The 288,358-nt window shown below is 43.1% G+C and overlaps 5 protein-coding genes and 1 long non-coding RNA gene across 17 annotated transcripts in view; 3 read left to right on the top strand and 3 right to left on the bottom strand.

Moving 5' to 3' along the window:
- Cimip1 (ciliary microtubule inner protein 1) overlaps positions 1-3,813 on the top strand; it is a 7,182-nt gene extending 3,369 nt beyond the window's left edge. Inside the window, exons 3-4 of the mRNA XM_004840932.3 lie at positions 58-156; positions 3,458-3,813. Coding sequence (XP_004840989.1) covers positions 58-156; positions 3,458-3,619 — 261 coding nt within the window. The 3' untranslated portion in view covers positions 3,620-3,813. The remainder of the gene's footprint in view (positions 1-57; positions 157-3,457) is intronic.
- A 40,252-nt stretch (positions 3,814-44,065) lies between these two features.
- Positions 44,066-53,386, bottom strand: Ankrd60 (ankyrin repeat domain 60; the record flags this gene model as incomplete). Its single annotated transcript, XM_021255159.2, has 4 exons — positions 44,066-45,215; positions 47,306-47,471; positions 48,937-49,067; positions 53,065-53,386. Coding segments are annotated over 4 exons (975 nt in total), but the record flags the coding sequence as incomplete, so codon positions are not given.
- A 1,036-nt stretch (positions 53,387-54,422) lies between these two features.
- LOC101710030 (serine/threonine-protein phosphatase 4 regulatory subunit 1-like) lies at positions 54,423-151,382 on the bottom strand. 10 transcript variants are annotated; one of them, XM_087197504.1, is made up of 22 exons: positions 151,257-151,335; positions 151,086-151,130; positions 145,818-146,017; positions 142,086-142,259; positions 115,074-115,206; positions 102,936-103,042; positions 101,417-101,559; positions 91,659-91,805; positions 77,842-77,949; positions 77,002-77,067; positions 74,895-75,053; positions 74,161-74,345; positions 72,084-72,520; positions 69,852-70,045; positions 66,764-66,859; positions 65,325-65,510; positions 64,901-65,062; positions 63,945-64,042; positions 61,898-62,018; positions 61,033-61,167; positions 58,700-58,841; positions 54,423-56,092 (listed from the first exon to the last, which is right to left on the bottom strand). In XM_087197504.1, the coding sequence occupies exons 6-22, from the start codon at positions 102,967-102,969 to the stop codon at positions 55,935-55,937; spliced, it is 2,571 nt and encodes an 856-aa protein (XP_087053630.1). In that variant the 5' UTR covers positions 102,970-103,042; positions 115,074-115,206; positions 142,086-142,259; positions 145,818-146,017; positions 151,086-151,130; positions 151,257-151,335; the 3' UTR covers positions 54,423-55,934. The 10 variants fall into 10 exon arrangements, with proteins under 10 accessions (XP_087053630.1, XP_087053631.1, XP_004840992.3 ...); XM_087197505.1 differs by lacking the exon at positions 142,086-142,259; XM_004840935.4 differs by lacking the exons at positions 142,086-142,259; positions 145,818-146,017 and having other exon boundaries at positions 69,852-69,940; positions 151,257-151,382.
- A 21-nt stretch (positions 151,383-151,403) lies between these two features.
- Rab22a (RAB22A, member RAS oncogene family) lies at positions 151,404-210,818 on the top strand. 2 transcript variants are annotated; one of them, XM_004840938.4, is made up of 7 exons: positions 151,404-151,714; positions 152,687-152,766; positions 186,960-187,041; positions 197,936-198,007; positions 198,092-198,198; positions 198,817-198,926; positions 203,811-210,818. In XM_004840938.4, the coding sequence occupies exons 1-7, from the start codon at positions 151,679-151,681 to the stop codon at positions 203,906-203,908; spliced, it is 585 nt and encodes a 194-aa protein (XP_004840995.1). In that variant the 5' UTR covers positions 151,404-151,678; the 3' UTR covers positions 203,909-210,818. The 2 variants fall into 2 exon arrangements, with proteins under 2 accessions (XP_004840995.1, XP_087053635.1); XM_087197509.1 differs by lacking the exons at positions 197,936-198,007; positions 198,092-198,198; positions 198,817-198,926 and having other exon boundaries at positions 151,422-151,714.
- Positions 209,726-231,098, bottom strand: LOC101711739 (uncharacterized). Of its 2 annotated transcripts, XR_015445940.1 has the most exons (5): positions 230,395-231,098; positions 229,178-229,301; positions 227,551-227,650; positions 214,265-219,385; positions 209,726-211,105 (listed from the first exon to the last, which is right to left on the bottom strand). It is a non-coding gene; the product is annotated as an uncharacterized LOC101711739 (long non-coding RNA). The 2 variants fall into 2 exon arrangements; XR_205071.3 differs by lacking the exon at positions 227,551-227,650.
- A 21-nt stretch (positions 231,099-231,119) lies between these two features.
- Vapb (VAMP associated protein B and C) lies at positions 231,120-281,828 on the top strand. Its single transcript, XM_004840939.4, has 6 exons — positions 231,120-231,385; positions 258,082-258,234; positions 272,135-272,238; positions 275,764-275,844; positions 277,617-277,793; positions 280,457-281,828. The coding sequence occupies exons 1-6, from the start codon at positions 231,328-231,330 to the stop codon at positions 280,613-280,615; spliced, it is 732 nt and encodes a 243-aa protein (XP_004840996.1). The 5' UTR covers positions 231,120-231,327; the 3' UTR covers positions 280,616-281,828.
- The last annotated feature ends 6,530 nt before the right edge of the window (positions 281,829-288,358 follow it).

The raw sequence follows: 288,358 nt of genomic DNA, 5'->3' as shown, positions 1-288,358 counted from the left end.
GGAGTCTATGTCCCCAAGCCTCAGCCTAGGGTTTCCCATCTCTGCACTCTGTTTCAGTTGATCCAGGGTGAAGAACCCCATACCCCAAAGCCAAAAGTTGAGCTTCCCGAACACTTCCGCATCCGGCCAGTGACCCCCATAGAGAAATACATCAAGGTTAGAAAAGTCATTTTTAAATTCTCATTTTCCCGAGAAACAAGCCCCATCAACAATTGGGATCCCTCCAAACTCCAAAGAGAAGGACACTGTGGTGAGCAGCATGCAGAGTCCTGAACCCGGGCCCTTTCTAAGCCCAGATGCTGGAATCACATCAGGGGAAAAATCACATCAGGACCAGCAGGGCCCACGGCCACCCGCCCTGCAGATAAAGGGAAACTGGGGACCTGGGGCTCCACCTGTTCTCAGAGCAAATATTTACAGGAGCTGAGTAGGAAAATAGGGCAGGAGAGGCTCAAGCTCTGGAATGAGACCTGAGCCCAAGTCCTGGTCTGCTGCTCGCCTCCTTCATGGTGGTGGCCAAGGGGCTTGGACTTTCTGTCTCCGTGTCCTCAGTACCACTGTTACAGAGAAGGCTGCTGTTTCAGCAGAGCTGCGGCATGGAGCGAGCGCCTATTGAAGGGTCATTCCGGGGCCGAGCAGAGAATGAAGGTCAGGTGAAGGGTCAGAGTGGCCAGGCACCTCCACTGAAGGCGAGTATGCTCCAGAGACACGCTCAGCTGTGGACACGGGCCAGGCGCCTCCGGACACCGCTAAGCTTTGTATGTCCCAGGGCTTCTCTTCATGCCACTGTCACAGGGTCTCAGGTTCTCCTCTGCTGACTGCAGAGAAGAAGGTCTGTGTGCTGACGGAGAGAGGGGAGGAAACCTCAGAACCAAGCAGCAAGGCCAAGGGCTTTCAGATCTGTGGATTTCCTTTTCCCGATGCATCCTGGGTCTGAGGTGGAGGAGGGTGGCGAGCACATGAGAGCATTGGGTCACTATGTGTCTGAGTGAGAGAAAGGGAGGAGGGAGGGGGAGCAAGGGAGGGGAGCAGGCCCAAGGGGGGCTTCGCTGAGCTATGCTGGGGGTTTCCCTCCCCTGAGTATGAGACAATATAGCATCACAGTTTTATGAAGTGTTTAATACTGGGCATGGTGGTACTTGCCTACTATCCCAGCACTCTGGGAGGCTGAGTCAGGAGGATCATTGTTCCAAGTCTGGGTGACTTAGCAAATTAGAGAGACCCTGTTTCTAAGCAAAAATTTTAAAAGGTGCTGGGGATGTAGCTCAGCGTGAAGGCCCTGTGTTTGAACCTGAGTACCACCAAGAAATGTGTGTGTGCGTGTGTGTATGTGTGTGTGTGTGTGCACGCAGAACTGTAAAGGTAACTAAAACACCCATGTGCACTCTTATCCATGGTGAACATTTTGGGGTGCTCCTTCCGGAGGTTTTCCCATGCACCCACAAGAGTGGGCACCTAGTAACACGAGCTCAGAACTGGCAGCTCCTAGCTTCTCACTGTGCTGAGTGTCTTACGTGGGTCCCCCCATCTCATTCCTCCTCCAGCCTTAGCAGGTGGACACTGTCACCATGAAGCCCATTGTGCAGATGCAAAAGCTAAAGCTGCTGAAGGCTGAACAACCTCCCCCAGGTCACAGACCAGGGGTGCCTGAGTCCGGAGCTCTGCTCTGAAATGCTATGCTTGACCACTCATACGTGTGAGGGCAACACTTACTTATATGTACAAATACATGTTTGAAAATCAAACTATACAGGCTACTGTGCTGCCTCCTCTTGTCACTTATCAATACATCCTGAGTGTCTTTCCTAGTAGTTGGAAATAGCACTCCTACTCATTATTATATTAATGGCTGCATTTGTCTCCAAAAGAGAGACCTAGTATTATCTGTTATCTCAGGGTTCTTTGGCTCAATTTGGTTCGAACTGCTAACAGGCAAAGTGCAGCTCTGGTAGAAGCTAGTGCTAACAGCTCTGATATTCAAGTTCTGTGCTCCGCTCCTAGGGTTATAGCTTTAAGCCTTGAGTGCCAGCAGCTCTGCTCTTAGTGTTGCAACTGTGAGCATGCTGCATCTGCTCCAGGGTGTGGAAGTTGATCCGTGGGTTGTAGTTTATGACCAATCATTTACTACAGCACACAGGACTTCAATGCGCCATTGCACATGCTGTTGCAGATTCGGGCAGACATTAGGGTATCTTAGGACCCAGACCTGAGCCAGGTGCGCTCTCTGCAGGTAATTGCAGTATTGCTCGTACTCCCCCCAGGCCCTGGTAAGCGGTGGTATTTTCATCTTGCTGCCACTCCGGAGAGTGAGTGTGGCACCTCAGGTGCTCTGCAGGTTGGATGGAGACTTGAAAGCCAACTTGTGCTTCCGGGGGCCCCACTGGACAGGCCACCATGGGGACGGTTTCCCTTCTGCATGGCTCTGTCCATAGCAGGCACAAGGAGACTTTGTTCCCTCTGCTACCTATGCAAGATGCTCCCACCTGTGGTCTCTGAGACTGATTTTCAGTCCACAAGAGCACATTAGGAAGCTTTGTCCTCAAGTCACACCCAGTGCCCCCGGGCCCTTCCCCTCTGCCTCCGCCTGCAGAGGATTCTTCCCACAGGAATGAACTCGGTGACCTCAGCACATGAAAGCTCTGTCTCAGTTCTTCTGTGAGAACAAATATTCCTCACTGCTGCCTTTGTTCAAATACTTCCCCAAACAGATTATTTTAAAAGGAGAGCGAAAGTGCCTAAACACTTACCCTCCTTTTCCAAGACTTTCAAATCCACCAAGGAACTGACAAATGAAGCTGTGCTTTTTCCTTTCAGACAGAAGCCTGTTTTCATTTTGGTTTTTTAATTCAATTCAGTTGCTTTGTGTTCCTGTGGTCTCTACAGTTTAAAGGGTGTGTGTGTGTGTGTGTGTGTGTGTGTGTGTGTGTGTGTCATACAGTCTTTTAATTAAAACCTGATTTATAACTGGCAGAAAACCATCTGACACTATGGTCATATATATATATATATATAAAAATGCAGACCCATGTTTATTTATTTATTTATTTATTTTATGGTATGGGGGATTGAACTCGAGACCTTGTGCCTGCAAGGCAGGTGGTGACACCACTGAGCTAAATCCCAGAACCATATGGTCATATAGTTTATAAAAGACAGTGAGGACTATTGTATTTAATATTTCTCTTTTTTAACTCTTTTTTACAAAATAAAAATTAACTTATCTGGAGCTCAGGAATTAAATATGCTATGCACTACAAAATAAAGAAATATGTTCCACATTCCTGACTTTGAGGAAAGATACGACCCTCAGGTGCCTGCCACTGAACATGTTTAATCTCAGCACACATTCATGATAACCAGCTTTTCTGTCTTTTGTGCCAATCCTGGGAGCCTTCAGTCAGGACACCCCTCGTGTCACTGTGGCCCAAGGTGACTAACCCCTGCATTTCTACTCCAGGTCCTCCCATCCCCCCCAGTCCCACAGACGACCCAGGGCCTCATCGGCTGGCGGTCCTCAGTGCCAGGGCTCAGCAAATGCCTGGAACACGACAACATGATCCGCAGCTGCAAAGGGGCCTACGCCCGGGGGCTGGGCTGGCCAGAGCAGGGCATCCATTGAGCTCCGCCCTGGCAGGGAGCAGGACACCAGGTGCTCTGCTCTCCAGGGTGAGGCTTCTCACCCCACACATCTGAAGTCACAGTCCCCGCACCTTCGCCCACAGGATGCAGCAGAGAACACAGCCTGGCTCCATCCTTCCGGATGTTCATGTAAAACTGGTTCTTGACTGATGTAATGAACAAGGCAAAATAGATACCCTGATGTGTTTTGCTTGTTTGTTTTTTGATACCTTGGGAATTTCTAAGTACTCTATGGTTTGGGATTTTTTAACAGTTGTGATTTAATTTTAGAAATATTTGTCTAGGTCTTCTTTTTTTTTTCAATGCTGTAGACTGAACCCTGGTCTTGGCTCATGCTACGCATCCCCAGTGTCCCCTCTTTGCTGAGACATTTGCAATTACTCAACAGTTTCAAGGGCAGAAATGAGCCCAAGATTTGCTGTCCAGTGGAGATTTCTAGCAGGGCTTCCCAAGGGAACTAAGACCACCACCCTCCTGGCCTGCCCAGGGCTCCTGTCCTGGCCTAGGCAGTGCCAGGCTGGCCAACACGTGATTTCCTACCCCCACACATCAACTCCTTGGCTAATATTCTGTATCTATCCCTACCTAGCTCTGTAGGTTTCCTCAAATCAGGGGTGGGGAAGGGGGGCATCCATAGAGACAAAGAGGAAAAGCCAGCATGTCCTTGGGGCTCTTGGAATGGACCCCAAAATGTAGGAGAGGGGAGAGTGTTTGGCAGCCTGGGGAAGCTGGTGCTGGTCCACTTCTGAGAGCACAGGGTTGATTCCCTTTCAGACCTGGCACAGGCAGGGCAGAGGGCCCACGTGCAGTCATCTGCCCTCCACAGAGACACCTGCTATGTTTGCCACCTTTCTGTTGCTGGGACAAAATACTTGACATACAATTTAAAGGAGAAGTTTATTTTGGCTCATCGTTTTGGGGGTTTCAGTCCATGGTCAGGTGGCTCCAAGGCCAGAACATCGTGGAGGAAGGGTGTGGCAGAGCAAAGCTGCTCAACTCATGGCAACCAGGAACCAGAAAGAAGGGAAGAGCCTATGAAAAGGCCAACCCTTTAAAGGTGCTCCCCCAGTGACCTACTTCTTCCAACTAGGCCCCACCTCCTAATATCCCATTCATCAATGAACTCATTAATGGGGCTGTGCATTGATGAGGTTAATCTCCTCACAATGGATCACTCTTAAGGCATCTCTTAATCCAATCAAGCTAATGACGAAGATTAACTGTCACCTTCCTCCTGTGGTAATTCAGGCCTCCTTGTTGGCAGGAAAGACTCCTCCCTCTGACCACAGTGATACCAAAAAAGATCTATTAAAGTCCTAGGCTCCAGCTCTTGTGAATGTGACTGTGATGGATAATTGTGACATCAACTGGAATGGATTAAGGAATGCCAGGCGGGTTGGTGGAGTGCAGTTCTGGGTGTTCTGGATGATTGACACATAGGTCACAAATTGAAGAGGAAGACCCACCCCCATGTGGGTAGCACCAACCAATAGGCTTATGGCTTAGATGGAAAAAAAAGGGAAAGCAAGAGGAAGTCTGCCCTTTTTGCTTATTTAGAGGAGCTCCAGTCTTCACCATCACCTTTGGACATTTGTTCAGTTCCTTAGGCTTCCACTGCAGACTCTTCAGCCTTCCAGTGCAGACCTTATGCCTTTGCAACACAGACTCACACTAGACTGCAGTGAGCTCCAGGCCACAGACTTTCAACTGGACCCTCCAGCCCTCCAGCACACAGATGGCCATTTTTCCTTTACATATCATATATTTTTTATGTATTAAATCTGTTCTTTTAGGGGACCCTAACTGATACAATGACCTTATTTCTAGATATATTACCTAGAAATTTCTAGATATTATCTAGAAATAAGTCATTGCAGGTGTGACTAGTTAAATTGAGATGAGGTCACCCTGGACTTTTGACCCAGTATGCCTGGTATCCTTAGAAGATGAGGAGAAAGACACGCACAGGGAGGAGACAGTCAAGTGATGACAGAGGCAGAAATCAGAGTGACACATCTATCAGCCAAGGAATGCTAAAAATGCCAGCAGCCTATCAGAAGCCAGGAAGAGGCAAGAGAGGATCCCACCTGCCTATTTCAGGGGGAACATGGTCCTGCCAACCTTGACTTCAGACTTTGGGACTCCTCCTAAGAGGCGAAAGAATAAATTTAAGCCACACAGTTTGTGTTACTTTGGTGCAGCAGCCCTAGGGACAAACACAGCAGGAACACACTTTGTCTCCTCCCTCCTCGACCCCTACACACCTAGAAAACTCTTCTCCAACCATGTGTCTTTCATTTTTCCTGACCCAGGCTGCCTCTGTGTGAGATCACGTGGCTCTTTCAACTCCAGGGATGTTTCCAATCACCCAGATGTTCAGACTGATGTAGACTAAACAGTCCGATGCCAGGCCAGGCCTATCCCTATTTGATCCTAATGTTTTGGCGTCTGGGCCACCACTGTAGGCGAGGCATTTGCCCTTGAAGAAATGTAGTCTCTTCTTGTGATCAGATGTCCCCACTGGAGTAGAGCAAAGTGCCCAGAAAAAGCAATGGCTTGGCTGATCTCCATCTCAGCATCACAAGGCCACAGGTCCCCATGCCGGAGGCAGCTCACGTCTTGGCTGGGGATGCCTGTCCAAGGCCAGGCGCTGTTTGCTCTCATTCTTGTTTTCAACTTGGTGTGGAACCCAGGGAGTGGTGCATGCTGGGCACTGGGCTACCTCTCCAGCCCCCATTGTTCTGATTCTTGATCCCAAAATGTATGGAGGGGTCCTCTTCTGTGTTGTCTGTGTGATCACAACAGCCAGGCAGGAAAAATACCTGACAAAAAAAGTGATAGGCTCTGGGTCTGTCTGGGTCCCGAGTGTAGACAGGAAGTGAACAAGTCCGTTTGGAATCTCCTGAAACGTGCTGGCTTTGACTCTGATCTAACTGCCTGGTCTGCGTTGACTGGGAGCTCTGACTTTTAAGGAGAGTTGTCAGCAGACATTGGGCGGGGGGGATGACCAGGCCACACCAATGTGTGGATGGCTGAAATTTCACCAAGTCCAGACATCCTGATGGCAGGCAGAAGTCTCTGGGCTAACTGGTCCCTCCTATACACGTCCAGCAGCAGAGGAAGTGGGCACGGTGAACCCACGTTAGACCCACCCAACTCTGTTCTCGTGAGAACAAAAAACCAAGACTCCAATTGTGGTTTATCTGAAGACGAACCTGCCCTTTGGACAGTCAGCACACAGATACGTTTAAATATCTAGGAAACTACTGGACATGGTGGCACACACCGACAATCCTAGCACTCTGGGAAGCTGGGGCAGGAGGATCATGAGTTGGAGCCTAGCCCAGGCAATAGGGTGACTTTCTGAGACCCTGTAGCTAAATTTAAAATTTTTTAAAGAGCTTGAGATGTGGCTTAGTGTGAAGACTCTGGGTTCCATGCTCAATACAAAAAAAAAACCTAGGAAATGGAAATGATATGATCCTTTTAATGCTGCCTTTTAATTTAAATGAAGCTCACTCCAGATTTATGCCCCTTAAAACCACTTCTACTTAGACATTGAAGTAGGGATTCATATTCCTCATCTGCTCCTGTCATACACAGATGGTTAGATTTTAAACTCACCAACATCTAAGTAACCTCCATTGATGAATTTTGTTTTGTTTTCCATGATTTATTCACCAACTAACTGCATGTATCTTTTATTTAAAGAGATAAAAATAAGGCAGCTTTTTTGTAGGTATCAGATTTCACCACCGTGGTCCCCCACCCTCCCCCTTCCCTGGCTCCCGTCTGACCTTTCTACATTAAGCAGTTTGGCCTGCGCTCATGGGCTCATAATGGGACCAAACACCCAGTCAATGGCCCAATTGAGAATGGAAGTGGACAACGCTCAAGGATTCAATTACCCTGGACGATTTCAAACTTGACATTGAATCTATGGAAATCAACCTCTTTGTGGGTGTCCAAATGGGCCCATAAATGTCACCACACACTGTAAAATACCACAGCCTTTCTAAGGTCGAGGCATAGCCAGTGAACCTGTGTACACAGTACCAAAATACATCACGGCAATGAACACCAGACCGGCCTCGGTCAAAGAGAGCAGTCTCTGAAGTGAGGCAAAACGTAATTGGGTTGGGGACCCAGAATGGATTCTGTCACAAGCACATTTCAGACCAAGACAAACTAGAAGCTCTTGCAGTTGAGTTAGAAGACAATGACAGCTCAAATAAAAAATCAAAGTATTGGAAACGTGACTCTGGGTCTTACACATTGAAACAACTGTCTCTGTGGAGTTGCAGCTTGTAGTGTCCCAAGCCTGGCACCAGATTGTCTGGGATTTAGAGCCTTGTTCATTTTAGGGACAGCATCTACTGTGTATTGTGTAACTCCACGGGCAAGTTCTGGGCAGCCCCACAAAATCAAATGCATTAGTATTTTTGTAGTGAAATTTAGGAATATCCACACTAACTAGAATAAAGATTCCAAGGGGCTGCGTAACAGTATGGTTCGGGTTTTGTCACCAAATGAGCACTGGTGTCAAACTGGAGTAATATTTTGGGATTTTGGTGCATTTTGGAGTTTAGAACTGATAAGAGATGGTGGAAATAAAATGTTGCCATGATTTGGATTAAAAATGTTCCCTCCCATTTAAACACAAGGACCAGAGTTCGATTCCCGGTTGCCAAAAAAAAAAAAAAAAAGCTCCCTCCCAAAATAAATGGCTCGTGTTCAGAGGTGAAACTTTTGCAAAGTGATTAGATCACAGATCCACTAGCCCATCAGTGGGTTCTTCCATTGATGGGTTCATAGCTGATTGTGCTGCTGGCAGTAGGGTCCAGCTGGAGGAAGGTCACTGAGGGCATGGGTGGAAGGGTGTGTTCTTGTCTCTGGACTCGTCTTTCTGAATCTCTACCTGATTGCCAGTGAGTTGAGCAACTTTTCTCCCCCACATCCTTCTGCCATGATGTTTCTGTCTTGTAGCCCATGGATTGAAACCATGAGCCAAAATAACCCTTTTCTCCTTTAAATTGTGTATGTCAGGTATGTTGTCCCAGTAATGGAAAGGTGACTAATGCCTCCACCAGAGAAAATATTGTAGTGATGATTCTTCTGTATTTTCCTGTAGTTATGAACATGTACCAGGATTCTCTGGGTTGCAAGAGAAAGTAACCCAGGGCCGGGGATTTGGCTCAGTGGTTTTGCCGCCTGCTGCGCAAGCAGGAGGATCTGAATTGGATCCCCAGCATCAAAAAAAAAAAAAGAAAGAAAGTAAGCCAACCCGAGCTCAAAAGTAACCTGCTTCAGGCACAGTTTGATATATAGGACTTAAACAGTATCATCAGGACCCAAGATTGTTATGTTCCGATTTCCTTCAGGTTGGTCTGTCTGACTTTTTTCAACTATAAGTGATATGGCTCACCGTGGTCAAAACAATAAAGACATTCCCTAGATCACAAAGAGGAGGCCAGAGAAGCTGAGTGTCTGGTCTAGTCTTCTAACTTAACAATATTGTCAAAGGTCTAGGTGCTTTGTCTTTCCTTTCTTAGCTTTCCCCGCCTCAGCATCTTCTAAGGCTGATTTCCCTCATGGTTGTAGGATGGGCCATCAGCAGCAAGGGCCACATGCTTTCTTGATCACCTCTGGCAGGTAGCTTCCCACTTCTACCTGGTAAATCTCTCTGAGCATCTCACTGGCCAGAAATAATCAAGTTCCTATTTCCCAATCAATCACTGTATTATCTCCTTTAGTCAAGCAGGCTGACCTCTTTCTGTACTGCATTGTGACTACCGGTAGGAGAGCAGTAAAAAGGGAGTAGGGGGTCAGCATACCGGCCACTATGACTTTATTCTCACATAAGCTCATGCATGGTCACAGGAGGCTGCAGCAGCTCCTGACTCTCCTTGCTCTCAGAATCAAGCAGGGTAGGAAGAAGACCCAAAGACCATTTCCCAGGATTCTCCAAAAAAGCCTCATTGTGTCTCAGTGACTTTTTTGGGGTTAATGTGTCCATTCCTGAGCCATCAGTGCAGTGGAAGAAATGAAGTTTATTGAGTAGCTCAGGCCTAGGACAGAGGGGACCATAACATGCAGCGCAGATAGTCAAATGAGAGGAAGGTGTTTACCCAGAAAGAAATCTGGAGATGGCTTCCAAAAGGAATGAATGCTGCATGATGAAGGAAGTATCCACTGTCAAAACTGACTTGAAATGAACTCCAGTGCTCCAAGTCACAAAAATGAGGTCAGAGGTGGAACAAGGACAAGTAATTAAGAGAAAGCCGTAGAACAAGAATCAAGAAACTAGACAGATGGTGACTATGACTATGTCAAAATGTAAGAAATCTAATAGATAAAGGTCACCCTGCTCCCCCTCAAGACCCCCAGGCATAGGCATACTCCAAGGTTCATGACCCTAGCCTGCACCCAGTCTCATTCACATTGTGGTTTTGACTCACGAGCCCTGGTTAAAAAACAAAAAACAAAAAACATGGTACTGGCACAAAAAATAAGACTTGATGATCAGTGGAACCAAACAGAATCCATGCACAACCCCAGTCATATTCAACTATTTGATCTTTGACAAAGAGTCAAAAACATACAACAGAGGAAAGATCCCCTCTAATAAATAGTGCCCGGGAAACTGGCTCTCCACATGCAGAAGATTGAATCTAGACCCATATCTCTCACCGTGTACTAAACTAAAATCAAAATGAGTCAAAGAACTAAATATTAAAACAGAAACACTTAGGGCCGGGGATTTAGCTCAGTGGTTCTGCCGCCTGCCTCAAAAGCGCAAGGTCCCAAGTTCAATCCCTGGTACCTGCCCCCCCCCCCAAAAAAAACAGAAATACTTAACCTGCTGGAAGATAAACTAGGTAAAACTCTTGAAGTCATAGGTGTAGGCAAGGGCTTTCTGAACAGAGCCCCAGTTGTACAGGAAATAGTACCAAGATCAACAAATGGGGTCATAGCAAATTAAAATCATCTTCACAGCAAAAGAAGCAACTAACAGTGTAAAGAGAAAGCCTACAGAATGGGAAAATTTTTTGCTAGTCATTCCTCAGACAGAGACTTATATCTCGAAAATATATATCTATATATATCTATATTGGTACCAGGACTTACCCTGGCCCTCAATTATATTTTTAAAACTCAAAAAACTTAGACTTCCCAAAATAAAAGACTCAGTCAAAAAAATGGGCAACTGAAATGGACAGACACTTCACGCGGAGGAGGGAGAAGGAGAAGGAGGAGGGGGAAGAAGAGGAGCAGCAACCAGCCAATAAACACAGGAAGAAATGCTCAACATCACTGGCCATTAGAGAAATGCAGATGAAAAGAACTCTAGGATTCCAGCTCACCCCAGAAAGAACAGACATCATCAAGAAATCAAATAATAACAAACGCAGGCGAGGCTTCAGAGAGAAAAGAAGCCTTCCACATTGTTGGTGGGGTTGTAAATTAGTACAATCACTGTGGAAATCAGTATGGAGAATCCTCAAAAACTTTTTTCTACTTTTTAGAAATTTCATTTGACCCAGCTGTTCCCCTTCTAAGTATCTTCCTGAAAGAGTTAAAAGACATCATATCACAGTGACACACGCATACCCATGTTTATAGCACAATTCATAACATGTAAATCTTTGAAGCAGCCTATATGTCCACCAGCAGATGAATGGATAAACAAGATGTGGTATTTACACACATTAGAGTACTGCTCTGTCATAAAGAAAGGTAAACTTGAGTCATCTGTAGAACACACCTTGAGACAAAACTTAAGTGAAATAAAGCAGACACACAGGCTTAAATAGTGCATGTGTTTCTCTTATATGGGAAACCCAAATTTTAAATAAAGAGCAAAGTAAAAGATAGATCTTTTTCATGCGGGATGAGAGGTGGAGGTGGGGGGAGGGAATGAAAAAGAAATTAAGATGTGTTATGCATGTACATGTACCAACTCCACATAAGGAACACATGTACTGCAAACATGTATTGAAGAAGAAGGAGGAGGAAGAGGTAGTGGGGGAGGGGAAGAGGAGAAGAGAAAGAGGAGGCAGGGGAGGAGAAAGAAAAAGGAAAGGAAGGGAAGGAAGAAATGAAGAAGACAAGAGAGAGACATTAGAAAGATTGAAAACCAAGGATCTAGAGGGTGGAAGATGCTCTGAAAACAGAAGCAGCCACACAAGAACAGAGGCAGCTTGAAAGGATACAATGCTCCCAGCCAGCGACCAGCCAGGGGATGGGGACCTTGGTCCTGAAGCCCCATTGAGTTTCGGTCTGAAGCCTGAAGGAGCCCAAAGTGGAATCTCCCCAGGACTCCAGACAGGAGCTCTGGCTGCTGACACCTTGCCTGGAGCTTGCCTAGCAGACACCAGAACCCACTCAGGCCCCTGACCCACAGAACTGTGAGATGATCGTGCGTGCATGCTGTTTTAAACCCCTAGGCTTGTGGCAATTTACTCCAGCAGCAATGCCCTGGAAGCTAAGGCTCCGGATGTGCCAAGAGTGAAGGCTCTGCCCCTGCCGGGCCCTCAGAACTGTGTCTGCAGCCTGCAGCCCTGGGGGATGAGGCAGGGTCTCCCTCCGAGGCAGGCGCAGGGCTTACTGCCCATAGGGAGTGACTGCTCCCCAAGCTCTGGGCCCCTCAACGGTGACACAAGCCACCCCTGGGACCTGAGAGCGGGGGTCCAACACAGGCTGGTGCTCGTGCTACTTCCGGTACCAAGAGTCACAAAGTCTTTTGTCTCTGCCCCTGGCATCTCTGTCTTTTGGCAGCACCCAAGATGCCTTAACAGGTTAATTTATGAATTTATGAGTAAAGTAAAATCAAATCCCCAGACCAGACAACACTTCCTTCCCCTTCCACCAGTGAACTGCAAGGCACCTCCGACTCCCAGCTGGAGAGCCTTCAGGAGCAGCCTCTCTGTCCTGCTTGCCCTGTGCTCCCGAGCAACCAATCTATCTTCACTTATGAGAAATCAGTGCCACTGTCTTAAGCCCCTAACAGGCCAGCCTTCCCTGTAGCCCAGTGTCACACAGGCTTTCCTCACCTGCAGACACCCCTAAGGTGATGCCCAGCCCCCCGGTGCTCCGCATTGTTGAGAGAAGGAAGATATGGCTGGTGGGGTCGGGGCAGTCAGCGGGGTGCTCCCCGCTGTGTAGCACCCTAAGAAAATGGCAGGCTTCTCCAACACTCAAACATGATACTGCCCTGAAAACATGTGTAAAGGTTAAGAGTTTAAAATCCTAGCCATCTCCTTACATGCTATTAGGGAGCTTTTCTTCTTAGAAAGTGAAAACATTTTTACAAAGTCTCTAATTACCCTTTGCCCTCTGATGTAATCTGCTATATTTCAAACTTGATGTGTATTCTTTAGCGGGTTTTTTTTTAAAGACTTAACTAAAAATCATCAGATTTACTACTCCCCTTGAGCACCCCCTTGCCATGTTGTCTGATGACACCAATTCTGGCTGAACAGCATTGGTGACAGAGACCTTTACTTCTTGTCCTTGTTATCAGCAATTTCCTATCTCTCCTACTCATTTCTACGAAGCAATTATACCAAACATGAGAGCTTAGTCAGACCCCTGAACCAATGAAATCCAAGGAAGCCACCAAGATGGTGCCAGAGCCCTTGCGGGTCTCTGATACAGCAAGGGTTACCCAGAGCTGTGCTGCGAATGTGGTTTGCGCCCTCCGAAACTCACCCTGGGGTTTAGTCCCCGTGGTGAGGTATGAAGAGAGGGGAAATTTGAGTGTTTGGAGCTCAGGACTGTGAGGGGTGGCTGCAATCACAAGGTCAAGGGGGTTAGAAGAGGGAAGGAGACTGGAGGACAGACAGGCACACATGTGGTGACATCCGCTCCTCCTCAGGACCGTGCCGGTGAGATGACTGTCACCAGATGCAGCTCCAGAACTGTGAGCAAAAAAACCCTCTTTTCTTTACAATTTACCCAGTCTGTGTTATTAGCAGCAGGAAATGGACTAAGTTACCCTCACGCACGCAACAAAACTATCCAAGTATAGGAAAAAGGCTAACTCACATTTCCAACTGTTTCTCTGATATCTCCACGTGGATGTCTAAAGATGTGTTAGTCACTTTCCTCGTTGCTGGGACAAAATACCTGACAACCACAGTTTAAAGGAGGAGAGGTTTATTTTGGCTCATGTTTCAGTCATCTCCAAAGCTGAAAGGGCATGGCAAAGGCGCGTGCTGGAGAACAGCTCATGGCACTGCAGACAGGAAGTAGAGAGCAGAGGAGGAGCCAGGAGGGAGATGACCCTTCCGGCCACGCCCTACGACTGCCTCTTGCAATCAGACCACACTCCTCCCAGCAAGTCTGCTATGAGCCCTATCATCCAGTCACCTTCAGGAAGCCCACTTAGAAGCACATCACACTTTCCTGGTCACTGTTGAACTGCACCCTGGCCTGGAAATGCTCAGCCTGGAGGTGACATCACCTGCTCCCATCCCCTTCCCCAAATCAAGTCACCTGACTCTACCTAGCATTCGAGGGACAAGAAGTCTCCACTGGCAATAGCAATGTCTACCACAGGGACTGTACATTGGCCATTGCTACATTTTAATTTTTTCAAGTTAAAGAATCTTTGAAAAATAGAGCCACCACCGCACCTATCTACTAAATCAGAGGGGGGCAAATTATGCCCCACTGGGCAAAGCTGGCCCCAAACATCTTTTTGTAAATAAGTTTTCTTGGCACACAGCTATTTGTTGGCTCCCATCTCAGAGCAGAGTACAGCAGCTCCACCTCAGTGGAATCAACTAATTTCAGATCCAAAATCTTTGAGGAAAAAAAAAGTATCTGTACTAAACATATACAGTAGAACTAAACAATGCAGTAGAACAACTATTTACATAGCATTTACATTGTAGTCAGTATTATAAGTCATGAAGGAATGTTTTACAGTAAACAGGAGGGTGTTGGCTACGTGCAAATGCCACACCTTTTATAGAAGGCACTCGAGGTCCTCAGATTTTGGCATCGATGGGGATCCAGGAACAAACCCAGGTCACCAAGAGGCAACTGTAATTGCAACAAGGACGACCTGCCCTGCCTAGTGGAAAGTATCTACCACGGGCCCTCTACAGGAAGGCTTTGCACAACCCCAAATCATTACCATCACATTATCCATCCCCCTAGAAGGAGAAAAGCAGACAGTCAATCCTGATTTCGATGGAAGATTTGTATTTATGTGCTTCGACATCAGAGATGTGCACTGGAGCCCAGGCAGGTGTTTGGGGGCCCTGGAGTTGGGAGCCCTTTGGGGGCTACAAATTCAGAGACTGAGCAGGGAGGCACTCACAAGAAATGCCATCCAGCAGGAGCTTTGGGGGGGTCTCCCTCACCCGGGGGGCACACAGAGGTGACCAGTGGGTGCTGGGGCCTGGGGCTTCCTGGTAGCCCGGCACTCAGAGTCACCAAAAGAAGCTGGGTCTTCAGATTCTCCTGTGGTCCAGTATCCATTTAAAAATGAAACCAAAGCACTGTGATGGACTCTGTCATGATAGTGGTTCCCCTAGGGAGGGGAACAGTGTTCAGAACAGGCAGCAGAGTGCTGCTAAGGCAAAGAGGACTCTTCAACTGCATCAGTATTGTTCACTTAAAATGATTAGCTTTGTGTAGCACGAATTTCACCCAAAAAATGATTAGAAGATGTTTAATTTTTGGTGCTGGGTGATATGTTTGCAATTATAGGTTTTTCCCTATTGCTGAGATATATACAGGAATATATGTCACCGCTGCCCAGATCAGACTAAACAGTGAGGGCCCACAGCAGGTCACATGGTCTCTTGGTCACACCTCATGGCCATCTGGTCCCTGAGCCATTTTTTCTGTCGATCCCCAGCATCCGGGGACCTGCATATGGGGATCTTTCCCAGCCTCAGGAAACCTGCTCAGTGGGATCTGAGACAAAAACAAATCTGCCGAGCACTGGCCCAAAGACACCAGACACAGAACACGCTGTGTGATTCCATTTATATAAAGTGCAAGACAGAAGAAACTGATCGGTGCTGACTGAAGTAGGGGTGGAGTAGGAGGGCCATGGGGGTCACCTTCTGTCCTTACCTGGACCCTGGGGACACAGAAGTGCTCAGACAGAGAGGACACAAGCTGTGAGTGTATGACTGCACACTGTCCCTCATTACTCCAGCTTAAGAAGTTTTCAAATAAATAATAAATGCATAAATCCATCAGATACGTTAATCTCCTGCCAGACCTCTGCTGGGGGCTCAGGGTTTGTCTCTAGGTGATACAGACAGGAAGTGTGTGGGTCCAAATCTCCGTCCTCAGGGTGCTGTGCATGGGGATCCCAAATGCTTCTTCCCACAGCTGCTTTTCTGTCCTGGAGAAGGGCATGAGGACAGCTGTCCCTGTTCCTCGTGGCACAGGGGGCAGAGGTCCACAGCCTTCCTGTGGAGAGGGAGCCAATGAGGACAGAAAAGCTGCCTGTGCCCCTGACCAAAGCTGTTCTCTGACTTAGAATCAGGAACACAAAACTGTAACTCCCAACAGAAAGCATTTGTGCGGTGTTCTAGAACCCGAGTCGCTGACGTGTTACCCAGTCCGTGGGAGGCTCCTGCCCCCGCCCTCTGCAGGACAGCAGGACAGCAGAGGAGGGAGCCCGGCCAGGCCAGCAGGCGCCCCGCCCCGCGCCCTGTGTCCTGCAGCCTCGGCTTGGGCCTCCATCCGACTTGCAGGGGTTTGTTGATGTCTGCAGCAAGGCAGGCAGGCCAGGGATTATACACACGAATTACCCCGCTCCTTCCCTGGAAGAGAAAAGGTCAGGTCCCGATAGCAGGCACAAACACAAATACAGCCTAGCTCCACCACCGCCGCAGGGAGAGGGCGGGGGAGGGAGGGAAGGAAGGAAAAGGAAGCTAGAGGGAGGGAAAGAGGAGAAAGGCAGGAGGAATAGAAGGGAAAAGGAGGGAGGGGCTCAGGAGAAGAGAGAGAGAGACAGAGGCAGAGGCGAAGAGGGAGAAGGGCGCAGGCAGAGGAGAGGGAGGGCTGAGGAGCTCTCTGGGCCCCCGCTGGCGCTCCCAGGGCAGAGAGGCCGCTGCAGAGCGGAAGGGACAGCTTCACAGAGCGGCCAGGTGCACCAGGCCGAGGGCCAGAGCCGGGCTGGCCGCCGTGTGTCCCGTGGGTGACAGTGCAAGTCTACAGCCACAGCGGGCGGCGGGCTGCTCAGATCCCTGCTCCCCCCAGCACTGCTCCCAGCAGCTCCCCAGGATCTCGCCACCCCAGAAGGCCCGGCCCCTCCCACTGGGCGGATGGAGTATTCCTTCCCAGCCCGCCCTCCCTGGGGACCCTGTCACAGGCTCCGCCTCAAAGCCTCAGGGGCCCAGCAAGCGCCCAATTTCCAGGAGGCCCAGACCCGAAGTCTACACTTGCAGCCACTGTGTGCAGAATAGCGAAGTGAGAACGTGCTAGGCTGGGGACTGCTCCAGGTGGGTTTGGCTTTGAGCCTCACTGCAGGCTGCGGGTGGGTGCTTTTCATCTCCCAGATCCGCAGATGAGGGCACTGAGGCACAGACAGGCTCAGGCTTGCCTAAGGCCCCGGTCAGGTGGCCAAGCCTGCTTCAAACCCTGGCGCTTTGGATCTGACCCCTGGGCCTTGAGATGCACGACCCCAGAGGGCAGCAGCCAGGAGAAGGGCAGAGGGATGTTTGGAGTAGTGGGCCTCAGCACCCGGAGCCCAGCCCGGCAGGAGCTCCTGGCGTCTGTGCCGTGGACATTCCACTGCAAGGACCGAGCCCCTCGGCTGTGGCTCGTTCTCTCTTGCTTCAGCCACACCCCTTCCAAGCCCCCCACCCTTGAAAATAAGGACCATGAGCTCCCTTGTCTTTCAGCAAACTAATTTTCTGCTCCACACCACAAAACTCTGATGGGGGCCTACTACCTTTTGGGAAGGGAATAGGGAAGCACACACACACAATAAGTGACAGATTACTGTCCCCAGACCCCAGGTGGCTACCAGGCCGTGTTCTGAGGACGAGCTTGGCTCAGGAGCCTCAGCCAGCCGCACCCTGCTGGGATGTTCCTCTCTCTCCCAGTGACGGTGTGGGCCTGACATTTAATGCAGAGGCGGCGGCCCCCTCCGATGTCTCTGAACTGGGCCTCGATAAATAGCAGTCACTTCTGAATCCATCCCTCTGAAAGGTCACCAGCCAGACACCCGCAGGAAACCCAGCCATCACTGTCGCCGCTGGCAGCCCCTGCCAGCCACCTCTCCTGCTCGCATCTTTCCTGTCTCTCTGCCCGGCACAGTGCCACTCAGGGAAGAGGGTGCTGGCCAGCAATGCCACCCACAGGGCCAACTCCCAGCCCCTTTGCCCTCACCAAGGGGGCAGCCTCCTGCTTTGTGCTCAGCTGGGGGAGGACACGGGGTCCCCAGCCCCTGCTGCCTGGGCTCACACATCCAGGCTCACCTCCAAGTAGCACCTGCAGCAAACCCTGAGGCCACGCGGTGGCCTCGCCCTGAGGAAGGGGACCCTTTAAGAAGCAGAGCTGACCCACCCCAGATCACCCTGAGCCTGCCTCGGTTCCCACAGAAATTGCAGGGTGGTTGTCACAGCCCCGCCCTCTTGGCCAAGGCAGCTGCTAAGGGAGGATTGAGGGGGTCAGGACCCCCAGGGCAGACCCCTCACCCGCCAGACATGCGGTGGGACAGCAGACCCGGATGAGCCTCACACTTCCTTCCACAGAAAGAACTGCGCTCCCGGAACCAGGAGGACCATGACAGGCCTGGGTCTGGCCGTCTCTCCACACTATTCCCTCACTCAGCAAGTGCCCACCGAGCAGGGTGATGGTCTCATTTTGACAGCTGGCCAAGGGCCACACAGACCAGAAGGAGGTCAAAAGCTGCCCCTGTGCCCCAAGTTAAAGTCACTGGGAGAGATTCAGAGGGTCCCGCTCGGGGAAGGACCCTTGAGAAGGTCACAGTTGCTGAGCTGAGAATTTGGCCAGGAGACAGGGACTGGCAGAGGGAGGGGCGGGCAGTGGGGTCAGAGCGGAGAAGCAGGAAGTGGGGCATCAGGGCACATCAGGAAGGGGCAGAGCAAGGCAGGAGCTTGAGCCTGGGTCCCAAGGGGCTCTCCAGCCCTGCCCCACTGGCTCCCATGTGTGCCCCTAGCCCTGTGGACCAAGGCAGGCACAAAGCCTGTGCCAATAACGGAGAAGGAACCACTGGCTTTGGGCAGGTGGCTGAACACCTCTGAGCCTCAGTTTCCCGATCAGAGACCTCAGGTGAAGGAGTGGAGCAGCAAATCTACACCTGGAACTCACTTTCTCAAGGACACTATGCTCTTCATGGGCCTCACAGGTTCCGATTCATCCCAAGTGAACCTTCACAGGGTAGAAACGTCTGCTTTCCACTCAGAGCACACTGCAGCCCAGGGTGGGGTGCCGGGGACCCCAGAGTTGCAGCTTCTGAGGGGTCAAGACCCGGCACTGGCCCAGCTCTGATGCTTGAGCCTTTTCCACCCTGTGACTCTGGGACATTTATTTTATCTCTCTGGGTCTCAGCTTTCTTGAGAAACAGGAATAAGAATTTTAAAGATAGTAAAACCTGCCTCACAGGGAGGGTCACTGTGGAGATTAAAAGGGTTAAGCAGGCAGGGTTTCTGGGATCAGGAACTACTGCGTCCCTGAGGGTGAGACTAGGGACTTGGGCCACACACTGATCACCACGGTCAATACCTCTGTTCCCTGCTCTTTGTCATTCCAGAAACTAACTTTGACCAGCCTCCTGCTAGGAGCTCACTGAAGCTACATTTTCCCAGTTAATTTTTGTCTAAATGTGCTTTTAAGTCTTACATTTTATGGTTTTCTCTGCAAATTATGAAACGTAATGCACTCTTGCCTGCAGTAGAAAATGAGTACAAGATAAAATGCACAGAGAGAATGAGCCCCCTCACCCTAGTGGCCCACTCGGGTGGGAACTTCTGCCCCAGGCACTTTTGGGGCGTGGGGGCTTCGCCCTCCCCTCCCGGGCTCCTCCGGGACTCGAATTTCTGGCGCGTGGGCCTGGAGTGCCGCGGGCAGTTCGGACAGCTGGGCAGGGCCAGGGCAAGGGCTGAGGGCCGGAGGCAGACGCTGGTTCTGCCCTGCCCCTGGCTGCAGTCTTTGGGGCGCCAGCAGGGCAGGTCGGGGCTGTCTCGGGACGCGCGTCTGGATCCAGAGCAGGAGACGGGCCAGAATCGCTGTCCCTGGACCCAGGCCAGAGACCCCACCCCTCAGCCTCAGCATCCACCTCATCTTCAGGACAGCTGCGCGGGGTCGCGGGAAAAGGCGTCTGAGGCTCGCGCGAGGAGTTAACGTTCAGTGCATTTTTTTCCCAGGTCAAATCCATGAAATACACGCTGCTCACCTAGACCAGAACTCACAGCCCGTGCCTCCCTCCCAGGAGCCCGGCCTCAGCAGCAGGGGCTCAGCGCATCCTTGTGTTCTCCCTCCCTCGGCCACTTGTTTCCAGGGAGAAGCAGCAGATAAGGAGAAGCAAGGGGCCAGGGATTTAGGTCGGTGGAGCCGCGCCTGCCTTGCAAGCAAGGTCCTGAGTTCGATCCCCAGCACAAAAAAAAAGGAGGAGGAGAAGCAGAAGGTGGGAAGGAAGTGCCCCAGGCTGGGCCCTGGCACGGTCCCACAGCGCCCCCTCCCGGGAACTGGCGGCCCTGCAGGAGCGGAGCGGCCGCGGGCGCCCGGACGTTGCGGGGGGGGGGGGGGGGGGACTGAAGGGCTGTCGAGGGCTGGGTGGGTCAGCACCGGGTCAGCACCGGGCCAGGGCCGACAGGATGCACCCAGCAGGGGGTGCAGTGAGCTGGGGCACTGAAGGGGGCGCTCAAGAGAGTATCTTGATGAATAATACTTTACAAATCCAAAACGAAGGCAAACACAACCATGATGGACTCAATACCGAAATGGTGAAAGAGGCAGGATCGGGAAATGACTGCTTTGTCCTTTTGCCTCGGGCACCAGTAGGGCTCCAACCACACAAATTTACCCGTCTTTATTTAAAGCTTTAATATTTTGTTATTATTGGATTTTTTTGGCATTACTCTTGATTTCTTAAATTGCATCAGAATATCATTTATCTTGATTACGGGTGTAGTTTGGGTTTGGGGTGGAATTTTTGTTTTGGTTTTTATTTTGCTGTTTGGATTGTGCGTTTTTGTTTTTGTTTTTTTGCCTGGGACTCTCTGGCCTCACACGACTTCTTCCTAGCCATGGGCCTCCCCCTTCTCTTCTGCCTGGGACCCCCTACCCCAGGGCTCTGGACCTCTTAACCTCACTAGATCTCACCTCCTCTCTTCTGATTGTCCTAGGACAGGGAGAATGGACCAGGTGAGGAAAGAGACTCCCGGGAGCCTCCAGAAAGGCACGGCCCTGCCGAGACCTTGACTGACACGCTCAGCCCAGCCTCTGCTATCACTCAGACCGGACAGGGAGAGGACCCGGGGTCTGTGACTATTTACAGCACCAACGCACTGCTGCCACTGTAAGGAGTCCTGAGACCCTGAGGTGACACTGAGATGGACACGGCAGGGAAAGGGCCCTCCACATTCTTGAGGGCCCCGTGGGAGTCCCCTGTAGCTGCTGTGACCGATGACTGCAGATGGGGTGGCCTGAAGCAGCGGTGCCTGATTTTCTCACTGTTGGAGATGGGATCTGAAATCAGATTCCTTCTCAAGGCCCAGGCCAAGCTCCTTCCGGCCTCTTCCAGCTTCTGGGGCATCCAAAGTCTGCCATGGGTCACCGCACCCCTCCTCCTCTGTGTCTCAAATCCCTCTGCTGCCCTCTTTTAAGGACAATGCGAGGGCACTGGGCTCCCCACATAGACGCACACCACACTCGAGGTCCTTGGCCTAATGGCGCCTGGTCCTTTCCCAAGTAAGGAGAGTGCGACCTGAGATCTGCAGGCCATGGCTCGGCCTGCCACCTGCCCTATGACACACCAGTGGCTCTCTGGGACAGGTACAAGACAGCCACAGACCTGAGGGCCAGCCAGCTTCACCCTCACTCACCGGACCCTGGGAGTCTGCTTCCTCACTGCCTGACAGGAATGCAGCTCATGTTGCACAGGGTCCTGTGAGCACGTGTCCACACCAGCAGGCCACTTGTGGGTGCTCCTGCTGACAGTGTCATTTTCCCCTAGCGGCATCACGGTTGAGGGCATGGGTCAGGTCTTAGTGCCAAGTCTTCACACTCCTGGTGCCAGCTCTTTGGCCCTGACCTAGGATGTCTCTGAGTCTCAAGTGCCCACCTGTGAGGTGGGACAATGCCTGTGCGCCTGACACATGACACATGACCTATGACCTGTGACCTATGACCTAGGACATCCCTGAGTCTCAGGTGCCCACCTGTGAGGTGGGACAATGCCTGTGCTCCTGACACGTGACCTCCTGTGACCTATGACCTATGACATCTGAGTCTCAGCTGCCGAGCTATGAGGTAGAGCGGACTGTGCTCCTGACACATGACCTGTGACCTATGAAGGCTCAGTTGCCAGGCTGTGACATGAGGCGAAGCCCATACTCCTGCCACATTGGTTGTAAGGATTAAATGAGACAGTGCAGGTGAAAGGGCTGGCTCCTTTCTAAGTGCATGTATCCCCAGTGCAGAGCAGGAGGGGACCCCCAGAATAACAAGACCCCAGTGATCCAGGCCTTCTCCCCTCCCTGGGCCTCAGCTACCCCAGCTCCAACAGCCTCCTCAGGCCCCACCACATCTTCCAGATAGGAGCTGTGTGGCATTGCCACAGGGTCAGCTGTCACCGCGTGACTTCTGGTGACAGGTGCTTACCCTCAGGGGGCCCACACTCGCCTGGTGGCTCAGGGTCCCTACAGATGGAGTCACAGCTTTCGTGTCCATAACTGGCTTTTTATATTCCCACTTTTTATTTGTATTTATCATTAACTGCTAATGACATGGGCCAGCTCTTGTCACTTAGGAAAGCACATAAATTGTCTCTGAATCATTAGTGCAGAGCTCATTGCCAAAGGAAAGAGTCAACAGGCCCATCTGGCTGGGGAGAATTTATGCACATATGTATTACATGTGGAAATAGGCTTGTGTGTTTATCAGGCCCAAACGCATCTGCATACATCTATATTTATATTTTTTCTCACTACCTGCGCTCTCCCAGGATCCTGGAATGGAGGACTGAGAAGGACAGGCTGAATATCAGCTTGTGGAGGCATTGGCCCCAGTCAGCCAATCAAACAGACTTTTCAGTGTTGTGGGATGCTGTTCTCCGCTGTGATTCAGCCCACAATCAGCTGACTTTAAGGAGGAGAGATTCTCCCAATGACCTGGCCCAATCAGGTGAAGGCTTTCAAAGCAGGGCTGAGGCTCCCCGAGAAGGAGGAATTCTGCCTGTGGGCACAGCCTCAGAGGAGCCGAGAGCCCGCCTGTGCTCGGAGCCTCCTGTGGCCCGGGCCTGCCCTGCCCAACCCCACAGTCGCCTAAGCCAACTCCTCTCCAAAAACCCTGCATGTGACCTCCTCCCGCCACCTCTCTGGCTGGCCCTGACCTGGACAGGGACCCTGGAACATGGCCCCTCACAAACCAGCCCGGGTGCTGTCGAGCCAAAGCTGGGACAGAACGCCTGGGACAGAATGATTGCGTCGTTGGGCTGTGACACCCCTCGGCATCCACTGAGAGACCCAGCAGGGCAGCAGCCGCTGACCCATCTGCAAGATCCTTTGGTCACCATCTCCTGTCAGCGAGGAAACTGAGGCTCAGAGGGTCCCATGTGGAGACCACCAGGACCACCCACATGGCCCATGGTAGCTGGAAGCAGGTGCGGTTCCTACTCCCTGAGCACCTGCCTGGCACTGGGCTTCACATCACCTCGGGGTCCCTCGAGCACCCCTCCCCCAGTCCGCTCCCTTGTGAGGCCGACAGGAAGTCTGGAAGAAGCGATGGCAGGTGACAGCATCACACCCTGAAAGCCAGCGTGGAGAAGGAAGGGCCCCAGCCCAGGCAGTGGGACACAGGATCTGCTAAAGCTCCCTGGGGGCGGGGGGCTCTGAGAAACGCTCCGTAGGGCTGAGAAGGAGTGAGCCAGGGAGGTGGGTGCTGCTGAGGGCCCAGTGCTGGCTGTGCTTGCAGGCTGGCACCACAGTAGCCATTGCCACCACAGGGCCGAGCGAAAGGCCCAGAATCCCAGAGGCAAGTGGCAGCACTGAGCACCAAAGGCCGGGTGGGGCAGATCAGCAGGTGGCAGCTGAGGCAGGGGCCGAAGAGATCAGTAAGGCACAGGTTGCTGCAGGGGCAGGACAGCAGCTGGGCACCACAAGGGCCATGCATGACATCTGTGACCAAAAGGGAGCAAGCAGAGCCGAGCCTGGTGGTGCTCAACTGGGGTTCCAGCTACTCAGGAGGCTGAGGCAGGAGGATCCCTTGAGCTCAGGAGTTCCAGATCAGCCTGGGCAGCGTAGTGAGAACCATCTCTAGGGGAAAAAAGTAGACTCCCCTCAACAGTGAGCCTTTAAACTGGCTGTGGCACATGTGTGACTCGCTCCCAGCCAGGTGTGGCACGGTGAGTTTAACTGTGTCCTGAGTGGACATACCAGGAGGAGTCACTCGCCAGAACCCCTGCCAGGGCTCCTTGGCCTGTGGAGAAAGAACAGCTGCAGTGGGACAGGACAGGCAGAAGCCCCTAGACCTGCCACCCTTCCTGCTGAGACAGCAGAGGACAGAGTGGCGCTGTGTGGCCCCCGTGAACTCAGTAATAAATGTAGAGAAGGTGCAGGGTCACAGCAGTGACCATGCTGATCTTCAGCCCACAGGTGCCACTTGAGGGGACGGGACAGGAAGATGTGACACAGAAGCGGGCCACAGCAGGAGAACCACAGGGACAGAGAGGAGCCAATGGGCGGCTGCACAGGGGGCAGAGAAGCCCCTGGCCCGGGCCAGGCCACACCACTCACTGTAAAGTGGGGGCAGGATGCTGTAAAGGGCAGCAGCCTCCAGGAGGGAAGCTCAGCCTGGAGGCCCCTTCGGGCCCAGAGCAGCACATTCGGAACCTCAGATACTGTTCATCCCCTGGACAGGAGGCCCAGGAGGCCCAGGGCCAGGAAGGCTCTGAGGTAGGCAACTTCTCCCAGCTTGAGCCAGGGTCCCAGAAGCAGAGGAAGATGCCATGCAGAGACCAATACCTCATGGTCTCACTCCTGTCCAGAGCAGGAGTGGGAGGCACGGGAGGAGGAGGGTCCAGGTACAGTGTCACATTGGGTGGGAACCGTGCATCCTGATGTCCTTAGCCCAGGAGCGTGACTGGTGCTGTTCCAAAAGAGCGGGAGAAGATTCCAAAGTTCTCAACACAAGGAGAGGGTAAGTGCTGGGGGAAAGACGCAACAGGGACCCTCATCTGACCACTTGTACACAGTGCACGTTTATCCACACATCTCAAGGCACCCCGTAAATACGCGCACAGTCATCCTGTGCAAATTAGAAATAAAACTTTTTAAATGTTTCAAAAAGAAAGAGGGTGAGTGGGACATCTGTGGCTTGCAGCAGGCTGGTGATATGGCTCCAGGCAACAGAGCCAGGCTGTGCCAGGCAGCAAAGGCAGCCATGGAGCTGCCACTGCGACACTCAGATGCCTGGGGCTGAGCCAAGCATCTGGCCATGGGACACCAGGGACTAGTGGCCAGAAATACCTGCTACAGCTGGCACCAGACTCCCCAAACAGTAAAGGCAGAGCCCCACCGCGGGATACAAGAGATCTCCATGGAATCGGGCACAGGGGACCTGCACGTGTGGGTGTCTAACTCTCGTCACCCAGCACTGTTGCACCAGCGTAGGGTTAACTGGCCACCTTCCTACAGCAGGTAGGGTGCCCCCACCAGGAGGAATGAGTGGTACCCGAGGACCCACCAGAGCACTTTGCAAAGCACCTCATGGGCTCAGACACACCCCAGATACTTTCCTGTTCACCACAGGCTGCGTTGGGGAAACCCAAGGTATTCCCTGGGTATGTCTCAGAAGGGGACGGGCATTCCAGGGAGTGCCACCTTGGGAGGCTGAATCTGATGCCGTCAGCAGCCTGTAAAGAAGAAACCTGCTGCTTTGTCATCTGGGAAGTGTGTGTCTGGCAGAATTATAAGACATCTTGTGGCTCCCCCACTGGCATCCAGGCTTCTGTGCGGCCCTCCCCTCGTGTGTGGGTGGGCCTTGGGACTTGCTTCCGACTGGCAGGAGTGGGCAGAGTTGAGCGACACCATTCTGTGACCATGTTACGTTACATGGCCAAGAGAAGGAACTTTTCGGATGTAATTAAGGTCCCTAATCAGTTGACTGTGCGTTAACTCAAAGGGGAGATTATTCACCCCAGAACTGATTGGAAAGGAGGTTTAGAAATGAAGCTGCTTCCCCTGTGCCCTGAAGGCCACAGAGAAGTAAGCTGTCGGAACTCTACGCCACAAGGTGAATTTTGTCATTGACCTCAGGCAGCTTGGAAGCAAACCATCCCCTAGGGGGCCTGTGGAGGAGGCCACCACCCTGCTGATGCTGCACTTCTTCTCAGAGACCCTAGAAGAAAGGGCAGACAAGCCGTGCCTAGACTGCTGACCTCAGAACTGTGAACTGATAAATGGGTGTTGTTTTAAGCCACTAATTCTGTGCTCATTTGTTCCACAGCAATAGAGCTAATATAATGAGCCTATTAAAATCTCTTTAAAATGCAATAAAGTAAGTGATTGCACTGTGAAGATCACTGACTTATACCTATAGGACAAATGGGGAAAACTGTCCTGATATTAGGCAAATGTGCCTTACCATAAAACATTCAATGACAGCCTCATGGGGGGATTTGAAAAGTGCTGCATCTCCCACAACCCTGGTGGGGGTGAAGGTGCCCCTAACCTTGGTGTGGAAAACATTGCTCAGACCCTCGATAGGCTAGGCTAGGGGTGACCAGAATGCTAGACACAGCCCGGTGAAGAGATGACAGGAAGCTGACGGATGAAATGTACAAGAGGGAACTAGTCGTGTTTCCAGCGTCATCCCCCAGGTCAGGTGGTGTACGATTTTAACTAGTTCAATAAACATTGTGAGTAGACACTTGATCCTATTTACAGGGCTCTTTATTTTTACACTGATCTTTTTTTTTTTTTTTTGGTACCTGGAATCAAACTCAGGTCCTTGTGCTTGGGCAGCAGGTGGCGAAACCACTGAGCTAAATCCCCAGCAAAGTAGTGTGTGAAAGTTTTGTTTCTGTGTCAATTCAGTTGGATTGCTAATAGTATCATCTTCCATTGATATTTTCCCATAGTTTGTTCTTTGGAAAGGTTTGGATTTGAGATTTTCTTTTTTTGTGGGACTGGGGATCGAACTCGGGACCTTGTGCTTGCAAGGCAGGTGACGGAACCACTGAGCTAAATCCCTGGCCCTCATTTTTAGCTCTTATTAGGAAAGTGGAGAGAATCTCTTCCTGTTTCCAGTCCTCGCATAAATGCTGTTTGTTGTCCATGAATTCCTGTATGTTGGTTTCTGGGACTGAAGGCAGAGTCGCCTCAAAAACAGGAGACCCAGGACACAAAGGAATCCTGTTCGATCCTAAGACCCAACTTTTAAGATTTCGCTAGGCAGACATGGAGATAAGGAACCAACAGATGTCAGGGTCATCAAGGTGACCGGCACTGTGGAGGTTGAAGGGTCTGCCCAGTCTCCACCACTGAAACCACAGATGGCCACCAGCAGTGGGACCCCTCAGACTCCCCCAAACTTACCACTCCAAGTGTGCAAATTCACACCTTTCCCCTATGCCGACCTGAAACTCCTCACTTCCCAGAAATAATAACTTGGCTTTCAGTACAGTTTCAATTGTGTTAATGGAAAAAAAAATCCTTGCGCTTTTAATGACCATCCATACAGATCTCATTCTCCGGGCTATGGAGAAATGGAGAAATGGATCTTGTCCATTTACTGTTCCCAGAGATATTTGGGGTAATGTGTCCCAAAAACCTAATGTCCAAACTCTAATGGCAGAGCAAAGCCATTTGGAGGCCACATTTTGAGTTAATGCTATAAACTCATTTGGTGCATAGATCACTAAAAGCAAAAATATAGTAGCTAGGAGGCTGCTGTCAAAGTCTACCTTTTTTGTTTTATTTTGTTTTGCTGCAAGTTCTTTATATCACAAGAACTGTGAAAGTTCTCAAAGTTAGGTAAAAGTTACAGGTCAAGCTTGGTTTCTAAACTAGGTCAATCTAGAAAAAGAGAGAGATTTAGATTTTTAATTACAGAAGGATATAATGAACAGAAACATATATTCTTTCTGCTCAAAACTCTTTCTTCAGGAAACTGACCCCCTCCCCTGACCCAGTGGTCCTCAAATCTGCAGTCACATGTCGGTCATGGCACTCCTAACACATGGGAGGAGCCAAACCATGAGGCAGCCTAGCCAACCAGAATATTCCATCCTACTTCAGCATAGGGATTGGGTCTAAAATTGACATGTGACCCAAACAGGCCAATCAGGGACTTCCATGAGATTTGATGGGAGGAGACACAACTTCTCCCTGGCTGCAAAAACTGGAGCTTCGTGCTGTCATTTCTCCCTGATCCATGGATGGATACATCTGCTGGCAACGAGTATAATACAAACATATAAGAAAATGCAAAGGTCAGTGGGGATGTGAGGGAAAAAGAAGTGCTTGACATTATCATTTGACTCCCTGGACCCCCAAAACATAGCGACACCACTGAACTTTTTAGTTTCAGGAACCAGCAATGTCCTGTTTGTACTTAAGCCAGTTTACATTGATTTTCTGCCAGTTACATCCAAAAATGTCCTGAGTGAAACAGAACATTTCTGTCATTCATTGTTCACTCTGACAGGAAAGACACAGGCCCGAGTCCACTGGGAGTGAGCGGAGCAGAGGTCACAGCCATTAGGTAAGTGGTTGCGTAGACAGCATTCAGGGCACCGGGCCTCTGCCCCAGACAGTGCCTGGGAGATGCAGCAGCAGCTCCTGAGCTGCCTGGTTTTGTTTCCAGGGATCTATTTTTGTTTGTTTGTTTGTTTGTTCAGTAGCCACCACTGAACATATTCCCAGCACATGGGAGGTTGAGGCAGCCTGGGCTACAAGGCAAGACCCTGTCTCCAACAAATAAACAACAAACAATGACAAAGCCATGATTGCTGCTGCTTGGAATAAGAGTATTTGTCACTCTTCACTCTTGAGAGAAACCTTTGATCCCTCCAGTCCAAAGACGGACATGTTCCTTGATAGCTATTAGCACAGCCTGGGGGACAACAGCTGCCTAAAACCAGTCCAGAGAGGTCCCTTCAGCCCTCCAGGGCTCACCTCACCCGCCCCTGCCCCAGCACCTCATGAGGCCCCGTAAGACCAAGAGGCTCACCGGCCATGGGCAGTGGGGAGTGAGAACAAGCTCGACAGACAGCCAGCTCCCAGAGCAGCCAGGGCCCGAGAAGCACCCCAAGAGCGCAGGGCTTCCTGTTCCCCAGAGCAGGTACCCTGAGCCCCAGCAGGAGGATGGAAACAGACAGCCCACCCTCATGTCCAAAGCCTCTCCTCATCATCTGTGTCTTGTGCCAGGGCCAGAACATTCCCCACCAGGTGGACCCTGAGCATCCAAGTACCCAAGCCTGCTGTCCAAACTGCCACTCCTGACTCCTCCCGGTGGCGCTTCCTGACTGAACGAGACAGACACAGACAGTCCAGCTCCAGAGCATGTGTGTGACAGCTGGGGCACCTGGCAAGGTGTGGGCTTTTCTAGAAGCCCAGGAGAGCAAGTGACAAGGAGGCTCAGGGACCTCCGGACGGGGTGTGGCCCTGTCAGTTGGTGAGAACAGGAACCGCAGTCCAAGTTCTTCTCTGCAGAAGGTGACACTGGACCCACAGGAGCATCCTCGGGGACTGAACCTGCCGGGACAGGAGGTCTCACAGCCAGCAAGGTGCAGCTACAGTGGCTCTGTGAGGAGCTGCAGCTGGTCCTGCTGGCCCTGCCCAGGCCCAGCCCCAAAGTCTGGGCGTGAAGTGGGGACTGTGGCAGAGCCAGAACAGGGGAAGGGCAGGCTGGGTCCCAAATGCTGCGCCCGGCGTCTCCTGGAAGCTCCCTCTGCTCACCAGCAGGACAGAGACCCAGAGTCTGCCCTGTGCCCTCTGCACTGCAGCTTTGCCCGGCCTCCCCTTCTCCTCAGTCCGATGGGAACCCGGGAGTGGGCTCCTTTCCCAGACTCAGCCCAAGCCTCCTGCTCCAGAGCTGGGAGCTCTGGGCCCTCTGGCTGGAGCAGAAGCCGGACTGAGAGCCCCAGCTGGAGACGGGTCTGGGAAGAGAGGGAGCTCTGTCCTGGCTGCAGTGTGGTCCCAGCCACTGCCTCCCTCTCTCTGCTCCAAGCCTGCCTGCACCTTCCCAGTCCTGGGCTTCTCCTTCCCCTGCTGCTGAACTGCTTCACAGGGAGGGCTTGGAAATACCCAGCTCTGGATTGCTTTTGCTGTTTTCTGCACCTGTGAGAATCCCTGAAATGTGAGGCTCCTCAGGACTCCATCCCAGACCCTGTCCATGCTGGGCTCCTCCCTTGGTCACTGTAGCAGTCAGCTAGTGCTGCCTCGTGCTGTGTAACAAACAGCAGGGTCTCTGTGGTGCATCTGCAGGCACAGGTGCAGCTTATGCATTCACAGGTCACAGCCAGGTCTGGCCAGAGCAGTCTGCATGCGTCTCACAGCCTCTCCTTGGACCCACAGAGGGGCTGGGGCATGTTCTTCTCATAGCACCGACGAAAGCACAGGAAGAGGAGCGGAAGCCCCAGCCTGGAACAGGCACACCGCCGTCTCTGCATTGTTCTAGGGGCCAAAGCGGATTACAGGGCCAAAGCCAAAGTAGAGAGGCTGGAAAATACAGGAAGTTGGGAAGGAGCCTGCGAGGCCAGGCAGCAAAGGCTCAGGTTGGGGAGCAGACACCTCCTCAGCCTCTGAGGGAGGGATGATTCCCAACTCTGTCCCTGCCCAGACTGCTCCCCAGAGCTTCACAAGAGGGACTGATGCAGAAAGATTTCTGTATCAAACTCCCAGCATAGAATGCACAGTAGATACAAGGAAATTCATATGGGGGAAAGGCCCAGAAAGACAGAAACTGTATCAGTCGGAATGCTCTTGGCTGAAAATGGCAGAAGAATCCACAAAGGTGGCTTTAAAAAAAACAAAACAATTTGCTTTCTCACATTAGAAATAGGTGGGTGGCAGCTGACACCCTGGTTGGACAGCTCTGTGGAAGAAGAGCTGGAATCTTGGCAAGTTTCTTGGTCTTAATGCTTAGAAAATGGCTGCCTTGTCTCTGGATATCACGTCTGAGTTCATTTCAGGATAGGGAACCAGCTGGGAAGGCAACAAAGAGGACACAGAATGGACGAGTGTGTCTGGACCACATTTGGGGAAGGACAGTCATGAGGCTGAGCGGGGAGTGGAGGGAGAGGCAGGCAACACGGTGGTGGGTGGGGCCCCAGAGTGAGAGGGACTGGGGTGTGCAGGGCTGGGCACCCCCTGCCTGGCTTTGGGCCCCACCCCAGTGGGCCCTGCACACGCTGGAGACCACCCCCACCGCAATGCATTAAAGTTAGAAGTTCCATAACCACTTGCCCTAATTCCCCCCTGATCCGTCCACCCCATTCCTCACCAGGGTTTGAGCACCAGATGTTCCCGGGACCATCAGAGGGGCCACGCCTGGCCTGCGGAGCCCCCTGCAACCCCGCATGAAGGGGTCCCCTTGCTCAGAGTGAACCTGCACCCGTACCCGCGGAACCAGCACCTGTACCCCGCAGCCTCTCCGACTCCTGCAGCACCTCCCTCACCCTCGCCCGAGGGATTGCGGCCCTCACTCCTGTCTGCCCGACCTTGGCCCTGACCTCGGGCTCCTTGAGAAAGAAAAATCTCAGCAGCTGTGTTCACTGGGCAGCAGGTTCTGGAAGAGAAGACGCCGCTGGGCTGAAGCGAGTTTTATGGCCCTGGGCTCAAAGTCGAAATTGGATCCTTATCTTTCATTCCAGACCCAGGAAAACAGGATGCTGCGGTTTCTTGTTCCTGAGGATTGATAAGAAATAGAGAGAGAGACAGTCCAGCGAAAATGTATACATCGGAAGAAGAAAAACTTGTATAAATATGTTAACACTAAATTGATTGAGACATCACGATATTAATACAAGAGGTGCTCAAAGTGCTGGCCATTGGCTTCCAGACATTTATTAGCACGGCAAACTGCTGAAGTGTGTATACATTTTTTGGAGAATATATATATGTGTTTTTCCAAAAGCTATCAGACAAGAATTGTTTTTTCCTTCTTCTCAAAAGGAGATCACGGGTCTGAAACAACCTAAGAGGCCAAGGTCTTCTCTCTGGAATTTGCTCTGGCAAAAGTTCAAGAGTCACATCCTCTGGCTCTAAATTCTAAATTTCCTGGGAAGGGAGAGCAGGGACCTGCTTAATCTGCAGCCTTTCTCAAAACAAATCATCAGCCCTTCGTGGCAGCAGGACCCATGAAAACAGTCAATCGTTTAATGTCTGTGTTTTTCACTTCCCTTCCCTCTCTCCTCCGGCAGACTGGGAAGTGCCTTCAGGTGGGAAGAAAGGCCCACACTAGAGGGGCCTAAACTAGACCCGGCACTCAATGCCTTTAGGACCCCCACTGGGCTGGAGGAGAAAGCAGGAGGCAGGGGGAGCCGCTGTGGCTCCCCCAGCCAATCCCTGCCCGGAAAGGGAGCTGCTGGCACGGGGGTCCTTGATCTCTCCGAAGGCCCTGGGGACCCAGCACAACACATTCGTCCTGAGGCCGCCAGGCTACCTGGGACTGGGTGCTGGAGCCAAGGGCACCTGACAGTGACACTCGTTCACTGCAGCCCAGACACGCTGGCATCAGAGCATGCAATTCCCTCTTCTTCCTCCCTCCAGCCCCTCCACCTCGGCTGGGAGCCAGCACTGGTACCACTGCTCTGAAGGGGAAGCAGAGGGGAAGCATGCGGCTCACAGTGGGCTGCACACAGGGCATGAGCGCCCAACAGATGACTGTGCCACTCCCTGAGGCTTCCAGAGCCTTCTCCACCTTGGGAGCAGCATCCACGAAAAAGCACAGTGTGAACATTTAAAATGTGAGAACGGCACTCTTGACCTGGATTGTTGTGATGATTGCACAAGTCTATAAATTCACTAAAAATCTTCGAATTGCACCTTAAAACGTGTCCCGCTCTACTGGCCAAATTTGTGACCAAGAAACAGTAATAACAACAACAAGGTAACTTGTTGAAACATTTCAAATATATAAATATCCCAACACCCAAAATGACCAAGAACTAAGCATTTTCCTGTTCGACCGAAGGGAAGAGCCTTCCAGGAAAGCCAACCAGCTCTAGAGGGTGAAGCCGAGCTCCTCCTTACTGAAGAATGCGGGCTGCCCAGGGGCAGGAGGGTGGCAGGGCTAGCAAGTTGCCCATTTCCACTTCTGGAAGTGGGTGGTGGTCAGGTGAGGGGTACCGGTCTGATCGCAGGTAGACAGAGGCAAACCCCACTGAGGTGCAGTTCACACCCGAGAGGAGAGCTCAGAGCAAACAACGGAGTGGGACAAGGGTCGGGGAAGATCGGGAGAGGTCAGAGCCCCAAGTATGGTGCTGGTGCGGGGGGGGGGGGGGTTGTCACCTGACCCAGCAATTCCACTCCTAGGCACAAAGCCAGAAGAATTTACACTCCGCATAAAGAATTGGCCCACATTTGTTTGTAACAGTGTTCACACTGCCCAAAAGCAGGGTGGGGAGGGGTGGCACCCACAGGCCAGTAGAGAAACAGAAGTTGAGAGTTGCTGGCACATAAAGCCAGGAGGAATTGATCCATGCTCAGCTCAGATAACCTTGGAACACCCTGCTGAGGGAAAGAAGCCAAATACACCCTATACTGTGTATTTCCGTTTATATAAAATATCCATAATAGGTGAGTCCATAGCAACAGAAACCTAATCAGTGGTTGTCAGGTGGGAGTGGTTGCCAGGGCACAAGTTGTGGGAAGCCGCTGATTAATGAGTGCGGCACCCCTCTGAGAGCGAGGTGAGTGTTTGGAATTAGACGGAGGTGATGGTTGTACAACATACTGGGAGTTTCTGAATTGCACACCTTAAATGAGTGAATTGCATGGCAAGTGAATTCCATCTCTACCAAGCTAGGGTTTTAGGGAGACAGATGGGAGGACAAACATGGATGAATCCACCCCTATGAGGTCCCCAGAATAATCAAATGCACAGAGACCAGAGTGGAATGGGGTTCCAGGAGCTGGAGAAAAGGCAACATGGGAAGTTCATGTTCAACTCTTTTTGTTATTTTGTTTATTTGGTTGTTTGTCTGTTTTTGTTACTGAATTAGGTCTGTGATCCCCATGGCCGAAATAAGGAACTTAACCCACCCCTTTTAAAATAAGTTTGTGGGTTCACTGATTCCCAACCCAGAAAAAAATCTTCAGGGTGCACCTGTAAGAAAGACAGGAGGAGGCACCCAGGAGAAGGGTGCGGGTGCTCGTGGAAATGAGGCACCACACAGCTGGGAACTGGGGGGCTTTTGTGTGTTGGGGTGATGGAAACCTGCAGAATTTGATAATCCCTGATCTCAGTCTTGTCCAGTGGGCGGGACAGGACGGCCCACCCACTATGAGGCCCTGGCCACTCATATGGAAGACCCTGAAAGGACGGTGTCTTCATAGTGTCAGAGAACTCTGTACAAGTAACCAGGGAAGGGGCAGACCCGTTTGCGGGTGAAAGCGAGTTGCCCAGGTTTGCTATGTTTTGAGAGAAGAGAAAGAAAAGAAATAAACTGAACTGTGTCCTGAAGCTACAGTTTTTCTTAAAAGTACAATTTTTAAAATCTTGATTTCCTTGTCTCCTTTCTACCTAGTTTTCCCTTCTTCTATCCTACCTCAGTTCTGGGGATTGAACTCAGGGTCTTTGCACTGAGCTATATCCCAATTCGTTTTTTGTTTTTTGTTTTTTTGTTTTTGGTGTTTTTTGTATTTTAAATCTTGGCCCAGGGATTCGGCTCAGTGGTTCCGCTGCTCGCCTCAAAAGCGCAAGATCCAGAGTTCGATCCCTGGTACCAAAAAAAACAGGATTTAAATCTTAGACAGGGTTTTGCTTGCTGAGTTACCGCTAAGTTGCCCAGGCTAGGCTTGAACTTGCTATGCTCCTGCCTCAGCCTCCTGAGTGCTGGGATTACAGGCATGTACCACCACATCCAGCTCATGTTTACTTCATACAGATGGAACAGTTCTGTGGATGGAAGTCGGTTATGGTTGGAGGACAACATGAATGTACATAATGCCAGTGAGCTGTACACTTAAATGTAGCTGACAGCCAGGCACAGTGGTGCGCACCTGTAATCCTAGCACTCAGGACGCTGAGGCAGGAGGATCGCCATGAATTTGAGGCCAGCCTGGGCTACATAGTGAGTTCAAGGCCAGCCTGTATTATATAGCAAGACACTGTCTCAAAAAAAAAAAAGGGGGGGGGGGTAAAATAGTAAATTTCATTTTATATGCCTTCCAAAAAGGTAAATGGGAAAGAGGATATTCACAGGTGAGAAAGGATCGTCCCAAATCACATGTTAGCCCTGCAGAACACAAATTCCCAGCGTGGGTGGGCAGCAGCCAGGCCTCAAACCTCCCCGGGCAACAATGGGGCTGCAGCATTCAGTGCACAAGGGACCCCACAAAGCGGACTGGAGAACGATTGGTGATCCACCTGAGCCAGATGCTGCCTGGGCCCCACGTCCTTCGCAGGAAGTAGGGACAGAAAGACAAGCTGAAGGACCCCATGGGAATCGCAGGCCCGGGATCGGGGTCGCCCACAGGAGCTCACGGCTGGCCTCACAGCCAGTGTCATGGCCACAAGGGTTGAGGTGAATGTTTTCATGTTAGAGGGACCCTGAGACGTCACAGCCAACAGAGGAGCTCAGGAGGGGAAAACACAACAGACGAGTGAGGAGCCGGGACTTCAGTGGGCTGGGAGGTTCATGGAGGCGGGGAGCGGTCCCACGGGGCCTGTCCGAAGCCCCCGAATCTCTGCAAGCTGCCTGGCTGGTACCGGGGCTTCGCAGGCGTGACGAAGGTGCTGCCCTGGGGAGATGATCCCTGGCCAGTCATCAGCCACGGCAGCGGGATCAAGGGACTCCATGCTGCTGCCTTCGGGGATGGCCGGAGCTGAGGGCGGGGCCTGGGAGACGGGAGCGGCCAGGAAGCAGGCTCTGCTCTCGAGCTCCGGGAGGAACCGGCCCTGCTGGGGTGAGCCTGTGAGCCCCATTTCACTTTCCAACCTCTAGAACCGTAAGACAATGAGTTTGTGTTGTTCCAGCTCCTGTGTTTATCACCAAGGGAAACTGACGCAGATGCTGTATGAAAACCACCGCTAACTGACCGGGTGGGTTTAGGACGAACAGGTCCTCATTCTGAGACAATATGATTAGAAAGTTTAGGGGTAAAGTGTAAATTATTTTAGCAAAACAGCCTGATGGGGAAAACAAACACGACAGGCATCAGCAACTATGGGGTTGGCTTGTGCTATCCCATTTTTCTATGCGCCTAAAATTTTTAATAGCAAGAAACTGATAAATTCTCAGTGTACGAAACTATTAATCAACGTTCCTGTTGCTGAGACACGTTACCTGACGCGACTTAAAGGGGAAGAAGTTTGATTTAGTTCATGGTTTCAGACAATTCAGTCCCTGGTCAGCTGGCTCCAAAGCAGAAACAACATGGCGGACGGGCATGGTAGCGCCAAGCTGCTTAGCTCATGGGAGCCAGGAAGCAATGCTAGAGAAAGCGTGAGGGACCAGACATAGAACCTAAGTGCACGACTCCATGGCCCACCAGACGCACCTGTAAGAGTGCTCCACCAATCCTCCGGGGGCAGATCCCAAAGATAATCAAGCATGTACTCAACAGAAGTCTTTCACCAAATTTGGACAAGAGGAATCCAGTAGGACCAGTGGAGGGCCCTTGGACAACCCACCCTCCCAGACAGCCTGCATGCATAGCCTCTCAGAGGGACTCCCAGCTGTACACACCAGAATCCCACCCAACCACTCTGAGGAATGGTCGCCCCCAAAGACCTGTCCCCTCAGAGCCTGTAAATGTGATCTTATTTGGAAAAGAGATCTTTGCACATGGGATTTAGTTAAAGGTCCTTCGAGAGATCATCCTGGATTAGGGCGGGCCCTGAGTCCCTAGAAGAGATGAGATGGAGAAGCAGACAGGTGGGGAGGACCTGACAACAGAGGCGGAGACTAGAGACACAGTCAAGGGCCAGGGGGCACCGGGAGCCACCGGAACTGGAAGAGGCAGGAAGGTTTCCACCATGGTGCTGCCCACACCTTGAATTCAGCCTCTGGCCTCCAGACGGTGAGAGAATCCAGTTCTGCTGTCCTAAGTCCCTGAGTTCACAGTGGTTTGTGACAGCAGCCCCAGAACAGGAGGGGCACCTGCCATTCGCTTCCCATCTTCGCCTCCCCTGCCAGCACCTCAGAGAGGCAGGCGTCTTACCTTGAATCCACACCGAGAGAAATAAATCAGACACAGGAGCTTAAACATCTCATGATTTCTCTTATGTGAGAAACCCAATGTGTAAATAAAGAGCAAAACAAATAAACAGATGACAAGCGACAGAGAGACAGACTTTGCGGAGATGGAAGGGGGCTTCGGATGGGGGATTGGAGGGAGAGGGAGAGAGAGGAAGTGGAAAGGCTCAAGATGTGATGTGTTGGGGCCAGGGATTTAGCTCAGTGGTTCTGCTGCCTGCCTCGAAAGTGCAAGGTCCCAAGTTCAATCCCTGGTACCAAAAAAATAAAAAATAAAGATGTGATATGTTTATGTACAGTGCCTCCCAACAATTGTATGTACAGCAGACTCTTGACTTAGGAACTTCATTCATTCTCAAGGGCTGGTTGTAACTCAAGTTGGTATTAAGTCAAGACTATTTTTCCCATAAGAAACAATGGAAATACCTATAATGCTTTCTGAACCTCCCAAAGTGCCCCTTAGCCAACCTCTTCATAATAAAAAAGGCTTGTATCGGGTGTGTAATTTACCAGAAACACCAATAATTTTCCTAGTGTACTCACCAAAAAATTATGCCTCATTTACCAGAAACAACAATTTCATGCGTGCTCACCATTCAAGTTGGCATCTTTGGCTTGCAGGAAGGGAGGACGAAAAGGAAGGTAACTATTGTTTGGAAGGAGAAGCCCTTCCATAAGCACATGAGGAATCTGGCTGTCTGGTGTCCTTTCTCTACTTGGGAGAGTCTGTAGCCCACTAGGACCTGCTTCTGGCTCACTAGGTCTCAACCCTCTCAGAACTAAAAACTGGTCTAAGGCTGTCTGTTGCTATCTTTAACACTGTTCTGTAGTATGATGTGACACTGTCATTAAGCAAGTGAATGCAACAATGGGCTTTTTCTCTGTCTGGGTGGATCTTTTCTACAAATGTTTATAGCTCTGTCCATTTTTGCAGTATTTCCTGTATTTCAGAAGAACTTTGCTGCACGGACTGTTGATGCTCCCCCTCCTCTTCAGAGAGCTCCTCAGCTGCCATACTCTGTTGCTCAGCTGGAAGTTCCTGAAGTTCCTCTGTAGACAGTTCCTCTGAGAGTTCCTCCACCACTTCCTCAGCATCACCACTGTCTACCTGCGAGCCTGTGGACTCTGCTATAATAATAGAGTCATCAACCACAGGGTCGACTGAAGGCTCGGGCTCCTCTACACAGCCTTCAACATCTCTCTCCTGTGTGATTTTAGGCCACATTTTCTTCCGGGCAGACCTCAGTGTCCTTAGAGAGACCCTGGCCCAGGATTTCTCAGGTAACCCCACACAGGAAAGGATGTTGTCACGTTCCTTCCAGAACTCTTTAAGGGTTAAATCTGTATCTGAGACCATCTGGAAGCACAAGCAGCTAACATTCAGGTCATAACTCAAGACTTTGATTGTAAGTTAAAACTAAAATTCCAGTTATAACCTAAGTTGTTCGTATATGAGGCCAGTCGGAACTCAAGGGTCCAGTGGATTATGCGCTGCAAATACATGCTAATAAAAACACATATTTTAAAAAAGAGTCAGGCATCCTTTTGGATTCTACTTCGCCCACCCACCCACAGCCCGGGGCCTCACTGCTGCCCCTCCCCACATGTCACACCCTGGTCTGGCCGCTGTCCCCTCTCCCGGGACATAGCAAGCTCTTCTCCCCAGCCATTCCTGGTCAACTCCTTTCTCTTCAAGGCCAGAAGCTTCGTTTGGGTCTGTAGCTTCTGTCTCTGTCTGGGGTGGGAATAAAAATTACCTTACAGCATCGTTTCAAGAATCACATGAGGTATTTCATAGCATAGACAAAACCAGACCTATACATTTTTTAAATTATTTAAATATAATTCTGAAATCATATGTGAGATGGGCCAGGTGCAGCCTATAGAAAGCTGGGGAAGCTGGGAAATTGTAATTTGAAAAATACTGTAATTCCGAGATGTGCTCTTTTTTTATCTCAGCCCTTCTCTGCATGTGTGGCTTATATTTTCCTAGGAAAAATAATGGTGAGGACCTCGGGCTTCAAAATACCTAAAATAGCCAGTTCTGTCTTTCTCGCTGCAGCTGCTACCCAGGCCCCAAGCTGAGGGATAAGGTCACTAATTAAAATGTTCATTAGAGTTGGGGGGAAATCCTAGGGTTTTTTCCAAGTGCAGTTTACCTCTAAAGCTGGCTACCTTGAGACCATAACATGTGCGCCCCAGAGGAAGACTTTGAAGACAAAGTTTTTAAGTCTTTATACTACGAATTTTATGTGAAAATGTTATCCACATAGTTACATGTTTTTAAGCATATTTTAAGTTGTGCAAAGATCGAGACAGCACAAAATAAACAAGAGTGGGAAATCCCCTGGATGTAAAGAAGAAGAGAGAATTAAGGAACGCCGCACGATCCACAATTTGGGCCAGGGTTGGTGGAGGTCTGAAGTTGACACCAGAGCAACTTTCTGCCTCTGTGAGTTGATCTGCGATCTCACAGCGCCACCTGGTGGCCACCGTGCCGCCCGGCTGCGACAGCTGTGCTCAACAGCTCCACCTGGCGGGAGCTGACCCCGGGCCGACCCCGGGAGCGTTTGCTTCCTGAATCTGGAACTGAGAGCGCGAGAAAGCGCTCGGGGCCCCGGGGGCGTCCTGGCGGCGCTGGGGCTCTTTTCGGGGTCCAGGAGGAGGTGCCCCGGGGTCCGAGCCCTCCCGTCCACCCTGCATTCTGTACTGCCTGTGCCGCCCAGCCAGCCACGCCTTCTCCAGGTGGGCTCGGGGCCGGGTGCTTTGAGAACAGGTGAGGCCGTTTTCCGCTTTGCGAGTGGGGAAGAAGAGGGAGCCGCCGACCGCACAGCCCCAGCGCTGCGGCCTGCCCACAAAGAGGCGTGGAGAAGGAGCTTGCAGGCTCTCAGCCCCGCAGAAGGAGCTGGACCCGGCAGGGACCTGGCCGCACCACGACCTGGGGCCATCATCCCCACTCTGCCACCTCGGTGTTTTGTGTCCTGGGCGAGCTGCTGGCCTTCTCTGAGCCTGTTTCCTCAATGACAAACGGGTGTGGAACAGAACTCGGCTCAGTGCCGCTGAGGACCCGTGTTCCTGGGGCCTTGTTAGGAAAGCAGAATCTCAGGCTCTGCCCCAGACCCCCTGAACTGAGACTCTAAGGGTGGCAGGGCCAGCAATCCACATAACAAGCCCTCTCCCTTCCCATACTGCTTGAGCCTGTCCACCTTCCAGGGTCACTGGAAAGGACCGGAAGATGCTCCGTGGGTGTCTGCTCTGACTGCAACTCGGGAACTCCTGGAGGGGTCTTTTTCCTTCCTTTCCTTTTTTACACTGTTTTTCCAAAAGGAAGAGATGCTGTTAAACATCAAGTAAATTGTGGAGTATTACTCAGCCATGAAAAAGGAATGAAGTTCTGAGATGCTGTATTGTGGGTAACCCTCAAGACATTATGCTAAGAGTCAGATACAAGAGGCCACAGAGTACATAGTTCAACTTCTGTGAAATGTCCAGAAAGTGCAAGTCCATATTGACAGAGGTGGACTAACAATCATTTAGGGGTGGAGGAAAACTGCGAGGGATGACTGTGGATGGAACAGAGGTTTTATTGGGGACCAGGATTTAGCTCAGTTGCACTGCACCCGCAAGCACGAGGTCCTGAGTTAGATCCCCAGTACCAAAACAAAAAAGAAAGAAAGAAAAGAGGTTTTATTGGGGGGAGGTAATAAAAACATTCAGGAAGTAGGCAGGGTGCTGGGTGCATGAGATTGTGAATATACTAAATGTCAGGAATGGTAAAGTTTATGTGCATTTCCCCACTGTGCAAAAGGCCACCTGGCACCTTGCACAGCTCACGGGTGTATAAACCCCACCTGGCCCTGCAACAAGCAATGCTAGGAGTTTGGGGATTCCTTTGACATCGGTCTTCACGCTCTAATATGTACATGTAGGCATTTACTGGGTTCACCTCCTTTGAAAAGCATAGCTCGATGAGCACACACATCTCCTATGAAACTTGGAGTGATTCCTCACATGCACCCCTCGCGTTGGCCCCTGGCCTCAGTCATTTCTTTTTCTTTTTCTTTCTTTTTTTTGGTACTGGGGATCAAACTCAAGACCTTGCGCTTTTGAGTTGGGCACTGGAAACACTGAGCTAAATGCCCGGCCTCAGTCATTTCTTAATAGCTGCCCAGCATGCCCCCCGCATCCCCCTGCTGGGGTCTTGTCACCTTGAGCGGCTGTCCGGAACATGAGTTGACATGTCCTGTTACAGGCAGGGCTCCGTCTCTATCTCTATTGGGTGATTTACAAAAGTGAGGTGGCAGGCTCTCTGACCCGGAGTCGTCCCTCAGGGACCCCTGGGCTCCCTTTGCAGGGTTGGGACCCTGCCCCAACCCACATGCGCACCCTACCCGGCCTGGCTGTCACCGGGATCCATCATTTTTCCACTTGTGAATTGAAAATCTCATTGCAGAGGGGATGCTTTGTGATTCTCTGACAGGCCAGGTGGTGGAGCGCTTTGCCAACGCTTGGGCCAGTGACGGGAACGCAGGTCCCCTGGAGGTGTCCTAAGACCCTCACTGCTCCCCGGAGAGCGCGTGTGAGCCCACGTGCCCACCCTGCAACCATTTCTGGGGTCCAGGCAGACATGCTCACTTGTGAGGCCCGCCGCCGAGCCCGCTCTTGAGTTTTCCGAGTGGAGCAGTCTGCAGCCCCGCTGACATTTGGGATGAACACAAACATCAGTGTTTTTCTAAATGTTAATGGGTTTCTGTGCCCTCTGCTGGATGCTTCTGCAGTCAGTGCACAGTGTGGAGGCAGAGCCCGGTGACGAATTTTCCTCTTCCCGGGAGCTTGTTTTCCTCTGCTGCGGGACTGGCCCTGGAGTTTCAAGATCAGAACGTACTTTTGAGCACGCTGCTGAGAGAGCCCTCTACTTACTATTGAAATCAGCAAGTTTAAGGGAAATTGCTTACCCCTCACTTCGGGAATTACTGGTTCTAGACGGAGACTCATGTAGAAGAGTTTACGGGGCTCTCTGGAAGCAGGGGGTGCATTGATTCCCAGAGAGTAAACACTTCAAGCGGATTAAGTGGTGGTGGTTAGAACAATGACAGCGGCTACCATTTTTCAAGTCTGTCCAGTACCAGGCACTCCTTCCCTCCAGTGACAACAGGGGGCAGATTTATTATCCGAATATGACACAGGAGGAAACTGGGACCTGAGAGGTGCCAGTGCTTGGCCAATGGCAGAGGAGAACTGGAGGGCTGGGGATTTAGCTCAGTGGTTCTGGCGCCTGCCTTGCAAGCGCGAGGTCCCAAGTTCGATCCCCAGTACCAAAAAAAAAAAACTACATACAGAGGAGAACTCGGAGCCGGAGCTGCTGGACTGCAATGCCAGGCCTTTCCCACGGCATGGCGGGCTCGGGCCATGGGTGTGCTGGTCCGTGGGAGATGGCTGGCAGCCCTAGGGACACACAACTGTCCCACCACGGACTAAGAAGGAGCCTATTTAGTGCTCAAGAAGCACTGTTGCTCACAGAAGTCTGCCCTCACTGTGCATCTGAAGGTGCTGGACACGAACTTGCTCTATGTTGATAATAAAGGCATTGAGAGCAATTTGAAAGGGGTTCCAGGATAACTTAATGCAGGGTAAGCAGTACCACAGTCCTGAGGGGCCACCCAAAGGATGCCCTCTCTGTGCTGAAAGGACCCCCGGGGGGCGAAGCTGCACCGGCCGGGGTGCATCCAGGCCTGTGCAGAGGGAGGAACAGTGGCAGCAGCCCTGCCCTGCACTATACCCCGCTAAGGAGAGAAGGCAAAGTGCTGACGGCCCCGGGGGAGCCCAGGACCCCGGTGTTCAGAGGTCCAGAGAGGCCGCATGTGGGGCAGCCAGTGCAGCACACAGCACCTTCCATACCAACATCTCTCTCAGAAAATAGCTCCAAAAGAGCGTAACACATCAGCTGCTTACAACCCCAGGCTTCTGTGTTTCTGAGCAGAGTGTGTAACGGTGACAGTGATCCTTTAAGAGTTTGCGATGACATGATCAGCCTGCTGGCGCGGTCGTGGTAAGTCTGCCACTGTGGCTGTGTGAGACACAGGCTGAGTTCCACAGATACAGTGCTGAGGGAGGAGGGTTGGATTGTTGATTGTTGCTTTTGCTTTTACCGTGCTGAGGCTGCAATGCAGGACCCAGCATGTGCTAGGCAAGTGTTCTCCCACTGAGCTACACCCCAGACCCCAGGTGCTAGGAGTGTGTTCCAATGCCCTGCGCACGCTTAACTCACCAGTGTCTACCTGAATCAGGGGCGTGTGCACATGCAGTGCTCGCCCCGAGTTGTGTGTCCAAGTGCCAGGCTCTTGGCTCTCCCAACAAAGAGCAGAGCTGTGCTCATGGCAGACACACGACCAGGACTGATGCCCCCGGTTAAGTTAAAGGGTGCCCACATCACCCGGCACCTGCTCATTAGCTGCATGAACCAGCCTGCCGGCTTGGACTGTTTAATATCTGCCTACTGACATTGGATCACATCCACCTGCCAAAGGCAGGATCTCAGTTTTGACATCATTGATGCCGAACTATTTTTTTTCCTACTATTTGTCAAACAGGTTGCTGAGCTGGGCATAGCCACGTAGACCGTGAGAGACATCGTCCACACAGATCTCACTTGCTATGACAGCAGGAAATACGGCCCAGGAATTTAAAAGCTGAATCTGGTTACGAGGACGTAAGTCAGAATGAAGGGCAGCAGGGTTCATGTCACTCCCACCACGTGATGGGCGGAGTGCCCCCCTGAAGGCACCTTTGCCTCAAATCCGGACCCCGGAAGATGTCAGGACACGGCGTCAGGGGCCATACGGGTCACCCCACAGGGCCAGGCTGTGAGCCACCCCTGGGGAACTGGGGTTGTGCCTGGCACTTCTCCAAGGAAGCACATCAAGTGTGACTGCACAGCAGTCCCACGGGAGAGCTCCTCGCCATCTGTGGCTCAGCTTTCAGCTGCAGCTGGGCCCAGCCCTCTCCCTCCCGGCAAGTGGCCCTGGCCCAAGGTTTTGTGTGACCGCCTAAGTTCGGTATAGAGGCTGGCGCTGGTCTGCCCGAGGGAAAGCCGGGCAGGAAAAAGAGCCCATGGGCGCACTGCTTGGGGACAACAGGAAGAGGGGCCACCTGACACCAGCAAGTCGCCCGGCAGCCAGGGTGACAAGGGCCCTTCAGAAGAACCTCAGCCCCCACGTCATTATGTAAGTCCATCTCTCCAAGGTGGCCCAGCCAAACTTCTGGAACATTACCAGCCACGGGAGCCTTTCATTCTCCGTTTCACCACTGGAGCTCCCAGCCCACTCTGCAGGACCTGCCAACATCTGCAGCACTTGTTTTGTGCAGTAACAATAGTGCTATTATCATTATTGTTATTACTCGTGTTATGCTGCTGCATTAGACAGGCTCCAGAAGGGAGAGAAGGTAACTGGTTTCCCATCACCCCTAACAGTGTGATTGGACACAATGTACAAATAGCTTAGAATTAACGCCAGGCATCAGCGGTGAGGTCTGTAACAAATGACTGAATGAACACAAACACCTCTTTCATCAACACCTCCTGAAGAATGGCAAACAGGAGAGCACACGTGTGTCTCAGAGGAGCTGTTTTCCTACTCTGATGAGCAGCGGGGGCCGGGCTCTGGAAAGGCAGACTTTTGGGGGGAGCTGTTTTGGGGTCCCCGCGCAGCCCGACCCAGAGCTGCCTGTCTGAAGAACCTCCTCACGGTCAGTTCGCTGGGGCCCTTTACCCCCGACCTGGCCATCCAGTGCAGGAGGAACATGTGTCGCTCCCTCTGCTGGTGTTGCAGGCGGCGGGCCAGGGCGATGGGTGTCTCCCCGTGGGCGTCCCTGTCGAGGATGGAGGCCCCGTGCTCCAGCAGGAGTGTGATGCAGTCCAGGCGGCCCATGGCTGAGGCCACGTGCAGGGCCGTCCTGCCCACTGGGGACCTGCGGCGGCAGCTGGCTCCTGGGAGACAAGAGAATGGCTTGGGCCGTGCTGGCCGGGAGCCTTCAGAGACACTCAGGGAGCCGGGCGTGGGGGCGCACACCTGGAACCCCAGCACTCTGGGAGGCTGAGACAGGAGCATACCGAGTCTGAGCCCAGCCTGGGCAATTTAGCGACTTAGTGCAACCTTTGCCAAAATTCTAAAAAGGGCTGAGGATGTAGCTCAGTGGGAAGGTCCTGGGTCCGATATTAATCTTCCCCTTTCTCACTCCAGCACTGCCACTTCCATGCTTTTCCTCCTCCACCCCAGCTCCAATTACACCTGCCTCTATCCACCCTTCAATGTACCCTGCTCAGCATCCTCCCCAGGCCCTTTCCACCTGCTGTTCTCATTGCAAACAACAATCTCACCTCCCCCCATAATGCTTACCCTCCTTTCAGTTTCATTCACTTTCTCTTCCTTAGCTCCCCCTCCCCGTGACACAGGCTGTGTGAACTCAAAGACTCCCTGCGTCTTCCCACACACCCCCCCATGTGATGGGCCGTGGAGTTATTTGGAATAAATTGCTGGCTTCCCCTCATCAGCTCCACCAGGACAGAAACACGGTTGTTTTGATCACTGAGGTTCTCATCCAGGGCATGCAGCCCGGGGCTGGAGAGGACAGGCTCTGGACAAGGAGAAGGCAGAGAGCCAGCCACCTGCTCCTGCACGGGTCTCACTCCGACCGAATCCCTCACTGCCTCCAAAGACAGACGTGCCTGTGACAGGTGGCCAGTGTGGACTTGTTGCGCTGAATCGCATCCTGGGTAACAAATATCACAACACGGAAAACAAAGCAATTCAATTACATTCAACTGACATTTCAGGAGCCAGGCTTTATAAGCTATGGCTGGTTGGTGAGGTAAAGTTTTAAATAGGCTCTCAGAATCCACCACCGGCCACAGATCTCCTCCCAAGCGGCGCCTGCGGAGGACGGTAAACTTCGCAAAGCCACCTGTCATTTTAAACCAGTGCCTTCAAATACATCACAGTTCCATCAGAGTGGAAATGACTTTTCATGAGCTTAGAGGACTGCTGGCCTGTGGAAAGCCCATATTTCATCTTCCAATGGGAGAGGAGCGGAAATGCAGTGGAGGAAGCGGAGAACAGCGGTGTCACCCTTACCCACTCAGAGGTTGCTGGGCCTGCAGGTGGCACCTGAGCTGCCCCCGTGCTGTGGGTGGGAAGCAGCAAGATGGCAGAGAGGGGCAGGGCAGGAAAACAGGCGGGAGAGGGGTGTCAGACCAAACTCCGAGGCGGCCTGGGCTGTCTGCAACTACTGTCTGCTTGGTTTAATGCCTTTGTTGTTCATACTGTGGATTGAACCCAGGGCCTTTGCACTGAACTACATCCCTAGCACTTTTTTTTCTTAAGACAGTTTGCTAAGTCGCTAAGTTGCCCAGGCTTGGCTCAAACATTCAGTCCCCCTGCCTCAGCCCCTCAGAGTGCTGGGACTACAGTGTGCGCCACCGTGCCCAGCTATTCTCTATTGTTTTTGAATGGTCTGCATTCTTAGTGGGTACCATTCCCCCAACGTATCCCACATGCAGAGAGAATAAAGGCTGCTCCCCACTCCGGAAGCTCACACAAAGTACTTTAGTTCAGAGACGGTGCTGGCTAAGGCTTCTGTTTCTACCGCCAGAGACAGAGTTGCCCTGTAGCGGAGATGGGGTGAGAAGGGCTTGGGACATCTGTTTGCTTAGGAAGTGATCAGAAGAGGAGGAGAAAAGGAGACCTGACAGCTTACCCACCACCTTCAGAGCCGTGCTGGCCTGGAGCTGGGCCTGTTTGGACCAGGGCAGAATTCCAACAGCATGAGATGCTCCTGGCAGCCAAGCCAGGAGACCCTGTGGCTGCTCTGTGTGGCTTGGTGTCCTGCCTCTTCTAGAGGCGTGGTACACAGCAGGCCATGGCCGCTGACTGGTGCACGCTAAAGACACATTCCCGGACAGTGCCCAGATGGGGCAGGGGCTCAGCAGGGACCCTGCCTAGGGGGCGACAAGATTCAGGTCAGGAAACCACTGCAGAAGAGACCGGGAAGAGACAGCATTCCCCCAGCTTTGACAGTTACCATGTTCTAGAAGGTACCACACAGCATCTAAATGACCTCTGTGGGAGGTGATGTACAGCACCACAAAGGCCCTCTGAGATGTCCACTGCCTCCACTTGTTGCCCTCAAGATGGCTGGAATTCGCAGTTCGGTAGAAAGAATCTTCAGTGATCCCGAGACAGGACAGCTGGGCAAAAGAATCACAGTGCATTTATTCCCGGGAGTGCAGGTTATTCTAGAAAGCAAGGTGGAAGAGGCTAGAGGCTGAGGGGGCTTGCTGGGGAGGGGGCCTGCGTGAGCTCACACCAAGTCTCAGTCTGTGGTGGGGGGGGGAGAGGCATAAACCCTAATGCTCAATGGAGAGATCGGTGAAGGACATGCCGGTTCCATCAGTCAGGCTGGGGAGGCAGAAGGGTGTTCCTGTCAATGTTTGGAAGAGAGAAAATGGCTCTGGTGGTGCCCAGGGGCAGGTCATGGCCCTTCATGGGGACATCAGCAGCCCCGGGGAGGAGGTCAGGAGGAAGGGGCGTCTTCCTGAGACAGTGGGGTCCAGCCTGATCTGTTTTTGTGGCCACTGTCCCTGTTGCCTTTTGGAATACTGCACTCACTCACAGATGAACTAAGCAAGGGAGGAAGGCTGTGGGATCCCACGAGGAGGAACTGTGCCCCGGATGTTGGGGTCCGGTGTGGGGCAGCGGGAAGAACTGAAGGGGTGCGGAGGCAGGAAAAAGGGGATGCAGTTCTGACTCGGGACACCGGACAGGAGGGAACACCCCCCCCCCCCCCGCATGCAGAGCCAGAGCCAGAGCCAGAAAGCCAGAGGCCCAGGCTGAGCCACGGGTGGGAGAGGCGAGGAGGCCAGGGCACTGAGAGCGGGGCGAAACGGAGAAAAAGCAGGGAAGGAACCGGAGAGTAGAACGCGGGGCCAGGACACCAGCCGCTCCTGCCAAGGCCTGCTGCTTGGGATCCCAGAGGAGCTGTGGAGACCTGGCCCCGCCTCCCCAGCCACCCACCCCCTTTTCCCAGGCCGAACCCCAGGAGCCTCTGGCACCTGGCTTCCCTGACATCCTCCCTGCATGCATACTCCTCTTCCCTACAGCACCGCTTCTCTAGAAAGCATGCTGGCCAGGGCCTGGTCAGTGACTCATCTTTCCTGATGGGTAAACATCCTGGTTTTTATCCCCCTCCGTGTCCCACCCCAGAGCCCACAGAGAGCCCAGCAGGAGACCTGCAAACAGCAGATGCCTGCTGCTGTCCCAGGCCCTCCACTCCCTGGGATGGGGCAGACTCCTGTGTCTGTCACACCCAAAGCCAAGCTCGAGCTGCACTTCTCCAAATTATCTGGGGTTCTGAGCATTAAATTAGATTTTCAACTTTTTAGACTAACCACAGGAATCGAAAATGGGCTCCCTTCACTCTTGGCGGGGGGGGCGGGGGGTGAGGCGGTTTATAAACCATAAAGACACCCGGTAAACTCAGAAACCCGGAGGGAAAGGAGACACTTGGGGTGGGGCTTGACAATCCTAACAGGAACCCTTATCTTTTTTTTCCTGCTCTGAAGCCTTTACTCAAACATTCATAGCAGAGACTGATTTTCCCTCACAATTTATGGTTGCTTCATATAAAGTGCATTCAAAGAAGCATGAAAACACCTTACTGGGGTCTCCTTCCACTGCAGCCACAACCAGATCCATCCAACCATCATAGTGCCAGACACACAGAGAAAGAATACCCCCAGGCAGGATGTCCTGGGACTTTAGGGTGCTGTCGTCCAGTAAATCTCCTAAGGGGAACAAGTTTTCCTTTAACACAATTTGTGTATTACAGAAAAACTATTACATTGGTTATGAGATTATCTGACCTTTAATATCACAAAGGTAATTTTAGAATCTGGAACAAAAAAATCTTATTGTATGAGTCTGTTTGCCATCGTTAATGCTTTTTTAGAAAATTAATTTGGCTCAGCTCAAAGCTGGACCAAAAACAAAACAAAACAAAAAAACCAATGGCAACAATTTATAAAATTCTGTAATTATTAGCTTGTCCTGTTGTGAAAAAATACATGAGTCAGTAAAGTAATTTTCTGAGGTAAATTCTACAAATAGAACTACTTAAACTTGAAGTAACTATATAGTATGGACAAAGCACAATGTACTTACACAAGTTATATTGGTTCAACTAAAATCCCAACTCTGCTAAATGCTGCCATTAGCTGACCAAAGAGGTGACAGTGACCCCCCCAAAAATGGCCGGATAATTCAAATGATAGCCTATGGCAGTGTTTGTCAAGCGTGGCACTAGTGACATTTTGGACTAAATAATTCTGTGTCACCCCGCAAGACATTCCCCAGCTTCTCTGGCCTCTACACAGGGGAAGCCAACAGCACCTACTTGCAATTCTTACAGTCAAAATGGCTCCAGACATTGCCAATGGCCCCTGGAGGACAAGATGGTCGCAAAGCAGACCTACGGGGATGCAAGAAGTCACGGTTGACATTCTCCACCCCTGGATGTGGAGGGCCAGAGCTCCCGCGCCCGCCAGCGCCCAGCACGGTACAGCATTCTTGTGCGGGAGCAGGCTGAGTTTCCTCATACGTCCAGCACCCAGATTCTGGGGAAGACTGTCAAAAGCAGTGGAAGAGAATTATACAAGGAACATTTTAAGAAAGGGCACTTGTACCTAGCTTACCTTTGCTGGCACATACTCATTTTGGGGCACGGCCACCTGCAATCTTAAAGAGAACAATAGAATGTGCGTTTCTCGTAAGCAGTGGCAAACAAGAAACCTCAGATCTGCCCCGGCCGAATCACCATACGTTCTGCGGGGCGGAAGTCGTGAGTGTTCTCCTGACGATGGAAAGATTGCACTAGGCCTATGCACAAAGTACTCTAGTAATGACTGTGCTTGCGCTGAGCGAGGCATCCCTTCATCCCCAAGACAACCTCCCAAGGCCCGCGCACAGGGCCCGCCCAGCCGCTCCGGCTGACACGCCCCCTTCGGCACCACACGCTGTGCCCGGCTGTCCTGGCAGCATCTGGGTAGCTGAACCTCAGGAGGGTGGATGTAAACAGGATGCGGAATAGCAAATCTGTTCACAGGGTCCTATCTGTGGTTTGAAAGCAGGAGATAATCAGTAATTGGTCTAAAACAACTTGACTTCCTAACAACTGAAAATGCTGAGGGAAAGCTGGGTTTTCCTGAGGAACACAGCCAGGAAAGGCGGGTGAGCCCCTGGGAAGTTAGCGCACATCCGAGTTACAGATATGCAGCCTCTGCCTTGGGCCCAAGGACTCCTTATTGGCAGCTACATAAATGGTGGGAGTGGAGGGCGACCCTCACCCCCCTTAGATTTGTGCCTGGAAGGCTCACACACATCTCATTCGATCTTCCCTCTGCAACCTCTGAGGTGGCCAAAAGAGGTGTCAGCCGAATATTTACACAGTCCCGCCCAAATTTCTCCTCAGGACAAAATAGTACCTTTTCTCTCACCTGCCCGACACACACAGGAAAGGCTGCATAGCAGAGGTCGAGCTTCTAGCAGTTGCTAAGTGACTGCTAAGTGATAGCCTTGTGACATCAGTGCTCCATCACCCCATCTTTCTCTCCCTCTTAGCTTCCTTGAATTTATTGCTCAGCATAGGTCATCAGTGAAAATAAATGAACAGAAGGGGTCCAGACATTTATAGTTGGGGATACATAATTTTCAAATGGCTTGTTCAGGAATTCTTAGTCCTTAATGACTCACCTCATCCCTAACATGTTAAATACAAACTAGACTCAAGACACACTTCTTAATAAAGAAAGCCTCCAAAATGCCCAAGAGCCTCTTTTGAATACTCCTGTAGGAAAAGAAATGTCAGGAAAAATATTCGGCCTACTTGAAAGAGTGCAAAGAAAGGAGTTTTAGCATCCCCTGCCCATGTGGAGTTTCCTGAGTCAGGAATGACTCAGGAGGGAATGACCAGGAGGCTTCTAGTGGTGATGGGGCTCTGCTTCATGGACAGAAAACGGAGCCCAGGCAGGGCAGCGCCCCGGAGCTGGTGAGACAGGCTGCTTCCCGAGCTCTGTCTCTATCACTGCCTGGTCCCTGCACTACGTGCGCAGTCTCTCTGCAAGGCTGGGTGTTCGCATTCCGTGGAGCAGCCCAGAGATTTTTTTAAAATCTCTTTATTGTCTTTTGCATTGATTTCAACCAAGTGGGGAGATGATGGAGCCCAGGGGCTTTGATCCTCTTCTCATATCCTAAATGTCACAGCAAATTGGGGCAGGGAAAGCCACAGCCTCAGGGTGAGGGAAGGACACTGAGGGAGGGAGAAGAGGGAAGTTAGGGCCCTGGCCTCCCCTGGGCATCTCCCACATGAGATTTGCCTGGATAGGGGCCTTGGGGTCCCGATTTAGTGATGGCGAGCCACGGGTACTGGGCTCCAACTCAGTTAGGATAGCTCTGAGCTCCTGAGCAAGGACACATCTTAGAATTCTGGGTTCTGATATAAACTGGGCTCCTGCCAACATTGGGGATTCAGGGCTCTTCTTAAGGACAGAACTCACTCTGGACTTGGGGTTCTGATGGGAGCAAGGTTTGCTGCCTGTTTGGGGGTCCTGGTTTGGGAAGGGTCTGTTCTGGGATTTGGAGTTCTCGTATGGCCAGAACGTTTTTGGACTCAGGGTTCTCAGAGGCCTGGGTAGCACAGCCACTGAAGGCAGGGATCTGGCAAATCTGCCTTGAGATTTGGAGTCCTCACAGTGATAGAATCTGCTCCAAGATTTGGGAGTCCTGATATAGGCGGGGTTTGGTCTAGAATTTCAGATTCTGGTGTGGGTATGTTCTGGCTAAAAGATTTGAGTTCCAAATACAAAGTTTGCTTTGAGTTCTGGGGTCCTGGCATGGGCCAAATCCTCGTTTTGAACCTTGACTTTCTTAATGGACATGATTGACTCAGTCATGGAATGTTAATGTAGACTGGTTTCCGTGGAGATTAGGGGTTCAGATATGGACAGGTTTGACTGAGTTTTGGGGTCCAGAGGGAGGGTTTGTTGTAAGATTTGATATCCTTACGTGGATTTGGTTCCTGGAGGATTCAGGGTTGTCAGGTAGAAGTGGGTTAGCCTGGAAATTTGGGGTTTGGTCTTGGGCGGGCTTGTTCCAGGTTTGGGGGTCCAGGTTTTGGGGAGTTGTGGCACCCTTGCATGGGCACAGATGGTTAGAGAAACCGGGTTTCTGTTGTCCACAAGCCCAGCACGGCCAGTTGGAGTCTGACAGGCTGGAGGAATTATGCACAGAAACTGGCACAGAGGGCTGTGAAGTCCGGCTTCAGGGTTCTGACTGGGCCAGGTCAGCCCTGGGTGTTAGGGTCCCACTGAGGACAGAGTTTGGTTCCAGTTTACAGTCTTACGTAAGCCTAGCTGGTTTGGGGATTTGGGTCCTTCAGGAAGGGATGGGGAACTTGAAGGCCGGTGGGGTGTCCTACTGTGGCTTTGAGATCTGGTGTTCTAGTATGAACAAGATTTGTGCCAAGCTGGTAGATGTCACCTAGTACAGAAAGGGTCTGCCTGCGGACCCAGGTCCTGCCCTGGACAAGGCTTGCTCTGAGATTCGGGGTCTAACGCAAACCCAGGGAGTCTGGGCTCTGGAAGTCCCTGTGTGGCCACAACCCTGATAGCTCTTCCACCTGGGCTTTCAAGGTGGCTGGAGTTTGCTTTGCCATCTGGGGTCCTCCCACAGAGGCAGGTCTAAGTGGTTTGCGGGAGCGCTCGCGAGGCGGGAACGGGTCGGGCACACCTTGGTCCAGGTATTGGAGGCGCTGGAGGTTGAAGGGGATGCCGGCCGCCAGGTCCAGGTCCTCTTTGAGTTCCCGCACGGTGATGTCGCTGAGGCAGTTCGCCAGTCGGAACATATCCCCGGTCTCCTCCAGCCTCATCCGCACGGAGAGGACGACGGGGACCAGGTCAGGCACGGCCTCCGGGGCGATGGCCAGCGGCTGGGTCCGCCCGCGTGCCCGGAGGCCTTCAAGGAGGGCGGCTGCACGGCCCGGGACACCCGTCCGCCCGCAGCCAGCTCGAGGGCACCGCCCACCCCTGCCACCCGCTGCATGGTCCGGGCATCATCCGCAGCTCAAGTGCGGTGGCCGCGCCTCATCGCCGCCCGCGCCCGGCCCGACTGTGACGCTCGGACCCGCGGGCCACCTCCGCACGCTCCAAGAGGTCCCCGCGCCTCCCCCACCATAGGTCCACCCCCGCGAGCGGCTGAACCCCAGCGAGGACAGGACGAGGACGAGTGTAGCCCGGGCGCACTGACGGTTTCCTGCCCGTGCCTGGGCCGCGCTGCGGAGGACAAAGGCCCGGCTGAGCGCGGGGCGGTTGAGCGAGGCAGACGCCTGGCGCTTGTTTCGGACCGAGCAGAGGACAGGGACAGCAGAGCCCGCGGCCGCTCCAACCCACGCCCGGCCCGGCCCAGCCCCTCTGCCCCCGCAGCTTGCAGCTTGCAGCGAGTTTGCTGCTGTGGGAAACCTGTTACCTCTTTTCCCCGTCTGTTTAAAATATAACCTTTGCACAGTTTAGGGCAAACCAGCTGGAGGAATTCTGCTCAAGATACTAAGTCGTGCGTAGTACAGAGGGCTGTTCTTATGAATGGTTCCAGCCCGAAGGGAAAAACCAACAGCGCAGAAACGAGATTCCTTCGCAGATCCGCTGGCACCAGGCGGCGATGAGCCTCCGTTCACATCTGCAAGCAGTATCAAACCCATCAGCTTAGAGAGGCGGGAGCGACCCTGGGGCGCCCTCGAGGCGTGAGCCCCTCCAGAAGGGAAGCTCACTTGCCAGGCTCCAGTTAGGGCAATTCCTGCAGGGGACCTGCACACCATGGGACTACACAGAGGGAGAGGCGAAGGGCGCAGGGAAGGGGGTGGGGAGCCGATCTTCAAATAATTTCCCGTTGTTACAGAACAAGAATAAAATGTAAGCCTTAAAAATACCTTTTTTGCAAAGAAGTAACAGCTCTTAAAAACAAAAGTGCATTGGAAAGGCATTCGTATTAAATGATAGGCAATCTTAACAGATAAACTGAAATCCAAAGGACTATTTACCAGAGTGTCAGGCACTGCGATTCGGCGTGCAAATGCTACATCGCACAACACAAGCTGAAGCTCGTTTTTTTTCTTTATTGGAACATTAAGCTCTGAATAAAACAAGATTCCAGTTGAATAATTCTACCTGCTGCTAAATCAAAACATGACAATCTCACTTTCTCGACCAAAACAAAACAAAAAAACCCCTAAAAATAGCTTGTTACCAAGACAAAGCTACCCAGCTATTTACATAGGCAAGTTATTAAACACAAGATGGATTGTCTTTTCTTTTTAGTATGTCAACTCTAATTTTAATGAACTTTTGCCAGAGGTGCTGATGCTACCCTGGCTTACAGTCTGAAATTCTCACACACACACCTTATTTTCTTTGGCAGTTTAGATCCCTTCCTTTCTTTTTTAAAGAATCAGTTCAGTGAAATTCAGGGGTTGGAGAAGGAATGGTCTTGTGTACCAGGAAATTCAATACAGAGTTTCAGAAATTTTATTTTAAAAAAGAAAAGACATACAAGAAAATGATCAAAGAGAACCCAGAAATGGCTCACATGTCGCCTGCTGCCAGTTCTTGATCTCCAACCAGCTGCTCCTCCTTTGTTCCCTGTGCTACCTTTCAGAAGATAAAAGTAGAAACAAGAAAAATAACAGCAGCATATGTGATACAGAATTGAATCAAATGTTATGGAACCTTGAATTATTAGTTAATGAATAACCAGTGTAAATTCCAGAGCATCTTTCTCTAAGTGTAAATTTTTAAAACACAAAACCTCAGTCTGTATCTAAAGTCAACTTGAGGAGCATGTAATTTACCCCTCTCCCCTGCACCACTGGGATTTGTTGAGCAAGTTCTGATCAGAACTATGGTTTATTTTTTTGTTAAAAAAGATTTAAAGTCAATATCCATGCATCCCAGTTACCAGTTTCCCTCCTGAGTTCTTAAACATATGACAATATATCCACATAAAAAATGAACAATCTTTCAGCTCTCTGCCTCTTTCTAAGGCCAATCTACTTCTTTATGGAGATGGGAGGGGTGAGTATATGAGTAACCAGTCCAAGTACAGTTGATAACAAAAGTACAATATTAGAAAGATAGCCGTAAATCACTCTTTAGATTTATCACATTGTTTAAAAGTAAACAAACTGGGTTATATTTGCAGCAACTCAAAGTGGAGCATACATTTACATGATGTATTTGTTCAGCTCACTGGTAGGAGGCTAATATTACATTAATATATTTTCTTCCTGTCAAGTTATTTACATATATACAGTATTTCAGTTAAAAATAAAATATAATATCATAAACTATATTTTATAAGAAAGCCTAAGGGAAGTAAATATGCAAGTCTATTAAAGACTCAAGTGCTCCTAATAAACTACTTGATTGGGCAAAGGGACATCAATAACGTGGTCTGCGGCCTGATGGCACGGAGGCCTGAGGGGTGGGCAGCACAGAACAGCACCAGCCTAGCCTCCGAGGTCAGTCCCGCTGGGGCTCTGGTCAGTTCCCCTGCAAGTCCCGAGCCACATGTGCCGGGCATGAAACCACCATGCTGCAATCACTGAGGAGCTAACTCTGCTTTCCCAGAACAGTAGTGTCCATAACACTCTGCCGCTTTGGTTCTAAAGTGGCAAAAAAGGAAACATCTTGGTCCCGGTCAGACTGCAAAGCCAAGACAGTCTCTTCAACAACTTCAAGATGAGGGTTACCAGCATTTCTAAAATATGCTAAGGAAAGAAAACAGGAGTGTGAATTACTTGTGCCATGAACTGTGTTCTAAAACATACCCTAGTTTTGTTTTGTTTTTTAAACTGCACGTCAGGAGAGTAAATCATTTTTGATAGAACAGTCATACATAAATCCTTTCAAATGATAAAATGCCTTAATCAAAGTCTTCCTGAACTCCCAATGGCTATGCATATTTTTAAAAGTACAGTAATTGGTTGGGTGTGGTGTTGCACGCCTATAATCCTACTTGAGAGGCTGAAGCAGGAGGATCGCTGAGAGTTCGAAGTCACTCTGTCTCCAAAAAAACCAAAAAAATGTACAGTAACTAAAAATTGTTACTATCTTGTTTTCCCCTAAAACCAAAGATAATGTATGGAATGTATGGAAGGCAATGTATGGAATACAGGAGGAAGAACAGATTGTTGGCAAGGGCTAAAATGGCAAGAAATGTACAAGCAGGGAAGAGCTTAAATTGTGTCCTATATTGTGACATAGCTATAATCCATCCATAGAACACAGCTTACATTAAGTCTTGTTCAGGTTTAAAATGACCGACTAGGTTGGGTTATAAATGTCTTCTTACCAACTACAAAATAATATCATTACACTTTTTGGCCCAGGAGGTTGAAGGGAGGATCTGGCATACTTTTTAGTAGGTTCCTGGCAGGCCTCACCAGTGGGTCCAAGAATCCGGACCAGGGTGGACCTGGGCCCCCTGAAGTTTGTCTACAGCATATGTGCAGGTCAGTAGCCTGGAGTTTCAAGTGCAGGATGAACACTGCCTGTACAAGCCGTTGAAGCTGGGGTGCTGTCGTGCTGGTATTTCAGCTGACACCAGTTGTCACTATAGTTACCACAGGAAAGTGCCTCTAAAGAGGTGAGACATTCTTAAGTGTACTTGGTGTGGTTAAAAACAGTGAATGTGGTTGGATGCCATTTGGCCATCTAACAAAAAGGCAGGGATCTTCATTAGAAGAGCACATTGAACCTCAGTAACTGTGTGTGACAAGTTTCAACTTGCCTGGGGCAGTCAGTCTGAGCCACAGTTGAGAGGAGTGGTTTTAAAATTCCATAAATGATGGATCATGCAGTGCATTAACATGAGATTTTTGTTTCAAACTGCAAAAAAGTGCTAAAGAAACACATCAAATATTAAAATTAGTGTATGGTGATGCTGCAGTGACCAGAAACACTGTTTACAAGTGGTTTGAGCAATTTTGTAAGGGTTGTGAATCTGTTAACAACAGAGAAGAGATCCAGACGTCCTCCAACATCAAAACCCCGAGAGAATATTGAAAGAGTGAGCAAAATGATTTGATCAAACAAGAGATGGATGATTAGGAAAATTTCTGAGGATCTGAATATTTCTTATGGTACTGTACAAAGCATTTTAACGACAGACTGGAACATGAGGCGAGTGAGTCTAAAATGTATCCACACATAGCCACAGGAGTTAGAGCAGTAAGGCAGTGCTGGTGGTGATGGGCAATGTTTCCCTGTCATTTAACTTACTGCCTCTTGTGAGGTAGGTGCTATTCTCCCATGTTAGAGATAAATGGTTAGGAGGGAACGCGGGTTCCCACTACCTATGAGTAGCTCTGAACAAGGAGCCTCACGTATGTGACTTGTGGGTGAGTAATGTGATGCCTTGAGATTTGATGTCTCTGTATAACATAAACATTTATTTAAGCATATTAGTCAGTTTGTGGGGAGCAAAACCACACAGCTGTTAAGAATATAAGCACTTCATAATTTTTTTTTGGTATTGGGGATCGAACTCAGGATCTTGCACTTGCAAGGCAGGCATGATGCCACTGAGCTAAAGCCCTGGCCCAGCCCTTCATAATATTTTAATTGCATTAACCTAGTTTCCCAAAATTTGTACCAAAAGGAGCATCTGTCAGCATGTTAACTTTTAAAATGTAGGTGGTATAATAAGGTGTAAAAAGGAGCTAAAGGACATACTAGGTTAGGACATGGAAGTATCAGAGGTGATCGTTCTCATGTGGGAAGAAATGAAAGTCTGGCAAGATGCTCAGAGCCCACACAAGTTCATTCCTTGTACTGTCTGCATGTCTAGCAAGTTGAGGTTTTTTTTTCATTATCTTGTATGCCAATTTCATGTAACTCATTTTCCAGAAATTTTATATTAAAAAAAATCATTATAATTTAATGGCAGCTAAGGCTTAAGCTTGTTAACTTTCATAATCTTTCAATCATAACTCAAAACTTACAAGTTTCACCATGCAAGGAGGCACACTCTTATAATCCTAGCACTTAGGGAGGCTAACACAGGAGGACTGCAAGTTCAAGTCCACCCTGGGCAACATAGCAAGAGCCAATCCCCCCCTCAAAAAAAGTTGAGAATGTAGCTTAGTGTGAAGGCCTTGCATTTCCAGTACTGCAAAAACAACAATGAAAGAATTTACAAGTTTCCCTCCTTTCCAGAATCCTCTAAAGACTGAATGCCATTTGTTTCCTTAGTCATTTTACAAATACTATTACACATAGAAGTTAGCATATTAATTTCCATAACACATCAGACAACTTTTCCCAATCCCCTAGAGGAGCTCTCGCCGCTGCTGGAGTTTACTGAGAATGTGTACCCTTTGCCATCAAGGTCTGCCGCAGAGCCTTGGCCAGCAGAACCCTCACGTTGGGCACAGGATCTGACTTGAGGCTCAAGAGGTTGGGAAGCAGGTGCTCAACAAACTGGTCCACTGGGACACACTCCTCACTCACCACGGCCTGCAGCAACAAAGAGACAGCCAAATGAGACAGCACTTGCCAAGTATGCTAAAAACAAATACTCCTGTCATTCCAAAGCAGTCTTTTCAGAATAGATAGGTTCGAGGGGTACGTGTCTGTGAACCTTTTAAGTCTCAAGCACTGAACCTGGTTATGTTTCTTATTATAATTCACCCCCAGGTGCTGGTTTATGAGTAGTATAAGAACTGGAAAGAAAAGCATAGGCTTTGGGGTCAGACCTGACCTACCCAGGCTGAAAACCTAACCTGGTCACTGACTAGCTCTGCACGGCCTTGGGTAAGTGGCTCACCCTTTCTATGCCTCAGTTTCTTCAAATGTACAATGGCAGGTCCTTTACGAAAAGCAGGTCCGGCACAATGCTGCCACACTGCATTCAGCTGGCCAAGAGGGGTTCGCAATCTCACCTCTGCACTCACCTGGATGCAGGCTCTGTGGGTAGGGGCCTGGCTATCCATACCCAGATGCCCAGAGCTCAATAAGCAGCTGATAAACACTGCACATTCCAACATCTGCATACCACTTCTCCACTTACAAAGAGTTTTATGTACACTGCCTCACTTAACTCTCACAACTAGCCTTAGTGATTGAAATTAGCCTGTTCTATAGGTCAGAAAATTCTAGTCCAATGTGGTAGTGACATCCAATGGTCTCATGACCAACAGGTGGCAGCAGAGTGGGGATCAGAGCCAGGCACATGTGTTCTGGGTCTGCAGGGCAGATCGTGCCCTGGGTGGTGGCTCAGAAGCCACAGTGCTGACAGCCACCAAGTTCCTGCTGGGTCCCAGGCACTGTTTCAGGAACACAAGCCTGGGTGGGCGGGCGCTGGGGCTGACCTCCACTCCAGGATGGGCATGTACTACCGCCCCTGCTGCTCTGTGAGGAGGGAGTGGAAGTGGGTTCAAGTCAGGTGGGTCTGACTCCAAATGGGCCCCTGTACCCTTTTTATGACCTCTACCTAGATCTGTGTTCAAATGGTGATCAACAAGGCCCCTCAGTGGTATTCTTGGCTGTTGGGTAACCTTTACTTCGCTTTGTGCTTTTGTGGGTTTTCTAGATCTTTAATAATTTATTAATGAGAACAAAAAAAGAAGACCCCATTGATTTTCCTTGAAAAAAATGAGTTGATGTCATTTCCTTTTGTTTTTACAGATTTTAAAAATCTCAAAGAATGAAAAAATAAAAGCACAAATATTTCATTTATGCTTTTGCTGGAAATGATTTGGAACCCTGGCCTTTCTTCACAAAAGGCCGTGTTGCCGAGCCTGTGGTCTCAGAGCCGGCATTTCTCCAAGACATGGCCACAGGCCCCCGGGTGCTGCTCCAGCTCAACAGAGCGCTCATGGGTCCTTTGGTTGGTGTTAGGAGGGGCAAGAAGGGAGATTTGGAGCCTGGGGTCAGACGCGTCCACCCCTGGCCTTACTGTATGATCAGCATGACTGGATATGCACTACACCATTCCCTTCACCTCTGAATGTGCTGGAAAATGTGTGTGATGAAAAATTAAGAAAGTTTAAAATAACTTCAGCAGGAAAAAAATTATTATTTTAGGCTTTAGACTTCCTGTGTGATCCTAAACAAGCCACTTAACCTCTCTGGGCTTCAAATGCTTCATCTAAAACAACAGTCTAAATGTAAATGAGTATACCTCGCCTAATACACAGGAGCTCCTATAGAGGATCAGATGCCAGGACCCTGGATGCTTGGCAGCCACCATCACTGCCAATGTCCTCAGCCAAACAAGTCCTTCATTTCCAAGACGGTCAGTAGAGAGGGTGATCTGAGTAGCTGGGTAAGCTGGCATGAACTAAGGTTAAATGCCCCCCAACACACACCCTGCAAGGCTGCTGGCTGGTGAGGTACAAGAGTGGACAGGCCTGGAATGGACATGACAGGGCTGACTGTGGGCTGGACAGCAGGCTCGGGAGAGCTGCTGTTCACACTGCCATCTGTAGACAGAGGATGCCCAGGGCACTGTAGGTGCTTAGTCACTGTCTGTGCCAGCCCCGGGCATGGCCCTTCACTTCACTGGCACACTCCCCTGCGGGAGAAGAGGGCTAGGAAACCCGGTCCCCACGGCCCCAGCTAGTACCCAAGGCTTAGGGTTCTTTGGTGAAGACGTATCATACGGCAAACACACCCACAGAGTAGATTCTCCCCTGGCCGTGCTAACCTGACAAATGAAAGCGAAAGCTTGCCTTCCAACCCACTTTGAGCAGTGCCGGAACCTTAGGATGAGTTCATTGATGAAATTCAACCCCAGTGCACTTTCGCTGTTTGAATAGAACTTCTGCAGAATTGCCACAACCTGTGAAAAATATCAGAAAAGCCATTTAAAACACTGCCATCCTTGTGAACTATAACCACATGACAACTAGACAACTGTATGCACCCTTCTATCTTTAAAATAAATTGAAAAGCATGAGAGAAAGTGATTTTTCCACAGTAATCATTAGAACACAGAGAAAAATATGTTTAAATATATGGGAGTTCACATAAAACCCTTCATAAAAAATTAAATTATCCCAGGTACTGGCATTAGCAAAATATATTATTAAGCTAACCTTCCAAGTTTTAGAACATGTTCCTTTACATAACTAAATCATCATGTCATTTTTATAAATTTTAATACTATCAAAGTATCTTAAAATCAATATTTTCAAATGAGATGTTCTTTGTCAGTATTCAGCCAGTATAAACCCACATAAAACAGGATCAGCTCTTCTGTACTGGAGTTTCTGCTCACTAAACACTGCTACAAAACCAAGCTGTAGAGTATTTTTAAAAAACACTATGTAATTATTTAAAGGGTTTCATATATAAAATGATTCATCTCTAATTTCCATCCCTGAAGCATTCAACTTTGAACAAAGAACCTGCCCTCCAATTCGACACAATACAGTTAATTTTAAAATTCAAAAACCCATTTAATAAGTGAACTGAAAAACTAAGTCTAGGAAAAAAATGAGTTAAAATAGGAGATCCATAAATATTCCTATTTACGAATTCCACAGACAGAAAAGGCAGTGATTCCTTACTAGTTTGAAGGAGATCCACCGAACTTCAGAAACTTTATCTGCACATAATCTCAAGGCAATATGCATTAAATAATCATAAACATCATTGGGGTTATAGAGTTCCAAAATTAGTATCAGCTGTCTGGAAGGAAAAACAAAATTATTTTTGGTCCAAAAAGTATCTTAGTGATTTCTCTTTACTCTCATTTCCTCTTCTAGATAAAAACAGCCAGGCTGGGAAATAAAACTGCAATGAAGACCTGGCAGGACTTCGGGCAGAAAGATGCCAACAGCAAGGAAACTAAGTGAACCGGCCATGTGAAGAAATATGAAAAAAAATTAATTCATCATATATGCACACCAACAAAAAGGCAATAAATTAGACTTTGTAAAATTGAGGCTGAGAAATTTATGAACACAGATTTAATATTTCAATTTTAGGTTATCAGTTAAATAACACATGAAACTTTAAAAATCAGATAACGTAAAAGAGCCCAAATGCTGAAGTTCCCAAAGATCAACAGATGAAGGGAACACTCGCAGGGCTCCCGGGCCGTCTGGCCGCTCCTGCGGCGGCTGGGGAGGCGGAACGCGCCGCGATCCTGGCCGCTGCGGGCTCCCGCCGCTCGGCTTCGTGCGACCGCTGGTCCGCTTGCAGAGAACCGAGCGAGCGGAGCGTGTGCTCTTTCTCCGGCAGACAAAAGGGAAAAACGCGTTGTGACAGCTAGCCGAGCAAACCCACTACCAATGCTCTCACTATTTTCTAAATGGGGCTGGGGGAGAAGGGTAGGAAAATAAATGGCATTATTTTCACCCAGGCAACCAAAGGAAATGAAAAAGAGATGCGGAGGGAGTTACAGCCAGAAGGCAGGAGTGCCAGCGAATACTTTCATATCAAAATGCACTGTTTTCAGAAAAATGATACCAATATCATGGGCACGGGAGCACAGAATCCTTATCAGCCGCTCGGGCTTCAATAAGCACTCAATAAGCACGAGATGGAAGATAGGAGCGCTTGCCGAGAGATAACGGATCCCCGGGACGGAGCCCACCCATCTCCCGGAAACCGGTCGGCCTAGCCCAGCCGGCCAGGAGGGCTCCCGCGGGCGGCCGCCAGAGGTCGCAATGCAGTCATGGAAAACCTGGGCCTGTTTTTCTTCATTTTTTTGGAAGAGTATGCCTGGAACATAGCATAATGACTAAACCTCAATCTCTCAAATTAAGCATAATGATTAAAGCTCACAGCAAAGAAAAAAATCTTCCAGCGTGCCCCTGGCATCAGCCAAATCATATCCTGAATAGCTGCAAAGGGCTGATGAATTTCTTTGGGGAAGACAATTATTTGAGAGATTTCTAGTTGTGGATAAGAAAAATGGAATGATACCGAAATCAATCTCAACAAGGCGGAAACTAAAACCCCAACAACCACCAGCACAAACAAATCCACTCCTTATAATGAAAAGCACATGATACACCTTGGGAAGGGGAGTTATGCTACATGATAGTGTCACTCTTTCATAATCACCAGGACCTGGAACATTCCTTTTGCTGGCACAAGATGGAGTTGAATAACTCCTTCCCACACGAAATGAGGTACAGATATGAGGCACCTTGGGTGACATTTTTATTTAATAATCGTCTCGTCTGGGTGAGACCTTTTCAGATCTCTCACTGTCAACCAATTTTCTTTAGAAGCTGAAGTACATAAAACACGGTGTACCCTACAGAGAGGGTTGCGCTCAGAATGTTCAAGAAAGCTTTGCAAAACTGCTCCGATTAACAGAAAAATACTGAAGAGTGGGTGATTCATCTTTTATTTGGTTCAAATAAATTGCCTTATAGAACAGCAGAACACTCTAATTCCAGAGTGACTCCAGCCCTGTCTTCATGTGAAAATGAAATGTCTCCCCGGAGACTTTGGAATTCATTGTATATCTTAATAAAACATAATCTCTTTATCTAAAAGAACATTATTACTGCTGGTTTAGAAATCAATTATAAGGTAGGAAAATTCAGAATTATTTCTTCTGATCTGCCTTTTCATAACCCCAAATAGGTTTTTACTTACTCTGCTAGTTCATATCGAAACCTCCAATTTCTGTTATCGGTCACTACAAATTCTTGAAGCTGATAAAGATATTCTCTCCTCTTGTCTTCATGAAGCAACTGTTTTAAAAAATGTATATATATTAGTAAAAATATATCCCTCCAAATGACCCCAGTGCCCCTCTTTACTTTGCTTCGGATTATACATTTATCATTAGCAGAACTCTGCATGGTCTTCATCCCTTGCAGTCTATGGCCCAGTGGGGCTGTAAGCTAACAACTGCTGCTAACAGACATCAAATGCGCCCTGCACGCTCCAGCCCTTCTGCTGGTGGGTGTGTGTACTCGAGTATTCCTACACACACACCCCGGGACTTCCTCCTTTCATAGCCTCCCTGAGAAGCAGCACACGGTGTGTTCAGGGGATAATGTACTGCTGCTGCTCGGCTGTGATGGCGACTGCACAGGAAGGGAGTCTGCACCATAGTCTCTCGAGGGCAGCTCTGGGTCATGTGGGTGCAAGTAATTAGTACCTCCAGGTCATTTCTAAACTCTTATTTTCACATTCATCATTCTTTAAGGACAAGAGAAAAGAAAGAAAATGCAAGAAGGGAAGCTGCAACATCCTGCAGAAAAATTCCTTCCTGCAGAACCCAGACTAGCCGCCAGCCCAGGCTCTTCCCCGGGTGACCTCTGGGCAGTCAGGTGACTGCCGGGGCAAGGAGTGTGGTGGGTGATGTTCTACTGCCCTCTATAGAGCTGCAGCTCCTAAAGGACAGGAGGGGTAGGAGGAAAGATAGAAAATGTATTTCCTGTCGATCAAAGAACACCCACTTTAAGATACTAGATGATGCATTTCAACTGAAGAAATCCAGACAACTGCCATTTTTTTTTCATTGATACTATACATATCCAGAGTCTAATAAAACTGGCTGGAAAAGGAGGGGTTTTCTGGTTTGCTTCAACCCTTCTTCCTACCTTTAGGAAATCATACAGATGTTTAAGTACTCCTATGCGTACTTCGTCCAGATCCTTTAAAAATCCATTGAAGATGGGCACCAGGTCGGCTGCTGTCAACTGATCCCCAAGAATCACAGCCAGCTCGTGAATAGAGAAGGCGAGGGTCCGACGGACCTTCCACTAGGGGTGCACAGCAGACACACAAATCACAACAAGCAAGTGCAAGTCAACATGTCTCACCTCTTCCATGGCATTTCTGGAGCAAAATGGATGCTGCCAGGTGTTGGCCACTTAAAGCTATATTTCATCAGAGGCCAGTAAATGTGCCAATCTGCATCCACATGAAACTCAGGCCAACAAGCCTTACTGCAGTAGCTTCCCTTTACCTCCCGATAAGATGACTGCGTTTTTATTCTCGTGCCTCTGAAATGGTTGTTTCTACCTGAACATCAGAAGCCAGTGTTTCGTAGGTGCCTTTCAGACAGTGCCAGTTCTGCCTCCCCAGGGCCAGTGCCACCCCGGGGAGGCTGTAGGCACACTGTTTGGCTATGTCAGTGTCCACGGTCTGGGCTCGAGCAGGGTCTGTCATTGACATGAACTCATCCAGCAATGGCTGAGGAATTATATCCTAGGAAACAGGAGAGGAAGGAAACCATCAGGTTTGTAGGAAATAAGGTCAAAGAGAACAGTCAGCTCATGAAAAACAAGGAATATGGAATTCCAAGGTGAAAACAGCATAGCAGAAATATGAGAGGAGCAAGAAGCCCTACCTAAGCCAAAAAGCTTTGGGCTAATGAGCTTATTTTATCCAGGGAGTGAGGTTTCAGTCCTAATGGAAGCTGCGGCAATCCCTACTTTCATCTTTTCTATTACATCTGGCATCACTGACAACCATCTAGGCCAGTGATGGTGAGTATGGCATGTGTGCCGCAGTGGGCTGCTGGCATCAATGAAAGCTCCAAAAGGTTCGCCATCACTGGCTTAGACAGTCCAGTCTGCTCAGTGCTCACCCAGCCATGAGTGTGTGGAGTGTGGAGATGCCCAAGACCTCTTCTCAGGCCATTGCTGTTTTTCCAGCTGATGGCATGCCTCCTTCCTAAAACCTTACTTTACTCATGTTTATCTCTGTGAAAACAATGCATCATGATAATTAAGATCATTTAAGGGAAATTACTCAGCAGAAGAAGCCCATTCATAAGATAGAACAAAATCAAAAACAGTTCAACAAAAGCAGCTCTCAACCTCCTAGACCAAAAAAAAGGGCAAGTGATTCATACACAGACTCTAAACATGAAGGTTAGATGTCAAAGTTCTTTTCTTATATTGCTTAGTTTTATTAAAATAGTACACAAGATTGTTCAGAGGACTTTAAACAGTACTTGAGGGGGCCGGGGATTTAGCTCAGTGGTTTCGTCGCCTGCTGTGCAAACACAAGGACCTGAGTTTGATCCCCAGTACCAAAAAAAAATATTTTTAATTTAAAAAATTAAACAGTACTTGAGGATTCATTTTTTTAAGTTAGAGAGGAAACATTAGTAACATGGATTGTGAACTAAGATATATAATTAACAGTGACAGAAAAATATTGGCTTTGAATAACTTTTTTTTGCAATACCGTGACTTGAACCTGATGCCTTCACATTGAGCTATATCTACATCTCCAGCCTTTTTCTCTGAGACAGGCTTTTGCTAAGTCACTGTCCAGTATAAGCTTAGACTTGTGATCCCCCTGCTTCAGCCTTCCAGAGTGCAGGGATTACAGGTATATGCCACTGGACCCAGCTTCAATGGCCATTCTTAAACTTAACTTTCAGAAAATATAGAGGTTTGAGTTGCTTTTTTTCTTTTCTTCCACCACCCCCTCCCCCACAAGGAACAAACCTGTAAATTAGATTTATTCTCCTCAAGTGTGGTTGGTTCAGGCTTCTGCTGAGTCTCCCAATGGTCACTGGCTCCATTTTGGACATCACCAGGATCCTACAAAGTTGATTGACACATTACTGATTTATGCCAGAGGAGGAAGCTGTCCATCTTTTCCCCCTCCAGAGTATCCTCTTTCATACCAGAAATGTCTTCACAAGCCAACCCAAGAACATGTCTTAAAGCCAGTAGTATCTTTCCAGGTGTTAAAAAGTTTATTTGCACACCAGTCATTTTAAGTGTTATGGGAAATAGATTTCATACATGTTAATTTCAAGACTACTTAAGGTGCTTAGAAAAAAACAAAGGCTGACATCAAAGCTGGTGACTACCAACAAGCTGAGCCTGCATCTACTAGCCTTTAACCCCAGAATCTCCCTACTGTAGCTAGCCAACACTCACAAATACCATTCACACGTTTATGCTTCCCCAGAAGGAAAGACAAGGTTTGCAAGAAATGGCAGAGCAAGTACCTATAGCTTTTCTCAGGAATCAGACCCTACAGTGACCTCTGTGGGAAAACTGGGGGGACTGGGAGCGGGGGACAGTGAATCTGAATGAAAAGACATGGCAGATAAAGGAGTATTTACTTAATAAACTCTTCTCAGTTTTCACATGTACAAACACTCCTGATGTTTGGTGATGAACTTTTACATCAGGTTAACAATTAAAATGAGCAAGAACATTCAGCAGTGACATATTGGTCTCTGATCATTGATTAACATTAACTGAGATGAACCTGACCTTCTCCTTCAACCATAACATGGATTTCCAACTTGCACTTGAAATGTCATACTGTCTACCAGCCTAATAGATTTTGACAAATCAGCTCAATATATGATCCAGGAAAGTCGATTAATATACTGACAGATGCTTCGTTTACTCTGAGGCATGCTACCAGAACCTTCAATTCCCAAGGTTTTCATGGAAAGGTACGGTTTATTTTAACAGAATATATGATAAAACAGAAATATTTTGGAATAATAACCTAAGATTTCTCTTGTGTATGAAAACCTCAATTTCTCCAAGTTAATAAATTCACGTATACTAAGATGTGTGGTTGGAATCACAATTGTCATTTTAAGAATTAATTTTATTCCAAACTATTCACTGCAACTGCTATGTACAGCTCTTACTTCAGCAGCCAAGCCAAGGTCTAAGCAAACCGACACAAGCCAAGCCCCTGGAGTTCACTTCCCAACCCACCCCTGCAGTGGGGCAGTACTTGGAATGGCTACTGTGCACCCACTCACTGCCCCACACCCCCTTTCTAGAAGAATCTGAGTCTTCAGGAGATTTACATGTTTTTTACCCACCTCATCATGCTAAACCCACAAATGCAAGATGCAGTCGTAGCCAGCGAGAGGGGCCTGGGGAGAGGACACAGATGGGCTTCTGCCACATGGTTTCCACGCTCTTCAAAAGAGCCACATGGGAGAGCAGCATCCCCCCTCCCCTGAGCACTTCATGTAGAAACAAGCACCACGGAAGAGTCAGGTGGGGCAGTCAGCTCCCCAGCTCTGGGGCCCCCACCATGGCACTATTTCCCAGCATCTTGCACAAGGAAGCCTTCCCTTCATTGTCCAAGCTCTCTTGTGTTTCTGTTTCCTCTTCCTTCCTTTGCAGCTGGAGACCTCAGGCCTGATCCCACTAGACTTTAGAGCCAAGCTGCAAACATAAATGGACTAACTCCTACACTTACATAAAGACAGAGTCCTGATGGCACAAAGCCCCTCACACCCATAACTCAAAGGCCCTAATTTAGAGGAATCTGTTCTTTTTCCTTCTTTCGTTCCATCCATCCATCTACTCTTCCTTTTCCTTCCTTTCTTCCTTCCTTCCTTCCTTTCTTTCCCCTCCCTCCCTCCCTCTCTCTCTTTCTCTTCTGTCTCTGATAAATATCCAAATACCATTACACCCCACCAAGGTCAATGCAGTCACGCATCTTTCTACTTCACACACATGGTTTCTGTAGTATGGGAACAAGAGTAACAACATGAGTTTTTGTGCCATTTTTTTTTAAGAGACAAACCAGCAAAATAAGATCATCTCATGCATGTCTTACTAATCGAATCAATGATAACCTTAACCAATTTTAAACCTTTTATATTTGATTTTTTGCAGTTTTTGTCCTATTTTGCTTTATTGGAGTAGGTCTATAAGGGGCAAGAGGTGACAAGTTAGTTTAATTGCTAAAACTAAATTATAAACTGTTATGAACATAGGATTGATTTTTCACTCTGACCTGGAAGACCATGAGTTTGAAGAGCCTGTCTTTCATGGTCCACGGTAAAGAGAAAGTGTTGATTTTCTTCCGACTTTCACAATCACAGACAACTCTAGTTTAAATTCTCTACTCTTACCCCTACCTGTGGGAGGTCCCAGCTTAAGGTGTTCCAAGTGCAAGCTTACCAGGAATAGAATTAGGGAGGTAGAGGAGTCAGTCAGGGCCCACCCCCCCGGCCCCCCCGCCAGCTACAAGAGGTTGGAAGGCTTCCGGAGAGACTCAAGGAAGATACAAGTCTTAGGCTGCTCCCCAACCAGCTTCAAGGCCCTGGTCTCAAAAGGAGCTGGCTTGGAGCTGCAGGATGAAAAGTAGGCACTGCTGGTTTTTCCTCCAAAGAGCAGCATGCTAGTGCCACTAGGGCTCCTGTAAAATGAGGGGCTAGAAGTGATAATCATTCTCTAAGGCCTCAGACAACTTTAAATTCTAGGAACTGCATGAATTCACTCTCTGCCATTATTAAAAGATGTAAATGACTGTTAGCATTGACACAGAACATTTATATGGTTAATGCCCCCACAGAACCAGTTGTTGTTACCACCAGAAGAGGGAAGGTAATTTCTGGTCTCCACCCTGTTTCCATGGAAGAGAATCGGTGTTATCAATCACTTGATTGATTGGTTGTCTAGTTATCCAAAACATGACCTTAAGAATGAAATGAAACTTGCCATTTATATTCTCTGCAGGGATATATTAATAAAAGAAAATGCAGCTTTGTGATTTCTGTCACATCCTCGGTGGCTGAGGGATAAGGCAAATACTTACTGTGCTTTGTAATATCCTTGCCACAGAGAGCTCATTCTGAGATGATGAGGCTGACGGAGGGATCTGATTGTCAGGGGCAGAGCTGGGATCTGAAATGGACACTTCATTTAGACCTTCTGGTGGCCTGCTCTCAGGTTCATTCGTGGAGTCCAGCTGTGCAGCTCTCAGGGCAGCAGATAATACCTGAACCTGAGCTGCAGGGAGAGAAGTTTCAAGAATTGTAATAACTTCATGTGGCTTGTGGGGCTTATTTCAGAGAAGTGTGCACCATGCTACGAGATGTGAGCAGTGCACAGACATGCACATCTGTTCCAGAGTCGAAAACCACTTGGAAGCAGGGCTCTGGAGTCTCCTCAGCAAGGTGCACAGTTAGGGACATGATAGTAACCATTTCACTAAATGCAAGGTACATAAGAGACATCAAATCTGAACTTGAAAAGCCTTAATCAGGAAAACCAGAGTTTGACTCCACTGTCTTCCACAGAAAGATAATATAACATTATTGAACAATGATGGCTGGGAGGTCCCCCACCTTGGCAAGGGATATCTTTTTCCCTATTTATAAAATAGGATGCTACCTTTTCTGCTACACACACACACACACACACACACACACACACACAGACAACTGTAAGAGTAGACCAATTTGGTGAGTAATGATCTTAATAAGCCCCCAGGGCTACCTGTCTACAAGATGACTGAGATTGCATAACAAAAAAGATGACATATTCCACGTATCCTTCTATAAAAATAAAACTGCATGTTTCCATGTCTCCAACCTCCCAGTACATACAAACTACTTCCTGCATCTTATTTTCCACCAGTTAGACTCAACACACCCCAAAATTCATTCAAACGTTTGGAACTTATAGCTGGCTCAGGACAAGTCCCACCATGCCCAAGGCAAGTCCCATCTCCTTAGAGAAGCACACCAGGTGCTTCCAAGACCTGAGGGACATTCCTTGCCATGACCAGCCCACAAACAAAACATGTCATTTTTTTTCCTGAGTCTTTTAGGGTTACAGATGCTTTCAAGATCTAAGGAAAGTGGTAAATCCTTCCTTACAAAGAAGTTAAGCAGCATATACATGTAAGATACTACAGACAATGGCTTCAAGGAACTGAAAGAACTCTCTGGCATTCATCTCTCCACCTCCCTAGATAGTGGTTTCCCGCCCTCCCCAAGCCCAGGTCAAATCCCACCTGCTCTGAGATGTCCTCTGCCAGACATCTGCTCTGTCCCCAGGAAAGAGGAGCTTCCTGCTTGTGCTTCCGGAGCATATCATGTCCCTGCCCTCACCAAAGGCTATGTGGGGCTCCTGCACAGTCCCCTCAACCAGAAGCCAGGGCAAAAAGTCCGCCTCACTGCTGTCTGGCCCCCTGCTCTGGTCCTAACACTGGGGATCAGACAGATCCAGTAGTGTGTTTTCCAAAACCAGACCTTTGTCTATAGCTATTAGATGTGATACGTTACATGTGTTCATTCCTTCAGCAAACACTAATTTAATTTCCTTCACAAACTTAAGGACAAAGAATAATCATAGGGCTAACTGGATCTTCACATTTCTCTTCTCGAAAGCTTCACAAAGCTTTGCCCAGCAACAGCAGCAAGTGTTGTTTTTTCCAATTTCTCCAACTCAAGGAATACAAATATAGCACTGTTTAGAGAAAGAAGAGTCGTGATAATGGATATGGATTGCAAGGTCTGGCTCTCAGATCAGACGCTCAGTGGGAGCACTAGTCATAAAATGAAAAATAGCCCAAAGAAGAAGTTGTACTTTTCCAAGCAGCACAAAGACAGAACCCTTAGAGTTTAGCTAAGGGATGATTTAATAAGCTCCTAAAGGAACACCACCCTTAGCTGTTCATTACTAGAAAGGGCACTGGACGCGGGAAATGACATCATAGCAGCCATGGAGCTAATGAGACTTTCACGCTATAGATATGCCCAACCACCATCCCCTGCTCCATTAGACCAGACTTCAAGCTGCGCACATCTGTCCTCAGAACAAGGAGGTGTAGTCTTCACACAGGTCCACATGGAAACGTCTCTGACTTTACCGGCCATGGTGAGATCAAACCAGTCTCTTCCCTACAGGCATGTACAGTGTAAATAAAGACAGGCAGACACACGTACTAGTATACAGGCCTCAGGAAGAAGGAAGTGGCCATGTGCAATGTACAACACAGAAACATCCTATTCCATTTTCTCTTTAAGGAGAATGAACTTACCTTGAACATCTGGATCACAGATCATATGTTCCTGTAAACTCCTGAGGACCTTCTGAATCTCACTTCTGGCTACACAGCTGTTGTACACACTCTCAGGTCTTGTACAGCCCTCTTCCTGAGCGCCAGCCTCACTCAGAAACAGCTCCATGTCTTTGCTGATGTCAGGGAGAGGAGTTCGCCAATAAAGGACATTACTGAATACATCATCTGAGTTCTCTGGGTGGCTACTGATAGGGAAGTTGTTAGTAGAAGGGAGTTCCAAGATGGCATTGGCCTCTGGGGAAAGCCTAGTCAACTCAGCTCCAGCCAAAGCAGGACCTTCCTTTGGGTTTTCTGTTAGGCCGTTGGAAGAGCTATCGCCATGCAGGAAAATACTGGTTTCTACTCGTGTCCCTTCCACACGTAGATCTGGCTCTGTCTGCACAGGCTTTGTTGAACTGGGTTAAATAGAAGGAATCAGACTTTCAGTCCCACGTAATAGCCTGGAGGTAACATGGAAAATCCTGTGACCAAAATTCTCACAAGCCCAGTCCTTTTCCTCTAACTCATCACCAGGCCTTCTGGTGACCCCTGGTGTCAGAAAATTAAAACCTCACGAGTGAGAAAGAGATCAAAGTAGCCCCTGCTCCAAGGGCAGTACAGCATACATGGGAAATGCTACACAGACGTTCAGCCAACCCTTCACTGAGTTCAAGTGGTGATGTGTCCTGGCTGCTGTAAAAACTTCTTGGTGCCTACACCTAAACAGTTTACTGCCCAGTAGTGCCTCCACCACAGACAGGTGATGGGAAATAAAAAGGTCCCAAAACTGGCAAGACCTGGTTATTTGTTACCCACCTTGAAAGTCTTTATGAGGAATAGGAGTGACCAAATTGTATGATGAATATTTAAATAAAATATATATCAGTAAAAGACATATTACCATTAATCTTCCTAGAAATCCTCCCCCTTGCTTCAAACACACTGATCCATTGTTCTTGCCACTTTCTGTAGCAGTCCTGGAAGTCCTCTTTTGGAAGTGTTTTTATGAGATACAATAAAAAACACAGTGAATGCTGCTACCAAGTGTCACCCAATGGAGAGGCAGACTTGTACAAACATTACAGTGTATCCTCATCTACCTTACTTACATCACTGCAACTAGCATCATGCAAGGTCTGGGCTCTTCCTCAAAGTCAATAAAAATTTTGAGTCAATTCAGGATATTGAGGCAGCCACAACAGCACAATTAAAGACATGAAAGAGGACTTCCAGAACTGCTTCAGAAAGCACCAAGAATGATGGGATAAGTGTGTTCAAGGAAAGAGGGAGTATTTGGGGGGGGGGGGTAATAGCAATGTGTCTTTCACTGTAATAAATCTTTAAAAATATTTAAACATTCACTATACTCTTCAATCATATCAGACTACTTTCCAATCATACCATATGTGTGGCAGTTGGGCCTGACATTTAGCAGGAGCTCATTGAATTCTCATGGAGGAAGGGTGAAGGGAAGGCCAAAGCAATCTTCAGAGGATCTGTATTATCTGAGGTATGAACTGGCTGCTCTCACACTCCTGCATAACACTAATAATACAGAGACATTTATAAACTACCTCAAGTTGTTTGGTGGGTTATGCCATCCTTAGAAGATATGAAAAACCTAAGATTAATTGCCATACAAAGCACTGTGGGGTTTATCAGTGGTGGTCAGGAATGTCACCTTTATGTGCACAGAACTCCTACTTCACAAAAGAACATAGGACTTTGGGTGAATCACATTTTTCCCTATGTAAATTAGCCAAAGAATTTCATTAATCAAAAAGTAAAAGAAAATTTTCTTTATAGGTTATTTAATCACTACTCTCAATGAATATTTTATCTAAATTTAGGAGATACAGTAGCTTCATTATTTATAACCCAGTAGTCAGGTTTCAAAATCATTATTGCATTTAGTTTTTGCTTCTTTACATAATTAAAGCTCTAATATTCCATCTTACCCAGAAGGTCATTATTACTAAAATTCCAGACTGCCAGAATTCTAGGTGGATGCTTGAGATAAAATGGGAGTCTGGTGATGATCTTGGTGGGAGCGTACCTAGTGGGGCAGGCATCACCACAAGCACTGGGATTAGGTGAGGCAGAGGCAAAGTCAGCCTCCAGATCCTGGCTTGGTGGCTGGATGCTCAGGGTGCTGTCCTCTCCAATGTACAGGTCAGCCGTGGAGGGGTTTGCAAAGGTGGAAATGAAGGGCCCAAGGGACTGGAAGGCAGCCTGGCGCACCTGAAACCAGAGAGAAAGAACAGTGCAGCAGAGGCCAGGCTGACCCCAGGCTGACACAGACGGCTGTCCCCAGATGCCCGTCAAATTGGGTCTATACAAATTTACTCCTTCCCACATCAGTCCCTAAACTCCAATGAAACTATTTTTCAATAGAAAATAAGCAGAAATTTGGCCCCATTATGCACTTTTTATTCTTTTAGAATATTAATTCCACAACAAACAATACTTATTAATTGTCATGGGCAAGTTTATGGTAGTAACACAAAAGCTAACTGCTCAGTTACAGTGCTCTCCTTCTCAGTTCTCTGACATTTACTTGCTGCAGATGTTGAGGTATGTACCACTTCCTCAATATTCACCTCCATGTTTTGGAGATTTCAGATGTCCTGAAATTAGATTTCGACCTCACAAGATCAAAGTCTAATTATGCCAGTCAGTAATTGAAAGGACAAAATACAAATCCAGACACTGAAGCAAGGCCCAGAAGTTGGATGCGGCTGGTGAGGTGGACAGTGGCAAGGCCAGTGTGACGGGGCTCCCATCACTCACCCAGCGACAGGGGTCACTGAGGAGTCTGATGAAAAGAGGTGAAAGCTGGCTTCTGCGGACCTCAGGGGAGGTGTTGTAGGACACAGCCATGAAGCATTCCGCACAGGCTTTCCGCATACCCCATACGTTATCTGAGCAGAGCTCGAAAAATCTGAGGAGCTAGCAAAAATAAAACAAGTAATAGAGTTACTCAAATCTGATTACTCTAAGGATAGGTAGAACCTGTCTCGATGTTGCAGTAAAGACAGATCCGGAAAATAAGAACAAAGGCAAATATACAGTGCTCTAAAAGGAAGCATTTGAGACAGAGCAAGTGTGATAAGAAAGTAACATCTCCTTCACCTCCTAACTTAGTTAAGTGACTTGGCTAAATTTAATAAGATAATAGAGAAAACTCTGAAAAGGCAGAATGACATACTCATGACAGGCAATATAGGTAAAGATGGTAAAAGACTGAAACTTACTAATGTCCCAACTGCCTGCTTACCTGTCCCTGCCTCTGACAAGGTTCTACAGCTCTGTTCAGACAGAAGGACAGTGACACACAGATCCTGCCTGCAGCAATCTGAACTGTGCCCAACAGAACGCAATCAGTTACCACCCTAGACACGGACACAGTTCTGAGTCTTTCTGTGAGCTCCCTTTGGGACTCCTTGATTCAAGTGGAAATATGGGGTACTCTCAGTTCTCTATTAAACACTTACTGGTTTTCCCTATAAAAGAGTTAAATGTAATCTCAGGTTTTTTTGCTTTTTGAAGGTTTGGGGTTTTTATGGTTTGGGGGAGTTATTTTTTGTTTTGTTTTTTGGTGTTTTGAGACAGGGTCTCGCTATAGTGTTCAGACTGGCCTTGAACTCACTCACAGTGATCCTCTTGCTTCAGCCTCCCAAATGCTGGGATTACAGGCTTGTGCCACCATGCCCAGCTATTAAATATAATCTTTGACATATGTTCATTTATATTTACATGAAGGTCATGATTACATTTTCTTTTAAAATTTATCCTTTAAGATGCTCTGATCTTAATATCCTAATGTAAAATAGCCTGGGCTGGGGATTTAGCTCAGTGGTTCTGGTGCCTACCTTGCAAGCACAAAGTCCTGAGTTCAATCCCCGGTACCAAAAAAAGAAAAAGACCTAATGTAAAGTAGCCTAAAATGTTTCCTAAATGGGAATATGATATGGTCATAGAAATATCTACCTATACAACAATTACCATGTTGGTCACTACTGTTCTTTATTCAGATACATAAGTAGAAGACAACATTCTCTTCAAAGCAGCAGACCATTACAAACTATTCTTGGGTTAGAACTATGTTGACATGGCCTATACTTCCAACAAAACAAATAAAGTTCTGGACTTAAATTTAAAAAATAATTTAAAGCTTACACTCTTTGAGGTTAAATTCCCACCATACAGGTAGGGCGTTCTGTCAATAACAGTAACACCTTTAGGTGCCAGGCACCAGGTAAAAGCAATGGGGAAACAAAGATGAACAGGATGGGGCCCTAACCTCCGAATCCCCATGCAAAAAACTCTCATGGGGCACTTTGAACAAAAGGCCAGGTGTGGAAAGGAGAGAGAAACATTCTATAGTACAGTGGGCAGGAGAGTCTGGATGCCTGCCCAGAGGTGAAACCCACATAGATCAGGGTAGTGTACAGAACTGAGAAAGGTGACTGGAATGAGGCAGAAAAGATATTTATTTGTAAAGAGACCTGACAGGCCAGTGACCTACCAACCAAGAAAAAAAAATCCGAGTGGTTCTGAGGCCCAATGGCAATGTGATAGTGTAGTAGAATAAGGAGGGGAGAAGAGACAGACAGCGGCTTAGACAGTGAGAAGAAACAAGGGACTGTGAACTGCAGGAGACAACAGCAAATTCCAAAGGAAACTGGCCCTAGGCTGCTTCCATCCCATACCCCAGACCAGCTGCCTAATGCTTAGGAAAAAGGGTAACTTCACAAGTTGAGAACTTTCATACTGATGAATGCAAAACTGAGCTGCCAATCCAAATAAGAGACTCCTAAGTACAAAACCTTACACCGATTCAGAAAGTGCACTAAGAAGTAAATCACCAATTAGGATTGAAAAAAACTTCACATACCAAAAATTTCTCAGTGGCTTCTTGTCCAACAGCATGACAAACATCACCAAAATTCATAGCACACACCTTAAGAATGCAAAAGACATGCCCATTATTCTTTTCTTTCTTTTTTTGTCTTAACAAATTGTAAAAACTAACAAGCAAGAACCCAGGAAGAATTATGCCTCCGGTCAGGCAGCTAAGAGGCCCCTACCAAGCCCAGCACCCACACGGCACCATGCTAGGTGCCTCTGCTGCATCTAAAACAGAAGGTTTGCAAGGTGCTCAATTCTAGGGTTTTTCTGGCTCTTAATTGATCTGGATACATAATGCATTTGGTTAGCAACCGGGAAAAAAGAGAGCTGTTACAGTCTCTGCCTGGTGAGTGAGGCCATCATCTTGCCCATGAACCATGCAGAGAGGCCAGAGGAGCAAGGCCTGCAGGCAGCAAGGTGGAGGCTGAGGTTGTTGGGGGAAGGACAGCAACAGCCTGCACAGGAAGAATCTGACAACTAAGTGGCAAGCAACTCACAGGGAAGCTGGGGCTGGGTTGGAAGGCACAGCCAAAATAAGAGGGTTCTGACACAAATCACCCCAGGAAATCAAAGACCTTGCAGGTCTGGTTAACAGCATCTAACCATCAGCCAGCAAGATCCCAAGAGCAACTGATTTGCTCACAAAGATTCTTATCTCCAGGTCTCTAAGTATCTCCTAATTGCAATAAAAACTAGAATCCTGTTCAAATATTTTCCTTACACAGTTCATGAGGGCCACATTTCCCTACTGAAGATGTAGACAGAAACCTTAGAGGAACTGATTTTGAGTATTTTAATTAGAGTTTTGAAACTCTTATGTTCCCACCTTCCGAACTTGAAAGAGCTTCCTGTCACCACACAGCTCACAGAACCGAGGGAGTAGCAGGCGCTCAACTGTGCTCTTACTCAGCATTGCAGCCATTTTGCAGATCATCTGCAAACAACAAGAAAATCAGTCATTTGAAATACCAAAGCAACCAGGCCACATGTGTCACCAACAAGGTGAGCATAATATGAATCACAATTAATTTCCATGAGGAACAGAGCAGAATGATTTTTAAAAATGCTAAAGGAAAAAAAACCAAATTCGTCAAGCTCAACTCTCTATCAAGCACAACTATAACTCAAAAATGAAGGTAAACTAAAGATACTGTTAGATAAACCAAAACAGAGATTTCATCACCAGGTGACCTAAACTATTCAAAGTGCTAAAAAGTAAGTTCTTCAGGATGAAGGGAAATGACACCAGATGGTAACTAGGAAAAGAAGTTCTAGGAAAAAAAGGAACGATAATCCTCACAAATGGTAAAAAATCAAAGTATGAAAGGCTGTATTTTTTCTTTCTAGGAAAAGAAGGAATGATAATTCCCACAAATGATAAAAAAATCAAAGTACAAAAGGCTGTATTTTTTTCTTTCATTAACTTCTTCAAAAGAAATTTGTGACATAATACGTATGAAAATAACAACAACAACACAAAGGATAAAAGTGAATGAAACGACACTGCTAAAAGCTGCTGTAGTTTTTGCCCCCCCACCCCCACCCCGCTTCAGTACTGGGGATTGAACCCCAGGCTGCACCCCTGAGCTACACCCCAGCCCTTTTTATTTCTTATTTTGAGACAGGGTCTCCCTAAGTCACTAAGATGCCCAGACTGGGCTCAAACCTGGAATCCTCCTGCTCAGCTTGCAGAGTGCTGGGACTACTGGCATGAGCCACTACACCAGCTAAATTGTTGTCATTTTTGAGAAATTAAGACACAATCTTAAAAAAATATTCAATTAACCCAACAGAAAGAAGGAAAAAAAATAACAAAGAAACAAAAACTGATGAGAAAAATGGAAAATAAATAGCAAAGTGGCAGAAATAAATCCAAATATATTAATAATCATATAAAGATAAATGGACTGAATGTTCCAATTAAAAAGCAGAAACTATCAGCCTAGATACAAAAGCAAGACCCAACTATAGGCTAATGCAAGCAGAAACATTCTACATATAAATACAGGCTGAGGATAAAAGAATATAAACAGTAATAAGCCTAAGAATGTTGGGCTTGTTATATTAATATCACAGTAGACAAACACAAAGATTAGTACTAGAAATACTGCTTAATGATAAAAGAGTTAATATATCACAAAAATGTAAACATTAAACATATGCCTTTACATACTTAAAATAAAAAAGGTAGGCTTAAAAATATTGTTTCCCCTTTATGAAGCTAGAAAAATGCAACAAAACTGAGCTCAAGAGAGTAAAAGACAGGAAAAAATAAATAGTAGAAATCTATGAAACAAAGAAAACAAACAAGATCACCACTCCTGTTCAACATAATATGTGAAAGATTACCAAGACCAATTAGGCAAGAAAAATAAGAAGGATGTGCATTGGAAAGGAAAAAGTCAAGTTATCATTATTTGCAGATGATATGATCCTCTACATAGAAAAATTCACCAAAAGATTCTTAGGATTAATAACCAAATTCAGTAATGTAGCAAGAAACAAAATCAACACACTAAAATCAATAGTGTTCCTGTACGCTAATAATGAATCCACTGAGAAAAGAAATTAGGGAAAAAACATTATTTACAATAGCACAAAGAAAAATTAAATACTTAAGAATTAACCTAAGGAAGGCAACCTAAGGAAAGACCTCTATAATTAAAACTATAGTACTCTGAAAAAAAAAAATTGAAGGGGACATCAGAAAATGGACAGACATCCTATCTGTTCCTAGATGGGCAGCACCAATATAATCAAAATGGTCACATTTCCAAAATTGATATACACATTTAACATAACCCCAATCAAAATTGAAACGGCTTTCATCACTGAACTGGAGAAAACAATCCTAAAATTCATATGGAACAAAAAGAGACCCAGAATAGCAAAAGCAATCCTGGGCAACAAGAGCAAAGCTGGAGGCCCTCACAATCCTGGACTTGAAGTTATATTACAAAGCTACTGAGATTTGACAACCTATATTGTGGGAAAAAAATTTTACCAGCTGTTCCTCAGACAAAAGACTACTATCTAGAATATATAAAGAACTCAAAAAAGTCAGACCCCCCAAACTTAAAGACCCAATTAAAAACCAGGCATCTGAAATGAACAGACATTTCTTAGACAAAGAAGTAAAAGTAGCAAATAAACATATGAAAAAATGTTCACCATTACTGGTCATTTGAGAAATGCAGATGAAAACAACACTGAGATTCCACCTCACCCCAGAAATAATGGCTGCTATCAAGAAATCAACAAATAACAAATGCTGGCAGGGTTGTTGGGAAAAAGGAACCCTTTTCCATTGCTGGTGGGAGTGCAGACTGGTGCAACCACTGTGGAAATCAATAGGGAGATACCTCAAAGAACTAGGACTAGAGGTCCCATTTGACCCAGCTATTCCCCTGCTGGGTATCTTCCCAAAAGAATTAAAAGAATCATAACACAGCAATATGTGCACACCCATGTTTATAGCAGCACAGTTTGTAATAGCTAGAACTTGGAAACAGCTCAATTGCCCATCAACTGGAGACTGGCTAAGGAAGATGTGTTTCTTTTTTTAATAAAATAGAGTACTACTCAGCCATAAAGAATGAGAAACTAGAGTCACTTATAGCTAAATGGATGCACATTGAGGCCATACTCTTAAGTGAAATAAATAGGAGACAGATGTATAAATACTGAATAGTTTCTCTGGTGTGAGAAACTGAAAGTGTAAATAAGAATCAAAATGTATAACAGATAATGTGAAACAGGAAGAAAAGGTCTAAAGGGGAAGGGGAAGTGGAGGAGTAGGGGAAAGGAAAGAAGGGAAAGGAAAAAATATGAGAAAAGGAAAAAATGGAAAAAGTCTTTGTAAATAGGGAGGGGTGGAAGGGTTGAAGGGAGGGCAGGGGAATGGAAAAAAAAATAAGAACCAAGATATATCACGTAAAGGTACAAATTCCCAATGACAAATGTCATCATATTGTATACCTAAAATGTACTAATAAACTTAATGAATAAAAATAAATAAATAAAAAGTTTTTTAAAAGCTACTGTGATTTAAAAAGAAATTATAGTACTGGCACAAAAACAGACATGAAGTTCAGTGAAATAGAACAGAGGATACAGAAACAACCCCAGGCATATTCACCTATTTGATGTTTGACAAAGGGGCCAAAAGCATACACTGGAGGAAAGATAACCTCTTTAATAAATGGTGCTGGGAAAAGTAGCTATCCAAATGCAGAAGACTGAATCTAGACCCATATCTCTCATTATGTACCAAACTAAAATAAAAATACATCAAAGAACCAAATGTTAAACTGGAAACAACCTGCTGGAAGAGAAGATAGGTAAAACACTTGAATTCATAGACGTAGGCAAGGACTTTCTGAACTGAACCCCAGTTGTACAGGAAATAGTTCCAAGAATCAACAAATGGGATGATATTAAATTAAAAAGCTTCTGCACAACAAAACAACCAACCAACAGAGTGAAAAGACAACCTACAGAATGGGAAAAAAAAATTGCCAGCAATTTCTCAGAGGACTCATATCTAGAATATACAAAGAATGCAAAAAAAATTAGATCCCCCCCCAATAAAAGACCCAATCAAAAAAATGGAGAAGTAAAATGAATAGACACTTCACAGAAGAAGTAGTACAAATGACCAATACATGAAGAAATGCTCAACATCACTGGCTATTAGATAAATGCAAATTAAAACAACACTGAGATTCCATCTTACCCCAGAAAAAATGGCCACCATCAAGAAATCAAACAACAAATGCTGGACAGGCTGCAGGGTAAAAGGAACTTTCTACATAGTTGGTGGGAATGTAAACTGGTACAACCACTATGGAAATCAGTATGGAGATTCCTCAAAAAGCGAAAACTAGAAATTGCATTTGACCCAGATATTCCCCTTCTAGGTATCTTCCCAAAAGAATTAAAGAGATCCTACGACAATGATGTATGCACACCCATGTGTACAGCAGCACAACTCATAAGAGCTAAATCTTGGAAGCAGTCTATGTGTCCATCCACAGATGAATGGATAAAGAAAATGTGGTAGTGATACACAATGGAATTCTACTCTGCCATAAAGAAGGACAAATTCAAGTCATTTGGAGGAAAATTAATGTACCCTGAGACCATATTTTAGTTAAGTGAAATAAATCAGATGCACAAGCTTAAATATCACATGGTTTCTCTTATACAAGAAACCCAGAGTAAAAATAAAGAGCAAAATAAAAGATAACAGGAAGCAGGGAGATAGACCATTCTCAAAGGTGAGGGGGATCAAGAAATGGAGGGAAAGGAGAGGGAAAGCAGGAATAAGGGATGACAAAAAGGAATCTGGATGTCTTATGGACATATTCCAATGCCACACAAGGAATGTAAACACTGTGCATTGTAGACATATACAAAAAAAAAAAAAAAAGGAAAGGATTAAGAGATGCTGGAAGGGGGGGAGAGGGAATGGAAAAGGTTGAAAAAGGAATTAAGATGTTTTACGTACATGTGTCAACTTGCCACAAGGAATGTAAACATTATGTACCACACACGTAGTAATAAACTAAAATATAATAAAAAAGATTTCAATCCTTAAAAAAAAACAACAAAGAAATCCAATAAAGCAAAAAACTGGTTTAAAAACATAAATAAAATTGATAAATCCCTAACAAGACTGTTTAAGAAAAAATATAGCGGTAGGGGAAAGGAAAGAAGGGAAAGGAAAAAATATGAGAAAAGGAAAAAGTGGAAAACAAGTCTTTGTAAATAGGGAGGGGTGGAGGGGTTGAAGGGAGGGCAGGGGAATGGGGAAAAAATAAGAACCAAGATACATCATGTAAAGGTACAAGTTCCCAATGATGAATATAACTGTATTGTATACCTAAAATGTACCAATAAAAGAATTTAAGAAAAAAAATAGAGAAAACACAAATTACCAATCTCATAAATGAAAGAGCTAACATTACAGATCTTACAGGCATTAAAAGCCTATTAAGAAGATAGTAAGGAACTATTTTGAACAATTCTAACCCAATACATTTGACAATTTAGATGAAATTAATTAATTCTCTAAAATATCCAACTTACCCAATGACATAGATGAGAGTACAAAAATGAAGCCCTACGTTTAAAGTGAATGTTACCAAAAAACCATCTCACTAGAATCAGAGTGAGATTTACTGTGAATTTATTAAGAGGAAAAATAACTGCAATCTTAAACAAAATCTTTCAAAAAGTAGATTGGGAGAGAATACTTCTCAAGTTATTTTTTGAGGCCAGAATAATAATGATGCTAAGGGCTGGCGCTTTAGCTCAGTGGCACTGCACCTGCCTCGCAAGCGCAAGGTCCTGAGTTTGATCCCTGGTAAAGCAAAAAAAAAAAAAAGCTAAAATCTGACAAATACACAACAGAAAATTAAAACTGCCTACCATATCCCTCCCAAATACAGGCTTGAAAATCTTCCATAAACTGTTAGCAAATAATGGAGACAGGAACACTCTTCCCAGCAGAGTGCCAACTGGAATCATCAACAGGCAGTATTTCTTAAGGGTGAAAGTTTGATGAGGAAAAATATACTCACATAGTTTTAAGTAACTTTCCTTAACACTTTTGGATGGAACAGACAGCATATTGGAGAATGTGACAGATACCACCTCTAGTTAACAAGTTAGCAAAATTAACATCACTAATATAAAAAGTCTTGTGTCTCCTGCTTTGACACACTGAGAATACAGTATTTCCATGATATTCCTGCCAGAATGACAGAGTCTGAATCTACTCACAAGGAAACAGCAACCAAAACCAAACAGGAGACATTCTACATAAGAAATGGCCTTATACTTTCTCAACATGTTACTGTAACAAAATTCAAAGACTCAAGAACTGCTCCAGGTTAGTGAACATCAAGGAGATATGACCACTCAATGCAATGAGGGATTCAACTCAGTTAACTGACAAGTGACAACATTTGAATATGAACTGTGGATAAAAGACATTAGCACTATATCCATGTTAAATTCCCTGATTTTGATCACTGTGCTATGGTTGTGTATAAGAGAATTTCCCTGTTTTCAGGATAGAAACACTAAAGTATTTAGATGTGAAGAGACGCAAGGCCTCCAACTTGTGGCTCAAAGGAAAAAACCTCTCCCTCTCTCCCTCTCCCCCTCCCTCTCCCTCCTCCTCTCCTCCCCCTCTCCTCCCCCTCCCTCTCCCTCTCTCTCTCTCTCAGAGCAGGGGAAGGAAAATGATATAACAAATGAAACTAAATATAAACTACTAGAGAAGCTGGATAAAGTGTATTCTGGAGTTCATATTACTATTCTTACAACTCTTCTAAAAGTTGAAATTAAAACAAAATGAAAAGTTATCTCAAAAATATCCAAAAAGAACTCTCCAATTCTCCCAAAAAAATTTAAAAAGGAGAGAAGGAAGGAAGGAAGGAAGAGCAGATTTCCTCTGAAGTCTCATTCTCGCTATGTACACAGCACTGCCACTCTACATTAGTTAAGTAGGTAACCTACACATCACTCTATTTGGAATTTGCACACAAGCAATCAAGAGGAGAAAAACACTAATCATGGTGGAGTGGGAGAGTGGAAACCAGCCCCATAACATAAATAAAGAAAGGGCTGTCTTCAGATTCAGGAAACATGTATTTTTGATGTGATGCTTAGCAGAGTTGTACAAAGTGACAGCCGCAGTGGCTTTCGTATCCAGGGTAACAGGCAACTAAAGAGTTCTCAGTATCTCCATCCACTCCTCCCCTTCTCCCATACTCACATGACCTTATTACTACACAGTATAAAACAAATCCAGAATCATTAAAAGTCAGCACACAGAGTGACAAGAAATTATATTCCTGTGGCCCTGGGAACCACTTGTATAGAAGGATGATCTTCACTTAGTTGCTTGGAGCCAAGCATTCTTCATAGCAAATAACCACAGTATTCTTTTTAAATAAATGCACAAATAAACTGAGCTCAAAAACAGGAATGACAACAAAAAATGAGGAGGCCTTAATGTGAAAATGTGTTGAGAGAGAAAAATAGGCTTCTGACAATTAGTGATAATCTCAGAATGCTAATGGCCTCACTGCAAGCAAAAGGAATTATAATTGGTCTCCAGTGGCCTGTTTATCCTGTCTAGATATAATTACAAGATACAGCGCCTGCAGTTTTTACCAATCCATTCATCCAACAACTAACATTTATTCAGTCCTGACTCGGGGCCTGGCACTGTGCTGGGCGCTGATGGTGCAAACATGCCATGCCCCCATATTTAAAGAGCTCCCGGGGCAGAGAAGCTCAGCTGGTCCCAGCACCCGGAAGCTCCCCGCCTCCATCCCAGGCCCCTAGGGCAGAGAAGGTGAGCCGGTCCCAGAACCCAGAAGGAAGCTCCCCTGCTGCCATTCCAAGATCCTAGGGCAGAGAAGGTGGGCCACGTGGGTGGCAGAAGCACCCCCCCCCATGGAAATGAGAAGACACATAAACAAGCCTCAAAAACAGACTTCCAGATCACCTACAGCAACCCCAAAGGGAAACAAAATGGAACAATCTGATACTCAACCAACCACCTGGACTCTGAACTGGCAACAAAAGAGGATCTGGGAAAAATGAAATCAGAAATAATTACTCAGATAAAAGCAAAGATTTTGCTCATGGTGCAAGACATGATTAATAAATCGAGAGGACACAGATAAAAAAATAGAGGATTTGAGGAAGATGATGGAATCCCAACAAGGAAACAAATGGAATCCATAAAACAGATACAAACAGATTTCCAAGAGATTAAAAACTCCATCGAAAGTCTGCGCAGCAGAATGAACCAATGTGAGGATAGAATTTCACATATAGAAGATAAGATTGCAATTAGTGACCAGGAAAAGAAAAATTGCTTTAAAATTGTAAGGGAACACAAGAAATCAATCCAGCAGCTGCTAGATGATGCAAAGAAGAATAACATAAGACTGATTGGAGTCACTGAAGAAAGAGGAGAGAGTGCAGATGACATAAAAAAACTCTTCACAGAAGTGATGGCAGAAAACTTCCCAAGGAGGGGAAAAGAACTTGACATACAGATAAGTGAGGCATATAGGACTCCAGCTAGCCTTAATCAAAAAAAATCTACACATAGGCATATAATAGTTAGGATTCCAGAAATCCAACAGAAGAACAAAATTCTACAAGTGGTGAGAGAAAAGAAACAAATCACATACAAAGGAAAGCCCATCAGAATCACAGCAGACTTCTCAATGCAAACCCTCAAGACAAGAAGAGCTCGGAGTGATGTATTTCAAGCCCTAAAGGAAAACAGCCTCCAGCCCAGACTGATGTACCCTGCAAAACTATCTTTCAAAATTGATGGAGAAATAAGATGCTTTCATGATAAAGAGCACCTCAGGAACTTCGTGAATATGGAACCGGCACTCCAAAATATTTTAGACAATACCCTAGGAAAAGACAATGAGGATCACAACCCCAGGAAACCCACCAGAATGAATCCATTGGGCATGACAAATTAAACGCAAAGGGGGAGAATCCAACAAAAAGAAAAAGTCATGACAAGGCTTTTAAAACTTTGAACTTCATCTCCCTAATGAGTGTATAATTCGATCTTGTTATTGTACTGATTAGTATTTTTCTGATTCTAGAATTGCACACCATTCCTTGTGCTACACTGGCTATTTATCATCTTCTTATGTCTACATTTTAATTGGGTTGTCTATTAATAAGCTCTAAGAATTCTTTATATATTCTGGTCATAGGTTATATGCATTGTAAATATGGTCTGTTTAAGGACTACTTTTCATTTTAATGATGTCATTTAAAGTTCTAAATTTTGATGGAATCTCATTTATCAATTTTTTTCTTTTATACATCATGTCTTTTGTATCCTAGGTAGTTCTTGCCTACCCTGAAGTCATAAATATTTTCCCTTATAATGTCTTCTTAAAGTTTTATACTTTTAGGCTTTCTTATTTAGGTTTATAGATCCCTTCAAGTTATTTTCATGTATGGAAAAAAAGGGTTGAGGTTAATTTTTTATATACGGATACCAGGTGTTCTAGTGCCGTTTGCTGAAAATACTATCTCTTCCTCGGCTCTTGAATTGAGTTTATATTCTATAAAATGCTACTGTTAAATAATCTTTCAAAACTCAGTGGACCATATATGTGTGGTTCTATTTCTAGATTCTCTACTTTATTCCAATGATCTATATGTCTTTCCTTACACCAACACTGCCTTGATTACTGTAGCTTTAGAAGAAGTCTTAAAGTTAGGTACTAAATGTCTTCCAACACTGTTTTTGTTTTTGTTTTTAACTTTTCTAGGTCCTTTGTACTCCTACATAACTTTTAAATTTCAATATCCAATTCTTCATTTATAGCAAGTATACACAGACCTGAATTTTTATATATACCTTGTGTTTTCTAATCCTGCTAAATTCAAGTACAAGTTCTAGGGGCTCCTAGAGATTTCTTAGTATTTTCTCTGTAGATGATCATTTCATCTACATATAAAGATTTCGCTTCTGCCATGCCAATCCTATCCTAGTTGTGTCATTTTATTGCCAGACTATTTTGGTGGGGCCTAGGTTTCAAAGTTTAATGGACAGATAAAGAGTAGGCATATCTGCCCTTGTTCCCCACCTTAAGGAGAAAGCATTGTATCTTCTCCGTTCATATAAGGTGTTCTCACTGGAAGTATGGAGTACATGTCTTTAATCTGTTGAGAAGGTTCTGTTCTACTTCTAGTCTCCTGATAGCTTTTACCCCGAACAGCTGTAGAATTTGGTCCAATACTTTTTCTCCAACTAGTGACAGGATCATATGGCTTTTTCCTTTCCTCTGTTAAAATGATGACTTTTGGGGGTGGATCTTCCAATGCTGAACCAACATTGCCATCCCTATAACAAAACCACTTTCTACATACTGCCAGATCTGACTTCTGGCAGTTTGTTTTGTTAAACAGATTTCTATCTATGTTCATACTTTTTTCTTCTATTATCTTTATCCAGTTTTAGGATTAGCACAATGTTGAGTTCCTAAAATGAGGGGAGAAGTGTTCCTTCTTTTTCCTGCTTTAAATGTTTGATATAATTTATCAGTTAAAATGTTTATGAGCCTGCTGTTGTCATATAGGTAGGCTTTCAAGCTAGGAATATACTTTCTTTAATAGGTGCTATTCAAATTTTATATTTCCTCCAGAGTTAGTTTCATTAATTTGTCTTCCAAGGTACTTCTTAGAAGTTGTCAAATTTATTTCAAAAAAGATTTTTGTAATATGCTTTCTATATCCTTTTAAATTCTGTAAAATCTGTGGTAATGTCTCCTAGATCTTAATATTGTAATTTAAAAAATGTATAACTGATATTGTGTAACAGGAAGAAAAGGTCTAAAAGAGCAGAGGAATTGGGAGGGGTAGGGGAAGGGAAAAAAGGGAAAGGAAAAAATATGAGAAGAGGGAAAAAATGGAAACAAGGTCTTTGCAAATAGGGAAGGGAGGGCAGGGGAAGGGGAAAAAAATAAGAACCAAGAGACTCATGTAATGGTACAAGATCCCAATGATGAATGTTACTGTATTTTATACCTAAAATGTACCAATAAAGTTAATGGAAAAAAAAAAAAAAAGCTCCCTGTCTCAGGGGTGAAGTCAACAATTTTACAACTCAATTGCTAAGTGACAGAGGAAAGATATGCACCAACCCTTATGACTGCATAAAAGAGTCACTAACATGCCTTGGGAGTATCTAGAAAGATTTCATAGAAGAAAATGCCTACACATGTGAGAACCCACAAATCTAGCATGTAAGCCACTCTATCTGGTTGTTCCAATCACATATGCACCAGTCAACTGACTATAACTCCTACGAATGAAAAGCTTAATGAAAAGACATGCATTCTGTCCATGTGATATGCAGTATCTTTGGAAGTAAGATGCCATCACTCCAAAGCAGCATAGTGGGTGTGTGTTTATGTATACTCAGCACCTTCATCCCATGTGGCTTCAAAGAGAGCCCTTGCCAGGCCTGGTGGCACTGTAGAAAAGGGAGAAGATGGGGGAGAGGAAGGGGGCGCGGGGGTTGGAGACAGAGAGAGACACAGCGCCAGGCCTAGACACAGAGGACATCAGCCTAGCCTAATCCCCTTCTTTCCACCTCTGTCAACCCTCAAGTTAACAGCTCCCTGAATCACCAGGCTAACAAACACACACTGACTGGTTCCATGTGTTGGGCTATCATTCGCAGGCCAGCTAATGGGCAACACTGCTCTCCCAGGAAACCCTAAAAAACACACTATGGTCTTTGAAGGGTGGAATCACATTCTACCCAGATGGTCATTTCCCCCAGAAAAGGTGTCAGCTCTGTGCTCTGCAGCTCTCTGGGGCCATAGGGCTGTGTCTTCTCTAAGGTCCTTGCCTCCAGGCTCTGGGGGGGAAGAGATGGACCAAAGTGCACACAGGCTAGACAAGACACCCCACATCCTGCTCCCATGAGGGCTCCAAGAGAAGAGAAAGAGAGGCCCTTCAGAGTCGGGAGTGAAGGAAGATGGACACTTGGCCTGGGGCAGACTGTGGGGGTCAAGGCCACTTCCGCTCTTGCAGCCTCATTTAAAAGCTTACACATTCAAGCCGTGATACCAGCAGCTCACTTTGAATAAAAACAAAATTTATGTGAATTAATTTGTTCTGCAAGTGATTTGTGGAGATAGCTTCTGGAAGGTTTGTTATAGTTTCTAAATATTTCTACCAAAAAAGAATATTGCTGACAAGAATGGAGCATTTGGAAACAACAAAACAAAAATCATGCAGAAATGCCTTTAGCATTATTTTTCATGTATTATTAGTCTTCAGGGATAAGATATTTGGTTGTCAGTTGTAACCTTGGAAACTCGCCTAACCAACTTCCAAATGAAAAAGATCTAGTTGGCAAAGTTCACTACTCAACTGCCAAATACCTCAGCTAAATGCTATTATACAGGTTCATTTTGCAAAATAAATTGAATTTCTTTTTTCTTTTTTTTTTTTTTTTTGGTACTGGGGATCGAACTCGGGTCCTTGTGCTTGCACAGCAGGCGGAGAAACCACTGAGCTAAATCCCCAGCCCTAAATTGAATTTCTTGTAGAGAAACTTGAAATTTATAAAAGAACCCTGGAGAATTTGAATTTTAATAATCAATTATTCTTCAGCCTGATTCATCTTATAAACATATGGAATATGCAAAAAATTAAATTAGTTTAAAAAGCCAGACCTTTAATGCACAGTTGAAGAAAACTTTCACATAAATGAAGAATAATTGCCAAATGTTCTGATGCTGCAATACAATTTTTTTTAGCTCCATGGCATGTAATGTACTTGTAGTTGGGAAGAGAAAATAATTCCTTTCTCTAGTGTTATTCTTTTCTAAACAAGAAAACAAACATTTTCTCTCTTTTATTGTACTCACAATCAAAGCTTATGACTTTTTAAATCATTATGTACAATTTCTTCCTAAAATGCTGGAATGTGCCTGAAGCAATGCGTTTCCACAATGCAAACAGAAAGGGTCACGTCATCATTTACAAGAGACAGTGGAGAAGCTGAAGACCAGAGGCTCACAATGACCTCCTCTTGAGCCACAGAAGAAAAAATGCAAGGACAGGCTGGGAATCTGGCCCAAGGGCAGTAAAAGCCAGCACTAGCTCATCAACCACTAGTTTGCAAGCAAGCTCCAGGAGTGAGATGAGAGTCCTGATAGCACAATCATGTAACAGTGAGTGCAGAATCTCACACATCCCAGGATATCATACTGTTAGCTATAAAAGTAGAGCTGGGCTTGGTGGCACATACCTGAATCCCAGCACTTGGGAGGCTGGGGCAGGACGACTGCCACAAGTTTGAGGCCAGTCTGAACTATATAGTGAGTTCAAGGCCAGGCTGAACTACATAGTGAGACCCTGTCTCAAAAATAAACAAACAAACAAAAAACCTATAAATGTAGAAGACATATACCTATAGTATTCCCTTCATAGTATATCTTTACTTGATATGAACACAAACACACTACACTAGTTGTGGCAAACCTATGGCATGCGTGCCCCAGTGGGCTCTTTGTATCAATGAAAGCTCTAAAAGGTTCACCATCACTGCTCTTTACTTTTCTCAGACTGCTATAAACATCTTGCCATTATCTGCATTCTTCACAGTGACTTTTCTTATTTGCTTACAAACCTACGTTACTCTTTCGCTAGTTGATAAAACAGACACACAGGTCTACTAAAATCTTTTAATTGTCCTAAAATTATCTCACATGGCATAGTAGGTTCCTTACTTTGAGAAACAAGGTCCATGATCCAAGCAGACTCAAGGACTTTCCTGTCAGCCTTAGGATCTTACCAGCAGAGCCCAGGCCAGCTGCCTTCACTATGCCCACATTACCCTGATTTCTTCAGCCTCACCTTCTTAAAACAACTGGTGCTCCCAAAACAGATTCAGGGTTGCACAGTGAGCTTTCTCTGATCTAGGCCAAGTCACTGACTATCTTGTTATAAGAAATATGCTGGCCAAAACTGAACGCATATGACGCTTCAAATCACGTATAAGCCAACAGATAGGACAGGCTCAACTGGTGTTGACAATCATTCCCTGAATAGACTTACACTCACGGCTTCTGCTCTGTATTCATCGTCACTTTCTGGGGCAGACAGTTCCAGCAGAATCGAACATACTTTGTTTTCAATATCTCCCTGGAAAATTAGATCTTGTTCCAGAAGAATCAGCAGCACTTCCTGACTGGATTTTCTAACCTGGAGGAGGGAGAAAAAAAGGCAAAAAGTGAAAAACAAAACAAGAAGAGCTCTCAGGATCAAGACTGAACTCTCAAGCCAACCCTCTGTCCTTCCCTGAATTTAGATGTGAGCCACTTGGTCTTCCTGCCCTTTGGTTTCCTCTTCCTGAGGCCCCTGAGGCCCCTGAGGCCTAAGTAATGCTATTACTACTCTGCTCTCAGCCCAAAGGCCCTGTCAACCCTAAGCCAGGTCCTCAATTTATACTCAGAAGAGTGCCCTGCATTTTTTTTCTTCATAGCTCTTATCCCAGACTTTTGCATGTAAGTACAAATATACACGCATAAATTTTCTTCCTATGTGATTCATAATCGCCACTTGTCTTCCCCAGTACAGAGGATGAACTCAGAGGGGAGGTACCATGTCTGATTTGTCCTTTGCCCTTCAGCATACCCTTAGGACCTGGCCGCATGAAGCACAATGTTTTTCTACCTATTAGGATTTGGGGAACAAATGGATGACGTGACAACGAGCCTTTTCTCTCCTCCACAGCCATAGGACTGAAAAACACAGCATCCTCCTCCTGAGCCTTGTAAAGCTGAACATGCATGCCTGAGGCATGAATTGTAACTGGTGCAGGGAAGGGGCCCAAGGAAGACACTATTATAGAAAAGGGAGGCTGCCTGGCTGACAGAAGATGAGGGCAGAGGAACTCCTGTCCTTTGCCACTGCCATGAAGTAAGCAAGCAGATCTCAGAGAGATCCAAAGAAACCAGAGACTGTTTAGGGAAAAGAAAGCAAATATTATTCCCATGTGCCGAAAAAATAATAATATACCCAATCTATCACTATGATATGAAGGGGAAAAAATAGTAACAGACCCCAAAGTATAAAGACAGAGTCACAGGTGATCAGTTGATAGCAGGTTATGAGAGGGCAAGCCTGTGACACTGCTGCCACAGAAGCAATACAACACTGACACTTCTAAAAAGAGACAGAGGAAAACAGTGTTTCAGAAAGATCACTCTGACAGCAGTGTTCTGACAGAATTGGAGGCCAGGCGAAGAAAGACTGAGTGTAGAAAGGTCAGCAAGGAAACGACTACAACCATCCAGGAGGGAAGGATGGGACTCAGGCTGGCAGGCAGATGAAAGGTGATACCCAGCACTACTACCCAGCACAGGAGACAGGATGGGGGTCCAACTAGAGGAAAACAAACATCCACAAGGACTCTGAGGTGTCAAACCCTGACTGAGGGTCTGGCATGTGTCAAGAGCTGAGTACATGAGAGGACCACAGGAGGGAAGGAAAGGCCCTGAGCAGTGGACTCATCAAGCCAGATGTCAAAAGACAGGAGTCTGCCAAGAACAGTGATGACTCCCCAAAAGATATATCCATATCAAATCCCTGGGATCTATGGATAGGACGGTTACAGTCTGGATCTTGGAATCCTCAAAGACCTATGTGTGTAAGGCTTGGTCTCTAGCCTGTGGCACTGCTAGGCGAGAGTGGTGAGACCTAATTGAAAGAAGTTACATCACTAGGGATGTGCCCTAGAAGGAACTCCAGGGACACAAGTCTTTCTTCATCGCTTTTTGCTGACTGCTACAAGGTCTGCAATTTTGTTGCACCACAGGTTCCCATCACAAACATTCTGCCTCACTATAGACCCCAAATCAATAAGGCCAACAAACCATGGACTAAAACTTCTGAAACTATGTGCCAAAATAAACCTGTTCTCCTTAAAAGATTATCTCAGGGCTGAGGATTTAGCTCAGTGGTTCCGGCGCCTGCCTTGCAAGCCCAAGGTCCCGAGTTCATTCCCCAGTACCAAAAAAAAATAAAAAAGATTATCTCAGGTATTTTGTCACAGAGACAGAAAGGCAACCCAGTGGCCTTCTTTGGAAAAGGCCACTGATGGCCTGTGATTGCTGATGTGATTAAACTAAGGATGCTGAAGTCACCCAAGATTAGCTGGGCGGGCCCTGAATGCCATCACAAACGTCCTGATGAGAGAAAAACAAGAAGAAAAGGCTAAAAGAGAAGGCTACCAATGTCACAGGGTTGCTGTGGGAATAAAAACACAAAGGGCTAAGAACAAGGCCTGGACACAGAATGTCAAAATGAATGCTGGCTATCATTGTCACTAAAGTCATTCTCCCCAGAAGGTAAGAGGGGGAGTGTTTCAAGGGCCTCAGCACAGGGCCCCAGGAGGACTGAAGGTCTTGTCCAGTCACCTCTTCCACTGCCTGGGGTGGAGCAATGTGACACACCTGACAGGTATCCAGTAACTTTCTTCAAAAACTCAAAAGTGGTTAACAGTGACAAATGGAGCAAATGCACGAAGCAAAGAAAAAACAGAAGTTACTATACAGATAAATAAATTGTGGGGGAAACATAAATCCACTGCCATAAAACATTTAAAATGAATGACCAAGAGTTATCTAGATCAATGCTGATGGATCTAAAACAGAGAAGAATAAAGCAATTGGCAGGTAGAAGGCATAATTGACACCATTTAAGGTGTTAAAGCACCCAACATGAGATAAGATCTTCCTCAAGGTCACCATCATAAGCAGGATGACTATGAAAACCTAGGACAGGATGGCAGTTTCCTATGGAAGGGGAAGGATGCAGAGCACTTGTAACCAACCACAGCTACAATCTCTAAATCAAAAACAAAAGGTATCAAGAAAGACTGCAAAATGTGAACATTAGTTGAATATAAGTGGTATGAATGAGTGCTCATGAGTCTTCTCTTCTGTGATTAAAAATTTCAAGATATTTAAAAACTTGAAACTAATTTTTTAAAAAAACGAAAGCACTGGATTTTCCAGGGAGCAGCACAGTCAAGTTCATGCCAGATGCCTATCAGTGGCTTCCAGGAGCTGCAGCTGTGGCGCAGGAGCTAACCACAGAACATCAGGGAGGGGCCTCAGAGGAGGCTGAACAGAAAAGCCTGGGCTGAGGCTGTGGCAGAGCCTCCTCCAGGAAGCTGGGTAGGAAATGGAGGTGGTGGCACATCCTGGATCAAGCCCGAGGAACACAGAGAGGAAGGAGATAGAGGCAAGATCAAAATGGAAGAAGACAGGCCAGTGAGACAGCTGGAAAAGCAGGAAGATGTGAGCCAGGAAGACAGGCCAAGAGAGTGAAAATGAAAACGTTCAACCTGCGATGGCACTTGACTGAGCAGAGGGCAGGTGCTCAGACTGCAGAGAAAACGTGGCCACTAGATGAAATGGAGAGTTTACGGCTGATCCAGATCCACAGATGTTCACTACAATGCCACCAGATCCCAGACCCTTTGCTAAATCACAGAGGTCAAGAAAGCAAGACCTGATCCTATAGTCAGGGGCTCACATTCGAGAATGGGAGCAAAGCTTATGGTTATAATGCACAGAAGAGACTCCACAATCCCCAAACAGACAACAGATAAGCCTCAGAAACCAGAACTAACATCCAGGGTTCCTTTTCCAGTTAGCCACTAACCCAATACCCACACCCCCACCATCCTGCGCCTGTTTCCTCACTTCTGAGGAATGAATTAACAAGTGTTATTCACCATACTTCCCAGGGTGGCAGGACACCATTCACACCAGTTCTGGGGGAAAGTATCCATCACCCCGTGACAACTCAAGTAATTGTAGCTGTGAGTGGTGGCAGCAGTCCTTACAAGAATATGGGTATCAGCCCCTTGTGCTGTGACTAGATCTCCTCACCTGAGTGACTGATGTTCAGCAGCCATGGAAAATACCTGCTGATGAACAGGCTAGCCTGAGAGCAGCTGCCAGGCAGAGCTGGCAAACCCATCACCATAAGCAAAACAACTCATGTCTCTGACACGCTAGAGTTCTAACTCACTGGGGACTTCTGGACACTGTTACAAGTGGCCCCCACTGTGGATGTCTTCAAAGGTTGGCGTCCACTATTGTGAGGTGAAGATTGACAGGAGAAGAGAGGAGGGGCCTTGGGGAAGCAGGCAGGTCAAAACGAGCAGATTCCAGCAGGGCTGAGGGCAGGACAGCGGACAGGCAGCACAGGAGGGAGTCTGGGCTGTGCCTCAGGCATTGACAGGTCTGAGGACTGGCTGAGTAAGACTGACTTCCTCACACTTCTGGATTTAAAGATAGTTGGACTAGAAAGGAAGGGGTGCCCTCACGGTTATGTATTTATGATAGAAACAAAGATCCATGGCTTGGATCTCACTGGATGTAAGAAGTGAGGGGGAGAGATTTTGATGGTTCTGAGGCTGCAGCTCAAGGAAACAGAATAAAGCTGATGGTGGTTCCATTCACTGCAATAGGGGATGAAGATTGAAGGCCTCTATTTTTTCATGATATAAAAGGCAAGGTCAGGGCCAGGGATTTAGCTCAGTGGTTTTGCCGTCTGCTGCGCAAGCGCAATTCGATCCCCGGTACCTAAAAAAAAAAAAGAAGACAAGGTCACCTGCTTGGTGCAAGGCAGAGCAAGGTGAGAGAGCCTGATGAAAGTGGCAAAGGTCTAAGAGAGCTGCCAAAGATAATGTGAAAAGCAGCTGACGAGGGAGAAAGAAAAGGACTGTCAAGCAACACTGCAAGTCCAACTGCAATTGGAACCAATATATTTGCAATGGCACCAATCAATGTATGATGGGACTCCCTCCCACCAAGCTTAGCAACCAGGAGTGGACAAGGGGACTGGGGCTGGCAGAGGGGCAAAATAACAGAGGTGATGGTAGGGATGGGCCTGAGGGGGTGGGATAAGAGATCAGCTGAGGAAAAACAGGAAGTAAAGGAAGGTGGACAATGGGGTTGAGAAGCCTCCAGGGGCTGGAAGGCCAGGGTAGTGGGAGAGAGGAAGGAGGGCAGGTAGTAGTCAGAGAGGAGAAGGCGAGCTCTGGTAGCTCAGAGCATAGCAGCTCTGGACAAGGCAGCTGGCGGGGGGTCAGGAGGTGACAGGCACAGGGGGCGGTGGGGTGAAGGCTGTAGTGGAGAAGCAGGCTGGGCTGACGACCTACTGATGCACCTCTTCAGAAACACAAAGCAGATGTCAGGCACCAAACGAGATCCTAGAATCAAACCTCACTCTCTGTTCTACCCTTCCAGAACAGAGTATGTGACAATGATAGATGACAAAGATCAAGGCCATGTCAATCTCCTAACCCAGTATAATCTCATTTTCAAGAATGTATCTGACCTCAAAGAACTAGGACTGAAAGTCCCATTTGACCCTGCTATTCCCCTGCTGGGGATCTTCCCCAAAGAATTAAAAGAATCATACCACAGCGATATATGTGCACCCATGTTCATAGCAGCACAGTTTGTGATAGCTAAAACTTGGAAACAGCCCAAATGCCCATCAACTGGAGACTGGATAAAGAAGATGTGGTTTTTTATAAAATGGAGTACTACTCAGCCACAAAAAATGAGAAATTAGAGACATTTATAGCTAAGTGGATGCACGTTGAGGCAATACTCTTAAGTGAAATAAACAGGACACACATGTGTAAATACCGAATAGTTTCTCTGGTGTGAGAAACTGAAAGTGTAAATAAGGACTGAATGTATAATAGGCAATGTGAAATAGGAAGAAAAGAGGCAAAGGGGAAGGAAGTGGGAGGGCTAGGGGAAAGGATAGAAGGGAATGGGATTAATATGAGAAAATGGAAAAATAGGAACAAAATCTTTGTAAATAGGGAGGACTGGAGGGGTTGAAGGGAGGGCTGAGCAAGGGTGAAAAATAAGAACCAAGAGAGACTATGTAAAGGTGCAAATTTCCAATGATGAATGTCATTATATTGTATACCTAAAATGTACCAATTATTAGAATGAATAATTGATAATGTAAAATAGGAATAAAAGGCCCAAAGGGGTAGGGGTAGTGGGAGGCACAGGGGAAAGGAAAGAAGGGAAAGGAAAAAATGATGAGAAATGGAAAAAATGGAAATAAAGTCTTTGTAAATAGGGAAGGGTGGAGGGCGTGAAGGGAGGGCTAAGAATGGGGAAAAATAAGAACCAAGGTGCATTATATAAAAGTACAATTCCCAATGAGAAATGTAATTGTGTTGTATACCTACAATGTCCCAATAAAAGAATTTAATACAAAAAAAAAAAGAATGTATCTGAAGGAAAAAGAAAACTCAACAGAAGAACAAAACTGAATCCTTTACAATGTTCACTGTTACCTACGGTACAAAAAAGCTGAAAAAAAATCTAAGCACTCAACACAATTAAGAAGATGAAGATTATGAAGAAACAGAGGAAAATGTATGTGTCCCAGAGATGAGCTTTCGGAGGTCAGAAAATCTGTCCTGCTCATCTCTTTATCCCAGCCACAAAGCATGCGCTGTGCTCCTAATGGGCACTCAGAAACTGTCAGAGTAAATGAATGAATGGAAGAAATTGCATCACATTATGATCAGAACTGGGTGGAAAAAAATGCAAGCACCTAGAGAGGAGAATGTAAAAATAATCAAAATACTCATGTTAGCAGAGTGGAAATAGGATGACTTTTTCCTTATCTGTAAATTCCATTTATCCTGTCACATTGTTTAACAATTAAAAATGAGTGCCTGCTCCTTTAAAAAAAACAACAACAACAACACTGGATTGAGGAAGAAATATAAACCAAAATTTTAGAATTTCTTGAAAATAATGAAAACATGGCACATCATTAAAATTTAAGGGGCTAGGAATTTAGCTCAGAGGTGCCACTGCCTGCCTCACAAGCACAAGATCCTGAGTTAGATCCCCAGTACCAAAAAAAAAAAAAAAATTAAGTACATTTACCCTTTGTGGAAAGCCATCCTCAAAGTGCACTGGCACAAACAGAAATCATGCAAGGCTATTCTTTGTAGAAATTTTACAGGAGAAAAGACTAGAAATAACACCAATGCTAATAATAAGCTATGCTCTGTCCCCCCTACAGAGTACGGGCACTATCGGTAAAGGGGGCAAAACGAAACTCCCCAGATGGCTGTGGCCTGGAGTCCAGGTACATCTGACAGCGAAAGCAAGGCAGAGCAACAGAAGGGTGTGGTATCATGCACCTGAGAAAGGACAGGGCTACAGAACATGAGTTCACAGTTCAAGGTGAAATGAGAATAAGCCAAAACCTAAAACAAATGATTACGTAGAGAGGTAACAGAAAAGACACGACAGAACAGGTAAGAGGAATAGGAAATGAAGTCAGACTTCTCCAAATATATACATATATATATATATGTATATATTTAGAGTTTTGATTTGGAAATTAAGTAAACATTTAAAATAACTGTAAATCAAAATATAAAACCTAAAGCTATTATTCAAAATAAACAAACAGTCTTAAAAAAAAACAAAGTGGTATGTGCCTGTAGTCCCAGCTATTCAGACTGCTGAGGCAGTAAGCGTAAATAGCCTCACTTGAGCCCAGGAGTTCAAGGGCAGCCTGGGCAACACAGACCTTGTTTCAAAAAAAAAAAAGAGAAAGAAAAAGAAGAAAATACACACACACAATAATAAACAAATGAACATAATTCTGTATGAAGCTGGTGACTTAACTGCAAAGAGAAGGTTAATGCAAGTGACTTTAAGCTTTTAAGCATAGGCAAAATGAATGCGACTGTGTCTCTAGTGGGAGTGGCCCAAAGACGAAAAGAATTCTAAAGAAATCTTAAACCATATTCAGTAATCCTATCACATTGTTAGTAATAACTACTAGAGTTTTCATTTTGAATACACACACGTTTATGTCATTAAGAAGCAAGATCGAGGCCGGGGATTTGGCTCAGTGGTTCCGCCACTTGCCTCACAAGCACAAGGACCCAAGTTCGATCCCCCGTACCCAAAAAAAAAAAGCAAGATTGATACCATGTGACAATACATTTATATTATGTATCATTTTGTAAAAAACAATACGATTACAAAATCAATGAAGTTAAGTAAAACCCATGCAATCTTAAATTTGAGTTGGAAATATCAATATAAATTTACGAGACATTTTATTTTAAAAAAGAAATTGCTCTGTCACTAGAAGCAATCCTCACTGTTAGAGCCATGAGCATCCCTAGTACCTATATATTCTGGTTTCCTATAATTTTCTCTATAAAGGAACCTGGGCTCCTTGGAGAAATGGTCAACTCTGGGTGGAGGTGAACTATCAAAGTCTATTAAGTCATGTCTGGACCCAACTTGAAAGGCTCCCACTGATCAATGCTGGGGTAATTTGATCATCAAAAAGAATAATGCCCACAATAGACTGAAACATATCTAATATGTTAAAATTCTCAATTTCATAGTGCTGGAAACAAACATATTTAAAACCTAATAGGTAAGTTTTGTAGATTATTAGGACACCAACTAATTATTCAGTAAACTGATTAAAAAAAGAGTGGGGGATAAAGCATTTATCCTATTTTTTTCTATATGGATAAATTTTCAAGATTACCAAGTAGTTGACAGGAAAAGTTCTCCACAGAATAATTCTAGCCATTAAACTAAGAAGGAATGATAGAATTAGAGAATCAGAACTGTACAACCTCTAGTGAAATATAAGGTCTTGGAAGTGACCATCAGTGGCTGCTCATAGGTCAATGGGAGCTTTATATGAAAGACAGGCTGCACCAGGAACCAACTCAACATCAGAAAAACAACCACCCAAAGCCTTCATGCTTCCTGCATTGATACAACAAGAAAATTTCAGCCCAAATAACAATGTATTTTTGCTAAAAACAGAAAATCTGAGTTTGATAGAGCCTCTAGACTTAACTACCAGTACAGAAAATACTTGGGTACTGGGTATGAGGAGGAGAGGGGAGGGGAGGGGAGGGGAGGGGAGGGGAGGGGAGGGGAGGGGAGGGGAGGGGAGGGGAGAAGAGAAGAGGCGTGACGAGACAATACTTGGAATAGAGGAACATCTTAACATTAGACACGCAACCAATCAAATCCAAAAATGCAAAAAAGTGTACAAGACCAACAGCCTGGTTTCCTCAACAAGTTAATAGACAGGAAAGGGGGATAGACAATGGTCACAAACGTAAGAGATTTAAGAAATACATACATTAATCAAATTCAACCTGTGGATTTCCCTTGTATTCTGATTTAAACAGATCATCTCCACAAAATACATTTATAAGAAAACTGGAACAATCTGACCAATGACTAATTTTTATAATTATAATAATAGCATCATCATCATGTTTTTAAAAGCAAGTTTTATTTCTTAGCCATACTAAAGTATTTACAGTAAAAGTGGCAGAGTATCTAGGAATAGCTTTTACCTATGCTAGATTTTAACTAGGTAAGATAAAAACCACTGATCAAATGTTAATGATCACTGAAGTGATGAAGGGTATATGAATATTATCTCTATTGCTATGTGCATTAGAAATTTTCCTCGATAAAAGATTAAAGAAAACAAGAAATCTTCCATCTGTAAGAAGGGCAGCCTATCTTCCTGTATGATGAGAGGAGCTGGGCACAAACAGACCTTTTTTCCCTCAACCAATTAACTCTGAGAAGTATTTTCTGACTTATGAATATCAGCTAAATTAAGACCGAAGAAAATTTTCTAAAGATATTTTTTTCCTTTTTTCCAGTATGGAAGACTGAACCCAGAGCTCCCTGCATTCTAAACAAGTAAGTATAGAGATCTTAAGGTGACAATCTTCAAACCTGATTGTCTGGGTCCGTAAGGCCCTTCACTACCACAGGTATGAGGTATTCAGAAAACACCACTGGAAAATCTGGTCTGTTTTCTCGTAAAAAAATGCCAATAGCAGGAATCTGTTCCAACAGCTCAGTCCGTACTGTGGGCTCTACAGCAACAGAAAATAGAAAAAGAATTATATTAAGAATAAGCCAAGCATCTCATATAGTATACACTGATAGTTTCTAGCTTTTCTTACTAAAATACTTCATCAAGGAAATTAGACAAATGCAGTTTAAAAATAATTTCCCATTTAGAGTATGTTACAGACAGGCTTAAAAAGTTAATAAGCTATATGGCAATATAAAAACATAAAAAGAAGAATGACAACTCCATTATAACAAGCCATATATAAATCGTGGAAGGAGCAAGAAGTCTGCATGCTGGGCCTGCATCCAAAAGCTATTACAACTAATGGCTTATATGCGAGGCCTATGGATTGTGCCTATTTAAATTCCAGTCAGAATGTATACATTATAAATAATTCTTTTATAAGTGAACTCCCCTATAATCCACACATCCCAATTATTTCTAAGGCAAACCATTAAACAAAAGAGCAGCTCTAGCTCCAATATACCACATTAAATTTAACACAAATATATAATTGCTGCAGCACTGTAAATGGTGATTCATTTACAAAGAGAATCCATTTAAAGACTCAAAATATCCACTTGGGTCTTTTTAAAAGCATTGTGTCATATTCATATGAATATTTTAAACTACTATGGGAGCTATGTGGAAGGCTTATTTTTCTATTTTCAGTTAAAACGATCAAACCCTAAGGCCTATGATCTCCACAACTTTCTGACACAGCTCGCCATTTGTTATGAGTCCAGGGAAGGGGGCTGCAGAGCAGCTGCCAGTACCAGCAACCCACTACTCATTCATCTTACAGTCGCTACTGTGTGTGGCGGGGGTGGGCAGGCAGACAATGCCACAGTGTCTGCTGTACAGCAATGTGCTTTTCTTCTGGAACAGCAATCACGGAGAGGTAGAGAGAGAAAGAAAAATCAAGATTAGCCCACAGAGATCACAGGTGAGAGAAACTAATGGCTGGGATTGTTCTAATCCAAAGCACCTTTTTTGATTGGGTATTTCTTAGCAACCAATAGTCTGGCAAAACTCAAGAAATACAAAAGGCCCAACTGCCGGGGCAAATGGCATTCATAGCCATTAGTCCTTCTAATTTTCTTTAAAAAAAAAAAAAAGGACAATTTGAGATATTTTAAAATAAGATGCCCATTCTTCATGATAAAATTTCCACTGATGTTCAGATTCTGCTTCAAGTTGGTAGATTAATAAACAAGTTTCTTTAGATTTAGCTACTACAGGGCCAGGGATTTAGCTCAGTGGTTTCGGCGCCTGCTGCGCAAGCGCAAGGACCCGAGTTTGATCTCCGGTACCAAAAAAAAAGAAAAATTTAGCTACTACTGATTATATTTAATTTCTCAGAAATGTACAAGTAAAAAATAAAATTATACACACCTGCATCTTCTGACAATCTGACTGCAATCTCCATTATTGTTAAGAAGTCTTCTTCATTGTTACTGAAGTCCCGGAAGATATCAAGCAGTCCTCTGGCAATAATCTGACTATGGAGACAAGAAATGATCCATACAGTTATTTCGGTGACACTAACTAAAGGGTGCTAAGTTCCAGGAACTGTAGTAAGACCAGATACTTGAAGCAAAGGAGAGTCACAATCTCAGTCCAGGAGGATAGGGACCATCAAGGACCATCCAAAGACCATCATCCCTGTGTGGATCACAATGCTGTAGGAACTGGGAGCCCACATCCTCCAGTCTGGCAGTCATTAGAATTTGAGATGGTCTTCTTGAGATAAGGGAAGACCATTTCTCTGCTTTGCTAACTAATTCTTCAGGCCCAGACAGACTTATAAGAAAAGCCCTTGACAATAGGAGTGAATTAAGTAAGTAAAGAAGGGGAAAAGGCCCAGAGAGGAGTCTGGCAGCCCTCTCAATGACTGAGGAATGAGGAAGTACAGGTTATAGGAGTCTGATTAATTTTAAAATTTCAGACATTTCCCCATTTAGTATTTTCACTTTCTCAACTTTCTGTGCTGATTAAACACGAAAACCATAAGAGGAGAAGAACCTCTAATACTCAATTTGAGGAAGTTAGGAAAGCCACAGGCAGGCTTTGCAGAAGGAACCTAAGGCTAGGGACACAGTCCGTGTCTGAGGCCCTAGGGCCTTAGCAACATCCAGGAGGGCAGAGTCGGGCTGCAGCTGGGGAGCAGAGATCAGACTAGGGCAGTTCCCTACAATGGGCACACAGCAGAGGAGCCACGTGCCTTACACAGCCCAGAGGTGGCTCTGGCCAGCGGGGGGAAAGTGTGATGGTCACTGCTGGACCGAGCAACCACGCTGCACAAGCACGGTCTGGGCCACCTGCCAACACCTCTGTTACACAGAAATGCTCTAAAATTTCCAATTAAAATAAAAAGATTGATGCAGGCTATAAAAGACAAAACCTAACTAGATATTGCTTATAAGAAACACACTTTAAACATAAAGACCCAAGTAAGTTAAAGATAAAAGGATGAGCCAAGCACGAGAGTGCATGAATGGAATCCCAGCACCCAGAGACTGAAGCAGGAGGGTGTCGAGTCTGAGGCTACCCTGGGCGAGATGCCGCATCTGAGGACAGTTTGGGCTGCACAGTAAGACAACGTGGTACCCTCGATGGTACTCTGGAACAAAACAAAGAATAACTATGAACCAACAAAGTTCAAGTAAAATCTGTAGTTTTATTACTAACCTTGGACCAATGCCATCGTTAATTTCTTAGTTTTGATAAATATAGTATGTTTATCTCTGAGATAATATTACAGCAGTGTTTCTTGCTCTTGGCTCGACTGCAGTTTTAGAGCAGGTTAACTGCTGTGGAGACTGTCCTGAGCATCAAAGGGTATTGAGTGGCATCCTGACCTCCATCCACTAGGGTCAGTCGCAGCCCCTCTCCCCAGTGATATGACAAACAAAAATGTTACTTTGACAAGTGATACTGCCAAAGTTCTCATGGGGGCAAAACCACCCCTGGGTGAGAGTCAGTGCATTAGAAGAAGTTGAGCAGAAGGTATAAGGGAATTCTTATACCACCATTACCGCCCTTCTGTAAGTTATCTCAAAATAAAGAGCTCAAAGACAAAACAAAAGACAAAATGAAGCTATGATGAGATAATACCAAACCACTAGAAGAACTAAAATTATAATGACAACACCAACTTGGAACAAAACGAATCCACAGACATTGTTGGTAGGGACACAAAATAGTACAAGTGATTTGGAAAAGAGTGGCAGTTTCTCAGAAAGCTAAATATCCATTTACCATTTAACCCACCAATTTCACTCTTAGGTGTTTACCCAAATGAAGTGAAAACATGTCCACACAAAGAAGCATGAGAATGTTCATAGACGCATTATTCACTGAACATTTCTTCTTGGCACCGGGGATCAAACTCGGGACCTTGAGCTTTCGAGGTAGGCACTGAGCTAAATCCCTGGCCCCATATATGCATTATTCAAAATAGTCATCAAATGCTGAATGCATAACAAAATACAGAACATTCATACAATGGAAAATACTTGAAATAAAAAGAACAAATTATTGATAACAAGAGGAATGAATTTCTAATACACTTTACTAAGGTAAAGAAGCCAGGTACCTTAAGACAATATGCCATATGATTCCGTTAAATTAAATTCTAGAAAAGTAAGACCTTCTGAAAAAATGAGGAACCATGTCAGTGGTTACCAGGGCCCATAGGAGTAGCTGAGGGAGGGATTGACTGCAAGGCAGAAAACAAGGGAAATTGCTGGGTGATAAAAATGTTCAAAATGGATTATGGTAATGGAATGGTTGCATGACTGTATACATTTACTCATCCAACTGGATGCTTACAGTGGGTGAATTTTATGATACATACACTATCACTCAATAAAGTCATTTTAAACAAAGACGAGGATGAGGTGGAAAAATCAGGGTGATCAGCAGTAGCTTTGGTGGCCTGCAGGTCTCAGTGTGCAAGAAGAGAACCTACAGCTCCGGCAAACACCCTTTAAGGAAATGGAAACTGGCCTCTGATTCTGCCTGCTTCTGTGTGCTCCCTTGAGCAAATGACATGCTAGGACCCATTCACATCATTCCTGGCCATGCACGTGTCAGGAAAAGTAGTTGAAGTCAATAACCCACCTTGATTTGCTGGAAAAGAAGACTAGCAATATGGAATTCAAAGAGGTGGTCCTTTGGCATAGCGCATTATAGGGAGAAATCCATCAACTCAAGTCTGTCCACAGAAAGACTTACACTACCCTGGGGATGGAAAGTCAAGATCTGGCAGCCAAGAGGCCTGGGGAAGTCAAAAGAGACACTATAGAGAGAGTCACTGATTACATTCCACTGGACCGCATTCTTGTCAGCCTGCCCTGGGAAATCAAGCAACTAAGATCCCCAATCTGCTTCTAAGGCCATAGAATGGATAGACAAATCTAAGGAAAGAGATGAAAGGGATAAGGAAGGTACCCTGAAGCAGGGACAATCCAGTGCAGTGAATACAGGTGGAAAAGAGCTAAAGACAAACACATTGGCTCTTTGGAAACAATACTTTGGAAAAATCTGGTGCTTTAAATTGGCATGTCCAGGAGAGACTACAGTGGATAAGCAGAATCCAAAAGCATCCATCTCAGCACTTGCCACTGTCAGCCTTGTTAATGAGATAAAAGAGGATCTCCAAAGGGAGACTGCCTATCCCTGCTGAGGACCCTGCGAAACAGTGCATAGGAAGCTTTTAGCATAGCACCTGGAACAGCATACACCTGCCAGCATTTTAGCCACAACAGTACAACATAAGCAGAGACCTGCAAACAACCTGGTGCCCACCAACAGAGGAAAGCTTAAAGAAATTATAACACATCTATACCTTGACATATTTTGCAACCATTTTTAAAGGTACCCCATTTATGTAGTAAGTTAGAAAAAATGTCTATGATAAAGTAAATGAAAAACCAAGATAAAGAATTTTACATATAGTATGAGCCCATTTCTTCATACAAATCATATTTAGGAATGTATGTATAATATAAGTACACACAAACATTCACGTATACATATACTTATTCAGGAAAAACTAAACATACACAACAAATTGTTCAGTTTGAGTAGGGGAAAAAGGGAAACTCTCATCACCTAAACTCCCGAAACTAAGTGCTTCAATACGCATGCATTATTTTTGTGAATATTTTTAAACAAAGAGAGGATGGAGCCAGGTATAGTGGTATATGCCTATAATTTCAGCATTCAAGAGGCTGAGGCAGGAAGACCTCCCTGAGTTCAAGGCCAGCCTCAGCTACATAGTGGGATCAAGGCCAGCCTGAACTACCTAGGGAGACCCTCTCTCAAACAAAACAAAACAAGAAGATAGCTCAATTTTATGTGACAAAGCAACATTCCCTAGAAATATAAGCAGGGAACCCACTCACTCAGCAACAGGCTTGTGTTGAACTTAACCAGCCCTAGACTCAGCGTGAGAAGCCCACCAAAGTCAAGGCCCTGCCCACAGGCACCTACAGGTCAGGCCCAGAAGTAGGCAAGAAAATCCACAATGACCCACAGTGACAGGACTGGAAAGAGTACTCGCAGGGTGCTCCAGAAACAGAAAATTTTAACTCGCCCAGGAGCAGGGCAGTGGTGGGCAGCAGATGTGTGGGAGACGCTGTCTTGGAGTATGAGTGGCCCACATAATGAAGGGCTATGGGAGAGGTGGACAGGCCGGGGCAGTGAGGATGCAGGAACTCTGTACCTTTCACCCAATTTTTCTGTGAATCTAGATTGTTCTTGTAAATCAAGAATAGTAATTAAAAAAAAAATAAGAACCAAGATGGATTATGTAAAAGTGCAAATTTCCAATGATGAATGTCATTATACTGTATATCTTAAATGTACCAATAAAATTAATTAATTTTTAAAAAGAATAGTAATTTTAAAAAAATGAAAGTGAAAAGCAGAAAATTCCTGGACAGCAGTCTTGTACTAGCAAGAATTGTTAAGGAGGTTCTTGAGGCAAAAGAATACCTGCTAGAAGTGGGCATTTCACAAAAATTACTAAAATGCATAAGTATTATGGCAAATACAAAATATATTTTTTTTCATTTTTAATTGCTTTAAAGGGCTGTTGACTATCCAAAACAAATACAGTATCGAGTTACTGTGGGGTTTATGTGTAAAGGTTAAATGTTAAGAAAACAGCACAAAAGCTAGGGAAGAAAAAAGAAAGCAGATTGTTGTAAAGTTCTTAAACTATATTTTGCACTATACACAAAGTGGTATAATTTCATTTAATATATGTTGTGATAAATGAAAGAAATATATTGTAATTCCTAAAAGAACCAACCAAAAAATTTTTAAAACATGTATAACTAATAAGCCAATAGTGGAGATAAAATAAAATTATTTTTAAAAATCCTTATCTTTGTAAAAAGCCAGAAAAGAGGAAAAAAAAGTACAGTTTAGACAAATAGAAAACAAATAGCAAGATGGTAGATTTAACATATAAAATCAACAGTAATATCAAATGTAAATCATCTCTTAAGAGGCAAAGATTATTTAAATTGGATTAAAAAAGCAAAACCAGGGCCGGGGATTTAGCTCAGTGGTTTCACCACCTGCTGCGCAAGTGCAAGGACCCAAGTTCGATCTCCAGTACCAAAAAAAAAAGCAAAACCAACCACATATCTTCTATAATAAAAATACTTTAAATACATAGGTAGGTTAAAAGTAGGCACAAATATACACCATAAAAATATTAATCAAAACAAAGCTGGAAGGCTAGGGATGTTGCTCAGTGGCAGAACACATGCGTACCGCACACAATCCCAGGACCACAAAGAAAGCTGGTGTTTATATATTAATATCAGACAAAGTAAGCTTTATAAAAAGAAATATTACTAGAGATAATGAGAGACACTACATAGTTTAAGAGATCCGCTTACTCAAGAAGATAGAACAATATTAAACCCAACATCAGTGTCAAAATATATAAAAATTCACAGAAAATAGGTATATCCACAGTTACAGTTGAGGATGTCACCATTTCTCCCTCAGTAATTGACAAGTACCTAAAGAATTGGTAAGAGAAAGATATCTGGAAAATCTTCAAATATTTGAAAATTATGCAGCACACTTCTAAGTAACTCATTAATCAAAGGAGAAATCATTATGGCATTAAAAGCATTTTACTAAAAAATAGTGAAATTATAACATATCAAAAACTTGAGGATGTAGCTTACATAATACTTCAGAGTTGACCTGGTTAAATGCATAATGCCCCCCAAAGGATTCCTGTGTTGAAGGCCTGGTCCCCAGCTGGTGGCAATGTTGGGAGGTGGTGCATCCTTTGAGAGGCTGCAGCTGCTCAAAGTTAGGTCACTGAAGGGGTACACTGGGAAGGATGCTGGCACCCGGCGCTTCCTGTGTCTCTCTCTTCACTTCCTAGCCACCGAGGTAGGCAACTTTGTTCTACTACACACTCCTCACAGGCCTCACCACAGCCCCCAAAATAATGCAGCCCAACCAATCATGGATGAAAACATCTGAAATCATGAACCAAAGTAAGCTTTCCCCCCCTTTTAACTCGATTTTTCTCACACATTTTGTCATGGTGACAAAAACCTGACTAACACAAGAGGTACTCGCACAATGTAAAATGTAGATATTCCTTCAAAGGAAGAAAAAAGCCTGCAATGAAATTTTTTAAAACTTAAGGAAGAAGGTATTACAGATGAGAGAAGAAATGACTGAACTGAAATTAAACACACAATAAAGAAACTCAAAGCCAAAACTTGATTCTTTGAAATATTTAATAAAACTGATAACCTTCTGGTAAGAATTATCTGGGAAAAAAAAAGAGAAAGAAAAGGCACAAATAACAAATAATAGGATGGTAAAAGGGGCAATACTACAGATCTCACAGACAATAAAAAGAAAATTGCCATTTTCCAACTCATCATAAAATAACAGATCCAAGCAACATCATTAGAAGGAGTTGAGAAATTTTATAATATTAAAGAATCAAACACCTGAGCCCACTGCTCAGTATTAACATTTCTAAAAGCAGGACAACCAGACATTATTACATTTTATAAGAAGTACATAAAATATCATATGAATTTTTTCTAATTGAAGTAGAATCTAATCAAATCTCCAAACATAAATTGAAGTTTAGAAAAAAGACAGGGAAGAAATAATGACCAGCAAATTCACAATGTGGAAACTCCTACAACATTAATGACTTCTTAAACAAATAAATGAAGTGGGAAAAGATGAAAGAGAGAACCATTATAGACTAAAAGAGAATTAAGATTTTTTTAAAAACCTGTAAAACAAAAAGAGTTATGAAATGTGTAAACCTTTTCTGGATCGTGATTCAAGAAGGCAACCATAAAAAGTCATTTCTGAGGTCATCAGGGAAAATCAGACATAGCTTGATAGACTAGAACATATTGGTGTTAATTTTGTGAATGTATAATGATACTGGAGTTTAGACTTATTTTAAATCCTTAATTGGATATAATATGATGTTTTGGATTTCCTTTAAAATATACAAGAAAAAAATACAAAGAAAATGATAACATTTTATTGAGACATTAGACAAAACCTAAATAAACAGAAAGATGTACTTATTTATAGATTGGAAGTGTAAATATTATAAAGAAGGAAGAAGCCTCCAAATTAACTGATGGACTTAACATAAACCCAATTAAAACCCTAATAAGTGTTCTGTTTTATTTGGTTAGAATCTGACCTGAATTTAAAATCTTAATGGGAATGCAAAGGATAAGAAGTCACTCTGATGTGACCAAAGAAGAAAAACAAGGTGGGAACCCTTGTTCTATCAAATATCTATAAATCTTCTACAAATATCTGTAAGCCTTCTATAAATCTACAGTAATCAAGACAGTGTGGTATGAGCTGAGAGACAAACCAACAGCTGGAAGAGAGGGAAGTCCACACAAATGGTTCACAAGCAGAGACTACATTGTAACAGAGGTGGCATTCCAGGGTAGCAGGGAAAGGACACTTTTGATAAATGGTATTATGACAATACAAAACTAAACTGGACTCAACTTACATACAATAAACAAACCTTAATTTCACACTGATTATAGGACTAAATGTTAAAGAAAAACGAAAAGCTTGTAAAGCAATAAAGAGAAGAGAGGAGCCAGGAGTGTAGCTCAGTGGTAGAGCAACTGCCTAGCATGTGTGAGGCCCTGGGTTTGGTCCTTAGCACAGCAAAACAAACAAACAATTTAACTCCATTAAAATGACTATCTTCTGGTCACCAAAAGGACAATGCAAAGAATGTTAAAGCACAAGGCACAAAGCTGGACATGGTGACACATGCCAGTAATCCCAGCACCCAAGAGGCTGAGGCAGGAGGGTCACTGTAAATTCAAGGCCAGCCTGGACTACATAGTGAGTTCAATGCCAGGCTGGACTACATAGCAAGACCCTCAAAAAAAAAAATGCTAAAATGTACACAAAACTCCTACAAATCTTTTTTTTTTTTTTTAAATCTACATTTTCTCAATCCCCAGTACCAAAAAAAAAAAAGAGTAAAAATCTGTATTTTCCCTACCCTTCCACCAAAAGATCTCAACAAACAGTTCAAGAAAAGTAATGCAGATGTCCAACGAACACATAAGGGGTTCAAACTCAGAATAAGGAAAATACAAATTCAAATCACAAAGTGATAGTTACGTATACATATATTACCACACTGCCAGGCTGGCTGTAGTTTAAAAATCTGACAATACCAATTGGCAGATAAAATGAAGGGCAAAGACATGGGTATAAACTAGTATTATCACTTTAGAAAAATGGTATTATCCACTCAAGTAGAAAACAGGCACATTCCATCAGATAGCAATTCTTTTTTGGGTGTGTGTCCTTTGAAAATACTCATGTGTAAATGGATGCATATTGAGGCCATACTCAAGTGAAATAAATAGGACACACATGTGTAAATACCAAGCAGTTTCTCTAGTGTGAGAAACTGAAAGCGTAAATAAGGATCAAAATGATTAAAATGAATACTTGATCATTTGAAATAGGAAAAGGTCCAAAGGTGTAGGGGTGGTGGGAGGGGAAGGGGAAAGGGAAGAAGGGAAAGGAAAAATTATGAGGAAAAAAAAAAAAAAAGGAAACGAAATCCATGTAAATAGGGAAGGGTGGAGGGGTTGAAGGGCGCACAGGCAATGGGGAAAAAATAAGAACCAAGATACATCATGTTCAGGTACAAACACCCAATGATAAATGTAAACGTACTGTATACCTAAAATGTACCAATAAAAGAATTTAAAAAAAAATACTCATGTGCCCAAAGTACATATGCAAGATTCTTCACAGCAAAACTGTTCCTGACAGTCGAAATACTTGAGTTTAGATCTCAACAATATCTCTGTTGTAGGTGGACATTAGTAATGATGCTCTCACCGTAGCAGACAGACAAATGTCAGAATGTTGTTAAAAAAGAATACACTCAGGCTATGTGCAAAGTCCACAAATTAGTATTTCCTGTTTGATTTCACATACTTCAAATGCAGAAAAGATAAAATTAGATTATTTGGAGGTGCTAAACTAGATAGAAATCAAGGACAGGATTAACAATAAAAATCGAGTTAGTGCTTATTGCTTGGTAGGGAGGAAGCAATAAGGGATTGGGAGTAGGGTTTCTGGGTTGCTGGTAGAGTACAATTATCTGACTTGGATACAGAACCACTTGAACAGTCTCTTCATAAACACCCCTTAGACTTTATATGTATGGGCTTTTTTGTTTTGTTTTGTTTTTGAGAGAAGGACTTACTGTGTAATTCAGACTGCCCTTGAGCTCACTAGGGAGGCCAGGCTAGCCTCATACTCACAGCTACTGTCCTGCCTCAGCTTCCCAAGTGCTGGGGTTACAGACATGCAGCACCACACCTAGCAGATTTTATATGTATGTTTCATCCAACTTTCTTTTTTTTTGTTTTGTTTTTGGTACTGGGGATCGAACTCGGGACCTTGTGCTTGCAAGGCAGGCGACAGAACCTCTGAGTGAAATCCCCAGCCCTCAGCTTTCATTTTTAATGGGGAAAAATCATCTGGTAATCTCAGTAGATATAAAAGAAGCACTAGAGGCCAAGGATTTAGCTCAATGGTACCACCGCCTACCTTGCAAGTACAAGGTTCTGAGTTCGAACCCTGGTACCAAAAAAAAAAGAAGAAGCACTACATAAAATTCAGAGTTCATTAAAGATTTTTAAAACTTTTAGTAAATCAAGTTTATTTCACAAAATAAATGACTTGTATGCTTCAAAAATATGTATTATAAGAGGTTAAAAAAAAGTCTGAGATGGGGCTGGGGATATAGCTCAGCGGGTGCTGTGCCTAGCTGGCAAGCATAAGGTCCTGACTTCGATCCCCGGTATGGAAGAAAAAAAAAAGAAAGTGAGAAATTTAAGAGATTACCAAAGACTAAAGAAATACAAAACTTAAAAACAAACACAATTTAAATATATGATGCTGGGCTAGATTCTGGTCCTAAAAAACAAACAAATAAACAACATTCAGGACATTATTGGGACAACTGGAAAAATTTAATTAAAATCTATATATCAGGAAACAGTGCTACATCAGTTACATTTCTCAAATGTGACTTATTGTACAATGATTACATGAGTGGATGGTGAACGTCCTTGTTCTTAGAAAAATGCACATGAAGCAATTAGGGGAAAAGCAACATGAGATCTGCAACTTACTCTCAAATGGTTCAGATAAAAACACTGTGAATATAAGGAATAAAGAATGATAAAGCTAACAAGGCAAAATGTTAACAACTGATGGATCCAGGTGAAGGAGACACAAGACTTCTTTCCACTATTTTTTTTTTTGGTCCCGGGGATCGAACTCAGGATCTTGCACGCCACTGAGCTAAATCCCTGGCCTTTCCACTATTCCTGAAGCTTTTTTCTATGTGAACTTTTTTAAACTTAAAAATAATCTCTTTGCAAACCAGAAATTTAAATTTTCTTAAGGCTATTAAGGGGAGTTACTAGAAATATAAGAGGCTAGGTGTGGTGGCACACACCTGTGGTCAGTCCCACAGCCACTCGGGAGGCTTAAGAGGATCTTTTGAGACCACAAGTTTGAAACCAGTGTAGGCAATGTAACAAAACTCTGTCTCAAAAAAAAAAACCTCACTAAATAAAATAAAACAAATAAGAAAGAAATAATAACCTGTCATTTTTTGGGCTGGGGATGTAGCTCAGTGATAGAGTATTTGCCTAGCATGAGCAAGGTCCTGAGTGCTGGGATCACAAGCATGTGTCACCATGCCCAACAGAATATAAATTTTAAAAACAGTGAGTAGAAGGTAAAGACAGAAACTCTATGAGTGTCATCTAGTCTCTAAGGAAGAAAGGTAGAGATGGGAGTGGTGGCCCACGCCTGTAATCCCAGCACTTGGGTGGCAGAGGGAGGAGGAGGATCACCACAAATTAGAGGCCAGCCTGGGCATAGTGAGCTCAAGGCCAACCTCAACTATATAGTGAGACCCTGTCTCAAAAAAGGAAGAGGAGGAGAATAGCAAGAAGAGGAAGAGGAAGAAGAAAAGGAAGAAGAGGAGGAGGAGGAGGAACAAGAAAGGTATAGATAGGAAGAACAGAGAGAAACTCAGAAGACAGTTTCAAATGAGAGATGAGACACTGTAAGTGAAAGAAAAGTGCAAGTGTAACAGACAAGTGACACAGAGATAGAGAGGCATGGTGGCACATACCTATAATCCCAGTACTTGAGAAGCTGAGGCAGGAGAACTGCTGTGAGTTCAACACCAGCCTAGGCTACACAGTGAGTTCAAGGCAGGCCTGAACTACATAGCTAGTCTACTCTGTCTCAAAAAACAAACAAAACAAAAAGAGCCATGCCTGAAAGAGGGGTGGCAGGGACTGAGGACCAGTCAAAGGGCAGAACAATAGGACAGAGACAGGAAGGAAGAAGGCTTTCAGATTCATGGACGTTTGGATGGACTGTAGACGGAAAGAGATGCCTTGGTTTCTATTTACTTCAGAATCAAGGTCTACTTAAAGCAAGAGAAAAAGTCTGACCTGCAGCTGAATCCTGCAGCACTGTGAGAACTGACAGAGAAGCGTGGAGGACAGGCTGCCATCACAGACCCTGAAGCACTGTGCGGCCAAACCTGAAGTGTTTGGGCAACACTTGCAACTGATGCTTCCCCACATCTCTCCATGGAACAATGCATCCGGCTTACACTCTTAAGTGTTTATATGGGAAAGAATTCATTTGGCAGTACTAATCATTCAAACACCATTGAATTTCACCACCACTGCCTTCCTGATTTACCAGGTAATCAGTAAAACAGTAAGAAATAACAGAAAAGTCTTATAAAATGGTATATTCAGACAGAATCCAAGAATCCTAGAGACAGCATGTATCCCACCTCACCCGTGAGTCTTCCCAAAGCTGTCACGGAGAGGCGGCAACCAGCGTCAGTGTAAACCAAATAAAGCAGCTGGCTGTGGGCATGCAAAGGACTGCTGTGCTTACCGGTTGAAGATGTTATCACTGAAAGCATACTTTTCCAGGCGTGCAAGTGGGGGCAGGTCATCCTGGCCTGGGATGTCCAAGAAGGCTGTTAGCCTCACACTGTCACAATCTGGACCATAGTCTTCAAATCCATCTAGAGGGGAAGAGGAAAAAACTCAAACACCACACGCATAAGTGTCATTCACTGTGGCAAGTCAGACATGAGCAAAGACGGGGCCTAGTAGCTCAGCTTTCTATCATCAGTCCTTTCCAGCTGAGGTTCCCAGGAAAGGCAACCTTGAGAATCCATCTAAAATTATCAGCTGTACAACCCCAAGTCAAAGGTGGTAAAGACCAGAGTCATAAAGAAAAGCTAGATGGTTTCTTTTAGTGCCTTCTGTCTGATGCCAGCATCAGCTCCAATCAAAATGAATGGGAACCACTCCTCTACTGGGGAACTCAGAAGCCAGGGAACAAAAAGGCTCACCTTTCTCAGAAGTGACCAGATAGTTCTACTCAAACACATTTAAAATGGCGAAGGGAAAAGCAAATAGCTTCTGCCATAACAGCAAGAATCTGACAGAAAGTTCTCCCATTTTGCCTGCCCTAATGTACTCACAAGCTTTACCATTCTTGACATAAATTCCCACCTCTCCCTCCCCGCAGATGTCGGAGAGGTTCCTCCAGTTCACACTGTTGAGAAATTCACCAGTTCTCATCCTTTCTCTTCTTCTCTAAGCCTGCTCTGCCCTACACCCCTGATGGAGGGCACATCCTTCTCCCCAGCATGATGGATAGCTGCGGTCATGGGCTCTGGAGACAAATGCACCTGGCATATGAATCCCACAACGATGAGCTGTGTGACCAGAGCAAGTCCCTGAAGCTGTCTAGACACTACACTCTCATTTGATGGCAGGAACAAACCCTACCTTGCTCTCTCAGTAGGCTGGGACATGGGCATTCATGCACGTAGGTTTGTCCACCTCCACATGATCTGGCCAGCTCTGGCCACAGATCACCATCCTTTACATACTCCATGCTTTGGTGTGGCACAACTGCAGGTGGCCCTTGCACCCCTAAGGCCTTCTTCAAATGTTGTTCCCCACATTTTGTCTCCTTCTGACCTTTAGGTCTCAGCTAGGGTGCAACCCTTTGACAAAGACTTCCCTGTCCACTGACTTTTCACCCTGGTGGTGGCAACCTGGGCTGATCCCCTGCTGAGTTAGTGTTCACTGTTATGTGTAATTAACACGTCCTCCTCCAACAGACGCTCACAGGCAGGTATGCAGCTGGTTACAGCTAGATTCTCTGAGCCCGGCATGATGCCTGGCACATAGTAGATGCTCATAAAACACATGAGTAAATTCACTTTCAAGCCACGCATTTCACTAAAGAAGCTCTTAACCAACCACTGAGTTAACTTAATCTTTCTATCCACTCTGTAAAACCACTATTACTCCAAGAACACATTCATAGCTAAGAGGTTACTCTCCAGGAATGACACTGATAAGAGGAGTTGTTGGGACAGTCACACAAATAAAAATAATAGCTACTTTTGGGGCCGGGGATTTAACTCAGTGGTTTCGCCGCCTGCTGTGCAAGTGCAAGGACCTGAGTTCGCTCCCCAGTACCAAAAACAAAAAAAACCCAAAATAATAGCTACTTTTCTAGTACTTGTAATAAGAGGCAGGAAAGTGCTTTACAGGTATGATTCAGTTCCCACAACTCAACCAAGTGAAGACTATTCTTATCCTTACTTTACAGATGAGCAAACCATTACCCAGGCAGGTTATGTAGCTTTCCTTCAGTCACTCATTTAGCTTGTTCTAACCAGAAGTAGGACTCTGTGCAGTTGTTGCCATAGGGGTTACCTGCTCACTAAGAGTGAGTTATCCATGTACCCAAAGTTGCTTATGCCAGTTGTTCTTTTTACTGTGAATAAATAATTCAGTGAAATATTGTGTAATCAGTGTTGTATGATTGTCAAAAGAAACATTAGATTGAATTCTTCAGAAAGATTCAATAAAGATGAATCACTAAAATACAGCTGTCAAATTAGGTATGAGTGAAACAAGTGGGAGATATTACAAACGTGAAGACTGACATCCATGTTTTGAGGACAGATTGTTTACTCCATGTAAAGACCTGGAATGGTGATGAAGCCATGTGGGTGTGCTGTGTGGAGAAAAGGAGGTGCATGTGCCTAGACAAGGCCTTGGCTCAGATCACAACTCAGCGTATGAGTATGTATTTTATGCATGTCATAAAATATGGGCATTTTTTAAAGAATCCCCTTCATGATAATCTTTTCTATTAAGCAGATATCTCCTCATTCCATTCCTGCTGGAGATGAGGGCATCCACTAAAAAGATAAGGCAGGAAGGCAAGTGCCTGAATTTGAAATTCCATTAGCAAGAGGATGCTGGCTGCTTCCTGACCAGAGTTTGTGCAAAATAAAAAGAAATACATTTACAAAGTCCTCCCTTCCCCTACTCTCTGCAATCAATCTTCCCATGTTTTACCTTAAAGAATAAAGATGAAGAAACAGGCTGCCAAAGACCTCCTTGGGGATAGTTTTGGCAAGAGAACTGTCTCCATAGCTGGGTCCGGGAAGATCAATCAGCACCTGCTATGGAGGTGTAAGTACATCCTACTATTTCTTACCCTGAAAATTAGATAGTTGTGCCAGTAGCACTACTGGTGTGAAAAAGCAGAGGTGGCCTATCTGGCAGGCAGAAAACCAAATCCAATTTAGGCAATAATTGATAAGAGTTTAAAATAGAGATGACAAGCTTATGCCTAGATGCTTACTTTTCTCTGAAACACTAAAAACATTTTTATCAAATAATTCTTTTAAGCAAGTAATAAGAGTCTATTAAAAATTTACATGGTATAATAGTTACTCAGAGAATTTTAATAAAGACTTATACATTTGTAGAAAAATATGAACAACATAATCAAAATACATTGTTTCTCTGCACGATCACTGCCTCAGATGAATGGGCCTAGACAGGGTCACAGCCAAGGCCAAGAGTGCCAGTGCTGGGTCTGAGTGTTCTCTGCACATATTCCTAGGGGTCAGCAGGAGCACACCCCACACTCCACAGACATGCAGAGAGCACCTGCAGGCCTGGCCTAGAGTGGATCCAAAACAGTGACCAAGTACAAAGCAGCAGTTCTGGACCTCCTGGACTCACAGACGGCTCCAGACCAAAAAAGTCACAGGCAAAAGCACTCCAAACTTCTCAGCAAGAGCAGGGTTTTCAAAGGGTCCTTGAGGCCCACTAAATGCTTCAGGGATTAAAAACTAACTTGGGTAAAACTTCTTAAGGTAAAAGAAAATACCCAGATACTCCACAAGAAACTATCTAATCAGAGAACTAAGGCCTTGGCAATTAGTCCCTCGAAAAAATAGCTGTTATTGGAGAATAATAATGATTCTACTACAATATATATAAAACAAGGAAATAAAAGCTGCAAGCCATAAAATATTAGATAGTAATGAGCCCTTATTAGTTACTTCCTAAACCAAGAACTGTGCTAAAGGCTTTCCGTGTAGCAACAGTTTGTTAAATCTTGACACCAACCATATTATCTCCATGTTTCTGCTAAGAAAAGTGAAGGCTGGAGAGGTTAAGAAAGATGCCAAGGGTCACGTGGCTAGAAAGTTGCACAGTCAAAATCTGAACTCAGTCAGACTACAGACAATGCACTGTGCTATAATGCCTGAAAGGAAACCTACATATTAATTTTAATTATTAAAGGTACCCCTCTGGGCCAGGGATTTAGCTCAGTGGTTTCACCGCCTGTTGCGCAAATGCAAGGACCCGAGTTCAATCCCCGGTACTAAAAAATAAATAAAAATAAAGGTACCCCTCCATCTCCTCTCTAAATCCTAGTCTTGATGATTCTATACCTGCTGCTCTCATGACCTGAGAGACCCTCACTTCTTAAACCCCATCTTGAGTTCAGCATCCCCTGGCCCCCAGGGAGAAGGTTAATCTGCTGCTACAGCCTCTCCTGGAGCTGTGGCTCTTCCTTCCCAACACTGGGCATAGAAGTGTGGCACTGAGTGCCATCATGATGACACGTCTATCCCAGCAACACTGAGAGTCCCATGAAGGTCCATGACTCCAGCACCCAGTGGAGGTCAAGTCCAATAGGAAGTGTTCCACAAAAAGAGGAAAAATGAAGGATACTGCTAATGGCAACTTCGATAAATGAAAAAGAAACTAAAAAAGTGAACGTTATAGTATAGAATCAGAGAAGCAGCACAACAAGCCTAAGAACGTCTCGGTGAGATCATTTTACAAACAGGGCTAAAGCTGGCTGCACAAAGCCTTCTCTGGGCTGCCCTAACACAGCTTTAAAACAAGTCTCGGTGGAATCCAACTGAACCCATCAATGCTAGCTGTCCATCATGACAAAATCCAACAGTACTGGATTTATAAATGTTTTTCAGTAAAATCTAGTAACTAACCACACAAAATTCTTTATGACTGTCATCCAGTGAAATATTACCTAATGTGAAAGGAAATCAAATATGATCATAGCCCCGAAAAGTGAATAGCAGAAAAAGTTCTCCAAATGTCAGAGACGACAGAATTAACAGAAAATTATCTTAAATAGCAATTAAAAGAATGTTCCATATATTCCAGAAAAACATTATATTGAGGAAACAAATATAAATAAAACCCAAATATAAATTCCAGTGATGAAAAAACAATAAATCAAAAGAGATATTGAAAAATTAATGCAGGTTAGACAACTGAAAAAAAAAAATGGAGAACTCAAAGGCACAACAATAGAAATGAACCAAAATGGACTGGTGGTTTGAGGAGTCCGAGGTACACCGTGAGTACAAGGCTAGCATGGACCAAACAGAGGGACCTCATCTCAAAACATCCAAAAAAAAAAAAAAAGACAGAGACAGAGAGAGAGACAGGGAGCAAATGAATCCTTTAAAAATGTTAATGTCGTAACAGAAAATGAGACAGAATCAAGATTGTGGAGTGGTAAGTGGCAGCAAAATTCAACTTCTCAGAGATCCAGAATCCAACACTGGAAAATAACAACTGGAAGAAAAGAAGTATAGTACATTGCAGGGAAGCAGGAAGGAACTGACAGGAAAATAACAGCGATAGAGAAGTCTGAGAGCTGGATTACAATGCAGAGAAGGGAATCAAACAGTCTGGACTCTCTCCCGCTCCCAGCTGGCCACACATGGGGAAGGAGCTTGGCTCTGCACAAGCAAGCTGAGTGCTGGCGGCTCCAGGGAAAAATGACAGTGGCAGATGGAGCTCCAGGGAAAGCCCATGTTCGCTGTCATCCAAGGGGACTCCTACATGGCAGGCAACTGCCAAAGAGGGCCAAGGGCAGGCACCCACCATACTGCCTGAGTGCTTGGTCAGGCACCTTCTGGGAAGGGCTGGTTGAATCTGGGTCTCAGAACAGCTGACAATCACTTCACTCCATGGTTCCCCGTGTTACCCACTCACAGCGACCAGGTGAGAGACAGCCACAGGAGACAGCTTGGTACTGAGGCTTTATTTTTCTAGTTTTTTTTCTTTTTTTGGTTTTTGAAAATTTTTTTATAATTTTAATTTTTAAAATTTTATTTTGAAACAATTATTTTCTTTTTAAAATGTTTGATTTGTTTAGGTTCTCTTGCTACTCTACAGATAAAGGGTGGCATGGATAGAGGGGCAGGGACTGAGTAGTGAGACAGTGGGGACAGCCCTGACCTGCTTCTCTAGCTCTGGCACTCAGTCTCTTCAGAGCAACATGGTCCTCACCCCTTAGCTCCTGTCTACCTGGAAGAAAAAGGCGGTGCAGGGGTTGTTGCCCATGCCCAGGCACTCCTCTGGGTTCTGGATCTGGCTCAGCAGGTGCAAGATCTGCCCAGCTGTGGGGTTGAGGGTGGCGCAGAGGGCAGAGCCTGAGTAGCTGGTTCCTGGTGGGCTCGGCGCTGTCCACAAGGATCACCTGGCGATGGTCACCTTGCTCAGCCAGCACCAAGTCTGTGAGATCTGCGGGCCCTGGGTGGGCTCCTCAGCAGGGCTGTGGGCAGCTGCCAGGAACCTGCCCTGTTACTCACTGCACTTACCCAAGAGCCTCAGCAGCAGTCCTGCAGCTCCAGTAGCTTTACCTTCATCTCCCCTTGAGCTGGACCCCCTGAGGGCTTCTAGCTTGCCCAGGGAGGACAGGAACCCCTCTCACTCCCCGCAAGGAGGGAGGACAGGTCCAGGTCTGAAAGTGCTGGCATCCAGTACTTGAGCCCTCGCCCTACTGCTGCACCCAGATTGATCTGGGGTCTGACTATTTTCCTTATCGAGGGCCATGAGCCAGAATGAGTCTCGCTCAGACCCTGTCACAGCCTGGGGTAAACAGAAGGGCCTCTGGGATGTGGGTAGGCACTTCAAACCCACAGGCCCTAGGCTATGTGGAGAAAACCATGCACTGTTAGACTCTAAAACTGTAGATTCATGAAGGAAACTACTCATTCAAAAATACAAAGAAAAAAAATTTTTTGTACCCCCCCCCATTTTCTTCTTCACTGCTTTATTGGGGTCTGGAGAATTTTCCTTTGTCCTTCTTCCTTGTTTTTTATTTTTCCTTACTTCTTTTTTTTCCATTCCTTTCTTTTTCCCTTTTAATATTTTATTAATATTCTCTATATTCTTTTTCTTTTTATCTTTTATCTTCTAGTTCTCATTTTTTCTGTTACCTTTACCTAATTCTATAAATAGCTTCTACTCCTTAAATGTGATCCTTTTGTCTCACTTCTCTTCCTTCTCACCTCCCATTGTTCAATTTTTCAAATTTTTGTAATTCCATTCTCCTGTTCCCAACCCCCTATTATCTGTATTATAATCATTAAGCTTTGTTAGTCATTAGATAGTTAACTCTATGTTATTACTGTTGAATTCTTTTCTGTCATTAGTGAAGACATAGTTGCTAGATTTAGTACATATGTGCTGTATGTCAACATCTGGGCTGTCTTAGTGTTTATAACTGTAATTGTGGTTTCTTTTTTTTTTTTTGCTTAAATTCTTTTATTGGTACATTTTAGGTATACAATACATTTACATTTATCATTGGGTGCTTGTACCTGTACATGATGTATCTTGGTTCTTATTTTTTCCCCATTCCCTGTGCGTCCTATCCTGTTTACAAAGACTTTGTTTCCATTTTTTCCTTTTCTCATAATTTTTCCTTTCCCTTCTTTCCTTTCCCCTTCCCCTCCCCACTTCCCCTATCCTTTTGGACCTTTTTTTCCTATTTCAAATTATCAGTTATTCGTTTTAATCATTTTAATTACACTTTCAGTTTCTCACACCAGAGAAACTATTCGGTATTTCAATGTGTGTCCTATTTATTTCACTTAAGAGGATGGCCTCAATATCCATCCATTTAGCTATAAATATCTCTAGTTTCTCGTTCTTTATGGCTGAGTAGTACTCCATTTTATTAAAAAAAACCCCACAGCTTCTTTACCCAGTTTCCAGTTGATGGGACTTGGGCTGTTTTCAAGCTTTCGCTATTACAAACTGTGCCTCTATAAACATGGGTGCACATATATCCCTGTGGTATGATTCTTTTAATTCTTTTGGGAACATACCCAACAGGGGAATAGCTAGGTCAAATGGGACCTCTAATCCTAGTTCTTTGAGGTATCTCAAAGTGGATTAAAGATCTAAATATTAAGATAGAAACACTAAACTTGCTGGAAGATAAGTTAGGTAGAACTCTTGAAGACATTGGCATAGGAAAAGACTTTATGAACAAAACCTCAGTAGCACAGGAACTAGCACAAAGAATCAACAACTGGGATCTCATCTTATTGAAAAGCTTCTGCACTGCAAGAGAAACCACCAACAGAACTAAGAGACAACCTACAATGTGGGAAAAAATTTTCAGCAACTGTACCTTAGACAAAGGACTACTATCTAGAATATATAAAGAACTCAAAAAAAATCAGACCCCCAAATTCAAAGACCCAATTCAAAATTGGGCATCTGAAATGAACAGACATTTCTCAGACAAAGAAGTAAAAGCAGCAAATAAACATATGAAAAAATGTTCAACATCACTGGTCATTCGAGAGATGCAGGTGAAAACAACACTGAGATTCCACCTCACCCCAGAAAGAACAGCTGCTATCAAGAAATCTATTTTTCATTTCTACTTGGTCTTTTTCATATATATCTACCCTCTTCCCTATTTTCCCCTCCTTTTGTCATTAAATGTAAAAAATTTTACTCATTCTAAGCATACTTGGTAATTTATTTCAGATTTTTCTAATATTTCTAAATCTCAAAGTATGAATTCTCTGTTTTGTGCACTAACTCTTCCTGATGATACTTTGTAGCCACATGTAGTTTGAAATTTCTTATTGCTTGTTTATCTTTAGAAGTGGTTTTATGAAGTTTCCCATGTTGTGGGTTGTGAAAATCCACCCCCTCCCCAGCCTGGACTGAGGATGGATCCCAGGGCCTCATGCATGCTAGACAAGTGCTGTACCACTGAGTGACATCCCCAGCCTTAATGGGTTTCTTTAGAACAGTTGCTTGTTTGCTTTTGTTGGGCTGCCTGGAATTTTAATGAATCTGGACTGTGATCTTAGTCAGCTCAGTTTGGGTCTCCTGTACTTTGGAGGTAACATAAATTTGGACTCTAATGGTTTTGATTTATCAAATTTTCTCCACCCTAGGCAGACAATTCTCTTATATCGGGGCTTTATTTCAAATTCACTGCCTGTATTTTTTATCCCTATGTAGGCATCCAGGTCTTCAACGCTGGCCATTGAGGGTCAACTTCTGCTTACTGCTCTTCCTTTGATTTCCATCTTCCTTAGGGATGTCCTTCCCCTATCCTGCCTAGTTCTGCCTTACTATATTTTAAAATATTTTATTGAAATACCTGTGGTATGTATGTGTATGATGAAGGGATTCCATTCTCTTCCATTCCACTGTCCTGTTTTTGGAAATCTCAGTAAGTAGGATTTGAATCAAAAAGCCCATACTACTCTGGTCATTGGGCTAGGGCAGTGACCACAGAAGATGGGAAGAGGGAATTGATATTAAAATAGAGATCAGGTCAGTTTATTGTCTGTTACAATGAGATAAGTATTTCCTGGAAGATTGAGATATCCAAGAGGATAGTTCAGTAGCTTCCTACTGGACAAAGAGTAGAGTAAGAATTTGATAGTGCTTTTCCAGTGCCATTCAGGCAAATAGTAACTTATAGCCAAGCAAATAATCTGGCAGTTTCCATGTATATTACTGCATTCTTTACAGTGACGTGAAGGTATCCTTAGGGGCAAACAACTCTGTAGTCTTGAAATTTTGATGCTTTCTCTAGATCTTAATTGGGATTCTCAAGGAGGTAAAGATTGGAAGGTCACTTTGTAAATATGGAGGCAGAACAAAGGAGTTTGATGGTTTGAAAAGCTGTTTCCATCACAGCAGTGCTAGTAACTGGCCAGCTAGATCCCTGTAGCCTCCATAAAACATGGTTTGGGAGGTGGGCATGGTGGCACAGGCCTGTAATCCCAGCATTCATGAGGCTGAGGCCGGAGGACTGCTGTGAGTTCAAGTCCAGCCTGGACTAAAGGCAGCCTGAAATATGTAGTGAGAGCCTATCTCAAAAACCTGAGAAGAGGAAAAAAAAAAAAAACGAAAGAAAGAAAAACATGGCTTGGAAAAAAAGGAAGATAGATATTACATTATCTGCTTATCATTTTTTTAAGTCACTTTGATTGATGCATAATTTACACAAAATAAAATTCACCGAAGTCTTAGCAAATGCATAGTCTGTGATTACAACCATGTAACTATAATCAGGATATACATTTTTCAACATTTCCAAAAGTCCTTTAGTGCCCTCCTCCGATTTCAGGCAACCACTGATCTGCTAAATACACTATATTTTTGGCTTTTTTATAATTCACATAATTATGTGGTATGAAATCTTTAGTTCTGGCTTCTTTTACTTGGTGTAATGCTTTTGAGATGTATCTATGTTGCTGCATATTAACAAGTCATTCCTTTTTAGTGCTGAGAAGTATTCCATTGTGTGGATATTTAACAGTTGTTTATTCATTTACGAGTGTATTTCTATTTTGTTTATTTCGTTTTGGACTGTTATAAGTAAAGCTGCTATGAATATGTTTTTTGTAAACATTTCTTTTCATTTCTCTTAGGTAAATACTTGGAAGTGGAAATTACTGGGTCATTGGCAAGTGTGTGTTTGTATTTATTTTTTAAGAAACTGCCAAAACAGCGCCTAGTGGTGCATGCCTATAATCCCACCTACTTGGGGGTCTCAGGCATTTGGGTCACAAACTTGAGGCTAGCCTGGCCAGTTAGCGAGACCTTGTCTCAAAATAAAATTTAAAAAGGGCTTGGGTATAGCTCAGTGGGAGAGCCCTTGCCTAGCATATGTGAGGCCCCAGGCTTGAGCCTAGTGCTTTGGGGGTGCATGTGAATGAAGGAATGGATGAATAGATAGACTAGATAGACAGAAACCACCTAAGCATTTTAGCAGCTGTCACATTTTGCATTTCACCAACATTGTATAAGAAATCTAGTTGGTCTATATACTTGCTAACATATTTAATATAGTCAATGGGAAATTTTTTTCTTTTTCTTTTTTTGCAGTGCAAGGGATCAAACTCAGGACCTTGCACTTGCCAGGCAGGTGTGGCACCACTGAGCTACATCCCCAGCCTAATGGGAAAAAAAATTTAACTTTTGTGAGTATATAGCAGTGGTGGCAAACCTACGGCATGTATGCTGCAGTGGGCATGCAGAACCCTCTCTGACCAGCCAAGTTGCCCCAGCAATCTCTCCAGCAGCCAAGCATTCAGGTTTAATTGCAGTGTTGGAACTTTGAGATAAATAAGTGGGTTTTGGGTTGCAGTTTGGGCACTCAGTCTCTAAAAGGTTCGCCATCACTGATATATAGTGTTACCTCATTGTGGTTTCAGCTGACATTTCCTTAATTACTAATGATGTTGTGAATCTTTTCCTTTCTTAGTTGTCATTAGTATATTGTTAAGATGTCTATTCAAGTCTTGTGCCTATTTCTGGAATCAAGCTGTAATTTTTTTTATATAACCTGGATTTAAATCTTTTATACATTTTGCAAGTATTTTCTTCTCAGATTGTGGCTTAGTGTCCCCATTTTCTTTTTTGTAAAGCAAAATTATTAATTTTGATGAAGTTTATATAGCACATACTTTTTGTGCCATCTTTAAAAAATATTTGCCTTATCTAAGAGCATAAAGATTTTTCTTTCGTTTTTTTCCTAGAAGTTTTATTGTTCTATATTTTGGATTTATGTCTATGAAAGATTTTGAATTATTTTGTCATTTAAGGATCAAGGTTCATTTTCCCCTACATGTTTATTCAGATATTCTAGCATTGTTTGCCAAAAAGATTGGCCTTTCTCCATTGAATTAAGTTGGCACCTTTATAAAAATAAAATGACCTTAAATCTGTGGATCACTTTATGGATTTTCTCTTCCATTCTCTACATGGTTACGCTTAATCTAGTACCACTGTCATGACGGTAAGTCTCTTATGAGTCATTCTAGTCGATTTTCCTTTTACAAAATGGTTTTGGTTATTCTAGGCCCTTTGAATTTACATATAAATTTAGAATCAGCTTCTTGTTTTTCTTTCTAAATTTGAGACAGGGTCTCACTGTGTAGTTCAGGCTGAACTCACTATGTAGCCCAGGCTGGCTTTGAACTCTTGGTGATGCTCCTGCCTCAGCCTCCTGAGTGTGGATTACAGGTGTGTGACACCATGCCCGGCAGCTTATTTATTTCTACAAAATTAATTGCTTGACTTTTGATTGAGATAACATTGGATTTGTAGGTAAATTGGAGAAGGATTAACATTGTAACAATATTGAATCTTCTTATCCATGAAAGTGTTGGGCTGGGGATTTAGCTCAGTGGTTCCAGTGCCTGCCTCGCAAGTGCAAGGTCCTGAGTTTGATCCCTGGTACCAAAAAAAAAACAAAAAAGTTTTTTGACCCTATTTTTTAAAAATTCTTACAACATTTCTATTATTATAGGATTTGTACATTTCTTGGTAAATTTATCCCTGAGAATTTCATAATTTTGATACCATAATAAATGGCATTTTAAAAATTTCAATATCCAATTGTGGGATGAGAGTATATATTGCTGTTTGGGTATTTAGTTGTATCCTGCAATCTTGAACAACTCAGTTCTAGTTCTTTCAAGTTTCACTATGATCTTCTGATAGACAGGTTTACTTTTTCCTTTCTAATCTGTGTGCCTTTCATTTTGTTTTCTCAGCTTATTGCTATTTTACTTCTACATATGCTATAAATCGTACAGTGTACTGTCATTATTTTTGCTTTGATGGTCAGTTTTCTTTTTAATCTTTTTTTTTTTTTTTACATTTTTTCCCCCATTAACTTTATTGGCACATTTTAGGTATAAAATACAGTTACATTTATCATCTGGATCTTGTACCTTTACATGAGTTTCTTGGTTCTTATTTTTCTCCCCTTCCCCTGCCCTCCCTTCACCCCCTCCACCCTTCCCTATTTGCAAAGACCTTGTTTCCATTTTTTTCCTCTTCTCATATTTTTTCCTTTCCCTTTATTCCCTTCCCCTACCCCTCCCAATTACCCTGCTCTTTTAGACCTTTTCTTCCTGTTAAACAATATCAGTTATACATTTTTTAAATTACAATATTAAGATCTAGGAGACATTACCACAGATTTTACAGAATTTAAAAGGATATAGAAAGCATATTACAAAAATCTTTTTTGAAATAAATTTGACAACTTCTAAGAAGTACCTTGGAAGACAAATTAATGAAACTAACTCTGGAGGAAATATAAAATTTGAATAGCACCTATTAAAGAAAGTATATTCCTAGCTTGAAAGCCTACCTATATGACAACAGCAGGCTCATAAACATTTTAACTGATAAATTATATCAAACATTTAAAGCAGGAAAAAGAAGGAACACTTCTCCCCTCATTTTAGGAACTCAACATTGTGCTAATCCTAAAACTGGATAAAGATAATAGAAGAAAAAAGTATGAACATAGATAGAAATCTGTTTAACAAAACAAACTGCCAGAAGTCAGATCTGGCAGTATGTAGAAAGTGGTTTTGTTATAGGGATGGCAATGTTGGTTCAGCATTGGAAGATCCACCCCCAAAAGTCATCATTTTAACAGAGGAAAGGAAAAAGCCATATGATCCTGTCACTAGTTGGAGAAAAAGTATTGGACCAAATTCTACAGCTGTTCGGGGTAAAAGCTATCAGGAGACTAGAAGTAGAACAGAACCTTCTCAACAGATTAAAGACATGTACTCCATACTTCCAGTGAGAACACCTTATATGAACGGAGAAGATACAATGCTTTCTCCTTAAGGTGGGGAATAAGGGCAGATATGCCTACTCTTTATCTGTCCATTAAACTTTGAAACCTAGGCCCCACCAAAATAGTCTGGCAATAAAATGACACAACTAGGATAGGATTGGCATGGCAGAAGCGAAATCTTTATATGTAGATGAAATGATCATCTACAGAGAAAATACTAAGAAATCTCTAGAAGTCCCTAGAACTTGCACTTGAATTTAGCAGGATTAGAAAACACAAGGTATATATAAAAATTCAGGTCTGTGTATACTTGCTATAAATGAAGAACTGGATATTGAAATTTAAAAGTTATGTAGGAGTACAAAGGACCTAGAAAAGTTAAAAACAAAAACAAAAACAGTGTTGGAAGACGTTTAGTACCTAACTTTAAGACTTCTTCTAAAGCTACAGTAATCAAGGTAGTGTTGGTATAAGGAAAGACATATAGATCATTGGAATGAAACAGAGAATCTAGAAATAGAACCACACATATATGGTCCACTGAGTTTTGAAAGATTATTTAACATTAACATTTTATAGAATATAAACTCAATTCAAGAGCCGAGGAAGAGATAGTGTTTTCAGCAAATGACACTAGAACACCTGGTATCCGTATATAAAAAATTAACCTCAACCCTTTTGTTCCATACATGAAAATAACTTGAAGGGATCTATGAACCTAAATAAGAAAGCCTAAAAGTATGAAACTTTAGGAGGACATTATAAGGGAAAACATTTATGAATTCAGGGTAGGCAAGAACTACCTAGGATACAAAAAACATGATGTATAAAAGAAAAAAACTGATAAACGAGATTCCATCAATATTTAGAACTTTAAATGACATCATTAAAATGAAAAGTAGTCCTTAAACAGACCATATTTACAATGCATATAACCTATGACCAGAATATATAAAGAATTCTTAGAGCTTATTAATAGACAACCCAATTAAAATGTAGACATAAGAAGATGATAAATAGCCAGTGTAGCACAAGGAATGGTGTGCAATTCTAGAATCAGAAAAATACTAATCAGTACAATAACAAGATCGAATTATACACTCATTAGGGAGATGAAGTTCAAAGTTTTAAAAGCCTTGTCATGACTTTTTCTTTTTGTTGGATTCTCCCCCTTTGCTTTTAATTTGTCATGCCCAATGGATTCATTCTGCTGGGTTTCCTGGGGTTGTGATCCTCATTGTCTTTTCCTAGGGTATTGTCTAAAATTTTTTGGAGTGCCAGTTTGGTATTCATGAAGTTCCTGAGGTGCTCTTTATCATGAAAGCATCTTATTTCTCCATCAATTTTGAAAGATAGTTTTGCAGGGTACATCAATCTGGGCTGGAGGCTGTTTTCCTTTAGGGTTTGAAATACATCTCTCCAAGCTCTTCTTGCCTTGAGGGTTTGCATTAAGAAGTCTGCTGTGATTCTGATGGGCTTTCCTTTGTATGTGATTTGTTTCTTTTCTCTCACCGCTTGTAGAATTTTGTTCTTCTGTTGGATTTCTGGAATCCTAACTATTATATGCCTATGTGTAGATTTTTTTTGATTAAGGCTAGCTGGAGTCCTATATGCCTCACTTATCTGTATGTCAAGTTCTTTTCCCCTCCTTGGGAAGTTTTCTGCCATCACTTCTGTGAAGAGTTTTTTTATGTCATCTGCACTCTCTCCTCTTTCTTCAGTGACTCCAATCAGTCTTATGTTATTCTTCTTTGCATCGTCTAGCAGCTGCTGGATTAATTTCTCGTGTTCCCTTACAATTTTAAAGCAATTTTTCTTTTCCTCCTAATTGCAATCTTATCTTCTATATGTGAAATTCTGTCCTCACATTGGTTCATTCTGCTGCGCAGACTTTCGATGGAGTTTTTAATCTCTTGGAAATCTGTTTGTATCTGTTTTATGGATTCCATTTGTTTTCTATGTTGGGATTCCATCATGTTCCTCAGATCCTCTATTTTTTTATCTGTGTCCTCTTTAGATTTATTAATCATGCCTTGCACCATGAGCAAAATCTTTGCTTTTATCTGAGTAATTATTTCTGATTTCATTTTTCCCAGATCCTCTTTTGTTGCCAGTTCAGAGAGTCCAGGTGGTTGGTTGAGTATCAGATTGTTCCATTTTGTTTCCCTTTGGGGTTGCTGTAGGTAATCTGGAAGTCTGTTTTTGAGGCTTGTTTATGTGTTTTCTCATTTCCATGGGGGGGGGCACGCGGCTAACCTTCTCTGCCCTAGGAGCTTGGGATGGCAGCGGGAGAGCTTCCTTCCAGGTTCTGGGACCAGCTCAGCTTCTCTGCCCTAGCAGCTTGGGATGGCAGCGGGGGAGCTTCCTTCTGGGTGCTGGGACCAGCTCACCTTCTCTGCCCTAGGAGTCTGGGATGGAGGCAGGGAGCTTCCTTCTGGGTGCTGGGACTGGCTGAGCTTATCTGCCCTAGGAGCCTGGGATAGAGGCAGAGGAGCTTCCTTCCGGGTGCTGGGACCAGCTGAGCTTCTCTGCCCCCTTAATCTTCTTTTATTACATTTACAGTACATGATGGTTACATTCATCATGCGGAGTCAGTACAAATCCATAACACATCTTAGTTATTTTTATGCCCTTCCTCTCCTCTCCCTAACCATCTGTCCATCTCCTGGTCCCCTTCCCATGTGCAAATGACCTACCTCTCTGTTTTCTATTCTTTATCTTTGATTTTGCTCTTTAATTTATTTATAGTGTGGGTTTCTCATATAAGAGAAACCATGCAATATTTAAGCTTGTGTTTCTCACTTATTTCACTTAACACTATGGTCTCAAGGTGCATGCATTTTCCCAGAAATGACTCAAATTTATTCTTTATGACAGAGTAGTACTCCATTATGTATAAATGTCACTTTTTTTAATCCATTCATCTGCTGATGGGCATATAGGCAGCTTCCAAGATTTAGCTTTGGGGACGGGGGAGGGAATCAAACTAGGGATCTTGCACTCGCGAGGCGGGTGCCGGAAACACTGAGCTAAATCCCCAGCCCAAGCTTTAGCTATTATGAATTGTGCTGCAAAGATCATAGGTATACATGTGTCACTGCAATATGATGTCTTTAACTCTTTTAGAAAGATAGGCCTCTTTCTCTTCTTCCTCTTCTTCATCCTCCTCCTCCCTTTTTGTGGTTCTAGGGATGGAACCCAAGTGCTTTGTCCCTAGACAAGGAATAGCTGAGTCAAATGGAATTTCTAGTTTTAGGGGTTTTTTTTTTTTTTTGGTACCGGGGATTGAACTCGGGTCCTTGCGCTTGCGCAGCAGGCGGTGAAATCACTGAGCTAAATCCCTGGCCCCACTAGTTTTAGTTTTTTGAGACTTCTCCATACTGATTTCCATAATGGTTGTACTAGTTTACATTCCTAGCAACAATGTAGAAGTGTTCCTTTCCCCCCACAGCCTCTCCAGCATTTGTTATTGTTTGATTTATTTATTATTTTATACTATGTATCTGTCTTAGTTACTTTTCTAATTACTGTAACAAAATACCTGGCAATGCAAGTTATAGAAGGAAAGGTTTATTTTGGCTCACAGTTTGTACAGATTCCAGTCCATACTCGGCTGGCTCCAAGGCAAGGTGGCACGGCAGAGAGGCACCCCAGAGGAGAAACAGTCCATGGCAGACAGAAGGTAAAGGCAGCAAAGCAATGAAATAGCAAGGAAGCAGCAAGTGAGCAACAGCAGCCCTCTTTCCATCCCTTATACTCTAGCTAGGCTACATGCCCTTAGGGCAGGTAGCACTCACCCTGAGGGCCTTCCCATTATCCTCACTCAGAACTATTGCAAACCAATCAATGAACTAATTTAGTAATCACATACCCTTAATTCCAGCATTGTACACTTAATCCACATCACAGACTCTAGATCCAGCCACTTCTGAAAAGCCCACCTATGACCATATGAGGCTTTGGGGGGGCATCTAGAGACACAAGCCATAATAATATCCTTGGGTTTTGTTTCCTGACCCATTCTGCCAAGCTGTGTCTTTTGACTGGGGAATTGAGACCTTCACATTGGGAGGCATTAAGGAAATACACTGATTATTATTTTTTGTTTATTTCTTTGTTTTGTTTTGTGCTTAGGTTTGTAGGCACTTATAATGGAGATTATATTTGTTGCTAGTAAGGAGATTTTTTTTTTTAAGGAGATTTTTTTTTAGTCTGCTTTTCAGTGATGCACTCCAGGCATGGCTAACTATAGTTCTCTGTCTGTGTCCCAAGATCTGAGCACCTCTGTTAATTTGGGAGGGAAGATGCAGTGCAATTGGCCTGATACTGAGTTCTCCAGGAATGGACTGTAGTATTGTTAATGTCACAAAGGCAATCTGGGCGCTGGAATACAGAGATAACTCATTACTAGGAACAACTATACGACCCTGGCAGTGCCAAGCAAACTACCAACAGTACTACTGTTCAAGAAAAAATTGAGTATTGACGTAGCAGAAGAATCAGTAATATATCACATTTAACCATAAAAAAAGAAACCACATTTGTTATTGATTTTTTGATAGCAGCCATTCTTTCTGGGGTGAGGTGCAATCTCAGTGTTGTTTTCATCTGCATCTCTCGAATGACCAATGATGTTGAACATTTTTTCATATGTTTATTTGCTGCTTTTACTTCTTTGTCTGAGAAATGTCTGTTCATTTCAGATGCCCATTTTTGAATTGGGTCTTTGAATTTGGGGGGTCTGATTTTTTTGAGTTCTTTATGTATTCTAGATCGTAGTCCTTTGTCTGAGGTACAGCTGCTAAAAATTTTTTCCCACATTGTAGGTTGTCTCTTAGCTCTGTTGGTAGTTTCTCTTGCAGTGCAGAAGCTTTTCAATAAGATGAGATCCCAGTTGTTGATTCTCTGTGCTAGTTCCTGTGCTACTGAGGTTTTGTTCATAAAGTCTTTTCCTATGCCAATGTCTTCAAGAGTTCTACCTAACTTATCTTCCAGCAAGTTTAGTGTTTCTACCTTAATATTTAGATCTTTAATCCACTTTGAGATACCTCAAAGAACTAGGACTAGAGGTCCCATTTGACCTAGCTTTTCCCCTGTTGGGTATCTTCCCAAAAGAATTAAAAGAATCATACCACAGCAATACATGTGCACCCATGTTTATAGGGGCACAGTTTGTAATAGCGAAAGCTTGGAAACAGCCCAAGTCCCCATCCGCTGGAAACTGGATAAAGAAGATGTGGGTTTTTTATAAAATGGAGTACTACTCAGCCATAAAGAACGAGAAACTAGAGATATTTATAGCTAAATGGATGGATATTGAGGCCATCCTCTTAAGTGAAATAAATAGGACACACATGTATAAATACCGAATAGTTTCTCTGGTGTGAGAAACTGAAAGTGTAATTAAAATGATTAAAACGAATAACTGATAATTTGAAATAGGAAAAAAACGGTCCAAAAGGATAGGGGAAGTGGGGAGGGAAAGGGGAAAGGAAAGAAGGGAAAGGAAAAATCATGAGAAAAGGAAAAAACAGAAACAAAGTCTTTGCAAATAGCGAAGGGCGCACAGGGAACGGGGAAAAAATAAGAACCAAGACACATCATGTACAGGTACAAGCACCCAATGATAAATGTAAATGTATTGTATACCTAAAATGTACCAATAAAAGAATTTAAGCAAAAAGAAAAAAAAAAGAAATGAAAAATAGACAGGTAATTAAAATTTCAGGTTTGATCCCCGGTACCAAAAAAAAAAAAAAAAAAAAAAAAAATTTCAGTAAGGTCCTTAAATAGCAGTTTAGATACAGTTCAAGAGAGAGTTAATGAGCTGGAAGATTGCTATGACAAATCATCCAGAACACTGCATAGAGAAATAACAAGATAGAAAATATGGGACACTAATTAGAGGACACATGAAGGATGGCATGGGAAGGCCTAAGATAAGTATAATAAGAATGAATGAATGAATGGATTCCAGAAGAAATTACTGAAAATGAGAAGGGGCAATATTCAATGAGACAATGACTAAATATTTTTCACAACTGAAAAAGATGAATATTCAATATGAAGCACAAATGCTAAACTGAATAATTAATAACAAATCCAGATCCTGATGTACTGCAGAATACCAATGGCCAAGAAAACAGAGAAAAACTGAAGATAAAAGTCCAGATTTCTCACTGACAAGACGTTAGAGGAATACTGTATAATCAACAGGAGTGACAGACCTTGAGTCATGATTCCTGATTCTCCTACCCAACACTGGCTCTTATTAGGTAGGTGACCTTGGATAAGTACCTCACATCTCTGATTCTCAGTTTTCTCAGATTAAAATGAATATAACAGGCCAGGCACAGTGGCACAGGCTTATACTCCCTGCTTCTTGGGAGGATGAGGCAAGAGGATCACAAGTTCCAGGCCAGCCTGAGCAACTACCTCTCCAAGATCCTGTCTCAAAATAAAAAATAAGGGCTAAGTATGTAGCTCAGTGCAAAGGCCTTGAGTTTAATCCCCAGCACTGAAAAACCAAAATGTGGTGGGAGGCAACAGCTGCCTATCTCAGGTGATTGTTGAAGTATGGATAGAATGATACAAGATAGAGGATGTACAGACACATAGTTATATAACATTTGACATACTTAAGTTCTTTGACTATATCAGCTGTTATCACTATTAGTTTTAAAAATAAGTGTTCTATATTACTGATACTGTTTATGTTTCACTGGCCAGAGTTCAGGGCAACCATAACCACTAATGGTGCAGAGAAGGGGAATGAGAGGAACCCCAGAGAGGAGAAATTCAGACGGGAAGTGTCTCTATTAAACTCTAGTCCTGACCCTGGCGTAATCCCTGAACCCTATATTTGTGTGGCAAACTACATGAAACACAGCTAAGGCTAAAAGAATTGAAGTGAGATTTGGAATATTATTCTGTACAGGAAAAATGAGCTAATAGTTTTACCCCATTCAATTTAAGTGCCTACTAAAACAAAAGAAAACATCAATACTCTTTGGAGGCGCACACAGAATCCAGAGAGTCTACAACATATAATATTAAAATATCCTGGTTATATTATATGTGCTGCCGAAGAGAGCAGCAAAATATCCTGGTTATAGTTCAAAAGTCTTTAGTATATGAAGAAAATAGGAAACTATCAACTAGTTAAAAAAGTAAAAATCAAACGGGACTGACTCTGAAAGGGACACAAATGTTAAAATTACAGACAAGGATTTTAAAAATAACTATTATAATAATATTTATGGATATAAAGGAAAATAAGTGAAAAGATGAATCTCAGCAAAGAACTGTAACTGTATTTATAAAACGGCATCAAATGAAAATTCTAAAATTGAATTAATATCAGAAATTTTTAAATTCACTGAACAGACTTAACAAAAGAAAATTTGTTTCTTTTTTGTTTTTAAACATAGCCAATATTGACTACAACAAATACTAAAAGATCTGCAGACCAAAGTGGAAAAATACAATTTGGTAACTTTTATCTTAAAAAAGAACAAAGTGCACTGGAAATGATAAATAGAAAAAACGACTTTTCTCTTACTTTCTTTAAAATATTTATGACAGAGTCAGTCATAGTAGAGCATGCCCACAATCTCAGCTACTTGGGAGGCCAAGGTAGGAGGATCACAAATTTCTGGCTAGGCTGGGCAATTTTGTGAGATCCTGTCTCAAAATAAAATAAAAAGCGCTGGATGTAGCTCAGCACTTGAGTGCTTGCCTAGCATGCACAAACATGAGGCCCTGGGTCAATCTTCAGTACCACACACACACACACACACACACACACACACACACACACAAAATTAAAATGAAGAAAAAATGTATTTCCTTAAAAGTTTGGTTTAGAGCAAAAATTATAACTTTGCACTATGGAATTTATAACACATATAGAGGTACCATATATTGAAAACTATGACATAAAGTGGGGAGGAAGGCAGAAAATGGAACTATGTAATTGTTACATTTCAACATTTTACCTAAAGTGATACAATATTAACTCTAACTAGACTGTTTCTGTCTCCATAACTAGCTTGGGGGTCCTTTAGACATTTGGATCATATCATATAATGCCGGGCACACAGCAGACAATAAATATTCCTTTCTGCAGAAATCAGACTCCTGAGTCTTTGATTAGCAGGATTCATAAGAGCCCAGCAATCTTGGAGAAAACTGAGAAAATCTAGCTTTCCCAAAACAAACCTGAGATGCAACCTTAAAACCATGCAAAGCAACACTCAAAATATGACTTCTAAAGCAACCAACAACACTAATTAACTCACTTCTTTTCGCAAAAATGAGACATCTAATTTCATAAGAGAGGAAAAACAGGACCAATACTATCATATAATTGCTAAGATAAAATTAATAAATCCTAGTGTTTCATATAATGTGTATGAATTCATCAGAAATGTTCAATTATCCCAACAATAAACACAGTAGAATTAAATTTTAGTAACTCGTGGGCCGGGGATTTAGCTCAGTGGTTCCGCCGCCTGCCTCGCAAGTGCAAGGTCCTGAGTTTGATCCCTGGTACCAAAAAAAAAACCACACAAGCTCAAGGACCGGAGTTTGATCCCCGGTACCAAAAAAATAAATAAATAAATAAATCAAATTTTAGTAACTCACAGTAAGCATATGAGAAACGGAGAGAAAAGAAAAAGATGTATAAAATTCATCTGAAATAGTAAGGAATCTGAGTTCTAGAGGTATTTAGGAAACAATTATAATCTCAGTCCTGTGCACAATAAAAGAACCAGGTTGTCAACTGTTACTTCCCTGGGAGAGTTTTGCACCCTAAACTGTCAGGAGCCAATCTCAGCTCAAAAGAAATGGGCCTCCCTTATATCACTAGCTGCTTCCTCACAGCCTGCAGCTCTGACCCTAGCCAGCAACAGTGCAAATGCAGAGCTGGCCACTCCCCCACAGTACAGACACCTTCAGGGAGGACATCCCCATCTGCAACATATGGAAGATACATGGCATGCCACTGAATCACATAATGAGAAAGTTACTCCCCCACTTAATCTCAATTAACAAGGGAAGTTTTCTTTTGGTGCTAATGTGTCTCATTTTCCAAAATGGTTTTAAATTAAAGAAATTAGCTGATATTGATATAAAGAAAAATACAGGTCACGGGCCAGGGATTTAGCTCAGTGGTTTCACTGCCTGCTGCGCAAGCGCAAGGACCCGAATTCGATCCCCGGTACCAAAAAAAAAAAAAAAAGCAAGAAAAGTGGCACTTAAATGACTGATTTCTAAAAAATCTGGGTTGGTATAATCCAAGGAAAATAATCTTAATAATAACATTACATTCACAGGCAAAAATAGTACCTCTTATTCCAAGTACTGAAATTCAATTGTTTTTTTTCCATGCACGTAAACGTTTTCTCTTCTGCGGATCAATGTTTTAGACAAGTGATGGAGAACCTTGCAGAGCTTTCAATGACAGCCCACTTCGGCACATGTGCCATAGGTTCACCACCACTGTCCTAGACCCTTTCAAAGTTAAAAGATCCCATTTGAGGCCAAATTAATGAGATCAGCATTGACATTATCATTACTTACTTGGAATGGTATACCACACTTTTCACACTACTCCTAAACACACCAGGGTTGACTAATGTACATACAAGAAAGATCTGGACCCCTTTTCCTCAACATGAGTAAAAATAGTATTAGCTTTAATGTCAGTAGTGAAGGAATTCTGACCAGCTACTATGATTAATCTTTCCTATGACATTTTGATTTTTTAAATTAAGTCTTTAAAGACAAACCAAATCAATCAACAGCTGATATACTATGCACTAATAGACCAAGATTTCTCAACTTCAGCACTACTGACATCTGGGGCCAGATCAATTTTTGCTGTTAGGGCCATCCTGTGCACTCTGTTGAGCAGCATCCCTGACCTCGAAGTCCCCCTCCCTCTCATGTGACGATCAAAACTGCCTCTAGACACTGAAGCATGTGTGGGGGAGGTAGGCTAGTGACACAACAGTCCTACACTAAGAAACACCTTAGAGAGCACCTCCTCAAGCCACGAAACTCCAGCTGTTTTCCAGACACTCCAGTCACCTCCTAACAAAGGGGCTCGGCACTGGCTATTCCCTTGCCTGGAACTTTCCTTCCAAGACGTTCTCTCAAACAGCTTTCTTTCCCTCTTTACCACGTTTGCTCATTCATCATCCTCTCAGGGAAGTCTTCCCTGAACATCTTATTTTGAAATTGTAAGTCCCCTATCTATACCTCCCTTAATCCTGACGCACTTTTCGATTTTTCGAGAGAACGCATCCCCTTCGAACACACGCACACACGGCTTCCTATGTTTACTGTCAATCAGCTGTGTCCACTTCCCCCTTCCTTTCCCACCAGGGAAAGAATGTTGCCTGTGCCAGGCACTCAATAAAAGTTGCTGAATGAATGAACGAATGGTAAAAATATGCCGAGCCAGTTTGCTGTGTCTCCTGACAATGGAAGGTAGCACATAAAATGATTCCTGTTTTGAAAAGGATTTTCTAGAATTTGTATCTCTGGCCACTGCTAAGATGACATGTTTGTTGTCTGGCAACTGTTGACAGGAACAAGGGGCAGAGGTCTACAAGGTGGTATCATGAGCAGTCAATTATTCTGGGACCTAAAAAGTCCAGCCCACACATAAATATCAGATATCTTAACCATTCAAGTCAGGAATGAAATATGAAGTAGCATATAAATAATTCCTTCTTGAAATTGTTTTCATAGTATTTTTTACATTTGGGGGAAAGAAAGTTACCAACCTTATTGATGAAAGCTTAATATAGTGTAGAAAAGCAAAGTTTTCTGAAGAAAATCATTTCTAGTAATAACTTCACACTTTAACCCAATTTAAAATATAAGATAAAACAATACTGATCAAGTTTTGAGTTCACTTGGCATTGACGCTATGATAAACTGCCATATACTTGGTTCACTGGCAAGCTTACATGGGAAATCACTGACTCTATCAAAAAGGATTAATAATCAAACCTAGCAAAGAACAGTTAGGAAAGGGCTTGGAACAAGTGCCAGAGAGATGCAGAGGTCTGTGGCCCTTCCCAGCGTCCCATATGCTCAGCACCCTATGTGCCATCCTGCACACACACAAGCTGCCCAATTTCCCTGAACTGTACCCAATGTCCCTGCAGTCAGCAGCTATGGCTGCTACCTGCCTGGGGTTGGGGACAAGTTTAAAACTCCTCTTTAACAGCTACAACACAGACAACTCACCTCTACCATCCAATCCAAACCAGAGTGATTCTGAGCTCACACAACCAAAACCAGGATTGGTCCCTCTTCAGTGAGGCCCTGCCCATTTTGCAAAGAATAGGATAATTCTGATGTCACAGGTGCAAAGTGTAATACATACAATTTAATAAAAAGAGTGTGGCGGTACAATGAGAACTCCCAGCATTCTAGGAGGCTGAGGCAGGAGGATAAAAAATTTGAACCCAGTCTAGGTAACTTAGTGATCAAGCTCCTGTCTTAAAGTAGGGGTAGGGTGTTGCTCAGTCCAAAGGCCATGGGTTCAATTCCCAGTCAGGATGATGGGCAGACTTTACAGACTATTTTGTAACAGAAAAAAAATCAACAGACCAGTATGAGCACAGAAGGCCTGTTAACAGCAAACCTATATTAAACATCGCCTTCACTCCATGATGAATTTCAACAATAAACCACGATTCAACACAATCCTGGGGAGCCAGGGGTGAACAGACAGGGTCCTCGGACTACAAAAGCTTCCAAGGGAATGAAAGTCATATACAGGTAACACATACTGCCACGATGGCAGGAGCCATGGGACACAGTATGAAACAGGAGGAAACTGACTCCACTGGAAAGAAGGTAGGGAAGAAAGAGAAAAGGAAACAAGAGACAGACAGAGTCTGTAACAGAAGCAATACAGGAGCGGGACCTTGAAGATCAAGCAAGAATCTGCCACATGGAAAAAGAGAGAGGAACTGGAAAAGGGAAAATAACATTGCAGACGGAGACACAAGCACAGGAGAGCCAACTACACTGTCAGCCACCTTCAAGTGCTTCAGGAATGCCAGAGATTTCACAGAAGCTGCCAAGCCCTGACTGACCAGCCACACTAGAGTTGGTTTTAAGTAAAAAGGTGGGAAAAAATAAACACAATAAAAATATACCCATTGAGGTCCCTTTATTGGCCTAGACATGAACAGAGCTGAAGCTGGAGACAGAATGTTATGGCATGTCCATCCCAGCAAGCATTTTCATTAAGAATCCTTTCTCCAGGTATTCCCAATATTTACTACGCTCCATTTAACGTGTCAACCCATAACTCTGTGTGAGATATGACACTCTGGGCCAGACCAATTATCCATACGATCCAACAGTCTGTCTCTGACATAGCACTAGGGAACACTGAATGGGGAACATAATAGACGTGGTCCACTCTGCTTACATCTGAACCAAAATGCTAAAAGAATGGCTGGTGGTAGCCAAAAACCAGATTAGCCTTACTTGCAAAACTACTTTTTTAAAAAAAGAAGAATGAAAGGCTGGGGATTTAGCTCAGTGGCACTGTACCTGCCTTGCAAGCGCAAGGACCTGAGTTCTATCCCTGGTACCAAAAACAAAACAAAACAAAAAAAAGAAGAAGAATGAGCAAATACATATTACAGAAATAATTTTAGAGAATTTATCAGTCATTCATTGTTCTCCAAAGAACAATACTCTTTGTAAGACCTTAAATGATTTGGGGGGAACCTGAGTAAGCCCTTCCCAGACTGTTATTTAAAGTGGCTTTGTTCTTGCTACAGGCTTACAAGTGCTAATGCAAACTTTAAATTGGGACTATTTCTGTTGGCTAGAGTAGACAAACCTGACCCATCTAAAAGATAAACAACACTCAAATCTTCACTAGCTCTTGTGGGGAAACTGGCCCCCACACACTACAGGTCCTTGTTGACTTAAATAAATTTCAATAGCAAGTCGCACAGGCAAACTTCTTCTATATAAGTGTCATTCTCTAACAAGACTTGCACTGATTTATTAGCTCTCAGATGAGCAGATCTGTCCAATGCATGTTTTATATTACACATCTTTGAGAGCTACTGATGGTTATTACTAGCACTATACAATGGGCTGGATGAAAAGACTAACTTAATGCATGAGCAGCCATCCTTTCTACACCATGCATGCATGGAAATTCTTCTGTGATTTGTGGCTTTAATCACAGCTTCCAAAACCTGCCATTATTTATGACTCTCACTTTTACACTAACGGTCAATGGGAAACATTTACTTGGGTTACTTGATAGGTGAGAACTCTGCACCTCCAAGCAGTTCATATGCTCCACCATGATATTACACACTTCAATTTTCCTGCCAACTCACCCAGACAGTGGCAGAAAAGAAGGTGAGGGTCCCAGTTGACACAGTACTGATGAATGGAACGATATTACCCTTAAATGCAGTGAGTTCTCTAGTCAGACTTGAGGCAGATGCAAAAAGAAAAAAAAATAAGGTATAGAAGAAAGCCAACAGCCTTTGGACTGAGTGTGGGAGGGGGTCTCTTCTCCTACTGTTCAAAATATTTGAAACAATCAGGTAATGCTGACAAAATAAAATCACTTCTCTACTGATCACTCACCTTAGCCAAACTGCTAGGAGGATCACCTTCCTTCTAGAAAGAAGCAAACTCCTCCCGGGACACTCTGAGTACTTTCACAGCTTACTTGGTCAGGGTCCTCTGCTTCTCTGGCTCGCCGCCATCTTTCCCTTCTGACTCCTGCCCCTCGGGTCACACTTATGCTCTCCCTTTTGCCTAGATTTTTAAAATTATTTTTGTTAAAAATCAAAGTATAACATATATGCAGAAAAGTGTACAAATGAGTGTGCCAGATAATATTCACAAACTGAACATGCCTGTGTAGTCTGCATACACAGCAAGCAATAGAATTTCACCGGCATCTCCGAAACTAACTAAGGCTTCCTTTCCACTCATCACCTCATCTAGGGTAACCACTCTCCTGCCTGACTGGCTAGAGTAGCTTTGCTGGTCTCATGTTTTGTATAAACAGAACCATGCAGTATGTACCTTTCTGAGTCTGGCTCTCACACACGCCTGTGAAATTCATCCACATTGTTCAACAGAACTGTAGACCATTCATTCTTACAGCCGCATAGTTTTCCCTTGTGTGAACATACTACAATTTGTAATTCAAGCTATTCATGATGAATATCTGAGTAGGTTCCAGTTTCTGACTCTTAAGAATAGTAGTAATATGAATGTGTCTTTTTGAGAACATATGTTCTCAATTTATTGGCCATATAATTAAGAGAATTGTTTTATCATTCAGCAAAAAATTTTTTTGTTTCCAGAGTAAATACAAAGTGTACAAATGTGTCCTAGAATCTTCCATACATAAAAAATGCCCCCCCCCCGCAATTCATCTTCTGGAAAGGATATGCTTTCTCGTGCCAAAAGCAGGAGCTCAAAAGCAGTAACCAGCTGGGCATGGTGGCACATACCCATAATCGCAGAGGCTGAGGTGGGAGGACTGCCATGAATTTAAGGCTAACCTGGGCTACATAGAGAGTTCAAGGTGAGCCTAAACTACATAGTGAGACCCTGAAAGAAAGAAAGAAAGAAAGAAAGAAAAGAAAGAAAGAAAGAGAAAAGGAGAGAGAGGCAGAGCAATAAAGCAAGCAGTAATCATTCCCCAAAGTGCCCAATGCCCAGCCGCTGCCTGGAATATAGTGGGTGATGAGTAAGTGACTGCCAAATAACTGGACTACAGTCTACGTTGTCTCAAACTTCCAATGCCTTTCCAAGTACTTCCAATGTGGATTCTACTCCTTGGCTGTGCTGATAATTTCTCACTGAGGTCAATGAAGATCTCCCAAATGCCAAACTCCATGGCCTGTCTTTAGTCCTTATCTTCCCTGATCCCTCTGGGGAGAATGACATAAACAAATAATCACCTTCAACAAAAACTTAGCTTCAAGAGTCCCTTGGTTACCTCTTACAGCTAACTACTAGATGCTTCTGCTGCTCAGAGATCACACCTTTTATCTTCTCATCCTCCAACACTATCAATAGCTCTCAGCCACGCCCATGGCTCTAACTACCACCCACCACTAAGGACTCTCGGGTCCAATCTCCAGTCCTAACCGGTCCAATCTCCAGTCCTAACCGTGTTCTAGAGCTAGCCCTATGAGGCTTTTCAAAGGCCAGACAGTGCCACCAGCATCTTGTGTTAAGCTCCACAAAACTGTCTTGAGAGCCGGGGATTTAGCTCAGTGGTTGTGCCACCTGCCTTGAAAGTGCAAGGTCCTGAGTTCGACCCCCCAGTACCAAAATAACAAAAAACAAAAAAAACTGTCTCGGACAGAAACATGAATTCCACCCATTCAACCCCAGCCCCCAAAGCACACTTTCCTGCGTACTGCCTGATGCCATTCACTATACTAGACAACAGCGATCCAAGACAGACACATCTCATTCTAATGGATGAGGAAGACATCTGGCCATGCCTGTGTTAAATGCTGCCACAGGGTGACAGAGCTTTCAGGAAATAAAGAGAACGGGTACCTAACAGTCTTGGTAGAAGGAAATGGGGCTAACAAAAGCTTCTCACAGGACCTGTCACTGAAGCAAACCTTCCCTCATCATGAGGAAGAGCTATCAACCCCATTCCCTGCCCTCATGCCTATCTCCTTTATTGGGACCCTACTCCCCTTGCCAGGACCTCAGAACACACTGGGCATCCCATCTCTAGCTTGTTTCTCCACTGGTTCCTCCTTTCTAAAAAGCACAGCTCAGCTCTAGTCATTTCCCTGGTTAAAATTCTCCAGTGACCACCCACAATTCCTTGAATAAAAGGCAAATACTTCAGGGCTGCAGATGTAGCCCCGTGGTAAGGCCTTTGCCTAGCATGTGTGAGGCCTTGAGATCGATATCCAACACTGGCGGGGAGAAAGGCAGACACTTCATCTTAAGATGGACTTAAGGGCCACGCACGGCATGGTCCCACTGACTTCTCCAGCCTTTAGTGTCTATCACTCACTGCACTCAACACACAAGCCTTCCCTCTATTCCTTGAAGGGGAAGAGCTACACCCAGCCACTTTCTCTGGCTCTTTATGTGAAAATCTCGATTTTTACTCAAATCTCAACTCAAGAGCACCTCTTGGAGATCCAAAGAAGCCTCCCTTGGCCACTCAATGCAAGCAGCATCTGCATCCTCCAGTCACACTGTGCAGGTACTACCACATTCGACTGCTACTCAGATCTCACAGCACCTAAAGTAACTTGAGATTACCTCCCTCATTCATGTTTACCTGTTTAATGTCTGTCTCTGCTGCTGGACTCAAAGCTCCATGAGAGGAGAAATCAGGTTTGTTTTTATTCACTGTGTCCACAACATCTCATGTAATGCCTGAGACTTAATAGGCCCTTAAAAACATATTAGACCTATTGATGAATGTATGCATGAATGTATGAATGGATGATGAGTTCTCCAAAGAGGGCCAACTAACATAAATTCTACAGCCAGAGTCCCTCATTTAAATTTCACCCCTGCCACTTATTAGCTGTATTATTTTGGGCAAGTCTGTGCCCCTTGTGAACCTTGATCAGCCATAAAATGGGGTTAAAAATACTCACCCCCATACGTTTTTCATACTTAAGTTAAAATACTAGAAGTACTCAGAACAAAGCTTTATAACATTATTAGTCCTAAAGAAATGGCAGCTTTGCTGGGGATTTAGCTCAGTGGTTCCACCACCTGCCTCGCAAGCACAAAGTCCCAAGTTAAATCCACGGTACCAAAAAAAAGAAATGGCAGCTTTTGGACCACTGGCTGAGTTTCCTAAGAGGTGAGTTGAAGCAAAACATTTAGGGACTTCTTACTGCCTCCTGGTTAGACCTAAACCCCACTGGCTAGTGGGACAGATTCTTCACTGATGGCTCCCAGTTGTATCTCCACTCTTCCCCTATTCCTCTCCAATGTACCCCTTGTTTCCAAATCTCCCATCTTCTTGACAGGCCCCAGGCAAAACAGGCCATCTTCAAACTCTAACCTCTGTGCACACTTTGCCTAGAATGTCCATCACCTTCCTTGACCTGATCCAACTGCAATGTCACATCCCCTCCTCCTCCTGGCAGACTGAGTCACTCACTGTCTTCTTGATGCCCTAGTTCTTGGCTCACTTTCTTGCCTGGTGCCCCGACACACTGCCTCTGCACCATGTTCACCATCTGCCACCCCTCTGTGCTGGAAGCAGCTCAGAAGCTGGGCCCAAAGCTTCTTCATGCCTCTATCCTCAGCACCTCCCACAGTCCTGGCATCCAAATGTAGAAGTCAACTACATACCCTCACCTCTTTTTTTTTCCCCATCAAGGTTAAGAAATAACTGGCATTTTGAAGGTCAAAATCACATTCATTAGCTAGATTCTGCTGCAAAATTTCTGTTTAAAAGTTTTTTTTTTAATTTTATGAAGCAATCTTGTGATGAAAAAAGCCATTTTCTTTTCTGAACAGAGACAATTTCAGGAAATTTCTGACATTCCTCCATTGACCTGAAAGGAAATGGAAAATACAGGTCAACCAAATAAAATGCATCAGGACAGAAGGAGGGCAAAGCTTGTTCTGCTTCCACTACTCTGACGCTGGCTGCCTGTCCTTCTCCTCCCACTAAAAGAATTTTTTATCCTCAACAACCACAGGAAAGATGAGACATCAAGTATGTGCAACTTGTCAAGGATTATTCAATAAAACAGGGGTGGTCTTCACACACGGCTAAGCTCTACTTACTAAACCTAGGACAAAGACACCCTATTCAGCAGAATCATTCAAAGACAGTGGCTCACGGACACGTGTTGCTCTAATGAAATGATACCAAGTTTGATTTAGAGCAGGGATCCTTAAACCACCACCTGTGGGCCAAATTCAACCCAACACCTGTTTGTAAATTACATTTTACTAGCACATGGCCATTCCCATTCTTTTATGTGTAGTTTATAACTGATTCCAGGCTGTAACTGTAGAACTGAGAGGTTCCACCTGAGACCTTCTGGCCTGAAAAGTCTAAAATATTTACTATCTGATCCTTTACAGAAAAAAAGTACCCATCTCTCATTTAGAAAACAGTGTGATACAGAGAACAATTTAATAGAGTTTTGTTCTATTTCTTAAGAATCAGAATTCTAGTTTCTAATCCTATTCAAATTATTTCACTTGACAAGGAGATTTTTATACACATAATTGATAACCTTTGATTCAAGTTATGTTGTTCAGAGAAAAAGTTCAATGGCTTTGTTTAGAACTCAAATTAATATAGTATCTCTGCCTTGGAAGCACATAGATGGCTGCAGTCCTTGAAAATAACATTTTTACAAACATGGAACAAAGTAGGCAGGTGAAATGGAATGCTTTTTGCTTTGGAAGATGTCTTCTATCTCTATTTCACTGGCATAGGTAATCCTATTTTCACTAAATGTCCAGATATCATTTGTTGGTATCTCACTTTTTCATAAACAGAAGTATGCCCTCTTCCAAGTTCTTTCAGAGATATCTCTTGAAAACTAAGCATTAGAAAAGAAATACTGTCCCCCAAATACTAATGTATTTTGAGTCAGTCTTTTGAAGCTTAATGCACCTTACAAATAACTTTGTATGACTTGAGAATTGAAATCCAGCCTTCCAACTCTCCTGTGGATGTTTGATTGTATGTGACCCTTTCATCTCATTTTTTTAAAACCTTCTACTACAGAAATTTTCAAACATATGCAAAAATAGAGAACAGTCTCCAGGAATTAGCTTCCAGAAGTATCAACATTCCACTATTTTTTCCACTGATTCCTCTTCCAGAGGAATCATTTATTGTTCATTTATTATTTGTTGCAGTATTTGAAAGCAGACTTCACACATCAAATCATTTCACTTATGAATGCTTGTTTGTCTGTTAGTCTTTTTCCTTTGGAAAAAAAAGTGACACCATTATTACATCTAGCAAAATTAATAATTCTTATCTAATAGTCTAAGTACAATGTTCCCTAATTGTCCCAATAATGTCTTTTTATAGTTGATTTGCTCAACTAAAGATCCAGATACGATCACATATTGTATTTTGTGGATAGGTCTCTTTGGTCTCATTATATCTGGCAATAGATTTCTCATTTTCTGTTCACCCATCACTAGCATACATTTAAATTCTAATTAGCCAAGCAAACCTTACCAACAGTAATGTTTCTCCAGCTTCCATCTGTTGTAAGTGAACCCAGACATTCACAGACCTGGAGATCCTTAGGCAGACTCTCTGAGATCCCTTTCCACATACAGTCCTGTATGAAAACTAATATCCCAAGCCATCCCCCATACTTTCTGCTCTCAAGAGAAGGAATTTAGATTCATTTAACAAGCTAATTCTCTAAAATTAAATCTTTTCTCTGCTGCAATGGCCTGAAGACTCTGAATGATTTAAAAAACAAGGCACTCATTAGTTACAGCTTCTTTTTGAAATTAGCCAAACTTAATCAAGAAGCACAAAGTAAATCAGACAAGCCTAGGAATCCATTATTGTTAACAGTAACCACATTAACTGAGCACCTAGATCATGCAGGACATTGAATAATAAAAAGAATGACCAGTGTCCCTGCCCAAAGGGACTTGCATTCTAAACCAAGAAGTATTGCATCATTTAGACAAAAATGCCCAAGGAGACAACAGACAGTACCACGCAAACTGACATCCATGCCCCAAACACTATGTTAAGAATATGTGTAGCCAAGTTTGGTAGTACACATCTGTAGTCCCAGCTACTCAGGAGGTTGAAGGCAGGGCAGAGGGGACATTTAAATCTGGGAGTTTGAGACCAGCTTAGGCAACACAGTAAGATCTCATCTCAAAACAAAAACAAACAACAGAACAGAGCCAGGGGTGGTGGCACACACCTATAATTCCAGCACTCCGGATGCTGAGGCAGAAACATCACTGGGAGTTCAAGGCCAGCCAGGACTGCATAGTAGTCCAAGGCCAGTCTGAACTACATAGTAAGACCCTATCTCAAAAAACTACAAAAAAAAAAAAAATACATATATATATATATATATATATATATATATATATATTTTAAAAGAGTATTTGTAAAGTTGACCTGCATAGTGAAATAAAAAGAACAAGCGTCAGAAGCAACAGAATTTGTCAGTTGTACCATTTATGAACTGTGCCACACTAGATAAATTATTTAACCTGATTCTCAGTTTTATCATTCTACCCTACCTTGCAGAGTAGCAGCTGTTGACATTGAACCAGAAAATTTTATATGAAAATGCAGCACTGATGAAGATAAAATATTGAATATAATACACACTGATAATGCCAGACAGTGAACTAAAATGGTTGTACACTATCCATCTAATCCTAATGCCAATCCTATGATGCAGCTTCTACTCTTATGCCATTTTCCAGACAAAGAAATTGGCAGAATGGGTGAATGATCCACCCAAGCGAACACAGAGCCAAGAAGTGGGTGATAATACTTCACAGTTCTTGATGTCAACCATAGTGTGGATAATGCCTCCAAATACCACCACAGTGAAGTGTAAGGTAAAACCTGAGGCAGCATAAATTGGGGGGGGGGGGGGCTCTTATTATGGCTCCTAGATTAACTATATTGTAATGTGGCAAGATGCAGCACCCCACAGCTCCCAGCCCAACCCAAATCAGAAGCTCCAGGAGGTTCCAGAGTTGTCCTACTCAAGGTATGGTTATGATCCTTAATGACAGTTTTCTTCCTTATTAGGAAAAGTCTTCAGTCATCTGAAAGAGTATTAAGACTTTTTTATTACAAGTCCCACATACTCAATATTTGTTCAAATAGGGTCATAGTAAAAATCGTACTTTTTCCACTATATAATCTCTTCCTTTTCATCACACAAATAAGTAAATATGCCAAAAGGTAGCTAGCTGCCTGCAAAATCTTCCAATGCCTATGGTCACGAGGTCATGAGAAGGTCCATCAAGCCAAGTGGAAAGGGCACCTCTAGTCCTACAGATTTCCAGGACTGGAGCCACTAGAGAAAGGATACCCTTTTGGACCATCTACCTTCCCAGAGTCCCAGCTGAGACTATATGAAGCAGGAACATCATTCAGTCAATCCACAGAATTGTAAGAAAAAATAAAATGCTGTTGCTTTGAAGCCACTGAGCTGGGGTTGTTTCGATAACCTAAACAGCTAGAAATAGCTTTTCCAGCTGGGCCAAACATCAAATCTATAAATGAGGCACCTTAACTGCAGCTTAACTTAACACACAAGGGAAACAGTTCATTGCTTCAATTTGAGGCTGCAAATTGGCTGCCACTGGCTGCAACATTCAGCTCCATGACTGGGTCTACACTGTACCTGGCTCAAGAATGTCAAACACTTATTAGTAATGATCATATTAATACTAATGGCATCTGCTTACTGAGTGTTCACTATGCCAAGGCTTCATGTTATATCCTTTATTCATTCATTTAATTCTTACAAAGTTCTTTGAGGTGTGCTGTTGGGCTCATTTTACATACGAGGTCACTGAGGCTTAGACTGATCACACTACTAGTAAGTAGTGACACAGGATTTCAGCCCCTGGTCATCTAACTCCAGAACCAAGACACTTAACCACTGACTTCTCTTGCCCCTTCAAGTGTCATGCTACTTTAATAAAGCTCTTAAAAGAGATAATGTAAAAAGTTTAACAGTCCCTTGTCTATGTTAACTTTTCAGTGAACACTAACTCTCGCCATTAGGAAACTTGCAAATGGGGAAGAAAAGATGAGCGGAGGTACCACACTTGACTGGGACACAGGAAGCCCCAAATAACCGTTAGCTATTTTGGTTATACCTATAGGCCTTCTTCGCGAGCCAAAAAAAACCCCCCTAGATTGGTAATTTTTTGTGACATCTCTGGTCTCCCGTGACCTGCATATGTTTCTAATTCATCTTTGTAAGCCCTAAATCATGGCCTGGCCCGGGAAAGTAGGTGTTCAAATGTTTGCTGAACGCAGAGGAAATACTTCATTCACCACAGACAGGCGCTTGTACTGCCAGGATGACATCTCCCTCAGGTATCAGCCCTTGAGATGACTCCAGAGAAAAGGGAAGGGCAGGAAGAGGAAAGGGGAAGAAACCCACCCAAGAAAGGAGGGGCCGAGGGGCTGAGCTGGCCTCGAGAAGTCCGCGCACAGCGCGCCCAGCCGCCCGGAGAAGCGGACCTCCCAACTGCTCCGCACCCCTACCAGTCCCTGGACAGCGGCGGCGGGCGAGCCCCAGGGTGGGAGCCACCTCCCCTAGGTGGGTCGCGCCTCCTCCGCGGCAGCCACCAGACGCGGGGCTCACCCTCCGGGAGCAGCCGGCGGAGCCAGGAAGAGAAAGTGACGGGGAGTCCGAGGTTCCCAAGAACCGCACCAGTCCTACCCCGCAAGGGAGCGCGCCACGTCTCAGCGCCCAGTGAGGAAGGGCAGCCACAAAGCCCCAGCAGGCGGGGGGGCGGCCGTCGAGGTTCCAACTCCAGGGCACGCCCTGGGCTCCCGGCCCCACGCTTCGTGCACCCCCAATTCTGGGAGGGGAACCAGGGAGAGGCGGGGCGGCCCCAACTGTTACTTACAGTCGTCTAAGTCATCCTGCAAGTCCACAAAGTACAGGGGGATCTCTGAAAACCAAGAGACACACAAGAGCTGCGGGGGAGGCTGCGGCGGGCAAAGGCCTGCGGCTTCCCGAGCGTCCCCGGGAGGGAGAAGGGAGCCACCCGACGCCCCCAAAGCCCAGCCCCACTCACCCGCCATCTTGGGATGGGTTTGGAGGCAAGGAGCGGGGCCTTTGGGGGCGGGGTTTCTGGGCGGGACCCGCAGCTCCGGGCCCCGCCCCTGCCGCCGGCCTCTCGCGCCGGCCGCCCCACCCTCGCGGCGAAGGTGGCTGCCGAGGTGGGCGGGGAGGTCAGGTGACCCGGCCGGCGTCCCAAGATGGCGGCGGCGACGGCGCCCCGGAGGCCGGGGGGGCGAACAGTCTACTGAAGCCACTCCGGACGGCTGGCAAGGACAGGCCGGGCCGACGACCGGCGGACGGGCGGCCGCCGCTTCTGTGCGCCCCGCGGCTGGGGCCGGGCCGTGCGGCTGCGGCGCCGGGGATGCTCGTGCTGGGCCGGGCCTCTCTCTCCTCAACTTAGGGTGGAGGCGGGCCCGTGCTCCTGGCTCCCGGGCCATGGCGCTGAGGGAACTCAAAGTGTGTCTGCTGGGGGTAAGTGGCAGTGGGCCCGGCCGGGAGGGCGGCAGGAGGCTGAGTGGGCGGGGACCCAGGCGCCCCGCGGCCCCTCCACCCCTTCACGCCTCCCGCGGACATTTCCCCGGCCCCCAGGCCGTCCTGGCACCTCACTACACCCATCTGAGAGCCCGAGCCAGGAAGGACACAGGCCCTAGCCCTGGGAGCCTGGGGCTCTTCCCGACCCCAGGGGCCAGGCAGCCCTCCCTGCTCTCCATCACGTCCAGGTTGAGAAGCGCTCCAAAGTAGTTTGCTCCCAACTCACCAAGGTACTAGCTGGGAGTTGGCCAAGTCTCTCGAAGTAAAACCAGTAATAGATCTTTAGCTTTTACAAGCAGGGTTAATCTCTTTTCGTCCCTGCATGGCGGTTTTGAACTTGAGGGATACTCCTGACACCTCTAGCAGAGTTCCATTCAAAGGAGGGGCGTTCAAACCAATAGGCCCCAAAGATGAGTTTGAATCCCCACCATCCCGTCTTGTCAGGGCAGTTTGGCCATTTCAAAGCTTTATGAGGTCTATGGTTTCCTTCCTGAGTTTCTACTTTAAAAATTAAAAAGAATTCCAGTAACTATTCTTTTATGCCCCTCAAATAGGGTGGGGCTAGAGTTCATCAGAGATTCTTCAGAAGTAATCCTGGAATTCATAGTTTGCTAAAACTATGTATTTTTTAAAAGCAAGTGTATTTGTCACTTTTCACATGAGGCAGAGACTTTGGGTCTTTCAAAGAGGTCCTAGTCTCTTAAAAACTGCAAAGCCTTTCCCCTGTTATTACCTGTTTTGAAATCTTCTAATTACTCCAGTGAATTTTTATGAAAACTGCTTTTGTGTCCCTCCACGTATAAAACGGACACATCTTTGATTTTTCTGCAACCCTGAACATATGGCACAATGTTCTTTTTTGGTATCTGTGCAGTTAACTTTTTCCCTGTCGCTCATCTCGTTCTCTTTCAGGATACAGGTGTAGGTAAATCAAGTATTGTGTGGCGGTTTGTGGAAGACAGTTTTGATCCGAACATCAACCCAACAATAGGGTAAGAAATTTATTTATTTAATATACATTCAAAGTACATTGAAACTCCTTTCCCCCAAAAAAGTATTTTACAGGTAGAGCCCAATGAATTCTGAATTAGTTCTCATCGTCTCCAAAGAGGCAGTGAGATGTAGTGTAGTTTAGGAAAATTATCTTCAGACTCGAGGAGAGTGAAAAGCTCAAAATGAATATATGAATTAGAATCTTATTTAGGATTAGAATAGACATAGAAGCTTTGGTCTGTAGCCATTGACGGCAGTTAACACTTTGGAAAGCAGATGAAAATAGGTCCTAGTGTTCTTTCAGATATGTCAAAGATACTTAGATGGTTTTGGTACTTCTCGAAAAGAAGTAGAATAGAGTCCAAACCCTTCTGATACATTCCTACAATGTTAGTAATATTGAATCAGTGTTACCGTGTTAGGTTTTTTCAGGTCTCTGGTGTTTTTGGATAATTAAACTTGACTGCCTGTAGTTTTATTTTCACTCTATAAGAAGTATTAATACTAAATATCTCTAATATCTTTGTGTGTGAAAAGTTGTTTTATAGGTTTTAACACTACGTTCAGCCTGTAGAACTAAATAACTGCTATGTTCTGTTCTTACTGTCAAATCCCCACCACTCAAATGGTTTCCTCCATTAAAAGAATAGTTCTGTATTATCCATTGTCAGGATAAAATATGGCTTTGTGCTCTAGACAGATCATTCTCTGCCTCATAAAGAAATACTTTACAGCCTACAAGAGGGAAACTCCTATAGGATCATCCCCTGAAAAATTGTAAATTCCTGTTGTTAGTTTATGTGCTTAATATTTTTGATATCTGCTTTGTCAGACTCTGTGGGTTTCATACACATTTGAGGTTACAGGGATGAAACCTATAATTATTTCTGCAAGTAAAAGGTCTTTCAATATCCTTCAAGAAAGAACTGGCACAGGCCTATAATCCCAGCACTCAGGAGGAGGCTGAGGCAAGAGGATTGCTGTTTTGAGGCCAGCCTGGGCTACATAGTGAAACCCTGTCACAAACAAACAAACAAAACAGCTGGGTATGTGCACATAGTTAAAGCATGACCTCACCCTCCTCATGCTCTGCCTGCCCCTACATTCGTGAGAAAGTAAAGTGATAGGAAGTGGCAGCAAGTAGCGATTTAAATATGGTGATTCAAAGTGACATACTTCACACTGAGTCAGATCTGAAAATCCAGAACCCACAAGATACTTAGATGACACCTTGGTTAGTCTCAAATGAAGAGAGAGAAAAATGAAGAGTGTAGCTTCATGGATCTCCATAAGCCATAGTGGGCTTCCATTCTTCCATGGTGTCAGTAGTTCCCAATATGTCACATGCTTGTGGTCCTCAGCTGCCTCTAGTCTCTTCTCCAGCAGAGTGTGATGGCTCACATCTCACAGGAAAGAAGAATGCAAGACTTTCTCCTCATTTCTTCCTGCTCTCTTTCCTTTTTTCTGTGGCCTCAGAAGGTAGCCTCCTCCCTTATGACCAGTGCCACCCTGGAGTTCTGAAGCCTACTTCTTCATCACCCCCCCACCCTACCTTGTTGACATAGCCTGCAAACATGTTCCCTCTCCAGCCCCCTCAACTTCAAGAACACCATTCCCCAACCCTGCACCACAAAGCATGTACCTCCTGAAACAAACTTTGTTAATGTTGTGTGTTCCACAGTACTGTCGTCCCAGTCCTACTCCACCATGCCACTAAAACCACATTCCCTTGGTACCACTGACGATCCATCACCAAACCCAACAGCTCTTTCTTTAAGCGTCATTCATTGAGTACCAACTGTGTCAGATGCCAGCTTGGGTGCTTGTGATTTAGATGAGGTGTCAGTAAACTATGACCTTTTGTTCTCCCTCCTGGTTTGTTAATAAAGCTTTATTGAAACAGTTGCAACCATTTGTCTATATATTATAGTCTTGGTTGTTTCCAGGCTATCATGACCAAATTGAATAGTCGTAAAAAAATGTTTACTATCTGGCACTTTTCAAACAAGTTTGCTGACCTCTGATTTAGACAAACTCAGTTCCTACCCTTACGGATCTTACCTGTAGGTAAAGATCAAGATATATTCTGTAACTGATATACAGGAATGATGGCTGATTAGCCATTTTCTGTGCTACAAAGGAGAAATGTGACATGCTATGAGACCATGGAGCTGGGGGTCTAGCCTTGTCCTGGGGGTGACTGATAACAGGGATAAGAGAGGGTCCCTTAGAAGGACTGAAATTTAAGTTTTGAAAGATAAGTGGATTGTATTTCAATTAAAAAGTTTGAGAAAACAGTTATTTGAACAACAGAAGTGTTCCAGTTGGTGGTGGTGAGTAGAAGAGCTGGAACAAGCATGGGGGACAGAGGGACCATGTGGTGGGAGGGTAGGGCGAGTTGAAGGGAGTCAGAAGGCTGGAGTGACTAGAGGACACAGCATGAATAAGGGGTAGCCAAGGAGGCTGGTGAGGCAGCCAGCAACAGGCCGCAGAGCCCTGGAGATGGGCAAGGGCCCGATGTCACAGACATGCCCCCAGCTTCTGCAAGGGAAATCCCCGCCTCCCCCAGCTCCTCCCCTCCACCTGTGCCCTGGTCTCTCACTCATGTCATGTCTTCTGTTGCTGAGCTCAGTGTTAGTCTTCCCCGAGCTTTTTTCTGGCTTCTCTCATTTCTCCTGGCTTCTCTCATTTCTCCTGAATACTCTTCTCCCCTCTCACAGCTCACCTTTACTGAGATAATCTGAAATTGACTTCTTCAGCTCTTTTCCGTGGGTCCTGGACCATATCACCAACCCATGACTTGGACCTAGTCCCCTGCAGAACTGTCTTCCACTCCTAAATCCCTCAATCCTTCTAAATTTGTGTTCTTCCCTAATGGCCCAACTGTGTGTAGTGGGAAAGAGCCCATGCCTCGGAGAACCGTCCTGTCTGAACTTAAATCAGGTCTCAGCCCAGCACTAACGGGGAGCTTTCATGAAAGCGGCTGAACTACTCTTGGTGGTAGGGAGGTCCTGCTTGTCCCCGCCTCATAGGGTTGCTGGAAGAGTTCAGTGACTCCACACAGAACGGGCACAGGAAATATGCGGTAAATGTTGGTGGGAGTGAGTGATATCTTAATCCCATGCTGTGATTCCATCCCTGTTGACCTCACAATACATACGTATGGAGGAAGTTACCGCTTTCAGATCACCCTTGTAGTGACTTGGCATTAGTAGTGGGACCTCACAGGGAAAAGGAGTGGTTGACAGTCACTGCTCTGCATGTGCACGAGCCCCACACCAGCAGGACCAAATTCTCTCCTGAGACCTGTAGATTCCACTCACCACAGCTCCTGTGCCCACAGGTGGCCCACAGTCCCTAGGACTCTGCAGTATTTGTGACTGCACTTCTGAATAAACCATAGGAGCCTTGGACCTCAACTCTTCCTGTGGACCCTGTGGTAGGGAAGACAAACAGCGTGTCCTCATTCACTCAGATCAGCAACCTGGGCATCCTCCTCAAGTCTCCTCCTAAGTTGTGTTGCCTCCTCCCAGCCAGTGGCAAGTCATTAGCTCCTGTCCAGACTGCCTCCTAAACATCCCACCACGTCACTTGCTGCCATTGACATTTAGGCCTTTATCATCCATGCTCTCAGGAGACAAGGACCCTAGAATCTCATTGTAGTGCACTTCTGATGCGTGCTTACCACTGAGCCCTAGGCAGGTGAATTCTTAATCTGGTTTGGTTTTGGTTTTGGTTTTGCACTGAGCTACATCCCTAGCCCTCTTTTTGTTTGTTTTGTTTTGTTGTGTTGTTGTTGTTGAGACAAGGTTCAGGCTGGCCTTGAATTCACTATATAACCCAGGCTGGCCTTGAACTCCCAGAAGTCCTCCTGCCTCAGCCTCCCGAGTGCTGGATTACAGGTGTGCACCATAGAATGTGGTCCATACTGCTGGAATTCCTTGAGAAAATTAATTTAAAATACTTTGCAAACTGCCAGGGACACTGGGGTTCAATAAATGGTAGCTATTCTTTTTTAAATATTTAATTTTTTAAAAAATGTTTTTTCTTCTTGACAGAGTCTCACTATGCAGTTCAGGCTGGCCTTGAACTCACTATGTCTCCCATCCTGGCCTCAAACTCTAAGTAACCCTCCTGCCTCAGCCTCCCCATTGCTGTGATTACAGGTGTGCACCATCACACCTGGCCTGTGTATTTGGTTTTTTAAAGATGAAATAATGTTATAGAGCGTCTAAGTTAAATGTAGCAGTCCCTGGTCCACTCTGACCCATTTCCTAGAGGCAGCCACATTGCTGTGGCATTAGCTATTTTTTCTGATCTTTTCTCCAGATTTTTTTCACAGCATGCTTACACTGGTAGTTCTTGACCCCTTGTCTTCCTCCCCCCCACCACCAATTTTAGGCATTATCTACTGATACTTTCGTTTTTACTCCTTAATTTTTGCAAAGTAGGAATTTAGCCACCCCCACCTCCCCCAGCCCCTGCACATGTACCTCTCCATCTTTCCATTGACGATCTGTGACCAAGCTCCAGTGTGGCATAGTGTTTAGAATACATACTCTCATGCCAGGCTGTCTGCCTTCACCTCCCAGCTCTAGCACTTAGTTGCTCTGTGGGCTTGGGCAAGTTACTTTACCTCTTTGTGACTAAATTTGCACATTTGGGATACTGTATGGCATCTAACTTAGACGGTTGTTGTGAAAATTGAGTTAAGCACACAAATTACTTAGAATAGCATTGGCCATATGGTAAGAATTTGGTACTTAGCAATTGTTATTTATTAATAAATAATACTATAGTCTAAAATGTTTACATGGAATTAGGGGTGGGGAGTTGTATCTGCTTCTCTCAAGTGTTGTAAGATTCATCTTTGTCTCGTGTCCTAATAGTCCTTCACTTTTGTCAACAGGTAATAACTACCCCATTGGATCAGTGTGCCAGTTTATGAATTCTACTGTCATTGTGTTCCTCAATTTAGACATTTGCTTCTCATTTGGGGCTATTACATGTAATCCTGCTATGAACATTCTTGTTCTCCTTTCTGCCTCTGTGAATTTCTTTGGAGGGTTACACACACACATCTGGCAGTGAAATTACTAAGTCACAGGGACTGTTTCCTTCCACTCTAATAGATAGCTCCCAAAGTATTGTACCAATTTACACTCCCACCAGCAGGGTGTGAGGAGTTCCAGGTGCTTCATATCTTCTGCAGCATTTGGTATAGTCGTTTGGTTCTTTTGTTTGTTTGTTTTTCTTCACAGTATTGGAGATCAAACTCAGGCCTTGAGCATGCTAGACAGGTACTCTGCCACTGAGTAATGTCCCCAGGGATGCTTTCATTTCTTTTGAAGGGTGTGTGGTATTATCTCATTCTAATTTTATTTGTTTTTTGAGACAGGGTCTCACTATGTAGTTCAGGCTGCTCTTGAACTTACTATGTAGCCCAGGCTGGCCTTGAACTAGTGGTGATCCTCCTGCCTCAGCCTCCGGAGTGCTGGGATTATCTCATTCTAATTTTAATTTTTATTTCCCTAATGACATATGTTTATCAGCCATTTTGGAGATTAGTTTTTGTACCGTGTTTGTTTACAAATCTTGCTTTTCTTTCTATTTGATTGTCATTTTCTTACTGATTTTCAAGCATGATGTATATATTCTCTATAGTAGTCATTCATTGGTTCTGTGTATTGCAGATATTTCTCCTACTCTATTTTTCACTCTCTGAAAAGATCTGTTAATAAGAGAAGTCCTTATGCATAATGTAGTCTTATTTAATCAGTCTTTCTCTTCTGATTAGTGTTTTCACAGTACTAGGGATTCAACCCAGGGCCTTGCACAAGGCAAGAGACCTACTACTGAGCTACACTCTCTGCCACATCAATTTTCACATACATCTGTGATCTGTAGATCACTACCACAATTAGAACGTGGAACATTTTCATCATTCCTGTCGGTTCCCTTTTGCTCCATTCTGTTCAACTCCACCTTTGTTCCTGGCTCCAGGCAACCACTGAGGAGCTTTCTGTTACTTTAATTTTGTCTTTTCTAGATTTTCCTATAAATGCAGGTACCATTTATGTGCTTTGGGTAATGTTTTTTGTGATTTACTCAGATTACTGCATGCGTCAGTAGTTCTTTCCTTTTTGTTATGGAGCAGTATTCCATTGTATGAGACACACCAAATTTGGTTATTAAATCACCAGTTGGTAAATATTTGAGTTACTTACCTTTTTTTTGCTATTGTAAATAAAGCTGCTGTGACTATTCATGAGTATATCCGTGTGGACATATATTTTCTTTAAGATCTGTATGTAGAAGTACAATTTCCAAATCATGTGTTTACTTTCCTAAGAAACTGTCAAACTATTTTCCAAAACAGTAACACCATTTTATGTTAAATTCACCAATGTGTGAAAGTTGTAATTATTCCGTATATCCTTTCCAACTCTTTGTATCGCTTGTGTTCTTAATTTCAGCTATTGAATTGGGTGTGTATCAATACCTCATTAATTTAATTTGTATTTTCCTAATAACTGATGATGGTGTTCATTCTTTCATGTGCGTTTTTGTTTTTCAATCTTTATTTCTAATTATTTTATTCCTCAAATTCTAGCTTCTTATTTTCTTAACAGTATCTTTTTTAAAGTTTTATTAGTCATGTTTGCAGTACATAATGATTACATTCATTGTGGGGAATTGGTAGATGTACATAACACATCTCAATTCTTTTTTTTCCCCCCTCTTCTCCGTCCTCATTTCTTAACAGTATCTTTTAAACAACAAAGTGATTTGTTCTAATTCAATATATCAGTTCCTTTTATGCCTCAGGCTTTTGGCGGGGGTGCATGGTGGGAGGATCTCACTATGTTGCTGAGGTTGGTCTTGAATTCATGGACTCAAAGTATCTTACTGTCTCGACCTCCCAAGTGCTAGGACTACAGGCCAACACATTTGGCTGCCTTAGGTTTTGGGGACCTATACATCCAAAATCACACAAATTTCCTGTGTTTTTGCTAGAACTTTTATAGCGTTTTTGTTTTAAGTTTGGTCTGTGAGCTCTTTCCACTCTTCCCACTAGTTTCTGTGTGCAGGGTCAAGAATCATTTCTATCTAATTATGCTAGCAACATTTATTAATGCTGAATTCAGCATTTATTGGATTAAATTACCTTGACATCTTACTTAAAAATAAATTCTCATGTGTGTGTATTTGTGAATTCCAGTTCTGTTCCATTGATCTGTTTGTCCTTATGTCCCTGTAATACTGTGCTGATTACTGTAGATTTTTTAAGTCTTGAGATCTGGTAGTCATCTAATTGTAATTTTATTTTTCAAATTTGTTTGGCTCCTCTAGATCCTTTGCATTTCTATATAAATTTTATACTCATAATACCCAATTCTTCTAAAGAACCTACTGGTATTTGTTGGGAAACATAATGGACTATTGACTATATGGGAGAGAATTGACATTTTAACAATGTTTTATCTTCTGATGCATGAACGTGATATATTGCTCTGTTCTACTCGGTATTCTTTGCTTTTTATTAAAGTTTTTTAGTTCTTACTGTATAGTCCTTCCATATATTTAAATTAAATTTATCCCGAAGTATTTTATGGTCTTTGATAGTAATATAAATGGTATTTTTAGTTTCAATTTTTAATTATTTGCTAATAATACACATTGATTTTTACATTAAGGACCTTGTATCCTGTGACTTTAATAAATTCATTTAGATTGGGCAGCTTTTTTGTAGGCTCCTTAGAATTTTCTTAGGCATTGCATCGTGTCTAGGCAGTTTTACTTCTTCTTTCCCAATCTCTATGCTTTTTTTCTGCTTGCCATATTACACTGGGTAGGTGTGGGGTTACTCCAGGAGTGTGTTGGCTTTCTTGTCTTGTTCCAGATCTTAGGGGAGAATTGTTCAGTCTTTTATCATTAAATCTGATGGTTGGCTCCCGCTTTTTTATAGATGCATACTGTCAAGTTGAGGGAGTTATAGTAGGTAGTGTTTTCTATATTTTGAAACATTCTTAGCCTTTTTCTATTTTAATCTGTTAAAATGATGTATTACATTGATTAATGCTGAAATGGAAAACCAATTCCATGTCCCTAGAATACATTTCTCTTAGTTGTTATTTATTGTCTTTTTCATACCAGTACATTGGTTTGTTTAATTTACTAAAATCTTTTTAAGGATGTATGCCTCTGTGTTCATGAGGGAGATAGAGCTATAGTTTTTTGTAATATCTGTCTCTAGTTTTGATATCAGGGCCTCATAAAGTGAGTTGGGAAGTGTTTTCTCCTCATCTACATTTTTGAAAGTTTGTATAGACTCGGTATTGTTTTTCCTTGATGATTTGGTAGAATTTACAAATAAAGCCATCTGTAAGTTTATCAGTTTTATTGGTCTTTTCAAAGACTCAGTTTTTGGTTGCATTAATGCTTTTCTGTTTTTCTACTTCTTTGGTTTTTGCTTTTACCTTTTGTTCTTTCATTTGCTTATTTTGGCTTATTTTTCTAGTTTTTGAGGTAGAAATTTAAGTCACTGATTTTTTTAAGGTCTTTTTTTTATGTGAACATTAAGAATTATAAATTTCAAAGGCTTTGTAAATAGGGAGGGGTAGAGGGGTTGAGGGAAGGGCAGGAGAATGGGGAAAAAATAAGAACCAAAATACATCATGTAAAGGTACAAGTTCCCAATGATGAATGTAAATGAATTGTATACCTGAAATGTTCCAATGAAAGAATTTAAGAGGAAAAAAAAAATAGAGAGCATGTATATTTTTTAAATTGGAGTAGAATTGACTCATAATAAATTGCACATTTTAAAAGTGTACAACTTACTAATTTGTTTATTTCTGAGTTTTGAGTATTACAAATAAAATTGCAATGAACAACAACAACAAAAAGAATTATAAATTTCCCTAAGTACTGGTATCTCACAGAAAGAATAATTCCAACTATCTCTAACTTCCCTTGTCATTTCTTTAACCAGTGGTTTCTTAGAAGTGTTTATGGTACAAGGGATTGAACCAGGGCCTTAACACTGAGCTGTATTCCCAGCCTTATTTATGTTGTTTGAGAACAAGTTCTGGCTAAGCCATTAAATTGCCCAGGCTGGGCTCAAATTTGCATTCTGCCTCAGTCTCCCAGCTGTATACCACCATACTCAACTAGAAGTATTTTTTTTAACTCCCAATTTGCCCAGGGGTGGGGGGGTGTTCCAAAAATTTTTCATTTACCGATTTCTAGTTTAAATCTGTTGTGGTCAGAGAACATTCTGAGTATTACTTCAAACCTTTTACATATGACAGTTGCTTTATAACATAAAATATGGTCTGTCTTTGTAAAGGATTTTTGGGCATTAGAGAAGAATGTATCTTAGGCGATTGCTGGACAGAGTGTTCTGTAAAATGTTTAAAAAGCAGTTTGGTTAATAGCATTGTTCATAGCTTTTGTACTCTTACTGATTTATTTCCTCGTTTGCAGTGAATGGAGTGTTTGAAACGCCTAATTGAGAATTTGTCTATTTATATTTTTAATCTGTTTTTGCTTCCTGTGTTTTGAAGCATTTGTTATTGAGTATATATGCATGTAAATTATGCTTTCTTGATGTCTTGACCCTTTTCCATCATGAAATGTCCCCTTTTTTCCCATGGTAAGGGCACTGTTTATGGATTCCACTTTGTCTGATACTAATGTAGGCTTTTAAACATTCTGTTTGCATATCTTCCTCCATCCATTTACATTTAACCTGTTTATAGCTATATATTTCAAGTGGATTTCTTGCAGGCAGAATTAAAGCTTTTTCTTTTATATCTAATTTGACGGTCTCTGCCTTTTAATTGGACTATTTAGACCTGCACTGATATAGTTGCTACTAGCCACGTGTTAAAATTAAAAATTTAGATCTTTGGTCATACTAGCTAGATCATACGAAGTTCTGTTGTATAGCACTGGTTTAAACCATCCTTATTTATTATACCTGTCAGTGTGGTTTGATTTAAATCTTTCATCTTGCTATATTTTTCTCTTTGCTCTATGTTAATTATTCAGTTTTATTTGCACTATTGTCTTGTTAGCTCTACCTCTTTGTATTATTTTAGTGGTTGTGCTATGATTTGCAGTATGCTGCTTTATACAGTCTATGTTCAAATAATACATAATGCAATTTCACATATAGAATCTTACAGGATTATATTTCTGTTTTCCTTCTCCAGTCCATTTTCCTATTATTGTCATGTTTTACTTCTATATGTTTTAAAGCCACAGTATATTTTTTGTGTCTTAGTGTTCTTTTAGAAAGACCCTAGTCTTTTTTTCTCTATCCTTATGCCCCTATCATAATGTCTTAATTTCTAAATCTTACAATAAGTCATAGTTTACAGAGATATGTCTTCCATCTTATTCTTAAAGACTGCTTTAGCTGCTCTTGACCTGTTACAGTTCAGTGCAAATATTAAAAATCATATTCTCTATTTTCACACATATCATGTTAATCCACTAAACGGTTTTTGTTTTTTTGGTTTTTTGGGGTTTTTTGGTACCAGGGGTCAAACTCGGGTCCTTCCACTTGCGAGGAAAGCAGAACCACTGAGCTAAATCCCCAGCCACTAAATGTTTTTGATTGACATTGCATTGACTTTAGATCAATTTGGAGAGAAATGACATCTTTTTATTTTTGAACCTTCTAATATATGCACATAGATTATCATTCCCTTTTTTGAAATTCTTTGTTCTCCCTCAAGCTTGGTTTTTTTCTTTTTCTTTTTTTTTTTTTTGCTTCTCTGTGTAGTGGACTTACACATCTTTCATTAGATTTATTCCAGGGGTTTGATATTTTAAATGAAGTTTTAAACAGGAAGTGAGAGGCTGGGGATTTAGCTCAATGGTTTCACTGCCTGCTGCGCAAGTGCAAGGACCCAAGTTCAATCCCCGGTACCAAAAAAACCCAAAAGAAACAGAAAGTGATGCTTCATTTCATTTTTATTTGATTTTACACAGAAATATGTTATTTTTTAAATGAGCCTAGAGCCAGTAACCTGGCTAAATTTACTTACTAATTCATAGAGCTTCTAATACATGGATTTTTTTGTTTTTCAATCATGTTTTTGTATTGTCTGGAAATGACAAATTTTATGTTAATTTCTAATCTTTAAACTTTTTATTTATTTTATTAGCTCCAGTAAGTTCTCCATAACAACATTGAATACAGATGGTGATATTGGGTATTCTGAACTTAATCTAATCTTAGTGGAAAAGAGTTCATTATCATACCATTAAGTATATTGCCTGTAGGGTTTTTTTGTACATCCCACTTAGCACGTTGTACAGGTACTCTCCTTTTCATTGTTTGCTAGGTTTTTTTTTTTCTTTTAATTTGGATAGTGCCAAATTTAGCAAAGGATTATTTTCTGTGTATTGTACTGATCAGATATTCTTTTTTATGCCGTTAATTTGGTAAATTTTATTGTTGAATTGTTGAATTTTCATGGAATAAAACCTCTTAGGTTGTGATATGGTATTTTTACTTATTACTGGCTTTAGTTGACTCTTATTTTTATGAGCTTTGTGTATGTTTATATGGGAGATTGTCATGTCATATTTCTTATTGAATACATGAAGAATGTTTGAAGTATATGGTAAATGTTTAAATTAAAATTTTATTACAGTAAAAGATATATTACCATTATTCTCCCTCAAGATATTCTCCTTCCCTTCCGATACACCCCTTCGTTCTCACCACTTTGTAAACTAGTTCTAGAAGTCCTTTTTCACATCTTTAGTTGTGCTGTTGTGGCTGCTTCATTGTCCCAAATCAAGTCAAAATATTCACCACTCATGGTCATTTTTTGATTTGGAGAAAAGCCAGGAGTCATGTGGTATCAGATCTGGTGAGTAAGGTAGATGAGGACACGCCCTGGTGCTTTTCCAATCTTGCCTTTCCAATGGATGCCACTCAGCTGCACCATTCACCATATTTTTATCACTCCGTGTAAGGACACTCATGCAAGAGGACTTGCAGACCTGCTTCAGAGTGTGGCTAGAGTGATGTGTGTTTGAGGTGAAGGAGAGTATTTTGAGGAAGATTAATGACAGTGTCTTCTACGGTAATAAAAATTTTTAAACATTCACCATATATTTCTATCACACCTCATACTTATCAGGTTTTTTAATCACGATTGTGGTTGTGTTATGAAACTGGGTGGGAAAGTCATCTTCAGGAAAAAATTGTATAAAGTTGCTCTTTTTTCTTTGTTAAGTGATAAAAATTCATCAATGTTGCCCTCTGGTCTTAGAGCTCTCCTTCTATAATAGAATTTAATTAAAAGTTGGTTTCTTTTATAATTATAAAATTGTTCAAATTCAGATTGTCTCTTTCTGCTTGTATTGGTTTTGGTAGATTGAGGTTTTTTGTTTGGGTTTGGGTTTTGGGTTTTGTTTTTTGGGGTTTTTTTAGGACTTTTGACTCCCTCGCAGACTTTTTCCAATTTACTGGCATAAAGGTGTTAAGATTCTATATTGATATCCTTTTTTATTTTTGATATTAATTTTGCCTTTGATCAATTCTATGGTTTGTGTATTCTCCATTTTATTAGTTTCTGCTTATATCTTCATTGCTTCCGTCTTGTTTAATGTAATGCTTCTTTTTGTAACTTCTTGAAGTAGGTGATTTTGTCCCTGATTTTTAGTCTTCTTTTTCATTTGTAATCTTCATATTTTAAAACCTTAACCAGGCCTTTTGCTGGATCCAGCAAGTTAGTATATATCCTCATTTTATTATCATTCAATTTAGAATATTTTCCAGTTGCTGTTATTGTTTGATGTTTTATCCAACTGTCATTTAGATGTACATTTCTCAATTTCAAATGTAGGAATAACATCTACTTAACTTTTTCTTAATGATTACCAGCGTAATTGTTAGTGTTCCTTGTTTATTTGAGATCATATATTCTGCAACTGCAGGGTATTGTGTTTTATGAGTGGAATTATGTTAAGATTATTAATCGTGGTATCTTGGTTTGGTTTTTTGGGGAGTGCTGAGGATCAAGCCTAGGGTATTGTGTATGTCAGACAAGTGCTTTGCCATTGAGCTGTGTCCCCAGCAATCATAGAGAGAGTGTGTATATGTGTGTGTGTGTGTGTGTGTGTGTGTGTGTGTGTGTGTGCGCGCGTTATCCTTGCTGGGTTTTTGGTATCTGACTTTATCAGTCACTAAGAGAAATGGGTTAAAATCTGCCACTGTGGTTTTTAATTTGTTAATTTCTTCCCTGTTCCGTCACTTCTATCTGTTCTGCAACTACATTAGATAACTACAGATTTAGAATTTTATAACGTTACTGATAAATGTGCTCTTTAGTTCTGATGAAGTGTTTTGCTTTGAAGTCTATTCTGTGTATTATATAGCAACACTGTTTTCTCTGGTCTGTATTTGCGTGGTACACCGTTTTCCCATCCTTTTGTTTTCAGCCTTTCTGTATGTTTACTTTTAAAGTGGCTCCCTCGTAAAAGCAGGTGATGGTTTGATTTGGAAAAGTACATGGCATGTAACTACCACCCTACTCAAAGTGTGGAAATTCCTTTCAGTTCACAAAGTTCCTTCTGTGAGTCCAACTCCCCATAAGAAATCACTGTTACAGGCCAGTTGTAATGGTGCACATCTGTAGTCCCAGCACTCGGGAGGCTGAAGCAGGAGGATCGCTGTGAGTTTGAGATCAGCCTGGGCTACAGAGTGAGTTCAAGACCAGCCTAAACTGCATAACCAGACCCTGTCCCAAAAAGACAAATATATATATGATTTCAATCGTGTAATTAATTTACAAATGAAATACTGCAGAAGATGGAAATAAGGTTTTACAGAGTCAACATGGTTGCATGTTTCATAGTCTTGTTTTATTTTTAATTAGAAAGTAATACTCTCGGGCCAGGGATTTAGCTCAGTGGTGCCGCTGCCTGCCTCACAATCACAAGGTCCCAAGTTCGGTCCCTTGTACTAAAAAAAATAAAAACTAAAAAAGAAAGAAAGTAATACTCTCTTAGGTTTTTCATTTTTATACTGGGGGTGTTGTTTTGTTTTTTGATTTGGGGAGGTTTGTGGGGTTTTGTTTTGCAGTACAAGAGGTTAAACTCAGGACCTTATGCATGCGAGGCAAGTGTTCTAGCATTAAGCTTCATCCTTTTCCTTTCTTAAATTTTTGAAACAAGAGCTCACTCAGTAGCCTGGGCTGGCCTCAAAGTGGTTGTCCTGTCTCAGCCTCTTGAGCATCTGGGATTACAGATGTGTGTCACCACACCTAGCCTAATCTTCTCTTATGTGAATAGACCACAATTTTCTTTTGTATTTTAACTTCTTTTTTATTAGTACATGTTTGCAGCACATGCAGTTTGCAATCCTATTGGGAAGTGGGATATGGACATAATACAACGTGCTTTTTTTTTTTTTAATCCTCTTCCCTTTCCCCTTCCCCTCTCTCCATCCTCTAATTCTATCCAGATTTTCTACTCATTTCCCCTTCACCTTCTCCTCAACCCTCACCCTTGGTCCCTTGGACCACTTCCCTATTTCAAGAGATTCATCCTCTTGTCTCCTCCTATCCTTCTTTTTTTGGTTTGTTTGGTGTTTTTTTTTGGTACCAAGGATCAAACTCAGGTCCTTGCGCTTGCGCAGCAGGCGACAGGCGATGAAACCACTGAGCTAAATCCCCGGCCCCCTATCCTTCTTTATTATCCTCTTTGTTTTTACTTTTTCTCATTCAAATGAGAGATACCATACAGAATTTAAGCCTGTTAAATGTGGTTTATTTCACTCAACATTATATTTTCCAGGTCCATCCATTTTCCTACAAACGTCTCAAATTTGTCATTCTTCATAGCAAAGAAGTATTCCATTATATCTATATGGATACCACATTTTCTTTATCCAGTTATCTGTTGATGACTATTCAGGCTGCTTCCAGGATTTAGGTATTACTAATTGTGCTGCTATATACATTGGTACACATTGCTATAGTATGATGTCTTTTGAGGAAGATACCTACAATGGGGATAGCTGAGTTATATGGAATTTCTAAGTTCAATTCTTTGAGAAATCTCCATACTGATTTCCATAATGGTTATACTAGTTTATATTCCCCCCAACAATGAAGGAAGGTTACTTTTTCACCACAGCTTTGCAAGCATTGGTATTGTTAGATTTCTTAATGATTGTCATTCTTTCCAGAGTAATGTGGAATCTTAATGTTTTAATTTGCATTTCCGTAATGGCCAGAGATGTTGAACATTTTTTCATACATTTGTTGACCATTTGTATTTCTTCCTCTATGAAGTATCTGTTCATTTCTTTTGCCCATTTCTTAACTGGGTCTTTAATATTAGGTGGTTTAATTTTTTTGAGTTCTTTATATGTTCTAGGTATTAGTCCTCTGTCTGAGCAGGAGCTGGCAAAATTTTTTTCCCATTCTATAGGATGTCACTTCACACTGCTAATGGATTATCTTGTGGTACAGAAGCTTTTTAGTCTGATATAATACTATTTGTTGATTCTTGCTGTTATTTCTTGTGCATTTGAGGTTCTGTTAGAAAATCCTTTCGTGCACCTATTTTTTCAAGTATTTTACCTATTTTATTTTCCAGTAGGTTTTATGGTGAGAGATAAATGGGCCATAATTTTCTTACCCTTCTTTTAGTTGTGAACATCCCAGGTGGTTTCCAGTTTTTGGCTGTTACACATATAGATGCTGTGAACATTCTTTTACAACTCTTTCTGTGGGCATAGGTTTTCATTGTCTTTGGGCAAATAAATAAAAATAGAATTGCTAGTTCATAGAGTGGGTACTTATAGAGCTTATTAAAAAGTTGCCGAGTAGTTATTCAGAGTGGTTGTATCGCAGTGCACCTGTGCTTTGTCTGCTATGACAGGTATGTTCCACCAGAACCCACTGCCTCCTGGACAAAATGACATGCTTTTGCTAAATTGTGCAACACACACAGTGAAAAATGTTCCAATCTCCAGATTACATTTCAGTTTTTAATTTGAGTGATCAGTTGTATGGGGCAGTGATAAAAAGCTCCTATATTTTTAAAATTTGAAAATGCCTAAAGTTTAGTATCACCACCCCTGCTCAATCACATATAAACATTTCTTTAAAAAAAAGAAAGAGGGCCAGGGATTTAGCTCAGTGGTTCCGCCACCTGCCTTGCAGGTGCAAGGTCCTGAGTTTGATCCCCGGTACCAAAAAATTAAAAATAAAAAAATTTTAAAAAGAAAGAAACATAGCCACGTACCTATAATCCGGGCTCAGGCAGGATCACCAGAACTGTCTCAAAAAACAGTGGCTGCATCATTTACCTTCCTACTGTTGATCCATAGCATTCTGGATGTTCTGTGTCATCGCCAATTTATATTTGGCGCTATCTGTTAATTTTAGAAGTTCTAGTAGCTATAGAATGACATCTCATTGTAGTTTTAATTTTTATTTCCAAGATGACTAATAATGTGTTTGTCATTCATGTATCTATGAAGAAGTCACTTCATAAGTTTTTGCCTGTTATTAATTGGGTTTGTTTTTTTGTAGAAATTCTTTTTTTTTCCTGAGTTAGGGTAAAGGTTTATTAATTCTCAGGACACATGAAAACATGCTCCACATCATCAGTTATTGCAAAAGTACAAAACAAATCCACCACTATATATTATATCTGTGTTAGTCACTTTTGGTTGCTCAGACACAGCACCTGACATCTTCAAATTAAAAGAAGAGAGGCTTATTTTGACTCACAAATTTGTAGATTTTTTATATATTCCAAATAATTCTTGTGAGACTTATTTATCATAAATATTTTCTTCCCTTCTGTAACTTGTTTTATTTTCTTAACAGTATCTTCTGATGAAGTATAATGTAATGTTTTATATATATATATGTATATAATGTTATATATATAATGTTAATGAAGTCCACACTATCACTTTTGTCTTTGGTTCATGCCCTGTTTTGCCCTCATTAATCTCTGCCACCCCAAAGGGCTCAAAGATACATGTTCTCCTAAACAAGGTGAGATGGCACACACCTGTAATTTTTGCACTTGGGAGACTGAGGCAGGAGGATTGCCACCGAGTTTAAGCCCTGGCTGGGCTTCATAGTGAGTTCAAGGCCAGCCTGAACTACGTAGTGTCTCTCTCTCTCTCTCTCTCTCAAAAAAAAGATAATCTTGTATATTTTCTTCTAGGATTACTAGTTTTAACTTTACATTTAGTTTGTTTGACATTATTGGAGATTGAACGCAGGCCTTTGCACTGAGCTACATTCTCAGCCCTTTTTTTATTTTTTATTTTTTATTTTTGAAACAAAGTCTCACTAAGTTGCCAAAACTGGGCCTGAACTTGAATCCTTCTGCCTCAACCTCCTAAGGTGCTTAGATTATAGGTATGCATCACCACGTCTGGTTTATAGTGAATTCTTTGATGCCTCTCAAATTAATTTTCTTCATTGTGTGAGATCAAGTTCATTATTTTTCCATGTATCCAGTTGTCCCAGCATCATTTGCTAAAGGACTTGAAGAGTACTTTATCAATCAGAAATAATATTGCCAGTCAGGCATGATGGCACACACCTGGAATCCCAGCAATCTGAGAGGCTGAAACAGGAAGATCACATGTTCATCCCCAGTCTGGGCAACTTAGTGAGATGCTCTTTCAGGGAAAAGAAAATGTCCCTGAGGCAGTGACTCACAGTGCCACAGCAATCCTCCTGCCTCAGCTTCCCAAGTGCTGGGATTACAGGTGTGCACCACCATGCCTGGCTCAAAATTTTTTAAAAGGGCTTGGGATAAAGCTCAGTGTGAATGCCCTGGGTTCAGTCCCCAGGATTACAGATATGTGAATGAATGAATTTATATTGAGTCTTTTGATCCTGTATCTCTTTCCTCTTTTCTTTTTTTTGAACCAGGGATCGAACTCAGGACCTTGCGCTTACAAGGCAGGCACGATGCCACTGAGCTAAATCCCCAGCCCTCTTTCCGCTTTTAAGTCTTTATTTTCTCTTACATTGTTTTGTATTTTTTAAAGTTTATTTGTTAATATTTTTCTTCCTTGTAATTTTTATTTTTTCCATGCTTTGTTGCACTGGCTAAGACTTCTAGTGTCATACTGAAAAAAAGTAGTGAGAGCCAGCAACCTTGCCTCTTCCAGCCTTAGGGGAAGACACTAAATTTTGTACCATTGAATATTTTCAAAAACATATTGTATGATGTTGGTTGTAGGTTTCCCATTATTATGATGAAGCAGTTTCTTTCTGCCCCTAGTTTGCTGAGAGTTTTTATCAAGAATGGGTCTTAAATTTTGTCATAATACTTAATTACATCTATTTAGGCTATAATACTGTTTTTTTCCTTTTTTCTCTTCATATGGTGGGTGACTATATTTTATATTATGTGTAACGAATTGTCCCAATGCTTAGTAGCTTGAAGCAGTGAGCATTTATTATCTCACATTTTTTGTGGATCAAGAACCCAAATGGCCTAGCTAGTGTGGTTCTAGTTCAGGGCCTGCCATGATGTTTCAATCAACGTGTCAGCCAGGCTTCAGTTATCTGAAGGCTTGGCTGGGGCTAAAGAATCTACTCACTCACGTGGCTGTTGACTGGTGCCTTCAGATCCTCAGTTCTCTGCTGCACATGAGAATCTCCCTAGGGCTGCTTGAGTGGCCTCACAACAAGGCAGCTACCTTTCCCCAGAGCAAGCGATTCAAGAGGGACCAAGGAGTCTACAGTGTCTTTATAACCTACAACACTACGGAGTCACCTACTAGGCTCTATTCAGTAGAAGAGAGCTGCTAAACTCATCCTAGACTCAAGGGGAGTAAGCTTCACTCCTGAAGGGAAGAGTATCACACACATACAGTACACCCAAGAGTGAGCATATTTAGAATTACCACAAAGTTAATTTCATAAATTAAACTTTTTCTTGTGGGATAACCTACATCTGATAGTAAACATCTGAGAAACATTTGACAAAACAACTGGTTTTTAATCTTCAAAAGTCTCAAGATATAAAAGGTCAAGGAGAAACCCAAGAAACTGATCCCGATTGAGGAGACTAAAGAGTCATAATAGCTAAATGCTACATGTGGTTTTGAACTGGATGTTTTCCTGGAAGATTTTTATTGAGACAGTTGACAAAACTCCAAATAGATTTTGAGGAATAGATGGTGGTAATGTGTCAATTTTACAATTTGATGATCTTATTCTGCTTATGTAGGAAAAGAATCTTGCTTGTAGGAAACATTAACATTCAAAGGTAAAAAGGCAATTTAATATCAGATGGTTTAGAATAAATTCATTATTTATAACTTTCCTTAACTAGTTGAAGAAAAAGTTCTTTATGTTATACTTGTAAATTAGAGGTTGGTTTGGTTTGCTTTGAACTGAGGATTGAACCAAGGGCACTGAGCAACACACTTCGTCTTTTTTATTTTGAGACAAGGTCTTGCCCAGGATGGCCTTGAACTTGTAAACCTCTTGCGTCAGCCTCCCAAACAGCTGGGATTACAGGTGCATTGCACTGCACGTGGCTGACAGTGCTTCAGTTTTTTTTTTAAATATTCAGTGTAACACACACACCCAACTCCACCCAAGTGTCATTAAAAGACAGCTGATTATTTGATGTAGAAAATCATAACATTGTGTTATTGATCCCATCTTCATGGACAGGTTCTAACAGCCCAGATTAACCATACTACCCTGCCTTTGATACCCACCATGGGCCACTTTAGTTCTGTACACACACACACACACACACAAACACACACACGATGGACAGCTACCTGTTTAGCCTACCTAACATTGACTTTTACACTAAATAATTATTCAGAGCAGGAAGAAAAGAGGAAGAACAAAAAATAACTGTTTTACACACATATTACCATTTTCATTGCTGTTTTACTCTTACAAAACTATTTTCATCTGATGTCATTTACCTTTAGTCTGAAGAACTTTTAGCATTTTGTGTATTCAGAGCTACTGGTTATAAAGTTCCTTAGTATTTATCTAATATTGTCTGTATGACATCTTCACCTCTCTCTCTTCCCCATCCCCAGGACACATCTCGTATTTTACTTATATTTTAAGACTAACTTTAATGTCACAATCATAGACATAAGTATATAGGTATACCTGTTTCCTTTTTGTTGACTTCACTTAAACTTAAAGGCATAGTTTATTAAGACTGTAAACTAATATGTAGCATATCTGTCACATACACAGGAAGAGCTTTTAACAGCAATTTATCAACCACTCCAGCATTTTATTATAAATACAGGTATCAAAACAATCAGGACCATGTTTTTGATGCTATACAGAACCCACACTGCTTCCAGAATTAACAGAATCTGTGACAGTATTCATTTTATCTGCTACTTTAAACAACTTCAACTGCAACTTTTTGACTAAGGGAGATGGATAAAGCCATTTATGTTTTTCCTTCTTGAAATTTTTACTTTTCAGAAGTACAGGTTTCTACTGCCGTCTGATACTTTTTACCATCCTTCCTTTTGTAAACCTAAATTCTATTTCAAACACTCAGGTTTATGTTTAAATAACAGTGCCTTAGGGTTGGGGTTGTAGCGCAGCAGAGCATAAGGTCCTGAGTTCAATTCCTGGTACTGGAAAATAAAATAAAAATAAACAACAGTACCTTAACAAGAGGTAGAAAAACTGCTACCTAAGAATATATTAAATATATTCTTACAAATGTCCAGGTCCTATTTACCAGCTCCACATCTTTTACTTAATGTGTATTTTGCAGTGTGATCAAGACATTAATATAAATACAAGGTTGTAGATTTAAAACAAGTTTGAGAGCCAGTAAAACTAATTATTGTGGTACCAGGGAAGCTTCATATTCTCTTTAGACATCTTAGTTTTTTTAGGTTTGGTATATGTTTGTAGTACATGAAATTTGCTTTTTTTTTTTTTTGGTATCGGGGATCAAACTCAGGTCCTTGTGATTGCGCAGCAGGTGGCAAAACCACTGAGCTGAATCCCCGGCCCCTAAACTTGCATTTGTTTTAGTGGTTGGTACATATATAAAACTCTTAAATTTATTTATAATTGAGTTTCTCATATGAGAGAGACAGTGTGATATTTAACTTTGACTTACTTCAATTAACATTATGGTCTCAAAATTCATCCATTTTCCTACAAATGACTCCAATTCTTTATGGCTAAGGAAAATTCCATTGATATATACCACGTTTCTTTATCCATTTGGACATCTTAGCTCTTGAAGTACAACTTTAATGCTATATGAACTTTGCTGTTTTGATAACATTGGTATGCTCCATGTATCCACCATCCCACTGGAATTATTCTTATATTCTTATTGTAAATCTAAGTGATGGAGTAGCTCCTCAGTATTTAGGTCATATTCTACTTTCAGATTATACATTCTGTTTTCATAATTGTCCTTGGCAGTCAGTTAATCATGTCTGCCCACCACGTAAACATCATATCTTCATCATCTTCAAGCTAACCCAACCATCACCAACTCCTTTTTGTCTTTCTTCCAACAATCAAATTATAGGGACTCTAGCTCCTGTGGAGTCCTGCATCTCCTACAGCCTAGTACAACCATCCATCCTCACTTAGAAAGGATATCTTTGCTGCATTTAGATATCTGGGTGGGTTTTGTTTGTTTTTCATCACTTTAAACATGATTTTATTTCAGCCTAGCCTCCCTTGTTTTTGCTGAATGGCCTGTCTTCATCTGTAATACTTACATATATATAAAATGTGTGTTTTTATTCCATGTATTTTTTTCTACCCTATTCTTTTGCTCCACTTAATGGGATTCTAATTATATATCTATCTATCATATATATATGTGATATATCTCATTCATATATATATATATATATGTATATATGTATTTAGCAGCTATGTTAAGCTGCTAAATGGGCTGCTGAGGCTCTGGATTTATTTTTCCCTAATCTCATTGTTTCTTCACTCTTTTTAGGATCATATAATTTTAATTAATTGGTCTTATAGTTCAGGGGTGATCCTTTCTTCTACTATAGCTAATCTGTTCAGTATATCTCTGTTCTTGGATCTTTTTAGCTGCTTCCCTTAATTCTAGAATTTTTATTTTCCTTTTTTTTGTACCGGGGATCAAACTCAGGACCTTGCACTTGGGAGGCAGGCATGGTGCCACTTTTTTATATTTTATGTGCTTACAGTCCCTATTTGCTTGTTCCAAATGAGTTTTTCTTTAGGTCCTGGTTATATTTATAATACCTGTTTTTTTTCAACTTCCCACTAATTTCAGTGTTTGTATCATCACATGATCTATTACTATGTATTGTTTTTTCTCTTGGCTTTGGATCACATTTTCTTTACATACATAAGTTGTTTTGTGTTTTTGTTTCTGTATACTAAACATTACAGGAGACAGGTTAGAGATTTTTAAATTCTCTTCTGCTAACGAATGCTGTCTTGGTTTAGCAGAAAATTAAATTATGGGCTAATTGTCTTGAACTGGTGGAAGCTTGGTTTTACATTTTGTGAGATGATTATGTTGCAGTGTTGCCTTTTTACCCTTACTGCAAATCCTTCTTCCTGTGACAGTGTCCTTACTTCTGAGGAATGGCCTACCTGGATTTCATTCATTGTGTTCAGTGAACTGTGCATTTTACAGAATTCAAATTCTCAACTCATCTCCATTGTAGTTGGCAGCAGCTATGTCTCTCCTTAGCTTCTTTTCAGCCTTCCAACTATTGTTGGACTCCTTGGAGTCTCCTCAGCTGCATGCACAGTTTAGGAGTTAGCTGTGGATTTGAGAAGTCTGTGTGTAGTTTTGTTGTTCCCTCCTCTATACCTCCCAACTACATTGGCAGCTCTGAACCATATCCTTTGAGCCAGTGCTGATGATTTGTCTTTAGCATGATTTTTTTTTTTTATCTTTTTCTACATCTTGGCCAGGTCCCCTTCTTTAGACATCTGATGCTGTCTGCTATCTTGGCCTTTGCATGTACTCTTTCCTTCTTTTGAAATTTTTTTCTTCCTTTCTAATAGTGGCATGGTTGGGTCTTCTTACTTTTGAGAATTCATCTAAGAGGTTTTCCTACCATCCTATCTCAAACTAAGTTGAGTCACTGTCATATGCAGAATTTTTATCTTCATAGTATATGTTACAATCTGTAGTCATTTATCTATTTACTTATTTATTGTCTTGTCTCCAGCACCCCAATATGAGAAGAGCCTTATCTGAAGTGATCACAACTATATCCACAGCCCATAATAACTGATTGTATACAGTTGTTGTCTCTTTAACAATCTCTTCTAAAGTGACTCTTAGTTTTGCTCCCATTATTCTACTGCAACCATTACTATAGAGTTTAACATCAACCTAGGAATGATCAAATGTAACCTGCAGCTTGATTTTTAGTGTATTTTTTCTCTCTAGAAGCATCTGATGTTATTTTTTAAATACAGTTCTGATTCTCCTTTATATATCTCAGAGCAGTCTTCCTCCTTCTGTTTCTCAGCCTCAGTGTCCACCCCTAAAATATTACAACAGTGAGAATTTCTTGCACAGCTGTGTGCCTTCCTTAGTGATTTTGTGCACTCTCACAGCTCTGAGAGCCAGTTTCTCTGGTGACTCCAGGTGACCCTTGTTTCAACATAGACACACTTGGGTCTCCACCCATCTACCGCTATTCTTGCCACTCCTCACCCTCAGAGACCTGGCCCTCCTTGTCAGTAAGGGAGCAGTTAGCAAGTCTGCCCTTGAGTTTAGGCACAATCACTGTGAAGGGCACCTGGCCAAAATCCATCAAAATGTAAGTAGTAGTAATAACGTGCTTATTATATTAAGTGTAATACCTCAGTTTTTAAATATAAAAATCCTGTATGCTTTCCAGACAGATAAAAAAGTCACAAAGACTAATTCACATCCAAATCACCAAAATAACCAAGATAAATTTCTTAAAGCCCATTGGACAGCTGAGTACACAAAGAAATCTAATGAACTAAACTTCTTAAAGCAATAGGCCATTCGGAAGAGATCCAAAGCTGCTCTTGCCCTTTTACTGAAATAGAGGGATAAGGCTGGGAGCCTGCCTCAAAAGTGCAAGATTCTAAGTTCAGTCCCCTTTACCACACACACCCCCCAAACAAAAGGGAAATACAGGGATAGAATCTTCCATAGATAGAAATATTTGGGCTGTCAGACAAGGCGGCTCTGGGGCGGGTGATCTCAGAACAGCCTCTCCACAAGAATCACTGTCTCCATAGACATAAAATGACCACAGCCAAGCCATAGGAGTATAGGAGTGGAGCCAGATAGTAAAGAAACTTCCTCAAAACCTTCAGAGGTGTTTTTAAAAAACAGGTTTTATATATAGGAGAACTGTGGCAAGAATTATCACTGACTTCTTAGCAAAAATGGTGGAGGCCAAAAACAATGAAATGACATCGTTAACATAATATTTAAAAAAAAGAAAACAATATTTAAAATATTTTTAAAAAGACAAGGGCCAGGGATTTAGCTCTGGCACTGCGCCTGCCTCACAAGCCCAAGGTCCTGAATTCAATCCCTGGTACCAAAGAAAAAAAAAGACAAGAGTATAGTGGGTAGGAAGGGACTACATGGAATGGTATGGTCAGATTCTTAACGTTGTTTATAAAATAGTGTATTATTTGGATGTAAACTGAAACTTAAAGTTGTCTGATATAATCCTAAGAGAAACCATTGAAAATCACAAAGAAGTCTAGCTAAAAATGCAATACAGGAGATTAACTAGATTACAAAAAATGTTATTTATCTAAAAGAAGGGGAGCAGAGAAACAATCAACATGGAAACTTAAAGCCTTCCATAGGATTAGGCTTTAGCACAATGGTAGAGCCCCTGCCTAGTATGCCCAAGGCCGTGTATTCAATCCAGCACCACAAAATATAAATATATATATATATATATATGTTATGCTTTCTTTAATTTCTAGCATTTATATTTTTTTTAAACTCAGTGGTTTGCCTGGAATGAGGACAAGAATGAACTGGAAATGGGATGAAACTTTCTAGGGTTATAAAAATACTATTTCTCTTACTTAGGGTCATGTTTACATGTGTGAAATTTCAAAACTCATTGGAATAAAAACCTACACTCTGCATTTTATTGTACATTATACCTCAGTAAAATATATATATATTTGTGTGAAATCCCATTGTATTAATCAGCCTTCTGTCACTATGAGAGAATTTCTGAAATAAGTAACTTAGAAAAAGAAAAGGTTCATTTTGGCTTCACAGTGTTGGCAGCTTCCAGTCCATGATCACCTGAACCTGGTGAGCCAACACAGCATAGTGGGAACACATCGGGGAACAAAACTGTTACTTCATGGCCAACAAGCAAAGAGAATGAAAAATGAAGACAGGTTCAGGGTCCCACAGTCCCTTTGAGATACATGCACAGTGACCTAGGTGCCTCCCATTAGACCCCACCTCCTGAAGATCGTGAGCACCTCCCAATAGTGCCACCTGGGGAACCAACACTTTGGAAGACATTCATGAAGTTATTCCTCATTTTCAGATGAGAGAACTAAGGTAAAGAGAGATAACTGACTTGCCTACTGGTTGCTACCCAGTTGGTAGCAAAACCAGTAAAGCTAGATAGTCTGGCTTAGAGCTCTGCATTCTTATCCAGTGTGCTATTTTGCAACATCTGGCTCAGCAGTTTTAGGTCTGTACCATACAGATAAGGGCCTGTGAACTCCAAACTGCAGGTTCATGATGGTGCAAGGCTGATACTGGCAACATCATTTGATTAGTAGGAGTCTGATTGTATAAAGTACAGTACAATCACCCAGTGTAACACAATAAAGGGAAGAAAACAGCTTGGGAAAACTTTTTATGTTTTATATCCATTGATGTCTTTAAGTATAGTCTAGGGTGGAAAAAAAAGTTGAAACGTGTTACCTTCTGTGTTTAAAAAAAAGGATACAGGAGAAACTACATGTGATTGTAAAGTATTTATGAAAGAAACTGATAAGATCACATTTCCAAGAAGAGGAGCTGGCTGGCTGGAAGGGTTAGGAGGGAGACATTTCAGTATATACCCATTTTGTCCAAGTGGGATATTGAAGCATATAAGTGTACTCCCTCTTCCAAAAATTAAGTTACAGTTACAATTTGGAAATGACTGAAGTAACTACACATAGTTACCTGAGCTCCCAGAAACCTGACTCCAACTTGCTCAGAATTCTCCCTTTCGTTGCCCCAGTTGGCACCCTGTGGCTTTTGTGTATCAGTCAGTCTTGAAATTGTCCCTTTTTCCCATTCCTATAAAGCCTACTCCATCATTATCCAGCATCATTTCCAGGAGCCACTTAACTTGCTTCCCTTTCTTGCCGCCTTTTTCATTTAGCTCCTTCCAGCTTATCTGTACTCTTAAAACGCTTGGTGTTCCCAAGTTTTTGAGTTTTTATTTTTTAACCTACATATACATTTCTGCTTTTGCCTTTTAAGGTCCTTGAAAGTAGTTTGTTGGATAGACCTTGTTCATCCATGTATTATTAAGGGCCTAGTGTCTTGGAGAGTTTACCTTCTAATTAGATAGGATCATTCCTTCTCAGTAACTTCCTTCACTTTTTTCTGTCTTTTCTGAAATACCACATGTGGGATGATTTTAGATGGTACACAGATAAACTTTTTAATTTATAAGTATTTCATTATCTGTTGAGAAAACTAAAACTGGTCTATGAAACTTGTAGGTTTTTAATTTTACCAATATTATCCTTAGACAAGGCTCAATTTTAAAAGAGGGAAGTGTTTTGTTAAAATATACAGCAGCACTATAGACAGAGCACAAATACAGCAAAAATGGCAGCCGTGGTGCACTGGCCTCTGGGGGAGATGCTGGCTTATAGGGTCTCACACGGAGGAGGCACTTGTTGCCAGCCTTTGTCAAGTGTCCCCTGCCTGCCTGGAGCTTTTTCTGAGTCTTCAAATAGTAGTCATCTCTCTGCCCAGCCACGCCAGGTCTAGCCCTGCGTAACAGTCAGGCTATTTCTTGGGACTTCGCAATTCTCTGCTTCAGTTCCTGATACTCAGTTATGGAACATGACTCCCTTCAGTTCTTGCACTACCAGGTGACTCAAATTCCTTAACTTCCAGGTTCAGCTCAAAATTCACCTCTTCTCCAAAGTCTTCCCTGGTATATTCATTTCCTCTTGCTGTTATAATCAATTATAGCAAACTTAAGTGCCTTAATAGAACACAAATCTGTGTTACAGCTCTGGGAATCAAAATCAGTTTCACTGGCTTAAAGTCAGAGTGTTGCCAGAGCTGGTTCCTTCCAGAGGCTCTAAGGGGAGAATTTGTCTCCTTGCCTTTTCAGCTTCTAGTAATTACTTTGATTTGTGACCCCTTCCTCCATCTTCATGGCCCATCACTTCTTTCTCATCATCATCTCGGACTCCAACTCCTGGTTCCTTTTGTAAAGACCCTTGTGTTTACATCCCACCTAGGTAATCCAAGATCCTTCTCTTCATCTCCAGATTCTTTATTTACTCCAGTCTGACAAGTGCTTTATGCAATATGAGATTTCCTCTTGACAAGTTCTTGGGTTGGGGGCGTTCAGCCTCCCACACTTGGCATCACCACTCTTCTTCCTGTTCACACTTGGCTTTACCTCTGTGCTCCCATACTCTGTCCTTTCTTCCCTATCTTATAGAATATTTGCCTTGCAGTTATGTTTACCTGACTGGTCCCCACAGTGTGGGCCTCTCAGAAGCAGTGGGTCTTGTTCATCTTGCCTTCTCCCTCTTCCTGCCATACAGTGGGAGGGCAGCTGTTTGAACAAGTGAGCCAAGCTCTGGTGCAAGGTAGCCACATGGTACTGTTGGTCAGATCACAGGCTGGGTTCCTGGCTGGCCCACTCACTGCCTCTCTCCTCAGTATCTCCTCCTTTAGTGGTAATAAAGAATCAGCCCAACCCAAGGGTTCACAGTAAAGTCAAATGGGATCACACATAACAGTAGGAGAGCACCCAGCAACAATGAACACCTAGTCAAGGCAGCTAGTTTTTTCATTGTTATTGTTTATCATGTGAAAGGATTGTATGTGTAAGTTATTCTTGATTAATTTAGGAAAGGGGAAACAACTCTGTTATGTACTTTGTGTTTAAATTTTCCTTGATTTTAAATATTTTCCCAGAAGTTTTTGATCATGTGACCAAGTGTAGAAAGTAATAAATGATTTGCTTGGGATGACTATGAACCTGTAGGTTTCAGTGGGTAGTGGCTGCTGAGAAGAAAGCACTATGCAGGATGGCAAGATACTCCTTAGGTCCGGCGAGTCTAAGAGATGTTATAGTTTAAGGAAAGTGTTACAGTTACAGCATGTGTGACTATGGAATGCTCTGTAAGTAACTGAACCACTGTAAGCCGCTCTAACACAGATACACCCTTGTATAAAGCTAACCATCCCTGCACACCTGTCAATTTCCCTGCACCTTTCGAAAACTTCCTTACGGCCCCTTGGTGTCTCTGTTAGAGGAACTACTAGATCTCTCGTGTTTTGTATTTTTTGTTTGGTTTCTTTTTCTGTTTTTTCTCCTTTGTAGTTCTGGGGAATTGAACCCAGGGTCCTCACACTGAGCTACATCCCCAAATCTTTTATTTTTTGAGACAGTGTCTTGCTATATTGATAAGTTGCCCAGGCTTAGCTAGAACTTGTGATCTTTCTGCCTCATCCCCCCAGAGTGCTGGGATTATAGGTGTGCACCACTGCACCCTTTTGAATCTGATCTTTTTATATTTCTTTCTTTTTTATTTACTTATTTTTTTAGACTGGGTCTCACTACGTAGTTCAGACTGGCCTTGAACTCACTATATAGCCCAGGCTGGCCTCAAGTTCAAGCAATATCCCTACCTCAGCCTCCCTGGTGCTAGGATTACAACCACGGGCAACCATGTCCATGTCTGCCTGGTCTTTTTTTGTTTCAATCTTGATATTTGATAGTGTTTCTATTCAGTATATATAAGCTAGAGATCTGGGTGTTATTTGTTTGAGATTTAAAGTGGTTTGTTTTCTGTTTCTTTTTTGGTACCAGGATATAGGGCCTTATGCTTCCTGGGCAGGCAAGATTTAAAATGTTCATGTTATGGTCTTTGGTTAATTTTTAAGTGTACTGAATTGTTCATCTTCCAAAGGCACTGTTTACCCTTATAGGGATGACAGTATCACATGTGCCATTCCAGGAAAAAGGCTCAGAAATAGAGAGGTTCTTGAATGTGATGTTATAGCACATCTGTGTTCTAAGAGAGCTAAACAAGTAACTGCAGTTAAAGAAAATTTTAAAACACCCTGTAGCATGTATTTTCATTAGGAACACGTACTCTGACCAAAGATCATGACTCTTTCGTGTGCGTGGAAGTCATATTTTTGGAATGTCATGAAAAATGGAGAAGTATATGAAAGGCATTCAAGCTTTAGGAAGTAATGTGCTAGTAGGGATTTTAGATTAAAGAGGTAATAAGATCTGCCTAGCCAGACTGAAGAGAGACGGTTTAGTAGTGAAAAATAAGGCTATCAGACAAGTAAATGGCAGGTTGGAAAATAAAAATGTATCATTTGAATGGCAGGGAGCCACTGCCTGTTTTTCAAAAAGCAAGATATTGAAGTTATCATACCCTCTGCATCATTTAACTTGAATGTTAAGGAGTTTGAGTGACAGTAGAAGGGAAAAATTGTAGTAATCCTCCCTGAAGATTAGGGTCCACTTTATTAATTTATATCAGAGGTTGAGGTTCAAGTGTAGATTAAATATAAAATGAAGAACCAGACAGCTCTTCTGCATAATTGGATGCAAGTAACAAAGGACAAAGAATAGTTGCAGACTAGTTCCTATGCTGTAGAAGAAAACTTAATGTTCTAATATAGAACTTTGAATTTGGGATGATTGTATGGGTAAGATGGAAGTAAGCCCTGTCTTCACGATGTTAAGTGTGATGAAGTATCTACATTATGTAGTTAAACTAAAGTCAATCAGATTTGAAAAACTGCTGTACTCAACAGATTGGAACTATGGCAAGAAATTCACCACTGAGTCAGCCGAAAGGCCTCTGCTGTGGGACAGGCCCAGAGCTCAGAGTGGACACTTGAGAGGTGTAACATGCAACACCTCTTCTCAAGTCTGACCCTGAGTTCAGGGCATTACTGCTACATATAAGAACCAAATCCAAATGCTCAGAAGGAAGAAATGGTTCTTATAGATGTGATAGCTCAAGAAACAGAGATGCCTGTTGCTTTGAAGAGATGTTGTGGGGCCCAGAGAAAGGCAAGAGAGATATGATTATCTCACCCTACCCATCTGAGCTCAGACTCAAAGGTGAGAAGCAGCTCCTGATTCAGTGCATGAGTGAGCAGCAGAGATACCCCCAAAAAGTAAAGCGACTTCTTAAAATTCCAGAGGTCTGAGTGATGGAGGGATACAGTGGCTAGGTTTTACTTGAGGCCTGTTTGCTAGGGTAGGGATTGGAACTGGTGGCTGAGCAGGAAAAGGCAGGTAGGATCCTGGGTGTAGTCCACCGTGCCCTAATTGAGCCACTTCCCTCATGCTGTAAACACCACACCCCAAGCTACAGCTGAAGGGCCAAAGTCTCTAATCTTGACTTTACCTGCACTTGATTGGTGGTACTCACTTTATGCTTCAGGAGTTGTTGGAGTGAGTAGTTTATCGGCCCCACAGCAAATGTGGATTAGAGTTCTAGGATAGCAAGGAGGAGAGAGAGGAAGAATCCCTATTACAGAGGGAGAGCTACAGCAAATTCCTTACCCCCTATGAAGCTTAGAGTTCTCATGGGTGAGTTAGACATTGAACAGATTTTTTAAAAAAATTTTTAATGAACTGATCGGCCATTGTAGTAGGAAATGTGTTAGGAAATGAAGTCAGATAGGAAGCTGCCTTGATTTGGGTGAGTGTCCCAGACTTCTGTGACCATTAACATTTGAGCTGAGATCCAAAGAGTAAGGAGCATCTAGCCAGAGAAGGCCAGTGGGGAAGCAGTCAATGGGAAGTGAAAGTGGGGACCACTGGAAGGATTTTAGGCTGGGAAGAAGAGAACAGTTTGATGACTACAGTGCCCCAAGCCAGATGTGCTGGGATCATGATCCAGAATGGCAGTGATGTGTGAACAAAGGATAAGACATCTCTGACTCAGCCAAAGTCAGAAAAACGGAAATCATGCTGGTGTTGGTAGAAAGTCATCCCTTCCCAGGTTGGGAGTGTCAACTGGGAAACCTGTTGGGAGCAAGAAGACTTATGATCTGTTTTTTCAGAGCATGTTGGAACAAGCTGGTGCCCTGAGGAAGAGGGTAACGGAGTGGCAGGGAGCTGGAACATAGGCATAAGACTGTGGTATAACTTTTGCACAGAATGGGAGGATGCTTAAGAGGCAGCCCACCCAACACAGGGTAGAATCTTCTTGCTTGTGTACCAGTGTATACTCTACCACTGGGTAAGGGAAGCATGTGGAGAGGCTCTTGGGGCTTTTCCAAGTGGCTGAGACAAGGCAGACAAGATTGCTGTAGAACTAGTAGTGTGGGCAAGTGATACCAGTGACAGAAGGACAAGAAGCCAACAGAGAGACCCCAGAAGAGAGCTTTGGACACGAGGGTAGACCAGAAGGAGCCACCATGAGTGCTGAGCCAGGTGTGCTGGAAGGGTGGTCCAGGGTCACAAAGTGGGCTAATCCTTTCAGTCATTTTGATTACCTGTTGTCTGTCTCATAATTCAGTGATAAAAGTTTGCTTTTATTAGAGGCAAATGATTGGCAAGTAGGTTGGACTTCAATGAGTTCTAATTCTATAATAAAACATTTCCTTTTAATTATTGTGTCTACCTTTGTCAGGTTTTGGACTGCTTGAAGCACCTCTGGTCCTTTAAGCAAACAGAATAGATGTGTTGAATGCACCAATTGTGTGAAAGGGCTTCTGTGGGGTACCTGTTGCTGCTCTTTAGTACAGCTCCACAGCCATCAATGGTGGAGAGTTGGGTCTCTGGCTTTTAGCACTAATTACAAAGTCCAAACTTTCCTGGAGCTGCCCTTAATAATAATCATACCTTGTGTAGATATAGAGCTTTACAGTTCACAGAGCACTTTCACATACATTGTCTCATTTAATCTTTGTAATAAACAGTGCTCTTTGAATATTTGGATCTTTCCTATGTGAGAAAACATTTCACAGCCTGATTTAATCATAGGGAGTTGCCAACAGTTTCTTGATACAGTAACCATTTATTGAGTATCTTCTATGCACAAGTCACTTCACTAAGAGCACCAAGGATAAACTTTCAGGAAATAAATAGCTAATAAAAAACACCTATCCAGTAAATACGATCTTTTTTTAAGATTTTTTTTTTTTTTGGTACTGGGGATCGAACTCGGGTCCTTGCACTTGCGAAGCAGGCAGTGGAACCACCGAGCTAAATCCCCAGCCCTTCCAGTAAATACGATCTTGTCTTATAATTCATCTTCCTTTCCTCATCACCGTCATTATTTTGAAAGCTAGTTGCTGTGCTATAAGTTTATATAAATATTGCTAGAAATTCTTATATCAGAGTTAAAGTTTTAAAACTAAGAATTCTGATACTCTTTGAATCTTGGTGATTCTTCCAGAAGTCATTCTAGTAAACTTGTACTTTGTTGAAGATTATCTCTTACTTGAGTCTCAAAAATATTTCAGGCTCTCAGCATGTCTAAAAATGCCTACTGGCTTCATTGTCTTGATTGAATTGATCAAGGTATGGTTCAAGATAAATGCACACATAAATACAACTGAGGGGCCGGGGATTTAGCTCAGTGGTTCCACCACCTGCCTCACAAGCGCAAGGTCCCCAGTTCAATCCCTGGTACCAAAAAAAAAGGAATACCACTGACCCCTGGCCCCAAAAAGCTTGTTATCCAGTAGGGGAAAATAAAAAGACCTCTAGGTTCTGTGAACTGGACTGGATGGAGATGCTGTACAGAGATGAGGAGAGAAAGGATTTCCCAGGAGACTGTTTTCTAGGTGAGGTAGGGGACAGAAGGTAGTGTGGGAGCCAGGTCCAGTAGCAGGGTAACCTCTTAAAGCTGTATTTAGAAACCCCCAGAGTATCCAGGCTCCTGTGGGCCACTGACTCCACAAAAAATATGCAAACTTTGAGGTCTTACTGAAGATCCTCCAAAAAGAAGGGGGTCCCAAAAGTAATAGGAACCTCTGCCTTCAATGAGCTATGTGACCCACAAATCATGGTTCCTTCCTCCATCAAGGGCTGGGTGATACCCTGAAGTCCAGGGTTGAACCTCAGCTGTGAAACCTATTTTGAACCAGGTATGGTAGTGTGTGCCTATAATCCCAATATTCCGGAAGGCTGAGGCAGGCAGATCATAAATTCAAGCCCAGCCTGGGCAATTTAATGAGACATTGTCCCACAATTTAAAAGAGGTTAGGGTGTAGCTCATGTGAAGGCCCTAGGATCCCAGTACCACCACCAAAAAGAAAAAAGAGGGGTTGGGGAAGGGAGGGAAAAGGGGATGGGGAAGGGGACAAAACCTGTTTGGTTGATGAAACTGCATGGGTGACCAGGTACTGTGGATGTATCAGGCCGCCTTGGTGCAGCTGTTACTTCTCCAGGTGTCTTCATGCTCCTTCTTAGGCATCTTAGCTTTATTAATGTCAGTAATGCACTGTTCTTACTCAGCTGTTTATGTGAACGGGTGGTTTGGGAATTGGGGAAGGACAAACCCAAATGGCCTAAAATATATATATATTTTTTTTTTTTTTAACTAGTGCACACATTTCCTAGACATGTTAATTTTTAGAAAGTTTTCTCATAATATCTTTTAAAATAATAACTCCTGTGTTTTATGAAGGAGACTAATGTTTGAATTACCAAACTCTCTCTTAGTTCTTTAGATATGGAGCTTAAGCAATCAAAAGCCCAGGAACTCTTCTTTCTATTGGGCAGATCTGCCTAACACTTTTTTATTTTGACAAAGAGTATACAGTTAGCATCTGAGCATCTCATAAATTCAGAGAGGAACACAATTAGGATATGGTGTGGAGCTGGGAGTTTGAGATTAAGTCTAAGTGATATTTCCAACTGGGGCTGGAAACGTGCTTTAAATAATTGTATTCTGATCATTCAGGTCTCTCTTTATAGGGCATCTTTTATGACCAAGACTGTCCAGTACCAAAATGAGCTACATAAATTCCTAATCTGGGATACAGCTGGACAAGAACGAGTAAGTCTCTCTTTAATTTACTGTGTGTTTTTCTGAGGCCCAAACCAAATTAAGGCTCCGACTAAACTGTCAATGTCCCTGTCATTTCACGTTACTCACTTCTCTTCTACACGCCAGAGACACATTATTTCCATTTGCGTAAGCCAGCCTTTTTCTTTTCAATTAGAGCCACAAAGTCCACTGATGGAGAAAGTGATAATGGGCACTGAAGGCATTTTTATACTTTTTAGTGTCTTAAAGTAAATGCTGACTAACAGGCCTGATAAAATCCCACTCGAGCATTGTGTGTAATTTGGGGCTTTGGTCTTGTAGTAAAGATATAAAAGAATCAGTGGTAGAAAGAGAGAGTTAAGCACAACTCATTTATAGTCGCCTTTTAAAAACTAAAGAGGGAACTTTACAGCGTATAAAGTTTGAGATTTAAGTGAAATGGATGAGCTAACACACTGGCTTGCAGTAGATACTTAATAAATGCCTGATGATAAAGTTGACCACAATGGATATCTGCCTAAGGAGGAGCCTAATCCACAGTGGGGCTGGCTGCAGCAGCATGGGCCAGATGCAATTTGGTTAAGCCCACCCAAATCCAAAGGGGTTGGGAATGGAACAGACACATACATACCTCCTGCCTCATCACCCTGGCTTTTGAGTCTGATTTCACTGCCAAGGTGCCTGTAGTGGTCACCCCATTATTCAAATACCATTTAATTTTGTACTATAAAAACAGAGCAGGGGTGGGGATTTAGCTCAGTGGTGCCACCGCCTGCCCCGCAAGTGCAAGGACCCGAGTTCGATCCCCAGTACCACAAAAAAAAAACAAAAAAAAAACAGAGCATCTGGGGCCTGGGATTTAGCTCAGTGGTTCCACTACCTGCCTCACAAGTGGAAGGACCCGAGTTTGATCCCCGATACCAAAAACAAACAAACAAAAAAAAAGAGAGCATCTGATGGATGCACAGTGCTATTTTAAGCTCTTAAAGGGCCAGGGATTTAGCTCGGTTCCACCGCTTGCCTCACAAGCACAAGGTCCCGAGTTCGATTCCTGGTACCAAAAAAAAAAAGATTACATTAAGCTCTTAAAAGTATACCAGAAGTAATCAGGAAAAATAGTCTGTCATTGTGGTCTTATCTAAGAGAACATCGATACTGTGTATGGTATAAAATCTGGCAAGAATCATCACAGACAAATGGAGGAAAAAAACCAAGCCATTACCATTGTCCTAGATGTAGACACACGGTATGTGTATAGATTTAATATCTTAAGTTTGCTTTATTTGGTTTCTTCTGTTTTTAACGCTGGATGTCATGCTCCCATCCAATCACTCATCTGCTTATCGTCCTCCAAACTTCACTCCTTGTGTGCTGATGTTGTGTATGTAGAATGGGACATTTAGGACTGCTGGAACTTTTGCTAACCATCACTTTTCAGTCTTTTAGAAGTGTTAGTTACCAGAGTTCTCCTGGTACATAGCTGTACACACAGGCCTGGGATCTGTCCTATTAGTTACAAACTCACCAGGCTCTTCTGCTAATAATGTATGTGCACTTCCACTAAATCCCAAGTTCAGTTAACCTTACAGATTATTTGATGGTACAGCAAAGCCCTCATCATAAAGAATCATGCTGGAATATAGATCCTATTGTGCTTTCATCAGAGTCTGTCCTAGGGTACACAATGATATATAACATCCCTTTTTCTGGAACATGATAAAAGAAATAACCCAAGGGTGTGTACCCCTCCCTTTTTGCTAGCATGATTGCAGGTGTCTGTGAAGTTCTGTAATTAGCTGGTTTGGCTGCCTCTTTTTTGTCTACTTCTAATTGATCTGAAATGTGATCCTACCTCCCCACCACCTTAAGCACAGTCATACAGCCCAATGCTGGACAGAAGATGCTCATAAGGTCAGGATAGGGCCAGGGGCCCTGACCTGCAGGCCCTGCATTGGGGAGGCAGTCAGGAGGCTCTGGCCAAGTGTAGCTGGGCAAAAGCCCATGTCCAGGGTTGCCAAATTACAAGGCATGAGGGAAGCTAAACACCTGATAGCTCATCACAGATTGTCTGCAATACAGGGACAATCATGTAAAACATGTCTGTGAGCCCATTCTGGGTCAAGGACTGCCCATGTTTCCTGGGCAAGGCTTCAAGGCCGTGAATGTGCCAACTACAACCAGACTTTTATTTCACCTCTTCCCACCATTCTGTCCTCTAGTACCAAACTGCTTGTAGATCTCTAGCATGCCATACAGTCTTACAACCTCTTACCCTTCCTTCCACCTTTTGCCTGGAAAACTTTGTTCAGCCTTCAGAGCCCACTTCTGCTATCACCTGAAGGGGGACTTTCCTAACCACCTGTGTTGTTTAGGTGAGTACATTGCCATATATCCATGTTGCTCAAACCCAAATCTGGAGGTTGTCTTGGGGTCTTGATATGTCTGTTTACATATATAGTTGTGCCTTGGTTCACGAATGCTTTTGTTTGCAAACTCTGCATCGGGTGACAAACATGACTGGGCTATCTTCCCTGCAGTAACACAAATGTGGCCATTTTCTTCAGAATTGTGGAATAAATTAAGTTCATGAACCAAGATACCACTGTATCTAGATACCTTAAGTTCTCCCATCTCCACTGCCAGTTCACTGTTCTCAGCTGCCTTTCACTCTTGAGTTTTCCCGTAGCCTTTTAACTGCTCTCCCTGCTTTCTCTGTACCCAGCCCTGACGCGTATCATTTCTCACAGGACCCAGAGTCTTTTGGAAACATAAATCAGACCCTATTGTGTTCCTACTAGTATCTTTCAGTGATTGACCACTGCTCTTTTTCTCTGGCCACACTCTGAAGAGGCTGGCAGAGCCCACATGCCCTCTGGACTTCTCTTCTCAGGGCCCTCTCAGCCCACCCTCACTCTCTCCACTGTGTCTCAGCCCTCTGTCCTCCTTGCAGGTCCTCAGCAGCCTTTGCCATCAGGCCTTCACATGAGTTGGTCCTTCTCGCTGGCACTCTCTTTCCTCCATTCATAGGCTCCTCATCAGCTTTTTGTCTCAGATTAAAGGTTGCATACTCAGAGTTTTCCTCAACCTCCCTCTCCCTAAGCTAAGGTCCCCAGTTCATTCTCTGTCATTGCTTGTATTCAGTTTCCTCAAGACACTCATTACAAATTGTATTTAGGTGTCCATCTTCTTACCTTTATTGACTATCTGTCCTACTAGACTGTAAACTTAAAGAATCAGGACCACGGTGACTTGTTCACTACTATACTCCCAGCACCAGCACAGCGCCTGACATAAAGTTCATGTTCAGATACTGGTTGGATGTGTCAGGAAATGAAATCTCTGTATCCTGAACAGACTTTAATTGCTCTCATTCATGCAGTTGTCACCAGTTCCCTTACTTATCTGCCTTCCATTAGACCGAGCTCCTTGGGGCGGGGACTGTCTTCATGTCTCTCCTCTGAGCCACTGGCACATGGTGTTGATGCCAGTAGATTCATGCCAACCAATTGCTGTCCTACTTAGGCACAGATGAGGACAGACCCTCTACCTACTTTAACCATGTGAGTAGACCATGCCTCAGACTGTAGTTTTCTGGTGCTTACATGTCTGTTATTTGTTTCTATAGTCATGACATTCATAAGGAAACCAAAAATGTTGTAAAATGGGAACCCTTTTTGATAAACTGACCATTCGGACATCCTCCCCACTTGACCCTAGCATCTGTTGCAACACAGTTTTGACAGATTGGTTATCTTTCTGATGGTGATGGTAACAACGGGTTACAAAGTTCATTAAGTTGATGAAAGTGATTTTAGAGAATTTTTTTAATATGATATGAAGCCCTTGACCATAAGTATCTTGTTAAATAAAGAGACATACTGATCAGAATGCTGATATCGGTGCTTCAGAAGATAATCATTTACATATCAAAGGGTAAAGAGAGGCCATGGGAAAATTGACAGCACCCTCAAATATTTTTGTAGAAATTGCCATTTTTGTGGTAGAACTATGAGTCAAATATGAAGTGAAGGATATCATAATGTGCTAGCATGTAGTTTCATTAGAAGAATCACTGTCAAGTTATCAATTAACTTTGATTCAGAGTTCATCCAAAAATTTAGCTCCTAGATGTAAAAATAAACCTAAGTTTTTCAACTTCCAGGTAAGATGAAATGAGTTCTCATGATTTTAAACTTACTTTTCTCAAGGCAGAGCCTTTATGAATCCTTTTTGTCTGTATTATTTGCAATCCTGGATGAATTTGTTTCTTCACATTTTCCCACCAGTTATCCTTCACTAACAAAGGCTTCATCGGCCACATTGAGACAGACGCAGCTCATAAATTGAGAACCGTAAATATGTACCATAAATACACCATCAGTGTTTCAAAACGTTTCAAATGCTTGCCATCTCCATGTGATGACCTAGAAAAAAAGCTCCTTAACCAGATTCTCAAAGACCCTGCATCCAGACCCTAAGGATTTACGTCCCTGCGTCTTAATATGCTTTCTCCTGATGGCTGTTTCTACAGAGGTCAGAACACCAGAAAAGCGCACACCCATTTATTGTCACAGAAGTCATGTAAGGCATTGTTCACATTTAAAATCAGAAACAAGTAAAAGTAAAGTGGCTTGAGTCACCTAGTTCTGAGGTCAACAGACTTGACCCAAGGGCCAAATCCAACTTGCTGCCTGTTTTTGTAAGTTGGAGTTTCATTGGAACATAACCATACTTGTTTGTTTTTATTTTGTTTGTGGCTGTTTTCACTCTATAGTAGCAGAGATGAGTAGTTACAGCAGAAGTCTTGTGGCCCAAAAGCTAAAACTATTTACTGTCTAGTGCATGCCAGAAAAACTGCTATCGCCTGGCCTATAGCCATATTTGAAGCACAGATGTGCTGAGATCTTTTGAATCTCTTTATATGCTTCTGTCTTTCTTTATACCAAAAAGATGTGACAAGAGTTTCAACGTCAGTAACAGAAGTGTGGCTTTTAACAGCCTGACCCTCCCACAGACAGCAGTTATATAAAATATATAAATTTGGGACAAAACTTTTTAGAAACAACTATTTAAAAGTACTGTAGAACAACTAAATGCAGTCAGGAACTGAAAAAGGGACCTGTATTCGGTGCAGTCCACCTCTTTGCAACTTTTTCCCCAGTTGACACTCCCTAGTCCAGTGGTGGTGAACCTGCCCCACACATGCCACAGCAGGCAGGCAGAGCCCTCTCTGTTGACACACAAGCCAAGTTGCCCCAGCAGCCGAGCATCTGATAGTAGTTGTTTTTTAAAAACTAAAACCTCAGTATTCAGGTTTAATTGCAATGTTGGCACTTTGCAATAAATAAGTCGGTTTTGGGTTGCAGTTTGGGCACACGGTCTAGAAGGTTCACCATCACTGCCCTAGTCAGCATGGCACAGGGTTGGTAGGACTCAAGCAGAAAGCCTATCTTTTTAGCTTGTGATATTTGAGGACAGAGACTGCTAGTGCAGCTGGAAAAAGAGGCAAACCCCAGAAAAGATGCTTATAGCAAGAAGGGAAGCCCCAAAATCTGTTTATAAATTCCTCTCAAATCTTTGATTAACCCCAAATTGTGAATGTACAGGAAGGACATTACAAAATGCAGTAGAAACCAACAACTAGAAGGGTGACAAGACTGAGCAGTCACTTCTTGTTGACCATTACAGCAGAGCTAAAGTTTGGAATTTGAATCTAGTCCTGTCACATTAGAGGGGATTAGTAAACACCTTGGGGATTCCATTGAAACCTCAGAAGGCCAGGGCTTAGAAGTAGAGATCATGTCCTGAGACTAAGAACAAACCCAAATAGACGCACCCTAGCAATTTGTGAAGCCCATCTCAACATGCTTGGCCAGGAACTTAACACCTTGTAGAGCAGATAACAGAGACTTCCAAGTCTGTGGTGCATCTGTCAGAATCATTGTACATATGAACAGGAAAAGAGAGCCAGTGAGTGGAAGCAAACCCCCAAATAACACTGGTGTTAGGGTGTACAGACACAGAATTAAAAGCACTTTTAAATATGTCCAAAGATGTAAAGAGAAATAATCTTAACTATTATGGGAAATCTCACACAGAATGGGAGCTAGTAAAGAATTAAATAGAAATGCTAAAACTGAAAGCCACAGTAGCTAAAATAAAATTCTGTGAATCACTGGGCAAACATATTAATCAGAACAACACGGGAAAAAGGGTAGAAAACTATGAACAGAGTCTCAATACACTAGGGACAAATTCAAGTAGTCTGACATACATGTAATTTGAGACGTAGGTGGAAAAAGATAAGGAAAAAATTTTTTTTCAAGAAATAATGGCTGAAATCATCCCAAATTTGTGAGACCGATAATTCACAAAGCCAAGTTGAGCAAACCTGGAAGTACAACAAAAACCACATATAGGTATACTGTAGTCAAATTGCTGAAAACCAAAGATAAAAAAAAAATCTAAAGCAACCAGAGATAAAAGATGTATTGTGTACAGGAAAGCAATGTGGGTGATGGCTGATTTCTCAAGAAACAGTGGAAACTGGAAGCTGGTAGGAACCACAGTTCATGTAATATGCTGAAAGCAGGAGGAAAACAGACCCTGCCAATCTGCCAAAAATGCCTTTCAAATATGAAGTCAGAATAAGGAAGACAAGAACTAAGAGAATTCAGCAAAGCAGTCCCGGGAAGCTTTTCAGAATGAAGAGAAGTGACACCAGATGGTCATTCAGGTCCAGGGTCATAGGAAGAAGTAGGCGGCACTGGAAATGGTAAATACAAGGTCCAGGAATTGCAGGAATGGAGGAGGTTGGGGGGAAGAAACATAAAGATATGTTATGTATAGGTACAGATTCCCTGTGATGAATGTGATTATCATGTATATCTAAAATACATCAAATTCTAAAAAATAACAATTTTAAAATAAAATTATTTTTTCATCTCAATTTTAAAAGATACCTCATTTAGTTCAAAAATTATAACATTGGATTGTACAACTTATGGTATATATAGATTTAAAATATTTGACAACAGTAGCATAAAGAACGTGGGGTAAAAGGAATTACACTCTTGCCAGGTTTGGTGATCCACTGCTGTAATCCCACCACTCAGGAGGCTAACGCAGGATAATTGCTGCAAGTTTGAGGCCAGCTTGGGCTAATAGTGAGTTCAAGGCCAGCCTAACCTACCATAGAGAGAACCTGCCTCAAAAAAAAAAAAAAAAGGAATTACACTCTTGCAAGGTTCTGATACTTTATATGAAATGGTATGTTTTCAACTCTAAATAGACTGTAGAAAAATGTATATTGTACTTAAGAACAACCATGTAAAAGATAAGAATCTAGCTAAAAAGTCAATAGAAGAATTAATAATTTAAAACTGAATAGTAAAGTATAAACAATGCAAAAGAGAAGAGGAAAGGAAAAACAGATGAATTTAAAAGGAATTGGATAATTTTAAAACAAAATGGTAGACCTAAATCCAAGTACATTGATAAGTACGTAAGATGTAAAGGAACTAAAAATTCCACGGAAAGGCAGAGGTGGTCAGATTGTACCAAAAAAGCAGGATGCAACTGTGTGCTGGTTAAAGAAGATTACTTTATATATAAAAACAAGGATGGGAGCTGGGCACAGTGGCCAACACCTGTCATCCCAGCTACTCAGGAAGCTCAGGCAGGAAGATCCAAAGTTCTAACACAGCCTGGGCAACTTAGTGACTTACAGAGACCCTGTCTCAAAGTAAAAAGATCTGGGGATACCACAGCACAAAGCCCCTGGGTTCAGTTTCCAGTACCACCAATTAAAAGGGGAGAAAAAAAAGGTTGAAAATAAGAATGGGAAGAGATATGCTGTGAAAATGATAAGCAAAATGAACCCATTGTGGTTGAGTTCATATCTGTAAACAGACTTGGAAAACAAGGGTTGTTATTAAGGTTATAAGACAGATGCTGGGGAATTTTCCGTGTTTTCTTTCTTGGTGGCTAGTGCTTACATAAATGTATAGATTTGTAGTTTATCAGATTATACAGTTAAGGTCTTTGCTTTTCTCTGTGTGAATTTTACATTCTAGTTTGAAGAAAGAAAAAAGAACCTTATAAAAGACATTGCCATCATAAGTGCATCAAAAATGAAAGCAGTGTCCATCTGCCTGTCTCTGCACGCCAGCCATTCTCAGGAACCCTCCCGAGCTCCAAAGTTCTCCACCTGGCACAGGACACGCAGGCGGGGGGCAGGCGTACATCTGGGTGTCCTTTCTCTGATGAGAGCCGTCCTGTGCTGGACATGTGCCCTCCGGCCCTCCGTTCCCACTGCCCGGTGTCTGCCTCAGTAGATACAGGAGGTGGTGGCAGCAGTTGTGGCCTTATAGCCGCTTGTTTCCATGTCTCTGCCCAGGTCACTGTCTCCGCTTCAGAGATGTTGGCCCACCTGACCCGGCACTGGCTTGGCTTGCCCCCCACCCCCGTCAGGTGACACTTGTTTCCACAGCTGCTCTTCACCTGCTCTGTAGGTTTGGGCTGGCAAGCCTGGGGGCTGTCCCTCCCCAAAGAACCCAGCTAACAGACTCTGCCCAACCCACAGGTGTGTGGCACTTCGAGACCTCTCGGGCAGCAGAGTGACCCAGACTGGCTGCAAGGGCACACGGCCCAGGGCCAGTGGGGAGCGGTCACTTGGGCCGGCCTGCCTCACCGCCACACCTCCGTCCTCAAGGGCTTCAAGCCAAGCCAGTAGCCATGGGCATGAAACATCTTCCAGGTGGAGAAGGGCCACTCCAGCTTTGCTAGCAATAACTGACCTTCAGGTGCCCTCTGAAGGAGCAGGGACTCAGCACAGAGTTCGCTTTACTTGGGGCTGCAGGAGCGTCCCTCCTCTATGTGAACAGAAAGTGGTTCATTCTTCATTCTGACTTTTTTTTTTAACTGTTTGGCTTACTACCAGTTTGTTTGAATGAGTGGTAATTTTCTCCATGAAGTGGGAGAGGGTGGGAACGTCAGCCCCCATCCCGGTGGTGCGGTGGGCCTGCCCTCCACTTGGTCATCATGGTCATTTCGGCCACCAGGTCCCCTCTGGGCATCAATGAGATGCTCTTCTGTTCTGATGGTGCCCGTGCTAGAGGGCCAGGCAACCATGCAGCCGCTGACCAGTAAGTAGGGTGACATCCATTCCAAATTCTTTGTTTCATCTTAGCACACATGGCTGGTCATAAAACTGTGTTCATCCTAAATGGTATTGGGAAAAATGTAGTTTCTACTAATCAGAAACTGCAAACTAGGAAAAGGCTATGTGAAAAAAATCCCTTTCCTCAATGTACATAGTTCAGTTCTTTGTTACATCTAAGCTGTATCCATGGACATCAGTCTGTTTTGGACTCCTGCTAGTGTTAAAGATGAAAATAAAACCGTTAATTTGAACCAAATGTAAAAAAAAAAAAAAAAAAGAAAAAATGAAAGCTGATACCATAACATTTCCACCTGTATGGTTCCATCTCATATGTGGAAGCCAGTCTTAACATTTTAAATCCTTTTCACCTAATGTAGTTTCCTTTTCTATAGTGCTTTCTTACAGCTTTTATTTTTTGTTTTCTTCTAAAACTTAACATATTTTATTGGAAGTTAGCAGACTTCCACCCCAGAGACTGATATTTTTCTCACAAGAACTAATGAAGGTTTCTTTTTATGGACATCTGGGTCTGGCATTTAATTTGACATCCTCCTATATTTACACATTTCTTATTCATTTATTTACGGGTACTTGATTTACCTGTGTTGCACCAAGTGCTAGATCCTGAAATAGTGTGCTAGACAGACTTTCTGTCTTCCCTCACAGTTTATAGTCACAATTTTGCTTTTCTTTGGGGAAATTTAACATGAAAGTTTAAAAGCCAAAAGGTTAAACTCACTGATGAAGTGACAGAGTCCACAGTTGTGTCTGTGAATTCTGTGTGTGCACCAAATTCTCCCCTGTAAGGACAGTTCTGTGGTAAGAGGTAAACCACGAGAAACAGAGCCGGATGCAATGCGGTCACGTCACGTCACACAGAGGCCGGCTTCAAAGTCAGTGTGTAAAATGAAGACCAAGTGTAGGTAAAATTCCTGTCTTTAAACATTGACATCACATTTGGTGGATGATGCCCAAACTAGGATCTGTGCTGAGGAGCCAGGTTTGATGGAGAAAGAGTTTCACATTTTCCATCTCATGCTAATTGAAAGAAATGGCCCACTAAATCACCCTCCCTATTGAAAAGATTATTCTTCTCTCTTTCCTTCTCATCCCTCTATTGTGTGTAGTGGCGTGAGGAAGGGGAAGAGGGATAGGAAGAAGCTAAACATGCAGAGTTAAAATTCATAGATGTGAAATGAGACACATGCCTAGCATTTGAGAGTTGCCACTGCATGAAGATAGCAGAAAAGCAAGTTGCAACCTCATTCACGTAGTGAATTTAAATGCGTGCTTATGTCTAAGACAATCAGCCTCTAGATTACAGGGTGATCTGACACCCAAGCACAGCTACTGTGGGGAGAACTGTTCATGGCATTATTTTTATCTCGTGATAGTTTGGGAAGCCAGACTTTAAAGGACTTGAACAAATGAATTTGAAATTACAGCATTGAGTTCACTTAAAAAGGCTTTTTAGCTGAAACAATTGTTTACAGCACCATATTTAATTCCCATAAAACTGTATTCTAAGCTATCTTCCGAGGCATTTCATTGTTACATTAAAAGTTTTTGCCTTTGGTAATTACTGGTTCATTTGCTTTAAAGCATTATGTCATCCTGTTTTGCCTAAGAGAAAGATTACCCTTTGTGCGGGGATAATGGGCTTAAATATTTAAACAACAAAAAAAGAGTATTTAACTAGTTTTCCCGATTTTGTTATTTATTTTCCCTTCTCCTCTGCAGTTTCGTGCCTTAGCACCAATGTACTACCGAGGATCGGCTGCAGCTATAATTGTTTATGATATCACAAAAGAAGTAAGACAATATTCGGTTTTTCTTACACTACTTTGGCAACTCTTGAGTGCTTGGATCTCCAGTTATTCTACTTCTGTGTTGCAGGAGACATTTTCAACATTAAAGAACTGGGTAAAGGAGCTTCGACAGCATGGCCCACCTAATATTGTAGTTGCCATTGCAGGAAATAAGTGTGATCTTATCGATGTCAGGTAACTTATTATATAATAAGAGATTACAGTGCTGATTATGTGTTCCTTTTCTTAATGAGCAATATCCAGTGTAAGAATCTTACTTTTATTTTATCTCTGACATTGAAAATTTTCTTTTTGTTATGTGGTTAGAGTCCTGAAGTTTCAGGCTAAAATTAAGGTTTTAGGAATTTGGAGCTAATTGTATTATATACAGAGAGACAGATGTGTAATTAAACACTGGTCACATTGCATTTGACATTATCTGAGATCAGTGTGGCCCCAAGACTCCTATGATGCAGGATTCTTGAATACGGAAAGCACCTCTATTGGTGGTTTCTCTGCACCACTTCCATGATTTTCAAAGAAAGGGATTTTTCTTTTAATTTGGGAGGGAGGTGGGGTATAGAAAATTTTGCCCTTTCCTGATCATTCCATTAGCTGCATTGTTATGTTACTAGTGGTACTGAATTTTATTTAAAGGCAGAAGGAGGATGATTGGTAAGACCATATGTGAGGGCTCATTCAGCAGCCTTTTGGGGTATCCCTTGTCATCATAAATCTGGTTAATTGGGTAAGTGGGGATATTGTTAAGAGCCTGATGGGTAGAATTTCTGATGTGCAATTGTTGCCTTCCAGAGAAGTCATGGAGAGAGATGCTAAGGACTACGCTGACTCCATTCATGCAATTTTTGTAGAGACCAGTGCAAAAAATGCGATAAACATAAATGAACTCTTTATAGAAATTAGTGAGTATCTCTGTGTCTTATGGGTTTTCTCTGTGCAGAAAAATTTCAGAGTTGTCTTTCTGGTAAGAGTTCCTAAATTAGTTTTAGTAGTCTAGTCTCTGACACTCTGGTCAGTGAGATGAGATTGGAGAATACGAGGATGGCCTGCTTTCCAGTCATGGTATAACTGCTGGGGGACTGCTGCCTGATGACTGTAGCCTTTCTGGAAAGAATGTCGCTACTGAATAAATAATGCATGAGGCATTGAGGTCATGGAAGCTGTCGTGTCTCTAGCTCTTTCTGTATTTAAATGTATTTCAATTAGTCATCCAAGGTCATCAAAAATGAACAAAATAAAGGGAAATAAAATTCAGGTATGACTCCATTGTAAGAAAACCCTGAAAAATTGGTAATAGGCAAGGAATGGTAAGTCCTCTCTTTCCCAACTTCCCCTTCCCTTTCCAGAGTGTTAATATGATGACACTAGATGGGAGGGTGACTGCTGCATGCACATGCCTTTGGGATCTTCTACAGATTGTATCTGTTTATTCATTTCATTCAAATTCATCAAAATATTTATTAGGAACTGTTCCAGGCTCAGGGGAGACAGCATAAAGAAGATAGACACAGCCCTTGCTCTCCCGGAGTACATGTTCTGCTGAGGGAGGCAGACAGTGAACACCAGATAAATAGGGTCATTTCAGATAATAATAAGAGATAGGAAGAAAATAATTCAGGATGAAGTGAGAGTGCTTGCAGGTGGTCAGGGAAGGCCTCTCTGAGGAGGTGGTATCAGAGCTGAAGTCTGACAGAACTAGGATTCACGTTAGCTGAACATGGCAGACTTGCAGATGGAGGGAGGCAGCCACCACTCAAGAACTGGACTTATCCATTAAGACAGCTAAAGCAAAGAGGGCTCTTGGCCATCTTGAAGGTGAGCAGTCATGAATTCCAGGGCCCACAGGGCAAGGCAGGGTGGCCTGAGTGGAGTAGACCTGAGAGGAACTCTGGGGGCTGGAGCCCTGGGCCCAGCTGCAGCAGTTGGGGCCAGGCCAGAGAATGGGCCTCTGAGTGCCCACTTGCTCATACTGTTTTCAAGTTCTGTTTTGGTTTGGTCTGTGTGTTGCTCTCTAGTTTCCTTAAAGATCTTTATTTGTATGCAGTGTATCCATTGTTTATGTTTGACCACTCATTCTCAGAGTACTTTGGAGACCACCTGACAGCCCATGGCCTGCTAGTAACATGCCTTTGGCCAGCCCTTCATTTCAAAGTTAAAAGACATGCTGTTCATTGTTGCCCTAGATGTAAATGCCAGGTATCCAGATGCATTGTTCAAAGGCAACATAAGGCTAATCAGGAATTTTTAACAGTTCCAGCTAAATATCTCTGTAGGGTGTTATATGTTCAAACTATCACTGTTGTTGTTTTTTTAAGTGTTCTTTACTATAGCAGTATTAAAAACAGGAAGGTAGTGCACTATACCAACAATGGAAATTCTTATATGAAAACTAGTATGGCTGGGGGTATGTGTAGCTGAGAGGTAAGAGAACTTGTCTAGCATGTATGTGTGATGAGATCCTAGGTTCCCCAGCACCACAGCAGGGTGGGGGTGGGGCACTATTATGCGCATACTCATTTATAAAGATATGTTAAAAGAAGAAGAGGAGAATTGACTGATGGAAATTAAATTTTTTGCTCACTGGGTGTTGTAAAATTGCATGAGCACAGTGTCTGGCATGCTGACTTTGTGTCAAAGGGTAACATACATACAGAAAAGGACCCTGAGCAGAAGTACAAGTTCAGTGAGTTGTCACAAATAGAATAGAGCCAGTGCTTAGCACTTGGGTTGAGACATGGCCCTTCTAACTTCCAAGGGAAACCACTATCCTGATTGCTAACTCTTCAGTTGGTTTTACCTGTTTTGTGGGGGCTTTGCTGGGGGAGGTGGTTGTTATTTTTGGTTTTTCTTTTGGTTGGTTGGTTGGTTTTGAGGCAGGGTTTCACTGTGCATCCCAGGCTGGCCTAGAACTCTCATCAATCCACCTACCTCAGCCTCCTGATTGCTGGAATTACAGGTGTACACCACAACACCTGGCAATTTTATGTGTTTTAAAACATTTTATTTACGCTTTTTTTTTTGGTCTGGCTTCTTTTATTCTATTATATTTTTTTATTATCTGTATCATCGCATAGCTGTAAAACATGCATTCTCATGGCTGGCATGTATCAGTATCAAGAGTCAGAGTTAGGAGACAGACAAGCAGGGACTATCCAGTATAATTATCCAATCAAATTAGGCATCTGGATAGTTGTTTCCAATTTAAAGCTATTACAGGTAGTACTGCTCTGAACATTCTGGTCACATCCTTTGGTGAACATCTGTACACGTTTTTGTTAGGTATCTTTTTGCTGAAGAGAAGAACCGCTGGGTCATTGGATCTGCATGTGTTCAGTATGACCTTACTGCCAGTTTTCAAAGTGGTTGTTCTGCCAGTTAATACCTATACCAGTGGTATATGAGATTTGCTTTTTTTTATGTCAGCTGAGCAGGTTCTGTATTTCCATAAAGGTGACGAAATTTAGTATTTGTCCAGATAATTTATTTACATTTACATACTATCTGGGTATCCTCTTTTGTGAAGTACCTGTTAAAAATTAAATCTTTTGCCTGTTTTCCTATTGAGTTACCTTTTTCTTTGTATTTTGTACCTCTTTGGATCTGAGGACTTACTGATTATATGTATTGGAAATGTCTTCTGCTCTGTGGTTTGGCTTTCATTTCTCAATCTTTTTCCTTTTTCTTTTTCTTTTTTTTTTTTGGTACCAGGGACCGAACTGAGGACCTTGCACTTGCCAGGCAGGCATGGCACAGCTGAGCTACATCTCCAGCTCTGAAGTTTTTAATATTAATCTAACCCAATATGTCCTTATTTTCTTTAATAATGAGCATAGTTTTTTAGTTCCTGTTTGAGAAACCATTGCTAGTTCATGAAGATGTTTTCTCCTGCTTTCTTCTAAAAATATTCATTCTTTAAAAAAATTTTGTTGCATTTTACAATTGCCTCTGTGACACCAGCTGTATTTGTTTTTATTTATTGAGAAATACATAATGATAAGCTTCAGGAAAGCTTTAAAGTAAATCTGCAATTTATTCACAGCAGTAAGTATATGCATTTGAAAAGTTGTAGGTCATTTTCTAGTTGGTACAGAAACCATGCTCGTTATAGCCCAGACAGGTTATGAACTACCCAAAATGGCGGATCCTCAAGGTTTGGGCACCAAGGACCTGAGGGTTATCATAAATTCACAGCCTTTTTTTTTGGTACCGGGGATCGAACTCGGGTCCTTGCGCTTGTGCAGCAAGTGGTGAAACCACTGAGCTAAATCCCCAGCCCCACAGCCTTATTAATGCCAGAAGATGTACCTGTCCATTCATTCCATGTTTATAAAATACTGGCAACACCAAGATAGAGGAACAGGATCTATTCCCCAAAGAGCTTAGGATCTAATTTGAGGAAGCTAGTCATTAAACAAATAGAGCATGCTTCTGGTATTTTGGTGGATTTTAGTGTCTGAACTGTTGGAGAGTTAGGAAGTTGGGAGAGCATCAAGAGAAGCTTTGTAGGGCCCGGGATTTAGCTCAGTAGTTCCCCCGCCTGCCTCGCAAGCACAAGGTCCTGAGTTCGATGCCTGGTACCAAAAAAAAAAAAAAGAGAGAGAGAGAGAGACTTTAAGAAACAGCCTTTGAGTTATCAGCCAGATAGGTAGATGGGTGATTCAAGGTTCCTTGAAATTGGCATTATGCTTCACAGAGCAGTAAACTGAAACCTGTTCATTCTCAGGTGTTGTTGGTAGGAGAATAAAGTGGCACAGCCTCTTCAGAGAGCCATCTGGCAGCATTTGTCAGAATTTGAATTGTGTGTCCTTCTTGCATTTGTGCTACATAAGACACTGGAAATATGGTGTGTGTGTGTTAGACAAATGCCCAGAAGTAGAATGGCATGACCTAGCTCCTCCATTGGGTTTATCCTATACATACACCATTGATAAATACTGAGAATAAAGTAAATATCCAACAGTTAGAGAAGTGGTTAAATAAATCATGATACATACACATGATACAATATTATACAGCTAATAAAGAAGCAGCAGCTCTGCATTGTACTGTGATGCAACAATCCCCAAGACATGTTAAGTGAAAATAGTGAGGAAGAGAGCAGTGCATACTGTTTGGTCCCATTTGTACCTTTTTTTTTTGCACCAGGGATCAAACTCAGACCTTGCGCATGCGAGGCAGTTGGTAGCACCGCTCAGCTAAATCCCTGGCCCTGTTTGCCCCTATTTGTGCCTTGGAAAGAGGCTGACTGGGGAATGAGACACACCAGTAAATGTTTATGAGTACTTGTCTCTGGAAGGCTGCACAAGAAAAGGGTCACAGTGGGTGAGGGACAGGGCCTATTCTGATGGAATCTATTTTTAGTATATGTATGTTACCTACTCAAAATATTTTTAACCTGTAATTATTTTAAATTTTTTACTAAATGCCATGTGGTATCCTTGGGTCCCGGACAGAAACAGGACATTAGTGGAAAAACTGGTAACATCTGAAAAACATCTAGAGTAAATGGTGATGTGACAATGTTGAATTCTTCATTTTGACAGATGACCATGGTAACAGAGCATGAGCTATCAGCACTGGGGGAACGGGATGAGAATATACAGGAACTCTAGTCGTCATCTTTCCAAGTTTTCTGTAAATTATTCCAAAGTAAAACATTTATTGAACTTTTTTTTTTTTTTTACTTTAATGAAACCTGTCAGATTGCATCAGATTGCATTGTTGGTCTGAGAATGAACAGATTGGGAAAGCTGAAGCTAATTCCTTCCCCTTCTCTGTTGGTGTAGGTCGAAGAATTCCATCCACTGATGCCAACCCGCCATCTGGCAGTAAGGGCTTCAAACTCCGAAGACCACCATCAGAGCCAAAACGAAACTGCTGTTGAGGAGCCTCGGCCTCTCAGACTTGCTGAAGTAGGTGAGCCTGGAAGTTGGCAGCAGGGCTTCGGGCCCTGCCGAGCTGCTCTTGAGTCTTCTTTGTACAGAAAGGACTCACAGAAATTGACCAGTTCTGTTCTCTTTGAAGACTGCAGCAGTGTATTTCAGTCTGCGGACTTGTATTGTGTCAAGACTTTCTGGTGTACAAAGGGACTATGTCATTGGCTTTTGACCTTGCTGAAAGGAACATCTAATTGTACGGGTGGTAGGTTTAAATTGCTGAGTACTTTTGTAATCAAGACTTTATGTAACATTTGTAAAGGGAAAATTAGCACTTTCACGGTCCGTGAGGGGTAAAAAGACTTTGTGGAGATTATCATTTCCTTGGTTTCCTATAGCCACTGTTAGAGGGAGTTGTATCATGTAAAATGTGGTAGAATTTTGCAACTTGGGGAGCTGGCAGTTATTATTTTAAATAAAATGGGTTATTTGTGGGATGGATGGAGACGATCACGTCTCTGCCATCTCTGAAACACTTTCATTGAGTATATTAACCGTAGACCCATGCAGTAAGCTGACAACACAGCAGCAGCTACCCACCTCATCTTGGGTTTGCTTCTGATTCTGTCATGTGTGTGGCACCAGACACATTATTGGCACCTCTTTAAGCTCTTGTGAACACGGCGGTAGAGAGAAGCTACCTGGAATAAACTGAATTGCATATATTCTAAACTGACTAGCATAAAAAAGAGGAAAAAAACTAAAGGAAGTAATATAAATGCTATCCATTTTTTATTTAACCCAAGTATTTTGGTGGGGAAAACGAGATGCTTAGCATTTGTAAAGTTGTAGTCTGTATTTATGAGACCATTGCTTAAAGATTATAAGTTATGTAAATACATTAATGAATTGTTTCATTCAACTCTCCATTTAATTTTGCACCCAATCTTACATATGCCCACCCATTTTCAGCCTGTCTGTGGGGTACTCTGAGGTACATTTATGTTGTGCAGAGAAATAAGAGCACTTAGCTCACAGTCTTTCATGGTTTCTCTGCCCTCCTTTCCACCCATGCTCCTTTCCTCAGCATCTCATCTGGAAATGATAATAAAAGACACGCTACTTTGACAAGCCTGACTAGTCCTTACTAGCCTGCAGTAAAGGAGTGAGCTCCAAGCTCAACTCCTTTACCTGGTCTTGGTAATTTCTGTTAGCTTTTACAGCAACCTCAGACCAACTGTTTGAAGAGCACTTTCCTTGTTAACAATTTAGCTTATCTTTCTGTTCCCTTTATTTTCCCCCGCTTCTGTTAGTGGTTAACAACTCTTTTCCCTCAGGGAGCCTAATGAGGTTTTTAATACAATCTAAAAATAAAGCACTGAAGTGAAGTTGGTGAAAATTTGTTCCTGGTCTAATTTGGTACCCTTCCAACCTGAGTATTATAAGAGAAGGAAATTTACAAGATTAAATAGGAAATTAAACAGCTTGAATTTCAAACTAAATTGTGTTTTCAGAGCTATCCTTAAACTGAACAGTCGAAAGTTTTAAACATAATTATTTCTTTGTGCCCCCCACTTGATATGGATAGATTTAAATGGGAAAATTATAACTCAGATTAAGTAAAAAAACAAAGCCTTTTCCTGGTTGTATATCTTAAGCATTTGAGATTGTTTTGTGCTCACTAAAATCATATAGAAAGAATGCAATTAGTGAAAATTCTAATGCTGTTTTGTATAAAATACATGTAGATTCTATCTCTTCCTAGTATCTGGTTTCCAAGCCAGCATCAAATTAACAAACTTGTAGAGAAACCGTGTGATTCCCAGGGCTGGGCTCTTTATACCTAAGGGTGGCTTGATTACATTTTATGCATCTTCAGGTGATTCCAGGGCATGCAGGCACTGCCCTGGTCTGTCCCAAGCATTCCCACTGCTAGGTCTCTGTCTCCATGACAACAAAACAAAAACAGCGATTTCTTAACTCATTACAGAGGAGGCCATGCTTGTATGGCCTTTTCTGCCTTATTTCACCAAAAAGCACACATTTGTGACCTTCACCAGACTGGCCACTAGATGCTACACCACCGGTAAACTCGAAGTCTTCTGAGCCTCATCTGAATGCCTGTGGTCACAGTTGATGTTCCAGCCAAGGGCCCTTTACAGCTGGTTTCTCTTTCTGACTTTCATGCTCCTGTCCACATGTAGGGAGTGATTCTGCTTGACCATAGCCACGTGTCTTACCAACAGCACAAGTGGCATGGGGTTTGTGCTCGTGCGTTTCTAGGACCTCTTTGCCCTCGTTTTCATCAGTCTGTCCAAGAAATTGATCGGGTACTGTTTCTCTTGTTGTATCATTCCAGTACTTAACAATGATGACATTTGTATCTCAGCTCCATAATTCATACTCAGTGAAAGCAGGAGGAAAAGGTCTTCACTTACTTTGTTTGCATCTAAAATGCAAAGATGATTATTGAAGTCAAATCAGTGCTTTATTTTGAACACATTTTCAATTAACCTAAGCAGTGATCAAAAAATTATGAGAAATTATTATGAGAAAAAGCTAGACTTCAGAGAAATTAAGACATAGCCCATCCATAAAAATCTTTTGGTTCCCTCATGACACAGCCATTTTTTAAAACTTTGGGGACCAAACAGAAGGGAAAAATCATTAATTAGCTGCAAGTGTGTGTTGATTCTTTTCAAAATTAAAATAAGCTCTTTGTAGGTGTCCAATCCTAGAAACCTTTGGTCTCCAGATCTCTCCTTTTACATAAGTGTTTTTCTGATTCTGTGATAACTAATTAACTATCATGTGGTGATTAAAAGAACATAAAGTAAGAGTATGATTAAGTCTCCTTCATTGTAAACTCTCTGTAAGAAGTGACTGGGGAGAAGGACCTACTGCAAGCCCTTCTGTTTCCAAGTGAGACCTCCATCACCCGCTTGTCAGCCACAGTCACGATAAGTTCTGCACAGAGCAGCTGCAAGATTTATTCCTTTTAAAATAATGTACATCCTTCTTCTCTGTTTATGATGCCTCTTCTCTCATTGTGCTCATATTTTCTGGATGCCTACCCGTGTCTGAAAGGATCGAGCCTTTTATGTTAGACTTGATCTCCTTAAGTTGGCCAGTGTCCTTGTTGAGGTTATCAGTTCTCTTTATTTTTAAATATATAAAGGGGAAGAAAACCACATTTAATTTTAGAATTTCTCTTTTATATCAATTTCTTGTCTCGAGAAAGAAAATATATCTAAGAGGCCTCCAAAACTGAGAGATGGAGGAATGAAAATGTCTTTACACAACTATTCCATGGCTTTGCTGGAACTATCAACCTGGAATGTGTGTTTTCATGGCTTTGAGTGTAGAGGACAAGTCAGGTTCATAGTAACACTGCAGTCATTGGTATGTTGGCCTCCAAAAGGCATTTGCTCGATTACATGCACCTTTTATATTCTAAGATTGGGTGGCTAATGATTATAGGAATTGTGTTTCTCGCTGTTCCACTCATCCTCTCAGAGCAAGGACATGACACATGGGCCCTTACATCATGAGCTATGGCACACAGTGTGTTACTTCTGTAACAGATGAGCCCCTAAACATCCAGCTGTTTCTAAGACCTGTGTAAAATAATGAAAGAATTATTTTTTTTCCAGAGAAAAGTTACTGGAAATCCTTTAGCTTTACCGACACTAAACATCAGCTGTAGAGCATTTGGAGGGATGGCAGCCCCACACTCAGGCCAGCCCTCCTTCCTAAGCTCATTAGACTGTGAATGTCTGTCCTGGCTGACAGGTGAAACCTAGATAGCATAAGTGATTTAAATTTGTTTTAAAGGGGTGAGCAACACAATTTTTGTTTACTGTCTGGTTTTTAGGAGATACTCTACCTCTTAACAGTTAATAGTTTCTAAAGGAAGAAATGCAATGTACCTGCCTTCAGTCAGCTTGGCTCATCAAAAAAAAAATTGTAATGGGGCTCAGCAGTAGAGCACTAGCCTAGCACTTGCAGAGCCCTGGGTTCTATCCCCAGCACTGCAAAAAGAAAAAAATTGTTTTTAATGATTCAAGGTAATGTTGGGACATCCTCTGATACTATGATTAAAAATATTCCAAACAGAAGTTATATAGGAGATAATTATATAAGAGATAAACAGTATACTGTATAGTTTTAGAAAAGGGAAGTGGGAGTGGAATTTAGCCTAGGACTTAAAAACAATCTCTGCAAATTTCTTTTGACAGCAGAGTTACTTGTCTTGGCTTCCAGTAATAGAAAACCAGGCAATTTGATTATCTGATTTGCAAGAAATGTTAATAAAATTCCGGGGCATTTTGTCCTGTTTTATATGCAAATGAAAATCTAAAAAATATTAGAAAGGCATTATGTTTTTCATGAGCCTCCAATTTTTTCATCTAAGAGAATGAAAAGTGAGAGACCTGTTGTGATGAAGTTTCATTAGACATAATGAGAAAAGTGAATAAATAGAACCCAGAATAGCCATATTTCTCAGTTCAAACTTCAGGACTCTTCTCACACGGGAAAATGATTTACTTCCTAAATCTAGAAGGACTTTCAGTAGCATAGATCAAATTTAATTTGATGATCTGAACCATCAAAAATAACTAATATCTATGTTCTTTCCTTTCAGAATATAATCAGTTATAGATATGCTAAAATATTTTTGGCTCCAAAACAAAAGGAGGTATGAGCCCGGGATTTAGCTCAGTGGTTCCGCTGCCTGCCTTGCAAGCTCAAGGTCCCGAGTTTGATCCCCGGTACCAAAAAAAAAAAAAAAAGGTAAAGTTTAATTTTAAAAATCAAAACACTTTCATCTGTTACTTTTATTATATTGAGCATTTTCAATAGCAAGATTAGGATATACCAACAGTAGATGGTGAAATTAAAACCAGGATGTGTAACAGATTTAATACAAAAAATTTTAATTTGCTGCTAGTTCATTTTGAGATCTGTATGATGCCCTGTGCCTCATCAAAATGTTCCATAATTGCAGTAAACAAAAGTCTAGGTAGCTTTCTGTGAAGGAAGATTCAGTTTCCATGTTCTTTCTGGCAAGTAATGGGAAGTCCTCAGATAGTAATTTTGGAGAGAGCCTTCTTTAGTTGACAGTTTTAAACTGTAGACCTTAATGTCTTCCTTAATCATGCAACAGAAACAGTACATGCTGGTTTCATTGAAGCCACTTCTTGATTCAGGAACTTTCTAGTGTTTAAGGAAACCTTAATGCAGAACTTTGGGGGAAATTATCTTTAAAGTAGCATTTTGTGTATGGGGCCGATGATCTTCACTTAGAACTGAAATTGTGAAGGAAACGGCTGCAGCCTTGGGTGTGCCTCTGCCCGAGGCTGCTGCCCCCAGCTGAGGCGGGGCCACTGGGCAGTGCACCTGTGCCACTTGGGAGCGTCGTCAGCCCCTCTGCCCACGCTGATGTCCGACTTTGCTCTGGGGCCTCAACTTAGTATATTTGGCCATTATCAATTTTTCATTAAATCTTTACTTAAGTAATTATTTGTATTCCCTGGAATTTTTTTAAAGCAGCACTTGAATTTGTTTACCTTCACTTACTTTGTATATGAAGTTATTACAAAGTTCATGAAACTTTCTTATCTTAGATCACACACATGACATCTGGTGTCAGAGGGACAGTCAACTAAGAGTAGGGGAAGTTATTGGCAGCTGGCTAGTCAGAATAACTGATTAAAGACTTTTTTTAAACCATTTGTCGTACTGTGTAGACAGAGCTTTCTCACCCTGAAAGAGGTTGTTTGGGGTTGTGTTTTTTGGTGGTTGTTTTGCTGTCATCCAGCTCAGTCTTTCCATCTTTTCACTTCATGAGTCACTCACATAGTCATCAGTCATTCCTCTGACTTTGAACATCTACATCTACCTTCTCTGTGACTGAAGCAGGCTTCTAGCCTTACTTCCTTTACTACTCACGGTTTTCTGAAGGCTTTCCCTGGGAGACATGCTGCTCCAGCCACTTCCCAGCACCCGTGACAGTAGTGCATGTGGCCTCCTGTGGTTGCAATGGCAGGGTTGGCCCACTCTGTGCAGCTGGAGGCAAGCTACATGCAGACAGTGAGAAATGCAAAGGCCAACTTAGGTGAAGACCTGCAGGACTTGAGGAAAGGAATGGGCAGCATTCACTTCAATGGGAACACAGCTGAGTGACAAAATACTTCTCATTGGTGATAGGATAATCAGCTTAAGCATTAGAACTTCACTGAGTTTGTAATAGACCTTTGTTAAAGTGTGTAAAAATCCAAGTCAGAAGAGAAACAGCTGTGGAGATGAGCCTGGACATTAAAAAAAAAAAAAAAAAAGCTAAGCCGTCATACCAGCAATTCTTATTTCTCCTACGAATATCATGCCTTTTCAAGACCTGATGCAAGGAGTAAGATATTTGTGCCTTTTTAGAGTAGCACCTATTACAAAAAAAATTAAGTTGCTTACAATGTTGGCCGCTTTGTAACACTACAAACAGCCAGATTTATAGCTGTGGCTTCACACTGCATGATAAACTGCCTGGTTACCTGTAATGAAATACTGTAATGATGGTTTGCCAAGCTTGTATGGATGTTTGAAGACCTTATTTTTGCAGTCCTAATCTTAGGCTGGACCTAAGTCTATGTAAACCATATGATGTCTGTATTGTTTGTAGATGCTAACAAAACAAAACTAAACCTTTTGCTTTTTGTTGTATAATTTTTCTTTTTATACTTAACGCTAGTACTAGATAGTTTGCAAATGAAGGCAGAGTTGGTATACTTTTCGATGATACTGTTTTAGCTTGAATATTCTATAATACACTTCTTATAGAGTATCACATGCTAAATCACTATAAAATTTGTTCTAAGAAGGGTGTAAACATTTTGTTAATAAAATACTATGTTTATAAATATATGTATTTGCCTTTTAGTGGTTTCTTTTGGCAATATTATTCATCACATATTCTTAACTAAGTATTCTGAAGTCACTTCAGAATGGTTTTTGGAAACTGAAGTCCTGGCACGTCTGCGGCTCTGATGGTGTCTGGTGGGCACTGCGGTATTCGTACCAGTGGATCAAACTCCACACCCTCCACATCTCACTCCTCTGTATCGGTTCAGTGTGACAGAAGTTGAGCTGGGGATTGTTGTTGGTCCAAGAGTAGAAAGGCACCAGGAGCACTTGGAGGAAATGCTTATGCCCTGTAAGAAAAAGGAAGCAGCTGTTCGTGGTAGCGCATGTCTGTAATCCCAGCATTCTGGAGGCTGAAGCAGAAGGATCACAAATTTGAGCCAAACCTGGCCAGCTTAACAACTTAGAACCTGTCTAAAAATTTTTTTAAAAGAGCTGGGATGTAGCACAGTGTAAAAGCCCTGGGTTCAATCCCCAGTATCAAAAGAAAAGATTGGCACTATGAGGAGCTTATTTCCTAGGAGAAAAGGTGATTTGGTTTGATATGGCTTTTTGAGACAGGGTCTTGCCATGTAGTTTAGGCTAGTCTCAAACTCGGTAAGTAGCCCAGCTTGGCCTCGAACCTGTGTCAGTCCTCCCATCTCAGCTTCCCCAGTGCTGGGATTACAGGTGTGCACCACTATACCTGGCTAAGAAAAGGTTTTTACTCGACTTCCATTATTTGGGGCATTTCATCAAAAATCCCACATTTGCCTCTGTGCTGTAGTTTTGCTAGGAGAAAGCAGAGAGGGTTTAAAACTGATAGATTGGGGTTTGAGTCTCAGCTTCACCCTTCTCCACACTGTGTGGCCCTCAACAAGGTACTTAACCTCCCTGAGCTTTGTTTCCTCCATCTTCACCAAGGGTTAGGGTAATAACTGAGCACATGTAGCAGTTTTGGTGAGGCATTTATGAAGTTCAGCATTGATGAGTAAGCACTCACATAGAATTTTTATAAGCCATCTTCCTAATAATCTCCTTCCAATTCAGGTAGGATAGCTATTTGACATTGGTTTGGCAGTTTGCTGGGGTTTTGGTTTTGTTTGTTTTTGTGAGACAGGGTCTCATTATGTAGCCCAGGCTGGCCTTGAAGATGATCCTCCTGCCTCAGCCTCCAGAGTGCTAGGATTACAGGTGTGCAGCACTGCACCTGGCTGCTATTTTTTGAACATTTTTAAAGATTCAGTATATACCAACCAAGTGTGGCAGCTCACACCTGTAATTCCAGCACTCAGGAGGCTGAGGCAGGAGGATCATCGCAAATTCATGACCAGCCTGGGCTACATAGTGAGTTCAAGGCCAGCCTGAATTACATAATAAGACCCATTCTCAAAAAACAAAACAAAACAAAGCTATAGCATGTATAGGAAATGGCATAGATCTTGTGTTCAGCTAAATTTCACAAAGGTTTCTCTCCCTTGTGTCAAAAAGTAGACATTATCCACATCTCAGAAGCCCTCTCAGTCACTATCCTATCTTTCTGACCTCACAGGTTAGTTTTGTGTGTTTTTGAACTTTGTATCACACTGTATACAAACATCGTAGGCACTCCTGGGCCTGGCTTCGTTTAACGTGGTATAACGTTCACATTCACTCTCACATTCACATGCATGAACCACCATTCATCCATTCTGCTTTCATAGGTAGTGGGTTGGTTTCAGATTTGCTGTTAGGAATGTACTGTGAACATTCCCACACATGCCTTTGGTATAGACAGGCATCTACTTGGGAATGGTGATTACTTGGTCATGGGAGATACATATTTGTTTATTTTTGCTTTAATAAATACAGTTTTTTTAAATACAGTTTTCTAAAGCAGTGTACAAATATAACTCCCACCAGCAGTAGATGAGAATTCCAGTTGCTTGACATCCTCACTAACACCTAATTCATTCCTCTCCGAGTTTGAGGTCTGGAAGTCTATACTCCGAGCTATTAACAGAAGTTATCTCTGAGGAGAGAGGCTTGGTTGACAGAACCATCACCTTTTTTTGAACTTTGTATGTACTTCTGTACATTTTAAGTTTTTGACTACTGGTGTGTATTTTTTCTTATTTAAAAAAATCAGGAACTCTTCCACCTTAATCTTGTCTTTTAAACCTTTAATGAAAATTGACTCAATAGATAACACTAAATTTATATTTGTCTTATTTTTCTCTTTGAAAAACACAAGCTGGACATTGTCCCACATCTGTAATCCCAGCACTCTAGGAGACTGAAGCAGAATGATCGCAAGTTCAAGCCCAGGCTGGACCACTTAGCTAGACCCTGTCTCAAAGTAAAAAACTTTTAAAAGGCTGAGGATGTTGCTCAGGACGAAGACTTTGGGTTCAGTCCCCAGTACAGCAATCAGTCAGTCAACCAATCAGATTTTGGGGGGGGGGGGGTACTGGGGATCAAACTCGGGTCTTTGCACTTGCGTAGCAGATGGCAAAACCACTGAGCTAAATCCCCGGCCCCAGATTTTAATTATACTCACACTTAATTTGGTCAGTAAAAAGCTTAGAGCCAGATATGGAGCAAGTGTAAAAGTATAAAGTGTAAAACTTTGCATTTGTTTCACTGTAATATTTGAGATATATCTTTTCAAGCTGCTATAAATTCTCTTGGAAGAAGGGCAGAGACCACAAATATGGTATGTGGAGAATATTAATCTATGGCCTGACAAAGTTATGCTATGGCAGGAGCCAGTCTCATTGATAGATGCCAAGAAAAAGAGGATGACCCCAACTAAAAAGAAAGAGACAAATTGATAGAGAAGTGCTATACAATAAGACAGGCCCTTGCCTGGCCTCCATTTTTTTTCCCACAGAATGTTTTGTTTTGGAAATGTAGATTTGTGCTGCTGGGCTCCTGCCCAGTGTATCAGAATGGTTTGTGACTCTTTGAACTGTGTGACCTTTCAGGAATGTTCTGTTAAACTCCCCCCTCTCACAAGGTGGTTGTTAAGCTCCACCCCCTCTCAGGAATGTTCTGTAACTCTACCCCTCTGCTTCAGGAATGTTCTGTAACTCCACCCCCTGCTTCAATGAGCATGCTCGCACAGCATGTGTTTCAAGAATGTTCTGTAACTCTGCCCTCCCCCCCCTTCAGTGAACATGCTCACACAGCATGTGTTTCAGGAATGTTCCATAACCCCCTCTTCATTTCAGGAATGTTCTGTTACTGCTTCTTTATTTCAGGAATGTTCTGTAACTGCCCCCTTCAGTGAGCTTGCTCACACAGCATGTGTTTCAGGAATGTTCTGTAACTCCGCCTCTTCATTTTAGGAATGTTCTGTAACTCCGCCCCCGTTTCAGTGAGCATCCTCACACAGCATGTGTTTCAGGAATGTTCCGTAACTCCACCTCTTTATTTCAGGAATGTTCTGTAATCCCGCCCCCCCCACTTCAGTGAGCATGCTCACCTACCTTGTAGATCCCTATGCAAGGAGGCTGTCATTTCTGGTGGAGCACTCAGACTCCTCTGAGTCCACCAGGGCTCCCTGGTGTAATAAACGTCTTCCTCCACCTCTTCAACGGACCATTAGATTCTCGAGTCTTCCAAGAATGAGCGCTGCAACCCAGAGCCGCCACACTGAGCTGTAACATTCAGCCGTGCCTCAGAGCTGTGACACTTAGCTGAGACAGTGAGCCTAACACTTGGCTATAGCACAGAGCTGCTCTGCTCTGCCAAAACAAAATTAGCACACACCAAAAACAGATACGTTAAATGAATACACAAAACAACTTTGTATTAGTTTCTCCATATGTACCTGGCTGCTTGTCGTAGAACATATAAAAACTAAATTACGGGCCCAGATTTCTAAGTAACCTCTGAGTTTGTCACAGATCTTTTTTTCCATTAGAATTAAAAAGCAGCCTTCCACTGAGAACGTAAATCATAAAATACAGAGCCTTTTAAAATTTCCATTTGTCTGTCTTCTAATATGCATTTGTTACTGACCAAAAACATGATTCTCCACTGAAGATTTAAAAGGCAGCCTTCTAGAATTTACTCAGCAGGATTATTACCACTTTTCTTTATAGCAGTGGTGAAACTTGTAAGACAGAAGGGCGAAAAAAGCATCACAGGAAACACCTTATCAAAATGAATCACTTCATTATTATTTTAGTCAGGCCTTGAATTTTTATTTTCAGCATCTTGTAGGAAACAGTTAAAATCTAGAGACCACCTTTTGAGAAATGTTCGTGAAGATGCTGTCATCTCAGATACCACTGTGAGTGGGGTGGGAAACAGAACAAAGGGTCACATTTCTCTTTATTATTATTCAGTGTAGAATGGGCTTCCAGCCTTTTGTTAAATAAAACATGGAAAATAAAATGGGAATGCTACCAAGGTTCCACTCCATTAGAAAAAGGGCACTTTTAAGAAGAAAATTGTGGAGTTGTGAATGTTAATTTGAGGTTAACGCACAATGTTAGGGCACAGAGTCTGCACCCCTGGTATACTATCATCAACATTAAAATTGCCAGCAACTGGTCAAATGATGGGGTCAGGTCATGTCTTGTTTGCATATAAACGAGAATTTGTCACAGGTTGGTTTTTTTTTGAATGAAAAGAAAGAAACACAGTAGCAGAGAGCTGGGGACAGTATAGATGTGTTTACCAGCAGCAATTTGCTGTCTTAATCAGCCATTAATGTACAGACTATCAAAGCATAAAAAGTCCCACTCAGAGTGTTTTGCCTGGATTTATTTCTGTATGTCCTATTTCCAAAATGATAACCCCATATTAGGGGATTAAGGTCCTTTGTGGGTTTTCTTTCCTATTCTTTGATTCCTTCTTGATGCAATAGGAGATGGGCTTGTTGGTGGCCAAAGGGCAATATTTATAAATGGACTACTAGTGACCATGTGGGTGTTGAAAGGACAGCGAGTTTCTGAGGCCTCTCAGAGTGCAGATATGGAGCCGATCATGGAGCATATCAAATTCTCTGTGGGAGGTACAAGCACAGCCACCTCAGGGAAGAAGAATCAACTGAGCCAACATGGAAGAACTCTTCAACATTAGCTGCGTGATAATGATGTGCAAATTTAAATGGTCCTGAAATCATGAAAACCACATTTAGAGAAGTGGAATAAAATTGTATGTGCTCAAGATAGTCTCTGAAATGAATGGCTCAAGGTCATTTTTCAAAAAAGGCTTCAAGGCCAGCTGGAGGACATTCTTCATTATTTTGTTGAGTCACTGAGCGTGCTTGAACTTTGCCTCCCTCCTCTGTGAGCTGCTGTGTGATTTTATATGCTTAGTGATAATGATACAAACTTTATGGGGCTCCTGTGAATAATGCAAGAATCAAGCTATGTAAATCACTATCACTCATTGTCCCAATAATATATAAACTCCATTGTTAGCCCTAGCATGAAGCTGCTTGTAACAAAACCATGCACATTTAGTACCTGCTTTTTCCCCTCTTGGGTCCATTAGAGAATTCTTTGTTGTTGCTATATACAGGCCTAAACAATATAAAACCTTGTCTTCATTTTTCTTAATGCTGTAGTTTAAAAGAAAAATGCCCACATAGTCGTATGTGTACACACACCAACACAAAATGAAGAAAAGACAAATGACTTAAATTGCAAAGTGAAATGAAAAAACAAGATTCCTTATAGCCTTGGCTGCAAGAGAGTGAAAGGACGAGAGAAGGGGGTTTTGTCAGCAGACCTCGGGCCCGGAGGAGGGAGCAGAGGAGCTGGGAAGGGACAAAGACAGCTGAAGAGGTGGGGCGCCCCATGAGCAGCACAAGGACGTTGTCACTGCTGCTGCTGAGAGCAGAAGGCCACTTCCTTGCCTTCCCGCACTGCTTTCCTAGGCTGATCCATCAGTTTATTATTTGTATTGTCAAATGTTAAACTATTACCACCAGTGCAAAGTCCTATGTCTCAGCTCAGCGGAATAAATACATGAAAAATCGGGACAGGGCTTTATGACTCCAAACACATACCATGCATTAGCACGGCACAAAGAAGCCAGGACTCCACTAGGGAATTAAGCTGAGAAGTAAAGAGATGTTTTTGGTGCCCACTTTCCCACAGGAGGAAATGACAGAAGGTGTTTCCTACATTTCCTGTTCCCAGTTGCTACAAATTAAGGATCATCTGCTTTTATTTAATAACATTGAAAAGTTGTGGAAGAGAGGATGTCTTCGTAGAGTTACAAAATGATGATGAAGAGCCGAGATGTTACTGGTATATTTGAGGTGCAGGGATTCACCCTCCTGTGAGACGGACTCAGGTCCTTCATAAAGTACCAGATGACAACCAAACCCACCCTGCAACCACTCCAACAGCTCCCCAGCTGCACACAGTGCCAGCCCCCAGATGCTGACCCGAGACTAAGGGAGGTCCTTAAGGTGATGAGACATCACTTGCGTGCTGTCCTCAGGACGTGAGCTAATTCAGTGTGTCCCCCAGACCCAAGGGGTGGCAGCTTTTCATTCTTCCTTTCTATACAGATGAGGAAAATAAGGCTCAGACTGCAACGAAGAGGAAAGCGACCTTTTGGCGGCCAGAGCAGGATGGCACCCCAGCTGGCTTTGGTGTGCTCTGTCCTGTGAAACATACACGATGTTACAGGGCCACTCTGACAATGATGGGTGACAACAAAAACAACTTTGTCTAAAAGCCCACATTGACCAGACAGCTCATCGAAGGGATGGCTGCTGCTTTAGCAATGGCAGAGGTAAGCTTGTTCTTGTCTGCCCTCCAGGGATACAAGCACGGTGAGGTCTCTAACTCCTCATTCAAATCTTGGGCAACCCACCCAATCCCAGATCTGTCCCAACACCCTCGCAAGCCCAAGAGTGGAAGCCAGCCCATCCTCCTATATATGTGTCCCAGGGTCCCTGTCAGCCTAAGTAAATTATCAAATGAGTGACGAGCATTAGTCACATGCCCAGAAAGTGACAGAGCACCTGAGGCAGGTGGGGTCCCAGGTGGCAGACACCCTGCTCCCACTGCACCCAGAAGAAACTGAGCAAATAGGAGCTGTCGCTCACAGGAACTTTATTTATTGTAATCACCAGTTTTTGGTTTCCCCCAGATGGAAAATCAAAGTCGTGACAGTCACTTGAGAATCTTGCAAGGCAGGATCAGGAATGGAGAAAGCAAACGTTAAACGCCATTGCCCTGCTGCAGCAGAGCTCCCCCTCTTTCTCCCTCTGTCTGCCTGTCATCTGTCTGTCCCTTCAGGGAACTCTGGCCTCCCATCTCGTGCCTAGGACACTGGCTGCTGCACGGTTTGTTTTCAGAGGGTCTGTGAGGGTGACTCAAAACTGCAGTTGCAGAGTGGGCACAGCTTTCAATGAAATCAAAGACCACTGCAATGTTTCCTAATGATACTTTCTCTCATTGGTTGCATACATTTTTTTAAACGTTTATGTATGATTATTTCTTTGCAGTGGCTTAAGGAGAGGCACTCAGAGACAACAGGAAAGGTCTAAGGCCCTTGCTCCCACCCGCTCCCTGGCAGAGCCTCGTGAGGTCATCGGCTTTGGCTCACAGCTGGACAGAAGGGGCCAGGGGTCTGGTGTCTTTTGTCTTTTCCCTTCTGTTCAGCCAACCTGCTCCTCCTCCAGTGCCTGAGGTATGAACGAAATACAAATCCCCAGGGCTTGGAAAAAGGGAGGATTGCCAATTTTGCATATGCACAAATACACAAATGTGTCCCCTGTCCCTCTCTCCCCCAACACTGGGAATGATCTGTAGGGGCCCCATAAACTCTCCCCACAATTAAGCTCATGCTCATCCACTGCCTCATCAAACATTTATCATGTAGTTCTTCTGCCTTCCATTGCCGTCGGGGAACAAGGAGGTAAATATGCTGTCCTTACCCCTAAGGAGCATGGAATCTATCTTCTACAGATCCTTTGGGGATCTGCTTAATAAAGCAATACGAATGATTTGTAATTAGAATATCAATTATTTGTATGCAAATATGGCCTTCTTGGTGCTTGAGGACAACTCCTAAGGATTGAAAAGACTCTCTCCCTCTACCCCACCCTCTTCAATTCTTAATTACATTATTTCATTCATTCATCAAACATTTATTGAGCACTTTTTATGCACCAGGCACAGAGATGGGGACCAGGAATCCATCCCCTGGTTGCTCACAGGAATAAAGAACTGAGGGAATTCGGGGCGATAGGAAGATCTTTCTCCTGGGCAAGGAGGGGCAAACTCTTCATCTTTTCCCCCTGCTGTGCAAACTTGCAACAGACACCTAGGTTCCTGAGACCCTCAGCAGAGGAGAAAGCCCTTCCCATGTCCTTCTGCCTAATTCTGGAGGGGCCTCCAAACCCTTTTTGGAAAATGGTCAGGAACTTCTGACTTTGACTGCCCCATCCGCCATCCAGGGTGGGTTTGAGCTGCTGGGTCTTCCAAGGGTTTTTACAAATCCTATGCACAAGTTTGTCCTGAAACTTCCACCACTGGTGATCCTGGATCTTTATTCATGCATTCGTTCCTTCATTTCTTCACTCGCTCTTACATCTGTTGAGTCCCTGCTGTGCCGTAAGCCCTTGCTACGTGCTGGAAGTGGAGTGAGATAGGAACACAATGAACAGATAAGTAAGTCCAGGGTGCCCCTCACCCTGTGTCTGTCACCCCCAGTTCCTCATCCTGCACCCTTGGGCTCTCACACCTCTTGGGCTAATAGATCTCCCTGTGCCTCAGGCTCCTTATCTGTGCACCAAGGAAAATACTGGTGTCACTGCTTCATTGTTGCAAGATGTGTGAGAGCTTCATGTGAATCCCTTGGCCAGCAGCAGCTGCAGTTTTTGTTATTATTAGATCATTATCTGGTCAGCATTTTTACAAGGAAAAAAAATAGTTATTTGTTTGCTTTTGTGGTACCAGGGGTTGAATCCAAGGCTTCTGCACTGAGCTAAATCCCCAGAACTTTTCTATTTTGAGACAGTCTTGGTAAGTCACTAAGTTGCCTAGGCTGGGATGAAACTTGTGATCCTCCTGCCTCAGCCTTCTAGAGTGATGGGATTTTAGGTATGTGCCACCAGACCTAGCTGAAATAAATTGTAAGTGCAGTGTGGTATCCTGGATTGAATTTGGGGGCAGAAAAGGGGTACTAGTGGGAAAACTGGTGACATCTGAAGTCTGAGGTTTAGGTAATAATGCATCGTTGTTAGTTCCTCAGTTTGCAAACATTTCCCAGGATTGTGTAAAATGATAACACTAGGGAAAACTTCATGAGGGATGTACAAGAACTCTCTCTACTACTGTTTTGCAAGTTTCCTATGAATCTAAAATTTCTGCTAAACAAAAAATTTGTCTATTTATTTATTTGTTTGGGTTTTTCTGGTACCGGGGATTGAACTCAGGTCCTTGCACTTGCGCAGCAGGTGGCGAAACCACTGAGCTAAATCCCTGGCCCAAAGGAAACTCGTACATACTGTCATAATGTCCTGGAGACAATTTGATTCTATCAAGATTTAAGACACACATTCTTTTTTCTCTTTTTTTTTGTACCGGGGATTGAACTCGGGTCCTTGCACTTATGCAGCAGGCGGCGAAACCACTGAGCTAAATCCCTGGCCCTATGTTTGTCTGTTTCTTTATGTGGCTTGAGACAGGTCTTCCCATGTAGTCCAGGCTGGCCTTGAATTTACAGTGACCCTCCTGCCTTAGCCTTTCATACACTAGAATTCCAGGAGCACACCCCACAACTGACTTCAAACATTTCATTCAAACAGTATATTTGAGTATCTGGTCACCCTATCCCGAAGGTGCTCAATCTCACCTAATCTTAGAAACTGAGCAGGATTAGGGCTGTCGGTTCCTGAATGGGACACTCCCTAGGATTGCAGGGCAATGTAGGCTCATTAAAATTACATATATATGCCTGGGGATGTAGCTCAGTGGTAAAATGCTTGCCTAGCATGTGCAAGCCCCAGTGCTGAAAAAAACAACATATATATGTAAATATATATATGCATATATATGTAAAAATTATATAATAATAAATTATATATTAACATGTGCTACTATATATTCATAGTATATATAATGTGTATACATTTTATATATTATACAGTATAGGAATATAAGAAAGTGACTATATGATATACACATCTATATATATAAAATAACATTATTCTTCTGTATAAAAACATTGGACAGAACTGGGAATCTCGCTCAGTGGGAAAGTGCATACATATATAATATAAAATTATATATAAATATATAATAAGGCAATTAAATGATATATATTAATGTTACTCTTCTGGATGAAAACACTGGGCAGGGTTGAGAGTATGTGTTAGTGAGGACCTGGGTTCTAACTTCAGCACTGAAAAAAAAAAAACTGAACAAAAACTCCAAAGATGCAATCTAGACTCTATAGCATAACACAGGTCCTTGATCCCTGGCCAGCAGCCCTTCTCAGTGTCTTGGCCTCCTGTTTGTAAAGTGCGGGTGAGCCCCCTCTCGACACTGTGAGCATGGAGTAAACATAAAGCACGCAGTGTGCCATCAGCCCCAGAACACACACACACATACTCACTGCCCCATGCACCTCCGATCTCAGGTGCGTTTCTTCCACAGCGCTAGTGTCCTGGTGGTCCTGATAAATGGTTTCACCTCTGTGAGCCCTGGCATCTCCTTCTGGGGTGGGGGTGGGGGAGTGAGAATAGCCGAGGTTGTGGGGCTGTAAGAGCTAATCTGTGCTGTGGGGAGCAGATACTGGCTCCCCAAGAGCTTCCCCACCATGCCAAACCTGTCAACATGGTGCCTTGCACGGAAACAGTCGTCACCAATGCACCTAAATTAAGAATCTCAAAACGGGGAGATGGTGAGCCCTTAAAAGAGGGAGGCAGGTTAGCCAGGAGGGTGAAAACATCATGTGGGGACAAAACAGGCCTGAGGGAGAGTGTGAGAGATCCAAAGATGCGTCCCTGCTGGCCTTGAAGACCAGCTTGATTTAAGGAGTTTTTAACTCTACTTAACTTTAGAATCATTTTGGAGTCACAGAAAAGTTGCAGAGGTGATAAGAGTTCTGTGGACCCAACACCCAGCTTCCCCTATTACCATCATCTCACACTGCGCACAGCTAATGAACGGTCCACGTGGGCAGTAAGTTCTCACTAACTAAAACCCCTATGTTATACAGACTTCCTTAGTTTTTCCCTTCCCCTCCTTCCTCCCTCTTTCTTCTTTTATTCTCCTCCTCCTCCTCCTCCTGCTTCTTCTTCTCCTTCTTCCCTTTCTCCTTCCCCCCCCCCTTCTCTTCCTTCTCCTCCTTCTCCTCCTTTTCTTCCCTCTTGATGCCCTTCTTCTGCTCTAGGATCCCTTCCAGGACACCGCATGATATTTAGTTATCACGCCTCCTTTGGCTCTTCTTCACTGTGACAACATTTCAGACTTCCCTTTTTGCTTGTCTGTTTTTGCAGTACTGAGAATTGAACAGAGGAGCTTAACACTGAGCTACATCCCTAGCCCTTTTTTAAAATTTTGAGACAGGGTCTTGGGAAATTGCCCAGGCTGACCTTGAATTCATGATCCTCAGCCTCCCAAGTAGCTGGGATTACAGGCGTGTGCCACCACACCTGGCTGACTTTCATTGTTTTTCATGACCTTGGAGTTGGAGGAGTCCTAGCCAGGTGCTTTGTAGGATGTCCTTCCTCGTTCCCTCTTGCAGTAAGGGGGATTGAGCCCAGGGTGTTTGCACTGAGTTACAGCTCCAGATACAAGATCTTGCTAAGTTGCCCATCCTGGTCTTGAACTTGTAATTCTCCTGCCTCAGCCTCCCAGAGTTCTGGCATTACTTGCATGTACCACCATGCCCAGGGAAGATGTCCTAATGTTTAGGGATTTCTTATGATTTCTGTTTTTGAGACAGGGGTCCTGCCATATGGCCAGGCTGGCTGCAAACCCCTAGGCACAAGTGATTCTCTTGCCTCAGCGTCCTGACTAACCAGGACTACTTGCGTGTGTCACTATACCCATCTGATGATCATAATAGAGTCATGGATTTCTTGGGGGAAGCCCACAATGCTGAAGTGCACTTCTCATTGTGTCATAGCAAGGCCAACAAACATCAACAAGGCCCATCAACCACAAGGCTGACCTTGGTTACCTGGCTAACCGATGCTTCCCAGGTTTCTCTACTTCTAAGTTACTTCTTCTCACTTCCCATCTATCCTGTTAGGAGGGAAGTCACCAAGTACAGCCCCTACCCAAAGGGATAAGGCATATTCCACCTTCTCAAAGGGGACGTAGCTCACATAAGTCACTTGGAATTCTTCCACGTGGGAAATGTGTCTTTTCTACCCTGGTCAATCTTTCATTTGTATAACTATGGACTCAAAGATAATTATTTTCTATTCTGGGTTACACTGCAATGCTGTGCTGTATATTTTATTTATTTATTTATATTTGTTTTTTGGGGACAGGTTCTCACCATGTAGTCCAGGCTGGCCTCGAACTGACTATGTAGTCCAGGCTGGCCTTGATCTCGTGGCATCTTCCTGCCTCAGCCTCCCAAGTGCTGGGACCACAGGTGTGCACCATCATGCCCAGCTTGTGTTGTATATCTTGCGGCACCACAGAGCTAAATCCCTGGCCCTTGTGTTGTATATCTTATTGCTTGAACCCTCCCAGGTGGCTCTTACATCCTCGGGACGTGGTTCTATTGTTTCTTTTCTTTTTGGTACTGGGGATCGAACTCACGACATTGAACTTGTGCGGGAGGCAGCAGAATCACTGAGCTAAATCCCTGGCCCATTGTTTCATTTTTTGACCATTTCCTCAGTTTCTGGTGCTACAAGCTACTCCAGGTTCATCTAATATATTACCTGTTCCAGACCTAGAATCATCCATTTTCCCCAGGAGTCCTGGTTCCATTTATGGGAAATGGCATAAGAAACTAAAAGCTGAAGCCTATATGCAATAAAACACTTTTAACATGAAAACTACTTCGTTTTTGGCAGTATGGAGGGTGAGATATACTGAGCGACCCTTTGGATCAAAACAGCTCACATGCTAGATGACACGTGTTCACTACAGTGGAGCCAAAGGAGGGAAGCTGAAACTTTCAGGGGTCAGCTGGGTCTGGAGCCTTATGTTTCTCCCCCTGGGGAAGTGTGTCTGCCAGCGGGCGCGCGCACTTTAATTTCCTGTCTTTTGAGTTTCACAGAACGGATCACAAAGGTCAGGACAAAGGTCAGGATCCTCTGGTGTACAAGGAACCAAAAATAACGTCCCCAGCGCAAGGCAAAGTGTCACGGGGAGGCACTCATGGGAAGAGAAGGCGGAGTCTCTTGAGAAGCAAGGGTGAAGAGCGGCTTCTCACAGGAGTGCAGCCAAAATTCACGTGACCCAGCGGGGTCTGAAAACCTCCACCTGAGAAATGAAAGTTGCCCTGGCTGGGGATCACACTGCACCCCTGCTGGGAGCAATGCTACATAATTCTAGGGAAAAATCATTTGGTTAGCCTAGTTCTCTTGCCTACAGCCCAGCTACAGAATAACTCCAGTTTGGCCTCCCGTCACAACTGAGACTTCAGTGATCCAGTGATGCTGTGATCCTCCAGGACAAGAAACATCCTGGGAGAACAAACATCTGCTCAGTTCCTCCTTGTTCTTGGACTGTTAACATCTTGTTTGCCGGAGATGTACCGAACTCTCTGCAAGCCTTTTGTTACACCTTGTTTATCCCAATGTGAACTACTGAACTCTCTGCAAGTCATTTGTTACATTTGTTTCTCCCGATGTACTGAATTCTCTGCAAGGCATTTGTTACGAGGTACTGAATAAAAGGTGTGGTAAACTGGGGGCTTTTGTCTTTGCCGCCCAGAGCAGCACTGACCAGATTCAAAGCTCAGGTTCTTCTCCGTCTCATTTTTCTACCTTTCCTGTAATTCGCCGTGTGCTGCCGTGGCTCGCAGGAGACCAGGACTCACTGCAGAGGTTCTGGTAACGTCCCCTTCCCCTGTTCCCTACACACCCCTACCTATCAGAAGCCAGGGTAAATCCATTCCCGAGGAGTCACCTTGGGCCGCGGCATATTCTACAAACGGCTACACGGTTTCCTGGCTGCTCTGCTCTCCTAGGACCACTCCGCACCGCATGAAGAGGCTGCATCTCTGCCTCCCCTCTCCGATTCTACCTGCAATATGGCAAACAATCCACCCTGCATGACTTCTGAGGTTAGGTTAGGAAAGGTGATGTCGCTCTGCCTGGTTCTCGTGTGCTCTCTCTCTCTCTCTCTCCTCTCTCTTTTTCTGACACTGGCTTTCGGGTCCTGAGTGTTGGAAGTCCTGCTGTCTGCAGCCTCCACGTGGAGAAGGCGTATAGATAAAAGTCATAGTGAAGAGATGCTCCGCTGGCCGGTGTGCCCACAAGCCTTCCCACAAGGCTGCCTAACGAAGGTCATCACCCTGCCCTGAGAGAGGGCTGACCTTTGTCCTGGCTATCTGGCAAGTGCTCTCTGGGCCTCAGAATGTTCACAGATGAGAACATCTTTTTTGTGCGAGAGCCTGCCATCACACGTACCGAGGAGGCTTAACAGCATGATTTAAGACAGGTCCTGGCTATACACCGAGGGGCTGGCTACCCAAACCAACAGTGTGACACAAGGCAGGAGCTTGGGATCATGTGATCAGTTGACCCGGAGACTGAAATCAATCATGTGGGCAATCAATCCACCCAACATGTTGATGTAACAGGGCCCCCGTACAGAAAACCTCTGGCCACTGACATTGGAGAGCGTCTGGGTTGGGTGATGTCCCATGCATATTGTTGCCCACTGACACCAAACAGTAACGTCCTGATTCCCCCTCCCTTCCTTGCTCCCCATCCCCGCAATAGCTGCTTCCAGTGGTCACTGTCCTGGGGTACTATCTGTGTCTTCTGCTTTTGGCTTTCCTTGTTCTCCATTATCTGTCTCACCATTTCCTTATACCAACTAATCCTTGTTAAAATAACTGGTGTAGCCGGGGATGTAGCTCAGTGGCACTGCGCCAGCTTTGCAAGTGCAAGGTCCTGAGTTCAATCCCTAGTACCGGAAAAAATAAATAACTGGTATAATTTCTCCTTTCCTATATGAACTTTGATTGAGAGAGTACTTGATACCAAATGTGGTTACAGGAAACAGAACCCCAGAAAGGATTCTGGGTTGAACATGGCCACAGCCTTGTGCTGGACCGGAGTCACTGGGGTATGGAACACAGCTGGGCTGACCTGGATTGCCAGCCCAGGCTCATGGTAGATCATGAGAGCCAATTGTGCACATCTTGTTCCAACTCCATTCAGTGTTGGTAACTTAAAATCAGACACTCTGAGAGTGTTTATCTATTTCTTTATTTAGTGTTGAGAAAGTGTCTTGCTATATAGTTCAGGCTGGCCTATGAGCTCACTATGTAGCCCAGACCAGCCCTGAACTCCTTGGTGATCCTCCTGCCTCAGCTTCCTGAGTGCTGAGATTATAGGCATGCACCACAATGCCCAGCTGATGGGAATGCTTATGCTGTAGTAATCTGCAAAAACTAAAAATCTGAGTTATTTCCTAGTCCCTAGCAAGCCAGTTTGCCATACACCATTAGTTCCAGATTACCCGTGGCATGTACTGACATCACTGCTTTATTACCTGCCTGGGAAGTGCTGGGTGCAGAGGCCCTGCTGGAGTGGTAAGGGTTGCAGAACTGTGGGCTGGACAGCTGCTTCTGAGTCCAGGGGAGCTATTACGGAACACCAATGACATGCTCCAATCTTTAAACTCTGAAGATCAGAGAGTCTACAGATTCCTCAAACAATCATTTATTTCTTGTAACTATAGATTTTCAAACTTGCTGAAAATCTGACCCAAAATTTAATTGGATGGGTTGCATAATTCCGATACAAATGGAACTCACACTGAGTCAGAATCCCAAGCAGTACATTTGGCTGTGTCCGGGAGACACCCAGGAACAGAGGTGAGCACATTTCCTGGGCAGTGGGTGATCCGGAACAGAGTCGAGACTCTGAAGGCGGGTGGGAAGGTCTGAGATGGGAGTGTGGGGGCTTCTCAGCACAGAGTGTGAAGGTGTCTGTGTCCCATGTGAACACACCCAGGGCGCCAGCTACGGTAGTGACTCTCGTAACCAAGTGGACAAAACAACACATTTCTTGTAGGAAGTCGGTCCTTTTTCTACACACTGCAAATGGTGGTGGAGGCTCTGCATGTCCTGAAGATCTTGAACTTCCCCCACCCAGCTGTCACTGCTGAGAGCCTAGGGTGCCAGCGGGAGAGACCAACCCCAAAAGGACGGAGCATCATTCCCTGGGAGAAGATGGGGAGTGTGGAAACCAGTTAAAAATCCTGCAATACGTCAATGCAGATATGTAAAAGAAGAAAGGAGAGCTTATAGCTTAAAATATTAAATAAACATATTAAATATTAAATAAAAGTAACACTGGGCATGTTCGTGCATGCCTGTAGTCCCAGCACTCAGGAGGCTGAAGCAAGAGGATCACTGCAAGTTAGGCCAGCCTGGGCTAGATGGTGAGTTCAAGACCAGCCTGAATTACACAGTGAGACCCAGTCTCAAAAACAAAAACAAAAACAAAACAAAACAAAAATCAAGTAAAAAGTAAAAGTTCCTGGAACAGGTTTATTAACAGCCTAAGAGATAATTAGTAATCAAATATCCAGAAAATGGGACTGTTTTAGTTACTTTCTCATTGCTGGGAAAAAATAGCTGATACCTGCAAGTTAAAGGAGGAAAGGTTTATTTTAGCTCACAGTTTGTAGAGATTTCAGTCCATTGTCAGCTAGCTCCAAAGCAGGGCAGCATGGCAGAGGGCCCTGGCAGAGAAAAAACAGTCCAGCAGCATGCAGGAAACAGTGAACCTTCCTTCTCTCCCTTTTTATTTCACCCAGGCTGCAAGCCTATTGGTTGGTGCCATCGAACCCAGGGTGGGTGTTCCATTTTTAGTAAATCCATCACCCACACTCAGAACTTTGCTAAACCAATCAGTGGGCTAATCCAGTATCATAACCCATGATCCAGTCACTCCAAAAACCTCTACCTATCCGTGCATGAGGCCTTGGGGAGGACATCTAGATACAAGCCCTATCAGGGACACAGAAGTGTGAGATTAAGGTATGATAGCTCAAGAGATGTGGAGAGAGGTATGCAAAAGTCCAAGTGGGGACCAGGGATTTAGCTCAGTGGTTCTGCTGCCTGCCTCGCAAGCGCAAGGTCCTGAGTTCGATCTCCGGTACCAAAAACAAAACAAAGCAAGAAAAAGTCCAAGTGCTTTATAGATTCCTTCTTTTGCCTGCCCTCCCCCCTCCCTTCTTCCCTCCCTCCCTCCCTTCCTTCCTTCTACCACAGTTATATATGAACTTCACTTGTGATACACTAGATCTGTGTATATTAGTAAGTAAAACTGAAACAAAACTTCCATGAAATTATACAGCACACTCCAATACTATTTTCTTTCATTCTTAATACTGATAACAACCTACTAAATTTAATTTATAAGCCTCTCTTGGGAAACAACCTGTAGTTTGAAAAACATTAATTGAATAAAATATTAATCAGAATTCCAGATGTAAAGCGGAAGAGATGGGTGTCGAAGTAACATTTAAAAGAGGTATTGAGGCCAGAGATTTAGCTCAGTGGTTTCGCAGCCTGCTGCACAAGCACAAGAACCCTAGTTCGATCCCCGCTACCAAAAAATAAAATAAAGGGCTGGGGATTTAGCTCAGTGGTTCCGGTGCCTGCCTCCCAAGCGCAAGGTCCCGAGTTCGATCCCCGGTACCAAAAAAATAAAATAAAATAAAATAAAAAATAAATAAATAAAAGAGGTATTGTCACATACACTACAACACAGATATACCCCAGTGGGTATCATGCTAGATGATAAGCCAGTCGCCAACGAATAAATATTGTGATTCCACTTCTATGAGGTACCTAAAATAGTCAAATTCATAGAGACAAGCTGTACACATAAAAAATGGCAGATGGAGCCCAGTGTGGTGGCTCATGTCTCTCCAGAGGCTGAGGCAGGAGGACCACTGCAAGTTCAAGGCCATCCAGGGCTACACAGTGATTTCAGGATCAGCTATACCCCATAGGAGGTACTGTCTCAAAAGAAAAAAAAAGTGGCAGATGGTAAATTCTATTTTACACATACTATGTATTCTACCTCAATGAAAAAATAAAAGTAAGTTAAGAAAAGCTGTTATCTGAGGATTTTTCAGAATGATGAAAGACACCAATCAGCAAATTCAGAAAGCCCAAAGAATTCAAGCCAGGATAAATAAAAAGATACATCATAGTGGAACTCCAAAACACAAAAATAGAGGGACAATTCAGATACTCACTGAAGGAATGATGATGAGATTGCTGTCTGACTCTTGAAAAGTAAACAACGGGAGGAGACTGCACAGTGCCGTCCTCACTGTGGTGAGGGAATGAATTGCTGCTCTAGCAAGCCAGCCTCAGTATCTTCAAGAACAAGGGCAATAAATAAAGTCAATTTGCAAACGACAAAAATCGAGATGGTTCATAACAACAAATTCTCACACACACAAGATGTAAAGAATGTACCTCGGACATAAGATGATTGATCAGTTGTGTAAACTGAGACATAAGAAGAAATGACAAGCAAAGAAACTGTAACTGTCTGCTGACAGCATGAAACAATTTAGCATCAGGTTGAAATGGAAAAGACTATGTAGGCGACCATACCACCATGCACGCGCCCGATCTTGTCCAAAATGAAAAAGACTGAACAACATGTAAGGTACTACAATTAAGGAACATAATTGTGGGGATACATAATTAGAGTTAAGATACTTGAAAGTTCTTACAGTTTAAGGGAGTAGGGTAAAGATATTTTAGAAATTGGACTTCCTCCTCTCTCTATTATTTAAAAAAATTTTTTTTTGATACAGTCTCATCATATAGTTCAAGCTGTCCTTGAACTCGTTATGTTGCCCAGGCTGGCCTCAAACTCACTGAAATCCTCCCGTCCCGGCCTCCTGAGTGCTGGTATTGTAGGTGTGTGCCACTATGGCCAGGACACAATTGGACTTTCACAAGAAAAGTACTTGTAAAAAATTTTAAGCTAACCATTGAAACAATAGAAATAGAGCATGTTAAGAAAAACAAACACTAAAGAAAAAAGGTAGAAAAAGAAAAATAGGCAAGACACAGGAATAATACTATAGGATGATGGAAAAAAATCCAGATATATCGATAAATATAGTAAATATAAATGGACTAAATGCTTCAGTTAAAAGACAAAGATTATCCTATAAAAACGTTCTTAATTATGAAAAATTTCAAGTGTACAGAAAGGTGGGAAGAACAGTATGAAAAGCATCTATATTCCAGCCTTGTACAGTCAACCATTGTGAAGAATTTACCATATTTGTTTCGCTTATAGCTATGTACAGGACCACAATAAGAACACCTATTTTGTGTAGTAAATGGTATATAACAAAATATTGCTTCAACAGTAATAATGATGTAGAGTATCTTATTTTTGAGGTTAAATAGATCTTGGTTCCCAGCAATTTTTAAACATGATATTTACCTGTGTGGTTACTTACTCAAAGGATGTCTCTTCACTCGATTCTAGCAGGAAGGTGGAATAAGGTAAATTTTTCTCATCATTGTATTCTGTAGCCTTTGTTGCATGAATAAATGGTGTCTATTAGCGAAGGATCCAGGACAGTGCTGGTTGCATGGCAAAGATTTAATGTGGAGCAGCTTTTATTTATGACAGTTGTTTGTTGTTATTGAAAGCATCACCAGAGTGGCAAAAAAATAAGTAAATAATAATTTGGTAGTTTATTATATTTATAATTATCATTTACGATCTGTCATAGTGCCTAGCACGTATCAGTCACCATAAACATCATGTTTACAATAAGTACTTGCATTATTATTCAAAGTCTCTAACAGTGCCTGGCACTACACGAGCAAGAGAACGTGGAAGTGTAGACTTGTTAATTATTATTATTGAGTAAGAAGCCGAACACAGCGGCTGGCCCGACGGCCCTCCCTCCGAAAGCTCTCTTCGAGGCCCGGACCACCTTTCCGGGCACGCAGTACCCGGCCCCTCAACCGGGCGAAGGCTCGCCCCCTACTGCTTGCAGCCCCGCCCCCGCGGCCTGGGCTGCGCCTGCGCACTGTCCCGGGAGGAGCTCCGCGCGCGCAGCCTCCCTCCTGCCCCTTGAGCTGGCGTAGGGCGCCGCTTCCCGCCGCCCGGGCCAGCCCGCTGCTGCGTGCGTGCGTGCGTCGCTGCGTGCGTGCGTGCGTGCCGTGAGCTCGCCGGGTACCGCGGCCTCGGCCTCGCCCTCCTCCCCTGCGCCTCCTACGCGTAGCCCCCCCCCACCTCGCCGACGACCCCCGCCCGCGCCGCCGGCCCCCCTCTCGGTAGAATTTAAAGGGGGCGCAGCATTTCCGCTCTGCTCAGGTGACCTCTCGGGGTCTCCCCACCAAAGGTCCCCCGCCGCCGAGGAACATGGCGAAGGTGGAGCAGGTTCTGAGCCTCGAGCCGCAGCACGAGCTCAAGTTCCGAGGTAAGCCCAGGAGGCCTGCCGTATTCGGCCAGCAGGCCGGGCCGGGCCCGGCCATCCGCCCGCCACAACCCCCACCCGCGCCGGAGGGACGGAGCTTGGCGCCGGGTGACGCCGCGCTCGCCCCAGTCCGACGGCGCGGCCGCTGGGGGCAGTGGGGCTTGGCTGCGCCCGGGCTGTCGAGCGCTGCCTGCACCCGAGAGGGCCACGCGGGTCATGTGCGGAGCCCGGGCCTGCTCCTCCTCCCCAGCCCACCAGGGGCCCCTCGCCTTCGAGGCACTTGTCACCTTGGCCACAGTAACTTCTTGACGAGTTTGTGGTTTTCCATCCTCGAGTAACCACCAGGCCGGCGGTCCCCTGTGCCTTCAGGGTACTTCCCCTGCTCTTCACAAAGTCTTAGGTCAGATGTCACCCGCCCAAGAGCCCTCCTGTGACTCTGAGCCCATCGTGGACACCCGCTGTCATTCCCGTGGCACTTCTCACTACACAAAGCCCCCGAGTTTCCGAGTTTCAACACTAGAAGAGAAACTCACTAAGGACAGGTTCTTGTTCATTGGCTGCTGTAAGCCCAATACGTATTAGGAGTCAAATATGTTGGACGAGTTCATGAAAAGACCCTCCCAAGATTTGCTGAGAGTGGCTCAACTTTCCCTCTGCTGTCTTCGTGAGGGAGACTACTGGGGACTTGTAATACTTTGTATCCTCAGAGTTACTTGAAGTCAGAGCCCGAGAAAGCCTGGAGCAACAAGTGTGTATATGGGGAGTCAGGGCTTTGATTTTTTTTTCCCCCTGCACTTACCATCTTGCAATTTGTATGTTCGTGTATACTCAGGCGCGCACATATATATATATATATATATATATATATATATATATATATATATATATACACACACACACGCACACGCACCTATGTTATTGTATTTTTTCCTTTTACATCAAAATATAAGGGCCAGGAAACAACAGGAACCATGGCCGGCTTACTCATTCCTTCTTTTTGCATATATTAAGTAACTGAAGTGGACCCTGGAGAGATGTAGAGCTCACCTTCTAATGAGGGGAAACAAACCATTGAACAAGAACATTGCAGGAGTGATAAGGGCTGGGAAGGAAATAAAGAGGACCGACTTGATGGAATTTACTTTAGTTTACTCACTTGATTTCTGTGGCGTCTGCTGGCTGGAGGAACCCCATTTTATATGTGGTGGGAGAAAATAGTGTAGGGAAACTTATCTAAAGTTACCCAGTTAGCAAATGGTAACATTTGAACCTAGATTTCAGAGCTTACACTCTTATCCAGTATATTGTCAAACTCCAGGGAAATCTCCAGCGTTGTGGCTGTCACTTTGCCTTCCAGGTCATCAGTGTGAAATGATTCTGAGTGTCCAAGGAACCAGTGGCTTTCCGGTTAGGATAAAAACAAAGCAGGACCGAAAATATCCACACAAACTTAGTTTCGTGCTAACACAGAGGGTGCGTACTTACGATGGTTTGACTTACGATTTTTTGACTTTACAGTGGTATGAAAGTGATGTGCATTCAGTTGAAGTTATTTTGAATTTTGTTCTTTTTCCTGGTTAGCATTATGACCCTCCCTGTCCCACATGCTATGAACTGCAGCTCCCTGTCGACCACAGTCGTAAGAAGGAACAACTGACAGTCTGCAATGTACTGTGTTGCCTTTTTTCCGCATGTTGTGCTTTGTGTTTTCATATCCCATCTTGTCTACAAAATGTCCATCTGTGTGTGTACATGAAATATTCAACACATACTTAAAATGACAGTATCGTACAGTAGCTTTGTGTTAAATGAATTTTTCTTTGCAACGATAGCCTAATGTAAAAGTTCTGAGCATTTTTAAGGTAGACTAGACTATGCTGTGATGTTTGGTAGGTTAGATGTATTAAATGCATTTACCATTTATAATGTTTTCAATGTATGACAGGTTTATATGGATATAACCCTATTGTAAATCAAGGAACATCTGTACTTAAGCTTGTGTAATCTCAGAGGCTACTTCTGGAGGAGCTAAGCTGGGAAAGGAATCCAAGTAGCTAAAATGAATCTAGTGAGAGTGATTTTCACTGGAGTTCTCTGAAGTTCTCTTATCCAGGAAGACTGACTTGGCTTCTCCCATGCATTGTCATGTTGATTCATTTAGTCAACAAAAGATAACTGACTACTTATTCCATGTGTCAGATACCAGGAGAACACAAGTCACATCAGTTGTACTCCCACATTTTCCCTTAACCTGCTTCCTATTACTTTTGTGTCTAGGGAAGATTCAGACAGGGAAACTAGTCAGGACAGTGCAGTGGTGTAAGGCAATCCAAAGTGCTTCAGGAACATTGGAGGTCAGCTTCTGAGAGAGGTGTCATCTGAGCAGAGTCACCTAGGTCAGATGGAACAGGCCGCAGTGAGAAATGGGCAGGGGGCATTTCAGGCAGAAGAAGTTGCCTCCACAGGGGCACAGAAGCTGGAATGCCTGCTTCTTTGGAATGCCACCATAGTTCTGAATAATAGCAGCAAAGAGCATTTTCTGGGAGTGCAGGACAAAGTGGGAGACAAGGCAGGCCTACTTAGTAGACAGGAGTCAGATCTCCTCAGGTAATTCGTGCCTAGACCTGCCAGTGTCTAAGTTAAAACTCTTGCTTCTCCTCGAACAGTTCTTCCTTGGACTGACTCCCTGAGACGCCAGTCCCCAGTACACACTCTCCGGTAATGTGTTGTTATAAAGGAGACACTAACTTGAGAAAATTCAAGTTTTTGTTCCAGTTCTTTCACTTCATTCCCCAGAATCTGGAGTCCGACTTTAGTTCAGGGGATGACACTCAGGTCCACTGTGCCTCCTGTGGGAAGTTTTGTTGTTGTTCAGGAAGGTGCTATTAGGGCTGCTCAGCTGCTATAGGTCTAAGTAGAGACTGACAGTTATATTTAGGAAGCTGGTTTATCTCTTCAGTTTCTTTACCCAAAAGCTATGGCAGTGTGAGCTCTCTAACCCTGGCTTGGCCAAAGTAATAATGGTTGAAGTTACTTGCTAGAGAAATGATCCAGCAGAAGTGTGTCAAATCATTGAACGTTGTTTGTTTGCTTGTTTATTTATTCATTTATTTGTTTGTACCGGAGATCGAACTCAGGACCTTGCACTTTCGAGGCAGGCGGTAGAACCACTGAGCTCAATTCCTGGCCAAACGGTGTTTATTTATTGGGGCAGGCCTTTTGTGTAACCCAGGGTACCCTTGAATATGCTATCTTCTTGCCTTAGAGTACTGGGATTGCATGCTTATGCCACCATGCCTGGCGGCGTTGCTTCTAACTTTAGAAGAGACATTTAGGCATGTGTAAACCATCTTTATCTTTAGTTCACGTTCATGAGGTATTTTGTTTGTTGATTTAATAAAGACTCGATGTCTTGGCTTGCTGTGTGGAAACATTTCACTTCATGATGAGAACTGGCACCTTTAACTAGTTTCTTCCAGGTTATTTGGGCTAACAATCCTGGTCCTGGTGATTCATCTAGAGAAATCAAACTTCTGAGCTTACTTTGCTTAAGAATGTAATAATTACCCATCTTTCAGAGAAAAAATTAACCATCTTTTAAGTGCAGCCTAAGATGATGTCATGGGGTCATATATGGTCATATTCTTTGTGATCTTCGGAATTTTTTCTGGTATATTAAATTTACAGGATATATGACCTTGTTAAGTTTTACAGAAAGTACAGTCCTGCATTGTGTTAAATATCAAAAGGAGAGAAAGATTGATGACTTCCTGAAAGAAGCATGACACAGTGGGCTTTGCCTAGATTTAAGGTCGATCTGCATGAGATCTTTTTAAGAAGTTGGAGAAGGTAAAAGCTCTTTCAAACAAGGGAACCATTCTGAGCAAGAAAAAGGGCTTAGAAACCTGTGGAATGTGTCGGGGAGGGAGAGGGCTTTGAAACCAGGACCTTTGCACAGTGCTCCATCCCCAGCTCCCTCTCCCTTTTGTTTTTAAATTTTGAGATAGTCTCACTCAGTTGTTCAGGCTGGAGTCAAATTTGCAGTCTTCCTGCCTCAGCCTTCCAGTGTGCTGGAATTACAGGTGTGCACCACCACTCTTGTTTCTCTTTCTTTTCTTTTCTTTTTTTTGAGACAGGGTCTCACTGTATAGCCTCAGCTGCCTTGAACTCAGGATCATCTCTCCTTAGCCTTTTTGGTGGTGGGATTACAAGTGTGTACCACCTTGCCTGGTTTGTAGTTTTTTCATTGTCCTCTTTCTATTGATGTCAGTTCTTCCAAGGTCTAATACTTTTCTTTCTATCTCCTCCCTCTGAGATCCCACTTATGTGCAGCACAGAGAGAACTTTCTGAATGAGTCACTGTCTAGGCAATTAATATCTCTTTTCTTCTTTTTCCCTTCCCCCCTCCCATAGATTCTGTTTTTGGTAAGTACTGTATGTCTTATATTTGGTCATTGTCCTAGACTTGATTCCTTCTGTGTATCCTAGCACATCCTCCTGGCAATGGAACTGTTAACTGGAAATGACTGCTGACTATCCTCACTAGATTGAGCCTTAAACCTACTGTGGACCCATTTATCTTCAAATCTTAGCTGGCTGTGGGGGGCCCATGCCTGTAACCCCAGCACTCTGGGAGCCAGTGGCAGGAGGATCACAAGTTTGAGCCCAGCCTGGGCATCTCAGTGGTTTAGTGAGACCCTTTCTCAAAATAAATGTAATAAAAAGGACTTGGGAATGTAGTTCAGGACAAGGCTCTGGATTCACTTCCCAGTACTGAAAAAGAAAAAAAGAGAGAAAGAGTGAGTATTAGTCTTAGCTAGGCCTGGTGGCATATGCCTGTAATTCCAGCTACCTGGAAAGCTGAGACTGAAGGAGAGCAAGTTTGAGCTCAGCCTGGGCAACTAGCAAGATCCTTTTTTGGGTTCAGTGCCCAGGATCACAAAAAGAAGAAGAAAAAAATGTCTTAGTCTTGCCCTTCATCATTAGGGATAGCACCATTGGATTGGAGTAGTTGATTACCATTTTGGGGGAAAATAGGAACTGGGGCACTAGAAGTGCTAAGTATAGAGGCTCTATCTTTTACACAAGGAAAGTGGGCTTAGAAGCTTTGGTTTGGCCCCTCAGGTTGATGTGTAATTTAAGATTGTGTAGGAAGTTAAAAAAAAACTAAAACCCTGTGGATATAGTCCATTCAATATAGTATTTATCTTTCAGATGCTAAGTACAACATTAATTCTTTAGCTTTAGGATAGCACTGATTTCTTTAACATTTCGTGATTACATAGAGCAGACTGTGTTTTACCGCACAACAAAACGTCACCAGTGTGCTTAAGATTCTTCATGGTAGTGGTTTAAATGTGTCCTGAATATATTATCTTCATTTATTTAATTATGAACCAGCTGGCTTATCAAAAGTAAGTGGCATGAAATTTACTAAGCTTCAGTCAAACTTAAATCTTCATAAATAGTACTAGTACTATTTACTTTTTTTTCTTTTTGGTGCCAGCGGATCGAACTCGATCCTTGCACGGCAGGCACCAGAGCCACTGAGCTAAATCCCCAGCCCAGTACTGTTTACTTTTGAAATCTTGTTCCTCGGAGAAAAATGGAACTAGAAGTTAATGTTCTTTTATCCACTGTTCATTTTCTTTTCTTCACAATTGACCCCTGAGGGGGGTGGGTATAGTTTTCAGCTGTCCTCTTATATCTGGAAAGTGGTGATGTTTCCTCGATATCCGTGGTTATAACATGTATCACTGTTACCTTCATAATTACCTTGTAGCTTTTCATCTGAGTGTTGATTTATTAAAATAATTAGTCTGAACTGATGCTTATTAAAGAGCTGGACTTTTAAATATTAATACAATCTTTTATTTATTAGAATTATATAGTGTCTTTATTTCAAATGCTCAAGGCAAAATACTGAGCACTTTGACTCTACAATATTACCACTAATAGTTGAAAATTAGGAGAGGAGTCAGAGGAGTAAATTATGTTGGTTATCTCTCAGATACCGCCCTCGGCTCCAGTTCTAAAACCTGAAACTTGAATTTTTATGTAAAGAATTATCTCCAAGATTGCTTCATATATCTCCCATTTGTTGAAAAATTTGCCATCTACAAGATAACCACGATTTGGAAGAAATGAGTACAGCTTTCACCAAGATGACAAGAAAGATGAACACAAAGAGTACTGAGTTCCATTAGTCAAAACAAGGTTGCCGTAGATTGTCTTTAATAAAATAAAATAAAAGCCTCTGCACTGTTATTTTGCTCTGGGAATTGTGTTAAAAACAAAGTTGCATTATGGTTTTCAGGCTGGCTTCCTTCTTTTCTGTCATTTTAGGCCTCTTTCAGGCTGTCATCAGCATATCATATCCGGGATTGCTTTGGCCCTTGCCCAGTGGGTATGTGCATTCTTTGAAGTTTTTACCTAACCGACCTGGGCAGCATGCTCTGCAAAAACAAGAGTTGTTTAAAAAGCTTTGTTATGGAAACAGAGTTACTGAACTTGACTATCATTTTAAGGTTATTTAAAAAAATAACAGGGCTGGGGATTTAGCTCAGTGGTGCTGCCGCCTGCCTTGCAAGCACAAGGTCTTGAGTTTGATCCCTGGTACCAAAAACAAACAAACAAAAATAACAGTGTAGAAAATAATATCTCTAGAATGTCCATTTTTCAAAATGTTAAACACATTGTTTTACAGAAGCTGTCAATGCCTTATGGGTACTTTAGGCTTTTCCTACTTGCATGGGGTGGGGGTGGGATCTAGAAAATGCCACAGTCCTATGAGAAATCATTGAAAAGCTTTCTTTTAATAGTTTATATGAATTGCCCCAAACTGTAAAGCAGTAGAAGTACTTTTCTAGAATTCTCCTTCACCCTTTCAGAAGGGTGGTCATATTTTGATTATCAGGTGGTGTTTCATCAGGCTTTTGGTTTGTGTATGTGCCTCATGTGGAGACCTAAACTGTCCTGGTGGGGTACATTCTGCTGATAAGTACAGGTGTTTGAATTAGCACACTTGGCATTTCATTGGGCTCATGTAGTCTTTGCTTATCTGGGAAAGGGGTTAGGGAAATAAATATTTTGAGAGAGAAATAGATTGAGGCTGCTGTTGTTTTGTCTTTTAGATTGTGCTTGAAGACAGTGGATTGTAACCCTGGATCATTTACCTAGGTTTTTGTTGCTTGAGATGTGCCTTAGAAACTTCAGAACATCAAGGTCCTCAAGTTGCCTTTAAAGACTTAAGGGTGCTCAGAGAACAATAGCAAAGTGAACTGAGGGAGCTGGTGACCGAGGGCATATTTGTGAGGTGTGAAGTGGTGGACTTCAGTAGCCCTCACTGGGTTGGGTCTGGAATTAAAAGTAGTGCTGGACCATGTGAAGGCAAAGAAAAGGTAAAGAAACAATGAACATTTCTGGAAGATAAATTCTTTTATTTCCAAAAGATAGTGTACAAAGTTTAGGAACTAGGTGTTTTATTTATTTGTGGTACCGGAAATCAAACTCAGAGCCTCAAGCTTGCCAGGCAGGTGCTGTGCCACTGAGCTACATCCCAGCCCCTTACTATATTCTTCATCTTACTGTTTAATGTATGTAACAATCTGTGAGGTGACTTAATGACTAGGAATCTTGTTCCACAATAGTGATAGTGTTGCAGGTATCAACCCTGGGTTTCTCCATTACCAAAGCCCTTGTACTTCCCTGTCTGTATACTGCTATTAGTTTTTGTTGTTGTTGCTGTAATTTTTTTTTTTTACCACTATTAGTTCTTTAGAGTTAACTTATAAAGGGGTTCATTCTTGAGAGAGGCAGAGAATTTATAACTATGGAGGAATTATTAATGGCTGTCAGGGTAATTCCCTAAGAACATCAGTCCAGTTGCCAGGCATGGTGGTACATGTCTATAATCCTAGCTTCCTGGGAGGATGAGGCAAGAGGATCACAAATTCAAGCCTGGCCCAGATAATTTAGTGACTCAGTGAGATCCTGCCTCACAATTTAAAAAGGGCTGAGGATGTAGCCCAGTGCTAAGGCCTTGGTTTCAAGTCCCCTTTGGGGGAAGGGGTGTCAATTCAGTTAATTCATTAAGAATGTCTTCCCCAGGGCCGGGGATTTAGCTTGGTGGTGCCGCTGCCTGCCTCGAAAGCACAAGAGCCTGAGTTTGATCCCCGGTACCAAAAAAAAGAGTGTCTTCCCCCAAATGCTTGAGACATCATACTACAGTGATGTATGCATACGCATGTTTATAGCAGCACAGTTCATAATAGCTAAATTGTGAAAGCAGCCTGTATACCCATCGATGGACAGTTAGATAAAGAAAATGTGGTACTGCTACATAATGGAATATGTACTACTTGGCTATAAAGGAGGACAAATTGGAGACATTTGTAGGAAAATAGATGCACCTGGAAAATATAATGCTGAATGAAATAAATCAGACACATAAGCTTAATTAAATAGCTTATGGTATCTCTCATTTGAGTAAAGCAAAATTTAAAAAAAAGCATGATAAAGGTTGGATAGGAGGAGACCTGGGAATAGATTTCTTATAAATGAGAAGGGGTCTAGGAGACTGTGGGCAAAGGGAGAGGGGGAGGAGGAGGGAAAATAAGTAAAATAAAGACATTCTCTTGTGTAGTAACCTAGTAACAATGTAAACATGTGCCATAAACATGAACTAAGATTAATAATAACAACAAGAAAGAAAATGGGGAAAGGGGCTTTAGAGGAAGGAGAGAAGAAGGAGATTAAAAAAAAAAAACAAGCTGTATTATGTACATGTACCTACTCCCCAACATGACTGTAAATAGCATGTACTACAGACGTACTAATAAAAGTTGTAAAGACTTATTCCTCGGGGCCGGGGATTTAGCTCAGTGCTTTCGCTGCCTGCTATGTAAGCGCAAGGACCCAAGTTTGATCCCCAGTACCACCCCCCAAAAGAATTATTCTTAAAATTGTTTTGCCATACTATAAAAAAAGTCAGACTGATAACTCCAGAGCATTCTTTGATTTCCTTTGTGAGTATCAGTTCACCTTTACATCAGATTTTGATGATGTTTTATGATTCTGTGTGTGTAGAAACCTTGGCTTTGTGAATAACCCATGATTCTGCTGCATATTCCTTGGAAAGCACGGCAAAGCTCATGCGTGAGAGATTTCGTAGACTTGCAGATTTCTATATGGAATTGGAGAAAATATAAAAATGCTTTTTATGATAGGGATGTTTAAAATACATGACCCTTATGGGTACCCCTTTAAACTTTACAAGTAGATCTACTAAGCCTTTAGCCCTTTGTGCTTCTGACAGGCCACTACCAGGGGCAGAGAAGTTAGCACCCAGCTAGAGACTTCTCTCAGTGGAGCAAAAGGTCAGCCTGAGGTGACAAGGGGTGCTGTTTCATTGTCTGTGAATCCTGCCTTGGGAAGTCATCACTTCTCAAAACGACTGCATCCAACGTAAGCAAGGGAAATAGATCAGAATGGGTTTAATGACATACACCTATGTGATGATTGTCTGCATAATAGATGATTGTCCATAGTGGAGATACTTGGGTTTCTTCCTTTTGTGCAACTAATCTTTCCAGGTTTTCTTTATGAACAGACATCTCCCTGGGGGTTTGGCCCAGCTGCTATACACTGAAAGCTTCCAGTGAGCCAGCCTTTAGTTTGGTCTGGGAACTTGGGAGGAGGGCCCAGGCCTTAGAGTTTCCAACCTCTGGGTGTAGGGGAACAAGGAGGGAAAAATGGGAACTCCCACTGGGAGTTTAGAAAAGGGTGTGCTAATTCTCTAGGCTTTGGGTCTCATAGGGAAGATGGCACTTAAGATAATGTGACTTGGTACGCTTACACTGCAAGCTAGACATTTCTGTAAGTGCTTATGTATTTAATTCCTGCAGCAAGCCTAGGAAGTAGGTAGTTATGATCCTAAGGTTCTTGACCGCAGGCCATGAAGCAGATGTGGGAGTGGAGTTGGCATTTGAGTCAAAATCTGTCTGACTGCAAAGCTGTATTCTTTATTCTTATGCTGGCTGTATTTCCTCCCTTAAAAGATGAGCTGGGAGTGTGACTGCCCTTGGCTTTCTTATTTATTATGTTGTCAGGAAGATGGAAAGAGGACTGGAAATATGAGAGGAATAGAGAAAGGATGAAAAGAGAAACAGGATCAAAAAAAAATAAAGGTACTAAATTGTAATTGTCTCATTGGCACCTGTTACATAAAGTGCATAGTTGCTCTGGACACTATAATGACTGCGATTACCTTTAAAAGAAAATCTTTTGCTTGGCGTGGTGGCACATACATGTAATCCCAGCTACTTGGGAGGCTGAGGCAAGAGGAGTGCAAATTTGAGGACAGCCTGGGTAACTTAGCATGACCCTGTCTCAAAATAAAATATAAAGGGCTGGGTCTGTAGCTCTGGTTAGAGCAAGACCCTGGGTTCGATCCCAGTACCACCATCAAAAAGAAAAAAAAAAATTTCTACCAGTTTTGGATGTTTTTCATAAGAACTGATATCCTAACTTGATCATTTTGAGGTACTTATTTGTGGTGAAAATTGTGTGCTAATACTATTAACTGTACCTTCACTTCCACTCCACTCCCTACTCATTCATAAGCCCTTTATTTCTTAATGTCTGTCACTCAGTGTGTTTCCGGGTGAATTGAGTACTATTTTACCCTTTTAGTTGCATCATTCAGTATTTTTAGGATAGTAGAAAACGGGAAGAAATGGAATGGTACCTACTGGGAAGTCAGTGTTAGCATCCTCTCCACATTACCAGGGAGAAGATGGGGGTCCAGGACTTGGCTGGGTGTCAGTTGGTGTACAGTCTCTCAGCCTGCAAGGCCTGGGTGTTTTGCCTTACAGAAGGAGCTGTCTTTCCCATCTTGCTGTCACTTAGAAGCACTTAGCTAACCTCCTTTAGCTGTCATTTCCTACTCTGAGTATGTGGAGGCTTGAAGTCAACATCTGCTAGTGTTTCTTCTAGTTCCAAGCTTGAGAATTTGAGATTCACCTTTAGTTAAGCTGAAGAACATGGAAAGCCTCTTAAGGACAGAAATTGGGACAATGGTTTCTCACCAGTACTTGGCACTACTGAGCTCCTGAATGTTCAGTATTCATTAAATATTGACTGTAGTTCATACTCAGAAGCTCACTACTTCCCGTCTTTCTTGGACATTCTTAGAAATACTCTCAGTTTTTTCTGCATCACCTCACATTGTGTGAATTGTGTATCACTTGCATATTTTAACTTTTCGCTTGCTTCATTTACTTGCTGCCTTGTCTCCTCTGTTAGAATATAAGCTTCAGTAGAATATAAGCGTCACTGTTTGCAGTAGTGACTGGTAGAATATATTCTTTCCTTATTGTTTTCTTTTCCTAGTATCTCAAAGCAGGGATACATCCTGGACTTGGTCATCTTTTTGGTGTTTGGTGTGTTCATTTGAAGTAGAAGCATACACAAGAATAGTAAGAGGAATTTACTGAAGAAAAAAAAACAAAGATTTGCTTGTGGGGGCTTATTTGAATTCTCATTCTGTTGCTTGCTAATGGACTTCTCTGAAAAATCTAAATCTGTGCCTTTGACCTCTGTAAATTCAAGAACTGTTTTACTCTGGATGAAGGAGGGCCATGGCTCACTTGAGAGAATCCCTCAGTCAGAATTCATGTCATTTGAGGGTCTTCTAATTTCCCTCCAGCCTCACTCACGACAGCAGAGGTGGAAGATGCCAGAGTCTTCTAGAAGATCCAGCAAATCCTGATCAGCTCATTTGGGTCCTTTTATTTCATTTTATTATTATTTTTAAATTACTGCTTTTGTCACAATTCTCCTTCAAAGCAAGATTCTTTTCTTTCTTTACATACCTGTCACTGAGCACAGTGCTTAGCAATTAGTCATATTCAGTAAACATCATAAAGACTCTTCTGCTTTTGAAAATATAAAACTGCTTTCTGGGTTATATTCACCCTTTTTGGCTCTTCGCTTCCTTCTTGTTCTGCAACCCTCTGGAGAGAGCACTCACTGTCTATGTTCTTAACATTCATTTACTCCCGAAGTCATTGCCAAAGAGCTCAATTATTTCCTTATCGCATGTCGTATTTTTTATGCATTGTCATGTGTGTGCTCTGCAGCATCTGCCATCCTGTTCATTGACAGTCTTGCCTTGGACCCACCCCGCCCAGTCACTCTTTTTTTTTTCCCCCCTAGCTGTGTGGCCACTTTTGCCCTGTCTGTGATGCTCAGGGTTACAGTCCTGTGCTCGTATCCCCTCCCCTGCCAGTCTCTCTGTCTCTCTCCCCTTTCTTCCCTCCTTGTCTTTCCCTTGGACACCCTTCTGTCAGTACTTTTGGCTTTGGCCTGAGCCAAGCCCCTGTACAGGGCCATAGGCACTTTAAACACAGCATGTCCCAAGCCGGACTCCTTACCACTCTCTTTTCCTTCTTTATCTCTTCTTTCTGCTGTCTCGCTGGATGCGCACCCACTTTCCCGTGTTTGTATGACACTTTACATATTCTTTTTCAGGTGGTGTTTAATACGGCCCCTCTGTTAAGAGTGTGAAATCTGGAGTCAGACAGCTTGGGTGTGAATTCTAGGTCTGCCTTCTGAAAGTCATGTTGCTTTCAATAAGGTATTTAACCTTTCTGTGCCTCAGATTCTTCACTCTGGATAAAATAATGAAACACATGTAAAATAAAATAACATGCTTACAATAAGCCTACACGGTCAACAGACTCACATTTGACTTTTTTTTTTTGTAATCCCATACATTGCCTTCTATTTAGATGTATTTTGATACATCTTTTTCCCATAGTGATTTAGAACATCTTCAAACCAATGTAAATATTTCATAAATATCTGGCCATTTAAGTATGCATGTACACAATACTTCACATCTTTCTGCAGTAAATACGCTGACTAGGTACAGTGAGAATCTGTAGCAAGTGTTTGTTGCTCTGAGGTGAGGGCACCGCACACTTGTTCAATTAAGAAAACCATCCTTACAATTCAGGATGCTTTTTATTTTTAAGCAGGGCCTAGAGCACCTTAGCTACTAATCAGGTACTGAAAACCAGCTACACCCTCTGCTTGTGCCATGAATCGTAGGGAATAGCAACCCAGGCTCCTTCCCATTGGTTTTCACTCTGGGCAGGGCAGGCTGGTACTTCATTTAGACCCAGGTACCTTTCTCTTTGGCTGTTTTCTTTTTCTGATCATTTTCCTTAATGTGTTTCAGGAAACAGTCTCGAGTCTTAGAGTGCTTAATATCCAGATTAATTCTCTCGGCTAGTATCTTGCCCTTACCTTGCTTGTTTGCAGAAGTGCCAACCAACAGCATGCTGGGTAGCATTGTAGATGTCCAGTTTTGCCATGGTAACAGTTGTGTGGCATTCCTCGTTGAACAGTACCCATTCCTTCAGTGTCTATATTATCACTCTTTTGTAGACTTGCATATATGTGACCAAAGGAACAACCCCATGTTTTCTAAAGGACCTAGAGAGCACATGCTGGGTTCCTGTCCTCTTTCCCTTTGTGTTTGTCATTTTGGCAAATTACTGGAAGATGGCAGCAGTTCCAGCAGAAAAGCATATTTGATTTTTAAAGCTGTACCAACACAGAGTCTCAGTCTGAGACTGTGCTTTTATTAGTTCTGGGTGGGCCTTGGAGTGGGTCCATAAATATATTTCCTCTGTACTCCCTGTGTTCTGGGCGGCTGTAGCAGCGCTTCGTTACCCTCTGGCTTGGGAGTCTTCCACAGACCCTGGAGCATTCTGGACCCCTTTCCCAACACTGAGGATTGATTCCAGGGCCCGCGCCCTGAGCTACACCCCAGCCCTTTGTCTGTGTTTATTTTGAGATGGTCTCTCCTAGTGTCTAAGTTTCCCAGACTGGGCTCAAACGTGTGTTTCTGCTCCCTCAGCCTCCCAGAGTGCTGAGGTGACAGGTGCCTGGCTGCAAGCCTGTGTTGTCGTGGGTGCTTGAGAGGTTGAGGTGAAGAAACTGAGGAAGTCTTTGTTCTTGGGGCTTGTCATCTAGTTAGGAGCAGACTCTGAACAGTAGAAAATATATATAATGTGATACTAGTTAAAGTTAGGTGCTAAACCACAAAAATGAAAAACAAAAGCCAGAGATTTGGTAGTGGGTCTATCATATTTTTGTGTGGTGCTGGGGATTGCACCCAGTCCCTTGAGCATGCTAGGCAGGCACTGTACTACTGAGCTGTCCCCAGCCCCTGGTATCTAGGGTTTTAAATAGAGTGAGTGGGGAAGCAACCTCCTTGAGGTGATACTTGAACTGAGAGCAAGATTTGTATAAAGTGCGTGTGCACACCATGCAGCACTTTGGGAGAAGAGCATTCTGGAAGGGTAGTTTGAGGCCCTAGCGGGTGATGAGCTTGGTGTGTTCAAGAAACCAAGTGTGGTGGTGCACTCAGGAGGCTGAGGCAGGAGCATGGCAGATCTGAGGCTAGCCAGAACCACATAGGGAGCTAAAGGCTGACTGGATTTCATAGTGAGACCCCGGACCCTGTCTTAAAAAAAAACAGAAAAAAAGAAAAGCAACGAGGTCATTGTGGCTGCACTGGAGTCATAGAGGTGCACACTGGGAGATGAGCTCTAAGAAGAGGCCAGGAGCCTTGCTGGTAGGCAGAACACGAGAGGGATTTTGAATTGTATTGTGAGATGGTAAGCTGTGGATGATTCTGAGCAGGAGCCCATTTTTAAAAGGTCGTGGCTGTTGTGGGGAGAGTAGGCTGCGTATCGGAGATCTGGTTGGTGGTATGTGTGGAAGCCATATGGCTGCCAAGATGATCCAGGCTAAGGGTCTGAAAGAGACTTTGGTGTGGACCCACGTAGTGGTGAGAGGGAGGTGCTCCACTTCTGAGTCTGGTTGGAAGACAGAGCTGACAACCTGCTGATGGATTAAGTGGAGGAGGTGAGGAAGCCAAGTTAACTACTTTTGGCCCAAGCTGTTGGTTGAGCTGTGATTTCTTGTACTGAGACGAGAAGCAGTGCCTTTGGGGAAGAGTGTATCTCACACAGGCTCTGTGGACATGATGAACTTGAGATGCTGATGACACATGCAGGGAGAGATGTGAAGTGGGCAGTTGAGTCCAGAGCTTGGGACCAGGCTGGGCCAGGTTGCAGATATGAATTTGGGGATCATCATTTTATTGTTAGAATGTAGTACAAGAAGGAATTCTGGCTGAAGAGATTAGGTAAGCTTTTCCAAGACAGAAGGCATTTGAGCAAAACTTTGAAGAATGAGTATAATTTCCAAAGGTAGAGAAAGGGGAAAATAGAAGGTATTTTTGATCCAAGTCTCACACCCTGGCCTCTGGTTGCATTTGTTTAAGAAGCTGCTGACCTGGTTGATAATCCCTTTTTACTGGTGTAGCTACTTAGATGCTCTGTTGAAAAGGAAACCAGACCAGATTACACACTAACTGATAAGCCACATCTGCTATTTTTCATTGTTCACAAATTGAAAATTCCATTTACACTGGAGAGATGCAGAATGCTAAATGTGCTCTCTGTTGTGAGTGTTCATTTTTATGTGAGACTTTTTGTGTGTTGTCATCTCCTCTAGAGAGGGAGCACTTTAGGGGAGGTTTTGAGGCTGACAGGATGCGCTTGACTTGAACTGTTAAATTTGTAATTCAGTCAAGGTAAAGCAACAGCCACAATCATGAGAATAGCTTATCTTTTTGTTAATTGTAATCACAGATTTTGGATCTTTAATTTGACATAGACCCACACCTACAACTTTGACAAAAGCTATTTTATGAATTTAGAGAAAAATCACTGCGATGTTTGTTAGTCGATGGAATAAAGATGTGCATTGAAAATACTTCAGTTTATGAATCATTTTGGATCCCTCTGGAATGGATGCATAGAATTCATCTGTGAATAATCAGCCTATGCGTTGTACAGTCTGTCTTGGTGCTAGATAGAGGTAGAATGTATGAAATGTCTGCTCTTTGATGATACTTGCAGCCATTTTTCTATTTAGAAATATCCAGTATGTTAAAGAAGAGCAGTATTTATCTTTGGACGAGTGAAGACTTCTCATTTTTAAGTTCATAAAATAGCTTTTGTAAGAGTTGTGGGTGTGGGTCTGTCTTAAATTGAGACCCGTGTTGTGCTGACATGTTTTAAGCGATGACCTTGACTTTTACAAATAACATGAAAGTGACCGTAGGTTTATTGTTTTTCAAGAGTCCACAAGTCAGAGTGCCAGTTTTTTTTGTATGTACAGGGCATTCTGGGAAAGGAAACTTTTTTTTAGAAGATCATCATCAATCTCATGTAAATGAAAGGTACTTTTCTTATTTGGAAAAATTTAATGCAGAAATATGCAGATAATGTGATAAATAACCCAAATACAGAGTAAGTAAATGTGTTTTGCTTCATATCTACCTATTCGTTCATACTCCCTGCTTTTTCTTATTCCCTAGAAGAGTTGAATATGAACTATTTCCATTTCTCTAAATCACTTAATGAAGTGTCTGATATATTAACATACCTCTGAGACCCATCAATTCTTGAAATACAGATCAAGTTCATTCTTTTACACTGTTGTGGAGTATTCCTTCAGAAGATTTGGGTGCATTTATTTATTTATGTTTGGTACTGGAGATTGAACTTGGGACCTTGCACTTGCGAGGCAGGCTGTAGCACCACTGAGCTAAATCCACAGCCCCTGGCACATTTATTATAAATAAGTTCTTTATATATTCTGAATACCAATAAGTTACTTCTCTGTTATATAAACTGCCAATATGTTTGTGTTCTGGGCTGTTCCTCCAGTCTAATGTCAAGTCTTTTTCAGGTAGCTTTTCTGAGTTTGATTTTAGGTCTTGTATAAGTAATCTGTTGAATTTTTAACACAAAAGTATTGCTTCGCAGTCTAGTTTTCCCACCTGTGGAGGTGGTTTAATTTCTGCTCTGAGGGAGCTAGGAAACCAGTGAATTGAGTAAGTAGCCTGCAGGGTTGTGTGTTCTATTTTAGTCAGGCTGCTCTGGTGTGCTTTGGTGGCATCATCAATAAGAGTTTGTGGTGTTGATTTCCTTTGCTATAATAATGGGTGTGATGTTTCTCAGCAGCCAGTTGTCTCATGGGGATATAGGGAGATTACTTTATTAATTTAGAACACTTTGCGTGCTAAGATTTCTTTAGGAAAATTTTGTGTCTGTGTGTAGGGTTATTTATATGTGTTTATTTCAAAATAAGAGCTGCACAATAAGGGTTTCTGCTGAAATATTGGAATAGATATGCTTCATTAAAAACACATTGGTTGCAAAGCTTTATTTTTGTTTCCAAAGCATTGATTTAATGTGTGAGCTAACAATTCAATCAAGAAAATAGATTTTTAGCTTTTTTATTTTATTTATTTATTTTTTTGGTACCAGGGATTGAACTCGGGTCCTTGTGCTTGTGAAGCTGGCGGCGGAACCACTGAGCTAAATCCCCAGCCCAAGAAAATAGATTTTTAAAAAACTCAACTTCTCCAAGTCCATACTCTTGAATTTATGGTTATTTAAGAGCTCATCCTCTAGGAGTATCTAGCACTATGTTATATTTGAATTTTTAGGAAAGGGACATTTAAAAAATTTATTAAGTAATTATGATGAAAGCATTATTAACACAAGTAAACATTTTTAATACCTTGTGTATGAGCACCACAAACTTAAAATGACTTCAAATTTGGGTTTTGAGGTAGGCAGCTGTTTACAGGACATGCAGCAGCATCAGAGAAGAATTACTCTAAAGTCTTGCTGTCAGTGCAGCCCACGTGTTACACATGCTACACATGTTGCTGTGTTTCGTACTTGGATATAATGAGTAGGGTAGACGTAGCCCCCAGCATGTGGAAACAGGGAAGGAACACACAGAGTTTGTAATGTGCAGAAGGTGAGAGGGGTGATAATGCTCAAAAGTGAACAGAAGTTGTCTCAGAGTCCTTCATCCACAGCCTGGATGTGTGTAGGAAGAATACAGCCTCAAAGAAAGTATGTGAAGTAGGGATGGCCATTCCCTTCTTTTCAGATTTATTGAGAATCTGTTCTGTGCCTGGAAGTGTTCTAGGTGCTGATGATCATTTGTAAACAAAAGGAACAAAAATGTGTTCATAGTTTCCATTCTAGAAAAGGAAGTCTTACGTAAACAAAGGAAATAATGTGGGCACTCGTGCATTGCAGATGAGTAGGGAAAGCAGAAATCAGAATACTTTTAATGAAAATAGATGGTCAAAGCCTAAACATAAGATAAACAACAAATTTTAGTTTAGAGGGTTCACATTTCCCTATCTTAATACACTTTTCCCATGTAACAGAGTCTTATTGTATTGAAACCTCAAGCACAATTTTATTGTCCAAGCAAAATCCATCAGAAGTCATAGGCTTCTGGAGATAGATTTCTACCTTCCCAGCAGGTAATCTTTTTAGAGTTGAAGTGAAATATGGTAACTTGTTTTTTGGAGGGTTTGTGAAAAGGAGAGATACTGTGTATTTACAAGAGTGTAAAATAATATAGTTCTTTTTATGCAGAATGAAAAAAGCTGTTGTGAAGCTAATAACTTGGACCTGATAGATTGTATGTCAAATTGGTATTTAACTTTTTTGGTAACACACACAGTGTGAGTTTCAAAGTACTGGAGCTACATCAGGAGATAAATTACAGTGGAGGGAATTTGTAACACTAGAATTCCACAACCTTCAGAAAAGAAAGAAAAGCAGTCTCTTTGCAAAACAGAGCATCTTTATTTCTTCCTTCCTGTCAGTTCACACACATATTTTTTCAAAATCTCAAAATAGCAGGGATGCTACCAAAAGTAAATTAATATAAAAGGCTAAACACTCCCCTCTTTAAAAAAAGGTAGATTATTTTCTAGAGCAGTTGTAGGTCTAAGCAAACTGAGCATAAAGTAGAGTTCCCACAAACCCCCAGCCTCATGCATGAACAGCCTGTCCCACTGTCAGCATCTCATAGCAGAGTGATACATTGGTTAACAGCTAGTGAGCCTACATTGATGTGTAATTTTCATGCAATGTGTGTGCTCTACATTAGGATTCACTCTTGGTGTCGTGAGGTTTTGGACCACTGTGTAATGACCTGTATTCACCATTACAGTGTACCAGAGTATTTTCATTGTCTAGAAAATTCTATGTCCTCCTTCTGCTACCCTCATCAACCTCTGATCTTTTTGCTGTCTCCATAGTTTTGTTTTTTCCAGACTGTCATACAGTGAAGTCATACAGTACGTGGCCTTTTCAGAATAATTTTTTTCATATAGGAATATGCATTTAAAGTTCTTCTGTGTCTTTTCATGGCTTGATAGCTTATTTCTTTTTGTTCTAAATGCTAATTCGTTGTCTGGATGTACCAGTTGATTTTTATCTACCTACTGAAGGACATTTTGTTTGCTTCCAAGGTTTGGCAGTTATGAATAAAGCTGCTGTAGACATCTGTGTGCAGGTTTTTATGTGGACATAAGTTTTCAGCTCATTTGGGTAAGTACCAAGGAAAATGATTACTAGCTTGTATGGTGAGAATATGTTTAATTTTATAAGAAACTGCCTGGGCATCTTTCAAAGTGGCTGTGCCATTTCACACTCCTGCTAGCAATAAACAAGAGTTCCTATTGCTTCACAACCTTGCCAACCTTTATTGTTGTCAGTGTTTTAGATTTTGGCCATTCTAATAAGTGTGTAGTGGTGTTTCATTTTTTTAAACTTGGAATTCTCTAGTGACATGTGATGATAAACATCCTTTCATGTACTTATTTTCCCCTGTACATCTTTGGTGAGAGGTCTGTGCAGATCTTATGACCACTTTTAAATCAGGTTGTTCATATTGTTGAGTTTTAAGAGTTTTATGTATTTTGGTTGATGATTCTCACATACGTCTTTTGTAGATACTTTCCCCCAGTCTGTGGCTTGCTTGTCCTTTTACTCTCTTGACATTGCCTCCATGACCCCCTGACACTGTCCCAGCAGATGTTTAATAGATTTTTAAAAATTTTTAATGAAATCCAGCTCATCATTTATTTCTTTTGTGGGTTATGCCCTTGCTGTTGTATCTAAAAAGTTATCTCCAAACTCAGAGTTATTTAACTTTTTGCTATGTTCTAGGAGATTTATACTTTAGTATTACAAATACATTTTATTTTCCAGTAGAAATGAATCACTGAGTTAAAAACAAAATTACGTGTTTACCCCTTAAACCATTGAATCCTGTCATTTAATAAATAGGTGGAATGATACTGTTACCGAAGTCCTAGCAGAGTCCCAACTCTAGGAGTTGTGGTAGATCAGGCCCAGCCACCCAAAGGGCCAATCAAAGAGACGAATAGTGGTCAAGGCAGGAAAGGAACTTATCAATGTGACTACACTGGGAGGGAAAGAGCAGTCTGGTGACTAAAATTCTGTTCCAAGTTCCAGCAGCAGTCTTGGGTTATATAGGGCAGGAATTGAACCAAGGGTTGGGGGCTTGAGTAAATGGTTATCTTAGTCAGACTGTGGGCTCCTTATTATCTCAGGGTGGTCAGGTAGAGAGCCTTGTTGGTAATAAGAAAATTGCTGCTGCCTGGGTGTAGTTTCTGCTCTTCTGCTGTTGTCCCTGGGATCCAGGGTGGCTGCAGGAGAGAATTAATCAGAGAACAGACAGTTCAGAAAGGAAGATGGGGTTAGCTGAAGGTTGGGGCCTCCTTCAGTACATTGTGCTCAATGTCATGCAGATAAGGAAGGCCACAGCTGAGTTTTGAGTTCGCTGGGAGTTTTCAGTTTCTTTTACAGTTGGTGGGCACAAACTTTTTTTTTTTTGGTACCGGGGATTGAACTCAGGTCCTTGCACTTGCGCATCAGGCAGCGAAACCACTGAGCTAAATCCCCGCCCTCACAAACTCTTAAGTAACTCCTTCGTAAAGATGATGCTTACAGTTCCTGAAAAGATGAGTTTTATGTTCATCATGCGTCTCTGAATGATTACAGAGAGGAAGTACTTAAACCATGCACATACCAGGGAAATATTAAAGATTTGATGAAATACTTTTCCACAAAATGCTTTTAGGTTTCCTGATTGATAACATTTATCTAATTTTTGAAGTAATATTGAACACCTGGAACCTGTCCTCTTAGGGTTGAGAAGTTTGCTGGATTGTGGCCTTTGGCCTTTAAGCCAGAACTGTATAACTTTTAAGATTCCATTTTTGTAACAGACAAAATCTTTTCTCCTTTTACTTTTAATGATACACGCATTTCTGGGTATCATTACTGTAATACTGTGTATTATTACTGTAATTGCTTTCTAAAGCAGGTCAGCTCTAGAGCTTTCTACTTTTTTAAGGAATATACTTTAAAAAAAACTAAAAGCAAAGAAGTAGGGCCTGGGGGAAGGTGGAAGAAATAGTTTATGCTGTGTTTTGTTTTATCTTTTTAGGGCACATCAGGGAGTTCACGTTCGATTAGTTAATACTATTTCATGAGTGTCTATATCAAATGCAGGTAGATTTTCACAAGTGAATATAATGTAAGTCACAAAGAACACTATTCAGGACCAGGAATTTAGCTCAGTGGTGCCGCCACCTGCCTCGAAAGCACAAGATCCTGGGTTCGATCCCTGGTACCCCCCCCCAAAAAAAACATAAAAAACCACTATTCAAATTGTTAAAAAGAATAAAAATTTTAAAGAGTATTTCTAATTTCTCTCAAATTCATGTTGCCTCTTTTTTTTAACCACCCATTTTGTATTTGAGATGCTTAGTTTCTGGTTTTGTCCAGACATTACCTGAAAAGGGAATAGAAGATTAGAAAGAAAAATGATTAAAAGTAAATGTGCTTCTAGAGGCACAAATCGTTTCTTTTGTCTCAACAGAAAAATTCTAACTTTTGAAAGAGATTTCATTTGTAAAATTGACTTTGTACTTTATAAGCAAATGTTTAAATTCATTGGTGATAAATACTCATGTTTGTATAGTAAAATCCCATTTTTTACATAATTTTTAATGAAAATGACAGTTTTATGAAATGAAAGTGACTAGTAAAAATCTGAGTGATATTCACAAGCTTTTATATCATTTTTATTGAGGTTTTTGTGTATCCTAATTAATACAGGGGAAAAGTAAAACACTTACATGGTTTGTCTCCTATAATTACTCAAATCGAATAGGATTTGTTTTCAATAAAATTCTTATAGTAAATTGCCCAGAGCAGAGAGAGGAGGATTGGCCTGTTTTTACAAAATATCTTGATTTTTACTAATGGAAATTTGCTATTTTATCAGTAATGTTCTGTTGCATATTTTTTCAACATTGCTCCCTCTAGGTTTTTATAAATAAAAGCTTAGACCCAAGAAGTCCTAGTATATAAGGACCTAGGATTGAGTGTTAAGGGGAAAATAGGAGGTGTTTATTTTATCCTGCTCATTATTACAAATATTGCTTGTCTTTAAAGAGTTAGACTATCTTCAGTGTGATTTATAAGTAAGTTGAGAGACCATTTAGATTGCTATGTAATAGATTTACCTGGGGAAATTTCTGCAAACAAGTTAGTGTTTACAATTAAATTTGCCTTAATTTTGTAGCGTGCTTAGAAGAGGTCCATGTAATGGGTAATGAGTTACTTAAACCCGGCTCCCCTCCCCCCCAACCCATCTTCATAAAGGAGTAAGGGAAGAGAGACTAGAGTTGAGTTGGAACTGGTAAGTATTCTCAGTTGCACCATGGTGAAAAGTCTGTGTATGTTCGGATGTGTTTGGGGCCATTGTGAATTCTTGGCCTTATGACTGATGATGCTTCTATGATCTAGAAATCTTTGAGGACTGATAGTGTTTGAGTCACATTTAGACCATTATTGAATTCCTTTTTTTCCCCTAGGCTTTATATTTGAAAGCTCACCCCTTTCAGGTGTCACTTTTGTAGACACGTGTTTTTGTCTGCTTTTTCTTCTTTCCCCCAGCAATAAAGGGCTACTTGAGCTCCAGCCTTCCTTACATGGAGTTCTGATTGGCTGGGTATATATGAGGGGGAGGGAATATATGTGTGTGGTCATTTGTTTGTGTTCATGTAAGTTTGTGTGCCTTATTGCTTTTTTTGGCCTTGAAAATCAGCACTGTGTTTAGCTATTCTTTTTTTAGTCTGTGCTTGTTGAAGTGATCCCCACCGTAAGCAAACGAGACTTGATGCAAGATCAGACTTTCTCCATCTTCCTTGTGAGTCAGACTGTATGCATTGGAGAGTGTAACAGAGTTGAGTCCCAGAGAGCTGGGTGCCTCCATAATCCCCTGGATACCATCTCAGTACCAAGTATCCCATTTCTCTCTTGATGCCAAGAACTTGCTGCAAGGATGGAGCCTCGTCAGCATCTGGCTGTCGTAGCTGAAAATCCTTACAGCCATAGGGTACCAGCTCTCCTATGTTCTTAGTAGGGAGCTGACTTCACATGTAGAGAGAGGCTTGTTTGTGAAATCAGTAGCTGAGATGAAATACTAAGGATTTTGCCTTTCCCCGTGTCTGGCTATGGCTACACCATACATTCATCGAGGACAATTACATTCAGCCCAGGGCTGGAGAACTGGAGACAGAGGGGAGCAGGGACCACTTCCCTCTCTGAGCCCTCATCTTTGGACACCCTCCCTTCCCTCCATGCTTGACAGGATAAGGACAGAGGATGCTGTGCTGGAGCTGAAAATCTCAGGGACAAAGTTGGCTAGGGCTTAAGGGGTGACCAGGGTGGAGCAATTCCCCTATTCCTGACAGTAGCCACCAAAGTGACAGTGACCGTCTCTCAATTTGTAACTCCCAGTGGCTCCCTCCTGTTTCCAGGAGAAAGCCTAATAATGACAAAAATATGGAAGAAAAGCCCTCAGTGATCAGGTCTTTGTTAGCCCCTTAAGTTTCCTTTTTACCTTCCTTTTTTTGTTGATGTTTTTTGGCCTTTACTTGCTGCTTGTTATTTTCCCTTCCTCACCATGCAGTTTATGCTCACCTTGGTTCCCTTCTTGGGCTGCCATGTTCTTCACCCAACTCTCCTCTGCCAGTGAAGAAAATTGGCCACAGGCCCCCATGGCCTGCTTACCTGCTGGTCTTTGATATGTGCCAGGATGACAGGTAGAAATCAGTGCCAAGTTTCTTGAAATTTTTTCTTATCAACAAAGTCAGTGATCTGGTTATAATATATTATGTTTTTCAGAGGAATTAATAAATCTGTTTTCATTTTGAATAAAAAGTCATCATTCATTTGTATCCCCCCCCCCCAAAAAAAGGACCATTCAAGAAGCCTCCCAAGGCTTCCAACCTGATTTCCAGAGGGCCAAAGGAAGGCTTCTTGGAAACATAATAGAGAAATTCTTTTCAGGCATTTAATTATTGAAGGTGTCTTGTTCGTGGAATGAGAAAAGCTTTCAGTATAGGTAATCCCCAAACAATAGATGATTCAGTAGCATAGTCAGTTCTACTGTAATCCAACGTGCATATTCCTAAATTTACCGTACTGTACAACATAGTGCAATAAAAACCATAGGGTGAACGGGAGTAACAAGATTAGGTGTACAATACTTGATGACTCTGTTGGTGATGCACATACAAAGTTAGAGACCTAAGAAGAGCAGCAACTGCTATAGTAGCCATGACACCTTTACCTGGAAAAAGACCTGGAGTTTGCCTGTGGATATGGTGTCAGCGTAGTTGCAGACTGCAAGTCATGGTGATGTGGAGGAAGGAGGATTGCCTGAAACCCAGTGGAAAATTGCATTACTAGGTCTGGCTCGTGACCTGAGCCATAGGAACTGAGATACCTGTATATAGGTGGTTGGGGCGTGTGTGTGTGTGTAGATGTGTGTTTCTCCTATTTCTGGGCAGCTAGATTGAGCAGGGTGCAATTTTGTGTTTGCCAAGGGTTTTTTTGCGCACAAAATTATTCATACGCAAATGTGAAAATTGTTTTATGCTCAGATTGTCCTCTAATATGCACATCAATCACATTTGGATAAATTTGTGTTTTCTTGTAGCAGAACTGGCTGTACTTTATTTGATTTTTGGAATTGAGTCCCCTTTCCTTTCTTCCTGTCCACCATTATTGATTTCTTAATACGTATTTAAGTTAAGCCCACATCAAATTGATTTTTCATACTCTGAGCACCTCTGGAGGAAACCAGCCTGAGATTTTAATTTTGCTAGAGATAATCCACAGGTAGTTTCTTTCTTGGTGAATATATACACATATCGAGACGTTTACTTGATGTCAGGCACAGTGCTGGGGATACAGGAATGGGTTGTGCAGAGTCTGTCCTCAAGAGCTTAGAATCTGAATGAAGAATTTTCTTGTTATAAAATTAATTTTATTGCTACACTTTTGACATACATAATCATCACATTCATCATAGGGAATTTGTACCTGTACATAATACATCTTCATTCTTCTTTTTTCCCCCATTCCTCTCTCCTCCCTTCAACCCTTCTTCCCCTGAGTAAGAATTTTCAAAGCATAGATTTAAATATCTTTGTTGCCTCTTCCCAGATGGGATACATGAACCATTATGTATTTCTTTGTGATCATAGGACCCTACATCCCCCCCACCCCCAACTTCTGCTCCCTTGTAAATGCAAAAGCAAGAGTAAAGAGCATAGAGGAATCAGAGATGCGAATCACATGTTGAAAATATGAAAACATGAAGGACTGAAGAGGTTTTGTAGTTGAACTCCTCCCACTTGACTCCTTAATAAACCTCCTGATTAGATGGCCATTGTAGATTGATAAATGAAAAACAGCAGATTCAAGATTAATGTCATAGTAAAATCTCATTCTTGTTAACCCCTCACATATGTGTACATATGTATGTGTGCTTTGTTGGTGAGCATAGGTGATGTGGAAAGGTCTCCCAAATGGTTAATATTAGTTACTTCAAGGGATACAAGAAAGCTTATTAACTTCTTTTTTATACATCCTTTATTGTTTGGTTTAAGAAGTATGTTTTACTTTTTTAATTAAAACTAATAAAGTAGGAAATGAATAAATAATAGTAGTAAGAATATCCTCAGGGCTTTGTTTCAATCCTCCCAATAGCCTGAGTAGTTGAAACTGACTGTGATATTTCAGGTGTGGGCTCTCCAACAGGGTTCTGAAATTCTGTGTGTGGTGTAAAATGATATTAACTTTCCTGGCAGCAGCACTGTGTTGTTAGGGGTTTCTGTGTTTATAGACCATTTATATTCCAAATTCTTTCTGACATCTGCTACTCCTGGCACACTCTGTGCTCAAGAGTTATTTGGGACCCATGTCTATTCTTTTATGTTCCCTGTTAGATTTCATCTTGTTATTGTGGAAACAAATAGTTAGCTTAGGTAAGAACTGGCCTTGAATTCAGGCCATCTAGTTGCAGATCCTTACTACCACTAACTAGCATGAAAACTGAACAAGTAACCCATCTTCCTGAGCCATCTTTAAAAGAGCAGTAGTCATGAAGTTGTGAGGTGTCGATGTGATGCCGTCTGCGGGAACATTTACTGGGCACCTGGAGAAGTAGAGAACATGATACTAGCTGTTGCTGCTAGCATTAACCTCATCTCTCCCATCCATCTACTTGTTAATGAGATAATTTTAGATCTCGGATCTTCCCTTAACCATATTCCAAATCCCTTCTACCATAAACATAATCAGTCTTCTGAACTCCCTCACAAGATCCTTCTTGCTCCACAGGTCCCTTCACTGATGTCGTTACCGCCAACCTGAAGCTTGGCAACCCAACAGATCGAAATGTGTGTTTTAAAGTGAAGACCACAGCACCTCGTAGGTATTGCGTTCGGCCCAACAGTGGAATCATTGACGCTGGGGCCTCAATCAATGTATCTGGTAAGTATGGAAACTGGAGGCCAAAGAGCAGGGCCAAAAGACCCTTTCTTGGAGCTTGGATATGCAGTGGGGCACAGTAAGATGATAGGCTTTTTCCACTTCCCCCAACCTTCTACCCTCATTAGAAAGCTTGGTGGTCCAGCTAGGGCACACACCTGTAATCTCAGCATTTGAGAGGCTGATGCAGTATAATTGCCACCAGTTCAAGGCAAGCCTGGGCTCAACCTAGTGAGTTCAAGGTCAGCCTGAACTACATAGTGAGACCTTGTCTTTAAAAAAAACCAAACAACTCAGTGGTCCCTATCACTTTTGTTTTGCCATAATTAATGCCTCTTTGTTTTGATGCTTGCAGCTTTTGTGCCTTAACAGAGCAAAATTGGAAACTTTAGGCTTGACTTCAGAATAAATTTGGCTTTCACTCCCTTGAAATTAAATCTGCCCTTTGGCAATAAATAAAAGGCTAAACAAACTTAATTTTAGTTTGTGGGAGAAAGCTATATGGAGTTATTTTCTTATTTAAGCTAAATGATTTCTGACATTAAGCTCATGTCATTTCCATTGATTGGTGACTGCACTTTACTGATTGTGAAAAGCTAAGGGAGATGAGGGCAGAAGAAATAGAAATATATTCATGGGTATAAGTTTTGTGCATGTCTGAAGGGTTTCCCCTTCTGTCTGAGAGTTCATATTTTTCAGAGTCCAACTTTTGAAAATATGCTGGTAAAATGCCCAATTTCAGAGTTGGATTTCAGAATTAAGGAAGTGTAAATGATGGGTTCAAGTTTAAATGTATTTTAGAAATGGAGTAAACTTTTAATTCGTTAGAGCTTCTGGAGCCAAGAAGGAGCCATGGGGGAGCGTGGACTTATCCTTTAAATAGTAGGTGATTTAATGTCACAGAGGCTTCTGCATCATTAGAAGCTACTACTCACTTAAAGTGAGTACCTATCTGGCTTTTTCCATGATAGATTTTGATTGTGATATATTTGGCCACTCATTTGACACCTAAAAGAAAATGATTCACTTCTTTGGAAAGATATACGGTGTTTCATTATCTGATCATTTCTGCAAATTTCTATTCCCTGAACCCCTGGGTTCTCTCATTACAGTGCACCTGTCTGTACCAGTGCACCCCCCCCCCCCAATGTGTGCTTCTCCCTGAACCTGTAAAACTTGCTCTGGATTCTTGAAGCAGGGTCTTGTCCAGGAGCAGGTGGGAGAGTGGAAACCAGAATTGATTGAAGGCTCCTCTGTGCTGGGCCTACATGTTTTCTTTCTCATGCGATGGGTGTCATCTGCCCACGGGGATGTATTGTTGCCTCCATTTTGCCGAGGAGAAGACTTGGTGGTTGCAGGGTCACAAAGCTGGCAAGTAACAAACCAAAGTGTGGCCCATTCTTCCTGGCTTTGAAGTCCATGCTGTGTGAGCTGCAGCATGCTGCAAAAAAAGGGGCAGCCCACAGTATTGCCATGTCTGGATCCATTTGGCTTAAATTTTTCTGTTAAAATCATGGGCAGCTGAAATCTTTTCTTCCCTTCTTCAAACCACTTTTCCCCCCTCAGTTTTCTTGTTCATGTCAGATTTGAGCAAGGTTGTTGGTAGACAAAAATGACCAGTATTCAAAGTAAATATGGGGAAAATAACATAGCCTTCTGAACAGAATAATCTCAGGATAGTTGTATAGTGTTAGGTGTGCCTTTTGGTATTAAGTATAAACATGGGTTTGTCTTTTCAGAAAGATCCTTCTCTCTTTTATCATAAGGATTTTTTAAAAATAATAACTCCCTCTGAGCATTTATTTTGATCTATAATTAACTATTCAAGGAAAGCCAAGATTTTATGATTCTGGCTTTGCCTTTGCAGACAAGAAAGCAGGTGTAGGACACAGCTGTGATCTGACTAGCGGCAGAGCTGGCATGTGAAGCCAAATCTGTTGGCTTCTGATCCATTTAGTGCTCTGTGATCCTGCCTTGCCTCAGTAGAGTTATGGGATAACCATGTATTTGGGGATAAAACAGCTGAATACAGAAACGTCCATGTGTCTATAGGCCTTCCTCCAAATGAGACACAATTATATTTACACACGAGGAAAGACTCCTTTGTTTTTCTTTGGTGTTTACCTCAATGCTTGTGCAGGAACCTGGGTGAAGCCGGGTATCATTGCATTTCCAGGATAGCCACCCAGCTTGGGAAAGGAGGTTAGCCCCACGGGCTTCAGCCGAGAGACAACTGCATCATTTTTTTTAGATATGGATACCTTAGGATAAAAAGCCTTGTCCTTGTCCAAGGATCCTCTTGAAATAGAGCCACATGATGACATTGTAGTGAGTCAGAATTCACAGGCTCCTTTGGCAGAGGGAGTATACCCAGGAGTGCGTTGTCCAAAGGCCACCTTTCACTGCTGCCCAGGAGCACACATAGCCAAGTGTGGCTTTACACACTCTTCTCAAAGTTTACTGGACTTGAGGTCAGGAAACCAGAGCAGGACCCTCAGCTCTGTTCTTTAGCCAGTTGGCCGATCTTTGGCCAACCTATTAACCTCTGTAGGTTCTACTTTTCTCATTGTAAAATAGGAAGAATAGCATCCATCTCACAGAATATCTACAGATTCTGCATTACTGAAAGTGTGGTGCATGAGTGGAATTGCACTATTTTTTTCATTAGCTTTGTCAAAAACTGGCTAGCTTTTGTTGAAGATGGATTGTTTAATATTTGAATTACCGTTTTAGAAACAAGTTAATCTCATAATCTTATTAATTTATGAATCTTTTCTAATTTTTTGAACAAATTAATAATTTTTTCTTTCTGTATAATATACATCTGTTTTATATAGTGAGAAGCCACGAGTAAATTTTCAAATATAATTTATAAAAATGTGGCCATCAGATCAACTTAATATACTACCAGCATCTCCCTGCTTACCACACAGAATGTTACAGCATTCTCAAAAAGGACATGGCTACTGCATTTCTCCTATTTCTGAAAGCCCTTGGGATATGCAGCTATTAGGAAAGGTTATAAATCTTTCTTTTGAAGAGAAAGGAAGGGAAGTAGGGAAAGAGAGAGAGGAGAAGGATGGTGATGATGGCGCCTGCTCACAGAGGGCTGAGGTTTGAAAGCACACAGATCTGGGCTGTGACAGGCAGAGCCATGCCCTGTGAAGCTCTTCTCACCTCAGATTCACCTGATACTCGAGAGACCTTCGTTATGCTTTAGAATCTGAACTGTCACACTGTTTTCTTCAGAACGTGACAGGTCACATACTTCCTGGGTCCTTAAAAAAACAACTCCCTTCTATAAACTCAGGTAGTAAAGTAACAGCTGGGTAGAGGCATAGCTTTTTGTGACAGCAGAGTATAATGTGCAGATTTTCCCAGAGAGATGCTATGCTCTCTCAGCCTCATGCATTTGAGTCCATTTAGAAACCTCTTCTAGGACCCACGCCTGTGGTAGGAGGCAGTGCAGCAGGTGAGGGCCCAGAGCGCCATGGTTTTGGCTCTTGCTCCTTGGAATTATTCAGATCTGGACCTCAGCAGAATAGGCAAACTTACATGGAGATTGTAGGGAGGAAGATTGGATTCCCCCCCCCAAGCTTTCATGTGCAAGGAGAATAACACTTTTTGAATTAATGAATTGTTTGAGGCAGTGGGCAGTTTCCCCATTTGTTCTAGCTTTACAAATTTAAGTCTGTTTTGTGAACCGTATGGTAGGAAAACATTTTTAAGGTAGATAATTTCTGAAAATGTCTTCATAGTAAGCTCTTGGTGGTTTTGGAATTTCTTTTTAATACTGCAGTTTAATAATGAGGGAGTTTTCCATTAATATTCCAAACCATGTTCACTGGTGGATACAGCAGGTGAGGTGGTAAAATTATGGGCCCATCAAAAATACTTACGCTTCCTGTAATGTGATATTAAGTTTAATATTTTTATAACCTTCACTGAATTCTAATTTCACTACAGTAGCAACCACTCTTCCATTTGCAGTTCAGTTATGCACTTTGGTTGCTAGTATACTAAGGAAATTAGAAATGCAAAATGTCTGTCTGGGAGGGGCACTGGAAAGAGTCATTGAAAATACCAATGTTTAGGTACAGATGCACTTTACCAGGGTACCCTGGGAATTGAAAATGGATTCAAGACAAACAAACACAAATCTCCCAGTGTCAGAATCTGTATCTTAGATTAGAATTCAGAGAATTAAGAAACAGTATTCATTCCTGACATACAGCTCTTTGTGACATTCTTTTCAATCACATTTAAAACATAAAGTTCTTCCAATAAAATCCTGAGGACAGAGAATGAATATCAGCAACTCTTCTTGGATGGAAACATTGGTCAATAAGTGTAATTGGGTAGTATACCAATTGGTAATTAAGCCTTTTAAGGTTTTGCTGACTCAGTTTAATGTGGCTGTTTGGTGGCCCTGGCCCAGCCAGCCTTGGGTACACCTTTCTGATGATTAGCGCCAGAGTAGATGTGGACTTAATCTGAAGAGAAGCCAGGTGTTTATCCATCAAGTGCTGGTTGTTAAGCTTCATAGGGAGTTTGAGCTTCTAACAACAGCATTCTTTATTTGATGCTTGACTTTGGAAGTCTCTGATAAGCACAACCTTTTTATAAATGGTTTTCATGAACCATTATAAGATAAAAACAACAAACATTCATATTTAAAAGATGTCTTTAATCTTTTTCACCAGATTAGATTTGGGATTTTAAAAAAAAAAAAAAAGATAATTTCCAATAAAAATTTAGGTTAAATGTGCCTTCAGAGATTTTAAAAGTTTACTGTGATATTTAGTGTTTTTTTGGTTTGTTTGTTTTGTACTGGGGATCGAACTCAGGACCTTGCGCTTGCCAGGCAAGTGCAGCACTACTGAGCTATATCACTTGTTATGAATATAACATAATTCTTCATACTTTCAAAGATCATGCTTAAGAGAGCTGGACAGATGGATGTAACAAACCTTGGTTAGCTGAAAGTACCTTCAACTCACAGCAGCATGACCAAGAAGCACAGAGTCCACAGACTTGCTGAGCAGCCAGAAGGGATGTGCTCTTAGTCAGGCCCTTTCATGCTTGTGCCCTGAACCCTCAGTCGAGTCTTGTCTTGATCACTCTTACTGGATCACTGCTATGCCTGTTCAGTTTTCCAGCTCATCACAGACAGAAGGAAAGGGTCTGCCGGGGGCCCATTGAGAGGGCAGTTGTTGAGAGTACATAGCACAAGTGAAGGAAGAGCTGCCGAGGATTACGCCAGAGAATAGGTGAGAGAGGCTTCAGGAGTAGGATGGGATCTCGAAATGCCCAGGTCTCAGGTCACATCGTTTTCCTGCTGGAGCTGGAGCTGGAACTGGTCAGTCCCAAGTGACATGGCTTGGAACGCTTACTAGGACCGTGTGCAAGAGCGGTGCGTAGTCACAGCCTCAAAGAGCCTATGTTGCATTCCGTTACTGAGTTGTGGGAGATAGGGATGATAGGAAAGATCTGTATTAAGAAAGGTAATACAGGGCCGGATGTTGTGGCAAGTTCCTGTAATCCTAGCACTTGGGAGGCTGAGGCAGGAGGATTGCTGAGAATTTGAGGCCAGCCTGGGCTACATAGTGAGACCCTATCTCAAAGAAAAAACAACACAAAAAATGCCAGAAACAAAACAAAAAAAGAAAGGTATATAAAAAAGAATAAGTGAGCCTTGCTATTTGACCAATACCTGTGTATAGCATACCTCATCTTCTTGATCCCAGAGAAAGGGTTAGAACATTTGTACTAGTCTTTGCACAGATAAATTAATCAGACCATGGGACATAGTACAGAGAGTGGAAAATCTGACAGAGGCAACTCAGTGTTAATTTATTTGTAAATAGGTAACATTATTTACCTGTGAGACTCACAGTTTCATCCATGAGTTCCTGAATAGGCAAGGTTGTCGTGATTTCAACATTTTGAGAATCCCGAAGGAAATAAATTTTCTTACGGTAAAGGGTTCACAGTCCTAACTAAAACATCAGACTTCTCTGCTTTGGGCTAGAATTACATCACCTCTCTCTGGTAACCCCGGTAGTCTTCATATCTGATCAGGAAGAGCTCTGATTGACATTTGTGTTTGGCATTGATCAGTTTCAAAATAAAGAGGAACAGTGACTCCGCTATGACCCCGCAGACACAGTGTGGTGGGGAATGGTCACTTGATGTGCAGGCTGTGTGGAATGCAAGCCAGCGAGTAAGAGGAGATGCGAATGAGAAGACCAACAGCTGCGAGTAGGCCAGGTGCAGGAGAGAGTGGCTCTGGAAAGGAGGGGAGGAGGTGTCCTTCCTTTAGGCTGCCCCAGGAAATTTCTAGAAGGAGTACAGATGAGGAGTGTTCTGAATGCGGGGAGAGAAAAAGGTATACACCACCAGCCAACACACAAATGCACACCCTCAACATGAGCTATCACAGCTCCCAGTCCCAACCACAGTCTAGCTGGGGAAGGAAGACATGGAGGTGGGAGCCCAGGAGTCTGCAAGGCAAGCTTTCCCATAAATTAAGTGCCCGAAGCAAGACCCCGCCTGTGAGGAGTTGCTGCTGGGTTGGGGCTTTAGGGCAGCTTAGGCTTTCAGGTGCTGCACCTGGGATCCACTGGACACCCACCTTCCTGTCCTACCCCAGCCTGGTGACTCAGACTGGGAGTGGGCCTGCGCACTTGTGTCCTAGCAAGTTCCCCAGGTGGTTTGGACACAGGCTGCAGCTGGGACACGCTTTCTCACAAGGCTGTGGCAGTGGGAGGTGTGGTGTTCTGGGCTGTGGGAGGGTGGAGCATCAGCAGAAATATGTCTTACAGGAATGCCAAGATGGGGCACTCTGGGAAGGATAGGAGGACATCACTGGCTGTAGGGATTGGGGACTTGGAAGGGAGGCTTTCACTTGGCAATGTAAATAGCAAGAGACCTGAGGATGGCCAGGTTGTGAAGAGCTGAACTGATTTCATTCTGCTGGGGAAATAGGTTTTGTTTGTTTGTCTGTTTTTAGTACATGTTTGAGCGCCTTTTTTTTTTTGGTACCGGGGATTGAACTCAGGACCTTGCGCTTGCGAGGCAGGCGCCAGAACCACTGAGCTAAATCCCCGGCCCCTATTTTTAGTACATGTTTGGAATACATAATATTCCTCCTGGGGAGTTGGTACCCATGCATAACACATCATAGTCCTTTTCAGGAAATAGTTTTTGTTATGGGGGATTCTGATCTAAGGTGTTAATGAGCTATGAGTAGAGTGTCAGGGGGAGATTAAATTTCTGGGGCTTGTAGGGATCAGGCAGGGTAATTTGGATGGGAAGGAAGTTGTGAGAATGTTGGAAATGCCCCTGTTTGGGAGAAATTTGAAGTGGGTACCTGAGCTGATCATGGGAATATAATATGCGGAGAGAGACATTTAAGATTCTGAGATTTAAAAATAAGTAAATAGTGTGCCATGGTGCTTGCTAGACTTTTATTCTTTTGGTCTGTTAGCATTATGATGCAGGTGAAAATGATCTGTGACTTGCTTGAGTTCTTGGAAGCAGCTTTTATGCTGCATTTAATCAAGTCGTCATTTCTCTGAGAGAGTACGTGTTTTAAGTAGCATATATTCGGATTTCTTCTCTTTTGAAGAAAGTCTAATCTATCAATCTAGTGTTTCCTGACCCTGAAGGCCCTTTCTGAACAGGATCTCACTTTCACAGTCTGTAATACAGCAGACATTATATCCTAGAGTGGGAGTGTGGTGAGTACTGACCAGTCTCCTGGCTGTCTCCTGTTAACAGGCTTCTTTTAATGTACTCTCAGCAGATACACTAAAAGTAGGATAGATGGTTTAGTTAAGAGGGTTTTATCATCAGTGTCTCTGGCATTCAAGCAAAATAAATTAAGTTAATGAGAAGATCTCTTATAGCCTGCTATGGAAAAAAGTACATAATTTCTGTCACAGTTTGCATGTATGGAGCTGAAAGAACAAACGATTAACAACATTTATTCTGTCACATTCTCATATAGTTTTAGCTAATAGAATATAGCAAATCGAATTTGACACAGGATGATAATACCTAAGAAATACAAACTTTTTGAGTTAGGCCGTGTTGAGCAGGATATGGCTGACGTACAATGAGTCTGGGGTATCACACATTCTGGGTGGTCACCTGACTTCACTCTGGCGTGCTGATTCGGGAGCCCACTAACAAGGGAGAACTAGTGGACAGCGAATGCCTTCTCCACTTGCTGCCACAAGGAAGGTTGAGTACCTACCTTCATCTGGAGCTTCCAGTCAGCTCACTCTGCCAAACTATGGCTGTTATCCCCACTGAAAAAGTTTCTGCTTGGCAAACCTCCCCAGGGTTTTTGGGCCCCCATGTTTATGTCTCACAATGTATATTTGTACCCTAGAAGGGCAGTTGGACCTGCTGCCTCTGGCCCTGTCCAGAGCTCCCCTAGGGTTATTGGCCACCACCTGTCCCTCTGCTGTGTGTGTTGACACACCCCTGCCTGCTCTATCCAGTGGTTCTTTGATCTCTGTGCTGTGGGGGCTGGGCAAGTGGTATGCTGTAGGCCTGGAGTTGTGCTGGTGACATATGTAAGGCAAGGTGACAGTGGGCCTTGGAGTGCACACTAGACTGGAGGAGCACAGGCCCTGGCCTCTCCGTACGAGGTGCATATGTACTTGGATTGCCACCTGAGGCCCAGTACATCCTGGAGGCTCATGCTTGGTTTGTGTTAAGCTCCTTTCTCTTTTAAACTACATATTTTCCCAAGAGGAGTCCTATAGAGAACCATCAGTGGATTAATTTGAATTACTCAACCAGATCATTTTCCTCCTAACAGGGCCTGTGTGGCAGCTTGGTGTAGAATAACAGTGCTCAGATTTTTTGGTCTCAGAAACCCCTTATATGCTTAAAAATAAAAGACCCGAAGAGCTTTTTTGTTTGCCCAATATTTTTATATTAATATCTATCATTAGAAATTAAATGAGAAAGAATTACTAATTCCTTTAAGAATAACAATATATCAGTTACATGTTAGCAGTAACATAGTTAATGAAAAGTAACTATTGAAAAAAATTTATGAGAAGACTACCATTGTTTGACATTTTTTTGCAAGCTTCTTTGATGTCTTAATAGAAGACTAGCTGGGTTTTCATATCTGCTTCTGTATTCATTCTGATAATTGATGTGTTGCTTTGGTGAATGTGTCACCACAGATACAGAATTGGAAAAGGGAAGAGTCTGCTTAATAACCTTTTCAGATAATTGTAGACATCCTACTTTGATATTACAGCAAATCTTGACAAGTAGTACTTTCTTATTTGACTGTATTTTTTGTAGTGCTGGGTATCAAATGCAGTGCCTTGCACACGCTATGTAATGCTCTATTACAGAGCTACATCCCTTTGCTCCTTCCTTTTAAAAAATATGATTTCTGGGCCGGGGATTTAGCTCAGTGGTTCTGCCACCAGCCTCGAATGCACAAGGTTCCGAGTTCGATCCCCAGTACCAAAAAAAAAAAAAGATTTCTATTATATTTTTTCCCCCAGCAGATAGTTTTTCTTCAGTCCTTAAGGATTTAGTTCTTAACAGACTTTGGAGGTCATGGGGCAGCATCAGCAGGGCAAACCTGGGGAAGGAGTGTTGGGTGCTCCAGGCTTCATGAGATTGGTTCCTGACCAAATTCTCAACTACTGGCCTTGGGACAGACAACTCATGTAGCATTGTAGCTTCACAGACAGCTTGAGAATCATATAGGCACAAAGACACCCGTTGAAGTGTTCTTACCGCTGGTGAACCCCACTATGTTTGCAAGGATGAGCTTCCTGATGACGCTGTCACTGGTGCAGTTCGCAGCTTTCTCATTGTTGTACATCCGGTGAACAGGCTACACGTGGCTGCAGCGCTTTTGGGTGTGATGTATATTCCTTTATTTGTCATCTTGGAAGCAAGGACCTGAGAGAGATAAATGGCACTTTTCTAAAGGTTGTTGGTATGATTTGGAATCTGAAACCACATATGTGAACTTTTTGAATTTTGTTTCGCTAAAATACATTGCTCTCTCTTGAACTTTGAATGGATTTTGTAATATTGCCATGGGCCATGTGTAGACTGTTGATTAGCCAAGTTATATAGATCTTTCAAATGTTGACATAGTTCATTGTACAGTATTTTAAAAAGCACATCCATTACTATTCACACTGATCTCATTGGAAGAATATTTATTTTTATTTATTTTGTGGTGCTTGGCAAGCGCTGTATATTGACCTACATTCCCAGCCAGAAGAGTCTTTGAGTACTTGGAAAACTATAAAGCTCTGGTGTCATATATAAGTTTTCCACAATTATAATTTTTGCTAGAAAGCGTGGATTTTAGTGTTGGTAGCAAGCACCACATACTGTTTTTCTTGAAGTGACAGGGTTACTTCATTTTCAAGAGAATGCACGCCACACACCGGAGTCCAAATAACCAGAGTTTGTCTGTCAGTTTGTTCAAGTGAGGGTTTGCCATGGGAGGGGGCCAGTGTAGCTCCCAGCCCAGACAGCTGCCTGGTGCTTTCTCATGGCAGCGTTTAGATTCAGGGGATAGCAGAAGTGCCATTTCATTATAAAGAGTATTAGATGTGTTGTAAAAGTCTCCATTTAGTAAGATTCATATTTCTCTTGCTTCATCACAGATATTCTTGAGTGAAACAGGCTTTTTTAAAAAATCAAACTGAGGGTGGGTGGTGGTATGCAGTACAGTGTGGTTGTATGCAGTACAGCACCATTGAGTACCATTTGTTTCCACTGTCTTAACCTGTGCTAAGGTCCCATTGTGTTTGCATCGTCATTGTGGGAGTCAGCACAGCAGTAAAGGTGTATTACGTCTTGGTATTATTCTGACCATAGTTCTGACTTCAGGTACCACCTGACCTGGGGCAGGCAGAGCTTCAGGCTCTGCATATCACACACTGAGAACCTGTGGTATGGGAGTCTGACTATGGAGTCAGAACTGAGTTGGAACCCTGGCTCCATTATTTAATATAGTGTCAATGAGGCTGCTCACTTAGTTTCCCAGGTCTTTGTCTTTTCATCTAGAAAATAGATACACGAGCTCCTTTGATGGCTTGTTGTTAAGACTGAATGGAAGAATCAAACAGCATGTGCCTTCATTAGTAGCTCTAACCTACCAGGTGCTAGTAAAAGTTGTTTTCCTTCCTCTCCTCCTTGGGGCACGATGAAGACATTGGGGTTAAGAGCAGTGGGTGGTGGCGAAGAGATGAATAGGAACGGTTGGCTCTATTGCCCCAATAAATGGAGAAGAACAGAAAGGGGCCACACAGTTTCTCTCTCTCTCTCTCTCTCTCTCTCTCTCTCTCTCTCTCTCTCTCTCTCGACCTTGTACTTGCTAGCCAGGTGCGGTGCCACTGAACTAAATCCTCGGCCCAGAGCTCACTTTTTTCCCCCAGACTGAAGAATATGAGTTTGATTCTGTCCAAGCAAGACCTGATATCCTCAAAACTCAATTCATTTTACTTTCAAAAATGAATTTTATTCTAATGGTAATGTGAAGATTGTGTCCAAATTCTGAAAAAGGTTGATAATCACTGTACAAGAATGCTCACGGTGTCTGTGGAACAGAAGGGCTGCTTAGTTTATAGTGTGTGTCTCCATCGGGGGTGGAGAAAATCCTGGTGGAGATTGCGCTTTCAGAAGAGTGACGGTTTTGACTGGCCAGTCTGCTCATTGGTCCTGGAGGTTAAGAGTCAGGTGCAGGTGTGTGATGTTCGGGCCCATCTTTAGGAACACTTTCGCTAGCTTGGTGCTCCCAGATGAAGAGTTCATTGTATTCTGAGTGCATCACCACTAGCAAGGCCTCTTGGAGCAGCCTTGCCTTTACACCTGAAAGAAAATTCCAAGGAGAGTGTCCTTGTGTTTTTCAGTGACCTTTTGTTTCCTCTTGGTGGTCATACTATTCAGATTTGGGGTATCTAGATGGAGCATTCTTGTTTTAGTAGATGTACTTGGTGTCATGCATACACAAGCCTTAAGTTAATGTAAGGGCTGCTGTCTAACATTTGTTGAATTTTGTCCTGAAGAAGTCTTTTTTCAGGGCCTCTTGTAGCTCAGAGCACTCAGGTGGCTGCTGTGGCAGCAGAGCTGCCTGGTGACTAGGTACACCTGTGCAGTTCAAGCCAGTGCATTGTCAGGTGTGCATGGACCTTCTTGGTCTTCAAGGTCCTGCCTCTCTAAGATGGACGGAGGAAAATGAGCATTTCTGATCCCTGCTGAGTACAGTTCCGTAAGTTTTGCCCATGGGGCCTTGGTGCACACTGTAAATCCAGATCAGGCAGAGTGACTGGTGAAATGGAAAGGTTGCTTGGTGGAACTCACAGTCCCAAGGCTTTGACTCCTTTCCTACTTTCACTGCTTCCTGACATTGTGACCTTGAGTGAGCAACTTTACTTTGTAGAGTCCCAGCTTCTTTACGCATAGCCTGGGGCTAAAGACACTGTATTTGCCTTTATCTGCTGGAGGAGTAGTTGGTTGTGAGGCTTTAGAGGAAGCAGCCGGGAAACCCTAAGATGGGATTTCAAGTCAGCACTGGTGGGTACCCAGTAGGAAAGGTGGAAAACCCAGGCAGGTGGGAAGGACTGAGAGGGTCAGGACACACCCTTGGTCACGGGTGTGAAGGTTCGAGCTCTCCACAAAGATGACCTGGGTTTAAGGTTGTGCTCCTCAGTGGTGTGGTCTTAGGCATGTTCTTAATCTCTTTGTGCTTTAATTTTTTCAGCTAAAACACAGGCTTCAAAGTAACACCCCCCCACCAATAATACCAACCTTTAAAGGATTAAGTGAGAAAACAGTAGACCTAAAGAACAGAGCCCTAGCCATATTTCACACTTGTAATCCCAGCACAGAGAGAGGCTGAGGCAGGAAGATTGCAAGTTCAAGACCACCTGGGCAAGTTAGTGAGACTCTGTCTCAAAATAAGAAACAAAGAGGGCTGGGAATGTAGCACAGTGGTAGAGCACCCCTGAGTTCAGTCCCCATGATGGGGGGGAAAATCCAGCAGTAAACAAACCCCAAGTTTCTGGGACCTGGAAGCACTCAGTCCATGTTAGCTCTTATGGTCAGGGCTACGGCAGTCTTTCCGTGCACTTGAAGTTGTTTTTAGGGAAATTAACTAAATGTGTGATTTAACCAAAGTTTTGTAGCACATGACATTTTAACGCAGCCGTTGTCTTAACAGGTCTCGTTCCTGGTCTACCCAAGGAGGCAGTGGAGGTGACTCATCCACAGGATCTTCTTAAGATTCTTCTAGGATCTTAGGAAGAAAGGAGGGTAGTGTGTGAGCTGATAACATATTTTTTTTTCCTGCTCTATGAATGTCCTGTTTTTGTGCATTCTATTGGCACAATTGTACTTGAAGTGTTACCTTGACTAGCTGTGTGGGCAACTGTGAGGGAAGCTGAAACAGTTCTTTAAATGTCTTGTGTTATTCTGTTTTAGTTCCTGAAGAGATCTTTCATAGATGTGTTTTCTTGAGCAGAGCGGGTGTATGGTATTCCTACCTAGCCTACGTGTTCTGCAAGGCAGATGTGTATGGTTGGTTTGCAGGCACAGGAGACTAGTGAACTAGAACCAGGAAATCTGAGTGCTGTGTTCTCAGCCCATCTCCCACCTCTGCCACTGCCTGCTTTCTGATGTCGGGCAAGTCCCCCTACCTTTTTGGACCTTAGGTTGGTGACCTGCAAAATGGAAATGTGGTTTATCATCTTTTCTTTCTTCCTTCTCAAGGTGTGTCCTAAAGGCTTGGATGGGAAAATATCGGAAAAGTGCTTTACCTCACAGCATAAGTATTTGCATGACAGATGGCTCTGATAACCAAGTTCAGACCCTCCTAATGAAATATTTTCTTTCTCAGTGATGTTACAGCCTTTCGATTATGATCCCAATGAGAAAAGTAAACACAAGTTTATGGTTCAGTCTATGTTTGCTCCAACTGACACTTCTGATATGGAAGCAGTAGTAAGTACTGAATGCTTCTTATATTTTTCAGTAATAGTAACAAAAATCAATTAGGTACAGAATTGTGGGTGCATGCATTTCAAAATTGTTTACGAGGGAATGGTGTTTTCTAGGTTTATAGTTTGATGACTGTTACAGTTTTTTAAAACTTGGATGAATAATTTTAACGTTTGATATAGTTGTCTAGAATACCATTTTTTTCTGACTTGTATAAATTCAATTTGCTTTAGCAGTTTCTTACCCTGATAGATTGTATCTTGAGTGATTAAGGACTGCTCCTTTTCTTCCTCCTTCCTGTTCCCCAGAAAAGAGAACTTGTCATTGTAGGGAATGTTTCTTGCCTCCTGTTTCGTCCTGCCAAACCCAGAGGGATGTAAGAGTCCTTTACAGCTTACACTTCTTTCCCCCTTTTTGGCTTGGTGTGATTCTTTGTTTTATTATTTGTGGTGCTGAGGCTCCAGCTCAGGTCTTTGTGCATGCGAGGCAAGTGCTCTACCTCTGAACTACAACTCCAGCCCAATTCTTTTCTATTTTTTTTTAGCCCTAATCCCTTCCCTTTTTTCTCTCCTGTATGAATACATGTTTAACTGTTCCTCTAATTTGGCAAAATTAGAATGACTTCATTTTTAGATATTAAATAAGCAATCTTATTGATGTTTCTGGTTAAAAAAAAAGAAAGAAATTATAGTGGAATATTCCCCAAAGTAAGCTTTTGAATGAACACAAACATTCTGGTAGTGTGTGAATCATACTGTACAAACCTTGCAACATCAGAGACAGGCTGCCTGCTCCTCACAGTCCAGAAAAAGAGGACAAGATTGATTCCTCCCAGTTTCCTTACTGTCCAGCTTTGCCAGCCCAGAGACAGACCCAAGTCATTCAAGAGATGTTTGCAAATTTGGGTTAGCTGTTACAATATACTGTTATTTTATTTTATTTTATTTTATTTTATTTTATTTTATTTTAGAGACAGAGTCTTGACATGTAGTCCAGGCTGGCCTTGAACTCACGGCAATCCTCCTGCCTCAGCCTCCCAAATGCTGGGATTAAAGGCGTGCGCCACCACTCGTGGCTTATACTGTTGTTTTCATCTTTCAAAGTTTTTATTTTAAGGGCTGTTTTATGCAGAATGCATCTTCCTGCCCCATCGTCTCTGCTCAGCTTTTTCCCTTAGTCTTAGGAAAGCATAACTGACCATCTTATTGATGTTTAACTTGGGGACAGAAAATGAAGGGCAAGGCAAATGTTTTTAAGTTGAGAGAGATCAGTAACAACAGGTCAACTTTTCCTAAGAATGATTGTTGAGGCATTCATTCCTTTCTCTTTTATTCCCTGGAACATGTTGTGTCACTTAATGTTAATTTATGTGGTCAAACAAGCATAGGTACAGAATAGATAATGTCCAAGAGTATGTTCTGTCTGGCTTTGACTGCAAGACATGCTGAAAAGTGCAGGAGCTTGGTCATCTTGATTTTGAAGCTGAGTTCTGCCTTCTGCCGACATTGTGGCCTTGAGCAAGTTTTAGAAACTCTGTTGAGGTTTTGGTTACCTGTATAATGAAGATAAAAATTCAGCTCACATGGCTATGAGGATTAGTGTGCAGTTTCTAAATGCGTGACCCAGCATCTCTATTTGTTTATCTGAGTGTCATTAAAGGGTCATTTCACTTTCTACTGTGATTATTTTTGTAACAGTAAAAAATTCTTTTTGTACAAAAATATATTGTAGGAAAATTTGGAAATCCACAAATGAACAAAAGCTAGAACTAAAAATGACTTGTAGTTCTTTCATCCTAGACCTAATCACTATTAACGAGAGCCTTGTGCTTTTTTTTTAGATATTTTTCTTTTTATTTTGGTGTACACAAAGTAGAAAATGTTGCGCAGTAACCACTCAGCTTAACCTAGGTTTTCCATTTGTTAAAATTTGGCTACATTTGCTTCCTTTCTATCATAAACTTTCTTTTCTGCAGAGCCATTAACAGGCAAGATGCAGAATTCATGACATGTCACCCCTGAGTACTTAAGAATAAGAACAATCTCGTACAGTGCTATAGTGCCATAGTACCATTAGCATAATCAAGAAAATGAACCTTAATTCAGTATTATTATCTAATAGAAAAGTCCATGATGGACATTTTGTTAGTTACTCCAAAAATGGCCTTTAGCTGTTCTTATTCTAGTAGCAGACCCCTGTCCTTTTTGTTTTTCATGACTTTGAAGTTTTTAGAGTATAAGTTAGTTTACTTCTAGAAAATCTCATGTTCTGGATTCATCTGGTTATTTCCTAATGATTTAATCCAAGTTAAATATTTTTTCACAAGAATATGCTCTAGGCGATGTCACAGATGCATCATATCAGAAGGCATTTCATATTCGGGGTGTCCCTTCATTAGTGATGCTATTCGATCACTTGTCTCATGTGGTCAGTAACAGATTCTCAGTGACAAAGCACACCTATTACCATTGTGCTTAATAGGTGGTTTGTGACACTCAGTCATCTGATACCTTGAGACCATGTAAATGTCCCGCTCACCAGCAGTCTGTCATGGGGTGCCATTGGCATCTAGTGTTGACTCTTACCTGGTCCTCTTTTGATACACACAGATAGGCGCATATCCACTGGAGTGTGTGCACAGAGGAATGGGTTTTGGTGGCTTGTAATTTCCTAGTATTCTGCAGCTCTTCCCTATGTAACTGAATGTGCATCAGTGTTGTTTGAGTGGCGGCATGCCATCCCATTGAATGGATCTGCCTTAATTTGTGACAGTCCCCAGGTGTCAGACACATAGATTGTTGTTTTTGGTTTTTGGTTTTTGGTTTGTTGCTCTAGCTCCTTCCTCCTGCATGGTTTAGGGGAGGCTGTGGCGGGGTAAAGTTACCTCCTTTTTCTGTACTGTAACCTGCCATGCTGGTCTGTAGTTCTCAGAGCACCTTAGATCCCCATTCTGCCCTGCTGAGAGGAGGGTTAAATCAGGAGTGGAGGTGCCCTCACCAGCAGACCCAAGGGGATCAGGAGAGAGGTCAGCCCCGACACAGTGTAGGGCAGGGGATGACTTGCTGGCTGACATGCTCCTTTGGTAGGTGGCAAGATGGTTCTAAAACCACTCCCAGTTGGTGTCTTCTTAGACTTTCTCAGGAGGATGTGCCCCAAAAGGAGACTGCATTTTCTGAAGGAGGGCCAGTTATGCTGGTTTTCCAAGCAGAATGTGAAGGATCCCACTTTGTCCACCGGCTCTCGCTGTTCTGTGCTTCCCACAGACCAGTAATGTGAGGGGCATGGGTAGACTGAGAAGGCAGGCAGCAAGACTGGGGCCTGTGGAGTGTGATAAATACTCAGGAAAGAGTGCGTATTTAATCATGTCATGTTAAAAATATTGAAATCGCATCAGACTTAAGTTCTTTATTTGATATACATCAGGGCCTTCTCGTTAAGAGCATTTTTCTGAAATTGTCAGTTATAGTTGGAAAATTATTCTTCCAGCAGCTTTATAATATCCTGATTATTAAATTTAAATTGTTTTAGTGGAAGGAGGCAAAACCGGAAGACCTTATGGATTCAAAACTTAGATGTGTGTTTGAATTGCCAGCAGAAAATGATAAACCAGTAAGTATGTTTATCGTTAACAGCAATTGAATGTTGCAAGCTGATGCTTATTTGCATACCCTCTCCTGCAAAACCAAGATCTATGTTGGCAAATTATTTTCCTTCCTCTAATGTATGAAGAAAAAAATAAGCTGAAGTCATAATAAGTGGGCCTTTATGAAATCAGCCTTTGAAACAGTTTTACCTTGAAAAGTGCAACCTGTTGGCTGTTGAGATGTCATGAATCCCAACATGCTGCTCTGGCTTCACAGAGTGGTGAGTTAAACGGTGGGTGAGAACAGTTGGGAATCATTTTCCCATGCTCACTGGCCACGTGGTGAGCGCTTGGTTGCATTTTACAGAATGGTCCTGTCAGCCCTTTCCCTCAGCACCACCTCTCCTTCCTCCTTTTTCCTCACCTACCTCTGCAGTAAAAATCAACTTTTAGATGAGGATTTCAAAACTATCGCACTATCAACATTTTGGGTTGGCTCATTTGTGGTGAGGCCCTCCCGTGCACTACAGGTTGCTGAGCAGCACCTCTTCCCTCTGTCTGTTAGACACCAGTAGCATGCTCAGTTGTAACAACCAGAAATGCCTCTGGACATGGCCACATGTGCCCTGCGAGATGAGGAGCACCCCTCTCCCTCTGTCAGCTCACTTCCCCTTGGTGTGAAACCAGAGGTGAGGTGGCTCTTGCCTTTGCTGTGACCAGTTGAAGAGAAGAACAATATTTGAAATGCTTATCTAGACCTCTCTTCAACCTAGTCAAAAAGATTAAAATTATATTTGAAACAAGGAATTTAAAAGCCCATGAAGAATCTGAAACTGTCCTGGCCGTTAGTAGATGGAGTTGAGAAATGGAAATGTTCTCAAACATTCTATTAACACAATCCATAATGATCTCCAGGAATGCTGTTGATTTGTGTCAAGACTATGTAATATTTTCTTCTTCTAATTGACCACTGTCTTTATCTTATTTCTTTAAATGAACACTTATGTCTCTCCTCCCCACCCCCAGTCCTCCATTGTATATTTTGCCATGGGAAAGTCAGTTAGAAGTGAAAGACCTGAATTCCAGTCTCAGCTCTTTGAGAGGTAGACTTGGTGGCCTGGGACCTTGCCTCCTGGGGCTTCTCTCTGGGAAGTGAAGGATAGAACTAGATGTCTAATTTTTCTGATTGCTCCCCAGATCCTCAGGTACTTTCCCCCCAGCACCTGAGCATTTCCACGCCCTGCTCCAACTGGCTATCTCCAGTATCCTGGAGACGTCATAGCACAGTCTCTGCGGGGGCCTGGGATGTGTGTGTGGCCTCCCAGACTGAAGCACAGCAGCCTGGGAGCTCGCTTCCCCTTTACCCATGCCCCCCAGTTCTAAGCTGGTGAGATAAATTACCCTGTGAGTGTCCTCCCTGGCCTCCCACCCAGGAGTCAGATCTTCATGGTGACAGTAATTTGTGGCTGATGATTCCTGAGCTTGCATGGTTACAGTATGCTAATTCTTGCATGGCAGGAATTTGATAATGCAATATGCACAGCCCTTTTGCTCTTTCTTTGAAGTGTTAGTCTCAGCCCAACTTCATTATTTGTCCTTATTCATAATTTCCAGGGCCCAGTTGCTTTATTTAGATTATTAGATACCAGATAAAGAGATTGATTTTTAAATAAATGTGACATTTTACAGTGTGGGTAAAACGTTACCATGTATGGTGTTTGCTGAGAAATACTTTGCATTAAAAATTCTTTTTTTTACATAGTTGATGATACTTGGGCTTTCGTTTATTTCTGAACAGCATGATGTAGAAATAAATAAAATTATATCTACGACTGCATCAAAGACAGAAACACCATCAGTGTCTAAATCTCTGACTTCGTCTCTGGATGACACTGAAGTTAAGAAAGTGATGGAAGAGTGTAAGAGGCTGCAAGGAGAAGTCCAGAGGCTTCGGGAGGAGAACAAGCAGTTTAAGGTAACAATAGCTCACTTTCCCATCTACAGAAAATGACCATTTTCAGTAGACTCTTTGGTAGGAAAGTTCGCGAACCCCTGAATTTGAAGGGTTTTTTTGTTTTTGCTTTATGGTTATTTTTCCTTCCCTGGGGAGAAATTTCTGTAGCTTTCATCAAGTTCTCAAAAGGGTTCTTGAATCCCCCAAAATTAAGAACCAGTGTTGCTTGGGCAGAAATTTCTCAACTGTTGACAAAACACTTACCCTTTTAAAAACAAGGAAGAAAAATCATAACATTTGCACCTCCAGTAGTGTAACTTGAAAAAAACAGCAGTGGTTATTTTGAGCATGCATTTTCAAACCCCACTCTGTCTCCTTCACTTGGATGGAAGTGTCTGTAAGAGGCTAACTACTGACTGGTGCTCTCTTCTAACATTGGTGTAATTCTGAATGTTGAAGACTAAGGAGGCCTGAACAGCAGTGCTCTTGAAACTGCTAATGCAGGAGCGAGGTTGGAATGGCAGTGCCGGCCTGGTGGAGGGAAGTAGAGTGTAGGAGAGGAAGCCTGAGTCTGTTTTGGGAGGAGGAGCTGGCGTGGCGAGTCGGCTTGCAGTGGGTGGTGAGGGCAGCAGGTGATGCTTCTTGAACTTGGAGACCTGTAGTGGTAGAAATGACTCCGGTTCACAAGTTTAAACTAGCTCTCAGACTGTCCCAGCCACAATACCCCATATAAGCCTGTGTTTGCTGAATACTTCTGTGGCCCCTTCCGGCTTTAAAAGTATGAATCCATTTCAGACAGTGGTATTCAAGAGACTATTTCTGAACATTTGGTCATGGGTATTTTTGTTGCAGCTTAGAGGTTGAGACCTGTCTGTTGTGTTAATCCTGATGTCATCTGAGCAGGTGGTAGGTTTCTGCGGTTTCACTGCCAAGCACCAGGTCCATATAACACATTCATTTAAGCTGACTTTTTCTTCTCTCTCATGGTGATGCTCAGGTGGGTATAGGAAGGCTGGCAGATTGTAAATGACCTCATTGTCTTCCTTTGTAACTTTCCTCCTTCAGCTCCTCCTTTTAGTACAGCGTAAATTACAAAGCTCATACTTTGCACTAACAATCTGAGGTATGCCGAAAGCGTCTTTTTGAGTTTATTTCTCTTCAGAAATAGAATTCTGGGGCTCAGTGGTGCCACTGCCTGCTGCACAGGCGCAAGGCCCTCAGTTCAATCCCCGTACCCACCATGAAAAAGAAAAAAAGAAATAGAATTCTGTGAGTTTAAAGTGTTAAATAGGTAGAAATGGCTTCTATATAACTTCATTAGAATAAGTGCTGTATTTTGCTGAGCCCATTTTTTGAAGTTAATCAAACAATGCCAGTCATTTATCACTGCAATGTTGTTGGCCATGCCCCATAAACAGTATCTCTAAAATATTATCAGACTAGTCTTGAGGCTAGAAGATTCTTTATCCTGTCAAATACTGATTTCTTCTTCTGTGTTGGTTCATTCTTTCATTTGGCCAACAGATTTAGTGAGAATCTACTAAGTGCTGGCACTGTAGATTCAAATATGAACAGTCTATGCCCATGAGGAGCTAGCTCCCTGTGGATGGGGCTGCAGGGAAAGACAGAAATGATTACAATCCATGTGATAATGGTTTCACAGAGTTGGCAGATGGCAGGGAAGGTCCACACTGTGGCTTATCACCTGTAGACTCCAGGAGTGCCCAGGTACTTGGTGAATGTGAGAGAAGTGAAGAAAGAACAGAAAGTGTCAGAAAGTGGTGTGTGTGATTCAGGGTTGAGCAAATGGAGTAATTAGCAAGAGGTCTGGCTGCAGAGAGGAGTCTAGGCAGATCAGAAGGACCTTCACACTGGCCCTGTTAGGAATGTGAGTGTGGTCTGGAGCTTATGAGAAGTGGTCTCAGAGGTCTGTAGAGTAACTTAGAAAGTCTTCAGGCAGTGCAAGGCAATTAAGGCAGCAGGGTGGAGGCAAAGGAAGGAAAAAGTTTCTGTTCCTTACCCATCCATGGGTTGGTTGTAAGGGAAGATGTGTGTAGGCATCTTTATATATACGAAAAAATCATAGTGCCTCTTTTATGAGAAATCCATGCATTAAGTAGAAAATATTTGACTTGGGTGAATGAACGTCAGTCACATTTAATGTTATTTGATCCAGCAGTCTACATGTAACTTATCAAGTACCAATTACATACAGAACTCTACTTTTGGAAGCTTCCAGTTCCCCCACTTCCTAGTTTCTTGTGATTTGTACTTGTGTGTTTTAGGAATTACCTATGATTTTAAAAGTCAACAGTGATTTGATTAGGGAAGGCTGTTTCTTTGAAGCAGGAAGGGTAGAAGATTGGGTTTGGATACAGGAAGAGAGGCACAGGCCGGAAAGGTGGGTGCAGCTGAGGTTGCAAAGAGCCTGGTGAACTCTGAAGAGCCCTTTCCTGTAAATGGTGGATAAGCAGGAGCACCTTGCTTAGCTTTGTGTTTTGAGGTGGTAGCTGGCAGCGCCAGGTGGGACACATGAAAGCAAGGAGGGGCCTTGCCAGCTTGTGTCTTCTCAGTACCCTCAAGCGGGTCTTTCTTCTCTACAGGAGTCAGTTGCTCCATTTGCAGAGCATAGCAGGACCATGTCATCGTACACCTCATTTTGAAATGTGCATTTTCTCCCATAGGAAGAAGATGGGCTTCGGATGAGGAAGACAGTACAGAGCCACAGCCCCATTGCAGCACTTGCTGCAACTGGGAAGGAGGAAGGCCTCAGCACTCGGCTACTGGCTCTGGTGGTTTTGTTCTTTATTGTTGGTGTCATTATAGGGAAGATTGCCTTGTAAAGGCAGCATGCAGTGGATGGCAAATTGGATTGATGGATGCACCGTATCATGGGATTCAAGTTTATCATAACCATGTGTAAAAAGAAATTAACATATGATGACATCTCACAGGTCTTGCCTTTAAATTACCCCTCCCCCTGCGCGCACACACACACAAATGTACACACAAATACAATATAACAATCTTTTAGAAAGTTAAAAATGTATAGTAAATGATTGAGGGGAAATCAATGATCTCTGTTAATGACAAGGGAAACCATGATTAATGCCACAAGGGCGTATTGTAACTGTCATTTGAAACATTGATAGGCTTTGGTACATGTCTTTGGATTACCTCTTTTAAAACAAAACACTCTTCCTCGCTTGTGGGAGCAGGAGCCCAGTGTGGTGGGGTGTACCGCTGTCCACAGTTCCCCCACACTGCCCACTCCCACCCAGACTGCTCTTCCTCGTCTTCAGTTCTGTCCAAGCCATCGGTTCCTTGGGGCTGATGAAGAGCAGCAGAAGTCGAAGAGCATTGTGCTGGGGCAGCAGCAGGCATGCCTATCAGGACGAGAGCCACAGGTCCACTGACCCGGCGCTTTGGAAATCCAAGCCCGTGCTTTGTTCTCCTAAAGGGACCAAGCTGAATTACCTTTGGTTCATGTAGTGAGACTGAAATGCTGTTTGAGATGTTTAATGCATATTTAACTTATTTAATGTATTTCATCTCACATTGTGTTCTTACTGTCACAGGAGTACAGTTAATGCTGCGGCCTACACATCACCATGCTATGTCATACCAATGGTGGGGCCGCCATGGCTGCTGGGGCTGGCACTCTGCCTCTGGTGGTTCTGGGCGTGGAGCATGGTTATCTTGGCGTCGGAACAGCTGTCAGAGTGTTTGGGTGTCAGTTAACAGCTGCCACGGGGAGGGAAATTGTCAGCAGTGACAGTCAACTCTGGTCCCCTGTTGGTGGAGAAGCCCTCACTCACAGTCCCCAAACTCGGCCTGTCCTGCCTGCCTGCTGGGCTTGGCCTGGAGTCAGGGCAGATGAGTGGGTCACAGGGAGTGAGGGCACTGGTGGCGGGGTGCGGTGGCTCCTCAGCCAGTCCATCTAGTGGTAATGGAGAGTCTGACTGTGAATTAATTTAATGCCATAAAAGACCAACCCAATTCTGTTCAACTATGTAGCATCTTAAAAGGAAAAAAATAAAACCCCAAAATTAAGAATTCTTTTGTCATTTTGTCACATTTGCTGTATGGGGGAATTACTTTATCATAATTATTTTGCCATTGGGACATTGATTTTAAAATGAGTTCCGTCCGTGAGAAACATGTTTAATGGTTTACCTGTACACACATGCATACGTGTCTATGTGTGGTTTTGGTTGCCTTTAAATGACAGTGTGATGAATAAAACTGCTGAAACCTCGGCGCCTGTTGCCCTCCGCCTCCCTCCCTGCTGTGGGCAGGGAGCTGCTCCCTGCGCCAGAGACCGGTGGGATGGGTGCTGGGCACGCCCTTGGCGTGTGCGCGTGGATTTTAGAGAACGGGCTGTGCAAAAGGAAGACTGTTCTTCGGAGCCACACTGCTCCGCAGCCTGGCTCTTGGTGAGACTGGCGAAGGGGAGGCTATGGCTAGTCTCGGTAAGGAGCTGGAAACCCCGGGTTCTTGAAGGAAATGTCAGGCAGGCCTGGTTTTCACCAAACACCTACCGCTTGGATAGAGCTGGGCGTGTAGATGGGGAAGGCCACCCTATTGTCTATTAGACCCTGAGGCCTTTTCCATGTGACCCCTGTAAGTGACTTGTGAGGCACATGCCTTCTGTCACTTAATTTTCAGTATGTGAACTAAAATTTGCTAATTGAAGCAAATGAGTCTCTGCAGCACACGAGTCTCCTTACAGCTTTCACCCCCAGGTGGGTTGAGAGGAGAGTGATTCCTGGGGCCCGTAGCAGTACCTGGGGTGCAGAACAGCCCCGTGTAGGGGTCCGCAGACTTATTCCAAAAGACAGAGCTGTGTTCCGATAAAACAGTGTTCCTAAGGACAGCCAGCTGATGGGGTTCGGAGTGCCTAGGAGGTTGTTGCCATGCAGGTCTTGGTGACGATGTTCTGTGTACCTTTAAGGTAAGGGAACTCAGCTTTTTGGGGAACGCACAGATTTTGGTTGCAGCAAAAGACCAAAACAAAACCAAAAACTCTTAAAATGCAAAGTTGTCAAAAACAAAGCAGAAATCTTCTCTTCCCTTTCACTGATCTTGCTCTGCAGTCTGTTTCCCTTGTAGAGGTCAGAACTGGCTGGACATGTGTTAGTTTATGCTGCTTCTTGAGTGATGGAAGGATACTCCAGAGGGAGAGAAGCAGGGTCATGGCAGAATGTGGGTTATTCCGAGTCGTCCTGGTCCACAGAGAATGTGCCAGGGGAGAGGATGTGTGTAGAGCAAGTGCTGCTCACTTTCAGGGATGGGGTGAGGTCCCATGCTCTCCAGAGAACATGGAGACATGTGATACCTTATGAGAGCCTTTCCTAGAATGACCAAAGGAGGAAACCTGACAGGCAAAGAAGAGGTGCCCAGAGAGGGAAGGGCAGGCTGGACTCCCGTGAGTGCTGGCCGGGAAGCAGGGGGAGGACCTCCCTCCCTCCAGCAGTTCTGCTGGGCACCTTGGGTTGAGAAACACCAGCCAGTGTGCTCCCGGAGGAGGGGGAAGCAGCATCAGAGCCTTGCAGGTTTTTATTGATTGAATTTTTAAATTGATCATTTAAACTCTCTTGGCATGATACAAAATGTCTATTAAAGACAGCAGGCCGAATTATTTGTAGGTCTGAGGACCTGGCTTTAATTTTTTTCTCTTAGTTTGCATGTTTTTCCTTTCCAGTCTTTTAAACCACTGGCACTAGCAGTAATAAATATTGATAAAATCAAAATTGATTTTTACCAGTAGACAGTCTATGCCTAGAGAGACGGCTTATAGGTACGTAACACAGAAGGGGGGGAAATGAAGCTCCAGTGATCTGTGAAAACCTAAACGCTTCCAAACAAATCCTACGAGCAGAATTGCTTTCGAAAGATATCAGTGCCCAACTTACAGGCTGTGTTGAGTCAGATATAGCTGAATGTAGTGAGAGCTGAGAGCTAAATAGCCCTTCAAATTAATTTGAAACAGGCTGTGTGTGTGTGTGTGTGTGTGTGTGTGTGTGTGTAGCGTGTAGCTTAACAGTTTTCAAATGGTGCCTATATTTTTGCACACAAATCTGTATTTGTAAACTCAGAAACCATGCCAAAATACAGTACCATTTGTCATTTTCAGCTCTTTCTCAAAAGAACTGGCCCATGTACAAATTTCTGGTTATGGTTTATGAAACCCTTGGTTTAAAAGAAGAAAAAAATAATCAAGAAAGAAGGGCCTGGGCCTGCCATATCACCTCCCACACGTGAATTACATTTTGCTTCCCTCCGGACCCCCAGCATGGCGGCCACAACTCCCCAGCGGGGCCATCCCTCCCTCCTGCTGGGCCTGCCCGGCTTGAGGGAAGACAATGAAGAAAAACGTTGGGATTAGTTGAAAGGTACTTCTGAGAGGGAAGTTATCTTACCCACACTTGGAGCCATGTTTGCTGTTGCTGAGAATGATTGCTTTCAAGGTGGGCAGAAATGGAATTGTGTTAGCGTCCGTCCCTGCGGAGTGTGGGTGGCTGGGTGCAGCTCCTGGCACGGCCCGCAAGCCCAATGAGGCCATCACTGAGAGCATACAGTGCAGTCCACGGTCAATGGCCAGCAAAGTTGGTTCCTCAGGGTTCCCTGGCCTGACGGCTTGGCGTAGGCATTTTCCCTGCTCACACACAGTTGCTCTGATAAAAACCCTTCAAAGGGCATTGCTGTCAGTGGCCCCCGTCTGTGCAGAGCATTTCCAGTGCCTGTGTGCTGAGTTCAGCCTGGGCAGCAGCTTTGACCCCAGGAAGGGCCCTGCACTGTGTGGCAGGGGTGAAGGCACCTGGCCGTTCCGTTGCACCTGCTTAGAACTCGAATGTTTGGTGAGAGCTGCATCAGCCTCTGAAGGTCTGCGAGCTCACTCTTAACCCTGAAATCCCTGGAGGGGGCAGCTGCCCTCATCCCCTCTGCCCACCTGTGCAGCTTTTCTGTGTTCACTTCCACACCTGGCCCAGTTATTTCCAAGCTAACGCAGGGAGAATTAGGACCCCGGCTCAGGTGCCCCTTCTTTTTCTTTTGGAAGCTGAACGCATTTCAGACAGTGAAGAAATACGCCTTCTCTATTTTCTCACTACCTGAGCATCTCTGCCTGATGCTCCTGGGGAATGAATTTGGGGGCTTTAGAAAGAAAATTACCAGACTGGCTCAGTGAGGTGTTGATGGGAATGCTTTATACATAACTCGCAAATTAAATGTGAATGAGAACAGTTCATTAAAACTGGCATTACAGAAGTGGCCTGCTGAGGTTTGAAAATAGACAAGCTGCTGGTGTCTCAGTCCTCTTCCTGAATTAGCACTTCATTTCTCCAGGAAATCATCAGAGGGACCAAGTGATAGAAGACCATGATAAGGAGCTTCAGCCGAGAGGCAGGGTTGGGAGGCTGAGAGTAGCACTGTGGCAGGACTCAGTGCTCCTCCAGTCTCCGAACCCCATTAGCTGCACACTCAGCACACAAGGCTTAGCTGTCAAGAAAGTTACTTGGGCACCCACCTCCGTGCTGGGGCACCCAGACCTGGGGGGCTTGTGGCTGTGTACGAACCACTTGAAAATAGAGGTTTCATTACGTTTATTCCCATTACAGAGGTATTTTGAAAAATGTAGAACAGAAGAGCACAAATAAACAGCCATGTATTATAGCTAAAAGCGAAACCAGTGGAGGTGGATGAAAAGTTGTCTCAAATATAATTACTTTAGATTTTTTTTCCTTAATGGAATTAATTCCTTAGAAAATGTCTGCATAAAATCTGTAGAAAGGAATAAAAAGCAACAAAAATATAGCTATTATCCAACTTGCCATAAATATTTGCAATTATGATATCTTGGAATGTTGCCACAATATGGATTGCTCTGATTAAAAGATGTCAGTTGAATAAAACAGTGTGGTGGGAGCATCATTTGCTCTTGCTAGATAAATGCTGATGTTTATTTTTAAACCAGGAAACATTGATCCTGTAACAATGCCCTGTTACGGTTGCTTTATTACACCACAGGGCTGATGTGGATTTAATCATTTGGCTAATGGATGTGGGTGTAGGGCTGATGCTCACTCCCTGTCCTGCTCTCTTGTTTGCATTCTGATGAGCCTCAGACGTCAGGAGCTCAGCTGGCTCCCGCAGATGAGCAGCAGCTACTGAGCAGCAGCCAGAACAGCATTTCCCTGATACCCAAACCACGTCTGGCTGAAATAAAATGGGTTCCTGTTTGTTACTTTTTGTTTCCCTTAAGAAAACACTAACTAAGGGAGACAAACCAGATCTTTTAACACAATCTCATTAAGGCTTAGTGCTAACAAGAAGGTAGAGCTTTTTATGACTTAGGAAGATGATAAATGAGTGTGCGTGTTTCACACATTGACTGGTTTTCCTTGTAATACAGAGAGACCTGGTTCTTTTTACGCACGGCTGGCTACCTTCATTCCCATCTTTCTTTTGTTTTTCAGATATAAACTAAATTCAGCTGTTAACCTAGCGCAGCATTCATTTAAAAAAATTTTTTCCATTGAATCTTTTACATGGATTCAAAGGTCAGAATTTATTGTCTATAATACTGAGACCATGTGTACATGAACTGCTTTTTGTTTTTCATGGCTCACATATTAGCATTTAATAAGTACCTTCTGTATGTTAAATACTATATGAGGTGCTGAGAAATTAATCAATGGAAGTGACTTTGGCTTGCTTGCTTGCTTTTTTTTCATTTGTAAGCAGCCTAAGTTTAGTAATGCAAGCTCACACGGAGAAAAAAATGCAAAATGGATATCATTGTTGTTTTTTTTTTTGGTACTGGGGATTGAACTCGGGTCCTTGCACTTGCACAGCAGGCAGCGAAACCACTGAGCTAAATCCCCAGCCCTGGATATCATTGTCATTTCTCCTTCCTTCTCTCCCCTTCCTTCCTTCCTTCCTTCCAAGACAATTTATAAACTGGTGCCATTTGGAACTTCCTATAAAAAATTCAAAATAATCTATTTAATCACTGAAAGAAGTTTCACTAATGCATGCAATTCCTACCCTGCTTTCCACCTTTCTCCCTGTCTTGCAAAAATATCTGCAGTTTGTGATGTGTGTGTTTATTGTGACTTCAACGTATGTTAATATTTTAGGAATTGAGTATTCCTAGATGGCTTAGAGTGCTTTCATTTTCATATTTATGTATTTTAAGTGTATTTCCTGTTTTAACACAGAAGTCATTTAAAAAGTCGGTTCAGGAAAAGACTCTTTATCATTATACATTTTGGTTATCTTATATGCAATAAACTCATGGTTTTATGAGATTTACTTTTCCTGGAGGGAAGGAGATGTATTTTCGCAGTGTCCAGATTGAAAGAGCCATTCACAGCATGTTCTTACATGTTCTGTATCAGTCTGATGAAACCTACCTTGCCAACCCATAAACTTTTGTACGAGATATCTCCGTATTGTGTTCAATAAATTCTGTGCTCTGAATGTATTTAAAGGATGCTTCAGTGTAAAATTATTTTAAATGGCAGGCTTAAGAGTGTTTAGATGTGCTTTGGAGAATGTACTGAGAGTCCATTGCTCTACTCTCATTGTTTCTTAGGAGTATGAAATTGGATTAAAGGAAAATAACATATTTTGCATCAGAAAACAAATTTAAGAGCTGCCTTAGGCCAGCTTCCTCATTTTACTGATGAGGAAACTTCTGCTCAAGAGCTCAGCCGCAGGCAGGCACTATTCCCGTGGGGAGGTGTGTGTCATTGATTTACAAATATCCACTGGTGTGAATTGCTTCCAACTCCGAAAGGTGGGGTAGCTTCTGTCTTTAAGTAGTGACTAGACTAACAATTCTCCATCTTACAGTATTTTCTTACAAACATGTTACTAAAGTTTCTGCTTCTTTCAGAAAACAAAAAAAACCTGGGCAAATAGTTGGATTTCATAGAAGACCACAGGATGCTCAGGAACAAGTCATTTCTCCTCCAACACCAAACCCATGTTTTTTTTATCCAGAGACAACCCAAATCCTGCCCCCCACCTTGGACTTCTGAGGCAGGTGGTGAGTTAAATCCCCAGCCCTCCATTCCTTTTTTGACTCTTCAAAGATGCTAAGAAATTATGCCCACGTGTGTATAACCCTCAAGTTTTCTTAAATCACCAGTATCAGTATGGTAGGCGTGCATGTTTTCTTTGTTGTTTGTTTGTTTGTTTTTGTTGGTAGTGGGGATTAAACAGGGTCTTTGTCATGAGCTACATCCCCAGCTCTTTTACTTCTTGAGACAAGATTTTGCTGAGCAGTGAGTTACCTGCTAGGCTTGAATTTGTGCTCCTCCTGCCTCAGCCTCCTGACTAGCTAGGCTTACAGGCAACCGTAATCCTTGGCTGTATGTTGCTTTTTTGACTTTGAAATATATCTTGGAGAACATTTCATGTCAGCATACATAGTGCTACTGTCATTCTTCTGGGTGCCTCTAATTTTCCTTAGAATGATGTGCTCATAATTGACTTAGTCAGCCAAGGTGCCTTTCAGGAGTTTCTAGTCTTATTGATAGCAACAGAGCTATGGCACACATTTCTATAAATGAGCAAGA

Source organism: Heterocephalus glaber, unplaced genomic scaffold, assembly GCF_053883595.1.
Source record: "Heterocephalus glaber isolate CG9 unplaced genomic scaffold, H.glaber_assembly_v1.0 deba00001673, whole genome shotgun sequence".
Classification (NCBI taxonomy): Eukaryota; Metazoa; Chordata; class Mammalia; order Rodentia; family Bathyergidae; genus Heterocephalus; species Heterocephalus glaber.
Note: the sequence above shows the minus strand (reverse complement) of the source record. Positions and strands in the feature narration are given on the sequence as shown.

What these genes read in the sequence shown, in the direction of transcription:
- Vapb (XM_004840939.4), top strand. Translation starts at nt 231,328, where the DNA reads ATGGCGAAGGTGGAGCAGGTTCTGAGCCTCGAGCCGCAGCACGAGCTC. An exon ending in GGCCTCAATCAATGTATCTG is followed by an intron (nt 258,235 to 272,134) that starts GTAAGTATGGAA and finishes TTTCTTTCTCAG; the next exon opens with TGATGTTACAGCCTTTCGAT. An exon ending in CTTCTGATATGGAAGCAGTA is followed by an intron (nt 272,239 to 275,763) that starts GTAAGTACTGAA and finishes AAATTGTTTTAG; the next exon opens with TGGAAGGAGGCAAAACCGGA.
- LOC101710030 (XM_004840933.4), bottom strand. An exon ending in TCAGTGACCCCTGTCGCTGG is followed by an intron (nt 74,346 to 74,894) that starts GTGAGTGATGGG and finishes CTCTGGTTTCAG; the next exon opens with GTGCGCCAGGCTGCCTTCCA. An exon ending in GCAGACCTTGATGGCAAAGG is followed by an intron (nt 56,093 to 58,699) that starts GTACACATTCTC and finishes TTCTTTCCTTAG; the next exon opens with CATATTTTAGAAATGCTGGT.
- Rab22a (XM_087197509.1), top strand. Translation starts at nt 151,679, where the DNA reads ATGGCGCTGAGGGAACTCAAAGTGTGTCTGCTGGGG. An exon ending in AACATCAACCCAACAATAGG is followed by an intron (nt 152,767 to 186,959) that starts GTAAGAAATTTA and finishes CTCTCTTTATAG; the next exon opens with GGCATCTTTTATGACCAAGA. An exon ending in ATACAGCTGGACAAGAACGA is followed by an intron (nt 187,042 to 203,810) that starts GTAAGTCTCTCT and finishes CTGTTGGTGTAG; the next exon opens with GTCGAAGAATTCCATCCACT.